Raw genomic sequence first — 288,358 nt, forward strand, 5'->3', positions numbered from 1 at the left:
TTTGGGGACACTAAAGTCTTGAGGTCCGTAGCTACCTGCATCTGAATGTAGAGACAGGCTGAATCACTCGCCCCTCTCCATCCTCTGCACAAGGGCCTGATTCTGATGGGAAAATTGCAAAATATGTTTTAAAATCCCTCTGGTTGCCTTTGCATGACAACAAAAGAATATATCAATATATTATTTGCCAAGGTCTATCTCTATCCCGGCAATGAATCTGGGTAAAGTGAAATCAACATAAAGGAACAGATGGAATTCTAATGTTTTCAGATTACCTCTCTGAACCCCAGTTTCCTCATCTGTAAAACAAAGATTAAAAAGGCTTACCATGTGAATTCTCTCACCCTCCCGCGCTTCTGACTGTACCCAGTGCATGTATAAACCAAACAAACAAACAAAATAATAAATAAATAAGACATGCCTCTAGAAAATTAAAAAGAAAAAAAAAAAAAAAAAAAAAGAAGAAAAAAGGCTTACCATGTACTTCACAGCATTATTGGAAGATAAAAATATTGAAGTTTGAAGGTGCTTTGGAACTCTAAAGCTAGTTAGTACTATTTAGTCTGTGATAACAAAATGCAAACAACTTTCACTCTGGGCTTAATTGGATATTAACACAACTGTAAGTTTGAATAGATAAAATAATTATAAATTTATTCCTCTGGTTGGTTGTTTTTAAAGATTTTCAAGGAATAGACTTTCTCTGGAGCAACCTGCTCCCAGTTCCTTGAAGGATAACCAGCTGTGGTTTCAAGTAACTCCCCAGGAAAATCCGGCTTCCATCCTATTCCTTTCCTTCCCCTCCTGGAAAAAAAAATGAGCAGGATTGTTTGCAGAAGGGTGGATGTGAGCCACTCATTGGCACGGAATGCATATGTCCTCTCCACTTGGGAGAGAGCCACGTGCCTGGCATCAGCCTGAACCATGAGTGAGAAGTAAACTTTTGTTGCATTAAAGTCCCCAAATATCTATTGGACTCCACAGCATATTTATGTGGTTCTGCCTTCTAGTTCTTGAATCTTATGGGTGGATTAGAAGTCAGAGAAAAGAATTTGAGCTTAACATCTTTCAAATGGATCCAGGAGATGATCACATCTAACGCATTGCTGATGTGGAGTAAGGACAAAGAATTTTGATGACAAGTGGGAAGTTTGTTAAGATGTTACAAGTGAGGCCATGACTGAAGCTCTATGTCAAACATTTCTATAAAAATGGCCATTATGACATCAGCGATAGACATAGATTTGGTAGGGAGGGAGAAGGCAGGCTAACAATGGGGAAGTGAATATATTTGTGACTCGTGTATAAAGTCTCTGAAATATCTGTTGATGACAACTCCCATTTTGGATATGGAAAAGCAAAGAATGAAATTCATCCTACATATTCCATTCAAGACTGAATCAGCCACTTTCAAAGAGGGATTAAACCTTAACACAAGTCCATGCCCCACCGGCACCCATGCATCTTAGTGGCAATTAGTAATAAATGCTTTTATTACTGATGGTGGCTTCATGTAGAAAATTTGGGGTGGAGGCTTCACAAGATCAGAAACTAGAGGTGGGGTTAGAAATGATTAATACCAGCTATGGAAATGAAAGATCCTTCGGGCAGACTGCAGGTGGGGATATGGAGATTGAGAGCCATTACACAGAATCTCCAGCCCTTACAGACTCACCCAATCAGACTGCAGAAGTGATTGATTTAACAACAGACAACAGAACTCCCTGGTGGCCTAGGGCTTAAGTCTCAGCACTATCACAGTTACGGCCTGAGTCCACCCCTGGCCAGGGAGCTAACCCACATATAACACAGCAGACCTCTCCTGTCTCACCCACTGCTCCCCTTACCAGTGTATTTCAATCACCTGTTCTGCTCCCCACGCTCTCTGGTAAATCCTCTCACCCTCTACACCTCTGGCCTACACCCCAGTTCTACTATGCAAAAATTTTTTTAAAAAACTTGTAAAATAGATAGCAATTCTACAAAGGAATGAATCCCCCCCCACCACCACCACCAAAAGGAACACTCTATACGGACAATTCCTGGCCTGGCAAAGTCCTGTCCAAGACTGCCCACCTGTGTCCATGCAGGCTCTTTCTTCTCTCTTTCTCTTTTTCTCTTTCTAATAAACCTGCCCTTCTGAGTACAGTCTCTGCCTGCCCGTACCTGTGTAGATGGCTTCGTCTCCTTGGTAAACTCGCCACAAGCACTTAAAGGGAAGCCCTGCCAAAACTTCTCTCAGAGGTAACCTAAATGAAAAATGAGTGGCCCAGGCTATTTTGCCTCCTGCCGCCAGCCTCTACAGCTGCCACTTGCATCTTTGCATGTCTCCCAGGTTTCATTGCCCACACATGATGACTTGTCGCTGCGGAGGGCACTTGGGAGTTTGAGCTCAGGCAGGAGGACCAATAATTACAGACCCTTGGGTCCAGACGCCAAAGAGCACAGGGCAGGAGTATACGCAAATACAGCGGGCTCCTGGGCCGAGAAAGAGGGACAAAAAGGGGCTCTTCAGCTCTGCTGTGCGAAGGGTTACTCTGAGTCTGGGGGCTCAGTTGCTGCCTCTGCCTGCTGGTTTGCCTGTGTCGGGTCCCCTGAATCAACATTAAGGCCTGTTAGCAATACTGAAGTCTCCAAAATTCTCTTTCCATCTGCCCAGATCAACAATGTACCTGCCTGGCCTGGGGTGGTGGCTCAACATAACCCCAGGATCCGGCTCACCAAACCCCAACCAAACCCCAACATCTCATCTCTACCTCATCAGTTAACAATGAGGAACAGTTGAAATATGAAGGGAAATGATGATATGACAGGATTTCCTGTAAACTGCATGAACAAAGCCGTCATAAGCAAGGTGCCTTTATAAACAGCGCTGGCAACTTTTAAATAAATGCCTGACATGACCTTTTGTGCTTTTGAGCTACTCCAGTTACAGTAACAACAGAGTCGGTGGCCAAAAGCATTTACTATAAATTCACCGTTTTCCTAGTAATGTGAATCAATGCACGAAAATCAATACGTATGTCACGTTCAGACACTCAGAGATGCCAGAAGGCCATACACTTATAATAGATGTGCTCTTCTCTCATTTTCTTTGAAAAAATGCTATATTGAGAGCACCAGCAAGTAGATCTAGTCTAAGGAAGGAAACAGGAGATTTCATTAAGCAGTTATGAAATACAAGTCACCCAATTAGCATTTCTAAGTCATGTAAGTCAAAATGACTTGACTGAGATTTGTCCTAAATAATTAACAAACACTTTTTCCTGAAGAGCCTGGAACATTGTGGTATTAAAGAATCATTTCATCACTTGACTATTAAAATTCATGGGCTCCCTAAAATAATTTAAATTATTTAAATCTTAGAAATAGGGGAAAATAGGACCTCCCTGGTGGCGCAAGGGGTTAAGCACAACACTACGAAGCTATCTGCAGCCTCTGCAGCATGAGTTTGATCCCCGGCCAGGGCATATGGCATAGCAGATCTCTCCTGTCTAGCCTGCTGCTCCCCTCAGCAGTGTATTTCGGTAAGTCTGCCTGTTCTGTTCCCCACTGTCTCTGGTGAATCCTCTCACCTCCCTCACCTCTGGCCTGCACCCCAGTTCTTGTATGCATAAAAAAGTAAATCTTTAAAAATAAAGAAATAGAGGGAAATAGTATTAACCTACCCTGTATTCTCAAACTTTTCCCCTTTATATTACTTGAGTCACCAATTGCTATCAAAGAAAGCAATTTCCTATAACATTTTATCTACTGCGAAATGTTTTGCCTGCACTTTACTCAAATATTTATCATGATGTTGCCACAACACCAATATGGGAAAGACCAGCGGGCAAGATAATGCCAAGACCAAGACAAAATTTGAAAAAGTTGAATCCTTTAGATACTTGGGTCTTAATGAGAAATGCACATCAGAAGAGCTATTTTTAAATATATGTCCGGAGCCCACCCCTGCAAGAGTCAAGTTCACTGCAAATCTTATTAGTGGCGCATGTTTCCTCTTAACAGTGCCCTTCAAACACCTGGGCCAGGTGTGGGGCCACCTTCACCATGTACATAGAAGCTGCAGATGAGTAGAAATGTCATTTGCCCACATTCCTTCCTGGCCCTCTGCCTCATTTTCCTGCCTATGTTTTCTTTTTTCCTATTTTTAGCGCTTTCTTTTTTCCTACTTTTAGTAGATCTTATTAAATTGTGTGTGTCTTTAGAAGTAGACTTACATTCTTTTCACAATGTGGAAAATTCTGGGGAAATAATGATGGGACAAGGTAAATGTTTCAATAGGGAAATTTTATAATATCCTATGACTGGTCTATGTGTTGTATGACGTTTTTCTCTCATTTCAGAAGTTCAGGGCTATGAACCCACCCTGTTCTCAGGAGAGTATCTCATTGGCATCAATTATGCTAAGAAAAAAATTAACCCATATGCAACTGCTCCCAGGGATGTTTGCCTTTTCTCTAATTGCAAAATAAAAATTATTACCTTCTAAATAATTTCAGATATCAAAGAGATGGGAGAAAGTGGAAGAAACAATCATAGACAGAAAGAAGGTGTCTTTTCAATACTGCAGTGGACCTGCCCTGCATTATTTCTGTTCAGGAAAGTTTTGCTTTGCTTGTTTGAGATAAAGTTGGTTTACATCACTGCATTTATTTTAGGAGTAAAAGCAAGGTTCAAACCTCTACAAATGTATGTTTTGTATGTTTTTCACACCATCCCCATTACCAAATCCCAATAATCCTCCACTCTCTTCCATGGGACCCCTTCCAACCCCTGCTCCTACCCCAACTCCCTCCCCTTCTGGTTGCTTCAGCTTCTCAGCCAGTTGTTGAGGATTTGTTGTTATTGCTTTGATTTTGTCTGACCCTTAGTTTTGTTTCTCAGTATAATTTATAAAAGTGACACCAGGCGTTATTTGTCTTTCTCCTTCTGACTTATTTCAATTAGCATTATCCTCCCCAGTCCCATCCATGTTGTCACAAAAGGCAAGAAATCACCTTTTTTGTGGCTGAGTAATATTCCAGTGTGTGTGTGTGTGTGTGTGTGTGTGTGTGTGTGTGTGTACGTATTCATATATATATATACCACATTTTTCTGATCCACTCCTCTGTCCTTGGACACAGGCTGTTTCCATGCCTTGGGTGTGGTAAATATGGCTGCCACGAACATAGTAATGCATGTGTCCCTTAGAATTAGTGTTTTTGCATTCTTAGGGAAAATACTTAGGAACAGAATTGCTGAGTCATATGGTAGATCCATTTTAAATATTTTGAGAAACCTCCAGACTGTTTTCCGTAGAAGCTGGACCTGTCTCCATTCCCACACAGTGTGCAAGGGGTCCTGTCTCTCCACCTCCTCACCAACACTTATTGCTTCTGACTTTTTGAAACAATTTTCTGAGCCATTCTCAGGGATGTGAGGTGGTATTGCATTATGTTTTGATTTGCACTTCCCTGATGATAAGTAGTGTGGCCCTCTGTGTCTCCACTTCTTTGGAGAAATGTCTATTTATCTCTTCTGCCCATTTTTTGATTGGGTTATTTTTTCCTTTTTGTTGAGTTGCATAATTTCTGTATATATTCAGGATATCAGCCTTTTTCAGATGTGTGACAAGCAGATACGTTCTCCCATTCAGTATGGCGTCTTTGTTTTACTCTTTCTCTAGTTGTGCAGATTCTGCTCAGGACATTTTAAAGAAAAATATTAGTAATGATTTTATTTTTTAATTTTTATTTTAATTTTGGGGATTCCATTTCTGACCTTTTGTATGTGCACAAGTTCCGCGCACCCTCCACCAAACCACCCATGCCAACACCTCCTCTGCCTCCCACCCCCACCTCCTAGTAGTGATTTGGTGAGTCATTTGAATAGCCAGAGAAATAAAGATGCTGAACAGAAAATAAAAGAGATTACTGTGTAGAAATTGAAAGACATCTGGAGAGGGTTAAATAGGGACTGAATATCCATTTATGCACATGGGAAACATAGGAGATCTGAAACATTCAAAATGAAAAGCTTAAATAAAAATAATTTGATTATTGTTGTTCTGGGTTGTCATCAGTTAAGGTTTAAGTGTTTAGTTCATGTGTTTAAGAGTGCCTGGGAGGGCCACGATCCCTGTAATGACACTTCAGAGAGAATTTTGCCCTCTGAGTTCTGACTCCCCTGTGTGAATTCAAAACATCAACATCCTTGCTATGGATTAAAAACATCCCTACTATGGATTAAACTGTGTCCTCCCTGGTGGCGCAGCGGGTTGAGCGCAGCACTGTGAAGCTGTCCACAGCCTCTGCAGTGTGGGTTTGATTCCTGGCTGGCCAGGGAGATACCCACGTGGCGCAGCAGACCTCTCCTGTCTCACCCGCTGCTCCCCTCAGCAGTGTAGTTCAGTAGAATCTCTGGTTCTGCTCCCCACTCAGTTTCTGGTGGATCCTCTCACCACCCCTACTCTACCCCTCATCGGTAGCCTGGACTCAGTTCCTCTATGCAAAAATAAGCAAATAGGGCCTCCCCGGTGGCGCAGCGGTTGAGCGCTGGGTTGCGAAACTGCGCGCGGCCTCTGCAGCGCCGGTTCGATCCCCGGCTGCTCCCCGGCCACCAGAGGAGGGTCCCACATGGCGCGCAGACCTCTCCTGCCGCCCGCTGCTCCCCTCAGCAGTGTACTTCGGTCCTTCTGCCTGCTCTGCTCCCCGCTCTGGCTCTGGTGAGTTCTCTCACCCTCCCGCGCTTCTGACTGTACCCAGTGCATGTATAAACAAAACAAACAAACAAACCAGCAAACAAATAAATAAAGCATGCCTCTATTAAAAAAAAATAAATTAAAAAAATAAATAAATAAAATAAAAAATAAACAAATAAAGCTAACAGTTGCTAAGTGTTTTTTGTCAGGCACTGTTCTAAACTCTAGGGTGCAGGTAAAATTATCCCTTTTTAACCCATGGAAACTGAGGCACAGGAAATTGAAGTGACTTAGTAAATGGAAAAGTCTATCTTTTAATTCCAGGCCTGACTCCAGAGCCAATGGTCTAAATGGTAAATATCGTAGCCTTTCAGAATAAACAACATAGGAATGCAACAGACTCTGATCCACAGAAACCACCAACAGACTATCCTCATCCGAATCTAATCCCATCACATGTGAGAGAGCTGTCCTCACAGTGAAAAGCACCAGATATCATGGAGGAGTCTGAACACACTCCACACATAAACACATACCTTCCTTCGCCTGATTATTAATGGCCTACATGGCATTCTGAGCCTCTGTACATTCAATTAAAAAGAAATTTTCCAAATGTCTTTCGCTAGAGGTCACTGTCCCCGCGGGGCCCGGCCTGCCTGGTTGCTGCAGGAGGGCAGCTAGCCCGCGCAGAGGCCTCCATCCAACTGCCCAGCAGATGTCGCTAGAACCCCACAGATCTTGAGGTTCATGCCTTCGCCCACCAGTTTGGTCCAGGGAGTTTCTGCTAAGTTCATTATTTTAATAAATTTCAAAATATAACACTATTTGGTTGTCAAAATAGTCTACTCACAATTCACCTGAAACACATTTCTCTTCTGAGAAAGCAAAACAAAATAAGGTATCTTGCTTGGAAGAACAAATAACCAAGGTGGGGGGAAGGAGGGTGAGTTCACAGGAATGACCACTCAGGTTGGGGTTGGGGTAATTTCCTCAGAGACTCTCACTACACCCTGGATGAGGGATACAGACGCGAGGTGCCCTGGCTTCCCGTGTTTTCTTTGTCCTTCGTCAGGTACTTTCAATCCATAACCAAATTTCATTAAAATAAAAACAACAACAACCAACCACCATAGATAGGGGCTGAGACACAGGTATTTACTCCTCAGTTCTGGAAGCTAGGGAGTCCCAGATCCCGGTCGGTACCAGCCCTGGTGAGGTCTCTCTTCCTGGCTTGCAGGCAGCCACCTTCTCAACACACGACCAACAGGGGATGCAATCTCTTTGGTGTCCCTTCTTAGGGCACATCCCATCCAGAGAAATGACCTGGGCACTTCAAATGCCCTATCTCTGAATCACATCAGGGGATAGGCCTTCAACATATGAATCTGGGGGAAGGGGAGAGATTCAGAATTCAATCCACAGCACCAAGTTCAGAGGTCAGTAGAGGTGGTCAATGCAGCCCCAGTTAAGGGAGGACTTGGCTATGTTGGAAGAACCCAGAATATGGCCTTGGAGGCCATGAGCCAGTAAGAATTTACCCTTCACCTTCCAGGAGGCTTAATGTCATACCAGAGCTTACCCCAGAGCTCTAGGTCCTATGCCATCAGCAAGCCCACAGCAGTCTCCCCACACCCAACCTTCGGGTTTGTGCCTGATTTATCTGGAAAGCTGTCTTGAAAGAGGCTTCACATACAAATGTGGCCTAGGCAGCATTCATGGAGGGTTTTTGTCAACAGTCCCCAGAGCCCAGTGTGGATCATGCTATTTGACTTACTGCCCATCTCCTAAGCACAGCACACCAAGAGCAAAAGGCCACCCAGTGAAGACACTACAGGAGCATTCACACCTTTTTTGTTATTAGGACATTTTTATGAGCTGAAAAAAATTAAATGTGTAGTTCTGGTTACAAGGACTATCCCTCCTCAGCTAAAACCTACCCCCCATGTGAACCCTCTAGAGCGCTGAGAATGACACTTGCTTAGATGAACCACGTCAGAACCTGCTGGAATGGCAACACACAACAGCTGACCAGGGCTTGTATTTGCACTTGTACTAACTTTATGTCTTTAGTTCGTGAACCATAAAATGAATGTGTTGAAGACACCAAGGGGAAGGTGTACCTTTTTAGGCAGGCCGGGAAACAGAACAATCAGCATAGACCCAAGGCTTAAGAGGACAAGAGAACTTCGAAGATTACAATGATTATTGTCATCAGAAAGGAGACAAGTTTTAAAGCACTTTGCTATGTTTGAATGTTCTTTTACTAACTATTCCCAGTTCAACAGAACTCAGCTTTTGTATTAGAGCATTTTTGTCAAGATTTCACTTGCTGTTAATCACAAGTATTTTTCATCTACCTTTTCTGTACTGCACACTTTACTGAACACACAGATGACACAGCCCCAACTGGTTCCAATTCCAATCAGTTAACTACAGAATGGTTCAGCTATTAACCCGAACCTGGAGCAGACTGAGAGATCTTTTTGATATTTTGTGCTTACACTGCCATTTCATTGGCTTAACACCAAGGGCATTTCAGAGTGTCTCAAATCAAATACCATTTATTGTGGTTCTGGAAACATATTTTTGTAAGGCACACCAAAGGCCATAAAGGGTTTATCCCCTCAACTTAAAGTTCTACTAATAACTCATCATCTATACCCTCCAAAGTGATCTTTTTGAGTAAATCTGATGGATACAAATGACTTAAAGGAAATTTTATTCCTAATAATATGATTATGGCATTGTCTGCAATGAAATAAAGACCCAAGATCTTCCACTCTTAATCCTCAATCTTCTACCACCTCCCTAACCCATTGCCACATGTGCATTCTTTTAAAAAAAAAAAAAAGATGTATTTATTCATACAAGTGCTGGGGTACAGGCCAGAGATATGGGGGTAAGAGGATTCACCAGAGACAGAGGGGGGAACAGAGAACAGGCGGTTCCACTGAAATACACTGCTGAGGGGTGCAGTGGGGAGACAGGAGAGGTCTGCTGCACCATGTGTGTCAGCTCCCTGGTCAGGGATCAAACTCTTCGGGGATGGAAGTCGTGCTGTAGTGGCTGCCGATAGTTTCATAGTGCTGTGCTTAACCCCTTGTGCCACTAGGGAGGCCCTACATGTGCATTGCAAACTTCTTCCTTCTCTCTCCACCATCACCAGTCAGAGGCAGAAACTAAGACTTCCCCTTTTGAAGGTGAAGAGTTTCCAGTGAAAGTCTTGATACTTTCCCTCTTAAATGAGTTTCTGCTTCCCCCAAGTGAAAGCCACTGGCCTCTTAGATCTCCAACAGGCAGGATTTCTCTTTCACTATTATGGGGAGGAATTTCAGAATAAAGAGCAGAGCATGATGACCCAGAAATGAATCATTTTATTTCCTCATTGGGCATCATCATCTTCACTTCCTTAGCAACTTACAAATCAGGGAAGCTCAAAGCTGTTATTTTCTAGCAACATGTGCATTCCTCTTTCAGACTCGGGTGTACACTGCAGTTAAATGACTGCCACACACCCCACCCCGAGATCTGGGTACATTAAAACTCGGTAGCTCCTTCCTGTGGGCACGACCTCGGCTCTCACGTAGACCTCTTGTATCAACTTTCTCCTTTTCCACTTTCTGAGAGCAAACCTACCAGGGCTGTGGACTCATCTCCTCATTTCCAGAATCCCATTTTATTTGCTTCCTCCTTCTCCCATGTTTAATCCCCTAACCCTATCTGCCTATCTTACCTTTAAAAAAAGGTATCTTTAATCCCCTAACCCTATCTGCTTCTCCTTGCTTCCCCACTTTTCTTATGAGATGTTGCTTCCACTATAATTTACAAAAAAACTTCAAATGCATTTTCATCTACTTGTGACCTCTTTTAATGATCAAGCATAGTCGTTCTCACAACAAACATTTCTATTTATAGTAGCAGTCATTGGAGGAAAAGGAAAGGGAGGGGGAAGGAAGAGAAAGAATACAACGGAGAAAACTAAAAAAAAAAAAAAACCCTTTTTTTAAAGGTAAGAATGTTTCTGCTTTGCACTATTTACAATAGGGAAGCTATAGAAACAACCCAAATGCCCCAAAATAGATGATTGGAGCAAGGAGATGTGGTACATATACACAATGGAATATTACTCAGCAATCAAAAAGATAAACGCATGCCATTTGCGCAACATGGATGGAGCTGGAAGGGATCATGCTCAGTGAAATAAGCCAGAAAGAAAAAGGAAAATGCCAGATGGTCTCACTTCTAGGAGGAAAGTAGAGGATCCAAATAAGGGATCAAGAAAAAAAAAAGAAAAGTAATTATAATAAAGTAAAAATCAAAGAAGGGAATAGGAACATGTGCATTGCAAACCTCTTCAGGGGTGGAGAGAGCATAGGGACTATGGTGATGATACATGGGTGAATTAGTGGTGGGAATTTCACGGGGACTATAACAGAGATGAGAAAGCATACATTGTACAAAAATGAAGAATAATGTAAAAATATATGTAATAAAATTACAAAAAAGAAGAATGTTTCTGCTTTAATTGAAATTTTATATATGACTTAGTATAATAAATAACTGTTAGGTCATCTGGACAGCCATATGAAAAAAGATAAAACATTTTCCATACCTCACACCATTCACAAGAATTCATTCCAATTGGATTACAGATCTGACTATAAAGCAATAAAGCTACTAGAAGATCCTATAGGAATTGATCCATGACCCATGGAGAAGGAAATCTTAAACAGAATACAGAATATTCTCAATAAAGAAAATCATAGAAAAATTATACTTCATCAACTTTCTACAAAATACCATGAAAGCTGTGAAAAGACAAATAAATGAGCAGGAGAAGATATTTGCAACTGATATTACTAAAGATTTATAGCCCCAGGATATAAAAAACTCCTTCTAATTAACAACAACTAACACAATAGAAACATAGAGAAGAGACTTGAAAAGGCATTTTGTAAAAGCATAAATCCATGCCCAATAAACATTTGAAAAGGGTCCCAAATTCATAAGATACCAGGTCAAAGCAAATTGTAATGGCAATGAGATAATACAACAGACCCAAGAAACAAGAATAAAAAGATACATTTTTGGTGAGGGCTAAGACCATTGAGAAATATCTTATACTGTATTGAGTAAAAATTGGTACAAATTGTGTTGGAAATATTGGCATAATCCACTAAAGTTGGGATTATCATCTAGTCTATGATCTAGCAGTTTGACTCCTGCATAAATACCCAACAGAAATACATGTCTCAAATACCCCAAAATATATCTACAAAAATGTTCAGAATGGCATTATTTACCAATCATTATTTATTTACCTATCATGGCAAATAATGGCATTATTTACCTGTCATCAATAGGTAAATAAATTAGTGTATTTATAAAGCGGAATTCTATACAGCAATGAAAAAGAACAAACTGCTATATGTAACAACTTGGTTGGAGCTCACAAACACAATGTGGAGTATAAGAATACCATCACGGAGAAAATAGACTATATGACCCTCTGCACATGGACTTCAGCTGTAGTCATTACGATATACACATGCTAGCATAATCTTTGGGAAGAAGGGGTACACAGCAATTGGCAGGAGAGCAAGGAAGCCTTGTGGGTGCTGAGAATGTTCTATTTCTTAATCACATGATGGTAATTAATTGTGTTCACTTTGAGGTGATTGATTGAACACTTAGGGTTTGTGCACTTTTCTCTATGTAGGTCATACTATGTGTGTTAGAGAAAAACTATTGCAGAGAAACAGTTAAATATCTAAATCTAGAGCTGGAGATAAGGTAAAAGCTGGGTCATTAGGTAAGGAAGTTTCTGCTGAATTCTAGACAGATGGCCTGATAGCTTTAATATATGCTACTTAAGAAAAGGGTTCTGAACAATTATTGATGAAATTCATATGGAATCACAAAAAACCCCAAATAGCCAAAGCTCTCCTGAAAAAAAAAGAAGGGAATGGAGGCATCACACTCCCAGACTTCAAACTATACTACAAAGCCATAATCATCAAAACTGCATGGTATTGGAACAAGAACAGACATACAGACCAATGAAATCGAATAGAAAATCCAGAAATAAACCCACAGATTTATGGTCAACTAATCTTTGACAAAGGAGCAAAGACTATGCATTGGAGCAAAGAAAGTTTGTTCAATAAATGGTGCTGGGAAAACTGGGTCGCTACATGCAAAAGAATGAAGCTTGACCACTACCTCACACCATACACAAAAATCAACTCAAAATGGATTAAAGAACTAGACATAAGACCTGAAACCATAAAATATATAGAAGGAAATATAGGCGAAACACTAAGTGATTTGCACATCAAAGACATCTTTACAGACACATCACCCAAAGCAGTGATAGTGAAGGCAAAGATAAACAGCTGGGACTACATCAAATTAAAGAGCTTCTGCACAGCAAAAGAGACAATAACAAAAACAAAGAGAAACCCCACCAACTGGGAGAACATTTTTGCACCCAACACTAATGATAAAGGACTGATCACAAAAATCTGCAAAGAGCTGATGAGACTCAACAACAACAAAGAAAATAATCCAGTCAAAAAATGGGCAGAAGAGCTAAAAAGAAACTTCTCTGAAGAGGAAATGCAAATGGCCAACAGGCATATGAAAAAATGTTCAACATCACTTGTCATCAGGGAAATGCAAATCAAAACTACCATGAGATACCATCTTACACCAGTGAGAATGGCACTTATTAAAAAAACTAGCAACAACAAATGTTGGCGAGGGTGTGGAGAAAAAGGAACTCTTCTGCACTGTTGGTGGGAGTGCAAACTGGTCCAACCACTGTGGAAAGCTGTGTGGAGATTTCTGGACCTACTAAACATAGAGCTTCCATATGATCCAGCAATTCCACTCCTAGGTATTTACCCAAAGGACACAGAAACATCAATTCCAAAGAACACCTGCACCCCTATGTTTATAGCAACACTGTTTACAATAGCTAAGCTTTGGAAACAACCCAAATGCCCAAAAATAGATGACTGGATCAAGAAGATGTGGTACATATATACCATGGAATATTACTCAGCATTCAAAAAAGATAAACACATGCAATTTGCAGCAACATGGATGGCGCTGGAAGGGATCATGCTCAGCGAAATAAGCCAAAAAGAAAAAGAAAAATACCGGATGGTCTCACTCATAGCAGGAATCTAGAAAACTTAAATAAGGGACCAGGAAAATGAATAACTATAAGAAAGTGAAAATCAAAATCAACAAAAAACTATGAACCAGAGACACTTTTAGGGGGGCGGGGGCGGGAGGGGAGGGATTGGGGTCAGAATGGGGGGCTGCAATTGTATGGGGAATATAACAATAAAATTTATTATCTAATTAAAAAAAAAAAAAGCAAACACCCAGACTCTCTCCAAAAAAAAAAAAAAAAAAGAAAGAAAAGGGTTCTGATATGAGCTTGTAGATAAGGTTCAAGTAGTTGCAATTATAGCAAAATGAGAGCTATAGAGACTGGGATCTGTGTAACAAACATAACTTGAAGAGCAAACTTCATCAAAAATCAAGCAGGGGCCTCTCCGGTGGCGCAGCGGTTGAGTGCTGGGTTTTGAAGCTGCCCATGGCCTCTGTAGCGCCGGTTCAATCCCCAGCCACTGGGTGAGGGTCCCACATGGCGCACAGACCTCTCCCTCCCGCACTTCGGACTGTACCCAGTGCTTGTATAAATAAATAAATAAATCTTTAAAAAAAAATCAATCAGCCAAAGATATTCACGGAGCACAGAGTGTTGAAAATAATTTGAATTGCTATAATTTAATGTTTTGCATAAAAATTAAAATTCTATTTTACTTGGACCTGACACAGAGCATAATAAATCATAAGAATTAACTCATATAACATTGAGCACAAATTACACTTAGTAAATGCAAATTACAGATTGTCTGCAATATACATCAATTTCTAGCTGTCTTCTGAAATAGTTTAACTTTCTTTTCAGTGCAGAAACTCAAGTTTTACTTTAAACAAAATGTTTTTATGTTTCAAGAAGGAACTCCAACTTCTTTATGTGACTTTATTTTTCTTCACTGGATTTCAAAGAAGAATTTATCTTTTTAATAATAATAATAATTAATAATCAATCACATTTTAACAACTATACATTTTTTTCCAACAGTTGACAGTGAGAAAAATGTTGCTGAAGAGCCCATTCATGAAATGTCTGATTAATCAAATTGAAAATCAAGAAGTTTTCATTTGGGGGCCATGTGTGGTCACCCACAGAACTGGTCATAAGTTAATATCAGAAGCACTTAAACCCATAAAAAGGGAAGATTCTGATAGAATGATCTAGGGAACAAGAAAAGGTGAGAGAGCAGCTATAGGTCAGTATGTCAAAAGTCAACTGGAATAGAATTATATAGAAGAGAGCACTTGTCAAGCAGTCAGAAGACCCATCTACTAGACCAGGCATACTGTGAAACATTCTAGGACACCCCACCCCACCCACACACACACAAACACACACTCGCAGGTCTAGCAGGCAAGAAAGCAAAACCATCTGCATAGATCTGAAGTGAAAACAAACAGCCCAGTATCAGGAATCTCTTACCTGTGGGTAAACCAGTTTTCAACCCACAATAATGACCACTGAGGAGCCAGATAAAGGTATTAATAATTGGTACTTAGCATTTGTACCTCCATGTGCATTCCTTAGAATTCAGGAAGGTGATTCAACTCCAGTATTTGTCCTCCTCTGCAAGTAGATAATATCAATATTTTACTTTATTTTATTAAAGATTGATTTATTTATGCATAAAAGAGCTGGGCTGTTGGCAAATGGTGGGGGCGGGGTGGGGGGGGCTGAGACGAATCACCAGAATCAGAGCGGGGAGCGGAACAGGCAGACTGACTGAAATACACTGCTGAGAGGAGCAGCGGGGAGACAGGACAGGTCTGCTGAGCCATGTGGGCAGCTCCCTGGCTGGAGATCGAACTCATGTACAGTGGTTACCAAGAGCTTGCTGGTGCTGCAACTTAACCCCCAGCACCACCAGAGAGGCTCCAGCATTAATATTTTAGACCAAGACATTATAAAATAAAAACATTTAAGCCTATAAATGAAAACCAAATTCCCCCCACTTCCCCACCAAGAATAATTCCATTTTTGACACCAGTGACTCACTGTTCCCACAAATAAAAACAAAACACAAGACTTGGGATTCTTGGAATAATCCTCACAGAGTGATATGGCCAGACTATTTCCTGGCTTTGAATCCTCACTTTGATTACCCAATAAACTCTTTAATTATCATTGAGAATCTTATTTCAGTCAACACCACTATCTAGCTTTGTGATATTGGCCAAACCAGCCATCTCCTTGTGCTTTAATAACATGGAGGCTTCATCCCTCTGTGGGGTGTAATCGACTATGATGAAATGTTTACAAAAAGTGGTAGGTAAGGGCCTGGTAACGTCATAAATTGACCAAACTCCACTAGCAGAGTTGTTTAGTTTGGCTAACAAAACTTGAGTTCCAAGGGGTCTTAAATTTGAATTCATTGATTATATTTAAAATTTGGAAAATGCTACTTAAAAAATACGGATTTCCTGCTTCCCTTGAGAAGAAGTATAGCAAAAGTGGACGGGCATGTTACAGTCATTCCCAAGAGGTGTCTGAGGTGAAAAGTGGCTTCTCCTTTCGTCAGTAAAACATTTCAGAACCATAAAATCCAGACTTTACAAACAAGCCTTTATGAACACCAATATTAATAACATTTCTCCTGTCTGATAATGCTTTCCATTAAGCTACCAAATAGATAACAAATTGGTTAAATTTGTCTCATGTAAAAGGAGAAATTCTACCCAGAAGTTCTCCTGAGGATCCCATGGCATGTCTTTTAATCATTCAAACAAAGGAAAAGACTACCAACATTTTCCTTTATTTTTTTAATATACATTTTTTTCTTTTTTAAGGAAATATCATTGTTTTTCATCCTTGTTAATTTTTTTTTTGGCAGTATAGGATTTCTCCCCTCTGGTGTGGTCACCACCAAAGCACCCATAGTCCTCCACCATAGTCCACTGTGCTCTTCCCTTCTCTTCCCCCTCCTCTCTTGAATGCCTCAAATCTCTTGGATGGTCAGCTATCAAGGGTTTGGTTTTAAAGTTTGTCTAACTCTTTGTTGGAAGACTACCAATTTTTTTTTTCTAACTCAGATTTCTGGAAAGCTTTGTCATAAATGATGGAGAAATAGTCACATATTTTTGACCCAAACTCAACTATCACAATGGTGACAGGTCTAGACCTTTCTCATTTTTTTTTTCATAATATCCTATTTTCAAAATAAAGCCCTTGTATTCCATGAAAATTTCATTGGAATTTTCCCAATTCCTATTTCACTCAGTGCTCTGAGTCTTAAGCAAAGTGGCCCTAGGCTGCCATAGCCAATGTTATAATTTTAAGACCATATACATTTCATACCAAATTAGTTCTCACAAAGCATCTGGACCAATTTCCATTACAGTCTTGACCTCTGGATATCAGTATCATCTTTGGGTGCCAAAATAATTAGGCAAAGGGAAGATGCACTGCCATACAACACATAGACACAGACACATCTCCTAGTTTTAGCTTATATAAAAATAAAAAATCAAAGTCAAAAAGACAAAAACCAAAACCAAAATAAAAATCAAGTTCCCAAAACTAAAGAGAGAGACAAGAGAGGTCTGATTGTGCACGTAAGAACCAGAGAGCTCTCCCCCAACAATTGCCATCCAAGATGCCATGTGGTTTCACATGTCATCCTGCATATCTTTGAAAAAAATTAATTGGAACAATTTTGGGATGTAGGGGTGAGGGAGGGCTGTATTCATTATCCAAGGGTTTCCAGTGTTCATCAGGAAGTCATTCTGGGATAACCCGCAATAGAAATTGGAAGAAATTAAACCTCTGCCCTTTTTCTTTGTTTCAATCATGTCTTCATGTGAATTGTCACAAGTGGCTGCAAATATGGAGGTCACCCTTCTGTTGTGTGATCTGGAGACAATGGCTGTGTTTCTGGTGCCCAGAAGGGTTTTAATCAAGCCAAAACTAACAGACAGAAAGCTCTCCAAAAAGAAATTTTTTTAATCTAGACCTGCAGAACTGAGCCATTCCTAAAGATAAAAGTTTGTAAAACAATATAAGTACCAATAGGCTATGGGCCGTTTCTGGTATCTGGAAGTTAAACCAAGTGGATTGCTCTCCAAACAAACCTTCCCTCACAGGAAGCCAGAGTTATTGGCCTTGGAATCTTACCTCCTATTGAAGATACTACAGACAAACAATTCATGCAGAATCCAAACAGTGGAGACAGGAGATTCTCAGCAGCAACTCCTTCAAATTATAAAAGCTCTTGATCCAGACCCTTTAATGCCCCGTCATTTTGGATGACCATTTAATTGCCTCCAACTCTCAAAGATCTTTGCACACACGGCTGCAATAGACAATTCTATAACAAGGGACTTACTTAACATATGCAACCTAAAACCCCAAGTGTGATGACCACTTATATACCTTAGCCGAAGACCACATGCCTTTGGGCACATGCATTCTCCAAGCCACAGACATCTGAGAACAGCCACAGAGTGTCCCCAACCCCCTCAAAAAAAAAAAAAAAAAAAAAAAAAAAGAAGAAGAAAACAAAGTTCTGGAAAGAGCAAAAACAACAGGTATGTGTTATCTTGGTTTGCCATGGGACTTCAGACACCATCCTACAAGTGAGTGGCCCTTGGGAAGACAACATCCTGTATCCAAAGAAAAGCATACAAACTCCCTGCAAGGCCTATAAAACCAAACTCTCTAAGTTAGGGAGTGAATATAAACTATGCATGTAGCCAAAAGAAGAATCTCCGCTAAGCCAAAACCAAGTTCCCCTAACTGGACACATACTCACAAAGGAAATTCCATAATGCCTAAACCAGACTCCCTAAACTATACAAAAACCCACAAAGGTAACTCTCCAAAGCCAAAGTCAGACACTGCATCCATATACTCTAAAGAAAATTAATTTAAAAAACCTCAGCCTCTAACCAAAATCACCCATTTATATTTTACTGCACCAAAACTATTGCAGGGTAATTAAGGCAACCAGCACCATGGGCAAGACACCCAAGTTTAAGCAAAAGACATTTATTTTCTCACAGTTCTGGAGGCTTAAAATCTGAAATCTATGAGTCCGCAAGGTTAGTTCCTTCTGAGGACAGAGAGGGAGAATCTGTGCCTTATTTCTTTTCTAGTCTCTGGTGGTTTGCTGGCAATCTTTGGCTCCCTCAGCTTATAGACGGAAGTATCACTCAAACTCTGCATTCATCTAAATATGGCATTCTCATTGTGGGCCATGTCTGTGTCCAAATCTCTCCTTTTTGTGATTCCCGTATTTGTGTAGTCAGGCCTGAGCCAAAGTCCATGATTTGGCCTCTGCCTTAACCTTTAACCCAGTACATTACTTTAATATTCTGTGTCCCATTTTTTAGGTCCATGGGAATAGGTTGCTTGATGCCTAACAAAATACTTGTTGCTTTTGAGGATGCTGAAAGCAGCAGTACCTGGTGAACAACTGTTGGTCATTTTAAAATGATAACACAGAAGAGAGTAACTATTCGAGGAAAGTCATTGTAATCCTGTGACTGACTGTAGACTGCCCACGCCTTCCAGGACCTGAGAACGAAGAAACCATCCCCATGCCTCTCACATCCTTTCTTCCCTATACAACCCTCTGTCACTCACCACTCGAGGAGATGGCTTCATTAGAGTATTACCTGCTGGTCTTCCACACTGGTGCTTCACATTAATAATAGGCATCCTTTATGGAGAGGGCCGTGAAGCAGTGCACCTTTCCTTCCAGATGCCTGGCCTTCTACACCTTTCCTATGGCTCCCTGCCAGAAAGTGCCTAGGATGGTGGCAGGCTTTTGGGTCTCAGTGGCCCTGCTTTGGGCCAAGCCTATTTGGATGGGCATTTACCAGCGAGGGAATGGGTAACTTTGGGTGTTTTTCTTTAAAGATTTATTTATTTATGCATACAAGAGCTGGGGTACAGGCCAGAGATGTGGGGGGTGAGAGGATTCACCAGAGACAGAGTGGGGAGCAGAACAGGCAGACCAACAGAAATACACTGCTGAGGGAAGCAGCGAGCCAGACAGGAGAGGTCTGCTGTGCCATGTGGGTTGCTCCCTGGCCAGCCAGGGATCGAACTAGTGCAGCAGAGGCTGCAGACTGCTTCATAGTGCTGTGTCTTAACCCCTTGCGCCACCAGGGAGGCCCAACTTTGGGTGTTTTATTGGAAACTATTATCCTTTCTTCTCTTCTTTCTAGTACACACAAATTCTATTAAAGTTCTATTAAAGCCATGATGGTGGCCCTGCAGTGTACAATATGTAAATGGGGAAGGACATATGGGGATTCCAAATAGCAATTGAGAAAAGCAAAGTGAAGAGAGAACAGAGTATACACAGAGACTCACGAATGGGTTGATATTTCTGAAACAAGAAGTGTAACCAGAGAACAATCATAATTTGGCACATGTGGCAAATGCAAACTAGTGTGAAATGGACTAGTGTGGTATGGTTACTGGGCACACAAGTATTTACAAAAAAAAGTTTGTAGAAAGCCACTCGTCTTGCCATCTCCTTCGAAGTCAGACTCTTGTTTCAGCTTCTTTAAATCTGCTTAGATTATCTCCTACCTTCTAACAAATTCCCTTGCTTTCTTCCACTAGAGATGGAATTTTCTCCTTCCTTTAGGAAATACATTGAAAGCAAAACTAACTTCTTACACACCCATCCTTTATCAGTCCTGGACGTGTTTCTGTAAAACTCTAAACAGCCATTTACTTTGTTATTTATCATTTTGACCAGGAGAATGGAATGTTGCTGCACCTCCCCCTGCAGTGACCTTTAGGGCTAACTGTCCCTAGGTCCGGCTGGGCAACCAGCGCGCAGGGGGAGAACAGCAAAACACCCTGAAGCAGGGGAAGTACAGCGAAGTTCCCTGAAAAGACAGATGCTTATCAAAAGATAACGACCACCAGGAACCACTACAAGAATGCTAAAAAACTTTATCCCGTCTTTCTAGAACTACAAACTTTAATCCCTTATTGTCTTTCTAAACGTCCTTCTTTCTTCTATAAAGGTTATTGCTTGTTAATTAAAAAATCATATGAAATCCTTAAAACAAGGCTGACTCAAATGAAACATTACTAAACCCTGTAATAATTAAAATATAGTTTAGGTAAAAAAGTAGTTAATAAAAAATGCGATTATATAGTTTAAAAACAAAACTAATGGTCTATCTACTTAGGAATGAGGCTGAGTCCAGATGTAGATCACCACCCTGATGGTGATAGGCTGAGCCCATGAGCAAGCTGATTTCATTGATATTCATTGTTCCTGTGCTTTTGGAAAACATATATATACTGGTCACAAACTCAAAGAAAATTACACTCAGATTTTCACTCTTGAAGTGTGTCTGTTTGTCATTTCTTTCACCTGACCACCCTGCACGCTTCTCTCAACCCTGAGGTGGCCTCATCGTCTACTGCTGTGCTGGTCTGCGGCAGAATATGGAGTAGTTGAAGAGAAAACGTCGTTTATTCTATAGCAAGTTGGAAAAAGGAGTTATCCACTCCTTTCACATTTTAAGGTAGTTTCTATTTTCTCATTATCTTGTTCAAGGAACATGGATTCTGAAGAGTAACCAATTCACCGAAAGACACCCAATACTACAGGCTTTCAAAACACATCACTGGTAGAACTCAGATTGAAGAAGACACTTTAGTATTAAATCAATGTCCCATCCACTAAATTTTTTAAAAAATCAGAATCGATAATAGAATAAAAGATATTTGGTTCCAGTTTCATAGGCCTCATTTTTCTATTCCACATTTCTGGCTTACTTAAATATTCATGGAGGATTTTCTATTCTTGAATTTGTTCCAACATCAGTGCTTAAATATAGAACCTCTGATGAGTAAGCACTTAACCAGAGTTTACTCCTTAACAGTCCCACGGGGCCCTTTTTACATTGAAATTGCATAATATATTTTTCTATTTCTTTCCTAACCAAATAAAAAGGAACACTTTAAACTAGAAAGTGTTTGTTCTTCATAAATACTTCCATTAGGGATGATGTTGCAAATCACATTTGAAAAAAAAGTTTGCCTCGGCAAAATTTTACCAGATGATCCATTTAAAAAGCAGGACTTAATGAAGCCTTTATAAAATTAGGTCCAGAGTAGCAAAGAGAATAAACAAAGTATAATCCCTATACATTTTATTGAGGAGAAATACAAAAGAGTAGAACATTGTCAGTGATTATATGACAAAAGAGGGTGACAGGTGTCCATTCCCTAGATTTTCCTACAAAAGCCTCCCTTGGAAGAGATTCCCAGATGCCTCTTCTGGAGAGTTTGTTGGACAGGTTTGGGGAGGAGCAAATTAACCTAAATTTACAAGAACCAGAGGCTGATTATTATTAAGATAAAAGCAAAAGCGAAGTAAGTTGATTGACCAAGGAGTATTTTGTTAAGGAAATGAGAAACCAGCAGAACTAAAAGGATGGAGAGTATTTAGTTATATTTGAGATGTATAAGGGTGAGGGAGAGCAAGAGTATTTTAAGAAGTGTGCTAAATGATGTATTTGCCTGGGGCAAGACAACTCATTTTAGAAGTAGCAAGAATTTAAAGTAAAACAAGATTATATTCAGGACAAGAAAAATTTTCCTTTGTAGAGGATGCAAAGGGATTTGCACTGAAGAATGATATAATGAAATCAGCGTTGGCAAGTATCAATCCAGCAGAGACATTTAGGATAAATGCATGGTGAAAGGCAGCTATCTAGTCTATTTACCTGCTCACTCACTCCTTCACTTAGCAAATATATATTGAACATACAAATCATGTGAAATGCCCTGTGCTAAGTAAGAAGAATGTACAAATGTAAACACTAATGGCCTGAAGAATTACAACACCAATTCTGAGAGTTGTCTATATTTAAGCTCTTTTGTTCACTAAAATATTTTTTGTAGCCTGACTTCATTTAAGATGATCCTAACAGCTTTCAGTTCTGTATTTATGCTAATTTGCCTAGCTATTTGGAGTCACTGCATTTGCAATTAAAATATTCCATGTAGTTGTTAGAAAACTACTCTGTAAGTGAGATGAAAAACAATTTTGTTCCATCCAAACTATACTTAAAAGACTTTAAAGCCCCAAGAGAAATGAAAAGATTAAGACCATATTAATGGGTAGCCAGATGTTAAAATATATAGAATAGTTAAGGAATGGTTTAATGTTAACACATTTCTCTGAGCAGAGTGGGATCGATCAATATACACAAGAATGAATGTTGGAAAAGTTTTCAGTTTAGAAATGTGCACCAATTGGAGGCCTGGTTACTGGGATGGAACTTGGTATATGGCGTATTTCTTTTTTTTTTTTTTTAACTTTCTTTTTTTTTTAAATTATTGCTGTGATGGTTTACAGCATTATGTATTTTTGGGGACAAGGGATGGCATCTCTTCAGATATATGTTACTATACCACCCCACCACCAAAGCACTAATAATTTTGCCTTTTTAAAAATATTTTATTTATTTATGCATACAAGAACTGGGTACAGGACAGAGGTGGGGGGGGCGGTGAGAGAACTCACCAGAGACAGAGTGGGGAGCAGAACAGGTGGATTGACTAAAATACACTGCTGAGGGGAGCAGCGGGTGAGACAGGAGAGGTCTGCAGTACCATGTGGGTAGCTCCCTGGCTGGGGATCAAACTCATGCTGCAGTAGCTGCGGTTGGCTTCAGAGTACTGATGCTTAACCCCTTGCACCACCAGGGAGGACCCTGCACTAATAATTTTTCAACCATAGTCCATTGAGCCCCTTTCATCCTTTTACTCCTCACCCCCCTCCCACTCTGGTAGCCTTAATTCTGCAGTCAGAATGCAAGAGTTTGTTGGTTTAGTTTTGTCTCTTCCTTTGTGTGTGTTTTTTATATTCCACGTATGAATAAAATCGTCCAGTATTTGTCTTTCTCTTTCTGACTCATTTCACTTAACAGTATCCATCCGTGTCACAAATGATGAGAGTTCATCTTTTATGCCATATTTCACTGTCAAAGAGCACAGACAGATTCCAAACTTTGGCTTGTGTTATAAGTGATTGTATCACACATTCCACCCTGTAAAAACTAGCAAATTTTCCATTTTCTTGAAACCAGCTGACGTCTCTGAGATCCCCATCCTGCCCAAGGATCGTAAATTTAACCTGAACTGTCTTCCCTGCTGTCCCATAATAAAGCTTTGTACTATATACAACAGAGACCCCCAACTAGTGCCATTGGCCTGGATTTAGCTTGTTGGTGTGTTCTATTGGCCCACACAGTATATATGATAAATAAATAAAATTTATAACTACTAAAAATTGTCTAAATATTACCCAAATTAATATTAAGCATACATGTAAAATTTGCATTGGGTCTTCCATTACAAAATCAGAAGATTCTGGCAATACTTGACTTACATTAATTCTTGACAAGCATTGACTAGAACCGAGTAACCCCTGTCTCTCTATGAAGGGATACTTTCTCTAGTTGCCACAGTCCACAAGCTTCTTGATAACTTACACAAAATAGTTTTAGTCATTTTCCTTTACCCCTTGGTCCTTGTAGGCATGTATTAGACATTCTAACCCACTGGGTTAGAGTGGGAAATGTAATAACCCAACTGGGCTGGGTAATCCAGTAGGTCAAATAACCAGCTGATTAAGGCCTCTGAAAACAGTGCCACCAGTACATGAGAATCAGTTTAGAAATCTTTATGTTGTTAAAACATGAGAAATGCCAGAGTTGTACCAAGTTTTCTCATCTATGTTACAGGTTAAGATTTAGTTTTAACTAAACAAGAAGGGCCACCTATGCACAAAAGTAGCTTTTTTAAAATATATATTTTTTAATTTTTTTTAGATTTATTTATTTATGCATACAAGAACTGGGGTACAGGCCAGAGATGTGGAGGGTGAGAGGATTCACCAGAAACAGAGTGAGGAACAGAACAGGCAGACCGAAAGCACTGCTGAGGGGAGCAGCAGGCAAGACAGGAGAGGTCTGCCTTGCCATGTGGGTTTCTCCCTGGCCAGCTGGGGATCAAACTTGTGTTGCAGAGGATGCAGATTGCTTCATAGTATGGTGCTTAACCCCTTGAGCCACCAGGGAGTCCCTAAAATATGTTTTTTAAAGATTTATTTATGTATACAAGAACTGGGGTACAGGCCAGAGGTGCAGGAGGTGAGAGGATTCACAGAGACAGAGTGGGGAACAGAACAGGTGGATCAACTGAAATACACTGCCGTAGGGAGCAGCGGGCGAGACAGGAAAGGTCTGCCAAGCCAGGTGGGTTCTGGCACTCGTGCTGCAGTGGCTTCCGAAAGTTTTATAGTGCTGAGACTTATGCCATCAGTAACTTTTGGACCACATGGATCCTCAGCTGGGACTCAAGAAGTTTTGCTTCCCAGGATTTCCAGTTTTGTTGAATCAGAGTTATACCATCCAGCATTGAAATTACTTGGAGTCATTTGCCAGGCGTCACAAATAAAATTAGGCTGTACCCAGAGCACTCTAATCTTCTAGATAAGGATATAAAAATATCCAGGGTTAGTTGAGGGGAAGCCCCTAGATTTGCTTTTCATTAACTGGGCCAAAAGAATGCAAATGCAATACCAAGCCCTGCCAAATCCCTGGGATCTTATCCTGTGAGCCTCACCATCCCTGGTGTTTTAGGAAGGATTGATGTTTCTTGCTTCATGCCCATGCGAGATAGACAGAAGGGCTCAATAAAGAGTGTTGAGAACTCACACAAGTTAAAATACACAAAAATGCCCACCTTAAATCTATTATAAATCATAGCCAATGTTAGATTATTCTCAAAATGAGATTTGATAATATTAAAGGTAATTTAATATTTATTTGAATTCCTTCATGATTATACTAGAAGAAGAAAAAGTAGAAAGAGGGAAGAGAAAATATTGAACAACTTACAATAAAACTACTTGCTAACAACAAATGTTGGCAAGGATGTGGAGAAAAAGGAACTCTCCTACACTTCTGGTGGGAGTGCAAACTGGTCCAACCACTATGGAAAGCTGTGTGGAGAGTCTTCAACCTGCTAAAGATGGAGCTTCCATATGATCCAGCAATTCTACTCCTAGGTATTTACCCAAAGGACACAGAAATATTAATTCAAAGGGGTACCTGCCACCCCTATGTTTATAGCAGCACTATTTACAATAGGTAAGCTTTGGAAACAACCCAAATGCCCCAAAATGGATGACTGGATCAAGAAGATGTGGTACATATGCACCATGGAATATTACTCAGCAATCAGAAAAGATAAACTCATGCCATTTGCAGCAACATGGATGGCGCTGGAAGGGATCATGCTCAGAGAAATAAGCCAGAAAAAAGAGAAAAATACTGGATGGTCTCACTCATAGCAGGAATCTAGAAAACCTAAATAAGGGACCAGGGAAAAGACTAATTATAATAAAGTAAAAATCAAAATCAACAAGCAACTATAAACCAGAGACATACTGGGGGTGGGGAGGAGGGAGTAGGATCAAAACATGGGGGTGGGAATTGTACGGGGACTGTAACCAAGATGAAAATGCATACATTGTGCAAAAATGAAAAATGATGTAAAAATATATATATTAAAGAAGGACAGGTTTCTCAAAAAAAAAAAAAACTGCTTGCTAAAATGAGAGGCATTAAAGGTTTTGCCTCACTGTTGATGCTATTACAGAAGTATAGATGCTGCTTTTTGAGAAGTTTAAAGGTCAGCCCTCGTAAACCTCAAAACATAGTACAGTAACATATTTCAATGATAACTGCTAAAAACATTGATCGCGAACTCTTTGCCAAGCATCGTACCAAGTTCTTGAAGACGTATCACTTTTTAATCTCCATTATTGCTGTACGTAGTGGGCACTATTAATATCCCATTTTTACAGATGAGGAAACAGTAGCTTAAAGAGTGTGGGATATGTATACAAGGTGACACAATAAATCATTTGTAGTACAGGAATTAAAAACCAGATTTGCCTGTTCCCAGATCATTAGAATTATAACCCACACCCTACCAAAACATTAGAGAAGATGAGAAGACATAACAGAAGGAAATACAGTTCATATGCAAAATGACAGGGAACAGAGCAGAGGAACAAAAGATACATCCAGTGTATTTCTGTAAAATTCCCAACATTAAGAAGTTATATTTGACCCTAAGAAGATTTGAGCTATGTGCCATTTATTGACAAATACATGAAATGAAATGACACAGAATGGTTAAAATTCAGAAGAGAAGGAAAAAATATTTGTCAAGTGCAAAGATAAAGTTGTTACCACTACATCAATTTTCAACAATGGACTCTTTCAGAACTCCCAAAGAAGAGAACATTGTTCCTAAATTGATACATTATTAAATTATATATTTAATACACTATATCATGAAATGTAGATTTCAAGAATGCATATATATTATATAAGAAATATTATAACAATGATTTCATAATAGATGTTATATTGATGATTTCATAATAAAATATAATTTTCATGAAACTTTACCAAGCAGCATTGAGCCAGAATGCATAGTGTCTACCTATTTGCAGTGCAAATTGGTTAGAAATCCTAGAAAAAAACGGCTCATGCAATAGTGGTGGCGAATTTAACAGACTCTCCTTTACCATAGGCAATAAACAAACAAAAACAACAACAAAGAATAGATACTAAAAGAGACCTGAAAAATATACAGAGGCATTTAGAAGAGCAAGTCCCCTACCACAGCAGATTGTAAAGATCTTTGGAAGATTTATAAAATTTTCTATATTGGGCTATGAGAAGATTCTCATGGTATAAGCCAAGCTTCCTGTTCTAGAAAAGACGGCAAACTAGCTCAGGCTACCTGCTCATTTTCCCAGAACCAATCCAGGAGATGCCTCAGAAGGAAGCAAGAATTGTGCTGGCCTAGAAAATGAAAATGAAACTGAGACCCCTTTGGGAAGCAGACAGCAGCTGAGCTCCATTTTGAGAGGAAGCAACAGTTGTTGGCAGAGACTAGCTAAGGGCTGCCTGGGGCACAGGGAATCATTTGGGGGAAGAGTTTGACTTGAACTCTGTTCTCCCCTGGTTCTCCCTACATTGCCCTCGAATATTCCCGACTACCTCCTCTACAATGCAACGAAGGAATGAAATATCTATGTAACCAATAACCAAACAAAACATTCCTTTGGTACATACATGAAATTTAAATAAAAAGTCTCTGGAAACTTTAAGGATCTTTATATTTATATATTAATTTATATTCTTATGTTGTGAAATATTGTGTGATGTGTCTCGATGTGGGTCTTCTAAATTCATCCTATTCAGCACTCAGTGAATCCTTTCAACTTACTTTTTAAATTATTTTTAATTGTGTTATTTTTACTGAGGTGATGTGAATTTACAACGTTGTTTGTGATTTAGGGGTATAGGTTTACAGTTCTTCAAACACAGGTTATCACACCACTCCTACCACCAAAGCTCCAATAATTTTACGCCCTGGGCCTCCTTTGCTCCCCACTCCCTCACCTGCCGGTAGCCTCAGTTCTAGAGTCAGACTCCCAGGGTTGGTTCTGGTTTAATTTTGTCTGCTCCTTTGCTTTATGTTCCACATATGAGTGGCATTTGTCTTTCTCACTTTGACTTAGTTCTCTTAGTATCAGCCCCTCTGATTCCACCCATATTGTGACAAATGAGCCCTTTAATTTGAAGATTTCTATCTCGTTCCCATTCTAAGACTTTTTTTTCTATTATTTCTTTGATAATGATTTCTCTGTTCTGTCATCTTGAGAATCTAATTAGCTGCATATGTTGATCTCCTGGATTGTCTTTCTCTCCTATTTTCTGTTTTATAAAACTGTATAATTAATCCTGATTTCTTTCTGTAAATATAGTCTTTCTACTCAAAGTGTGTCCATGGCCCAACAGCTCTGGTCTCACCTGGGAGCTTGTTAGAAATGTAGAACTTCAAGACTCATTTGAAAACTACTGAATTAGACTTCATTTTAACAAGGTCCCCAGGTGATTCTTTTGCCCATTAAAGTTGGTGAAGGATTGTGGGGGTTTCTTTTTTAAACTTTAATTTCCAGTTCACTTGAAATAGTTTTTTGTAGAATTCATATTTTTGGTTTCTAGTAGCCCTTTCTTGTCCTGTTTATTTTTCAGTGTTTTATTTTGCTTTCTGCTTATCTACTATTTAACAGAGACTAATTAGTTGGCTTTAAGCTCGCTTCTGTTTCTTGAATGATCTGTGTCCTCTGGGGTTATTTTTTTCCTTGTGTCTCTTGGTCCCACTCTTTCATGTTGCTTTTTCTCCTCACACATATGTTGATCTTGGAGATTTCTGTTGTAAATATGAATAAGAGATGTGGATGACTTCATGCAGTGTGGGTAGTATGGGTCTCTCCTGCCATTACGTAAGAATACCTGTCTGGTGCTAAGATGCTTTCCCTGAATGAAGAAGTCACATGCGTCAGAAGTACAGACTCTGTACTTTATCTTGGCACCCAGGAAGCCAAACCTAGTGCTTGCCATGAGAAACTTACCTCTTCACACTGTTTCATTTCCTTAGGAATTAGGCTTTTTTTTCTTTTTCATGATGCACCCTCCTCTGGTGGGTGCGGTAGGAGAGCTAGGATAGATGAGCACAATTTTCCCATATTTTCAGCCCCACTCCACTCCTCTCCTTGCTTCGTGGACTCCTGTGGTCTCCCAACTATGTATGTTGAGCTCCATCTCACCCATCAACATAGTTGTGTTCTGCCTTGTCTTCCAGAATTTTCTGCAGTTTCTTATCTGCTGATAAAGTCCCTTGTTATCATGTGTTCTATAGTGTTTATTTAACTTTTTCTGTTTCCATAGTGTCATATCTGTGACGTCTCAGAAGGAATGGAAGGCAGATACATGTTCTTGGTCCATTATCTTGAGACAGCGGCCTGGAAGCCTTTTTTGTAATGCTCTGGTTAAGTCATAAAGAGTGGTCTTTCACTGTAGACTTAAAGCTGTGCCAACCACCTTGGAGTTGTAGTTGAAAAGAATTCTATAGCGTTTATAAGGAGAGTATTAGCATTGCATGATGCTTTGGTAGACAAGATGGTATAATATGGTGGATTTGTATTCAATGAAATAATGAGGAAAAACTACAACTATGTTGTTTGATGTCCCACTGGGGAAGGACTTTAAAGCTGAAGAACTGAGTCCTTAGTAATCAGACTGTTTAAATAGCAGTTGGTATGACATTGAGATTGTGCTGATTAAATCTATGAGTGAGGTAAAACCAGAAGGCCAGTAAATTTGACAGAATCAGGATCAAGAAAGGGTGGTAGGTAGGATTGATGGGCTAGTCTGAGAGGACTAAGTTTAATATAGACAAGGGTGAAGGCAGGACCTTGGTCCAAGAAACCACCCACTAGGAGACAGCTTAAGGGCAACACACACGATATGATAGTCACACTAATAATCGTAAATGGAATACTAGGTTCTCCAGAGAGAAGTACAACAGAGATGTAGTAAGTCTGGTCCTCTCTGAGTTGGATCCTTCTTGTTTATTGGATTCAAGTCAGTTTAGCTATTTCTGTGCTCTAAAAGGGTGGCCTAGTTTTCCACATGACCCGGGATAAGTCTGGAAGCCCAACATTCTCCTGCAGGGGAAGAAAGAATATGAAACAGCAATTAATTAGATTTACTATTTTTGAGGAACAAAAATTGAAGAGGCTTGAGCTCCTGATAGAACAATTATCTTAACTTCTTGCCAAACTTTTGCCTTTTTCTGTGAATTTCAATTATTCATGCCATGGCTGGCTTCGACATCATATATTATCAAGAAATCTTGAATACTACAAAAGTCAAACACTTTTATGATTCTTGGTAAAGGTTAATTAGAGAGTCTTCAACCATGGTTATTTGATAACTTCTGGGGATAGCAAAATAGTCAGGTGTTTAAGTGTACTAAAATTAAGATCTTTAATTAAATTAAGTGTTCTCTCTTCAGATTTATACTTGGAAGGATAATCTCAAAAAAGCTAGTTTTATAGTAAAATTTACCAAGTCTGGCATTCAATTGATAGTTTAAAAAACACATTAAAAAAAAAAAAAACAAACGTTTAAACTACCATTTAACAAGAAAGATCGCTGCCCTTAACCCTCTCCACATCCAGTGGAAATTCCCTAACACATCACCGCCAGCTCCCTGACCCTTTTCTGGCTTTGTGACTCCTGCTTAGTTAAATCTCAACCTTGAGTAAGTCCCACCTGGCCTCCTTTGTGCCTCCTTTGGCCACGGGTGACTAGAGAGAGACTCACAATTCTCACTTTCAATTCACAGTTACTATCCTTGAATATGCTCTTCTGCCCTGGGGTGTTCAGACAGTAGGTCTTGTCTCCTAAAACTGCCTTCCAGATAGTCACTGTGTACAGTTGTCTACTTCACAACACAACAGGAGGCTGTCTGCCCCGTAGCTGCATTTGACCAGACATTCTCCTGTTACTGAGGCCTGTGCTGTCTGTGCTCCTAGCAAAGGTCAACATTGAGGGCCTTTGAACCTGCCACTCCCTCTGTAACATGACTCCATCCCCATGTCCTTTGGGTCTATGCTAAAATGTCAGTGCATGTCTCCTATTTAAAGTAGCAACCTCCACGCCCATCCTTCCCTGCTTTATTTTAGCACTTATTTTCAAACAATAGCTCATATTTAGCTTGTTTATTTTGATTATTTATTATCTCTCTTCAGAAAATTCAATTTCAAAAAGATGTCAGTTCTCTCTAATTTATTGGTAAATTTAGCAGGATCCCAACAAAAAATATCTGCAGATACGTATTATGGTAGTAATTAGAAAGTTTCAGATGAAAAAGGATCAAGAAATAATTGACAGGAGATCTCTGGAATAGAAGAGCAATAAGGTGGAAACAAAAATACCATCTAATGAAATATATAAAATACTAAAATAGTATTACAGGGGCATATTGATAGACAAACTGATTGAACAGAATAAAACAACATATGGAAATTTAGTACATGGAAAAGCTGTATTTTAAGCATTGAGAAAAATATAAACTTTGCAATAAATGTTTGAGGGGCAATTTATAACCATCTGGAAAAAAACTGAGTAAAATCCAAAAAAAGCAGTATGTAAATGTAGTGACATCCCAAGAGATAGTTTTCCACAAATTCCAAATAGGAAATTAGAAGAGTTATAATTGTCAGGAAATTAGAAAATTAAGAGTATTGATTAGGAGAATCATTTTAGATATTAAAATCTCATATAATTCTATGGTAGTCAAAAGCTATGAACTTGACACATGGACAAGTTTATCTATAATCACATGCACCCTTTCCAAGAAACATGACAGGTTCTCTATTCTTATTTGAGGAAGTTAGAATATAATCTTCAATTCAATAAAGTATTATCTTTAAATTATCTTCTGGGCCTCCCCTGGTGGCGCAGTGGTTGAGCGCTGGGCTGCGAAGCTGCCCGCAGCCTCTGCGGCGCTGGTTCAATCCCCGGCTGCTCCCCGGCCACCAGAGGCAGGTCCCACATGGCGTGCAGACCTCTCCTGCCGCCCGCTGCTCCCCTCAGCAGTGTGCTTCGGTCCTTCTGCCTGCTCTGCTCCCGGCTCTGGCTCTGGTGAATTCTCTCACCCTCCCGCGCTTCTGACTGTACCCAGTGCTTGTATAAACAAAAAACCAAACAAACAAATTAAATAAACAAACACACAAACAAACAAATAAATAAATAATGCCTCTATAAAAAAATAAAATATATACCTATATGATAAATCTGTAGGGAAAAAAGGAAATAATAAACGTACATTTCGTATGGCAGTTATTGGGTGGATAAAGGTGGAATGTTTGGGATGGAGGATGAAAGAATTTGGGGTGGGTATAAACAGGAAATGGGGGACAGGATGGATGAACAGCAGGCCTGAAACTGTTATGCTTAGAAAGACCTGCTTGCATGTTTAAACTGTGACTGGTGTCCGAGAGTTTGGACTCGCCTTGGGAGCCTCCTCCAGTGCCTGATCCCAGTGGTTCATGGTGCTAACCCATATGCACAAACACCTGCTCTCCTTCCAGCAATCTTACCTTTGGTCCATGCTGGGCAGGGGGAGCCTGCCATGGACTCCCTCTTTACTCCAGCCTCCAGCAAAAACAAACCCTGGGCACTGGTCTCTAATGAGATTCCCTGATAGACCACATTTCACACATGTTGTCACAACTCATTGCTGGAAGAATTAAATTCATCCTCTATGACTCCCCTGGGAGAAGACTCTTGGACGCCTGCACCTGCTTTCCTCATGCCTTTTCCCTTTGCTGATTTTGCTTTGCGTCCTTTGACTGCGACAAATTAGACTGTGAATATGACTATTCTGAGTCTGAGTTCTCCTAGTTGTCTAACCTGGGGTTGGTCCTTAGGAATCCCTTGCAGAGTGGGTTATACAACTGTTTCTTTAAAAATTTTTCTATCTTTTATATACATATTATTTTATTTACTAGCTAATCAAAAGGAAATAAAGAAAAATGAACAGGCGTTCCCCCCCCCCAAAAGATGAGATGCTATTATGTAGACAGATTTCCAATAACATGAAATAGTATGGCAATGTCTACACTCAAAGCATAGAATATCACATTCAGGAACAGAAATTATAGACAAAAGACTTGATGAAACTGGAGACATAACCAAGAAGTAGCCATGGTTGTGATCCTCAAGAAATGGTCTTCTCTGTTATTCTCATCCTCCCTCTATTTATTGTTCCTCTTAGTTTTCACTTATGGGGTGATGCAGCATGTCCCCCCCATAAGGATCACCCGCCTCTCTTGCCATTTATTAAAATGCTGGTGAGTTACCTTGCACCTTTGTTGAAAATGAATCAACTACATCCGTGTGGGCCCCTTTGACTCGAAGTTCAAGTTTGTTTGGGAAGGAAATGCCCTCAAAGCCCAAAGCAATTCATTCCTTCTCCAGGGTTCTCACTTTCTTGAGTTCCCCACATAACCCTTCCCTCTGCCCACCCCTCCCCCCGCCCTTTTACCATGTTTTCAAAACTTTAATACCTTTTTTCTTCACAGCCAGCATTGGTTGTGGATTTCAGTATGGAGTGGTCTGAAAAACCTAACCTTTCACATTCCCAAAAACCTGTAAAGATTTTGTATTCCATATCTGTCATGCCACTACCTAAGATTTTTGTTTTCCTCTTCATTTATTTGTTTGTTTAATAGTAATAGACCTTTATTTGTCCAGCTTCTTAGGAGGTTGGATGAAGTTGCTTTTCTCCTGAAAGAATTTGAAGTTCTATTGTCAAGTGCCTGGAGATATGCTGACCCCATTGGTTTAAATACCAGTTTAAGACAATGTTTCTGCTTGAGGTTTTCTACATCATTCAGGTATTAAGAACTGGACCACAGACACCTGACTTGTTACAATGTCTCAGTGGAGCTTTTTCCCTCTGTCATTCAGTTCCCATGTTGATGCAGGAAAATTTCCTTTCCTTTCCTTCCCACACCTAAGCTTTGGACAAAGAACAAGCTTTGTTCTTTTTTGTATTTTTTATTTTTCTTCTTTCTATATTTCAGCCACTTCACCAAGGATGCTACCTTTGATCTTTAGCTTTCTAGAAGGTTCTTGTAAGAATCCATAAAGTGGTCATTCCACAACTTGTCTAGTTCCCAATATTAGAGCTTGGTGGCATCAGAGGGCAGGGGATCTCAGAGAGTCATTTCAGGACTTCCTGATTCCTGCTTCTACGTTTCATGTTTTGACCTCTGAGCCTCCTTTTGCTGTGTATCTATTCAGCAGCACAGGTCAAAAGGAAATGTAAGCATGTCAGCTAGTATTGCTAGATGTCATGGCACAGTGTTTAGGGAATCTGGCCTACAATTCTCCAGAAAATCCATCATTTTAAAGTGTTAACTGTCCACAGGCTTGATGAAACTGGAGACATAACCAAGAAGTAGCCATGATTGTGATCCTCAAGAAATGGTCTTCTCTGTTATTCTCATTCTCCCTCTATTTATTGTTCCTCTTAATTTTCACTTATGGGGTGCTACAAAGGTTGCAGCACATCCCCCCCATAGAGGGGGGTTCAGGAGTCAAGGCCGTAGTTCCTAAACCACGTAGCAAGATGCCCTGACCTCCAGGAAGCCCTCCTGACAGTGCAGTGAAGGTCAGGCTCTCCTTCACCACTCTATGATACCGCATAGGCTCATTTTCCACCTGCACACACAATTCTCTTTTAGAACATATCTTCTTGATTACTAATTCATTCTTCTCTATAAATCTTTTATGTGAAACAAGTGAAAATTATATAGCAAGGTGGGCAAGATTTTTTTTTTTTACAACTTTTTGAACTTTACCTAGCTCTTTTGTCTTTCATATTAAAAGCAGAATAAAACAAAACCTTAACTCAGAGTTTCCCAAACCTTTTGGGTTTAAAGTGTCCTCAGTATCTCAATGACTTTTTACTGCTACACCAATATAGCCATTATTAAATGACTAGATGCAAATAAATGAGCATGTACTTATGTCCTAGCAACTCAGCAACCATTTGAAAAAATAATGTGCAATAAATTAAAGAAACAAAATTATTTCTGTTTTTCAATAGCACAGTTACCAACCAAGGACATGTGTTTTTGGGCATTGCACAACTTCTTGAGCCTTGAAATCAGAGTGGACAGCTGTAGCTGTATTTCCTGGGGTGGATTTTCATGTTGTAATTCCTTTTTATCCCAACAACTGTCAGAAACTCAACTTCTCAAAGTCATGACCTCTCCAAAAGGAATGTAGTCTTATCTAAAGTTGGATTCGTGAATTGCCTTGAGCTGGTAGCTTCTCTGGTGTTGCATGTCCTGCTCCACCTCCCAGGGCATTTTCTACATCCATCCTTAGACACCCTTCTTGAGTTTGTTACTCTGCTCCAGAACACTTAGGAGCATATAGTTTCGAAGCTCTAGCCATAACTCCAAGACTCCTGTAATGCCTATTTTATCTTTCTCCTCTCTTTAGAGACATCTTGAAGTAGGTTGTTTAAAAATCCTCCTTATCCCATTGCAATCTGATTTTTGCCCCAGCCACTTGATGAAAGCCGTTCTCATCAAAGTCACCCATGAAACCTGTTTAGCAACCAAATAGAAAATTCTAGACCTTAAACTACTTAACATTAGGGCAACAGTTGAGATTTTTGATTTTTGACTGCCATTTTCCTTTTTTTAAAGATTTATTTATTCATGCATACAAGAACCACGGTATAGACCAGATGCGCGGGAGGGTGAGAGGATTCACCAGAGACAGAGTGGGGAACAGAACAGGCAGAAGGACTGAAGTACATTGCTGAGGGGAGCAGCGGGCTAGACAGGAGAGGTCTGCTGCACCATGTGGATAGCTCCCTGGCCGGCCGGAATTGAACCCTCGCTGCAGAGGTTGGGGACAGCTTTACAGAACAGCGCTCAACTGCCTATGCCACCAGGGGAGGCCCTGCCATATTCTTAACATGCTTTCCTTGTTAAAACTCTTGGCTTTCTCTCATTTTTCTTGCTGCTTTTCCTTTTAAAATCTCTACTGTCATGTCTTATCCCTCTTTGGTTGGCCAGTAGAACAGTCAAGCTACAAAAGTTAACTCAGGCAGGAAGAGCTGAATATTCTGTAGGAGTCAAAGGAAAATCCTAGAAGTAAAGCCATAGAAACACAAAATATTTCAGGAGGAATGTTGTTGAGTGAGGAATAAGGGCCAATGAGAACAAAAGGATTGAATCTTCTAGGAGTACTATTTCCCCAAAGGCAGAAATAAACAGTATTCTACGCCTATACCTTGCTTGCTCACAAAACTTTGTCTTCCAATCTGCCAGATTCACCCAACGGCAACAAAATTCTAGAACTTCTCCAGCCTACTACTGTGATGCAGGGTTTGGTTTACTTCTGGACAACAGGAGAACCTTTGATTGTATTTCTTTCCTGTGTTAGGAAGTCCTTTGAGGTCCTGTGAAAGGTGAAAACCCATTTTCTCCTTATTCCCAAACTCAATCCCAACTCCAGGTGGCTTCATGGCTGTACCAATAGGTTGGAGAAATGTTTACGTGGTTGTGCTGAGCAGTGTTTCATTTTCCCAAACTTTAATTTTAGAATAAAATTGTGCTTACTACACACACACCCCCTCAGAAAAAAAAGCATTTGACTGTCAAAAAGGAATTCAAATGAAAATGAAAACTGTTGGCAATTTTCTCCACTTTTGCCACAAAAAAGGCTGCAAGTTTTAAGAAATATTGGGGTCACAGTCTTAGAGTTTTATGACTGCTTGAACTAGTTTGTTAGGGCTGTCCTAATAAAGCACTACAGACTGGGAGGCTTCTACAACAGAAATTTATTTCCTCCCAATTCTGGGGCTAGAAATCAGAAATCAAGGGGTCAGCAGGGTTGGTTTCTTCTAGGGCTGTAGAGGGCCTTCAGCTCACTTTGTCTTCACAGTGTCCTTTCTGTAAGGAACGTGTCTGTGTCCTAATCATCTCTTCTCATAAGGACACAAGTCCTATTGGATTAGGGCCACCCTATGATCTCATCTGAGCTAAATGACCTCTTTAAAGACCCTGTCTCTGAACACCCTATCTCCCTAAAAACTCGGTAGGAATGTAGATTGATATAGCCATATGGAAAACAATTAAAAATAGGACTACCATGTGATCAGTAATCCCACTCTGGGCATGTACGTGAAAGAAATACAATTGCTATCTTAAAGAGAAATCTGCACTCCCATGTCATTGCAGCATTATTCACACACACACACACACACACACACACAGGAATATGACTCAGTAATGAGAAAGAAGGAAATGTTGCTGTTTGCAAGAACGTGTGTGCGTGTGTGTGTGTATGTAACATAGCTCACTAATGTGTGTTAGAAACCAGGAAGATTCATCGAGAAGGAGAAGACGTGAATGTGATGATTGACTCACTGCAGGGCAAGTTAAGCTTAAATACACCACCTGGGCCTCCCTGGTGGCGCAGCGGTTGAGCGCTGGGTTGCGAAGCTGCCCGCAGCCTCTGCAGCGCCGGTTCGATCCCTGGCTGCTCCCTGGACACCAGAGGAGGGTCCCACATGGCGCGCAGACCTCTCCTGCTGCCCGCTGCTCCCCTCAGCAGTGTACTTCGGTCCTTCTGCCTGCTCTGCTCCCTGCTCTGGCTCCGGTGAATTCTCTCACCCTCCTGCGCTTCTGACTGTACCCAGTGCGTGTATAAACAAACAAATAAATAAATCTTTAAAAAAAAAAAGCTTAAATACACCAATGTGAAAGTCTGAAAACTCAGGAGATTGGTTTCTTGGGGGGCTTTGAGGGGTTTGGCTGTTACTACATGTGCTAATAACGTGTGCTGCTTACCTTCAGTCACTTTAAGAACCGCCTCCTTGACAACAAAACACACTCACCACAATTCACACTCAGTGTAAGTGAAGTTGGTAAAAGTAAATGTTTACAGTGTATTTTCAACATCAATTCTCTCATAAAGATACTTGTTTCAATACCAAGTTTGGTGAATTATATTGTGCCATTTTAAACACTGAGGTTAAAAATTGCCAAATTATTGAAATGGGGCAAAATATTTTTTAAAACCCCACAATTCCAGCATTACTGCAGCTGCCTCTGTTATTTCTCTCAACCTGAGGTCTTCGTATCTATGTTTTTAGAGCCAAGATACGTGAAAGTGTTTTCTTCTCCTTTGGACTTAGCAGCCTAACACACGCATTTCCCTTATCCTACTATTGTGACCATTAAATTTTTTATTGTGGTTAATTACATAGAGCACGAAATTAACCATTTCAACTATTTTGAAGGATACAGTTCTGTGGCTTTAAATACATTCACACTGTTGTCAACTATCATCACTCACCATTCAGCTCCAGACATTTTTCATCTTCCCCAAATGAACTCTTTTACTCTTTGAACACCAACCCCTCTTTCCTGCTCATCTCTCCCCCTAGAAACCACCATTTTGCTGTCTATAAATTTGACTATGTAGGTATCTCATATAAGTAGAATCGTATGGCATTTGTCTTTTTGAGTCTGGCTTAGTTCATCTGCTATAACGTCTTTAAAGCTCACTCAAGCTGTGGCATGCGTCAGAAGCCCCTTCTATTTAAAGGGGGAGTGGTATTCCATTGTCTGCACACACCAATTGTGCTTACCCATTCATTTGTTTCAACTTGGGTTGCAGTTACCTTCTGGTTATTGTAATAATGCTCTTATGAACATGGGTGTGCAAAGATATGTTCCAGTCTCTGCGTTCAGTTCTTGTGGGTTAACATAATAACATGTTTCAATTTTGAGGAGGTACTGTACCATTTCAATCTAATCATTTTGCTCGACTGTATCACATCCCCCTTTGTTTCTATACTCTAATTTGCTAAACTATTCCCAAATATTTCCCAAGGAATCTCAAGCTTTCAGATTTTTTCCATTGGTTGGCTATTAGTTCTGGTTGAGACAATGCTCCAGGTTTTTGTCCATTTAAAAATAACTCAGGGCCTCCCTGGTGGCACAAGGGGCTAAGTAAGGCACAGAACTATGAAGTTATCAGCAGCCACTGCAGCCCGAGTTTGATCCCCGGCCAGGGAGTTGACCCACGTGGTGCAGCAGATCTCTCCTGTCTCGCCCACTGCTCCCCTGAGCAGTGTATTTCAGTCAGTCTGCCTGTCCTGTTCCCCACTCTGTCTCTGGTGAATCCTCTCACGCCATCTCTGGCCTGTACCCCGGTTCTTGTATGCATAAATAAATAAATCTTTAAAAAAATTTAAAAATAAAAATAGATAATTAAAAACTTGTTTTTTGATGAGTACTACCTCACCATGGCTCCCCCATATCTAGGAAGTGCCCTGGCCAAAGGCGAAAGTCCTCTCCAGAGAGATCTCTGCATTCAAATGTGGTGGCCACCGCACATATTTAAACTTGAGTCAATTAGAGTAAAAAAAAAAAATTCCTCTGTTGCACTTGCCACACTTCAAGAGCACAATAAAACAATAAATAAGTGGCACTAGTGCTACCGGGTTGTGCAGCACAGAGAACATACCCAGAATTCTGGAAAGTTTTGTGGTGAGTGCTGCTCTAGAATGTTTTTAAGTCTGACCTCATGCCCGTATATAAAGCAGAACCTGAGTTACTCCCAGAAATGCTTATATCCTCAGGGACAAGCCAATGACAAGCATATTCAAATGAGAACGCCATAACCCCTGGCTGAGTCTCATGATTGACAGCTGGGCTGGAATATTTCTGCCTATTATTTCCTACAACATTCTTTTTCAGAAGACCTATCAGTGATCTAAAGATTCATGGTGGTTGTCACCAAAGCCAAGTTGGTCCACCAAATCCCTCCCCTTCTGCTTAGGAATTTGGAACTGGGAGAGAAATTTTCAGAGGGGTCCTCTAGATGTCTGCAACCATAAAACCAGGAGTGACAGGTAATTCTGGTTAACTGAGAGCTGGCTGACCAATAGAAAGAAAACATGAGCAGGGAAGCAGCATAGGCTGCCTGCCCTTGGGGTTTTCTATGCTTGGTTCAGGTTCCTTTCTCAGGCGCATCTATACTTTTGAGTGTGAGTTACAGGAGAAAATCCCGCAGCCCATTAGTGAATTCTTCTATGCTTAAATTAGCTTGAATCGGCCTGTCATGCTGGACTTGGAATCCCCCCTAGTATGTGTGCATATGCATGTAACATGGGTACCAGCATCTTCTCGTGGGCTGTGTATTTAGCTGTAACACTGGGCCTCCAAACTTCCATTAGTTCCCTCTAACCTTTCTCTATTTTTGCTTCTTGCTGTAACTTCCTCCTTTTAGACTGTGCTTAAGATGTCCTTTTTTTTTTTTTTTTTTTTTTAAATTTCCTCCCTTGATCAAAGTATGCCCTCTGCTATCTCCCTGGGTGTGGAAGATTTATTAAATCAAGCCACATAACATGTTAACTCATTTCATTCTGTAGCTTGTCTTGCATTTAAATCTACCAGGCCTAAGGAAGTTAGTCAACAGCCATTAATGAATAACTGAAGAAATAATCTCTGAGAGGCTGAAATAGTGAATTTTGAAAGACTCAGGCATGATTGGAACTGAGCAGAACATTTCATGCCAGTCACAGGATGAACTGATTAGGGACCTCTTGTGGGGAGCAGGAGGGGGATGAGCCCTTATCTGTGCAGTGACGGGAATGACACACCCCGCTGAGGGACGGGGCATGAAGTGTCCTAGGGAGGAAAAACTGAATGCTGTCAAGGAACAGAAAAGCAGTAGGGTAGTGAACTGAGCAAGGGAAAAAGGTCGTGTGAGCAGAGAGAGGTGGGAGGGCCTTCAGCGAAGAAGTGATGATTAGATCGGGAGTGGAATGGGAAAATTTTTAGGGCATTTAAGCAAGGGAGTGACCTGATTTGTGTCTTTAAAAAAAATCCCTCTGGCTATATATATAATCTGGAGGATGGATAACAGGAAGGCAAGCAGGGGGCGGTTTAGGAAGCTAATGTAGTTGTAGGTTAGAGATCACCACTGGCGAAGCCTGTGAGGTGTGGAAGGCGAAGGAGAAAATTAGAAACCGCATGGAAGGTGGCAAGGTAGCAATACATGCTTCTAGCGATGAAGTCACCCTGTTTATCCTCTACACAGCCGCTCTCACATTGAAGCTGTCCATGAAGTGCGCGGAAGACCCTAAAAGAACCTGGAACATCAAGAAAGGCCTTCGCCTCTGGGCTTTCACTACTTCCGAGCACCTTGATTTTGATTCCCCAGAGCAAAATCCCGCCATCTTCTTTCCTCCCTCGGTGTAAACTTGGGGCAAGCGAGAGCTGAAAAACCACTCAACAAGAGGACACTGGTGTTGGGGTTCTTGAGCCCCCCCTAACTCTCAGTGGGAATCCATGTCGGCTCTCGGCGGGCACCAACCCATCGGGCCTTGGCGCGCCTCCCCTGTCGGGGGCACCTCTCTGCACCCGTTTCCCGCAAGCGCCCTGGAGCACAGGCCCCTCCGCCGTCCTCGCCCGCGGGAACGGGCTCCCGGGCTCCCATTGTCTGCGCGGGCCTCGGGCCGTTCCCGCGGCGTTTCCTGCGCGCGAGGCCGCAGGCCCGGCGCCCGCCCCGCCCGGGCCCGCAGCTTTGTTCGCCGCGCGCCTCCCGCCGCCCGGGCGGGGACTCGACCCGCGGCGCCGACTCTCCCGCGGGCCGCGCGCCCTCAGGCCGCGGCCGGGGCCGGTCGCCCACGCCGCGGTCGGCGCGGGCCCGTGCGCAGGACGCGGCCGAGCCGCGCGCCGCGGGGACGCCCGCGGGCCGGGCGAGCCGGGCCGGGAGCCGCTCCGCCCGCCGCGCTCGCTCCCGCCGGCCCCGGGCGCGCGGAGGGCGCGGGGCGCGGGCGGCCCGGGCCCCGGCGCGGCGACGCTCTGGCCCGCCCTGCTCGATGGTCGCCGCGCGCCGGCCGGGCCCGCGCGCGCCGGCCGCCAGGGGGCGCGCTGGCCGGCGCCGCCGAGCTCCGAGCTGCGCGGCCCGACTCGCGGCCGCCATATTGGATGCCGCAGCCGCGGCCGCCCGCGCCGCCTGCTCCGTCCTCGCCGTGCGCGGCTGGTTCCTGCGGCCCGAGCGGCGGGAGGGGACGCCGGCGCCGGTCGGGGGACGCGGCAGCGAGGGCAGGACCGCGGAGGGCGCGGGCCGAGAGGGCGCAGGCCCGCGAGCGGGGCGGGGAGGCGAAGGCGCCGCGGCCCAGCCCCTCCCCCGCCGCCGCCGGCCCGCCCCGGCCGCGCCTGTGTTCCCGGCCCGGCGCCGCGCCCGCCCCGGCGGCCATGCCGCGGCCTCGCCGCCCCTGAGCGCGCCGGGCCCGCCGCCGCCGCCCGCCCCGCGCCCCCGCGGCCCCGCCGCCCGCGCGCCCGCGCCGCCGCCCCCGGCCCGCGCCCCCCGCCCCGCGCGGCGGCCGCCGCCTCTCCCGCCGCCGGGCCCGGGGCCTGCGCGCCGGCAACATGGAGGCCGTGAAGACCTTCAACAGCGAGGTGCGTACCGCGGGCCCCTCCCCGGGCGGGCGGGCGGGCGGGCGGGCGCGGGGCGCCGGCCGGGGGTGGCTGCGCGCCCGAGGCCTTCCCCGCCGCGCCCGGCCGCGCTCCGGCCTCCCGCCCCTCGCCGGCCTGCGCGCCGCCCGCCCGGGCTCCGGGCCCCGCGGGACGGGGGCGCAGGGCCGCGCCCGGGGGTCCCCGCGGCGGAGGGGGCCGGTCACCTGCCCGCGCGGGGCCCGGCCGGGGCTGGGGGGCCGGGGCGGGGGGTCCTGCCGGGCCGCCTGCGCCCCCGTCCGCCTCCGCGCCCGCGCGGGGCCGCGAGTGCCGGGGAGGCCTGCGGCCTCCGGGGACGCCCTTCCCGGGCCGCTCGCCGGGCAGGTCTGGCCGCGGGTGTTCACGGCAGGTGTGCGGCGTGCACGGTCCAGGTAGATTTGCTGGGCTGCAGCGAGGTGGTTTTTGCGAAATTAGATTTCTCTCTCAAAATTGAAGCAGCCGGGACTGCAGACCTGAGCCCCGCACACCAGGTGCAGCCCGGCCCCGCGCACCGCAGGCAGGATCGGTTCGGGCTGCTGTGGACCAGCGCGCACACCTGTCCAGAACTTTGGATGTGGAAGGGCCGATGCTCTGCTCAGCAGCATAATTCACAGAATCTTTAATGGTCCCTGCTTAAAATGCCGGAATTGATTCTCCCGATGAAATGATGCTCTTCAAAACTGTTTTTACAGTTTTTTTTTCTTTTTTTTCTGTTTTTAAATAAGAATTGGCATTTGGGAAGCTTGGCCAAGAGGCCGAGCGTTAGGTGATGTTCACGCCAGGTAGCTAGATAGCAACGGCACAATTTTAAGGAAGCAAACGCTTTTTTTGTAAAGGGTTTTCTTTTTGACTTGGATTTTTTTTTTTTTTTAAGCACCTCTTGATAATGAGAGCAGTAGATTTGTAACAGGGTGGTTCCCAGGAAAGGGGGAGGTTCCCTGCCCTACCCTCTCCCTGTCCTATAACAGATTCAGGAGTCTTCATTTTATTTATGAATTTGTGGTTCATAATTTGTGGCAAACCATAATATTTGGTTCCTTCCCATAATACTTTATAATGCTTAAAATCTAAACTCGAAAGTATTTAATGATACATGTTCCCTTTACTGTGGATAGTTTCACAGTTGTGCGGGGAAAAACTCCAGCTCGATTGTAGCCATTCCATTGGCTACATAGAGTGAGTGCTACAGTACGAATGTAGCTTTTTTTAATTATGAAAAAAACCTTTCTCTTATTTCTCTTGCAGTGACTGTATTTATCCCACCCCACCCTTTTTTGATGGACGTATCCCCGGTTTGCCTACCGGTTGCTAGTATGTTTCTCCCTCCTCTCTCCCCTCCCCTCCCCTCCCCTCCCCTCCCCGCAGGCCCTCACTTTTAATCTGAATCCCTCAGGAGGTAGACACAAATGTTAGCCCCTGTGCCTGTTCCCAGTAGAGGAACCTTGGAGCTGTTTTACTGTCAGTTTTTCATTTCGGTATTGACGTTAAGGATAAGGGGCCTGACATGTACTTGGCTAGCTAGAAGTTTCACCTCTTTTCTCATCTTCACAGGAACTTGAGGGTTGTAGTATTTTAGTGTGTGTAGCACTTTCGCCTTTCCTCTTTGGATTTCAGAGAACTTGAAAAATCTTTTAACTCCCTCATTTGCTAATCTGCTCAGACTTCAGGTCTGAAAATGGGGTTAGCTGAACTAGTAGTACAGTAGCCAAGTTGAGGAAGGAAGTATATTCAAGCTAATCAGGGAAATAATTGACTTTTTTGTTTAAAGACAAAATACATAACCTTGTTAGTTTTTTCCCTGTTTTTCAGTGATATAGTTTCAGTAAAAATGTATAATAATTGCTGCTGTAGCAAAAGTTTTGTTGTTACAAGTAGGCAGATAGTGATAAATATTCAATAATGAGTATTTCCCATTAAATCATATGTTGCAAAATACAAATATAGGGTTAGGAGGAAAGGATGTTTTGAGATGTTAACTCCCACTGATTTTGGCTTTTAAAGCTGTTTATCCTTGGCCCAAGCCCATCAGAAATTAATCTGCAAAACTTTAAGGGATCTTTGAAGCACAGGATTATCAAAAAAGTTCCCTTTCACGGGACTCCAAAATTTAGCAATAGGCATAATCATTAATATTTACCTACAAGATACTGTGATATCGTTTAAAATTTATAAGCTCTGATATGTTTGTCCTTCATGGTTGAATAATTCTTAGATTTTTCATCATTGCCCCCTACCTTTCCCCCACAAAAAACATTGACTTGAAAACAAGAATGCACCAGAGATTTTAAGGTTAGGAATATAGGTTTTTAATAACGCAAACCATGAATGAGCTCGAGTGTGAACGCCCCTGGCCATGTTCAGGGTGTGCATGAACCTTGGCGGGTTTGTCTCCCATTTCCCCTAATTTCTCAGAGGGGTCCTGTGACTTTCCCACTCATGCACTCAAAAAATCAGGTCAGAAGATCCTTGTCAGTCTCCCTTAATAGAGTTAAATGAGATGGAGGCTAAAGAATTGATACTTAGTGCAAAGTATGTTCACTTTGTGGGATACGCCCCAAAGATCATTGTGATGAAAGAGTTAACCCTGTGACTACTATTGTCAGTTCCGAAATGAGGAAAGGCTGTTAGTTTGGCCAGATTGGAATATGACTCCTTGAGTTGATACTTGACCTCAGCAGTTAACCCTAGAATTACAATGACAAGGGATTGTAGTTGCTGCTGTTCTAAGCTGGTGGCATTTGCTTGTTGTTAATGATTTTGGAGTTCTCACCTCAACAAATAGGGTCTCCTGTTGTCAGCTCCAATCTGTGGACACTGTAAGACTACAGCTAATTGCTGGAATGCTGCAGCTTTATGTGAGCTGTTCATCTCTACTTTGTCCTTAAGAGTGCTGCTCGGTGAAGGTTATTAGCGTAGGGTTTTGAAAAGAGGGAAAAGAAGAGCGTAGCAACGCATGACCCTTTCCTTTAGAAAATTATAAATTAGTGGGAGAGGACATTTTCCTAATACAGGAACTCTTAGAATAAATGGAAAATGCAGGAATCTGTTATGCATTGGTCACACTTAGAACAACTGAAGGGAGGTGAGTTTTTCTTGTGTATTGGATTTTTCTTCTGAGTTTTTAAGGATCAGTCAGTGATAACATTTTTTTAGGTTTGTTTTATAGCTAGTTACATTGCTGTAGTTATTTTGCCCCCATCCAGATGCTGCCCTGAATAGGTTAAGTGGCTACTTGTGGGACCAGATACCTGGGTATGAGTGCTACAGAGAAATAATTGCGATTTACTTTGTTACATAAATCCTGTGAGGAGTCTTATGCTACCTTTTATCATCTCCAAGATCCCTAACATTCGTAGCACTTTTTTCCTTAGGGCTTTTTGGTTAGTCAGCTTACTCTAAATTATTCCAAGATGTAGATGTCTGGCTCACTTTAATACCCAGTACACTTTCCTCTTCGTGCCTGTCTTGCATATCAAAAGTGAAATCCCATCTCCTTTTCCACTCCATTATCAGTTTTGTGTCCAGAGTGTGCATTTGCCTAACTACAGAACGTTTTCTAATATTTACACTATATCGAGTAGTCAGATATAAGTTGGTACAGTGGAGAAGGTAGAGGCAATAATCAAAAGCATATGGAATTTGTTTTTAGCTTATTTTACCTTTGTCTGTGGTTCAGGAAGGGGAATTTGTGAAGCAGCTAGAAAACATTGCATTTTTCTTTTCACTTAACAGGGAATGCCCCTTCTTTCTGTTTTAACCTTCCAGGGAGAGTTTCGGTTACTGTATCAGTCAGGCCCTCGATCTTTGAAAATCCACTTAAGGTGTAGCACACTTAGGGCTATAAAGGAAGGACTCCACAGTTCCCTCCTGTCATGGTGGTTTAAAGCAGATTTTCTCAGCTTCAGCACTCTTGATACTTTGGGCCGGATAATTCTCAGAGGGATCTGTCCTAGGCATTGTAGGATGTTTAGTAGCATCCCTCACTCTGCCCACCAGATGCCACTATTGTGACAAACAGAGATGTCTCCAGAAATTATCAGATTTCTTTGGGGGCAAAACTGACTTTGGTTGGGGCCTCCCCGGTGATGCAGCGGGTTGAGCGCCACATTGTGAAGCTGTCCACAGCCTCTGTAGAGTGGGTTTGATTCCTGGCCGGCCAGTGAGATACCCACATGGCATGGCAGACCTCTCCTGTCTCGCCCGCTGCTCCCCTCAGCAGTGTACTTCGGTCCTTCTGCCTGTTCTGCTCCCCGCTCTGTCTCTGGTGAATCCTCTCACCCCCCTACCCTACCCCCGCACCTCTGGCCTGTACCCCAGTTCTTGTATAAATAAATCTTAAAAAAAATTTTTTTTAAAAAACCTAACTTTGGTTGACAGTCACTGATTTATGTTCCCCATCAAACTGTCTTAAACCACTCTTAATTTTCTTTAAGGTAGTTGCTTTAATTTTCAGCATTTATTAAGTCTTTCTCACCAGTGAGTTCTGTAGTGATAGTTATCAAGTACCTTCATTGCTTTGCATTGTTTCAAATCTTCTGTACATAACAGAGCATTATAACATAGTACATGCTTAATAAAAGCTTTGAATAGATGACTGCATGGATGATATATTAGGTAGCCAAATAATCTGTACCAAGGGAGTTAATACTGCTGAATATTTGGTTTTCTCCTTTAAAATAAACGACTAGATTTGAGATTGTGTTTTGATTCCTTGTTAGTTGGAAGATTATTTGACTAAAGAAGTAAATTAAGATTAAGAAAAACTTGGAGGGCTCTGCATATGAGCATTATTTTGAAGGTCATTTTATGGCACTGTATGAGCAAAGGAAATTAGTTTGAAATTTCTTTTTTTTTTTTCTTTTTCTTTTTTTTTTTTTTTTTTGGTGGGACCCTCGCCAGTGGCCGGGGAATGAACCGGCGCTGCAGAGGCTGCGGGCAGCCTTGCAGCCCAGCACTCAACAGCTGTGCCACCAGGGGAGGCCCTAGTTTGAAATTTCTTAATCATACCTCTTTTCTGTTTAATTTTATTTTCCTCTTATGGGGGTCAGAGTGATGAGGGGATTGATCCAGTGAAAGTTTTAGATAGATAAAATCCATCCTGAGTTTTACGTTGTGTAAATAATAATTATGCACTCTTTACAAATCCTTGTTTGCTTATTTTTCAGTTTAAAACAACATATGGTAAAACTTTTTTTCCCCCTTTAGACCATCATTTAAAAAATGTAGAATGCAAGGAATCAAGATTGGTAATGCTGATTTTTAAGAATCTTCATGATTTGTATACTTAATCATTCAAGGTTAAATTTAAAAAAGTTTTTGGCAAGATTCAAATCCATGTGATGTACATAACAACCATTTTATTCTATACTAGCATTAAATATGTTGAAGTAATTTTGATTGGCGTTTAGGGGACGTCCGTATTCCCCAGTCTCTTAAGATAGTCATATTTTATGATCACTTGCTCTTCCTTTAGAAGGGGTATGTATAGTTAGCTTAAAATTAGTGATATTATTACTTCCGCATGGAATTTCAGATTATCTCTTCAAGGACCAGTTTTTGTTGTTAGTGGACAGCTTCTAACTCAAAATGGTTTGAGAGAATGTAATCAACCTTGACCTTGAACAGTGGCTGAGCTCCTGAACTCTTAAGAGAGCTCGTTTTATCTGATTTTGTTTTCTCAACATCTTTCTCTACTCCTTTCTCTCAGGATTGTGCCTCTCCTGCTTGTACAGACTGCTTTTCCAGCAGCATGGACACAAGAAGCATAGTAAGATGACTATAATCCACATAAGGCAGGCCCTTTGGAAAATGTTAGGTTTAAATTGATGGTGAAATGATGTCTTGATTATTTGGGCCGTACTTGGGAGGCAGAAAGAAGTTGTCACTGAAAATATATTAGTAATCTCAAAGAGAACATCTAGTGAGTAAGTTGAATTTCTTCTTTAAAAGTAGGTTGAGTGAAAAAAGTTATTGGGCTTAATAAATAGTGAGCATAAGTCATTTGTAAACTCTGGTTGTATTTACTTGTATTCTGCTTTATGTAATTCTACTGTATTTTTTGTAAAAATAATATAACATTACCTGTTTAATATGAGTGAGTGGCAAACTTCTTAATTTATGGTTGGAAATAAAATACATCTTACTTTTTGAGGAAGTTCTCCAAACTGTAAGATGACAAAGTGGCAGAGATACTGTAGGAATGGAGAAACAAAAATTTCTAATTATAGAGGAGCAGATTGTGTAAAGGCATTACTATGAGAAACGCTCTAAGAAATGTTTCTGTAGCCTGTGATTTCTTATCTAAGTTTATTCTATTAATAATCGCAGGCTTGATGATAAAAACAATACATTTTCTTTCTCTGGTTTTTATTTTATGTATTTAGTATTTCTAATGCTGCTTTACAGAGTTTCTGATATAAGCATGTATCAGGGTGTGTAAATATATTATGGTATCTATCTTGGGTGAGGAATATCTTAGGAATTTTTACATTACTGTATTTAGTCAGAATAGGGGATGTAGTCTATTTGCCTGTTTAGAAGACAGTTATGACTGTTAAGTTAATGTATGCCAGATTTGTTTTTTCAGTAATAATATAACTTATGTAGGTTGGCTTGAAAGGCCTAGGATGATTTCATTCATTCATTTGCTCACTCATTTGACCAATACTCAGTAAGTGCTTCCATGTGCCAGGTATTTATCATTCGCTAGGATATAGTGGTAAATGAGAGAAGCAGAGAGCATGCCCTCTTTGAGTTACGTTTTTGTAATCCTTTTTCTTTGACCTCTTAAGCTCTTTGTACAACAGTCTGCAGCAGAGCTAGTGTGGAGGATGGGCTGGCGGTGCTGGCTCACAGTCCACCTTGTCGGGCTGGGGGTGGTGGCTCTTCAAGCCCATTTACTCCTGGTCCGTTCTCAGTATTTGTCAGTAGTGTCCACATTGGCTGTCAGCTGTTCACACTGGAGACTGAGCAAGTAGACGTGTATAAGCACAAACAAAATGAGCTAGAGTTCTTTTTTTTTTTTTTTAATCTCCATTTGGTATTTTGGAATCATAACTTATAAAATACAGCTTTAAGGGTGTTTTTTCAATGAGGGGTGTGTGTTGTATCCACATGACAAATTACTGAAGCAGCTTAAGTGATGACCAAACCTTTTTGAATTTAGAGGAATAAGTTTTTATTTTTATAACGAACTTTTCCTTGATTTAAATATATGAAAACCTTGGTCCGTCTGTGTTATAAATACTTTATAAATTTTGAAGTGATTTCTAAGTACCTTGTTATTGAAGAATGAAACTTTGGATCATGTTCTTTTTTGAATAAACTGGGGCACAGTGTGAAAAAGGTTGACCAGTACATCTAAAACTAATGGTGTTGTAGATCAGTTATATCTTAATTTTAAAAAAAGGGCCCAATTCCTAGTTAATGGCTTTCTTTAATTTACTAATAGTTTTGATACTCCTAAGATTTTTTGGTTAAAAAAAGAGGTTAGAATTTATTGAAATATTTGAAGTATGTGGGTAGAATTCTGTAGAACAAGGGAATTTTTGTTTGTCTTTTGTTCCCTTCAGGTAAATGTTGAGTAAGTGAAAATTTTTACACACCAAAGCATCTGGTAGAGTGTCTTTGCTGTGATTGGGGGAAAAAAGCCCAGCTCATGTATTTTTAAAATACTTTGCTGGCTAAACATGTTAAACTTGAGCCACTTCATAATATATGGAGTTTTATAGTATCAGTCCAGCTGGCGACCCTCTTGTCCCCAGCCATCCTCTTGCTTTGGTGGATCTTTAGGATCACCTTGTGAGAAGAGTAGCATAGATGCTGTCTACATTTTACAAAGGGGGAAACTAGATCCATCATTGTGATTTCTCCAAGGAAATGCAGCTTTGTAAGTATTAGAACTGAGACTAGAACGACCCAGGTCCCAACTCCTGGTGCAGATGGTTTTCTTTTCCTTGTGAAGGACAACCATCACTCTTTTTTTCACACTTTCTTTTTCCCATCATAAAGTCCAAATATACATTAACATTTATTTTCCCTCCTTTAAACTTTACTTTTACAACTTTTACAGAGTTTCAAGAATGATAAAGAACTACTTCACTAAATCTTCTGACTCATTATGTTAACCATATTTGCTTTCTTAGTCTTCCCACATACACATGAACATACAACCTTTTTCCCCGAACGTCTTAAGGTTGTAAGTCATGATAGCATTTACTTCTAAACGACTGCATTCATTTTTTAAAAATGAACAACTTTCTCCTATGTAATCATAGTTATTAAAATTAGGAAATTAACAATGATATAATGGAATTGTCTGGAGAGTTTATTCAGATTTCACAAATCATACAAGTCATGATCTCAATAGATCACACCTTGCATTCATTTGTTTTGTCTATTTAGTATCCTTTAATCTGAAACAGTTGCTTACTCCTTCCTTTGTCTTTTATGGCCTTTGATGAGAATAGGTCAGTTATTTTTAGAATTCCCTCAATATGGATTTGTCTACTGTTGCTTCTTGATTAGGTTCAGGTTATGCATTTTTGGCAGGAATTCCCCAGAAGTAATACTGTGTCCTTCTCAGAAAGTACATGATGTCCATTTATCCATTGGCAGGGATGTTAATTTTTATCTGCAAGGCTTTCTCCATTGTAGAATCAGTGTTTTCACCTTTGTAGCAACTGTCTTATGGGGAGGTATTTGGAATGATGCAGATACTTTGTTACTTTATTACTTGGCATTCTATTTAAAAGCATTTACTTCTCGTGTATGTGTACATGTGTGTGTATCAGTATGAAATCATAGACTCTTATTTATCCATAGTTTTTTAAAATGCTTTAGATGGTCTCAGTTTTGACCCATCGGCTGGCTCCTCTGTGCTTTTGGCATGTGCTCAGTGTTGTTTGAGTACTCCCTTACTTTTTTCGTAAGATAGTCCCATCCCCACTCTGGAGTCAGCCATTTCACCAAGAAGCCCTGACATTCTTCTGGAGGATCTCTATTAACAGATTGAGCTGGAAATTATGTGTGTGAATATCCATATATGAATATGTACACTAAACTTTTATCCCTTTGTTCATTCTGTCTCTGCTTCTAAAAACCATGAGTTTTTCCTGGTATCTCCAATTCCAGTTGGACATCCTAGGAGGCACGCTAGCATTTCCCCCTTTCTAAATCTAATTCCTTTCTTCAACAGTGGAACACTAGTTTTTGTTTTCACAGTATACTTATTTTTTCACTAATCTTAAAATACACAGAAATAGTTTCAGACTTTCTAAAACCATATGTCTATGAAACCACATGTATTAACTAATTAACTAAATTAGTGTATACTTCATATTTAGCCTGTGGGTATATAGTCAACAGTATATACTGTGTTCAGACTTTGCCCTGCTCTCTCTCCTCCCCTTCTATTCACTTGACATGTAATTAGGTTTAGGTTTTTCTGCTTGTTTTCCATTTTGTATCCTCACTTTACTGAATTTTTGCTATTTTATTTTTTTACATACTGTAAAACATTAAGCATGAATTACCTATGGTCCACCTTTTTACTAGCTTCAGTATCATAACCACTTATGCTCGGGGGGGGGGGGAGATTAGTAACTCTTAGGTAATGAGTCTTCAAATCAAATAACACACCAACATTCAGAGATTTAGTTATGGAAAGGGTCTTAGGTGAAAGATCTGTTTCTAACAGCATGAATTTAACACAGGTAGAAGAATATATATATATATATATTCAAAGAACTTTGTCTCATGAATAGAATCTCCATTCTCAGGAGTAGACGTCTATAAAGTATCAGAATGTTAATAATTTAATTTTCTGGGCCAGTTAAGATATTTTTTTGCATATTCTTGTTTTTTTTTTTTTTTTAAAGATTTATTTATGCATACAAGGGCTGGGGTACAGGCCAGAGATGTGGGGTGTGTGTGTGAGAGGGTTCACTAGAGACAGAGTGGGGAACGGAACAGGCAGGCTGACTGAAATACACTGCTGAGGGGAGCAGCGGGTGAGGCAGGAGAGGTCTGCTGTGCCTTGTGGGTCAGCTCTCTGCCTGGCCTGTGATCCAGCTCTTGCTGCAGAGGCTGTGGATTGCTTCATAGTGCAGTGCTTAACCCCTTCCACCACCAGGGAGGCCCCTGCATATTCTTGGTCTTTCACAATTCCTTTAAAATAAAAAAACTGCAGCGCTTGAGGACTTTCAAAGATAGACCTCGGGTTATACTTTGCTGACTCCTTAAGATCTTGATTAGTAGGGCCTCCCAGGTGGCGCTGCCCGCGGCCTCTGCGGCGCCAGTTCAATCCCCGTCTGCTCCCCGGCCACCAGAGGAGGGTCCCACATGGCGCACAGACCTCTCCTGCCGCCTGCTGCTCCCCTCAGCAGTGTACTTAGGTCCTTCTGCCTGCTCTGCTCCCCGGTCTGGCTCTGGTGAATTCTCACACCCTCCCGCGCTTCTGACTACCCAGTGCATGTATAAACAAAACAAACAAACAAATAAATAAAAAACATGCTTCTATTAAAAAAAAATCAACAACAACAACAAAAGATCTTGATTAGTAATAAATGACTTAAAAATCAGAATTATAATTGAGCAGGAAGATATATCCATGCAGACCTTAAGGGCTTTTATTAACATCAAAAATAGAAAGCAGCTTTGAAAGCTACCTTAGTGGAAATATTTATTCAGCAAAATTTTTGAGCGCCTACTACTAATGTGCAGGTATGTTCTCTAGGGGTCTAACAGTGTACAGAGCAGACCAAAAACAAAACAGCTGACATAATCTCTGTCCTTGTGGAATCTGCATTCAGGTTTTGTTACGAGTGTGTACTGGAAATGTGTGTTTCTTGTTTTTCCTCATGTAGTGGCATTTTATCTATTAAAAGTTGTATTCACGTTTCAGAGAGAATATCTTTCTTGAAAACTTTATAAAAAATGTAACAGGTGCAAACTTAAATGTTTTGCTCATATTTTTTAATCCTTTTTTGTGAAGTGTGGTTTTATTTGAAAATTACTGTCAGTAGTGATGCTTTTAATGTTTTGCTACAGTAACTAAAGACAGTAAAACCTCACTAATTGGGACAGAGAATCCAGACAACATGATGTATGTAGTACAAGGAAGGAGATATGTGAAGTCAAGGAGTTCCAGTTTTGGCTTGGGGTACACAGTTGGAAGGACTGATGGAGAATTAGGCAAGAAATCTTTTCATGTAAAGGCTTGGCTATTTTGCATAGGACCTCACTTTTAATCAAAAGGCAATGGAAGTTTGAAGGGTTTTTAAAAAAGCACAAGCTTTGTGGTTTAAATTATGCTAATAAAGGTCACTGTCCTTTTGGAATAAGGTTTGGTTGTAGAGGGGGCTGGGAGGAGAAAGCTTAAATTATTGAAGAGAAGATCAGGGGCTCCGGCAGAGTAATAATAGGAAGAAGGAGGAAGGAAAGAGGTTGAGTAATGGCAAGGAATTGGAGATGAGGAATCAGTCAGGGCTTTGGTTTCTGGGACAGAGGATCAGCAGATAAAATGGTACCCTAGCCATTAAGATGGGGAAAATAAAGAGGACCAGAAAACTTGAGAAAGATAATCTGGAGAGTTGGATTGCATGGCGGATCATTTTTTTACTTCAAGAATTTTTTTTTAAAGATTTATTTATTTATTTATACAAGCACTGTGGTACAGTCAGAAGTGCGGGAGGGTGAGCGAATTCACCAGAGCCAGAGCGGAGAGCAGAACAGGCAGAACGACGAAGTACACTGTTGAGGGGAGCAGCGAGCGCGGCAGGAGAGGTCTGCGCGCCAGGTCTGCATGCCAGGTGGCTGGGGATCGAACCGTTGCTGCAGAGGCTGCGGACAGCTTCGCAACCCAGCACTCAACCGCTGCATCACCGGGGAGGCACTACATCAAGAATTTTAAAAAAGGTTCTTGCTATAAAAACAGGATTGAAATCACCCACAGTTAATCTACCCATAGGCACTGTTCTGTTGAATATTGGTGTTTGTGGATCATCCAGGTGAATACTCTGCTGGATGTCCAGGTCAGCTACCTGGAGAGACAATAGGCTAAAAATGAAAATGTAAGTGGTAAAGTTTTCTAGGTAGAGGATGTAGAGAAAGAAGAGAATCAGGTTTACACCAAGTCTTTTAGAATCTTTTAGCTTCCTTGGTTTTTTTAAAAGTTTCTTTTAGATTTCTTCAATGTTTGTGAGTTTTTCTTTATTTTTGCATAGAAAAACTGGGGTGTAGGCTAGAGGTGCGGAGGTGAGAGGTTTCAGAAGAGACAGAGTCGGGAACAGGCAGACGGACAGAAAGACACTGCTGAGGGGAGCAGCGGCGAGACAGGAGAAGTCTACTGCACCATATGTGGGTTAGCTCCCTGGCTGGGGATCAAACTCAGGGCATAGCTGTGATAGCTGAGACTTAACCCTTAGGCCACCAGGAAGGCCCTGTATTTGTGAGTTTAATAAGGATATAAAAATTGATTTGTTAAATGAGCTTTCATTAGAATTTGTGAACATTAGCCTGCTCATATCATTCAGCATTTTAACAACTCTCTTCCTATAGTTCTTTATCTTAACACTTTATTGTGACATGGAATTGTGAATTTAAAGGCTGTCTCATTAGAAATAAAAAATCTTTTGAGAAATTCCAGTTACTATCCTTTGTGGGATTTATGAAGATTTACAAAGGAATGACTCTTACTTTATTACTGTTACTACTATTTCTAAAATTAAAATGAGGTAAAATTCACATTTTTCATTTTGATTGTTCACAAAAAGAACAGAAAGGAGTTGAAATTAAACATAGATGAATTGCTTGGCTCTCAGAGAAATTTTAAGGTGAAAAATTATTTTTGTATATGTATGTATCTATGTTTTTTTTCTTCTATGGAGAATCATTTCTGTTCCTTTTGATTTTAGAGTAAGATAGCTAAATTAAAGACCATTATGTTCATGTTTTCATAGATCCAGGCATTTGTAGGTGCAGGCATAAGGGAAGTTTGTAGTTGTATAATTGGGTTTCTTGTTTACTTTCATGCTTAAACTTGATTTCCAAAAATTATAAATTTAGACCTGAAAGACTTGTGTAACTATATTATTTAACATCATTTTGCAGATGAGGAATCAAGACCTAGAGGTGATGAAAGTTGTTCAGAATCATAGCTCATCAGAGGCACATGGTTTGTGACCAGATTAGAAGAAATTACAGCTTTCTGTCAGAGTATTCTTTGCTGTTTTTTCCAATATGGATTTTTTGAGTTAGATATGATCGTGTTTATGTGTCATGGAGATGGAAGAGGGTGGGAAATGGTGATTCTTAGTAGATTATCATCATTTTCTGCTAATGCTGGGCCAAAATAAGGAATAAACTACTGTACTGCCTTTCTCCTTTGTGAGTCAAGGTGCCTTAGGAAAAGGCACAGTCCTTGGCAAGGTGTGTATACAGCTACACGCACTCACCCAGTGGGTTTCTATCAACTCGGCCTTCTGCAGAGAAGTCTGAGTATGACGTATATGAAGCTCATATATGTCTTTGTGCCTTTTTGCAGGAGAGAAGCGCAGTTACTCTCTCGGCCTGTGTCCTTAGTATGGTTCTAAGTTTCACATTTTTGTAATGGTGGCTGTCTGTAACTGCTTCCTTCAGATTTTTGCAGACTACTCTTTAAAAGATTTCCATACAGGTATTTTTTAAAGCATGAAAAGTTACAAAGTTAATAGGGTTGCTCTCACAGAAAGATACGGTAGATTATAGTTGACAAGGAGGGACATAGTTCTTTTGTCATTAATAAAATGGAATTACACAAGATAACCCTTAGTATCTCTTAAATGATAACTGATGAATAAGGTTTCTAATTCATTTTTCTTAGCTTCGGTTTACTCATTTGAAAAATAGGAATAATGATACCTTCCATGACTGCTCATAATTGGCTTAAATATTTAAAATACTGACTGGTTTTGAAATATTCAGAAAAGTTGGTTTAATAAAATTTCTGAAATAATGTCATAGAATACAAGTATTTTCCTAAGAACATGAGTCCCCCCCCCCCCCTTGGATTTATTTATTTATACAAGCACTGGGTACAGTCAGAAGCACGGGAGGGTGAGAGGATTCACCAGAGCCAGAGTGGGGAGCAGAGCAGGCAGAAGGACCGAAGTACACTGCTGAGGGGAGCAGCGGGCGGCAGGAGAGGTCTGTGCGCCATGCGGGACCCACCCTCCTCTGGTGGCCGGGGAGCAGCCAGGGATCGAACTGGCTCTGCAGAGGCTGCGGGCAGCTTCGCAACCCAGAGCTCTACCGCTGCGCCACCAGGGAGGCCCGGAACACGAGTTCTTAATGCTCTCAGTTTTAAGAGAAAATGAAGAATACTAAGAATGGTAGTTGTTGTTTTTTTTATTGAAAGCTGAAACTTGGGAATGTGTCATCGTGCTTCCTTGTGGAAAGCACCCTCATACTGACACACTTTAATAATGGACAGAGGTTTCGAGATGACGAGTTATAAAGAAAGTGCTGGATTATGTTCATTATGTTTGTAAATTGGAGAAGGAGTTGGATAGAACATTTAACTAGCAGACAGTAAACAAAATACAACATCATGATGTATTTTGGACCAACATTTTTACTGGTCATCATTTAAAAGAACTTCGGTGTTTTTCTAAATCCAGAAAGATTTTTTTTTAAAAGTCAATTTTATTTTATTATTTTTTTATTTTTAATTTTTAAAAACATTTTTAAAAAGATTTATTTATTTATATAGGCACTAAATACAGTCAGAAGCCTGGGAGGGCGAGAGAATTCACCAGAGCCAGAGTGGAGAGCAGAACAGGCAGAGTGACGAAGTACACTGCTAAGGGGAGCAGCGGGCGACAGGAGAGGTCTGCGAGCCTTGTGGGACCCTTGCCGGCGGCCGGGGATCGAACTGGTGCCGCAGAGGCTGCGGGCAGCTTCGCCAACCTAGCGCTCAACCGCTGCGCCAACAGGGAGGCCCAAAAGTCAATTTTAAAGTTATTTAAGAGTAGAAATTTCCACCAAAGTGTATATATAGAGTGTTTGATTCACATTTATACATACCCAGCTCACATATTTATACATATATAGATGCTTCTAGAAAATCCTAGAAGGCAACCTACCAGACTTTTAACAGTAGTTATTGAGAGCAATAGTAGGTGAATTGGTACAGCGAATGAGAGCTTTCAATAGTTTGAATTCATCACAGTAGTCATTTATTACTGTAATACTTGTATAATATTCCTCCAACCCCAAAATTCTTGTTTAAGCTTTTTTTTTTTCTTTAAGATTCATTTTATTTATTTATGCATACAGGAGCTGGGGCGTTGGCAAGAGGGGTGGGGAGGAGGGGAGGAGAGAGGATTCACCAGAGACAGAGTGGGGGGCAGAACAGGTCAATCTACAGAAAAACACTGCTGAGGGAAGTAGTGGGGAGACTGGAGAGGTCTGCTGTGGGCCAGCTCTCTGGCCAGGGATCAAACTCCTGTTGCACTGGCTGCCAGTAGCTTCATAGTGCTGAGACTTAACCCCTTGCACCATCAGGGAGACCCCTATTTTACCTTTTGAGAGGATGGAGTTGGTTATTTTAGTAATACTTGAATTCTTTCCTTAGGTGACCTACCCTGTTAAGCGTTTGAAGAGCCTTAATAGACTCTCTTAAAATTCATGTTTAAGTAGAAATTATTTAGCTGTTACTTGATTACTGGATATATTTAAGCTTCATCATCTGTTGTCTTTTGATTAAAGTCTCCTTGGTTTGGGGGTCTCCCGGGTGGTGCAGGGGTTAAGTCTCAGGGCTCTCAAGCTATCATCAGCCACTGCCACTGCTGCATGAGTTTGATCCAGGGCCAGGGACCTGACCCAACATGGCGCAGCAGACCTCTTCTGTCTCGCCCGCTGCTCTCCTCAGCAGTGTATTTTAGTAGATCTGCTTGCTCTGCTCCCCACTCTGTCTCTGGTGAATCCTCTCACCCCCCCCCCAACCAACCCCCCCCCCCGCACCTATGGCCTACACCCCAGTTCTTGTATGCATAAATAAATAAAAATAAATCTTTAAAAAACAATAAAGTCTTCTTGGTTATTAGATTGATGCTATTAAATGGTTATGTCTCCACAGTCATCTGCCATCTTTTAGTGAACTTAATTATTTGTTTTGTCTGTTACTGAAGTGGACTTGTTGGTTTTTGGTTTTGGAAACTGAGTGGGTATCTGAGAAGATTTTGAGACTTGCTTCTGTAACTTAATACTAGTTTGAACTTAGTAGGTGCTTATTCTTAAGTTTGCATATCTATAAAAAGAGAAAGTACTAACCTTATTGAGCCATTTTGAAGGTAAATGTGATAATAGAATTTGTGATAGTGCTTCATAATTTACAATGTAACTTGGATATAAAAAGTAATAGTTACTGCTATTCCTTTATAGTGCCATCGCCTCTGTCTCTCTCTTTCTCCTTTAGTCTTTGTGGCTCTTATTTCTTTTTCTTTTTTTTTTTTTTTTATAGAGGCATGCTTTATTTATTTGTTTGCTGGTTTGTTTGTTTGTTTTGTTTATACATGCACTGGGTACAGTCAGAAGCGCGGGAGGGTGAGAGAATTCACCAGAGCCAGAGCGGGGAGCAGAGCAGGCAGAAGGACCGAAGTACACTGCTGAGGGGAGCAGCGGGCGGCAGGAGAGGTCTGCACGCCATGTGGGAACCTCCTCTGGTGGCCGGGGAGCAGCCGGGAATCGAACCGGCGCCGCAGAGGCCGCGCGCAGTTTCGCAACCCAGCGCTCAACCGCTGCGCCAGCGGGGAGGCCCGTGGCTCTTATTTCTTTGAATAATTTTACCTTAATGCCTAATCGGCTGATGTTCTACACATTCTCTAATATTTAGTTTTCAGTTCTATTACTTATCTCTGAAACTATTAGCTTTTCAGGAATGACTTATTTTGCTTCTTTCTCCTGGGATTTAGTACCATATGTTCTAGGTGTTTTTTTTTTTTTTTTAAGATTTATTTATGCATATAAGAGCTGGGGTACAGGCCAGAGATGTGGGGGCCTGAGAGGACTCACCAGAGACAGAGTGGGAAACAGAACAGGCAGACTGACTGAAACACACTGCTGAGGGGAGCAGCGGATGAATCAGGAGAGGTCTGCTGCACCATGTGGGTCGCTCCCTGGCCGGCTGGGGATCGAACTCATGCTGCAGAGGCTGCCATTGCTTCATAGTGCGGTGCTTAACCCCTTGTGCCCCATGTTCTAGGTGTTTTGTGTACATGTGCATATAAGTAAAATAGGGTTGTCATCACCCAGTTCTAAACTTAATCTTTCTTCCACATAGTTACTTTTTGATTTCTTCGTTATGTGTTTAGTAAAATCCCAATTACTTAAATTTGAAATTTTCCTAGATGTCTCTTTTGTATCTTTTTAGTCTTGAAATCCAATCAATTATTTAAAAAGTTTTGTGTCCTTCCCCTTTTTATTCCCAGTAATAATACTTTTGTACATATCCCCATTTCTTCACCTTGATTTCTTAGTTTTTAATTGACTTTTAATTTACTGTTCTCTTTTCTCTAGTTCATATAGACCCAGCTTTTATTTTATTTTATTTTTTTTTAAAGAGGCATGAATTTTTATTTATTTATTTATTTGTTTGTTTGTTTATACAAGCACTGGGTACAGTCAGAAGTGCGGGAGGGTGAGAGAATTCACCAGAGCCAGAGCGGGGAGCAGGGCAGGCAGAAGGACCGAAGTACACTGCTGAGGGGAGCAGCGGGCGGCAGGAGAGGTCTGCGCGCCCTGTGGGACCCTCCTGTGGTGGCTGGGGAGCAGCCGGGGATCGAACCGGTGCCACAGAGGCCGCAGAGGCTTCCCAACCCAGCGCTCAACCGCTGCGCCACCGGGGAGGCCCCCCCAGCTTTTATTTTAGATCCCAGATTAACTTATGCTAGAATAATTTCTTCAAACAACTCTTTCGCTTGAATTACTTTGTACTTTTAAAAACTTGTCAGATTCCTTCAGTGGTCTGGATTTCTTAGCTATGTATTTAAGACTTATTTTTCAAGACTATATTTTATAAATAAGCTACTTATAGGTAAAAAAAAATTACAAACATGCTTAGGTACAGTGCGTATATGTGATACTATAGAAGGGGAAACTTTATTGAATTCAAAGCTACGTGCTGTTATATTCCGGCCTGTGGGTCTTGTTTTTGGTGCTCTGATTCTCTTGTAGGAAAATGCAGAGTTCGTTGAGATTCTAATGCGTTCACATTAGTAAATAGTCAGTTCTCCCATTCTTTTTGAAAATTCCTGTTTGTAGAGAGTGCTTCATAGATGGGTATATTATAAATGTAAATCGCGCAGAAATATTCCCCGTGGTGAAAGGTTTTTTCCTAGTCAACCCATTTCACTTCCATTTTCCTTATTAGATCTGTCTCTGTTGTTTCCAACTGGATGTAGGTATTTGTTCTCCCAGAAGCATTTTTTTATTTTGGCATTAAATTATGTCCTGTATTCCTGTTTTCAGGAGGCAAGGTCTTGTGGCCTCATGAATCCTCAAATGTTATATCTTTAGTTTTAAACATTCCTCTGCTAAGTGCATGTGGGGATTGAGTGGAGAATAACAAAGATACTCAGTGACTGTTAGTTGTTTCCTCATAGATGAGCATTTAGTATACACACTTCAAATTAGTGACTGCAAAATTACTGTGAAAATTACATTTTCAAGACCTTTGGTATAGTTTAATTGTCAAGGGTGACAATGACAAATTTCAGAATACTAAGAATCTGGTATGTCTATGACCCTTCACTTCTACCTCAGTGGATTTTTGAGATACTTGAGGTTGAAGGTCTTCATGTTATTTTTTTTTTTTTTCCTTGAAAGGTTTAATAGTGTGCATATATCTATGGTAGCTTCTCAGTGAACTGGGAGCTTGATTTGACTTTGGAACCTTTTAGCTTTGATTAAGCAGTTGGGCTTAGTTTTAGTATTTCCTACTTCCTTGTTTTTAGTTGATTTTACCTTGATAATAAAACTATTAATCTGTAAGAATGTTGTGAATGCTTAATTCTCAAAGTAAATTTGAAAAGATTTTGCAACTATCATTATTGTACAACATAAGTAATACACAGTGAATCAATGCTGTTGCATTGAAATAGTTTTTTTGATTTTTGAATATTGATAGGATCATAGGTACAAGGTTGCAAAAAATTTTAAAAGTGAAATTTGAGGGAGAGATTAAAAACATATTTATCATCATCCATGGCTTTGGCATTCCACTCTTTGAGCAGAATAGATCTATTGCAGTCAAGTGAATTTAGATATGAAGAATCTAGATAAATTTATCTTACTAGCTTGTATTTTGGGAGACCAGTAAACTACTTTATCAAAGTTAAGTCAGCATACATTTGCATACCTCATACAAGCCAGAAATTGTCTTAGGCATTGTGGGGAGAGGGGGAGATACTAATCTTGTCATATTTATAATTTATAAGGTCAGTGTTTTCCAAAGTGGATGGGTGGGTGGTAGGATAAATAGGGAAGTAGGCTAAACAGAAAACAAATATAAGCAGAATAATTTAAAATTGTGATTAGATTGCTGTGATGTTACTAAGTGTGTGTAATAGTTACCAGAAGAAAAGGTAGATAATAATCTACCTACACATAAACATTAGTGTGTACACACACACACACACACACACACACACACGTTGCAGGTATGATTTAGGTGTGAAAGTTAATCCCATTTCCCATTCTTCTGAATACAAGTAGGAAAAAAGTGTAGCTTTTTGTAGCACTGTCTTGCATATGGGGGTTGTACATATTTGCTAATACTAAGAAAAAAATAAAACAAAGATTACATATTACACAAAGCAGTACTGCTTTTGGCAAGCTGTATTAACCAGAGAAAATTGTGTTTTATTTTCCTTGTAATTAATTATGGTATTACCTTCTATTTAGGGCTGTGAATTGGAACAGTGTCTCTCAAAAAAAAAAAAAAAATTTTTTTTTTTTTTTTAAATCTCAGCCCACAATAAGATATAGTTTGTGCCTTGAGCCATATGGTTGCACCAATAAATATTATAGTCCAAAGATTTCACCCAAGATAGTTTACATTTTCTTTTTTGTCCAGGTTTGTTGTGATTGGCCTGCCGTTACTTTGAAAAGGGCTCATCTCGTGGGTTAGCTAGATTATGGTTTGAAGAAATAAAAGACCATTTTGGGTGTAAAAATTGACATGAAATAGAAAACATGTGGTTAAGTCTTTTTAAGTTGACGGACTTTTTCTCTACTTAATAAATTACATTCAGTTATTATAACACATTTTTTTCTGAATATTTTTCTTGGTTTTGTTTTTGCATTTCTATTTATAAAATTGTAATTACTGCAGATATGTTTGCTATTTGACACTAGACATTTCAACATTTCTATATTAATACCTGTGTTGGGTTAACTTTCTGTGAGTTGGTATTTTGCTAAATATCTCTCCTGGACCTTTTTGGTTTTTGTCATAACATTGATGAAAAATAACCACAGGGCCTCCCCTAGTGGCGCAGTAGTTGAGCGCTGGGCTGTGAAGCTGCCCGCAGCCTCTGCAGCACCGGTTCAATCCCCGGCTGCTGGCGAGGGTCCCACATGGCCTGACAGACCTCTCCTGCCGTGCCCGCTGCTCCCCTCAGCAGTGTATTTCGACAGTCTGCCTGTTCTGTTCCCTGCTCTGGCTCTGGTGAATCCTCTCACCCTCCCGCGCTTCTGATTATAACCAGTGCTTGTATGTATGTATGTATGCATAAATAAATAAATAAATCTTTTTTTTTAAAAAGAAAAATAATCACAGTGTGACTTTTTGCTGCTTAAGTCATCAGTAAAATTTTTATAGCTCCTGCAATTAGCACTGTGCTACCTTTTTCTTCCAAACATTGTAGCTTTCTGTTCTAAAACGTCCATTTGCTGCTTTTTTGTAGTTTTCTTTTCTCACCTGAAAGCTATTTTTGTATTTATTTCCAGAGTTTTCGCTTTACTTTATTGAGGATGATTATAACTTATTTAGACTTAGTCTTATAATTCCAACCTAAGTATTATCTTGGCATGGCATCTGTTGATTATATTTTCCCTTGAGTAGTGTGGACAGATTTTCCTGGTGTGTGTGTGTGTTATGTCGTGCTAAGTGTGGCTTATGTACTGTATCAGAGCTTTGTTAAAAATCCTCTGAAGAAAGTTGATTTTTGTTTGTTTAGCAGATATTCAGCTTAGGTTCAGGATAAAAGTTCTGTCTTGACTTTTGTGATGGTTCCAGTGTTAGTTCAATTTTCAGAGCATTTGTTTCGCTGTGTCCACTCAAGAGTTAGTCCATGGGCCTCCCCGGTGGCGCAGCGGTTGAGCGCTGGGTTGCGAACCTGCCCGCAGCCTCTGCGGCACTGGTTCGATCCCCGGCTGCTCCCCGTCCACCAGAGGAGGGTCCCACATGGCGCGCAGACCTCTCCTGCTGCCTGCTGCTCCCCTCAGCAGTGTACTTCGGTCCTTCTGCCTGCTCTGCTCCCCGCTCTGGCTCTGGTGAATTCTCTCACCCTCCCGCGCTTCTGACTGTACCCAGTGCATGTATAAACAAAACAAACAAACAAATAAATAAACATGCCTCCATTAAAAAAAAAAAAAAAAGAGTTAGTCCAGGCTGTGGTGGTGAGTGGTTTGCTTTGATTTTAATTCTCAAAGCCTTGGCTGGACTTACTTGGGTCTCTTTGCTACAGGCACAATTTAATCAGTGGGAGAGAAAGACTATAATTGGCTCTAGGATGAGCCCAAGATTAGTTCATAAACAAAATTAGGGAATCCCCTTCTCTAGCTGTTTCTGGGATTCCCATACTCCGGATCCAGGGCATCCTTTTCCCTTCCTCCTTGTAAAAAGTTAGATTTCTTTCTCGGGTTTAGCCTTCAGAATGAAGTGGCAAGAGAGAATAGAAACAAAAATTGGGGACTCCCATATTTTTGGATAATAGGGTTTTTTTGTTGCTGGGTTTTTAGGTATTCGTGTGGCGACAGTAACTGCCTTCCGACCCTTAGCAGGAGAGAAGGGGAAACCTTACGTTGGCTACGTTGGCAGGGAAGGAACTTGGCGCTCTATCAGTAGCATGGAGGGAGGACTAGGCAAAAGGGAGTTACCTCTGGTGTTTTTTGGTTCTGTGAATGGCTGTACCATTTGATTCTGCTTGGTCTGGGAACAAAGCCAGGAGATAAGAGAGAAATAAATACACAACACTCTGAAATTTATTTTCAACTCCCATTTGCAGCTGGCTCTCCTGCTATCATAGGTTATTAATTCATGTTGATTCCAGTTTCTCAGTCTTCACATAGTTTACTTTTGCATGGAGTCTGGAGTTACTAGTTTTAATCAGTGGGAGAGAAAGGCTGTAATTGGCCTCTCTGCCACGACTCACCATAACCCCTAAGCACCTTTTTTTAAAGAAGTGTGTTTTTTTTTTTGACCCCCTTCATTCCAGGATTTGGAAAGGATATGTATGTTGAATTAAAGGACCATGTAAGTGCTTAAATTTAGTTCTTTAAATGGTGTGTTTTGGAGGAAGAGTTAATTATAGTCTTATTGACACACTTTAAAACTATAATTTGCATTCTAAAATAGTTCCCTTTTTAACAGTGTTCAATACTGTAACATTAATCTTAGATACATGCCATACGTCAGAAATGGTATATTCTGCTTAGTAATGGAAAAGGTTATTTATGTGAAAATGTTGTAGCCCATAGGAAAGGATAATTGGTTATAAAGCATATAAATATGTGTACTTGTCATAATAATTAGCACTTTTATATTTCAAAATCTGGCTTTTTTTCCTTTTTTTTTTTTAAACTAGAGGATTTCTTTTCTACCTCTTGGTATATAGCTCTGCTCTTACTGGACAAATATTTGCATACTTTAGGTTGATAATTTTAAGAAAACAGGCATTTCCCATTATGGTATCCTACAGCTTTGAAAGGATTCTGGACTTGTGAATGCAGTAATACAGTGTTGCATATCCTTCCCCGCCTAACATTGTTTCCAGAAGCAGCCCATCAATTCCGTGAGACAGTCCAAGAGACTTTGTCTGGCTGTTCTTTTGTATCCATAGTGCCTGACACCAATGAGTGTATTTGGAATGAGTAAATTGTTGGATTTTAGATTATTTTTCTATTTTCCATTTTTTTTCATACTAAAATATTTTTATAACCCTCAAAAAAGGGGCAAGTTTTTTAAAATAAGAAGACTGGTTTGCTCATTGGTCTTTAGGTGTTATGACCTTTTAGATTTTATGTGCTTTGGTGTTTTCAAAAGAAAATGTGTTTGAAACTTTGTGCTGAGTCTACATATTGGCACATAATTTAGTATAAAATCAGGAGCTGTGCCTTTGATAAAAATCTAATCTGGGAGTGCTGACAGAGTATCTGTCCCATATCCTGACCTTTGCTCTTAAAAAAAATTGTGATTGTTCAAGAATGTTGCTACTTATGTGGAAGTTAACTGAAGTTTATATATTTAGAATTTTATTTCAAATGTTTTTAGTGAAGACATTTATTTTTAGAAATTTAGGAAAAAACACTTGGCCACACTTGCTTTAGAACTGCTTTTTTTGAATGTTGAATTTGCTATTGTTAATTCAGTATTACTGTTCTCCCAAGTCACTTTTGTTATGTGAAGTGCATCACATTTTATGTTAGTTTGTTTCATGCTTATATTATCTAATATTTTTACATTGTATCCCAAACCAAATATAATGTGGATGGTAGTACTATAGTAAAGGAGAACTTTTTTATAATAGTGAAAATTATTGGATACATAGAGAGTATGTATCAGGTTGCCAGAAAAGTCATGACGTGTTTTTTCTGTTTTTCAGGCAAAAATATGTCATGACTTTTCCGACAACCTGATACATAGTTCTTGACTTGTTGAAGTAAAATTTGTAATAGTGTTTTTTGATATTAAAATTGGTGAATGATATGCTTTTTAAAAATGGCTATCAGTGAAACAAGTCTTATTTTTATTCCTATATGCAAAATACTGAATTTTACTTTTTAAATTAGGAAAAACAGGGAAATTTTTATTTTATTTTATTTTTTTTTGTTTTTTTAAAATTTTTTTTTATAGAGGCATGTTTTATTTATTTATTTGTTTGTTTGTTTGTTTTGTTTATACATGCACTGGGTACAGTCAGAAGCGCGGGAGGGTGAGAGAATTCACCAGAGCCAGAGCGGGGAGCAGAGCAGGCAGAAGGACCGAAGTACACTGCTGAGGGGAGCAGCGGGCGGCAGGAGAGGTCTGCGCGCCATGTGGGACCCTCCTCTGGTGGCCAGGGAGCAGCCGGGGATCGAACCGGCGCCGCTGAGGCCGCGGGCAGTTTCACAACCCAGCGCTCAACCACTGCGCCACCGGGGAGGCCCGAAATTTTTATTTTTTAATAGATTTATTTATGTGTATAAGAACTGGGGTACAGACCAGAGGTGGGGAACAGAACAGGCAGATTGTCTGAAATAAACTGCTGAGGGGAGCAGCTGACAAGCTAGGAGAGGTCTGCCACGCCATGTGGGTTGCTCCCTGGCTGGCCGGGGGATTGAACTCATGCTGCAGTGGCTGCGGATTGCCTCACAAGTTGCGTCTCAACCCCTTGTGCCACCAGGGAGGCCCCCTGAAATGTTTTATTTTTCATATTTAATTTCTACTTTGAATTAATAATTCACAAAAAGTCCACAAAAATACTTATGAAAAATCACAACTCTGTAGTTAAGTTAGAGAATGAGAAATCTGTCACAACTTTCTTCTCCCCTATCAGTTTTCTTTCCTGTGTATCACATGCCACAAGCTTGCGGCTTAAAGCACTATATGTTTCTTTCATGATTTCTGTGGTCCAGGATCCAGGCTCTGGTTAGCTGAGTCCCCTGATGATGGTCTGAGCAGGTTGAAATCAAGATGTTAGCTGGACTGTTATATTTGAGATGTGGGGTCCTTTTCCAAGTACATGCAGTTTGTTGGCTGAATTCAGTTCCTAGCAGAATACGGTTTTTCTGCTGGTTGTGCCCTGGGGTTTGCTTTTAGTTTCCAGCAGTCACTTTCAGGTCCCAGTAGCCATGTGGTCCTCTTAGCATGTGTTGTCACATGGCAGTGAGAGAGAGCTTGCCTCTCTGGTGGTGTCTCTTATAAGGACACAGTCTTACCGGTTTGGGGTGGGGGGGTTGTCTTACAACCTCATTTAACCTTCATTAGCTCCATAATTGCCCTGTTTCTAAAATCTGTCACACTGGGGGTTAGGACTTCAACATATAAATTTTGGTGGGAGAGATACAATGTGCAGACCCAGAGTTGGCAAGTGCAGTTAGAACAAGATTGTGTTAAAATACAATTATTTTTCAAAGCAACAAACAAGCATGTAATCTTTTTTTTTAAAGATTTATTTATTCCTTTATACAAGAACTGGGGTACAGGTCAGAAGCAAGGGAGGGTGAGAGAATTCACCAGAGACAGAGTGGGGAGCAGAACAGGCAGACAGACTGAAGACACTGCTGGAGGGGGGCAGCGAGTGAGGCAGGAGAGGTCTGCCCTGCCATGTGGGTTTCTCCCTGGCCGTTGGGGAATTGAATCGGCACTGCAGATGCTGCGGACAGTGCAGCTTCGCAGCACTCAACCGGTGCACCACCCGGGAGGCCCTCTTTTTTTTTTTTTTTTTTTAAAGGATTTATTTATTTATGTATACAAGAGCTAGGGTAGGGGCTAGAAGGGTGGGAGTGTAAGAGGATCCACCAGAGACAGAGTGGGGAGCAGAACAGGCAGACTGACTGAAATACACTGCTGAGGGGAGCAGCGGGTGAGACGGGAGAGGTCTGCCATGCCATGTGGGTAGCTCCCTGGCTGGCTGGAAATTGAACCCGTGCTGCAGAGGCTGCAGATAGCTTCACAGCGCTGTGCTCAACCTGCTGCGCCACCGGGGAGGCCTAAGCATGTAATTTTTTTAAGTACAAGAGATTTCATTGGAAATTTTCTCTCCTGCTATGCTGAACCTCTAACGAGAACAGTTTCAACTTTTAACATTTTAGTTCTTCTGATGATTTTCATAGCACTAAGCAATGTTTCTATACCACTTTTCTTGAATAGTCAATTTTAGATATTGTTTATTGACTTTTGGCAACCACAGGTGAGGCAGTAATTCACACTTGCTGCTCTTGCCCTCTGAAACACCCTGATTTTGAGTCGGTCATTCTCTGAAATTCTGCAGGACAAAATTATTTCCCTCTCTGGTACTATCTTCTTTTGTGTGTACCGTGGCTTGTGGTTTCCTCTTTGTTTCATTAGTTACTAGTCCTCATTATTTCCATTTTCTGGAAATTTGTGGCATCTTGTCTGCTGATTCTTTTCCCCTCCCCATTGTACTTTTCATTGTGAGTTTTTATGCTTTTTAAAAATTTTATTCCCTTATTGCCTCCTCGTGGGAGGAAGATAAGAAAAAAGTTGGCGTAACTATTTTGAAGTGAAAGTGTCCATTGACTCCAGGAACTTGTGATTTCTTATTTTTTGAAACTTGAGGGATCTTATGTAGTACTCTCAAGGACAAGAAAGATGGCTTGGACTGATCCGTGATTTCAGTTATTTTGAATTCACTTGAAATGGTAATTCTGTCAGACATAGAACCAGAAACCTTATAGGCATGATTAACCTGTAAATGGGCCATGTTTTAACCAAATTTGACTGTTCTCTGGGTATGTCAGAAAGTACGGTCTTTGTTGGACTCCCCAAGGATTATAGTAGAATTCATTGACTGTTGCTCAAGTTCGGAAAAGCACTAAACTTTCTAAGGTGAGTTTGCTTGAAATACCAAGTATGAAGTACATCTTGTTAAATATTGGACAGTGAGCTTCAGGGCACAGGTGGGTATGCTCAGGGGTGAATATACTTTCCAAGAATGAGCTTGCAGTGTTAAAAAAAAAAAAAGCCCAAATTTAAGGATTGGCCTGTTTTTGTTAATCATTTCAACTGGAACACATCATTCCAATTCACGTGAATTGTCTCTAGTTCGGTTCTTGTGCAGGAGTACACCCAAGTGTGTGATAGACCCACAAAGCCTAAAATATTTACTTTGCTACGTGCTGGTCTAATAACAATGGACAACTTTTAAAATCTTTATTAGAATTTTTATTTTTTGTCTTGGTGGAGTGGCTAACAATAGTTTATATATTATGAAACATAATGAGTTCCTTAGACTGCAAACTCAGACTTGTTTGGTATCTCTCCTTGAAATGATAAATTTTGAGTAGTCAAAGAAAGGGGCAAGTCAAGACTTCCTATCAACCCACGGGGACAGGGGGATATAATATTTGTGTGAATTTGTGTAAATCAAGCATTGTCACCTGAGATTAGACAACATTCCAGCATAACAAATGAGTTTGGACTAGGAAAGCAGAGTTCAGAGTCTGAAGTACTAGGTTAACACAGCAGGTACCAGAAAAGATAAACACAGCAGGTGTCTTTAGCCTTTGGAAACTCAAACTAGTCTTAGCTTTTAAAGGCACTGATGAAAGAGCTAACAATGATTCATAGCCACTTAAACTTTGGTAAATGGTGGTAGGGAGCCAGGCTCCCAGATAGAGCAGTGGGATTAAATAAAACTATATGTGAGAACTGGGTAGCTTGGAATCCAAGTCTAGAGACCATGAAGCTGTGGTCTTCTTACCTAAGAGATGAAATCATCCATCTGCTAAAGGAAACCATCCCTCAGTTAGCTTTCATTCTTCTCCAGCATTTTCCAGTGTAAAACCATGTGTTTTCTGTCCCAGAGGAAATTTTGAGTCTATGTAGAGACTTAACATTCCCAGGTCTTAGTGACATGTTAATATATGTGATTTGAATTAGGGTTTGGATAACAATGGCAGTACTGATAGATAAATTTTGGATTATTGTATAATGACAGTTTATATATAACACAATGTGATATATGGCTATAAAGTTAAGGTTGGTTGAATGTTTGCTGTGTATCAAGGATTGTATCATATCTTGTATATCTAAAGCTATACAGTCTGTATTCATTGAGTTAGTTTTTTTTTTTTTTAAGCTAATAGGGGCATATTTCATTATTCTCTTTTAGTGGCTTTCGTGACAAAATTCTCAACAAAAATTGTTTTGTCAAGGTCTTAGAGGGTTGAATTGATGTTTAGGATGGTGCAGCCTTGATATAAACCTCTTAAATTTGGAGATAGGAATTGAAGAGAAACTGGATGGTGACAAGCTGTCTCTGACATTATGTGCTAAGTTTATTAGTTCATTAAATGTATAAATTGATACTCCAGCCACTTAAAACGGACTTTGAAAGAGCTTGCCTAGCAAAATTAAGCATTGTTAAAAATGTATTTTGTTTTTGTGTACACTAAAGCTAATTAAATGTAGCAGTGAAATAGATGTCAGTAGACATTTGAGATAAATGTTAAGGCTACTGATCTAAAGTTGATATTGGGCAAAACTGGGCAGTACCCAGGGACTCCAGACAGTTATGGGGGGACCCGGACCCCATGTTGCCCCATTTTAAAAGTTAATGCCTGCTCATTCATATATAAAGAGCAAAGTCATCAAACTCTGGTGTGTCCAAAGATTTTTAATAGGTGAGAGTTTCAAAGGGAGTAGAGAAGGGGAGAGAGGACGACTTCACAATATGGAGTCCCGATCAAACCCAGAAATAAACAGTCCCTGTGGGCAGATGTTCAAGCAGGCAAGGCCCAAGAACAGAGTCCGAGGAGAATGTATTCAAGGCATCCAACCCCCTGGCAGGAAATACAAGCAAGAGGTTGTGCAGTGCTCCTGAGGCCTGGGAGGGGAGGAGAGAACCCAAGTGCAGAGTGCACCCTTCAGTGGCCAAGATGGCTGTCCAGAGTTTCTCAAGGGGGAGAAGCTGGAAAATGTGCACAGATGGGGACCAGCTGATAGGTTGCACTAGGGGTCTGAGCAGAAGCAGGCGCTGCCTCTTCCCAAGCCAAAGGCTCCCCTACGACCACCTGCTGGCTCTGTTCTTGTAAAGTTACCCAGACACTCCTCATTGCTTCCAGCTGTCCCTATTCAAGAAGTCTGCTGCGAGTCCAAGCTTCACGACTCTGTTCCACCTTCCCCAGCTGTCTTCGTTCAGGAAGTCACAGGAGCGGAGACACTCAAAACTCTCTTACAAAATCAGTGAGATCTCCAGAAGCCAAGGCACAAGAAGGGAGAAACATATTAAAAAGTCACCCATCTTTGATAAAAAGTGATCATACAGAAACTAGCTGAATCATTGTCATTTTTAATTCAAGGAGAATATACTTTGTGAATTCTTGCATAAGGAATTTTTGGTAAAAATATTTCTTTAACAGGTTTGGAAAGGACTATTCTAGAGGGAATTTTTTTTCAACCTTCTTTCCCAGTTGAGCTTTTAATATTAAAATTTAGTGCAGGCATTCATTGAAAAATTAGATGAATGATCTATGCCTATTTTCTGATGATCAGATTTAATAAATGAGATTTTAGAGAATGTAGAGAAATGGTTAGTTAGAAACCTGTATGTATTGGCTTTTGGATGAAAAGTACTCAGTATTTATCTGAGCAATATCTTAAATTTCAGCAGTAGGTACACTTTTTTGAAAATAAGGCCTCATGAAAAAATGGTTGGCTTTTCAAGCTGTTAGAAATGTTTTATAAGTCTAAGTTAGCTTTTACTTACCTCATCCCTTCCCACCAGCTCCCAAAAATCAAGCCAAGTTGCTAGAACTCAGACTTACTAGTGCTTGCTTGGGAACTTCAGGTCCTTACCACACAAAATGAAAGTAGTAGTGTTTCCTCAGCCATAGAAGACCTGATACTTCTTCATTAACCTATTAATACAGATTACTGTAGAGTCTACCTTCAAGTATGAGTGAATGTTGGGTGCGTTCTTTTAATATTATGATTCACTTAACTGGAATACCTACTAAATAGATGGATTTTAGTTTTAATAATGGCTAACTTTGTTGAGTGACTTTGGTTTGTTAAAAGCTTTATACATAATATTTGTGAAAAAAGTATCAATTTTGTAAATGAGAAAACAGGTCCGGCTTTTAGCAACTTGTAATAAGGTAACAACGTCTTTCTGTGCAAAGCTTTGCTATGTCATACTTTGTATATATTTATTCATTTTAATTCATTAGCAAGTGTCTGCTCTGCCAGATGCTGAGGATACAGTTGGAGAAAAGGGTAATAATCTAAACATATAGATAGGGTTTCTGTTCTGACAGCATTTTCCTCTAGAAGGTGAGGGCACAAGTGGCTGGAAGCAGCCCGTGCCTCCTAGGAAATTCTGAGAAACTCACTGCACTGAAAGCACTGTAGAGTGTATAGATGTTATTTTGCACTTGGTGAATAGACTGGCATGTACATAGAGTTTCTAAAGCAGATTGGTAGGAACTGAGGCTGTGAATGTATTAAAATTCCCTGAAATTTTGAAAGGTAACTTCTTAAAGGATTTGATGGGACCCTAACCCTGGTCATGCAATATCATCAACTGGGAGTTTAAAGAGAGAGACGGGAGACATTGTATTCAGGATTGATTTCTGCCTAAACGCCTCTTGGTATAGTTAACCTCTTCCTAACTTAACTGCATAAAGGAGCTTACATCTTTTGTCTCTTAGTGTGAGTAACCAACACCTTTTGGGACAGTCCTTTTAAAAGTCAAGTATTAGCTAAATAATTGTAAAGTAAATATGAAAGTGTATAATGAATGTTTCAAAGGTGAACGGTAATATAATCAGTGTAAATGGGCGTATTGATCTGGTTGGGAAGGTTGGAAGGGTTTTCCTCATTTGGTGGTTTAAGATGGCTGAGTGTGCATTTTCTTGTGGGGGACCCTGGCGGATAATATTCCAAATAGAAGGGGCAAGTCCATTTTAAAGATTCTGTGACAGGAAACTTAAAAAAGACCCTTGTGCTGGGAGCAGAAGGCTGGAGCGCAGAGGGCTAGGCAGGGGAGCAAGTGTGAGCTGAGACTGGAAAGGTGGACAGGAGCTGGATCAGGCAGAGCCTTGGCATATACAGATTTTCTGTTGATCCAAATGGTGGGAAGTCATTGACCCTTTGAGGGGATAGAAGGGGTGGATATCCAGTCAGTGACCTGAGCAGATTAATTTTTGAAAAGCTAGACATGCCACACCATTTTAGGTGTTCTCCAGGTGAAGTCTGTGGTTGGAGGAGGAAGAATAGACAAATATGGGGCAAACTGGATAAAAATCAGTAGCTTCAATGAGGTATAAGTACACGGGTACTGGAGCAAAAGTTATAGAGGACTCCTTAATTTATAGTTGATTACCCAACAAACTCTGTTTGAATTGCTTTTAAAGTCTGTTCAGGTTGTCTTGGCAGTGTTCCAATGGCCTAAATGTTAGTTTCCAGCCTTGCAGTTAATATCTTACAGCATTTTGTTAAAATTCTTAGCATTGTTGAGTATGCCAGTTTAATCCACATTCACTTCAGCTTGTTTATTGTTGCTTAGTTTCACGACCTTTTTTTTTTTTTTTAAAACTGTTTTTGTTTTTCTCTAAGCTGAATTATTCTTTGCTTCTCTGAGGAATTTCAACACAAAATTATTTTGGAGGAGGAAGGAAATGGTTAAACAGTAGATCACCTGATGTCTAATGATAGTATATTAAGATATAATCCACATGCCACACAATTAAAAGGAAAAATGCAATAATTTTTTAATATAGTTGTGTATCCATCACCACAATTAATTTTTGAATACTTTCATCACTCCAAAAAGTGGTAGTCACTTATTTCTCCCCAACTCTCCCAGGTATAGATAGTCACCAATAGATTTGTCATTTCTGGACATTTCATATCAATGGAATCATAATATGTGATTTTTTAAATGTGACCTTTTAAACTTTCCAACAAAGATTGTGGCAGGTGTCAGTACTTCATCCTTGTATTTCATTGAGTGGAGATAACATTTTATCCATTCATCAGTTGATGGACATTTTGGGTGGTTTCCACACTCATAAATTTTTAATGAATAATGCTGCAATGACTATTTGTGTAGTTTTTATGTGAACATAATTTTTTAAAGATTTATTTATATGTACAAGAAGTGGGGTACAGGCCAGCGGTGTGGGGGGGGGTGTGAGAGGATTCACCAGAGACAGAGTGGGTAACAGAACAGGCAGATGGACTGAAAGCTCTGCTGAGGGAAGCAGCTGGCGAGGCAGGAGAGGTCTGCTGCGCCTTGTGTGTTGCTCTCTGGCTGGCCAGGGATCAAACTTGTGACGCAGAGGTTGCGGATAGCTTCACAGTGCTGTGCTTAACCCCTTGTGCCATCAGGGAGGCCCTATATTTAATTTTTTGAGCAACTGCTGAATTATTTTCCAAAGCAGCTGCACTATTTTACATACCCACTATCACTGTGTACAGTTTCCATTTTCTCTATGTTTTTACTGTCTTTTTAATTTTAAGCAAGTAAGTATAAAGTATATGGTTTTGCTTTTCATTTCCCGCATGGCTAATGATGTTTAACTCAATTTTTAAAAGAAAAGCAGCATCCTTGATTTCCTTGTGAATATCAAAAATAGAAATGTTTGGTAATTTCATGTAATTGATTGGAAACAGTTCCTTTTGCTGTATTTAAATTTTGTTTTCCTTTCTAACAGTTGTATTCCCTGAATGACTACAAACCACCCATTTCTAAAGCGAAAATGACCCAAATTACTAAGGCAGCCATCAAAGCTATTAAGGTGAGTAATAAATTTTACTCTAGTGTTTTCAGAAGAAAATAGGAAACAGTATTTTGGAGGAGGTGTAATTTTTAAGGATTATATGTTTCTTTTCTCTTTATAGTGTTAATACATGTTCTTATGTGAGAAATTTGTATAGCTGTCCCCTACAAATGTGCTCACCTATGGATACACTTAACATTTTAACAAATATTCTTCCATAAACTTTGAATCATTCATTGTCTCTTCCATTTCCTAGGCAGGTAAGATTTTAGATACATTCACATTATAAAGAACCTGATTTACACTGTTATTTGTCACACTGACTTCAAAGAAAATTGAAATAGGAATTAGTAAATAATAAATAAAAGTTAATTTTTTTCCCCTTACTGAGTCTACTATAGATTTGAAAATGGGCCATTCTGGAAAATGATTGGGGCTCCTTGTACATAGCATATTTAAACTGTATAGGAATCACCTAGTCATTGCCTTGGTGAAATGACTTTGAATCTGTATTGATTCAAAGATACTTCTGAAAGTCTGAGGGAAAACTTGGGCCTCTAGAGAAATACAGACATGCACAAAATTTTGCATAAAATTGCTTGACATTAAAGAGTTTTTTCAACTCAACTATAAATACCTTTCTTAGAGGTTTTCATCCTTAAAGCTAAGACTCTGCTCAGAACTCTTAAAATTGAGAATTAATGTTTATTTTTAATTAGATATTAACCTGTGGATATTGGTTATGTGTTTTCCTACTCTAAGAAGTGAAGCACCAATTATTTAAATAAATTGTCTTCAAATAACAGTGTTATTGCTATTAGATTTAATGAATTCCTATTTACAGAGAATTGCAACTAGGAGGAAATTCAGATACTCGATTAGTTTTCTAATGTCCAAAGCTTTGTTTTCATACTTGTAAATATTTTACAGCATTATAGTTAAAATCTTTGTATCTATACATAGGAAATTTAAAAGAAAATAAGGACAGTGACTGAGAAATACAATTAAGGCAGAGACTTCTTCAAAGAAGTGATTTTTCAAGGTGTTGCTAAGGCTTAATATAGAATGTTAAGTCTCATGCTTGCTTTATCTACCTTTCTGCATGTGATCTGATTTTTTTTTTGATCCTGAGAGTGTGCAAGCGTGTATATTTTTATTCTGTGAAAATCAGTAATTATTGCGCTTAACATAACTTGTTGAGCAGAATACTCCTGGTTAGAAGGCTTCATAACAGGTATTGACACAATTCCCATTTTTCAGATACTGTTCTAAGAGAGGTGAAGTCATTTGCAGTAGAATAAATACAGCTAGATATTAAGTCCAGCTTATTTCACTTCAGAGTCTAAACTTGATCATGTACTGTCCTATTTTGCGTGTTTTAACTTTTGGAAAAAAATGAGGTGTTGCAAAATATTATAAACATAGTCTCCCCTTAGACTGACAGATTGTTAACCATTTGCTGTATTTGCTTTTATTTCTACTATCAGGCATTGCATATGGACAGTTTTTTTTTTTTTTTTTTTTTTACTGAATCACTGGAAAGTTTGTTTCAGACTTCATAATAGCACTTAATCCCTAAATACTTGAATTTGAGTTGTCTAAGAACAAAGACCTTTTCCTGTCACAGGCAAGCAATTGTGTTTCCTAATTGTCTGGGTATTGGCTTTAGTAAGTGTACCCTGCATCCATGTTTTCTTAGACTCTAGAGCACAGTTTCATTTGTTTGTGCTGTCACTCAGCCTTTTTTGTTTTTCATGACATTGATATTCTGAAGAAATCAGACCAGCCGTTTTACAGTACTATATTTTAACCTGCATTTAGCACATATATAAGTTTAGATTGATTTTTTTTTTAAGATTTATTTATTTATGCATACAAGAGCTGGGGTGTAGGCCAGAGGTGCGGGACATGGGGGGTGAGAGGATTCACCAGAGAGTGGGGAACAGAATAGGTGGGTCAACTGAAGTGTATTGCTGAGGTGAGCAGCAGGTGAGACAGGAGAGGTCTGCTGTGCCATATGGGTCATCTCCCTTGCCAGGGATTGAACTCATGCCTCAATGGCTGGCAATAGCTTGATAGTGCTGAGACTTTACCCCTGTGCCACCAGGTGCACCCCATCTTCTTATCTTCCCGTTTATACTTGCAGTTCCATTTTCCAGGAGAAGCACAAGGAGAGAATGAAGTTGAAAATAGCCTTCTTGCATACATTTGTTTATTCTTTTTTATTGACCTGTGTTTAACTTACTTGATGAAATGATACTGAAGGAAATCTACTTTTCCTTCAATAAGAATATACATCTACCTGCATGCTTATCACAGCTGTTTTGCTGTCTGTGTAACTATTTGTGAATGTGAGCTTTCTTGAAGAGTTGATAGAATTCTTCTGTACGTGTGTAAGGTAACACAGATAACAGATAATTTAGATATACTAACATATACCTACTTCAAAAATTTCTTTGCTAGTTCAATAGCATAGCTAGTTGCTTATGAAGGTGAGTGACATGAATGCTTGTCTCCAAGTTTATAATTATTGTTTTTGTAGACCTTTGAAGCAGTGTTAAACCCCATGTTTAGCAGGAAAATTCTAATGTGATCAAATAGATTAAACAACTGCACTTTTCCCTCTTTCAGTTCTATAAACATGTGGTACAGAGTGTTGAGAAATTCATTCAGAAAGTAAGTATATCATTTTCTATATATGTGCTAAATGTACTGTAATTATAGATTCATACCTTGTGTTTTTGTCTTTTAAATCAAATACCCAAGTTTAAAAGTGTCTTGGTGAACTGTTAAAAGGTGATTCCATTACTTTTATTTTTAATTAAGAATAAAATGAAAATGCATTTCAGATCATTCTAAAAGAGTAGCTTTAAGTTAGATGCCTTTGTTAATTTGCATAACCATAGTGAGCACCTGTTTATTGATCCAGTGGTATCAATATGATTGACTTTTAATGAAATGATAAACTCACTGCTTTTCATAAACTTAAAAAAAAATTCTCACATGTCATTTCAAGCTAAATGCCTAGAGAGCAGCTCTCCTTTCAGATAGGATGTGGATAAAATTTTGCTTTACCAGCTACTTATCTTCTGCTGACTCACTTTGCCTCATCCGTTAGGACATTATACTTAATCTTCATGTTACTATATAAACATGAAGCTCTATTTTTTCAAAATGAGCAGAAGAAGATAAAATGAGATAAAATAGCTGTCTTGTGTATATTTAATAATGTTTTTGTAACCAGGATCTGAAGTGACTTTTTCCTCTTTGTGATCAGTTCCCTAATGTGTCACAGTTTTTGGTAGGTGTATTTAAGAGCTAGAAATTCAAAATGATACAGTAGCAGATCTGTACTGACAGTGAATTTAGGTTTCCTATTCTGCTTGTGTTCATGTCCCTTGACTGTAAACAGAGCTAGATTGAGGATTCAGAGGTATGTGGCATTAAGGATTTAGCAAGGTTGAACTGTGTTTCTTAACAAAAAGAGGTGACTGCTAGAAGGATGCAGCAAATCAAAGTGAGATTACTGGTGTTACATGCATGCATCTGGTCTGTGCAATTTAGTCACATGTATTTATTCATATAACTACTGCCGTCATTAGATACAGATCTGTTCCATTATCTCAAGGATCCTTTTTTTTTTTTTTTTTTTTTTGTAGCCACATTCAACTTTCCTCCTCCCCACCCTTAAGGCCTGGCAATCACTAATCTTTCTGTTCGCTATAATTTTGCAATTTCAAGAATGTTACATAAATATAATCTTAGAGTTCGAAGCCGCCTTTGGCCAGTTTTGCTCATATACTTCGCATGAGAGCCATCCAAATTGTTGCATGTGCCAAATAGGTCCCTTTTATTTCTGAGTAGTATTTGTGATATGGATGTACCAACAATTAACCATTCATTCATCCATTAAGTTCTTTTGGGCTGTTTCCTCTTTTTTTGACTACTGTGAATAAAACTGGTGGGAACATTTGTGTGTATGGATTTTTACATGAATGTAAGTTTTTATTTCTTTGGAATACTAAGTGCATGTTTTGTTTTATAAGAAACTGAAACACTTTTCCAGGATGACTCAACCATCTTACATCTCCCACCAGCAATGTATGGTTGATCCCGTTTCCACATTCTTGACATCGTTTGGTCTTACTGGTATTTTTACTTTAACTATTCTAATAGATTTTAATGATAGCTCATTGTGCCTTTATTTTTCATTTCCCTAATGGCCAATGAGATGCTTATTTGCTGTCTTTAGTGAAATGTCTTTTCTTGTCCTTTGCCCTTTTCTTAACTGAATGGCTTATTTTTTTTAACCTTGAGTTTTGTGAGTTCTTTAATTTATATTGTAGATGTAAGTCCTTTGTCAGATAAATGATTTCCAAATTCTATCCCCCTCTCAGTAGCTTGTCATTCCATTCTCTTAACGTCTTGCAAAGCAAAGATTTCTCGATTGGTGAGGTTCCACTTTGTATTTTTCTTAATATCAAGGAAAACTTTTTTCCCCCTCTATCCTGTCTTTCATTTGTAGGTAGGAGGAGCAAACAAAATACAAACTACAGCAATAGTTGTAGGGAGCTTGAAGCTCAGTCCACCTGCTTTGTTTTCTGCCTCATAACCAGTGAAGCACTTGAACTGATGTGTTGTGTCCATGGAACACTTTTTTTTTTTTAATATTTGTTTTATTCATGCATACAAGAACCTGGGTACAGGCCGGATGAGCAGGTAGCGTGAGAGGATTCACCAGAGACAGAGTGGGGAACAACAGGCAGACTGATCGAAACTCAATGCTGAGGGGAGCAGTGGGCAAGACAGGAGAGGTCTGCCACGCCATGTGGGTATCTTGCGGGTCGGCCGGGTTCGAACCTGCACTGAAGAAGCTGCAGAGAGCTCCACAGCGCTGCGTTCAACAACTTGCGCCACAAGGGAGGCCCTGTGGAACACATTTTTTAAAACTACTGGATTATTGTTTTATAGTAGGAGATAATCTTTTAACAAACTTATGAGAAAGTTCATTTGTCATTTACATTATATATAGTTAAGTGAGAGATTGAGGAAATTTTCAAGTTTTATTTCATGATGAGAGATTTGTAATCTTGGTATCACCCACCTCTGGAATGCTGCAGGTTTTTCAGGTTCTGTATACTTATTTTCACCCACCATGAACAAGTAGTGTAAGGAAGGGAGAAGTGTGGTTGCAGGTTGATAATGTTATCTGCGAAAGATTTATAGAGCAGTGGTGATGATAATGAAAATACGATAGTGATAATAATGAATGGTAGGTTAGGACTACTGCTTGAAGAATGTTCTCACCTCTGCACTGGCCTTTGGTGACCTAATCAATTTTGCCAAAAATTAATCATGTGTTGATAGTGTCATATTTTTATCAAGCAGCCACAAAGACCAAAGATGTGAGCAGGTATTAGGAAATTTCTTACATGGCAGTTTAGGCGTATTTGGACAGACTGTGTTAATACTAGCTATATTTGCATTCTAAATAACTTCATCATAATGTTATCAAATTTCATTTGGACTCAGATACCTCATGATTTGCTTATCTCCCTGTTGTTTATTTACTAGTTTAAAATGCAAAGGATAAATCCTCAGCTCTGTACCCAGATACCTAGAACATTATCAGTCAACTCCTTTTGTCCATATGAAACTTTCCACTTGGTTCTGTCACTCAGAACTATTGGGCTGTGGGAGAAGTAATGACACATTTTTGCAAGAAAACAGAAAAGATAGGACTTTTCCTAGAGCCCAATATTTACAACTATTTACAATCTGGATATTGTTTTAGTCAGATGCATTGTATGGCACTATGGCTGCGCTTAGATATATGGTCAGCAAAAAAATTACCTTTCAAGGCTCTAAAAATGGCCTACAGTTGAACTGCTTATTGCCTTGATTTTGGCTATGTTACCTTTTAATTTTTTTTTAAAGATTTATTTATTTATGCATATAAGAACTGGGGTACAGGCCAGAGGTGCGGGAGGTGATTCACCAGAGACAGAGTGGGGAACAGAACAGGCAGATAGACTGAAGTACACTGCTGGGGAAGCAGTGGGCGAGTCAGGGGAGATCTGCTGTGCCATGTGGGTAGCTCCCTGGCTGGGGATTGAACTCATGCTGCAGAGGCTCCGGACAGCTTCACAGCGCTGTGCTTAACCCCTTGCGCTATCAGGGAGACCCTGTTACCTTTTAATTTTCTACTGAATTTTTACATCTGTGACAGCATGAAATGTGACTTATAAGTCATTTTCATGTGGCAAATATTTACTCAGTTAATAATATATGAAAAAACTAGTTGGCACTGAAGGGGTTACATAATGAAAGTTTGGTTTTCCAGAATTTGATCTGGCAGTTTTATGCACATTACAGTGTTTTTGTTTTGTTTTTGTTTTTTTTCCTCAAGAAGCCAAACAGCTTTCTTTAAAGTTAGTGCATTTATGTTTTTGCCTTGATAATTCCCCAAAGGTTGGACTTCATTTGTGTCCGGGGGAAAGGCTGTCCTGAGCTAATTCCATGCAGGCTTTGGGGACTCCACCCCCACTCCAGACCAAAGCCATCAGGACATTGGGAAAGACAAATCCCGTCACCACCAAAGGGAAGGTGGCTGGGACCTGAGGGTGGAGTTAAGCAGCCAGGGTTGGTATAAAAAACCAAACACGTGGGCCTTGGGGTGGCTCGCTATCGCTCGCCTCCTGGCTTCAAGGCTCCTGGCTCGCGGCCCCCTCTCAGAGTGCCATTTGGGATTCCAGATTGGCAGATTGGGTAGGACACATTTAAAACTTTGTCTCCCATTTTTCTCCCTGAGCTGTACATTTCCTCATTTGCCCTTCCTTGTAAATAAACATTTTATTAACCTTTCACGTGTGCCTGCAGTAGAGCATTGAAAAGTCCTTTTAAGTGCGCGGGTGAGGACCCACAGTCAGGCACCCCGTTTTGTATCAGGGCTGCCCTGTAACATTTGGAAGGCTGTTTTTATAGATACTCTTCTGAGGTCTTGTTTAAACACACACACTTTCATATAGATCACAACATGTTATCAAATTTTATTTGGACTCAGATACCTCATGATTTGCTTATCTCCCTGTTGTTTATTTACTAGTTTAAAATGCAAAGGCTAAATCCTCAGCTCTGTACCCAGATACCTAGAACATTATCAGTCAACTCCTTTTGTCCATATGAAACTTTCCACTTGGTTCTGTCACTCAGAACTATTGGGCTGTCCTAATAAAATGTCTTAATAAATAAACAAACAAACAAATAAATAGAATGTCCTATAAAAGTCTGAGCCTTTATAACTGGTATCCTATACCTACTGCTTGGGTGTAGGGTACACAAAAATCTGAGTGCTTAAGAACAGATACTTTGAAAGGAGTAAGTTTTCAGATTCATGCTTTCCTTTTGTTCTTTTACTAGAATTCCTCTGCCCTAGGATATTACAAATAAATTCCCCCCCCCCCAAAGATATGTTTATTTATGCATACAAGAACTGGGGTATAGGCCAGAGGTGTGGGGGGTGAGATGATTCACCAGAGACAGAGTGGGGAACAGAACAGGTGGATCTACTGAAGTACACTGCTGAGGGGAGCAGTGGGCGAGGCAGGAGAGGTCTGCTGTGCCATGTGGGCCACTTCCCTGACTGGGGATCAAACAGGGATGCAGTGGCATGCTGCAGTAGCTGCAGATAGCTTCATGGTGCTGCATCTTGACCCCTTGCGCTACCAGGGAGGCCCCTACAGATAAATTCTTTGTCCAACATTCAAGTTTGCATTTCAGATATATCTCGAGCTTCTCTGTCATTGTTAATCCTTAAAAGAGGAACTTCTACCAGTGTTTTAAGAAGTCTTAAGTTTGTATGAATATTTTTTTTAATTGTGAAATATATGTGTGCATTATAGAAAAATGGGCGAAATGTGTATGGTAAAAGTTTTGTAAAGGAAAGACTTGTGTGTGTGTAACTACACTCCAAGTAATAGAACATTGAGCCCCAAGTGCTGCTTCTACTGTCTGACTTTTCATTTTAACCCTTTTAGCTCCTTGCTTGGAACTTCTGTACAGGTTCCCATGGAGGTCGGTGCTTAAGTTTCTTCTCCAAGAAACTGATTTTCTGTGTATGCCTGTAGGTCTCTCCAATTTTGGAAAGAGGTTGCCCTATCGCCTTAATTTATTTATCAGATGAAGTGACAACTTCCAGCTTCTTACATGCTGGAAAGGAAATCTGAAACCTTTGTTGAACCTTTAGTAAATTAGTACTAGCTGTCCATAAATTCTGGGACATAGGGTTTATTTGTTCTTTGCATAGTGAAACTGTCTCTCAGGATGTTATCCTTGACTTTATGAATGCTCAGAATACTAGTGTGTTACAGTTACTATCTTACATACAAGATGAATGTCTTAGGAAATATAAGCTATATACACACCTTCTAATGCATTTTAGAATTTATTAAACTAAATTTTATAATTGTAAAACAAACCCGACTCACCATGCTCTTAAGACAACCCAGAAAACTTTAGGTTGAAAAAACAGGCAAATGTATTTCAAGGTGCACTCCCCCTGTATGGTAATTGCCTCTCAACCCTCCTTTACCCCCATATTTCTTTGCAGCACAAGAAAATTGGAAATTACTAGTTGAAAATGGTGTAACTGCAAATTTAATTGACATAGTTTTGTGGCGTTTTTTAAAACATTATTCAAAGTGAAAAAAGACCTCATGCTATTGGAGAGTCTTTGATAGTTTTATGTTTTTAATAACCGTAGAGCTTTAAGAGGACATTGAAACATTTTAGATTCTTTTGTCTTAATTCTTCTCAAGGTTTCTACAAGTTGTTGACTTAGCTAAGTTATCATATATTAAATTATAACAGTCTCACAAGAGTATTTTTTGCTAGTTTATGTAGCAAAAATGCCTACTCTGCATTCTACCTCACATCTTAATATGTCTGAGTATGTCTGATGATATAGGAAAAGGAAAATTTTTTTTCACCTGGCCCTTATAGCTTGACAAAAAAACTGCTGATGTATTGTTGAGGCTCTGGAATCTTCACAGTGGGCAGAAAGGCCATGTATGCTATTGTGTACTCTTGATTCTTCTGTGTTGGAAGTTTGTGATCAGTTTTTGTTAATTAAAGAAGAAATATACTTTTTAAAAAAAAAACCTTTATTCATTGCATTAATTACCATTCAATACTAGTTTTTTTTTTTTAAAGACTTTTTTTTTAAAAAAGATTTATTTTTATTTATTTATACAAGCACTGGGTACAGTCAGAAGCGCTGGAGGGTGAGAGAATTCACCAGAGCCAGAGCGGGGAGCAGAGCAGGCAGAAGGACCGAAGTACACTGCTGAGGGGAGCAGCGGGCCGCCAGGAGAGGTCTGCGTGCCATGTGGGACCCTCCTCCAGTGGCCTTGGAGCAGCCAGGGATCGAACCGGCGCTGCAGAGGCTGTGGGCAGCTTCGCAACCCAGCGCTCAACCGCTGCACCACGGGGAGGCCCTCAATACTAGTTTTTAACGCTTTTACCAACAACATAGATTCTGTTCTTACTTGTAAGATGATCATTTATATAAAATAATACATTATGCATTAGGTTATTTTCTGTCTTTGGGAAAAATAAAATGCCAGCATGTCAGTTAATAATTATTATTCACTTAATTATGCTTGTAGCATTGGAGAACGTCTACTTTTTAACAAAGTGATTTCCTGCTTATAACTACATTTTAATTTTTTTCATTCATGAGATATTTATTAAAATAACACTTTCAGGGAAAAAAATCAATACAATGTATATATCTTTACCGAAAAATGTATACCATTATACAAAAAAGGATTTTATTTTGGAAAATGATTCCTAATTTATGTCGTTTTACTCTCAGAAATAAAACCGCAAAACAACACAATCTAATTCAATCTTAAAGGCTGGCATGCTGCGCAAGGAATGTTCTTATTCTTTATAGAAGTTTTTTCTTTACACTGTTAGGTACCAGGCTTTGCCTTTTGGTGTCATTTTGTTAGGGGGAAAGGATGTCCTGAGATAATCTCATACAGGCTTTGTGGACTCCACCCCCACTCCAGACTAAAGCCATCAGGACAGTGGGAAAAACAAATCCCATCACCACCAAGGGGAGGGTGGCTGGGACCTGAGGGTGGAGTTGGGCAGCCAGGTTGGATATAAAAACCAAACACGTGGGCCTTGCTCTCTCTCTGGCTTGCGATCGCTAGCCTCCTGGCTTCACCGCTCCTGGCTGGCGGCCAACTCTGAGAGCGCCATTTTGGGATTCCTGATCGGCGGATCGGGTAGGACTCATTTAAAACTTTGTCTCCCACTTTTCTCCCAGAGCTGTACATTTCCTCATTTCCCCTTCCCTTGTAAATAAACCTTTTATTAACCTTTCACGTGTGCCTGCAGTAGAGCATTGATAAGTCCTTTTAAGCGCGCGGGTGAGGACCCACAGTCAGGCACCCCGTTTTGTATCGGGGTTGCTCTACAACAATTTCAGCCACCAAGTCATCAACAGTAACATGTTCTAGTCCTTTTTCTTTACTTAACCTCTTAACAGTGTGCTTTCAATTCATCTTTCCAGCCACATTCAATTAATTTAGCTCCAGCCACATTCAATTAATTTAGCTCTCAGCAACTCTTTGAGGCGTTCTCTTTTTCCAGTTTCTATCAACTTTTGGTTAATCACTGCTCCCATCCGCACATCTTTGTTTATCCTGCTAACTAACCACTATCACTGTGGACGAGGGCCATCCCTTCCCAGTGATGAAATGACGAAATGACCCTTGAGTTACCTACCGTTACCTACTACACTCTTCGGCTGCCCAGACTCTTAACTACATTTTAAAAGCTTTCTGTTCTTCACTGATGTGTATTTGTAATGAATTATAATATTATCACACAATAAGATGTAATATTTGTAGTATTTGTATTATCCACTTGCCAGGTGGATATTTTATGAAGGGTAATACAAGGAAAACCTTGGACAGACACATGAGCTAAAGAGACAACTATGTTATATTATTTTTGGAGCATGAAAGAAAACTAATTCAGACTTACAAAAGTAGTGATTTTCATCAGAGTAGACATTTTTTGAACATTTAGGTAGGTTAAATTTTTTTAAAAATTTATTTATTTATGCATACAAGAACTGGGGTACAGTCAGAGGTGTGGGTGGTGAGTGGATTCACCAGAGACAGCATGGGGAGCAGAACAGGCAGATCCACCGAAATACACTGCTGAGGGGAGCAGCAGGTGAGGCAGGAGAGGTCTGCTGTGCCGTGTGGGTAGCTCCCTAGCTGGCCGGGTATTGAACTCATGCTGCAGAGGCTGCCGATAGCTTCATAGGTTGTGTCTTAGCCCCTTGCACCATCAGGGAGGCCCCCTAGGTAGGTTAAATTTGAAACTTTAATGTCCAGACACCCAAATTACTTCCTTTTATGAAATATTTCAGACACATAACAAACAGGATCTTACATTAGATAACTTGTGAATTGGTGCTAAAGATTTGTTTTCTAGACTTAGGATGTTAAGAAGGGTTTTTAAGAGGACTTGAAGGAACTGCGGACTCATCTTGCTTTTTTATAAAATGAAATTATCTCTGGTGAAAATCCCGTTTAGACATACATGTGTGTGATGTTGAGATGAGGTGTATTGAGGATCCTTTTCTCCCGGTTACTCAGGTTTCCAAGAAAAGCCATTCAAGAATGCAGTATTTCTTTAATCCCATGTATGAATGACAGCATATTACATGAAATATTTACCTAATATTACCCAAAAGTTGTACATTTTTTGGTGTCCATATTCCATTTTAATCAGCATGTTTGGGAAGTAGGTTTTTGTGGGTTTCTGGATATGGAGAGAGTAGTAGTAAACTTAACTTAAAAAAAAAAAAAGATTTATTTATTTATTTACACAAGCACTGGGTACAGTCAGAAGCGCGGGAGGGTGAGAGAATTCACCAGAGCCAGAGCAGGCAGAGGACCGAAGTACACTGCTGAGGGGAGCAGCGGGCGGCAGGAGAGGTCTGCGTGCCATGTGGGACCCTCCTCCGGTGGCCTGGGAGCAGCTGGGGATCAAACTGGCGCTGCAGAGGCTGCGGGCAGCTTCACAACCCAGCGCTCAACCGCTGCGCCACCGGGGAGGCCCAGTAAACTTAATTTTTATTTGTGCTCACCTAAATACACAAGACTAGAAAAACTTGTGGCAAGAAAGTAGGAGATTAAAGTTCCTCAAATTGGGTATGAGATTAAAAAGGTTGGTAAACTGACCAATTTTTTTGGAATAGGTTCCTAACACTGTTAGTGGTAGTGTTTTATCTTTTATATAAATGTGATACTTGATTTTAGTAAGTGATGAAAGTTTTGGGTTCTGTGTATTTAGACTGTTACAATCTGCTCTTTGGTGTTTGTTTCTGCGCTGCTACAGAGACTTCTTGTTGGGTGTTTCAGATAAATGCACATTGTCCCTGCTTTTTTCTGAAGCTCTTTCCTGAATGTACTCCTTTCCATGTGGCTTTTCCAAACTATAAATCATTTTTTAAATTGTAACAGTACCTCATGTGCTTCATTTGTTGCTTAAGCCAGTTATGCAGTACTTTTTGGGAACTTGGAAGACATTTGAACTTAGTGTGTGCAGTAGCCAGTGTAGATACTTCAAATGCTGTGCCGAGACACAGTGTGGAATAGTTAATACCTAATTGTTTATTACCGCAACAAGGGCAGTGTCTCGTATTTATATGTGATTTGTGATCAATTTTATCAAGAATTAACCTTCTCATTTTCTTCCTTCCCTCCTTTTCTTTTTTCATCAGTGTAAACCAGAATACAAGGTACCTGGACTTTATGTTATTGACTCCATTGTACGACAATCTCGACATCAGTTTGGTCAAGAAAAGGATGTTTTTGCACCTAGGTTTAGTAATAACATCATTAGCACTTTCCAGAATTTATATCGTTGCCCTGGGGATGACAAGGTATGTTGATATCCCCCCCCCCCCCCTTTTAAATCAATATATTACCCCTTTGGTCCTAATGTCATTCTTTAGATGATTTTACTTTGTGATTTATGTTGCTGTTTACTTTTAGTTATTTTGTACTTCAGTATGTAGTTACTATATTGTCCATGTTCCACTTTGATCCTTAAACAGAGTAGCATCTTAAACAGTGTAGATACAGTTGCTTCTTATGCTACTTTTGAATTTATTGAAGCAGTTGATCTTAGCTGCCTACAATAAGATTTTAGAATTATAGTAGAAGCTTATTTATTTACAAACACAGCCAATTCTGAATTTTAGTTATTTGTCTTGACCTTCCATTTACTTATTCAGTGTTTGTGAAAATGAATTTGTCAAGGAATTAATAGGAGACGCCTAACTGCATATCAGATTTCTTCTGTCATGGTTGAGTTATTAGTGCTAGAAGCCACACTATGAGGACTGTTAGATCTGAATTCTGTACCATGTAAAAACTTGGACACTAAGGGGGAATTAAAGAGGGATGTTTATCCTTATAAGTGCTGTGAGCCATTAAGTTACTTCTTTTGTATGCTGACTTGGCAATTTAGGTGTGGTTTTCTGGCAGGGCTATTTGCAGTAGAAGAAGAAGAAATGTAGAATGGTTGCTTTAAAAAAATACAAATCTTTCAAGACCACAAGTCTTTTACTTTAGCTCAAATACAAGATTAGGTGGCTTTATATTTAATAACTTTTAAAGACTTGAATCAGAGAAAAATCCTTGTTATAATGGATAGATATGGGGATAAATTTATTATATTCTTTGTAAATTATTTTTGGATGTATTTCTTGAGCCAAAGTATGTATGTGTGTATTTGGACATGTATGTGAATATGCATTGTACTTGCATGTGTGTGCATACATTGTATGTACGTGCATGGGCATGTGTGGGTATACATTGTATGTGCATATGTGTTGACATGTATGTGTATGTACATTGTGTTGCGTGCATGGGCGTGTGTGTGTGTGTGGATATACATTGGTTTGAGTGCAGAATATGACCCGGGGGAGCAGGTTCATACCTCATATGTGCTTCACCACACTGCACCCACCACTAGGGCACTTGTGTCCTTTTATCAAAATTGCTTTGGTACTTTTGTTGCAGAAATAAATTCTAGCCTTTTACCCAGACAGGGGAAGAACAAGCGGTACTTTAGGAATGGTGAGGTCAGGAAAGCTTATTACTCATGCATGAGGCCTCAGACCCAGGTAGTCCCATAAGGTCTGAGCACTGGTCAAGAGGCAAAGAGTTTCTTTTATACACAACCACTTTACATTGATAAAGTTGGTTAGTTAGCATACAAATTCTTGACACAGGAAAAGGGGAAGGATACAGATCTTCCAGGATGGCCTGGGAGATCAGTCAGCCTAGCAGGCTGCCAGACCTTGTTTAGATATGCTTATTAAGGAAGCAAACTTATTTACTTTACATTTCCAGGTCTATGACTCTTTAACAGGGAAAGATTTCTTTTTCTTAGCAGTTCCCTTTCACTTTGATAATTCTGTGCGGGCAAAAAGCATGCTTCTAATTTTAAGTTACCTAGCATATTGATTCCTAAAATAGATACTAAATAGTCACTCAAATAATTAATTTGAAATTTTATGAAAGCATTTTTTTGAAGTAGCTTACTCACTAGTTTGGGCTTGGATATCTATCAGTTACAATGAACAAATCAGTCTTGAATTTGTACAGTTCATACTAATACTTCACATTAGTAACAATTTAGGATGTAGGACACACCCCCACCCCCATAATAGGAAAGATTAGGTAGGTAGATAATAAAACGATACTAGTTAGATGCTGGCAGTTTTGAAGCAATTTGATGAGAGCCTTGGAAACCAGAAGGTTTTTACATAAAGAAGAAATACAGGGGCCTCCCTAATGGCTCAGGGGTTAGTCTCAGTGCTGTCACCATCACGGCCTGAGTTCAATCCTTGGCCAGGGAGCCAACCCACACACTCCCGCTGTATCCCTCAGCAGTGTGTTTCAGTAGACCCACTGCTCCCCTCAGCAGTGTGTTTCAGCAGATCACCTGTTCTGTTCTCCCAGAGAACAATGTCTCTGGTGAATCCTTTCACTCCCCGGCACCCTGGCCTACACCTCAGTTTTTATATGCATAAATCAATAAAAATCTAAAAAAAAAAAAAAGAAAGAAATGCAAGGTACTGTTATAGAGCAACTCTGATATTAACTGGGTTCCTGGCTGTGGGTCCTCACCCGTGCGCTTTAAAGGGACTTATGAATACTCTACTACAGACACACGCAAAAGGGTTAATAAAAGGTTTATTTACAAGAGAAAAGGAAATAAGGAAAATGTACAACTCAGGGAGAAAATAGGGAAATAAAGTCTTTAATGCGTCTTACCCGATCCTCCAAAGTCACTCTCAGAGCTGGCCGGACGCTTTGAGCCGGCGGAGAGCCAAAATGGGGGATCCCCAAAGCCCACGTGTCTGGCTTTATACCAACCTGGCTGCTTAACCCCACCCTCAGGTCCCAGCCACCTTCCCTTGGGTTGTGATGGGATTTGGAGTTCCCAGTGTCTTTGGCTTTGACCTGGGGTGGGGGTGGAGTCCACAAAGCCTATATGGAATTTGCTTTGGGACATCCTTTCCCCCCTAACAGTACCACCTAAGTGCCCAAATCTTAGAAAGGAGAAATAGTCAAGTCAGAAAGTATGAAGTTGTCTTTGTGTGACTTTCTGAGGCTTTATTTGGAATACACAATTTTTCAGTGTGGTTTGGACATAGTTTCAAATCAGTCTCTCTCCCTGCCTCTGTCATTTAAATTATTGTCCTAATGGATGAGTAGCATTACAATACTGCTGTTTACATAAATTTTATGTGCTGAACAGATGTATATCAAATCATTCAGTGACTATCAGGAAAATCATTTTTGAATAATTATGCTTTTGCCAGGAGAGTAGCACTTTAAGATGCTGTTAAAATAGGATGGGGGTGGGGGGGGGTGGGCAACAGTTGAGAACAGTACATGGAATGTGATGCTGCAGTTACTGAAAGGGCTTATCAGAAGGGGAATGACTAGTAGTTCAGAGATGTGAAGTTCCCTTGCCTAGGAGGCTTTTTTTGTTTTTTTCTTTACAGAATGGTAAAGGAGTTGGATTATTGTGAGAAATGAAATGATCTGGAGCATTACTGATTTAGAGCACGTTTATCATTCTGAAAGTCAGGCTAAATAATGCTCTTACCACATTGACATTCTACAGAAGGAAAAGCGAGTAGGAAAAAAATTAAAATAGACACTGGAGAGTTAAGAAAGGGATAGAATTCTGATTCTATTCATACAGAAGTCTGTTCATCTCTCATTTAAAGTATCAGTAAGGAATTAGCATAGATGGCAAGATGATTAGAACAAAAGTAAATTTGGTTAAATTTTCAGGTGGTAAATACCCTCTCCTGGTTGTCAAGAATTTAAAATCAAATTTAGAAAAACTCACATAAGGAATTTGTCTTGAAGTCACTTATTTGATTAAAATGTAAAATCAAGTGTATCTTAAGAGCTGGCCCAACTTTGCCTCAGAGTCTTTAACTCATTTCTGTTTTTTTTTTTTTTTAAAGATTTATTTATTTATGCATACAACAGCTGGGGTACAGACCAGAGATGCAGGAGGAGAGAGGATCCATCAGAGACAGAGTGGGGAACAGAACAGGCAGGCTGACTGAAATACACTGCTGAGGGGAGCAGTGGGGAGACAGGAGAGGTCTGCCTTGCCATGTGGGTTGCTCCCTGGCGGGCCGGGGATCGAACTCGTGCTGCAGAGGCTGCCATTGCTTCATAGTGCAGTGCTTAACCCCTTGTGCCACCAAGGAGGCTCCTGCACTCATTTCTGCCAGTTGTAACCATGGGTCTCAGCAGACTTCACGTAGAAACTAGAGGTCACATAAAAACTAGAGAGCCAGTTGCCATTTCTGATTGACTTCTGCTGAAAGTAGCGTTCATTTACCTTGTGTGTCTATCGAAATGGATATTTTTTACAGTGAGGGAAGGCTCGTGGATGCAGGATGATGTCGCATAGTGGGAGATGTGTACCATGAAACATTCCAGTCCATTCTCCCATCCACTGCCAAAAGAGCCTTTGTGAACTATTTTAAGGTTTTGAAAGCAAAAATGCAAAATATAAAAATGTCGTTTTTCCCTTATTTCCCTAGAGTAAAATAGTGAGAGTATTAAACTTATGGCAAAAGAACAATGTCTTTAAGAGTGAAATCATTCAGCCTCTCTTGGACATGGCCGCAGGGATTCCTCCGCCAGTTGTCACTCCTGTTTTGGCCAGTGCAACCGCTGCTATGAGCAACACCCCAGGTATGCTGCTTTGGCGGAGATTTGTTTTTAAATATTCTACTCTTAGGTGATTATTTATATATACAATAATAATGGGAGTGGTACAGGAGAATTTGTCTCACATTAGGTAATGAAAGAAAATGTCTCAGAAATTATCTAAAACTAGAAAACTGTTTTTAAATCCCTGGAAACAATTGCAGTGAACTTTAGGAAACTGGTGTGTCATTTAGTTTTTTCTTAATTGGGCAGTCTGTAATGTTTTACACTTGCATATAAATCAGCTTGATATTCACAGTGTGCTAGGGAAATTAATTACAGTGTACCCTAAAAATGAGTTAGTGGAGGAAATTTTGAATACTTTAGTAATTTCAAAATCATGGTTTTGAGGTATTTAAATGGCATTTAAATATTTTTACTATATTTCAGAAAATTACATTTGTTAATATTTTGGTAAATAGTTTTGTATGTATCTGAAGATACACATTTTTGAGCAGCAGTAGTTTTATACATGCTATTTTATAATATTTTCATTAAAAATTATATTTTCAGTGTTTTCTATGTCATTTAGTTTTTCTCCCATGGTTGAGATTTTTAGTAACTGCTAGTATTGGAGGTGCCATTAAACTAGTAGCTTAGTTAACTGAGGACAGGTATGGACAGATCTTTTCAATATTTTTTCTTTTTTTTAGCCTACCTTAGCAGTGGCTTTTCAAAATGAAGGCAGTAAAATAAAAACATTTATATACACTTACGTGATTTGTAACTGTGATAGCAGATTTCTCTTTCTAATTTATTTTTTGGGGTGGTCGTGATGTCTTTTTCAAAAGGAACTCCTGTGACACCTGTTACGCCAGCCAATGTGGTTCAAGGTTTACCCGATCCGTGGGTATCACAGATAACAAATACAGATACACTTGCAGCCGTAGCTCAGATCTTACAAAGTCCACAAGGCCAACAGGTGAGCAGCTTTATTGTTATGTTGACTGTGATTTATAATTCATTTTTTTTCTGAAGAGTTGTTTCATGTTTCACCTAAGGAGTATGTGTTTTTTATTAATATTTCATAAAAGTGGAATCACACTCTGGATGGTGTTCTGTCACTTGCTTTTTTTATTTAGTAAAGCATCATGAACATGTATATGCCATTAAAGATGTAGCGCATAGTTTGTGTTAAACATTGTTAGGTGCTATTGTTACTCTAGTAACAAGGCCGGGAGGTGTTCTGTGTTGAAGAAAGACAGTTTTTTTTCTTAGGGAAGACAGTAAAAAAGAAAAAAGAATAATAGTCCCTTAGGTGCAAACAAAACATGACTTAAGGTAAATTTAGACTGCCTAGTTTGGGGAAAGACATCAGAATTAGAGAGGGGAGCCAAGAGAAGGTGTCTCTGGCATTTGACTTGAACAGAAGGAGTCATGGCAGGATTTGAGGACAGGAGTAAGTTTTAAGTTTAGCTAGAAGTCCAGAGGTTTGGGAAATAGCATGTTTGGTGTAGACATGCAAGGACGGCTTTTGTGAGTGGGACATTCGAAGTAGAGGGGACTCACACTACATGTGTGAATTAATTCCAGGAATAGGAAAGATTGATGTGTTTAAGAATATTGAGGTATTCCACTAATACTTATATATATTTTTCATGTTCAAGTCCTTTTACTACTCTTAGTTAAGGTTTATAGCTTCACTTTTCTTTGTAGGTCCTTCCCTTCTCTTTGATTTATTTCTAAGAATAAATTTGAATGGATTTGATTTTTTGGTAACCAGTCTCAGTCTAATACTCAATTTCCAACGGATTCTCTTTCGTTTTCTAATTAAAACCAATTGTAATTAAAACATAATCATAATTCTCTGTTTTCATTAAATTTTTAACATGCATATTTTTCTTACTGCATCTCATTCAGAATGAGATTTTATTTTAACAAGAGCACTCTTTTTTAAAGACTCAATAGAATTATCTCTTTAGTGTTGATTTTGTCTTGAGATATCATATTCTTTATTAGGGACATATTCTGCTTATCCTAGATGATAATGTTTTTAAAACTTTATCAATGGAGATAGTAGTTTGGTTTTTCTTCTTTAGTTAGCAGATCTGATGAGAACTATATTACTAGAATTTCTCAATGATTCAGCATTGCAATCCTATATACCCCAACAAACACAAACTATGACATTCCTTTTTGCATTTAACAGTTTTTAACTTTTGTTTTACTTTGTAAGCTCTTTTGCAATAATTTTCAACTACCTTGAAGTGAGAGATGGGTTCCTAATTTTTATCATCTATTCTGAGTTTTAAAATCAGGGCTACTTGTTCCTTCATCAGGCCCAAATAAGCATTTACCTTTCTCTGCATTCTGTGTAAGATAACATGGCTTCTTTCTGCCCCAGAAGGTTTGTGTGTGCTTACTCAGAAAACTGCCAGGGTTTGGTGTGTTGGGGGATTGTTTTTTGATCCTTTTTCAGTTTCTTCTTTGGTTATTGTTAAAATATTTACTTACTTTGTCTTCCTAGACTTCAATAGTAGACTTTTGTTAGTATTTCATAGTTTTACATAATTTTTTTATAATAAGCTTCCTAACTTTCATACACATCGATGACTATATATTGTACTTTCTTGCTTTTTAAATTTGTGCTTACTGGAGTTTTTGGTTTTATATTCCATTACCACCTTAGTTCACCTTTAGTTTTGGAATGTCTTAAGTGGCATTTGTTCTTTTTGCATCTTCTCTTTTTGATCCATCATTTTGTTCTTCTGCAAAAGTAATCTTTAAAAATGGTCTTAGGTATCTTAAACATATACTTAGGAGCATGCATTGCATTGCATAGGATGAAACCCAACCTCGCTGTCTTGTCCTTTAAAATTATTTTCATTGTTACCTGTTAACCTTTTGCCAGAATATTCTACTTTTCCTAGATGATAGTATCTTTTTTTAAAAAAAAAAGATTTATTTATTTATGCATACAAGAGCTGGGGTTCAGACCAGAGATTGCGGGGGGGGGGTGAGAGGATTCACTAGAGACAGAGTGGGGAACAGAATAGGCAGACTGACCTAAGTACTCTGCTGAGGTAAGCAGCGGGTGACACGGGAGAGCTCTGCTACGCCATGTGGGTTGCTTCCAGCCAGGGGATCGAACTCGTGCTGCTGAGGTTGAGGACAGCTTTATAGGTTGCATCTTAACCCCTTGCACCACCAGGGAGGGCTCTGAAGACCCTCTTTGCTCATATTACTTCCCTTTTACTATTTTCTTCTCTGCTTTTCTTAGGTTTTATTCTCCTTTCACCATTCTCATCAAATCATACTATTTTTTTTAAGATTTATTTTTTTATTTATGCATACAAGAACTGGGGTGTAGGTCAGAGTGCTAGTGAGAGGATTTACCAGAGACAGAGTGGGGAGCAGAACAGGCGGATCTACTGAAATATACTGCTGAGGGGAAAAGCAGGCAAGACAGGAGAGGTCTGTGTGGGGTTAGCTCCGTGGCCAGGGATTGAATTCAGGCCACAGTAGTGCTAGCATGATAGAGACTTAGGTTCTATGCAACCAGGGAGGCCCCAAATTATACTTCTTAGGAGTTTGTTTTCTGATGTCCAGTGGGATTGTGTTACTTCCCTGATGCTTGTTTTTTATTAATTCAACCTTTATTTAGTCAAACATTTTTGGGGACCTGCATTGTTGAGGCACTGTGCTTTGTGCTTAAATATGTGAGAGAAATATTTTCTGGCCTATGGAAGCCAAGGTAAAATTAAATGTATAAAAGTAATCTAAATTGAAAATTATTTAATAATGTAGTAATGAAATGACTCAGAATTCAGAATTAGAGCTAATGCATTTGCTACCTGTTTGATTGCAGTAGCCTCATCCTTGTGTTTCTACCTTTGCACTGCTACAGTCTCCTCCTAGTGCCCCTGGCAGTGTGACCCTTTGAAAGTGTATGATCATTTGACTTGAGCTCAGCATCCCTCAGTAACTCCCTTGGGTAGTCAAAAGAGGAAAAACCAAAGTCTAAACAGTCACATCACCAGACCCTGTATGTTATGTTCTCTGCTTGATCCGTTGCTCCCTTTTGAGCATTTTCTATGACCCAGGGAGACACTGTCTCATGCTGCTCTTCTTTTATATTGTCATCTGCTTCCCTTCATCATTCCTTTCCCCGTTGACTTATTCTGACCTGATCACTGTGGCCTTTTTGGCGTTGCTTAAATACTGTCTTGAAATCTTTATACTTGTTTTTTCTTACACGGAAAACTCTTTCCCTGTATTCATGTAGTTTCTTTCAACTTGCTTATTATGTCTTTATATAATGTCCCCTCAGTAAGGGCTCAGATAACCATTTAACACTGCAAACTCTCCTTTTTATCCCGTGCCCACTTTCTATCACCTGTCTTATTTCCTTCCTCAGCACTTTTCTCCTGACTGGATTATGTGTTCAACAAAGGCAAGGATTTGGGTTTTTTTCTCTGTCTCACGGCTATATTTGCAGTAGGTTAGTGTAGATAGATGTTCAGCATATTTTTGTAGAATGAGTGAATAACATTCAGAAGCATGGAGGCATAACTATTTGGTATACCAAAGATATTTTAGAGTTGGATTGTGTGGAAGGTAGGATGGTCTGTACCTTCGTTTAATGACAAAATTGAAAGGGTATACCTAAGTGTGGGACTTGAGTTTCATAAGACATAAATGATAGGCTGGGAAATAAAGGGTTTACATACTGAGCAATGAGGGAATTGCCAGAGATTTTTATGTTGAAATCACATACCTGAGCAGAACTTCAACTGATAGAAGTCTAGAGAGAGGAGATATCTTTGCTTTGCTAACAAATGATAATGAAGGGAAGTGATGAATATGTAAAAAAAAAATAGTGGGATTATGGATTCTGTAAAAAGACCACTGCCCAGAAAAAAAGGCCATGGGAGGGACATTCTAGCATTTAAGAAATGTAAAACATATTTTAAAAGGAGCAGTTAAAATGTGTAAAGGAGAAAGAGGACATTATTCCCTCCTTCCTCACTTCCCCCTTTCTTTCCTTCAGTCCGTCCTTGTTCTGCAACTTCCTGAATGTGGTTACTTCACTGTCACCTGTAAATAAATAGATAGACAGATTTTTTTTTGACTTAATCTCCAGGTGACTAGTTTGTTAATGTACTGGTTTAGATAGGCATGAAATATTTTGCTTACTGTGATATTACAAGGTGGTGTTTGTGTCTTATATTGAACTTCAAGAACGCAAATGTCTAGTTTAGAAATAGTTTTACTATTTTTATTTTCCTATTTCAAACTGAGTTTTCAGATTTAATTCAGGTTTAGAAATATATCGATTACTTCTATGATGTATGTAGGACTTAACTGTGAACTATCTTCAAGATCTTACTATTGTCTTAGTTTTTTTAAAGGGATGGGTAAATAGGAGGGAACAGGAATTTCTTTCAACTCTCAGTGACCCTGTTATAGGACAGGGAGAGGGGCAGCCCAAACCCCGCAAACATCCCTATTCTAAATGGGTTCTGCCATCCGCCGCATCAACACAAAACATAGGAGACTTTAATGGGAAGGAACTTTAATACAACTAGGAAACAATACAGGAAAGGCAAAGAGTCTAGTTTCTAAATGAAGCACCCAAAGTTACCCATTCCCTCGTGGGTAAAAGTCCATCCATATGGGAATGGCCCAGAGCAAGGCCCCAAAGCCTGCCACAAGTCTAAAGCATCTTCCAGTGGGGACCCACAGAAAAGGGTCAGAAACAACCAGACCAGCCCGGAAGCAAAAGAGCAAAATCAACATCAAGATAAAAGCTGCCATTGTCACCTCCCCACAGGTCTCACGCACATCTGTGTCACCCAGTCCACGACCAAAAGACAAGCGCAGTTTCTTCATGCGTCTCTAGGCTCCATGCGCTTCCTCCAGGTCTCCTGGCTCCATCCTGCTTCCTTCCTCAGTCTCTTCTGCAGCTTCTTTTCCTCTCTTCCTGCTCAGCTCCACCCTCTCTTAGCAATCTCTTAAAATCTTAAAATCTTAAATCTTAAAATCTCTTAGCAAGTCACTACAAACAAATTAGACACAGACACACAGAATCTTCACAAAGCCTAAGCCAGTTTTTCAACAGCAAATCGACATATGAAACAAACACACTGGAGAAACCAAAAATCACATTTGCGCTTATGATAGCCAGTGCCATAGGGAAGCCCAATTTCCCCATGGGGCTGACTAACCACGGATGGCTCTGTCCTAAATCTTCGTGGTCGCCAAATCTGTTATAGGACAGGAGAGGGGCAGCCCAAACCCATTTAGAATAGGCAGGTTTGCGGAGTTTGGGCTGCCCCTCTCCCTTTCCTATAACAACCCTATCACTTAAGGAAACTAGTTTCCTTGGTTTCAGGTTCTGCTCTAAGAAATATATTTCACTGGTTTTCCTGCCTTCAGGAAACGTGTTAATCAGATGGCAAATTTGAAAGATGGCAGAAGCTGTTACCAGATATTGTCATTCCACAAATGATTGAAGACTTAGGACGGGATGAAAAGCTTAGTGAAAAAAATCAGTCTGCTTGTGATGAGTTCTTTATCAATTTATCATGACAGGACCATTTTATTTTGTTTAAAGTTCTCTAATTTTCCAGAAGCAAGAGAAATTTATTAAGGACTGTGTTATGTATGGAAAACACAAAAAAATCTTTACAGAACAATTAACTCTTGTTTTGTGTTAGTGTGTGTATATATATTTTTTCTTGATTTCCAAAGACTATAGAATGATTAATTTATTGACTAAGTTTTAGATGGGCATTTTTATGATAAAACCCAGGGTTGCTTGTAATAATTTTCTTTCTTCCCCCTCTAGCTTCAGCAGTTAATACAAACTCTACAGATACAACAGCAGAAGCCTCAACCTTCCATTCTGCAGGCCCTGGATGCCGGTCTTGTTGTCCAGTTGCAGGCTCTTACGGCACAGCTTACAGCTGCAGCTGCAGCAGCCAACACCCTTAATCCCTTAGAACAGGGAGTGTCTTTTAACAAGGTAGAAATTAAGATACTACATCTGTTCTATATGATGTATTAAATTTTGTATGCTGTCATCTGGATTCTAGTTCAGGAAATTACATGTATTATAGAATTGTTTTAATATCCACTGTACTGTGTAAGGCATTATAAATTTTACAAAGTTCAAACTTTTTAAAGACGAAGAAATTTTATAATTCTTCTTGAACCATTTGGAATATTTTTGACTAAAGGTAACTGGTCAGTAAAATTTTGTATTCACCATTAAGGCATATGGTTATTTTATGAATTCTCTAAGTTCCTTTATGGATATTACAAATATGTTAGTTATATGCTATAATTTTAACTCACTCTAATTATTATTGTTCAGTATGTCATAGTTCAAAGGAAAACAGTCATTTTAAATTATCAGTATACTTTAATATATGATAAATTGAGGCCTAGCAGAAAAGGATAATGTTTTTAAAGTTGGATTTTTTCATGTGTAATTTACTGTGTGATAACCTCGTTTCTGTTAATTTTGGAAACATTGACAAACCTTGAAAGTGTTAGCCATATTATTTTATTTCTCATACTACTATTTTCATAGGAAAGTAATTATTGAAAGTATCAGGTTGTTACTTAGACTGTTTTAGCCATCATCTTCCAAGTCTAATTTAGTCTAAATAGAGCATATAAACTCCTTTATGCTGAGCATGTAGAAGATTGAGCATTCCAAGAAGAGAACCTTATCAGAAATATATTTGTTGATTTTTGTCCTGTTACTTATCCAACTACGTTACCATTGTCGAGTCACTAAATATTTTAATCCTAATTTTCTCTTCTATAAAATTAGAATGTTAGTGTTTACTACCCATGTGTTATGATTTGCTATGTAAGGTAATGCATTTCAAAAGAAAAATCCACTTAAGTAAAATACTGTATTATACTCTAACATAAAAATGATATAAAATGCACAAATTAAGTAAGAAATAAATTAATAGCATGTAATATGCCTTCAGAATAGTACTTGTAATTTATGTTTGTGTGAAGTGCTTTTTAATTTGTCTCTTTTTCCTCCCTTTCTCCCTCCCCTGCTTCCCAGAAGTTGATGGATAGATTTGATTTTGGGGAAGATTCTGAGCATAGTGAAGAACCCAAAAAAGAAATTCCAACTTCTCAGCTGTAAGAATTGTTATGTTTTTCTTTTTAACCATAGGGGGTTTTGTTACTTTTATGAACACTGGGTGGGATGTTGTCATTTGGATGATTAAGTATACTTTGAATAAGCTGGGTGTTGAGTTCTAAAATTACAGAAAGATGGTAAAATGGTATCTTCTCGCCTCCTCAGATTATTTTGGTTCTTTCTCAGATCTTTGCAAACAGTTGGGATATATCAAAATTTTTTGTAGGACAATGGATAAATGTTGACAAGTTTAATTATGATATTTTGATATTATAAGTTATTTAACTCAATTGTAAAAATAATTGAAATATTAGGAAAGAAGCTTGTTTCTACTGCTAGTGTAGAAATTGTAGAATATTTCCCCCACTAGCTCATAGAAAAGGAGTTAAAGTGATAATGTTTAAATACTTTTCACTGTTTTTGTAAGTTTTATTGAAAATTTTCTTAACGTGCTAATGTGAAAAGTTCTAATTGGTTTGCACTTGATAGCATGAAGCAGTAATATCAGATCGTCACCCAGGCTTCTCTAGCTGGTATCCATCTATTCACTTTTAAAGAGTATATTTTTACTTTTGTCTATTAATGTTCTGGAACATTCCATTTTTTATGTTACTGTTTCAAAAATAAACATTGTATAATGATTTTATGAAATTGGCTTTTTCTTTAGAGTATAGGCATTTTCATGGAATATTTGCTGGGTTTTAAATTATATTTCTATTTGTTTTTGTTTTAGTTCTCATGTTTCAGAATCTGTGAACAATTCCATTTTTCATCAGATAGCAGAACAACTACAGCAGCAAAACCTTGAACATCTCAGACAGCAGCTTTTGGAACAACAGCAGCCTCAAAAGGTTTATAACCCCATCTTGTGGTCTTCAGAGTTACTGCTTTCTATAACCTATAAATTGGTGTTTCTGTTAGCTTTGACTTTACAGAGTATTTTCTCATCTATTTAGTTTTTACTACCTACTTTATTTCCTTTCTTAAGTATGACGATTTTCTTCAACAGTGTAATACTAGGAAGATCAGTCTTTTCAGGACCTTCAGAGTGTTTTCTATAATCAGTGTGTTCTGACAACTTTGAATCCAGAGAGCATTGTAGAAATTTCAGTATATAGGAATTAGAGAAAACAGATGGTATTTCAGTATTATAACTTCAAATTTCATGTGCTTTCCAATTTCCTATCAAGTAGTAATGGTGATGGTAGTGTTACTGTTGATAGTGATGACAGAGTAGTTTGCTATCTTGAATTAGGCTATTACCACGTGGCTGGACTTTATTAGGCAGAATTACATTTAATGTTTATGAGATAGGCATTATGACAGCCATTATATATACACCAAGGAAATTAAAGCTTGTAATGAAATTTAAGTATACAACTAATGTCATATAGTATCAGCCCTAAGATTCACACACTATTTATAGCTAAGAAGTTATAAACACTTCTGAAGCATAACATTCCCATTGAGAATTTATCATGGATGGTAAAATGTGGAAAAATAATCACTTTAGAATTGATAAAATATATCAAATTGCAGAGCTAGGATTAAATTAATTGCAAAGCCTGTTTTTGTGTATATGAGAAATATTTATAGATGTAAGCTGTTCAGAAACAGTTTTAGTAAACTCCCCCCACTCACATTCTTCCTAATATTAAAATTTTTAGTGCTAATGAATTTAACCACATACTACACCTTTAAAAAAAAAATTATTTATTTATTTGTACAAGCATTGGGTACAGTCAGAAGCGCCGGAGGGTGAGAGAATTCACCAGAGCCAGAACGGGGAACAGAACAGGCAGTCTGATGAGGTACACTGCTGAGGGGTGCAGCGGGTGGCAGGAGAGGTCTGCACACCATGTGGGACCCTCGCCCAGCGGCCGGGGATTGAACCGGCGCTGCAGAGGCTGCGGGCAGCTTCACAACCCAGCGCTCAACCGCTGCGCCACCAGGGAGGCCCCACATACTACATACACCTTTTAAAAGTATGAGCAAGGCATTGTTAGATAAGTGATATATACCAAGATGAACAGTATAAGATCTAGCTTCAAATAGTCTCTTCTCTAAGGAAGCAGTTAAATCTGTGTGAACCCAAAGCAGAATTCTAATTTCCGTAATACAGGCACAAGTGACAGACAGGAAATCTGTAAAGGGATGCATTTACTTTACATTGAAGAATTAGCAAACCTTAGACATTGTTGGGCTCTGGATTTGAGCTTTTAATATGAATAGTAAACAAAATACTTGCTAGATTGGAACTTACAAGAATTCTATACTTTGTTTTGAAGAAATAATTCTGATGGTTAGCGTTGTGCTAAATTTTATATAAAGTAGATATACCTGCTTGAGAATTTAAAATCTTGTAGAACAGAATGAAGAACATTTGTATGTTATTTTAAGAAAGCACAGGTTGTAATTCACGGAAAAGAAACAGGTTGTCATTGTTAAAATATAATATCAAAGAGCTGTCACCAGAGGCAAGAGGTCATAGTAATTGAAGAGTTTAAACACCAGATTTGTTCAGCTATAAATGTGACATTTTTGAATTGTCTTAGTTTGTTTCATTTCAGAAGTTTTAGCAGAAACAGTAAAATCCAGTTAGTACTCTTGCTAATTAACACCAAGTTATTGAAAGTTACTAGAAACTTGAGAGTGATTCTGTCTTAAAACTCTCACCTACCACAAAAGATAGAACTCTGGATTTAGTTAATTGCTCTATACATTATCTCCAAAATTTTAGAGCATACAGTAATAAGATCCCTTTGAAAGGAGTAGATGTTCTTAAAAGCTTCGTTGTTCAAAATTGAGTGCTGAAGAAAAGGGAATGGTGAAGAAAAAAAGCAACTTTTCTTATGAATAAGGTGGGTAGTGATTAAAACCTATCACAAATTTAGAATTGGAAAGTATATCAACAGTAATAGTTACATTTGATAAATTATGTAATTGGCTCCTCAAACCCGTTCCCTTAGTGTATTTAAGATAGTGAAATGTGCAGAAAAATGAATTAAGCTTTTTGTTTACCAGTATGCTTAAAATATGGCTGTTTAAAAGCCATTAGTGTATTTGAAAAAAGAGTAGATTTGCTACTGCCACTCTACTCATTGTAGCCTGACTACACCTGTAGGTAGTACCTGTTGAGGTCTAGTATCCTTAACAGTAAAAAGCCATTGAAAAGTGGGAGTATTTTCAGAGACTAGCTGAATTGTGAAGGGACTGGCGGTCATGTTCTAAGGGGGCTGACTTCTGTTGCCTTAGTAAATTAGAGTTCATATTTTTGTTAGTTGTTTTATAAGAATATTCAAAAGATGTCAGGAGACAAAACGAAAATGCTGATGATGAAAATGGTAAGATTAATATAATAGCTTTTTAAGAGTGTTAAGGGAATAAAGACTATAGAAGATTCAGCCATATCATAAAGAGCTATCGGTGGGATATCAGAAATATGTAACTCATTTTACTTAGGTAATTTTTATAAGAGAATATAATAGAAAGATTAGACTGGAACATGATAAAGTCTTAAGATGTTGTTTATTTAGAGTCCAGAGTTGTTTTAGAGTTGATGTCTGTAGTCTCAAATAGATTGCACTCAGAGTATGGAGTAGGGTTATTAGTCAAATCCAAGAAAAATTTCAGGCCTTTGAAAAAAATTTTCTTAAAAGCTGGAAAAAAAAAGAGGAAAATGTATTAATGACTGATAAATATGTGATAATGTGAGTTAATCCAACCTCGAAAGAACTCTGCTGTATGCTATTATCCCTGTATTCTAATTTCAAAAGAAATTTTATTACTGCTTTGTATAAAGACATTGTTGAAGACACTGCAGATATATACCAATATATATACTAAGGATGTATACTAGAAGAAAGTCATTTGCCTTCTGGGTCTAATGAATCCTTTCCTGTTTTTTATCTTTTTAAGGTATCTTATAAGTAATTTACACACGTGAAATAAAGAATAGAGGAACAAACTTTATTAGGAATCGGAATGTAATTAATTGTAGCAAACCAAACGGAATAAATTTTAGTTGAATATTTAAAGAAAAATTTTTCATGGTTCTTAGTAAGGCATTTCAAGGGAAGAATTGAATTCATAAAATGGCAATCTGTTCAATTAAGCAAAACTGCTCACAAAAGAAACTGAAAAACTAAAATTGAAAACTACCAAAACTAAATTTGATTGTAAGGGGTCCTATCTAGTGGTTATACAAAGGTTACGATTAAATGAAAAATTAAGGGTGAAGGACAAATGAGTGGGATTGATAAGAGACTTAGAGTGAGTAGAGAAGTAAGAAATAAATGATATGAATATGTATGTATGTGAATTGTAAGGCTCAAGATGAAGTTGGAAATGATCTTGCTATGTTAGGAATTCTTTTGGTGTATCGTTTCAATATGCCTGGAATATGTTCTTATTTAATACATGTGTTTAGTTTGTCTTTTAGCATAAGCTTGTTAATTTTTTTTTTTTTCTGTTTAATGCTGTGGTATAGTACAGGCATTTAGTAACAGGAGTCTTTCTAATTCTAAGCATTTGTGTACTTTTAAAAATCTTGAAAATATTTTCCCTTGCTTCTTTAATGCTCTTTTTGGCTCTTAATTTTGTGCTGTTTCCTTTTCTTTCAGTTTAAATGTCATTGGAGGAAGAACAATATACTTTTAAAAAAATTTTATTGAAATATAATTGACACATAACATTTTATATAAGTTTAACTTGTATCACCTGTTGATTGGGTACATTTATGTGTTGATATGATTAACACTGGAGGGTTAACTGATATTACTGTCAAGTCATGTAATTATTTCTTTTTTGTGTTAGGAACATTTAGCTTTATTATTTATAATCACTGTAGTTGTATTCATTTAAAAGATAGGGAACTCAGATTGAACAAATAACTTGTTCACTATCCCACAGTTTGGAGTATGACAACAGCAGTATTTTTTAGTTGCTCTTTTCTATTAATTATTTTAATAGTTCTCAGCTTACAAACTACCAAGCACCATTTTTTTAATTAACCCATGACACTTTGTAAGATCATATTTTAGGGGATTTCATGTATTAAGGCATTTTTTGCCCCCATAATAATCAGTTTTCTCCTTTTCAGTTAACACCATAGTCTATGTAGTTGTTAACCAATTTTATTCTGATTAGCATCATATAAGCAGTGTCACTCTGTCAAGTTGGTTACTAGAATTCTAGTCTTGGGAAAGAAAAGGCTTCATATTGTAAATGTTTCTATAATTAGGCTTTAGTGGCATCTATTAAACCTTTTAAAAGTGTTTACCTATCTCAGATGACAAGAGTATTATTTTGTGAAATGCTAGAGAAGACAGTGGAGAAGACCTAAGTTGAGAATTGTTTTTGCTGCATCAGTGATTTTTTTTGTAGGATTTATTTATTTATGCATACAAGATCTGGTGTATACACCAGAGATGAGGGGAGCAGAACAGGCAGATCTACTGAAATACACTGCTTAGGGGAGCAGCAGGTGAGACAGGAAGGGGTTCTGCTGTATCATTTCAGTTGCTCCCTGGCCTGCTGGAGTTCAAACTTGTGCTGCAGTGGCTGTCGATAGCTTGATAGCACTGTACCTTTAACCCCTGCACCACCAGGGAAGCCCCCAGCATCAGTGATTTTTGATGTTGATATTTGAACTTGATTTTTGCTTTGTAGTTGCAATTTGTGACCTTTTTTAAAAAAAAAAAAAAATTTGACCTCTCATAACATTTTTATAAAAATGTTAATTACCATGGACATTCTAGAGTCATTCAGTGCCATTATGTGATATCCTTTATTCTCAATAATTTATATTTTCCATAATTAAAAATTTATGTGAAAACCTAATTGATCTTACCTTTCTATTCTAATTAGTACTCTCCCTTTTAATGGAAATGTCCCATCCTGTTAACTAAACTTGGATTTATACAGAATTGCAATTTTAGTTTGATTATAAAAAGATTTAATATGAATTTCTTCATTATTGGGCTCCTTTAGACATAAAAATAATGATATTTGGTCTTCAATTTTTTTATTTGCAATAATAGTTGTTATTTCCTAACATTTATGTGTTTGTATACATTTCCAATAGGCAACCCCTCAAGATAGTCAAGAAGGGACATTTGGGTCAGAGCATTCTGCCTCACCATCACAAGGGAGCAGTCAACAGCATTTCCTGGAGCCTGAAGCAAATATGGATGATTCCATAGATATTCAGCAACAGGTAAAAAGTAAATGCTTTTCTGGGTCATGAATTTGTAAAATTATTTAGAGGGAAAAATTTAAAAGTTTTAGTAACAGTAATATGCTGAATGCTTACCACCCTCCGCAAGTTCTGTATGCTAGTCATTTTACTATTAGGCATTAATGTTGCAGTGGTGGCTATCTTGTATGGCGGAGTTGTCTCAAAATAGACTAAATCTCAACCAGACTTCTTGTTTGACTTTCAAGGATATGGATATAGATGAAGGACAAGATGGAGTGGAAGAGGAGATCTTTGAACAGGAAGCAAAGAAAGTGGCTGTTCGCTCAAGATCAAGAACACATTCACGATCTCGTTCAAGGTTTTACTATAATATTTAACGTTACGCTAAATTCTTAGAATTTCAAAATCAGAATAATCTTTATTTTCTTTTATATTTATTCCTTTATTTTTATTTTTTAAAAAGATTTATTTATACAATAACTGGGGTACAGGCCAGATGTGTGGGAGGGTAAGAGGGATCACCAGAGATAGAGCAAGGGACAGAACAGGCAGACTGCCTGAAACACACTGCTGAGGGGAGCAGCAGGTGAGACAGGAGAGTCTGCCGCGCCATGTGGGTTGCTCCACGGCTGGCGGGGATCAAACCGGCACTGCAGAGGCTGCGGACAGCTTCACAGAGCTGTGCTCAACTGCCTGCGCCACCAGGGAGGCCCTATTCCTTTATTTTTAATGGAGGTAACATCAGTTTATAACATTCTGTGTGACTTAGAGGTTTAAGATCACACCCTTCAGTTGTGTGGTACCATATCCTACTCAGCACTCTGGAAATCCTCACCATAGTCATGTGGCTCCTTCCCATTTTGCTCTTTCCCCTTTAAAAGCCCAATTTCACAGTCAGAGTTCTACGGTTTGTTTTTGACTTAATTTTATCTGACCCTTTGTTATGTTTCTTGCTATTCCACATCTAAGTGCCGCCATCTAGTATTTATCTTTCTCCTTCTGACTTATTTCATTTCGCTTCTTCTCCATTTCCGTTCATACTGTCACAAGTGACAAGAGTTCATCTTTTTTATAGCTGGGTAGTATTCCATTGTGTAAATACATAACCACATCTTCATAATCCACCTCTCTCTTGTTAGGCATTTATGTTGTTTCCATAACTTGGCTATTGTAAACAGTGCTGCAATAAACATAAAATGCATATAACCTTTTGAATTAGTGTTTTTGCCTTCATCTTGTAGATACCTGAAACAGAATTGCTAGATTGTGTGGTAGATCTTTATTTAATATTCTGAGAAAACTCTATACTGTGTTCTGTTTTTAATTGCTCTTTGGCATTTATTTTTATAATTTTCATGAGTTGGCAGCTATGTCAGTGAGACTTGCAGTTTGCAACAATATTATGACATCCCCACAGCTTAGGATATTACTGTCTCCACTCCACAGTTAAAGCAGTAAATTAAGTTATGGAGAAACAGTGTTAGAAATTGAATGTATTTCTTGCATTCCATTTCATCTCGTAATACCAAAAGTGATCATAAAAATCAAACTACAAAAATTGCTTTTACAAATATTAAGCATAATATCAGACAATAATTAAAATACCTAATGAGTGGTTTCCTTTATGGACATTTCAACATGACTAAGGCTTATTTAAATTTGGGTTAAAGGAGCCTTCTTTGGTACATGGTCTTGTAATATGCATACGTTTGTACTACAGTCTTAAAAGTCGTTAGTCTTTAAAATTTTTATACACTTTATTCTACAGATGAATACCCCTGAAAATCTGAACTGTTTATGATGGAAGAAGGGTAGTATTTATGATGATTTTTTAAATCATTATTCATTATAAGATGTATATTTGCTTCTCATATATGAGAGCCTGTTAGTTCAACTTTCTGTAAACTGAACTCATTATTTTCCCAAAACGGTTTCAGCGTTAGTGCACAAATGTCTTTGTCTTAGCATTATGTTTTCTTAGCAGCACTTCCCTATTCAGCATTTTGAAGAGAATTCAGTGGTCTATTGTTGACAGCAAAAAAATGAGTCTTTCGGAATCACCTTAAAATGAAAATTCAAACAACATGAAATTTTAAGAGTTAAAAACTTGGATGGAGCATTGAAACATTTTCTTTTTCCGAATTTTAAGAACATAGGTCTTTCATCCCTGTTATTGACTCTACTTTGAAAAATGAGTTGGAAAACACTTAAGAGAAAGTGAGGTCCTTATTAAAAGCTGAGTCTCCATCTCTTCTTTGTGGTTGTGACTAATCACCCAGAGTCAGGAAGAATCGTTGCAAATGAAAATTTATTAGTAGTGTGGACCTAAGCAGTAGGTAGATTTGAGGAAATACATGTTTGATACTTGATTGCACTTAATTTTTTTGAAGAGATATTTAAATATATGACAACCTTTTTAAACTTTTTGTTTTTTTCCTTTAACTAGGAGTGGGAAGTTTGATAGAAGAATAACATTGTTATTGGAAGTAAAATACGAAATTTTTTGTAGGTCACCAAGAAAACGAAGGTCTAGGTCACGATCTGGTTCTCGAAAGCGTAAACACAGAAAGCGATCACGTTCCCGCTCAAGAGAAAGAAAGAGGAAATCCTCACGTTCATACTCAAGTGAAAGGCGTGCCAGAGAAAGGGAGAAAGAACGACAGAAGAAGGGATTGCCTCCAATTAGATCTAAAACATTAAGTGGTGAGTCACATAGGTTTGCCTACTTTAGGATTTAGCAAATGCTCAGAAAATAGTGAACTTAATCAAACCTATTTCAACTTTGTCAGACTAAGAAGTTGAAAGTAGTTTTGGAAAAGCGTAAGTTTATCTTTGGTTTTCGTAATGAGATAGAGGAGAAAAGAAAAAGAGCAGATTTTATTAAAATGATAAGATATCTGTGAGTTGATAAACACCACATGCACCCACCCATGTAAGTTAGAAAATATAAGTCCCCACTCATGATATAAAAAGTGCACTAGGCCTAGTTCTTGGGCACAGTGACTCCTCCACCTAGTGTCTTGACCAGTTTGGACCCCAGGTCTTCAAGGGTAATATAGGAAGTATGTGAATTTTAAAGCAACTTACAAACTTACTAGATGAGTACTGAAGAAAAAAATTCCTGTTGTATAAATTTCTCCTCTTTTATATGTTACTCTACAGTGTATGATTAGAACAAATTTGGTGGTAGTATGTATGGGGAGAGTGTTCAGAGAGATTTCACAGAGTAGGAATATGAGGTACAGGGGAGCAAGTTTTAATTAGTGTCAAGATCTGCCTAAAGGATTCTCATTGGATTTTGACTTTTAAGGTGAACCAACAGACTGCAGATGGGCAAAGGTGCATAAAATGGAGCAAATTGCCTTTCTGTGCCTAGATCCAAACACTGATTTCTGTAGGTCTTCAGATTTTTTTCTGCCACAGAGACAGATAAGTAATTGGTATCACTTATACTGCGAAAGCATCCTGGAAACCCAGGCGTATAATTTAAGGTGACAACATCCCTCTTTTACTGTTCTGGCAGTTTGAGCTAACATGGTCTATTTTGCTAGAATTGTAACTGATTATGAGCCAGTATTAATTTAATAATGTTAATATTTCTAACTCTAAAATTTTTGTTATCCTTTAGAGTAAGAGAACAAATTCAAGCATTTTAGTGCTGCCTGATAAATATTGTTAAAAGTCTGATCTTGAACTCTACTGTGCTTCCTCCAGTAATTACCATCAGGATATTCAGAATCACCAGTTGTAGGATATGGCTTTTACATGGAGTCTCTTTACTTTAGTTCCTTACTTGTCATGTTGCTGCCATTGTTGCCACTATTTACATAGTTACTGACCATGGAATTTATTTTTTATTGCTTTATTTTCATGAGTATCACATTACATTAAAAAAGAAAATTCTGAGAGTACACAAGAAAAAATATTGAAAAGTATGTTTCTTTTTTTCCTTCTCAAACCCTGTTTACTCAGAAGGATATCACTTTCACGTGGTCCGCATTTCTTCCCACCATGTTTTAAGCACATAGTGTTTTCCTGCCTTTGTTCCTGATAATACTAGAGTTTTGTTTTTTGTTTTTTCCCCCCCAAAGAGTAATTTTATTTATGCATATAAGAACTGGGGTACAGGCCAAAGGTGCGGGGGGTGAGACAATTCACTAGAGTGAATTGAGTGGAGACAGAGACAGAGTGGAGAACAGAACAGGCAGACTGATTGAAATACACTGCTGAAGGGAGCAGTGGGTGAGATAGGAGAAGTCTGCTGCTCCATGTGGGACCCTCGCCGGCCGGCCAGGGATTGAACTAGTGCTGTAGAGGCTGTGGATTGCGTCATAATACTGTGTTTAACACCTTGCACTGCTAGGGAAGCCCCATAACACTGGGGTTTTTATAATAAGTTCAGGGAACTGAAACATGAGCAAACAATTTTAAAAGAATTAAGTGTAGCCTCCTTATGGGATTGGGAGTCTCATTGCTTTCTGCAAACACCATGGAGTTGTCCATGAGTAAAATTAGTAGAGACTGCATTAAAGAGTAGGGGAAACTTGGAAACAGATTTCAGGGAGGTTAAGGAAGCTGTACGATGTAGGACAAAGTAATAAAGGTGAAGGTAGAGGCAGGAGACAGTTTAGTGAAAGAGGTCCCAAAATTGGCTGAGAGATTGTGGTAGGTTGAATAATGGTTCCCCAGAGATGTCCTTATTTGAATCATTGGAGTTACCTGTTACATTGCATAGTCTCTGTTAAACAGAAGAGGTGATTTGAAGATGTAAGACAGACATTGGTACATGCCATGCTGTTGGTTTTAAAGATGAAATTGGGGTCATTGACTCAAGGAATGTAGGCAGCTTGTAAAAGCTAGCAAAGACAAGGCAACAAATTGGAAAAACTTCAGAAGAAATGCAGACCCATTCTAGTCCTCTCAAACTGTAAGAGAATGCATTCTTGTGTCTTGAGCTGCTAAGTTTATAGGGTTTTGTTAACAGCAGCAATAGAAAACTAATACATTGCCTTATGAAACTTCAGTTAAATATTATGTATGTATAGCATGAGATTACAAAAGACAAAGAGCAAGTAGCGGGGAAGGAACAATTACCAAGGATCTAGTAGCAGAATGATTCCCAAAACTCACACAAGATCTGGAAGATGCTGATTTTCTAAGTAGAGAAGAGAGTATTGGTTGAAAACTGCAGTCAGTAGAAATGTTGCAGTGGTCACATCTTACTGTGGGACTTAATTAGTTCTAGAACTAAGCTTTCTCTAGGCTGTCCTATTGTAGAAATGATAATCAAAGAGCTAGAAACGTACTATTTTAAATTACATTGCATAAATCCAAATATTTTAAACTGTCAGTATATCAACTATTTTTTAAGTGTCCTCAGAAAAACATATTCAAACAGGCATGAATAATAAAGTTGAAAGTAGGCAAGATGTCTAGTGATTAGCATGCTTATTAAAGTGGCTTCCAACAGTTAATTCTCTTTAAATCTTTAATGATAACAGGTTAAGAAGTTCTAATTCAGCCTTTTCCCCTTTCTCCATGCAAATTGTTTCCTTAAGGGTAAGGTAATGTTTTCAGATATAACTGTTGATTAGGGGAAACGATGCACTTAATCATTCACACAGAAAGAAACTTAAAAGGTACACAGAGAGGATTGCAGTGAAAAAGTGGTTTTGCTCCTAGTTCCCAGTCTGTCATACCCTGTATACCACTCATCAGCTTTGGAGTAGCACCCAGGTGTCCACAGGTGATTCAGTTTTGCAGCCAGGTATGAGAGCAGGTGATATGCAGTAGGTTAACTTGGCATAGATGTGAATAGATGTGGCATAGATGTGTGGATTTCTGTGACTTTAATCTGTTTTAAACCTAACAGATACAAATGTCAGTTGACAAGTATTTTAAATATATTATCTTAAATTTAATTGAAAGAAGCAACTGTGTGTTATGTCTTGACAGTATGTAGTACCACTCTGTGGGTTGGTCAAGTGGACAAGAAGGCAACACAGCAAGATTTAACCAACCTGTTCGAAGAGTTTGGACAGATTGAATCCATTAACGTAAGTATCCGTTCTTAAGGTTTTTAAAAAAGTAGGGGATGTTCACTCATGCAGAAAATCTTTTCAGTTATTAATTAGTCCAGTAGCATCTGCTTTTAATAATTCGTGTATATATATAAGGACTGTAATCATTTCTGTGTTTATGCTGATGCTCTCTGCTTATTTAAGTTCTTTTTTACATGTACATACAGGAACTGGGATATAAGTCAGAGGTGTGGGTGTGAGAGGATTCACCACAGACAGAGTGGGGCGCAGACTAGGTGGATCTACTGAAATACACTGCTAAGGCAAGCAGTGGGTGAGACAGGAGAGGTCTGCTGCACCATGTGGGTCAGCTCCCTGGCCAGGGATTGAACTCATGCCACAGTGGCTGGCAAGAGCTTGATAGCATTGAGAATTAACCAGGGAGACCCTTATAGTTCTTTTAAAATGAAATTTCAACAAAATATTCTTACGGGTTTTATAGCAATATGGCAGGTAGTATCTATAAGTATTGAATATTTGAGTTGATAGGAACCCTATGTAGGATCTAGTTTAATTCTTTTATTTTTATTTTTTATTTTTTATTTTTTTTTTAAATGAAGCTGAAATCCAAAGACTTGTTATGAGCACTTAGTAGTGGTGGAGACTAACTTGGAATCCCTGTGTTTTTCCAGTTTCCTCTGCCCCCTCTCCATCCCAAATTCTCTTTTCTCAAAGCAAATTTTAGACAGGAGAGTAGGTGGCCAGGGCATCTCGCTAACTTGAATGTAACTCTTGCAACTTCTTTCAATGATTTTGTCCCATCCAGTTTCCTTTAACTATTTTCTTCCACATGGGCCATTGTTTTTTCCTAGGGAAAAAGGAAACATAGTTCAGCATTTTGAGGAAATTTGCAATTCATTAAACTTCTGGGGTTTTTTTCACTGTTCCTATATTTTTATGTCTGTTGGACATTTTATAATTATTTATTGGGAAATTGGCTGGTTTTCCTTTCCGTCTGAGATCAGTTATATAACTAAAAACGCCCTGTGAATAACAGCATTCTTCATTTGAATTTTTTTTTTTTAAGATTTATTTATTTATACAAGCACTGGGTACAGTCAGAAGTGTGGGAGGGTGAGAGAATTCACCAGAGCCAGAGCGGGGAGCAGAGCAGGCAGATGGACGAAGCACACTGCTGAGGGGAGCAGCGGGTGGCAGGAGAGGTCTGCACGCCATGTGGGACCCTCCTCTGGTGGCCGGGGAGCAGCCGGGGATCGAACCGGCACTGCAGAGGCTGCGGGCAGCTTCGCAACTCAGCGCTCAACCGCTGCGCCACCGGGGAGGCCCTTCATTTGAATTTTTAACCACTTCATATTTTATTTTCAACTCTGTGTGATCTCTTTGGACCCTCACAAGAAGTTGGTTAGGTAATTTATATGCATTATTTTTGAGGAAGCTAAGCAATTGGCCTGAGTTACACAGGAAATTTAATAGGTGATTGGTTAATCCGTTAACCAATATGTAGGCATGATCAGTATCTTAGATTCTTATCAAAGTGCCACAAGAAGAAGTGTGATTTTGATACAAAGCCAAAAGGTACTGCTTCGATCCAACTCTGAATCCAAGTGTTGCTTTGAGTTTCCAGATGTTTATGCACGTGTAGTCAGTCTTTCTTACACCACAGTTATGCATTAGATTGTCTCTCTCACTCTTCTTCCGAATTGCCTTTTAAGAGCATAGCAGTTGCAAATAACAGGCACCGAGTTATTTTGTGAGCTGATTGACTAGTGGTAAAATCCTAGATTTGAAAATAAAATAGATGGAAGATTTATAAACCTTTCTTTAGATTTGTAGAGAATTGGGTACTGGAAAAAACCCATTAGATTTAGCAGTTAGTGTAGGACATTAGTGAGCTTAAAGAGTGTTTTTGTGTATTCATGAAGGGTTGAATCTGTTGCAGATAGGTGTAGAAGTATGTAAAGCATTATATAAAATTCAATTCTGAGAAGTTTAATATTGAAGTTACAGTAGCTTGAAGTGTTAGGATGAATGAGAGAAAGTTTTTTATTTTGACAAATGGAGCAGAGAATATAATTATCAGCAGAGAATATGATCAATATTAAGATAATATGTTAACCATAGTATTTATCTTTAACTGGGGGTGGTATGTGCCTGTGTTTATAAATTGTTTTGCTGTATTTAGTAGTTCCTTATTGTATATTAGAAAAACTAATTGAATTTGGATTTTTCTGAAGTAGTAATTGTACATGAAGAATAGCCATAAACAGATAGTAGAGGAAGAAACAGTGACAGTGACAGTTCACTGTGTCAGCTCCTCAGTTGTCAATGTTCTGTTTCATTAACACCATAGAAGGCTATAATGAGTTATTCTCTTAAACCTTCTCTAAAACAATTTTTTTTAATAGATGATTCCTCCCAGGGGCTGTGCTTATGTCTGTATGGTTCATCGACAAGATGCATTTCGGGCTCTCCAGAAACTTAGTTCTGGATCATATAAAATTGGATCCAAGGTTATTAAGGTGAGATTAACTGGGGGTCAGATGTGAAGAGGTGTGGCTATTGTTTATTGCATCAATAGTATGTTACTCTTTTTAATTCATCTTTTTTAAATTGTTATGGACAAACCTCAACAGTAACTTGTTATTTCTGTGTTATTTAGTTATACAGTTAGAGCTAGGTAAAATAAGTCCAGTAACCCAAATTTGAGTCAATTGTTCTTTGAAATCAACCAGGATACCAGGATACCTTTTCAGTTTTAGAGATTTGTCTTTCATTCACGTCTTTCCAAGGTTTCCTCTTCAGACCCTTAATCTCATTCTTGATTTCTTGTCTTACACCACCTAGGTCCTTGAAGAGGGTTTATTTGTAAGTGAATCTTTATTTTACTTAGTCTTTCACTAAGTAAATGCTTAGTGTTTTGTTGCTTTTTTTCCATTTTACTTAATGTGATGACTAATTCACACCTTTTCTGCTTTTTTTTTCTGCCTTTTTTTTTAAATATACCCATCAGTTTTTGCAACTGAATCAAAACTGTAAGAGAATTACTTTCAAGGGAGTTAATATACCCATGCTTTGTCATTTAATGCTAAAAATTTTCCCTATATAAATGACATTATCACTGGTCTTTCTCTAGGAGAACCAAGATTTTGTTTAAATCATAATTATTGCTGAGGTAGGTTAACTTTTATGGTGACAGTAGATTTGGATTGTTTTTAGAAATGTATTATTTTAAAGTGACTAGAAGCTCATCTGTTTCTAATCGTGACACATAAAGCAAACAAATGAACTAAATAAGAACATAAACTTTTAGACCTTAAGACCAAATTAGTAGTTACCGGGAAGGAGATGAGATAAAAGTCGTGAATTATAGGGATAAAGTTAGACTTTAGTAGCTTACTTAGTATAGTAGTAGAGATATCTGTTTATAATAATGTACAGGTGAAATCTATATTATGTTGTAAACCAGTATTACCTCAAAAAAAAAAAAGGAAATAAATCACATAAACAACATTGCTGTCAAATGCAGATTTTATTTTAAAAACTATTATTGCTCTTCCAGTAATGTTTTACCAGTTCAACTGATTTTTCATTTTTTAATTAATTGTGGTTTTTTTTTTTTTGCTAGCAATGGTTTATAATTCTGTATACAACTTAGGGGTTTCTAGATTTCAAGAGTTTGTTTTGGTTTAGTTTTGACTGTTCCTTTCTTTTTTTTCCAACTGATTTTTAAAACTAATTTTATTTGTATTTACATTGTTTACATGTAAATTTTGAACATTTTCTCTTTTTTAACAGTACTTACGAGCTTTCTTTTTTCCTTTCCTCATTCCTGATAGATTGCTTGGGCTTTAAACAAAGGCGTGAAAACAGAATACAAGCAATTCTGGGATGTGGATCTTGGAGTTACATACATACCATGGGAAAAAGTTAAAGTGGATGACTTGGAAGGCTTTGCAGAAGGAGGCATGATAGACCAGGAAACTGTAAATACTGGTAAGAACCTAAGGCTTTTTTTTGTTTGTTTGTTTGTTTGTTTTTTTAAGATTTATTTATTTATACAAGCACTGGGTACAGTCAGAAGCGCGGGAGGATGAGAGGATTCACCAGAGCCAGAGTGGGAGCAGAGCAGGCAGAAGGACCGAAGTACACTGCTGAAGGGAGCAGGGGGTGGCAGGAGAGGTCTGCGTGCCATGTGGGACCGTCCTCCAGTGGGCAGGGAGTAGCCGGGGATTGAACTGGCGCTGCAGAGGCTGCGGGGCAGCTTCACAACCCAGTGCTCAACCGCTGCACCACCGGGGAGGCCCAGGCTTCGTTTTTAAAGAAGAATGCTTGAAAGGTGGTAATTGGAATGTTTTGCATTATAGGATGCATTGTGGTGCTTTTCCCTGAATTTCCCCTTCCCCCAATAAAAGGGAGCGAGAGAGGGAGAGGAAAAAACAGTACCATGCCCAGTATCAATACTTTCTGTGTTCTGGTGCATAAAAGTCATAGATTGGTGCTTTAAAAGTCTGTATATGAAAGCATGTTTCATTATGTGTCAAAATTTTTGACTCTTTAAGAAGGTTGTATTTATGGAAAAGTTTTAAAGCTAAATATTTCAATTCCTTGAGTTTAAATGGGGAATGGAAACTTAGAGAGCTCTTGGGGGAGAAACATCTTATTTTGATTAATAACTGTGTTGAGGATAGATGGAATGGGATCTTAGTTCAGGGAGCTGTAGTACAGATTCATCAAGTCTAGAATGCTTGTAATGAGATGCTCATATGACGTGCTCTTTAAAAATTTGGCTGTTTATTTTTAAAAGTATCATTTATAAATTCACAAAAAAATTAGCAGTTACAATCTGTAAGATTTTAATATTAACTGGGAAAATAATTGAAATATGATATATATCTATTTCTCACATCTTATTACTTCTTACCAGAATCAACTAATTGTTGTTCTTAAGCCATTACAAATATTGCAAACACTTTTTCAGTTTTTTTCCTGTTGGTCTCTTTCTTTATGTATGTTTGTTCAGAACATTCATTCATTCATTCATACAGTACGTGTGAGAAGCATAATTGCAAACCAGCGCTAGAAAATTGAAATGGAAAATTCCTTCTTTGAGGAGTGTACTTTGTAGCCCAGGAATTGATAGTCTCCTGGGCCGAGTCCTGCCACAGCCTGTTTACTGTAAAGTTTTATTGAGACATAGCTGTACTCACTTGTGTTTACCTGTTTTGTGTACTTTTTTTTTTAGAAAGCAGTTGAATCGTTCCAACCATAGGTCATATGGCTCATAAAGTCTAAAATACTATAGAAAGTTTGCCAGCCCATGTTCTGTAACTAAAATAGGTAATCTGTTTAGTAATTCAGTATTCTCAGCTCAGAGGAGAAAATGGATGCGAAGAGTAGGCAGCATGGGTTTAGAGCTACCGTAGTTTGAAGGGACTGAAGGTCTAATAGAGAGGGTGAGATACTGAAGGGGTGGGACATGCTGCCCTCTCAGGAAGAGCACCCAATACATAGAAGGAGCAGCAGGTGCAAGGAACCAGGGGACCAGTATGACTTGAGCAGTCAGTGAGGAGTAGTGAGTAGTAGGAGATGAAGTCAGAGAGGACAGAGTCATGTATATTGGCTTTGGGCTTCACTCTTGAGGAAGATGGAAAACCATTAAAGCTCTAAATTCTGTTTTTGTGTAACTCTTTTTTCAGAAAGACTTTTCTGTATTGGACTAATAATTTCCTTGTTGGTCTTCCCTTAAACTTTGTGACAAAATATAGAATGAGGTTGGTTCCTTTTATATCACACAGCCATTGAGATACAGCCTTTCTAAGTGTTATGTCTCTTTGGTCTCCTTAGTTTTCGTCTTGTAATCAGATTTATATGGGCAAAACCTAGTTTGGCACCTACAGTTGTGGACACATCTAAAGATATTTGAAAGCAGATAAAGGATTTAAACATAAAATAAATGTATACCTAGAAATAAAATGAAAAGTTACACCTAACTAGAGGAAATAAATTTAAAATATTTTGCTTAGAGTGGGAAACTGTGAAAAGCTCAGAACCTGTTAAAGAGGCGGTCCAGACAACTCAGAGTCCAACTCCAGTTGAAAAGGAGACAGTGGTCACAACCCAGGCAGAGGTTTTCCCTCCACCTGTTGCTATGTTACAGGTTAGTACTGTATGATTTTGTTACTGTTTAATGGGTTGTTTTGCATTTCTGTTTTTATTCATTTATTTACTTTATAAAGTTTGGGGGAAATCATCCAAATTAGAATAAATATCAAAATTTTGTAAGGTTTTATTTGTTTTTCGAAGAAAACAACTATTTAAAGAAAGGGTCTCATCCATATTTAAATGCTTGTTGATTATTTTTGATTGTCTGTGACATTCACTGTTCTAGGCATCTGTAATAGGAATATATATCAATTAAAAAAAAAAAAACACAAATCCTTGCCCTGAAGTAACTTCTGTTGTCCATATGGGTGATAGAAAATATAAAATACGTTTTGAAGATCTCTGGAAGGAAAAAGATGGTATAAGGGTGGGAGTGCCTTCATAGATGCTTAAGATTTTCAGTACAATTAGGATATACTTCATTGAGAGTGTGCTTAGCAAAAATCTATAATCTATGGCAATTCAAGGAAGAGCATTTAGGGCAAAGGGAACAGTCAATGCAAAGGTTCTATGCCAGATGCTTGCCAGGTGTGTTCTAGGAATGGAAGTGGGCCAGAGTAAAATGGGTGAACAGCAGCTTGATGGAAGGGAAGTTTTCACTCTTTGGTAGAGTCTGTGGAGTATTTTGGTCAAAGGAGTGAGTTTATGTGACTTAAGAGTTTTAAACAATTTTCCTGGCTACTATTGTGGACCTGGATTAGTGGACACCAGTGAAAGGGAGACAGTTAAAAGACAGTTGTGCAACCCCAATGAAAAATGATGGTGGTGGGTCAGCAGACTATACTGATGGTAGAGAGAATGAGAAGTGCTCACATGAGTTTTGGTGGTACAACCATTGGTACGTTGTGGCATAATTAGATTTGTAATTCTAAGAGAAGAGCAAAGGCAAGGTTTTTTGGCCTGAAAAATTTGGAAAGCTGGAGCTGCCATGATCTGAGAATGAAAGATGTGGGAAGAGTTGTGTTTGGAAAGGCAATTGGGAGTTCATTTTTGTGCATGTGAAGTTCAAAGTATCTTTCAGACAACAAAATTGGGATGTTGACTTGACTATTGATAGAACGTTAAATTTTGAGTGGAGTTACAGCTGTAGTGCAGATAATATTTGGAAATTATTATACCTAGGATGAGTAAAAGATAATTATGCTAGGAGTACAAAGTAAACTTGTAAGAAGTTCAAACCAGCCTAAAGTTGTTTTTGGCATGCTTCTTGATGATGGGTTCGGTTGCTTAAGTTAGGCAGGTATATGATAAACTTAAGGGAGATGGCAGTTTAAAATTGAGTATGATATTCCATATGTAAGAAGATACCCATTTCTGTACATCATTTCAAATGTAAGATTTCACAGTCCCTGTGTGAGCTCTCTTGAATAATGTTGTCTTGCTTTTACCCCAAGTAGGTTTATTCACAACTATACAAAAAGAAATAAAACAAAGCAACATAATGGTATTTGTTACCTTCCTAAAACAGAAATAGAAATAATTTATCTTTAGTTGTTCCGGGATGTGATTATTGCAGATGGATAAACTGATTTATGGACTTTTTATTTTTACCCACAAAAGATTCCAGTAGCACCAGCTGTGCCTACAGTTAGTTTAGTTCCACCAGCATTTCCTGTGTCAATGCCAGTTCCTCCTCCGGGATTCAGTCCACTCCCTCCACCTCCTTTTCTACGAGCAAGTTTCAACCCTTCGCAACCACCTCCTGGTAAGGAATTTTTCTCTTATTAGTTGAATGCTAGTTTACAGTATCACTTTAATTGTTCTTTTTAAATGCAGTGGAGCAGTGATTCTCAACCCTTTGCGCTCAGTGGATGCACTGCAGAGTGCACACCTGTGCATAGTTGCTCATAGCAGCTGCCTCCTGCTTTGAGAGCACAGAGGAGCCAGGAGAATTGCATTTCTCACATGTTTCCAAGCTATGCAGGCAGAGGAGCATACTTTAAGAAGCAGTGACAGAAAAGAAACGGAATCCTTTAAAATCATTGAAATAACTCAAAATAATTTAAGATTTATCTTGTTTATCAAAGTTCTATTGTTACCACCCATTTATCAGAAAGTATGCATTAACTTTATAGATTGTCCATCTTTAAAATTACTATATTTTAATTTTCACATTAGAAATTATAAAATATCTTAAAAAGTTAATTAAATTTGTAGTAATTTTTTTTGCTGTTATTGATAAATGAAACTTCCTTGAATCACTGATTTTAGGTAAAAACTATAGATTATTTAAACAACACACATCAATTAAATGTCAGTCCTTGTATACCTTCAAAATAGAGTTTTTAGTATTAAACTGTAGAAAATTAGAAGAATGAGGGCAATATATGAGGAATCAAATGACACATATTAGTTTTAAAACCTTTGTTTTTCTTTGAACTTCACATATTATTTACATTATATAAGAAAAGAAGTACTTCAGTTTCTGTAATTTAAGTTCTTAGTCATTGTCCAGAGTTCCAAAATGCCGTCAGTAATACCAGAAAGTAAATTCATTGCCTAGGCATGGTTGTAATTTATTTATCATGTAACACTAAAGTTTTAAATGACAGTTATACATAATTTCAATGCAGATTTTAATAAGAATTTCATCTTTTTTAATTTTAAGTAATGGGGAATTACTCTTGTCACATATAACCTGTATTAATTTTTTCAGAAGACATTTTAAATGAGTATATCACAATCTATACCACGTAGATTTTGTAAAGTCATTGTCTGAAAATGACTTTTACTGAAAACGCCCATATTCTTATTTTCCCCTTATTTTTAGCCACTTTTATAATTGGGGTTAATGGTAGCCTGCATTTTAAAAATACAAGGAAGTGGATTTATAGTTTGATCATTTGATATTTAAAAGTAAAAATTATTCACTGGTTAAAACAATATAGTAATACCATGGCTAATGAAAATACTCTGATCTAGAAGCGAAACAAAAAAGATACAGTGGTCCATTTGGCAAGTGACATTGTGTATAATGTTATCAGGAGCTTGAAATAGTGTTGCGCTCCATGCAGTCACCATTCTAACATGTAAGCTTTGATTTTACAGCATTATTGAGTGTGTCCTGGAGGTTAAACAATCGAGGCAGGGGTACACCCGGACAATGACTCCTAATAGGATATGCTGTGCTGTACTTCCTAAGGGTCAAATAAGCCATTTGTCTTCTATTTTTCGGCATCCCTTGGATGGACACAAACCAGAAAAGTAATTTCTGAAATAGAAAATGTATTCACAAATATGAGGTCATAGTAATAAGACTGTTTTAAGATGTAGAATTTCATTTATAGCTGTTGAAATCTTTGACTTAAAACATGTCACTTATGCTGTTTTATTCTTTTTTTTTTCTCACATAGGTTTCATGCCACCTCCAGTTCCACCTCCTGTTGTTCCACCACCTACTATTCCTCCAGTGGTACCAACATGTAAGTTTTCTACTTATAGTTCATTTTTTTCTTTATTCATGGCATTATTAGTCTGTCAGTTCTCTTTCTTGTTTATTGTTAATTTTTTAATTTTTGTTAATAAAAAGGTAACAGTACCATGATAGCCATATTTAGATTTGTTTGATTTGCCACATGATTGGTTTATTTTAATCAAAAGTCAAAGAAGGTTCCTACATAATATCTGTGTTTTTTATTTTGTCTTTGTGTTACATGTCTTAATCTAGAGCAATCCGTCCCCCCTTTTTTCATCCTTCATATCTTTACGTTACTGAAAAAAATTTTCTATATGCAAGATCACAAATGAGTTTGACTTTTTGCTTCTTTGTGGTGATGAAATTAGCTCCATGAATTTCCAGTAAAGTGAAAGCTTTCACAACAAAGGTTTGTTTAGAATCTGCTTCAGCTTTTTTGGCAAGAACACTTACTAGGTGTTACAGATTGGATACTCTGTCGTATCAAAAGCCACACATGGCCTTCATGCCCCACTTTTCAGTCTCCGCTTTCACAGTTGAGCCATTTGGGCTCTTCTTATCCCACCTTTAGTGATACTAAGATGGATCAAAGTATTGAGGTTAAAGAAATCAGTCACTGAAACCATTTCCCTTCAGATTTCATCCATTGATCCTCATTACTTGAGTCTGCGTTTTCTTAGTTTCAGAGTGGTGATCTTAACAATTTTATCATTCCTTTCACATTTCTTAACTAGAATTTTTCTATAAAGAAAACCTTTCTTATCAACTAATAGTATTTAGTTATCTTGAAGTAGAATTGTACAGGAAAGGCAGAGTAGATGCTCAATTCCTTCCTGCAAGTGCCACTTTTCAGAGTAGTGAATCAGTTCTTTGTCTTTTCTCCTGACACATCCAGTGACTGAAGAGGTGATAGGATTGCTCTTATTTCTTCCCTTTCTTCAGTGTTCATGGGTTAACCGATGTTAATTTCCAAGCAGTTTCATTCACTTTTCAATTTGAAGTTCAAACTCTTCACTCTTTGGACAATGAGACATCTTTCATATGAAGATAACTACCTTAGCTTTTGTGAGCTTCATAACTTTTGGGGCCCAGTATTGGCCCATAGGAATGTATTTTTTTAAAACAGTATATATGGTAAAGAGGTTTCCTTTTGATAATCTAATACATTTCCTTTAATTTTTTAAACTCTCTTCACTCTGTTAGTGCTTAGAGAGCATTAGACTCCCTTTTTGTTAATGTTGGTTGTCTAGGAAGAATTGTTCTTCCTGAAATTAGAGAAGTTTCAGAAACCATTTTTGAAGTCATAACAGAGACTCATCTTAGAGCCTTCCTCCAATTATCTCTTAATAGATTATTCACTTTGGAAAATTGGCACCAATTTTATGGAGGGAGAGAAAATAGAATGTGCCAGGTGCTCTCCTAATTACTCACACTGTCTCATTTAATTTTCCTGATTCCCAATATTATCCCAGGTGGTTTTACCCACTTGTATTACAATTTTGTTATGTGCTAAAAGTTTATCCAGGTAATTGAGAATTGAATGTTAGGATAAACAGTTCCTAAAATCCCCCAGTAAGTGATTTTAAAATATTGGATGGTGGTATAAGGTGGTATAATTTGGAGTAAAAACATATTAGTCGTTTGTGATTTTGTATTACTCTGGTTCTGGGTTTTTGGTTTTTTTTGTTTTTTGGGGTTTTTTTGACGTATATAACACACTTAAGGTATTCTACCCATTCTTTAAAATGGATTGTTGATATTTATAATTTGCTTTTCATCTGATGAGTTTTGTCAAACCTCATTTGACAAGAAGCAGTGACTGTTAGGACCCTCGTATATTAATTTTAAGAGAATTGAGTAGATTTTCATTCTCCTACTATGTCATTTTTGTCATTTCAGTGTATTTAGAGATTCACACACTGGCATCCTTGTAAAATTGTGTTGTGTTTTTCTTTTTCTCCCTTTGGTATTGCAGGCATTTTCTTCTCAAGTACTGTTCCTTTACTGAAGGGCTTTTTTTTTTTTTAATGAAAATAGTTCTAAAAGGTGCTGGTTTTCCCTATTTTTAAAGAGGAAAGTTGTAAATGTAACTTAGCTTATTCATGATGACTCATTTGTCATTTGAATAGATAATGCTTTAGGTAATACAGAGATGCCATTAAATGACATTACCAGAAACTAGATTTTACTATAAATGAAATAGAAGGACCAAAAGATAAGTCATGGTTATATTAATTGAGTAGTCTTACCAAACGATCCTAGAGGACAGGAAGCATTTACTATTTTGAAAGACCAATTTTTGTCATAGTTAATGTTTTAACTTAGCACATGAATTGGTTAAGCTAGTTACTGAAATATATGTCCCTCCTCTTTAAACAGCTTTAGTGCAGCCGCCATTATCCATGACTCCAGAAACTGTGAAAGATGTTGGATTTGGTAGCCTTGTTTTACCAGGTGGTTCTGTTCCCAGCAATCTTGCTACTTCCACTCTGCCAGCTGGAAATGTTTTTAATCCTTCAGCTAAAGTAGAGCCTGAAGAAAAAGTACCTCACCTTATAGAACACCAGATTTCTTCTGGTGAAAATGCCAGATCAGGTAAGGAAAAAATTCCCCAGAAATACACTGTCAAATCATAAAATGCTACTTCTTGATGTTGATGGTGCCATGCGTGTGTATCTACTTAGTGCACAAAGATTAATGTGTTTTGATTTGTGGGGGGGGCGGGAGGGTGCTGCTCCCTGGTGGCCCAGGAGGTTGAGCACAGTGCTGTGAAGCTATCCGCAGCCTCTGCAGCATGGGTTCTATCCCGGCCGGCTGGGGAGATACCTACATGGCGTGGCAGACCTCTCCTGTCTCTCCCGCTGCATCCCTCAGCAGTGTATTTCAGTCAGTCTGCCTGTTCTGTTCCCGGCTCTGTCTCTGGTGAATCCTCTCAACCTCCCACACATCTGCCCTGTACCACCCAGTTCTTGTATGCATGAATAAATAAATAATAAAAGAAATATGTTTTGATTTTTAAAGAGAATTATATTCCAAATTTCTACTAAAAAAATAATTGGGCATTTTATTCAGGATAGTAAAGATCTTGACACCTTTCCATTAAGAACCATCTCCTTCCTTTCTGGCCTTTTGCCTGCTTCAATGTCTTGTTATCAAAATAAGATTACATAAAATATGTCTACTTACAGAAAAATTAAATGAGCAATTATTAGATATACATAACTTCCTTCTACTGGAAGGTATCATTTAGCTTTGCCTAGAAGACACAGATTGTGCCGAAAAGCAGCCAAGTCCTTTTTTTATGGTGCCACTGATAATATATCAAGAACGCTTTGTGATTTAGAAAGATTTTTGTTACAGTTGAAGAATTAGTATAAAACCTACATTTTTGCAAAGGAAACTTCTGGGTGATCGCCCCATTTACATTTTAATGTTTAAATTTCACATTACCTGGTATTACTAGTTCTCATTTTAATGTTTACTTAGTATCTAATGTGCCTTGATTCTTGGGATATAAGTAGTTGATAAAGCTAAACCATTGCAAATTGTAGCTTTAATAAAGTCATAAATGAAATTTCCTTTTTCATACCAGAATGATTGTTATCTTGTGTTTTTTCTTCTTTCGGTTTCAGTGATTCCAAGTGATATTTCAAGTAGCCCTGCAATTTTAGGAGGACAGCTGCCAAATGTGACCAGCAGTTCTGGAATTCTGGGAGTCCAAAGACCAAATGTATCAAGTAATTCTGAAATCCTTGGAGTCCGGCCGCCTAATGTTTCAAGCAGTTCTGGGATGATTGGAGCCCAGCCACCAAATGTTCTAAATAACTCTGGAATTTTGGGGATACAGCCACCTAACGTGTCGACTAGTTCTGGACTTTTAGGTGTGCTGCCCCCAAATATTCATAATAATTCTGGACTAATAGGAGTACAGCCACCAAATGTTCCAAATGCTTCTGGACTTTTGGGAACACAGCCACCAGCTGGACCTCAAAACTTGCCCCCTCTCAATATCTCTAGTCAGAGGATGCCTGCAATTCCAATGTTAGATGTTCGTCCAGGACTTATACCACAGACACCAGGACCGAGATTCCCTTTAATGCAGCCTGGAATTCCTCCCCAAAGGGGTATTCCTCCTCCATCGGTACTTGATTCAGCTCTTCATCCACCACCCCGTGGTCCTTTTCCTCCTGGAGATATTTTTAGTCAGCCAGAAAGACCTTTTCTAATTCCAGGAAGACAAAGTATAGACAATGTTACTAATCCAGAAAAACGGATACCAGTTGGGAACGAAAACATTCAACAGGAAGGAGATAGAGATTACCGGTTTCCTCCCATAGAAACCAGGGAAAGCATTGGTAGACCTCCCCCAATGGATGTTAGGGATGTAATTGGACGGCCTATAGATCCAAGAGAAGGTCCTGGAAGGCCTCCATTAGATGGTAGGGATCATTTTGGAAGACCTCCTGTTGACATAAGAGAGAATCTTGTGAGACCAGGTATAGATCATCTTGGTCGAAGAGACCATTTTGGCTTTAATCCAGAGAAGCCTTGGGGGCATAGAGATTTTGATGAGCGAGAGCATCGAGTAATACCCGTCTTTGCTGGTCCAAAAGGCTTACATGAAGAAAGAGGTAGGTTTCGGTCTGGAACCTATCGATTTGATCCTAGAAGTGGTCCTTGGAACAGAGGATTTGGACAAGAAGTTCACAGAGATTTTGATGACCGCAGAAGACCCTGGGAGAGGCAGAGGGATAGGGATGACAGAGATTTTGATTTCTGCCGAGAAATTAATGGAAATCGTCTTGGACGCGATAGAATTCAAAACACCTGGGTCCCTCCTCCTCATGCTCGGGTTTTTGATTTTTTTGAAGGGGCCACTTCTCAACGAAAAGGTGATAATGTGCCTCAGGTTAATGGTGAAAATACTGAGAGACATGCTCAACCACCACCTTTACCAGTACAGAATGATCCTGAACTTTATGAAAAACTGCCGTCTTCAACTGAAATAAACAAGGAGAAGAGTGACACAGTTGCTGATATAGAAAGTGAACCAGTGGTAGAAAGCACAGAAACTGAGGGGACATAATCATCACTCAGTAGGTAAAAGATACCTTTTGTAAAGTTGTCATCTCTCTGTAATAGATTAATGGCTGACTGGACCATAGTTGTTCACTTTTGTCTGCCAGAATTAAGTTAATCTGATGTTCATGTTCACCTTTCTCTTAAAATAATTGTAAACTGACTTGTATAGACATTGTTCTTATATGAACATGGTAGGTAAACATTTTTTATTTTTCTGATAAAATATAAATGTTGCCCCCCAGATTCTTTTAACTTCAAGGAAATGAATAACAGCTTGTCAGAGACTTCCTATGGAAGAAAGAATTTTTTAGATACTACCATTAGGTTGGATATGGTAATAGATATATTTCAGAATAACAAATGGAGGTATATCTTATCCATATCTTTAGGCTGCTGCAGAATTTTAAGGTAATAGACAAAGCTGTGATATTTTATGCAAAGACTGGCTCTAGACATTTGAGGAGCATAATACAGAGATTTTAAAAAGTGATTTTGTAAAATCTACACTATGGTCTCTGTTTCTCCAAAGTAAGTGTTTGTGATTTGTTCCTCATACTGCAGTGAGTAAAAAAAAGAAAAAAAAAAAAAGAACAACATAAATATTAAAGTACGTTTCAATGTTGGGTGAATTTTGTTTTTAGATGCCAATAAAAACTTATTTGTTTGATAACAGTGTTCTAGGAATTGTATTTTTTTAACCTACAAATGCTTAAAACCCTGGATCATTAGCTGCATGTGCTTAGTTTTTGCAGAAGTTTTCTATTCTTAATAATGACAATGAAGAACTGTGTGGTTATAAAAGCATGTACTTTGATATAAAATCATGCAGTTTCATTAGTATGTATGTAATATTTGTGTATATTTATTGTGTAAGTCATGTAGATTCTTCTCTTTCTCTGTATGCCTATCTTTATGCACATACAGAGAAAAATAGAAAATTGATGAAGTTTAGATAATAAAATATTCTTTTAAACCTGGTAGAAAATAAGAGAAATTTGGCTGATTGCAAATTGCTCATAGTTATAACTCTTAGCCTATATGAAGGTAAAATAAGAATTATTGTAAAGAAATGCAGTGGCAATTTGGCAATTAATGTAGTTAAGCACGAAGCCAGATTTAGCATGGAGCGAAATGACACATAAATGTTTGCAGTGCTTTATTTCACACTATGCTTGCTGTTCTGCACAGATAGTGCTAGTCTAAAGTACTTACTGGTCACTCGCCTGAAGTAAATTTCATAGTAGCACAGACTGTATAGCTGTGTGGTGAATTCAAAAATAGTAATGTGTATTCTAGGAACAATGTGTTGGTCATGTGTTTTATAGGCTCTGGGTAACAGTTACCTCCAAGGTAAATGAGTAGCAGAAAATTTGGGGATTGGTTTATTGTTTATTAATTTATTAGTTTTTTTGCTTTTAAATTTCATTTATTTGCTGTTTGTTTCTCCTTTTGGTTTTACATGTATATAAAATCATTGGTGGTTTTTGTTTTTGTTTTTGTTTTTTTTTTTAGTTTCTAATGAAGGCTTTTATTTTGGTTCTATGAGTAGTCATTTTGTTGCCTGTGCATTTTCAACAATTCATCATTTGCTTGATTTATCTAAAAATCTTGAGCTGTGTTTGTTAAGCCTCCAGAAAATGATGTAGCACACCAACCATTTAAAGTTGGCTTGGTTTTGCTTACCTCTGATGATCTAAAGGGCATATAAGAGCTTTATGGTTCCTGGCCAAAAATAAAGCCTTTTCTTATAGATTCTGAATAGACATAGTACATTATTAATTTTGTTATTTGGAAAAGTGAGTAGAAATTTGCTGCTTATTTCAGTTCAATCCAATAATTTGAGTTGGCATAAGAACTTTTCCTTAGAGTAACAAGAAAACTGTGACATTGGTACAGAGTTTTTTAATGTTCAGGGAAAGATTAACCTTGTCCTTTAGGGAAATTATATTGACTGACATTTCTCTCAAGCTACTTTAGTTGCATTTAACATTATGAAAATTAAGTGACATTCACTTGGGTTAAGTAGCAATAAAAATGTGAGACTTTTCAGTGACTTGATGCCAAGCTTTTTTGTCACTGTTGGGCCTTTATGTGCAAACTTGAAAACAAAATATGTACCATACTTGCATTGGTTTGAAAATCCTGGTGGTGAAAGTTATCTATTTCATTGTCAGTACTATGTCTAGCACCCATCTTGGAAATGTGTGACACTCTTAAAATAGCTGGGGGGAAAAAAATCATGTACTTGTTCTCATGCTTTGTTCTTATTTTGTTATATAATGTTTAAGTGAAAGGCTTTTACTCATACAGAATTTTCAAAATTGATATTTATGTTCACCATGTTTTTAGATGATCAAGAGAAAAATTTTGTCTTTAAGAATTATGATGTAGGATTTAATCACATTTTTAATGCTTTTGATCACAATTGCAGTCACTAGAATGCTAACAATTAGAAACATGCAAGGAGTAACCTAGCACTTTAACAGAAGGGTTTGGAAAGCTGCAGGCAGTAACTGTATTCAACATCAAGTCACACATTTTTCCTCATTCATGATATGTTGGGGGAGAGAGAGAGAGTGACTTTCTGCAGTACTAGTAGGTATTCATTTTTAAAATTTTGTATGTTTAAACATTTCATTAAACATTGGCTTCTGTTCTTGCCGTAAGGGCATATACTGTACTCTGGCAATTTAAATTGTAGATAGAAACTTTATAGCAAAGTAGCCTTTATCTGCAGCATAGAGATGGAATAATATAGAATTGTTCTAAAATTCTGTAAATGACTTCATATAATATTTAATTGATAAAATTTGCTTATATTTAAGCTATTACATCCTTACCAGAGCAATTCCTTTTATCCTGATAATTGAGTTACTTTATTAAACTTACTGGCTGTCTTCACTTGTGTAAAAGTTTAGAGTTTATGGAACTAAACATTAATCAGAGATTATTTCGGGGATGGGGCATTTTTGTTACACTTAAAAGGAAAGTTACTTCTTTTAATTTGAAGAAGTATTTTTTATAAAAACCATTATTTATCAGATTTAAGGTGCCATTCATTGTAAGAAGCTTCATTCAGGGAAAAAAAAAAAACGCTTCCAATATGAAATGCCAGTAGTTGTAAGACCCACCCCTAATTCACTGACAAAAATGTAAATAGTGTCTTACCAAAAAAAAGAAATATGGCATTCATTATTGGACTTTATATATTTCCCTTTCTCAGTAAGTGATTTAATGAACATTTTGATGATTTTCTTCATTGTATATATCTTAATAGGCACAGCCTTTAAATGAACGGAAAATTTTAATATCCAATTAAAATTTTTGCTCTGCCTTATGTGCCTTCTTCATCATTATTACTTTATTAGGTGCTATATTAGTAAAATGTTTTAAGGACTTTTAAAGAAAGAAAACCATTTTCTCTTTAAATATTTTATATAATATAGAAGGAGAACAAGTATATATCCATTTATAAGAGGCACAATAAATTGTTTTAAGTTACCACATACTGCAGTGTGACAAGGAATAATAAATGTTTCCTTAATTGATGATGCTGTGGATTTATATAAAACATCTTTTAGAGTATAACATATTTTGTAGCCCCTAAAACTTTTATTTTCCACTTCTGAAAAAAAAATAAATCAGGTTATTACACGTCTAATGTGAGATTATACATAGGATACCTTGATCTACCAAAATATTCTGGAACTAGCATTTAAAATTAATTGCCTATGTTTTATATATTTTTGAGGCTATCAGGCATGCATATTAAAAGCAATTGAAAATACTATCTCTGTGGTCCTCAGCCAGTAATATATAACAGTATCACCTGTGGAGTTCTTTGAAAGTATTGGGGCAGGGGTGTCACCACAGTCTTAACAATACAGAATCTCCAGGGGTGAAACATACTTTAACGCACACAGACACTAGTTATACCCCCACATTTCTGGCTTGTTGTTTTTTAAACCTACATACCACTTTATAGAGAGATTAAAATATGTGTGTGCACTTGAGAGTCTTAATTTTTTTTAAAGATTTATTTGTTTATGCATGCAAGAGCTGGGATGCAGGCCAGAAATGCGGTGGGTGAGACGATTCACAAGAGACAGAGTGGGGAGAGCAGAACAGGCAGATCCACTGAAATCCACTGCTGAGGGGAGCAGTGGTCGAGACAGGAGAGGTCTGCTGTGCCATGTGGGTCACCTCCCTGGGCAGGGAGGGATTGAACGTGCTGCAGTGGCTGCGGGTAGTTTCATAGTGCTGCATCTTAACCCTTTGTGCCACCAGGAAGGCCCAGATTCTTAATTTTTTTTTAATTAAAATTTTTAGTGATTGAAAATTAATTGGTGTTGCAGGATAGATAAAAAATAGAAAAGTCCATTATCGCAGATGTTTTAAACTCACTTGCTCATTTGGAAATGAATAATAGCAAGAAAGGGGTGGGAAGAGGCATAGGAGATGGCTTTTCAGGGAGTGTTTTTGATTCAAGTGAAATTTTATATAGGATACCTCGAAAAATCAGTCATGTAATTGTTTTGGCTATTTGAGAGATCCCCTTTGGGACAAAGTTGAAGCATTAAATTGACCAAGGACCATATCGTTAGTAGCAGGACGACTTAGATGTGAGTTGCACATCAAAACCAACACACATCAGTGGTTTATTTTGGCGTGGCCCTTGCTCATTATTCTTCCTCGCTACTAAATCCTCTTTCATCCATTGTGCACGCTTAGAATTGCTCTGCCTTGTTCCATTCGCAATATAAAACAAATATTTTAACTAACTAGTAACATACAGTATAGCTAGCTAATACTGCACTGAGGGGTTGCCTATCCCGCGGAAGGACAGTAGGATGACCCGCAGTGAAGGGAGCCCAGACAGCCCTGATGTGCTGAGCTCAGCGGATGGGGGAGGTGAACTTGAACACGTGGGTTTGAGCCCTGATTTAATGAAGATAAAATGAATTTGTATTACACTTGCCTCACAATGGCAGATCTGTAGCATTTGGTTGACCTGATTCATTTGTCCCTACCCCTGTCACCTTTCCCTCCTACCCCTTCCCGGGGGCAGCTGTCATCGTGTTGTTTTTCTGCCTATTTCCCAGCTCTCAAATCCTCGTGGTCATAGCACTGTAGCCTCCCCTCTTTTGACTGGTCATTCCAGACAAGTACTATTGTTAAAAGCAGTTCACAGCTGCCCTTGGCTTAGTAGCTGCAGGGTTACATTTTTTAATCGATATTATCTAATATTTCATTGGCATACTCTGTGTGACAGGAACCTGGATAACTCTATTACCTGAACAACAATAATCCTCATGATCTTGTGAGGTAGTTATTTAAATATTTTACTAAAGAGAAACCCAAGTCACAGATTTAAGTAACTTCCTGAGGTCTCACAACTTGTTAATATATTTGAGCAAAGATTGAAATCCAGGTCTGTCAGATTAAATAAATTAGTGCATAGCTACTTAATGCTGTGCAGACTCAGGTGGCAGAGGCTCACCCTTACTGAGCACCTCTTTTCTTTGGAAAAGACAAATGAATTTGAATAGAGAAAACAAACTTGAGCATCCTAACCAGACTAATCCAATATAGGGCAGGCAGCAGTTAAACGCAGCTAAATTTAAGCTGTGTTTTCATTGTTCCCAATTTACATGGGAGTGTTGTTTCCTGTAGTTAAACCATTGCTTCATTTTCTTAGATTCTGTTTTCAGGATTTGACTTTTTCTTAAGGTTATACTATGGCATAATATTGTTAACTTTCTTAATATCTTACTATTTGGAAGACAGGATTGTGTTACATTGATGTTAAATAAGGTTTCTTTTTGAAAATACCTTTTCCCATAGTAAGGCTCAAAACTTTTTATCCTTTAAAATGTGCTCGTGTATGTAAAGCAGCTCCTGGCACTGCTTTGCGCATTTGTATTTTCGGTTCTAAAACTTGACATTATACACTGTAAATACAGCCAGACTTGGTACTCAGGTGTTTTCGTGTTTGTTTTTTTTTTTTTTTTTTAATGGATAAAACTGTTTTAGACTACTCCATGACCTGAATTAAGTGAAGTATGTAAAGTTACCTTTACACACAGTAAGCATGCAGTGTTCGTGTTGAGTCACCAGTGAATTCAAACAGCTCAGTGGTCCTGGTCTAGTCGGCAGTGGCTAATTCGCGGTCGTTTTGCTTTGTTAGACTGTATGATCGGCTTCTAGGTTTTCTTTCTCTTCAAGTCTTCTGTTCAAGTCACTCAATGTAGATTCACCTGAGGGTTTAATCCACAGCAGGTCCTGGTGCCTTTGATCGGCTTTTCCAAGTTTTTGGCCAGGTGACTCTCAAACTCGTGGCCATGTTGCCGCCTCACCCACACTTCAGGGGACGTGTTTGTCGTAATTGTCATTACTCTTCTGTTTCTCCTACTCTTGCCAAAGCGAATTATTATTTTGCTTATGTTATGATTATTACATGGAATAAAAAGCTACTGCATTTGAAAAATCATTTTTTTCATAACGTGAGTCTTGTGTTTATTACGGAACTCAGATCAGTTTACACATTAGTAAGAGTATTAGTAAAATTAGAAAACTTGTATTAATCTTTGAAAGTATTAAGGTTCACTGTTAAGAGTTCATCTTTTTTTAATGTGATGATTGAAATTGCTTTGAGCCTTTCAGGTTGGAGGAGGATATAGCCATACCAACTCAAATGATTCTGAAAAACACACATCACTGTGGTCATACCCAGGACTAGGATTTAGAGATTCCTAAGTAGTAAGACTATTGGGGCTTCACTTCCGACAGTTTTTTATAAAGTTTTATGATACTTTAAATACAGCCCTCTGCTTTATCATACTACTTTCTGAATTGTTAGCCAAATGGTTAAAAATTGTTAGCCATAGGTTAAAAATGCGTTTTCATAACAGGGTTGGGGGGTGGAGAGACTTAAGGTTTTTAACCTCTACATCATGGACAGTCTACATAATGTATCTTCAGAAATACACTGGCTCATTGGCTTTGTCATCTTTTACAAATGAAGACTCAAGGAAGGTCCATGGTCATACAGCTTTGGATTTGCATAGGTGTTTGCACCCGCTTGAAACTAAGCTTCACTGTAAAAAATGCTCTTTTGGAATGGTAGATTTTAATGTATGGTCTGTGATTAGCTCCCTAGGACTGCTGTAACAACATCAAAAGCTGGATGGCTCAGAACAGCAGGAATTTTCTGTCAAGTTCCAGACGCATAGAAATCTGAAAGCAAGGTGTTGGCAGGACTGTGCCCTCTGCAGGCTCTTGATGAGAATCCTTTCTTGCCTCTTCCAAACGTCTGGCAGTTCTCAGCAAGTCTTTGATGTCCTTGGCCTGTAGACGCCTCTGTCTTCACATGGCCGCCTTCCATCATGTATCTCCACGTTATCCTCTCTCAGTGCTTGTCTGTGTCAAAGGTCACCTCTAGTAAGGACGCCGGTTGTGTTGGATTGGGCCTGCCCTACTCAGGCAGGCATGACCTCATCTAAACAAATGACTTCTGCAGTGACCTTGTTTCCAAACAAGTTACCACATTCTGAGGTACCAGGAATTAGGAATTCAACACTGCATATATTTTTGGAGGACACAATTCAATCCATAATAGCCTGTGACTAAACTGTAGAACATCTAAGTAGTCCATGAACATTCAAAACACATACAGTGGAAAAGGTCATTACATTTTAGGACGACAAAACAAACATCTTTATAGAAATTCCGTTTTTAAATTACTTTGGGTGTTAACAGCAATCTAATTTCAATCCCTAAATTAAGTATTGCAAAATGCTGCCCAACTTTTTAGGTGAATTTGTAATGTCCCTAATTTTGTGTCTTTAGTAATACTGAAAGTATAGAAATTGGCAAAGAAAATCCACTGCTGTTAGTAGTAGTTAGTGTTAGATAGCAAAGACTACTAGGAATTATTCTAACATTAAATAAATGCTGACTTTTAAGAAGTGGAGGTTTTTTAAGACTCCCTGAAATATAGCTACCCTGAAAATACACATTGTGCCTTCCCGATCACGTCTGTTGCTTGTGCCTTTATAATTGTACCGTTTTCTGTTAGTCTTCTTTTGAAAATTTCCAGAATTTTATTAGAAATAGGTATTTTATTTACCAAATAAATGGCCAACTTGTTCATTATTTTTTTAATGTTTAATTTCTGTATAGGTTTCTCTATTTTTTCATAGAATTAGTGAGCTTTTTTTTTTTTTTTTTAAAGATTCACTTATTTATGCATACAAGAGCTGGGGTATGTGTACAGGCCAGAGATGTGGGAGGTGAGAGGATCCACCAGAGACAGAGTGGGGAACAGAACAGGCAGACTGACTGAAATACACTGCTGAGGGGAGCAGCGGGTGAGTCAGGAGAGGTCTGCTGCGCCATGTGGGTTGTTCCCCGGCCGGCCAGGGATTGAACTCCTGCTGCAGAGGCTGCGTATTGCTTCATAGTGCTGTGCTTAATCCCTTGTGCCATCAGGGAGGCCCTGGCGAGCTTTTTTGGACTGACATCCAAATTATTTGACTCTACAGGCCTTTACTAAAGAAGTGTCTTAATAAGAACACCTGTAACTTTTATAGAAAGTTGAGTGGAGAACTCTTGATGTTTATTAGAAGAGCATCAGAGAGCTTAGAATGCTGCCAGGCATGTAGGGCTCTCAATCCTATTCCATTAACTGTGCATCTGTTTTTGTTTCTGTTTTTTAAGATTTATTTATTTATTTATGTATACAAGAACTGGGGAGCAGCGGGAGAGGCAGGAGAGGTCTGCGCCTTGTGGGTTGCTCCCCGGCCAGCTGGGGATCGAACTTGTGCTGCAGAGGCTATGGATTGCTCTCAGCCCAGTGCTGTGCTCAACCCTCTGCAACACTTGGGAGCCCAGTTGCCTTTACTTTTAAGTGGAAAGCAGTCAATTTACATTTTATCAGTGCTTTGAAAAATAACTGCTAAGTTCTGTAGGGAATAAAGTAATTGTTACCTCAATACAAAAAGCTGAGTTTGGATGGATGGGGGCAAGCCCTTAATCTATGTACAGCGCCAGTACTTCTTTGCCACAGTGGTTACTGTAAATCTATTTGTTGGAGCGAAGCAGTAGATATAGGACTTTAAGTGAAGAGGTCTAAGTACACAGCCTTTGTGCCTCCAGCTTCACAATTCAGAGCCATTGTTTTCATTTATGTGGTGTTTCAAGTTTCCTTCATAACATTTTTTTTTACTCCAGGCAAGTAAAGTCAGTAGCTCACATTTAATTAATGGCAAGCTAAGGATGATTTCTCAAATTGTATCAGTTTTCAAAGGGCCTAGCAAGGATCCCTCTTCTCCCAAGAACAATTCCATTTAACTCCTAGTAAAAGTAAGGAATGCGAGACTGTTGAAAAGAAAGATTCTGATGGCGTCTTCACCTGACACACACAGGAATAAGATACCTGCCTTTCTATCGATAGTGAGCCTCTGGCTGTGTGGCTTAGCTCTCCGTGTGGGTGGACAGGGGCACAGCGTTGGTCTTTCCTAAGCCAATAAGCATCAGATGGGAATGATCTTTAGAAGATTAAGATAAACTGGTCTTAAACAGTGAGACGTTTGCATTGAGAGTTGAATGAGGCTGACACAATGGTTTTCATTAAGTCCTTTCAGATATGATTTTCTCAGGCTTAGCAAAGGAGCACTTCACTGCTTTCTCTATTATTCTTAGCTGTTTATGGGCACTTCTCCATTTTTGCTTGTAGCCCCAAGTGCTTGATGGTCCAGCAGGAAAAGAATGTGACTATAGAGCCCAGAATTTTATTGGGTTGGTTGTCAAATAATTACAGGTGTCTTCAACAGACCACCTGTTATGGCCGGGCGTGATTGAGCCAAGCTGATTTTTCATGTAAATACTTTTTTTTCTCTCTCTCTCAATGAGTAGTCATCTCAATTTTTTGGTAACTCTTTTATCATTTTAGCATTGTTCAAAACATTCGAAAGTGAATATATTCATAATTGGCTATATATATATATATAGTTGGAAATGTTTACACATGAGCGTGTGTATATATGTGTGTGTGTATGTATATTAGATTAACTTAACCAAATAACCTTCTAGCAGGTCTTGTAGATTTTCCTTTGACCTTTTTATGATGGTAATTGAATGTCCTCTCAGAAATTAGTTGACTTAAAACCATTATCTTTGCTTTGAGTCTCACTTAAGCTTATCAAACCTAAGATATTTAAAGCCTGATATTTTCTCATCAGGGCTAACTTAGTCTTCCCAGAAAATTGACTCCTTTAAATACCCCAATAACCAGAAATCAATAATAAATGTGTACTCGGTACTAATGTATTCTCAGAGAAGGAGAACAAGAGCGAAAATTTCTGCTAGCTGGCCAAACACAAACTGCTAGCAAGAAATAATTTTGAGGGGCCTCCCCGGTGGCGCAGCGGTTGAGCGCTGGGTTGCGAAGCTGCCCGCGGCCTCTGCAGCACCGGTTCGATCCCCGGCTGCTCCCCGGCCACCGGAGGAGGGTCCCACATGGCGCGCAGACCTCTCCTGCCGCCCGCTGCTCCCCTCAGCAGTGTACTTCGGTCCTTCTGCCTGCTCTGCTCCCCGCTCTGGCTCTGGTGAATTCTCTCACCCTCCCGCGCTTCTGACTGTACCCAGTGCATGTATAAACCAACCAAACAAACAAATAATAAATAAATAAATAAGACATGCCTCTAGAAAATTAAAAAAAAATAATAATAATTTTGAGTCATTGGTTCATCTTATTTATTATAGCCAAGAAATACTTTTTAGTATTACTACCCAGTCCTCAGTAACATCAGTACTATGGTTCATTTCATGGATTTGCCCCAGTTTCTTTTTTTTGAACCAGCTGGGTTCAAAACTGCCCAAAAGGTAACTGAGGCTGAACCGGGCCTGAGAGAGACCAGAAATGGGGGGAGAAAAAGGGAGGGGGTCTAGGAGTGGGCAACGCCAGGCCCATAGTTGACCTTCAACTTCCATGTTTAGGGATTAAACAAGATGAAACCATCTCTTTTTCCTTTTCATGACTTTTTAAAAGGCTGTTGTATGGGCATACTCTTAGAGTGTTCTAATTTGTGAGCCTCGGTTCTAGACTCCGTTTCTCCTGATAAGTGCAGAATGAAGTTCTTGACTTCCCAGTCCGTGTGGGACTGACCCACGGTAGTAACGGTAGCAGGTCTGACTCTTCAGCTAGAAACAGTACGTACTAGAAACGCCAAGGAAGTAGACCCCTTGGCATGATGATAAGCAGCCCAGGCATTTATCTGGTTGGGATTTAGCCCAGGGTGCCCCTGCTCAGACAGCTTGCTGCACACCCTTGTCAGCGAGAGTTTGATAGCCGTTGGAATGCCTTGGTGCCGCCTCATGATTCCTGCAGTCTACTGCTCTTTGAGCACGATGGAATCTGGAATTAACCTCTGTAACCGACTGCTGTGACCTAGTATCCTTGGTTCTGGTTTTCCTGACTCTTCTGAGCTTGCAGCTTTCAGCTACAATGAAAAATTTTGCAAGTCCCAGGACAGGGACTGGTGTGACGTAGGGTTCCTTCTTTCCTGTAACTCGCATGATCGAAAGCCCCTTGAACATAGGGAAAGGCAGCCTTTAGCGTGCCCCTCAGTAGTGGTGTCTGTTACTTTCTTGTGCTAGGCACTTCGTTTGTATCTAGAGCAAGATTAAGTAATGTGGACGATACCAACATTTTCCTCCCTCCCCCAGGAGACACTCGTAGTGTCCCTCATAGCTGTGACGGATACAATAAATCAGTGCTGAGACTCTTGACAGCTAAGACCCAGATTTTCCACATTTCTCCAGGCAGCGATGAATGCTAATGATTGTAAGCATTAGATCTGAAGCCTATTCTTCACCCTGGACATGAAGCATTTTACCATTTAAAATGGATTGTCTGCCTTAAACAGTTGTTCAGTATCTCAGTGTGCAAGGCCGTTTTTTAATTCGGCAGGTGGTGTTACATCATGTTATTTTCCATTGATTAAAACCAGAGGACATCATTCTGTCTTTGCCTTCCCTGCCTTGAGATGCAGAGATATAGCCTGTATAATTTAATCGAGCATTCTGTTCTTGGGGTCTTTTTGAGCAGAAATAACAATATAGATAATGTCATAGATGTCATACTGTCAGATTATATTTTGACCTTTTTTCAAGTGTTAATAGGGTAAAGACTCCGTGGAGATGTTACATGGAATATTAGCTACATCTTTTGCTGTTAGTTTTAGGTTGGCTTTAACCTCAATAAAATTGTTTTAAATCTTTATTAGAAACACGTTAACTCATGATCTTTGAACTCAGTTTAACTCAGATGTTAAACTTCATTTCAAAAATATTAAGGGACAATTATTTTTATTGGATTACATTGGAAGAGGAGATTATCAGGAAAGATAATTAATAAAAGAACTCAGAAAAAGTGCAAATATTCCTTGTATTATTTCTCAAAGAAAATTAAACTAGTGAGAAGGCAATTCAAAGATTTAAGAAAAGACCAAGCATAGTTAGTAGCTGAGTATGCCCAGTTTTCTTTTTGAAATGAAATAGCAAAAGCTTTACATCAAGCTTTCCTAGTTACATGTAATTCAAGATGTTAAAGTCTTTTACAATTAGTAATCAAGGAGATCACTGTGTATGGTGTTGCTGACTTTTTAATGCTGAGCAAAGACTGGATCCATTTTGTTTATATTAAAAATAAAGAGTGAGAAATTGGTCCATCTTACAACTTGACTGAACACAGTACTTTGATTGAAGTGTCTTTTACCAGCTGATTTGTTCAATGTTGGCTTTGAAGTAATTTGACTTATTATCTTGCCGTGCAAATAGTTGTTTTGCTACCAGTAGCTCAAGATCGGAACGAGCTATTGAAATCCTGAACTTGCTTTTAGAGTCTTTCATGTCTAAACAATTCTTTAGCTATATTCATATTCACTTTCTCAGTTCTTACACTTCTCATGTCTCCAAATTGCATGGGTTTCCTTTGGGAGGAAGTAGATCTAGCAAACAGCTTTGGAGATGACCTGATCACCTTGTGAACATGTTGCCGTCAGTGAACCTTTTTACTTGCATGGAAATGAGTCCAGATGCCATTTGACAGTCAGGTTTTTTGTAAAGTGCATGGGCTTTTCCTGTTATGTCCATTATCAGAGACCAACCCATCAGAGCTCTGGAGGGTGCAGAGCAGGTTTCAGTTTATAAGTACCCTGGAACGGTGGGGTTCACATTGGCTTCCGGAGACGGAATTTTAGCTTAAGTTTTGGCCCTCTGATCAGTGCATGTCCAAGATGTGAAAGTGAATCCAACTTGAATTTTTTTTCTTTGCATGCAGATTGGTAACCTCTCCAAAGACCTTGTCATTCAGTTACACAGGGCAACTGCAGGTGGTTGTAGAACCTAGCAAAGTCCTGTCCAGCCAGTGAGACTAACCACAGTGAGGTCATAACCAGCATGGCTTCTCTCTGGGGGAAGAATCCAGGAGACCTCAGGCATCTGCTTATCCCAGTTTGTCCATTATGCTGGGATTATTAATTTAGATGTTCTGTGTTGTGTTGAGGTGCATTTGCTCTTTCGAAAAATATTGTTAAATGCAAATCCAGTTCTGTGAGATGCACACGAAGGTGCTTCATGAGTTTATAGATGGAGGAAAATAAAAAGAGGAACATTTCTGGGCAAAGTTCCCTATTTTTCTTTTTAAAGCTTTGTTTATTTTATGCATACAAGAGCTGGGGCACAGGCCAGAGGTGTGGGGGATGAGAGAATTCACCAGAGACAGAGCGGGGAACAGAGCAGGCAGATTGACTGAAATACACTGCTGAGAGGAGCCCCTGGCGAACAGGGGCTGCGCCATGTGGGTTGCTCCCTGGCCGGCCCGGGATCGAACTTGTGCTGCAGAGGCTGCAGATAGCCTCACAGGCTGCGTCTTAACCCCTTGCGCCACCAGGGAAGCCCCCAAAGTTCCCTATTTTCGATAGATAATTTTGGGAGAATTTTTTAAGTGAGATAAGTTTCTTTGCAGATCACTGGCTGTTGACAAACACTGGGATTGTCACACGTCTGGTCTCCTTCCAATTGGACACAGCCGTCTAAGCTGCGCTGTGAGCAAATACACTTTTGTCATTTTCAGGAAAATATAAGATTGTTCAAACATAAACCAGATTTTCATGTAATAAAGATTAGTTAGAAGAGACAGTTGGAGTGAGACAGCTAGTTACACTTCTGACCAGGCACTTTGGTGCGGTCTAGGGTCCGGCCCCTGTGGTGTACTCCTGCGGAGAGCCTGTCCAGGCCTGGCGTCTCCTGGCGTCTCCAAGGGGCTTGTTCAGTTAGTCCGTCAACCCCGCTTGGTCATGGAGCCTGACGAAGCCCTTCCCAGCCAGCGGACTAGCCGCAGTGGAGCCCAGAAAATGCGTCATGCACCTGACAGTTCGCTGTCCCTGCCTGTGTGTCTCCCCTTCTCCTCAGGACCTGTCCGGAACGTCTGCTCGCCACAGAGCATGCACCTGTTCTCCCCTCAGCAGACGCTTCCTCTTCTCTCCCGGCGCCGCTGTTTGCACCGCCCCTGTAATCTCACCGAAAATGACTCTGGACCAAAGGTTCTCAAGCAGGGAGAGTTTGCCCCCCCACACCGTTTTTCTGGGGCCCCATGTCTGCAGTGCTCGCTGGGACGAGCGTGCTCTGGTCGGGGGAGGTAGCCCTGGGGTGCTGCTCTGCACCCACAGCGCCTGTGCAAATGCTGGCCGCACCGTCTCCCCAGAAGTCAGCGGTGCTGTGACTGAGGAGCCTGGCTCGCTCCTGAGGAGCTCAGCCCAGAGCTGCCGTCTGGCTGGCCTGTCCATCCTGATGGGAAAAGGACACTCTGAAACCTCCTTTCCTGTGTTACAGACCCCCCCCTTCTTCACTGACCCCAGCTTTTCCTAGTTATGTGCTCAAGTCTCTCACGCTTTCAGAAATAAAAACTTGCCCTTCTTTGTCCTTTTTCTAGTTACAGATCTCTCGACTCCTTTGTCGTGAACTTTGGAAAGCGTGTTTCGTTTGTCCTCCATCCCTTCTCCTTTGGTTCCCCCGAGCTCTGTAGTCTGCTCTTGACCTTTCTAAGCCCCGGTGATACGGACTCTGTGGCCTGGCCCAGTGCCTCCCTGCAGCTCCTGTGAAACCGCCATGAGCACCGAGCCCAGCATCCCGGGCTCTGCAGTTCTGGAGGCTTGTCTTGCCGTCTCCTCCCCTTGCCGACTCCTGCTCACTGGTGTCGGGGCCGCCGCTGGTGCCCCCTGCGCCCCGCAGTGCTGGTCCTGGTCTCTGTGCACTTGACACTTGTGAAATCCTTGCTCTTTGAGGCCTGAGGTCAGAAGTGCTTGAGTGAGGTGAGGTGCCTGCTTGGACCACACAGTTAATAAGGAGGTGCTGAAAGAATAAATGAACATTCAGAACACACCAGAAGAGGCAAACAGTCGCTGAGATGCAGAGAAGCGGGTTCTGAGTGGCTCAGAGCCCAGCCCCGGCCCAGGCCTGGCCCAGACCTGCTGAGTCAGGACCTGAAAAGGCTCCTCAGGTGATGTGTGTATATGAGCAAGTGAATGGCGACGCCAGTCATTTCTCTTTTCCCTAACAAATAGAGCTTTTCCAACGTTCAGATGGAATAGATGCACCACGCACACGCACGCACACATGCATGCTGTCTGATTGTCTGGAGCGTTCACCTCTCACAGGAACAGGCAGAACTGTCTCACCGTGTTACAGGGCAGCCCTGATATAAGACGGGTCACCTGGCTGTGGGTCCTCACCTGCGCGCTTGAAAGGGACTTATGAATACTCCACTGCAGGCGCACACGAAAGGTTCATAAAAGGTTTATTCACAAGGGAAGGGGAGATGAGGAAATGCACAACTCAGGGAGAAAATAGGGAAATAAAATTTTAAATGCATCCTACCCGATCCACCAACCTGGAAACCCAAAGGCACTCTGAGAGCTGGCCGAGAGCCGCGAGCTGGCGGGGAGCCAAAGGCCCCCCCAAAGCTCACGTGTCTGGTTTTTATACCCAACCTGGCTGCTTAACTCCACCCTCAGGTCCCAGACACCTTCCCTTTGGTGGTGATGGGATTTGCCTTTCCCAATCTCCTGATGGCTTTGGTCTGGAGTGGGGGTGGGGTCCACAAAGCCTGTATGGGGTTAGCGCAGGACATCCTTTCCCCTAACAATTGTGACAGGGGATCGCTGTGCAGGACACGGCACCGGGGATGGGAACGAGTTGCGAGGTTGCAGTTAGAAGATGCATTTTTATTGAAGCAAATCCACCCCTAGGTTCTCGAAATCCTTGTCCATGCAATGAAGACAGTACATGTGTGTCTGGATGCTTGTTTCCAGGATAAAATGAAAATATCCGCGCACTGCTGACCAGCGCGGCCAGGCTGGTCCTGACCACCCTTGCGGGGCCTCAGAGCGTCTTCCCCGCCTTTGTGGGCTCTGCCTCCTCACCTTTGTGCGCTCCTGGCCTCGGCATGTGGGTTTGCAGGGAGCCTCTAAAGCCTGGGAGGGCAGGTTGAGCTCTCTCTAGGAGTTTATCATCCCTCATGCCCTCGACTCTCCCGTTTGTCCAAGTTCCCAGGACGCTGTCCCTGTAGTGTCCCCTTATTCAAAACCTGCCTGTCCAGTGTGGAACTCCGTACACACATGATGGTCCAAGCGTACTGGAAATTAAAGCTTCACCTACTCACACTTAGATGTTCGGCAGCCCCATGTGGCTCGTGGCTGCAGAGTAGACAGCATAGACACAGAACATTCTTGAAAGCTGTCCTGGTTCACTGTGCAGCCGTCAGGCCCTGAGAGCAGGCCACTTACCCGGAACAGTTTTATGTCTGAGAGTCTTCTCTCCCCCAGTTACATTAATTTTTTTCTAAAATTTAATTTTATTTATGCATTCAAGAACTGGGGTGCAGGCCAGAGGTACGGGGTGGGGTGTAAGGATTCACCAGAGACAGAGTGGGGAGCAGAACAGGTGGATCTACTGAAATACACTGCTGAGGGGAGCAGTGCGTGAGTCAGGAGAGGTCTGCTGCACCATGTGGGTAGCTCCCTGGCCGGGGTTGAACTCATGCTGCAGAGGCTGCAGTTTTATAGTACTGACACTTAACCCCTTGTGCCATCAGGGAGGTCCTAAATTAAAGTTTTATTTTTTAAGATTTATTTATTCATGCATACAAGAACCGGGTATAAGCCAGATGTGCAGGAGGGTGAGAGGATTCCCCAGAGACAGAACAGAGAGCAGAACAGGCAGACTGACTGAACTGCACTGCTGAGGGGAGCAGCGGGCGAGCGCTGCAGAGGCAGCGGGCAGGCTGCGCTCAACTGCTTGTGCCACCAGCGAGACCCTCTGGATTAGTAATTTAATTCTCACTCTATGGCTTATTAAGATATATTGGTAGGGTTGCTGGATTTTTTTTTTCCCAAAAAAATTAGTAAAGTCTTGAAATATTTTTGGGCATCTTTAAAAGTTATTTCTGATCAAAGATTACAGTGTTTGATGGTATTAAATATACTCAATTGACTGCTCGAACCCCTTCTTCAGTCTCTTGTGTCTTCAGTGCTTTTTATTTTTATCCCAGACAACTCAACCCATATTTTTCAACAATAGCCAAATAGGGTGTTGATAATATGACCCTCCTTTGCATCTACACTAGTGCTCATGGTCGAGTCACAGACAGACTGTCGACAGGTAATTTTGAGTTAATCAGCAAAGAAAACAAAAAGACCACCGACAACAGCAAATTCACGATGAGAGGGAGAGATTAGTGGCACAAATGTACCATCAGTCTGTCCAGAATGCACTCTCATGCACCCCAAAGTGTCCCTGTGTATCCGTCACTCGTCCCAGAGGGAACTTTTTATTACTCCATAGCATGAAAAATTATACTACTTATTTTTGTTGCAATTTAAAAAAAATCAGATTTACATACATGTAAGAAAACAATTAAATTTATCCTCATAACATTAAATATATTACTACCCTGTTGCCCTGTTCATTCACTGTTTTTTTATGACTTGAAGTCAGATTCTTTACGATGAAGAGAGACATCAGTTATAGCTAGCAACTGAGTCAGATCAGAGTGGAAGAGAGTGAATAACTCCTTAATGTTTTTTAGAACAACTTGTATTTATAGTGATTTACTTAGCTAATCCCACTCCCATTGGGTTTAAAGTTCTTTTTTTTATTTAAATAGTTTATATAATTCTTGCATCTTTTTTCATCTTTGCACAAAGTATGCATTTTCATTTTGGTTATATTCCCCATTCAATTGCACCCCCCCTTATTTTGACTCCAGTCCTTCCTCCCGTAGTGTGTCTCTGGTTTATAGTTGCTTGTTGATTTTGATTTGATTTTTACTTTGTATTGATTAGTCTTTTTCCTGGTCTCTTATTTAGGTTTTCTAAATTCCTGCTATGAGTGAGACCAGGGTTTAAAGTTCTTGAGGGAAGAGATTATACTTAATCTTTGTCACTAATATCTAATAGTACTTGCTTTTTGGTAGATACTTAATAAAGTGAATTTCCATTACAAAAAACAACTTGAATTTAGAGTTTGAAGGTGCTATAGCAATCATTGGATGTATTTTTATACAAAGCAAAACTTAGATTGTAATTTTTACTAATGGTGACAGGTAGCAGTTTTTTAAAAAAAAGTATTGCATGTAATAAGTTCATACATAATTCATATAGTCATTTTAGTATATACATTTCCACAGAAATGCAGTGAACAAATTTGAGTTCAAAGAGGGTGAGTTACTTTATCTCTTAGTTTTTTTCTTTTTAATATAAAACAGGGCCGGGCCTCCCCTGGTGGCTGCTGGGCTGCGAGGCTGCCCCCAGCCTCTGCAGCGCTGGTTTGTTCACGGGCTGCCAGCGAGGGTCCCACCAAAAAAAAAAATATATATATATATATATATATATATATAAACCAGGGCCAACTATTGTAGCTAGTTCCAGTGTTTGCTTTGAGGTTTTAAAAAGTAATACAGAGTATTTATATACATAATATGTTTAAATCTGGAAAATATTATGTAAGTAAAAAGACGCCAGCCTAAAAGACCACATAATGTATGATTTATTTATACTTAATGTCCGGAAAAGACAGTAGAGGTAGAAGGTAGATGAGTTGGCACAGCTGGGGGGAAGGAGAGGACTGCTAATGTGTGTGCGGCTTCCTTCAGGATGATGAAACTATTATGAAATAGGGTGACGGTTGCACAACTTTGTTAATATGCTTCAAACTACTTGAAGAGGGTGAATTATATCTCAATTAAACAAAAAAGCAGTCATGCATGTAAAGCACTTAGCAGGTATCTGGTTTACAGAGCTCATTATATACATCTAGATAATGTCTGTTATTTATATACATATGTAGAAATAATGGGCCCTCTAAGCTACTGCTGTTATTAGGAACCATTGTGAATTTCAGGAAAACTAGGAAGTGAAATATTTGGTGTGTTATTTCGCTACTGGAAATACTTAGAAGTGATTTAACCATTAGTAATGTATTTTATTTTGTCAGCAGTAGTTGTGTTTATAAACATATTTGCTACACCAATTTTCAAATTCAGGTAATAATTATAATAAGTTTTTGTTTTTTTAAGGAAAGCATCCCATGTTTTAGTATTACAGTATTATTTCAACATTTTCACAATATAAAAAAATAAATGTAATTAAAATATTAAATTTTATATCGTATATATTTACCATAATTTAAAAGATAATTAAATATTACGTCTAATAAGGTTTATCCATCCTGAGGCAGTTTCTACTTGTCATGTTTATTATCCTATTTTTATTAATTCAGAAAAACAGCCGAGATAGAAATCTTTAATGGTGGCCGATTATATGTATCTTCAGTTTGGAGCCTTTAAACCGAAATTGCTGACAGCCAGAATCTCGTGGTCATATATGGCAGGTACCGAATAGGGTACCCACGAGATAAATTCCGTACCTTAAATTCATCTCAAGTGGTTAGTGTGATAAAATAGAAAATTCCGTGCTTTTGGCCTTGGGGGGAAAGCAGTGCCTTCACTTCTCAGCTCAGTAATTTATCCCAGTATCCAGATTAACTTCCAAAATCCGTAATAAAGGGACACTAGAGAACTCCATATAACGCTGGTCGCAGAAAAAAGATACATGTTTTTTGTTTCAAGGACTTACATGAGAGATGGTTCAGGCAAAGACAGCTTCCAGGGTGTGGGCCAGAGCCTGGGATTATACTTGCTGTGTATGGTTACTCAGATATTTGTTTAATAAATTGATTTGCAGGTGCTCATTGGGATATGCAGTTTGATACTACACATGTCATGGTAACTGTCATCCCACTGAATGCAGGTTACTGGCACTCTGGGCGGGGTCAGGGCTGGGATGGAGATAGCAAGACATTCTCTAAATGTTCCCTTCCAGGAACTTGGAGGCGTAGAGGGGCGGGGGAGGGGCAGATGCCAGGAGCAGTGAAGCAAATCACCTGCAGTTGGAACGTGTCAGAAAGGACTGCAGTGCAGAAAGGATATTTGGGGCAGGCCTTGGAGGAGGGGCAGGCCTTGGAGGACAGCCGAGGGGCATGAGAGGAGGGAGGAGAGGTTCTCAGTGACCCGGTGAGGGCAGTAGTAGGAGCCTCCGTTCAGCCCTTCAGGGGCTGCAGAGAACCTGAGGAGTCAGGGGGCAACCTCGGTGATGCCATCGCCAGTGGCCACATTTCCTCAGTTAGGCGGGGCAAGCGGGGAGGCCACTGAGTCCAGGTTTTCGGGCTGGAAAGTACCTGGATGAACTATGTGAGGAGAGAGAATCTGATGGATTCATGCCGTGTAGGAGACCAGAATGGGGCTGGCGGGTCCACCCCATCGCCCCCCGATGGGCAGCGTGCACGGTGAAGGGAGACCCTGGGCTGCTGTGGCGGAATCATCAGGAGGCGGTTACCCTGCTGCTGCCTTTTCCCCACTTTTCCCTCTCCTGTCTGTTGCGCCAACATTCCTCATGGCTGCTGGGCGGGTGGCTGCTCGTCCAGGTAGTGGTCTCCCAGATAACCTCTTTCCAAACCTCACCTTCATGGGTGATTTCTGTGAACAGCTTTTCCTCATCAAGTTCTCACTAGAGGTGATGAGGTGGCCGCAGTTCAGGAGTCTGGGCAGGCAGTGCCGTCCAGGAGCCGTAACGGGGGAGGCAGGTAAGGGTCTCTCACTTTGTAAGGTCAGTGTTGCAAAGCCGGGCCATGACTCAGAACCTTAACAAACCTGTTTGTTTGTTTGTCTCTCTCCCCCAAGATTTAGCTTTGGGAGTAGGTTGGGGAAACCTATTTAACCAGCTGTCCGGGTCATTTATGTGCATGCGAAATTCTGAGAACCATTGATTTAAGGGATTTGCACTGGAATTTCTCTTACACGTCATCTTGGATTTCATGTCCTGCCTCTGAGGCCCTTCCTCAGCGGGGCGTGTTCAGTAGATCCAAGGTCTCTTTTTCTCTGGTCCAAGCCAAACGAACATCAAGTCATCCACTTCCCCTTACAATGCAGGCAATTTCTTTACCCAGTGAAGGGGGCTGCTCCCCCTTTGCGGGGCCTGGTACCCTCAGCGTAGCTGTGTGTAATCGTGCAAATCTCACCAGCCCAAATTCCTGCGCTGCAGGATTGTCCCAGTGACCAGTGACTGCAGCTGCGCAGCTCCTTGTCCCCTGTGCTAATCAGGTTCCGTGACCACTGAACCTGCATCTTTTAATTCTGGTAACTTACCCAGCCAGCCAACCTCCAAAAAAAAAAAGGTGGGGGAAACAGGAATTCTGAGGCACCATCTCAGAAGTTAGACGTGAAACTAAATGGTGGGGGTGACGGGCCTGCTAAATTGATTTACCTCCTGTTTGGTAAAAATTCAAACACCTGGGCCTCCCCGGTGGCTCCTCGGTTGAGCGCTGGGTTGAGCGCTGGGTTGCGAAGCTGCCCGCAGCCTCTGCAGCGCCGGTTCGATCCCCGGCTGCTCCCCGGCCACCGGAGGAGGGTCCCACATGGCGCGCAGACCTCTCCTGCCGCCCATGCCGCCCGCTGTTCCCCTCAGCAGTGTCCTTCGGTCCTCCTGCCTGCTCTGCTCCCCGCTCTGGCTCTGGTGAATTCTCTCACCCTCCCGTGCTTCTGACTGTACCCAGTGCTTGTATAAACAAATAAATAAATCTTAAAAAAAAAAAAAACTTTAAAAAAAATTCAAACACCTGATCTTACCTTCCCATGACACCCGGCTCCCTTTGCCTTTCTCGGCCTTTGATTGATACAAACGTGAGTCAATTTAAGCTATCACCATTTTGTTACTAGACTGAGAAGCAAATACTCCATGCTGGTCACTGGGACAATCCTGCAAAACATTTGGTTTGATGAGATTTGAGCGATTAAACACAGCTTATGCTGAGGGTACTGGGCCCCCCAAAGAGGGAGCAGCCCCCTTCACAGGGTAAAGCAATTGCCTGCATTTCTAAGGAAATTGCCACATTTCTAAGGCAAAGTGAATGGATTTCTCCATTTGAGGTGGAGCTAGGAATGGACCCCAGGATCGCGTATTCCCCATGACTGAACACAGCCCGCAGCCGCTCATCCCGGCTTTCCCGAAGCCATTGAAGGGAAAATGCATCTCCCTACTGAAGCTAAGGGTCTAATAGCCAAGTTTCCAAGATTTAGCTCATGACAGCCTTACTGCGGAGTAAATATCCCTAGCCTTCGCCAAAATTAGTTTTCAGGTTTTCTAGTTTCCCAAAGGCCCCTGGAATGTCAAGTCCGCCGTGTGTGGGTTGTGCTGCCGGTTGTTTAAGTAGAAGCTCCGGGTCTCAGCTGTGAACTCAGAAGGAAGCTGTCTCTGTGGCAGCTCAGTCTTAACATGAAAGCTTTCAGCCCATTTGGAGCTCCTGTAAAGGCCGCTCCCCCACCTGCAGGGTTATCAGCTCACCCTGTGACCCGCCTGCTGGATGCGTCCCATTTGGAGAATCTGTACTTTGGAAGTTAAAGGACTTGGTTTGGAAAGTGTAAGGCAGGAACGGGCACAGTGCAGGTTTTCTGATCCCATGCAGACCGGGTAAAGGAGGAGTCAGAGTCCTCAGTGGTTTTTTGCAGGTCTTTTATTGGGGTTCAGTGGGTACGTGGCAGGCAGGGGTGCTGGCTAGGGGGCTGGCAGGCCTCCCAGCCCCCAGCAAGTCTTCACTCTATCAGGGCTCTCTGGCGTTCGTTCTGCTGCTTCTCGGCTTCTCTTTCGGCTTCTGCTTCAGCTTCTACTGCTGCTGCTGGCGTCCCCGTGACGCCGCCCTTAAAAGCACAGTCTCAGCTCAGCAGAATCCCATCTACCTCTGCCCACACCCTATTCCAGGTGCCCGCCATCAGGCATGCATTCAGGACAAGGATCCATCATCTATCCTGATGGTGGAAGGGCAGAAAAGCCTGATATTTTCTTTACCCTACAGAAAGTTACTAACATTCCTTTTGTTTTGTCCTGTCTCAGCAGAATTTTGCCATAGCCAGATGATTTAACTGGCACAGGATTTTGATTCTAATAAACACCCTTCTGGGCCAGATTCTTTACTGTAGTCATTGGCCAGGTGATGGAAGATGTTACTATTTTATTCTCCCAAAATGATAGGTGAAATGGACTCCTTGAAAATGGACAGGTGAATTGACTCAGAAAAATGACAAAGACAGCCGCATTGTAGAATTATTCTCATTGCTGATAAAATTTCCTTCAGGTTAATCGGGACTCAGTAAAGCTTGGTTTATTTTTTGCTCTCTTTACACACACTCTTTTCCTATATAACTTGTATGGCGTGCTTACGTCCACACACAGACACTTTGGGAATATGATCTGTAAAATACATTGCCACCCTCAGGTGGTATCGTAAAATAAAGACTTACCTTTTCCCAGCTTTTCTGCTTTCCTCTGTTGATTTTTAAATTCATCTACCCCTGATACCTTTCAAAAAGGTTTTTAAAAAACTGTTTCTGCCCCCACTCATTCTGTCACATGCACAGCAAAGTCTGCCCTTCACTGAAACCAGTGAGTAATGCATGATCAGACGTTTGCAAGTTCAGACTGAATCCTTGACCCTCCACCAGGCTGCCCCGTTGGCTCCGCACCTCGCACCGCCAAGCCAGCTCCACCTTTGTTTGCTTTTCTTCCTCCTGCCTACTTTTCCTCCAGTTTGTCACTCCCTGTGCTAGTTACTGTTGATAAATTGAAAGGGTAGATTGTGGAGTTTCATACCAGAAAATAGGGCTGCTGCTGCTGTTTTTTCTACAATATTTTCAAAGAATCTCTTGATTATAGCAATTTAGAGCCTTAAAATTTAATGGAAATGCCAAGACCATGCTTTGTGTTTCTCGACTGTGGTTGTTGTGTTCCAAGCAGTTTCCCCGCCTTCTTAACCCCCACAGAGGGACGAAGGGCCGGTGCAAATTGTTCACCCCGTGGGGGCTCGTCCCCGGTGCTGGGGTGAAGGGGTGCAGCGCTGTGCGAAGCTGCTGCTACAATTCCGAGTCTTGCGTTGAATAGAGCAAGTGTAAAGGGAAATTTGTGAAGATAACTGTGGAAATAGAAAATATTTTATGAATCAGTAGAATGCTCTCGTCTGACTTGTACAGAGGCTGGTTAGTTCTAGGAATACTGGTGTTGGGCTCAACTCAGCCATCGTTTATTTTTTCCAAATTGATATTAATTTAGACAAGTGAACTTACTCCTTTGAATAAAAAAATTAGGCACAATCCATTTTTTATTATTGTTGTGAAAAACTTGCACACTGACCTCTGTTTTCTTTTTACTCCGCATGGGCCAAGTAGCCTATTTTTGTCATAATTATCATTTATTTCAGATTACTTTTCCATTGTTTTATTTTTTAAATAATACATGTTCTTCATGAAATATTCAGCAAGTAGCAGAGGGTACAAAGTAATAAATTCAAAATGAGCCACTTAACCAATTCTTCTGCAGAGGCAACCGGTGTTACCAGTTCTATATAAACACAGCGTCCTGTTAATGCTTGTGTAATATTCCACTGTCTAGTTAACCATAATTCAGTTAACTGACCTTCTCTTGAGGTTCAATTCTAATGTTGTGTTTTCTGTTCTCCTTATTCTCAGCAGTATTAAGTGATGTTCTGATCCTGTACTAGAAATATTTCAGTCATTGCCTCTCTTTCTTACACTGAGTCTGAGCAGAGTTTTAAATGATGTTATTGCAAGGACATGTTAGTTTAGATTACTCTCCAGCCTTCAGTATTTATAGTTTCTTGATGTAATGTTTATAATGTGAAAAGCCATTAATTCTTTTAGGGCATTTGAGTGAACTTCCACAAAGTTGCTCTTGTACTATCTTGTAAGTAAAGTAGTATCGTGTAACTAAGGTGAAAGAGCCTGGAATATACAGAACTGTCGCGGCCCCCAGTGGGTTTCACTCTTTACTTAGTCTTTCCCAACTTAAGACCTCTGTCCATTCACTGTGTGATTCCAGGCATATTTATTGATTGGTCACTGAATAGGTGGAGACTTATGTGGTGGTATTTGTATTTACAACAGTTAATAGGGCTTAAGCCAGAAGTATAATATTCTCCATCCTATCCCTCCTCCCTGCCCCCCAATAAAAAAAGAAGGCATAGAGAAGATATTTTCAGATCTGCAGAGGCAGGACCTGCAGGTGGCTGTAGCTGCTGTTACGTAGGGTGGGGTAGAGAGTTGTACAAAACCTTAGGTAACTTTTCAGTTAAACTCCATGTTTCAAGCATAAGCTATTTAAAATGTGTACCTTTTTAAAAAATTTGTTTATACAAGAACTGGGGTACAGGCCAGAAACGCAGGAGGGTGAGAGAATCCACCAGAGACAGAGTGGGGAGCAGAACAGGCAGACTGACCGAAATACACTACTGAGGGGAGCAGTGGGAGAGACAAGAGAGGTCTGCTGCACCATGTGGGTATCTCCCTGGCTGGCTGGTAATCGAACCTGCATTGCAGGGGCTGCAGACAGCTTCACAGCAGTGCGCCACCAGGGAGGCCCTAAAATGTGTCCCTTTAATTACTTGTATTGCAGCTCTGTTTTCCCTACTAGCTGCCAGTTCCTTAGGAGCCAGAGACTTGTTCACCTTTTCACCCCTGGTTGTGTCTTACATGTGGTACCACAAATAGTGATTAACTAGTAAATGGAAACTCTGCAAAGGAAATGTAGGCATAGTTAAATCCTAGTTATCAAAGAAATAGAAATATCTTCATTTTTCCTAATCTCTCATTCTTCTTTAGACGATAGGTAGCATTTCTTGCAAAGGAATTCCTCTGAATCTATACATGCTAAGACCAGCCAAGTCACCAGTGCTCAACATTTTTGTTACCTTGGTTAGAAAGAAAATAGGAACACGTGTAGAGAAGCTTTACGTCCCACAGTTGAAATGAAGTTTGCTGGAGTATTCGTCACTGAGAAGGATTTTGAATTCTTCCTTTTCTGCAAATGGAAAGTTATGGAAATGAAGCTTCAGGAAATTATTTCAGCCTACAAGAGTTAAAAATACTGCTATTGGTTTTTTAAAATGCCTCCCTTCCTTTGCACTTGTTTCCAGCATGTCAATCATCATTAACAGGGCATGACTGTTACATAACAAAGCAGAGGGCTGGCTGTTGGGGCCAGATGATTTGACAGTTTTCACATGTAGGTAAGATTTGCCCACTGGAAGTTATTTATTTTTTTTAACTTAATAAACCCATCTGCAGCCAATTTTATTTCTGATAATCTTAGGGATTTTAGGAAAAAAGCCAAAGCTTTGAGCATTTTGGAAACTAGAAAGTAAAATATTCCTGAGAAAGTGGGGTGTCTGACTTCTGGAAATTTCGAAGCATTTTGAGGATTTTAAATGTTTGATTCTTGTTCTGTAGTTGGTGCCTCTGGTAACTTTTCAGGTGCATTAGAGTTATTTTCAAAAAAAGTTTGCTTTTTCAATGTTACGGCTTTTCTACCATGGGTTCCTGTGATCACCAGCAGGATGGACTTTTTTGTCTAAAGTACTGTTTAATGCTTTTTCATTCTGTGATCGCATGTGGGTGTCTATTTTAATTGGATTGCTTAGTGCAAGGAGAGGATGGATTTTTTTAATTAAAAAATTTAAGGGTTGCCTTTAAAAATTCGCTTAGGATGATTGCGATTTGGGATTCTGTGTTTGTACCAGTAGAGGGCGCTGCGCCCCCAGGAAAGGAAGCCCGGCCTGGCTCCTGGAGAAACTCACGGGGTTTTGGGGAACCTCTAGCATTCCTCCCTCTCCTTGAAAAAGTCACTTGCCCGTCATCATATGAGGTCCCTGTGGTTTCCCACAGCAGGGGAACGTGGTCCTGACTTGTGGAGCGACAGCCGCCTCCTGCACTCCCTAACTCACCAGAAATGATAACTTCACACAAGAGTCTCAGGGTTTGAAGGAGCATTAACATTCATCAGCGGCAGCACTTAGCATTTTAACATTTAGTTTGCTGACTCAGAGTGGTCTCAGAATTCTTCTCAGTAGTCATCTGTTAATAATACAGAATGTTGGCCTCCCAGGTCGTGCAGCAGGTTGAGCGCAGCGCTGTGAGGCTGTCCACAGCTCTGCAGCGCTGGTTCGATCCCGGCCGGCCAGGGAGCAGCCCACATGGCGAGGCAGACCTCTCCTGTCTCCCCACTGCTCCCCTCAGCAGTGTGTTTCAGTCAGTCTGCCTGTTCTGCTCCCCACTCTGTCTCTGGTGAATCCTCTCACCCTCCCATGCCTGCCCCTGACTGTACCCCAGTTCTTGTATAAATAAATCTTTAAAAAAAAATACAGAATGTTACTTACTCAAATTGCTTGCTCCTTTACAGCATTATAGTGTTCATTTCACGTAATGTTCCACTCGCCAGCGTGGCATTCACTAAAACATTTCCTGGGAGAACATGGTCTTGTCAAGGTGTCTCCACGATGTGTCTGCTGATTTGGGAGTTCAGGCAGGGCGCTGTGCAGATGCTGGTGTGTTATAAGCTGCCCTGGCACCGTCACCCAAGGGTCAGAGCAAGTCTCTGCATCTCACACTAGTCTCGTACAATGAGCTGAGTTGCTTTTTAGGTGGTTGTGACTGGTGATAAGGAGCGTTGTGAGGGGAGCATATAGTTGGGAGTCGGGGAATTTGTCTAGAGACCACTGTGATTGACCTGGTGGCGGGAGAATGTGCTAGAATGTTGTATTTTGCAAGTTTCTGCAGCTCTAGGGTTCTGTCCCAGTGGCCAACTGGATACTGCCTGGATTTGAATCCTGGCTCTGCCCCCCCTAGTGGTTCTGAGGTGACCTTACAGCTCCCTTCACTGCACCTCCGTTTTCTCACGGCAGAATCGGGTTGGTAATAGCACCTGCTACGTGCAGTGACTTAGGAGACTCAGTGCTTAGCATAATCCATAGAGCCCAGTGCCATAAGGCCAATCCCTGTCTTGACTGTTCCCTGAGGATTCTATGGAGTTCATGGAATGTCCCCTGTGACCTGCAGAATCACATTTCAGTGGCTGTTTGTAATGATTCATGGACACTTTCTGTGCATCCGACTGTTCTGGTTTTAATGAAAAGCACAATACACAGGTATTTTTCTTTAATGTATTTCTCTGTGAGGTTCAATGTATCACAGCATTTCATATTAGAAATTTATTATCATTTATAAGTCATTTATATTCAATCAACCCAATTAAAAATTTTAAACCTATAATCTGACCATTTATATTAACATTCAGTCTATTAACTTTCAAATCCTATAGTATAAAAATTTATTATATTCCAATTCTGAGTGAGGGAAAACAATAGCTGGCACATAAATAGGTAGACACATTTTTATAGGTATGGATTTGATCTTGAAAGGTGAGACCAGTAAATATTGAAAGTTTTTTTCGCGATGCACATGTAAACAACCTGCCCTCATGCAGCTCCACACGTAGTCTTCACCTCTTGGTAGGTGAGATAAACCAATTAGAATGAAATAGTTTGATTCCAACTTGTCACAATCTGTTGCAGGCATATGATCTGGTGGGAATTTTTTGCCCAAATGTGTTGTCTCATAACCACCTAGCACATCTTTAAGGGAGGGTTAGGCAGATTCCCTCGAAGAGCTAGAAGGTCATAACTAGGATGTCTTCTCTGTTAACTTACTGCGTTTCTTGGGCCAAGAGTATTAAAAATAATGTTGACTGAGTAATTCCCTAACAGAATACACCTTAATGACACCCAGATATGTGCACTCAGAGCTCTAAATTAGTCATGTACGCATGCACACACATGTGTGCAAACACAGCCCCTCCTGTGTGGAGCATACTTAGTACATGACACTCGTTGCTTCATCTGTGCAGCTGTATTTTAACTGTTCTCTCTGCTCAGTGGAGACGGGAGAGCTTTCTGTCCATTTCTTCCAGTTACATCAACGTCTTAGGTGATAAATTCAGAACATTGAATTGATCCGTTTATCTAGATGACGTGATTGCTAAGAGGTGGTGTCCTGGGAAGGGTGCAGGGACCTTGACCAGACCAGGTCCTGCAGCAGGAGGCGGCTCTCAGGAGGACGGCCTCAGGGAGCCGGGGGCAGGGCAAAGCACTTCTGGTGGATTGCAGGGTTTGTCAGTATGAGCTGGTCTGGTCCAGGCCTCAGACACAGTCTCACCTCCTTAACTAGAGTTCCTGTGTGAAACAGGAGTGACCAGGAAATTTGCTGGAAAAGCCAGACATTGCCTTTAGACGTCTCTTCTGTTTCGGGTCCAGCACCCCTCCCTCCTCTCCTTCCCACCCATAGTCCCCCAGTGTCCTTCCCTGCACTGGCCCCTCACCACCCTCCGTTTCTCCAGCTCCCCAGCCTTGACCAGGAAGGACATTGGGTAGGTCAAAAGGAGGAACCACTTGACCTTCCCTTTTAGTATCTTTTTAAAAGATTTATTTATTTATTTGTTTGTTTGTTTGTTTATTTATTTATTTATACAAGCACTGGGCACAGTCAGAAGCGCGGGAGGGTGAGAGAATTCACCAGAGCCAGAGCGGGGAGCAGAGCAGGCAGACTGACGAAGCACACTGCTGAGGGGAGCAGCGGGCGGCAGGAGAGGTCTGCGCGCCATGTGGGACCCTTGCCGGCGGCCGGGGATCGAACCGGCGCTGCAGAGGCTGCGGGCAGTTTCACAGCCCAGCGCTCAACTGTTGCGCGCCACCAGGGGAGACCCTTAGTTTCTTTTTTTAAGCTTTTCTTTATTTATGCATTCAAGAGCTGGGGGTGCAGGCCAGAGGTGCGGGGAGGGGTGTGTGAGAGGGCACACAACCGGTAGATTGATTGAAGTACACTGCCGAGGGAAGCAGCAGCAAGGACACAGGCGCGGTCTGCTGCGCCATGTGGGTAGCTCCCTGGCCGGGATTGAACTCAGGCCACAGTGGCTGCCGATAGCTTCATAATGCTGAGACTTAAGCCCTTGCACCACCAGAAAACCCCCTCCCCCTTTTAATATCTTGTACTCACCCCCTTTTCTGCCCAGGGTAGTCTCCTTGTAAAACCTTAGCTAAGGAATTTCGATTTCAGGGCATGAGGAGAACTGTGGTGAAGGCATGGCCTCCGGGTCCTGTGACAGCACGTGGCTCTGGGGTTGGACTGTGAAGAGGGTTTGTCACTGCACTTTAAAGTGCCTTTATAGTCACTTTATAGCGGCACCTGGCGTGTGGTAAGCACCAGATTCATGGTAGTTAGTACCGTTTTCATTATTTTTCTTGGTTCTAGAAAAAATTTGTTTCAGTGTCGACATTAGCATTATCTGGCCCTACTTGTTGTTAATATCCATTCTTAAGGGACGATGTTCTAGAAAATGGAAGTGGGATGGGGGTGTAAAGTCTTGGATGCAAAGTCTCCCTCTTCTTCCAGAAGTATTTGACTTTCCAAAAAAGCACCCATTTTACAAGACACACATAATGTACAGGGTATGGGATAAAGCCAGGAAAAACTACAGCCTCTGTCATGTGCCTCGTTTATGCAAAACCAGAGAGCGTGACTGCGGATGGACACGTTGCCAGTGGAGGTGAAAGAGCCATTTGGGAAATAAGCCCACGTCACGGGCTGGAGGACGGTCTTTGAGCGCATCCCGCCGTGGTTGCTTAGTCCCCTCACTCTCCCTGAAAGAGCAGAGGTAGCGACTGGTCTCTAAAGAGGAAAGAGGGCGCTTTGTGGGGAGGGGAGCCCAGTGGCCTTCTGGAACTGGCTCACATGAGTGAAGCGCCTCCCTCCCTCCCCTGGGCTGCTACCGAGTCAGCTTAGTGCAGGAAGGTTCTTGTCAAGGAGCAGAGCCCCTGGACAGCTCTGCAAGCCCCGGGCATCCTGCTCCATGTGGTAGATGGAGTGTGTCTTGCATGATGAAGTGCAGGGAGCAGCAGGCCCTGCGGCTGGGTCTGGGGCAGTAGATTTCACTGGAGGCCCTTGGACAAAGGGCATCAGGACTTAGCAACCTTGTGGGTCTAGATCAGAGAACATTTGAGCAGGAAGACACTGCAGAAGTTACCGGGCAGTGAGAAAGAGCTGTGGCCGGCACACTGGGAAGGAGAGAAGGGAATTTGAAAAAGCAGGTTTAATGTGCTTTGTTTCATGAGGCAAATAAAATGTTTTCCCATCCTCTTGGTTGAGGGAAGACATGTCGAATCTTACGACGGTCTAAGGATTGGCGGGTCTTAGGTTTGCGGCACTTGGGAGCTGTGAGCGCCCGTCTCTCTGCCGCGGTTTGCTCTGTAAAGTGCAGATACCGGCCATTTACAATGAGCATCACCGTTTAGAATTCCTTGGAAGTTGGGGAAACTTTAAAAAAAAAAACTTTTACAAAAGGATGGTGCTGTTGTGTCCCTGCTAGAAACCACATTCTCAGTCTTTGGGCACTGGAGATGCAGGAATTCCCTCCTTTGGGCTTGGTGTGAGTGAATTATCAAGAGACAAAAGAAAGTAGGGAGAGAATGGTCAGGTTTTGCAAACAGAAATACAGGCGCCTGTTCAGTTTGAATTTCAGGCCAACAGTTGGTTCTTACTGCGAGGTTGCCTGATGCCAAACTTAGCTGGGCAGCCTGTTTTTTATCTTCCATCCCTGATTAGAACCCAGAGTCACGGTTGAGCTGAGACACGGGCTTATGGCTGACGCCCTGGGATGTGCAGGGCCCTCCCCTGTGGCCTTGATGTCCTTGGACTATTCTAGGTGCCTGGAAATGAGGCCTCATCCTCTCTCTCCTTCCTCCTTCCTCCCACTCCCCGAATCGTGGGGTTTTGGAACAGCGTTTGGAGAACATTATTGAGCACTGAGTGGCTGTCAGAGTTATTGTAGAATGATGGTAACGATTATTACATATCAAGTGTCTGGTGTACTAGACCTTTTGCATAGATTATCCATTTAAAAACCGGAGAGAATAGGCAAGTGCTACTGCACAGATGAGGAAACAGGCAGTTTGGTCCAATCTGTCCCACTAATTTGGGCCAAAGGTGGGTTCATTACCCAGGGAAGCTGATGACAGACCTGTGTGTGGTTTGCGGCCAACTCCATGACTATGTCAGTGAAAGTTTGTCTTTTCCTTCACTCTCTGTTGTGAATTTCTCTTTAGAACCACGTGCTGTGTGTTCGGATTCCATGCGCTCTTGTTTTTGAATTAGTTTGTTCAGTTTGCCTAAACCACTTTATCTCAGGCCCATCGGAATCGTTAGTCCTTCCTCACGTGTAGCGTTGGGCAGGAGACAAGCGAGTCACGCCAAGGTCTCACATATGACCCGGAGAAAGGCCTCTCTGGGCTAAGAAAGAAAATCAGAGGTTGGTCTCTCCGCGCATTCCTCTAACTACACTGCACACGGCGTTTAACGTGTTCCAGCAATCGCAGAAATCCATTGTTGGAAATATTTTATTAACCAAGTCAGGCTTAAAGTTATTTTTCTTTTTTTTCTGTTCCCCATGCGTAACCTCTTTCTGCATCTGATTTCACTTCTGCTGTGTTCTTAGCTGCAGAGATTTCAGTTGACAGTTGGAGGACTGAAATGGAGGACCCATTTTTATCCAAGATCCTCGGTATCAGTTTGACAGACTAACAGAATGTTCTGTTCTCCTGGGTAGGATCAGTACCCGCCCAATCAGTTCTTTTAGAAAATGTTCTGTTTTCCTAGTGATTGAAGCTTAAGCTTTGACTTGGTTGCATTTATAAGGAGTGTTTTGTTGCAGGAATTTAAAGCTCTTGTCATCCCGACCAGCCTTCCCTGTGTGGCCCACCCCTCCCCTGACCATTTTGTCTTTGTAACAGTTAAAAAAGCTCCCGAGAGCTGACATGTGCCCGTCCTGGGGCCTTGCGTCTCCTCCTCGGCTGTGTTGAGGCCGTGTTGATGGCCACAGCACGTTCAAGAAACTGCTTTCACAGTTGTACTTGGGGTTAGTAGCTCCTTTAAACATATAAGAAAACCACATACTCTGAAATTTTTCAGTGGGAGGCTTTTGTACTCTATCTTTTAAATGAGGACTAAAGTAGTTGAATTTAACTTTTTTTTAAAAGGTTTATGCGTAGAAGAACTGGGGTGTAGGCCAGATGTGCAGGGTCAGGGGGTGGGGGTGAGAGGATTCACCAGAGACAGAGTGGGGAACAGAACTGGTGGATCTACTGCAATACACTGCTGAGGGGAGCAGCGGGGAGACAGGAGAGGTCTGCTGCGCCATGTGGGTCAACTCTCTGACCCGGGATCGAACTTGTGCCGCAGTGTAGCTTCATACATAGTGCTGAGCCGTAACCTCTTGTGCCACCAGGGAAGCTCTTAACTTTTGTTAAGTACCTTTTGATGACAGTTTGGGCTAAGGGACACAGGAAAAACTCAAATGTAACTCACTACAACACACCAAGATAAACTATAACTACTCATCGTTATAAATTTAAATTCGCTAAATTTTGAAATCTAGAAATTGAAGTTAAGGTATCTTTGACATCGCTTTTGCAGAACCCATTTATATGTGGGGTCTTAAGTAGAATAAATTGTGCTAAGACCATGAATCATTCATGGCAGAAATGATCAGGAGAGAGATTTTGCAAGTTAATGGTAGTAGAGCAAGGATAGAAATTTGGTATCAATAATTTTTAGTCCTATTGTTTGTCATGGCCAGGGCTACTTACTCTTAGTTACTTTGCTATATCATTTATTTTCACTGATTATTTTAGGCTCCTTTATCAATTTGGGAAGCCATGCACCCAACTTTTTCCAGTTTGGCTATTGATATCTGTGAGCTAATGTTTGGATTTTACTGGTATGTAGCTTTTTATCTCTGGTGTTTGGCAAAATACTTGACCATGCCTAGTTCTCAGTAAATACTCGTTGAATCGAAATTCAGTGGCCTGGTTGGGGTGTTCGTATTTATCGTCTTCAACAGAGAAATTAAAAAATGTGTTTTTTTTATTTCACTTTACATGTTCCCTTTATTACTAAGGAATGTGGGAATAGGAAATTTGAGGTTCTGAAATTTTTCCATAAACAACCAAGTTGGATAACATTTCTGAAAATGTTAGTAAAAATCAGTTGTAAGTAGAAAGGTCTTGTTCTCAAAAAATATACAAATATATTCACCTCTTGATACAGAGACCCAGAAAATGATACAAGAGGCACTGATCAAATAAACCTATATGAAGACATCCTATGTATTTATTTTTTGTTTATAATTGATCCAATTTTTCCCTGATGCTCTGGTTTTCTAAACTGATAGAATTCTCTAGGTAGTTTAACATAGTTTAGTGACAAATATTCTCCCCAGAAACCAGAACTTTCTATCATTAAATAATTGCTCTTAAAGCAAGAAAAACAGAACAGCATTGACTTTACATTCAGATTTTCCTTCAGGCATTATTATTGGGTATCACAACAGTTACCATCTCCGTTCCGGGTCGCAGAAGTTGTATCCTGTGCCCAGTGACTTAACAATAAAACCTTGTCCACCTAAATAGACGTTAGATAAAAAATCCTTATGGCACAGTTGTGCACTGAACTCCCTTTGCTCTGCTGTATTTTTCTGATAGGTGAGACCCACTTTTACAATTGAAATCAGTCAGGGAAAACAGCGATTTGAGGTAGAATGGGTCTTGCTAGAAGTTCTTGCTCTTAGCAAGAGTTATGTGGACAGAGCCCAGTGCAAGAACAGCCCACTGCAGTTTGGAAAGGATGCTTCATTCAGAAGTTTCAGTTCGTGACTCACCTATATTGAGCCCAGTTCTAACTTTTTATCTTCCTGCTACTTTTAACTTTAGTGAGGATGCCGTACAGAGAAATTTTTGCCTAAAAAACTCAGGAATTTTGCCACTGAGAAAAGTATAAAATTATATGGGGTCGGTGGGGGGACCTTATACTTTAATTCTCTAGGGCTTTCTACTTCTAATGAATGCAGGTTGTTTGGTCTCTGAGCAATGTAGACGTAGGCCCTTGGGCTTTGTGCCACTGCTGTGCCCTTGACACTCTGACATTTTCCTCAACATGCCTGGTCTGACTTGTTTCTGGGCCAAGAGGTGGAGTTGGAACTAGCTGGGCTGAGCAGGGTCTGTCACCTTGGTGTCATTATTAAGTCTTTCCTCTCTCAAAACAGCCCTTCCATGGACAGTGAAGGCTGTCTTCACCATGCCCTGAACTAGTGGCCTCAGATGAGGCCAGTGCACAGCCACAGTGGTCCAGCAACACCTGACATTCAAGACAGGAGCGGGTGCCCCTGGGCCTTGTGGGCAGCTGCAGGGCCCCGGTGGGGAGGCAGATCTGCGTTCTGGGTTGTTAGACACATGTCCCACCAGACATCTGTGAGTGTGCAGCCTCCCCGCCGCCCCGCGGAGACCAGGCCCTGCTCCCGACCTATGTTAAGGAGGCTTTGTGAGACTTCCCTTTCGCTTTGGAGTCTACAGCCTGCAGATCAGTTACAGGAGAAACTCATCGCTGTTGGGGTCATGGCTTCTGTGCAGCGGGTGTTTTCGAGTGAGCGCGTGGCAGAGGGAACTTGCTAGCATTGGCCCTCCCCTCCAGAGACCTGCAGACTGTCCTTTGTGATAAATATTTGCGAAAGAAAGGAAGCATTTAGATGCAAAGCCATTACGATCTGCAGGTAGATAGAAGAAATTCTGCCTTAAAGCATTCAGGGCCTTCCTGAACACAGTGGGTACAGACCCAGGAGTGAGCCCCAGGGCCCCTGTGCCCCCAGCAGCGTGGAGAGGCAGGTGGAGGGCGAGCAGACTCTACCCGCTGTGAGCCAGCAGGTGGTCAGGCAAGGCCAGGCAAGGAGGATGATGGGGGGATTGGGGCCAACCCTGTAGGCCCAGGGCCTTGCTGTTGGGGCATCATCTTGGCTTGGGGTGGGGTGTTCATAGGAGATGGAAGGACAGGGCTGCCAGGCCGGTTGACCGCTTGTCTGCCTGGACGAGCTGGCATTAGGAGCCACGTGGCTTTGGAGAATGAAATCTGACATACTGGACGCTCGGCCACTGGCATCTCTACGCTGCTGTAAGGAGGGTGGTTGCCCAGTTTCTGGCCTACAAGGTGAGCTGGATGAGGTGTCTCGGGGGAGCCAAAACCCCAGCATCTAGTCAGGAGCTAGTCCAGCTGGGGCGTGGAGCGGGCAGAGTGGCCGTCCCCCCGTAGTGTCCCACCACGAACTTCTTCAGGAGAGTCGTAAAGAGCAGAAGCCAAGGCCTCGCGCCCCCGGAGCGGAACCTGCCGCTGCAGGTGGGGCTGGACTCCAGTCCGCAGGCAAGTGCGGCTCTGAAGACCTGTCGGCGTGGCCTCCCCATGGCCAGCACAGCCGCTCACCAAGCCCCAGCGTGTCCCGGACACGCATCGTCTGCGTCCCCGGGGTCGTTCTTCAGTCTACACACAACAGGATTCACGGTGAACTCTGCCGCCTGATTTCTTTTGCACGTGCCGGTGCATTTTCTGGCTGGTTTTCAGGAGACCGACTTCCCTTTGCCCTGAGGGCTGCGTCGAGGCTGGCTCGGCTCGCGCGTGTGCAGCGCCACGCGCTCTCCCCTCGCGCCACATGGTCTTCTGAGTGTGCGCTGCTCCGTTGTCTTTTCATTTGGAAACACTTTGAGGTTCTTCCCATGTAGTTACCAAAGTTTATTTGTGTTGAATAAGAACAGTAGCAAGTCTTTTGCCTGAAACGAAGTGCAAAGACGGGGTCATGTACAGCCAGGCGGCTAGGATCGAGTTCAAAGCCTGGGCCGGCGGCGAGGGTGAGGGGCCCCAAACCCCATGTCCTAGCTGGTGCCTGGCATGTTCTTGAACTCTCTGGCGTGTTTTACTTAGATGTGTATTTAGAGAGCTCCTGGACCCGCTGGGCTTGGAGAGTCTCAACATTTTAAGGCTCCTGCTCACGGCACCCCTGCCCAGCCTGAGGAGGGAGGACAAGTGTAGGGGCAGGAATTGGACACAGAGCAGGTTTTTATTGGGGTTTACCAGGTACATGGCAGGCAGGGGTGTTGGGGGGCCAGGAGGCTGGCAGACCTCCCAGGCCCCAGCAAGTCGTCACTCTCTCTGGGCTCTCCGGCCTTCTCTGCTTCTCTCTCAGCTTCTGTTCGTTCTCGGCTTCTGCTGGCGTCCCCGTGACGCCGCCCTTAAAAGCCCAGTCTCAGCCCAGGTGAATCCCGTCTACCTATGCCCACACCCTCCTCCAGGTGCCCGCCATCAGGCATGCATTCAGGACAAGGATCCATCATCTATCCTGATGGCGGGAGGGCAGAAAAGCCTGACATTTTTCCTTACCCTACAACAAGGAAGGCTGCAGGGGCTTGTGCAAAACGGGCTTGCGGGGAAAAGCTGTGGAATGTTCAGGAGAGATGACCGGGCAGAGCATGCCTGCCAAAGGGACGCAGCAGGTTCTCTCCTTTGAAAGGTGACTATCCCGTAAGCAAACACCAGTTTTCCAAGATCCCTTGGGCCTCGGCACCCTGTCTGAGGCGATTGCTGCCCCCGGTGTCTCAGGCTCCACAGTGGCCTGGGCAGGGAAGTCACTTTCCATGTTTTGTCGGCCTGGGAGGGCATGTGCCTGCGGCACCCGTCCCCGCCTGAAGCACAAACAGGAGGCCCATGGAGTGCGTTGGGCCCAAGGCTTTTCCAGACTCCTGCTGGGTGTTGCCTGCCCGCGCTAGCCAGCACCCTGAGAGGTGTCGTCCTGTCCTGAGAGGCGTCCTCCCGCCAGGGAAGTCCCCGGAGCCAGCAGCTCATGAAAGACACGTGTCTAGAAAGCCCTCAGCACCACCCCCCACCCCCCAGGAATTTCTAGTTCAAATGATTGCTTCTCATGTTACTCAGCTGAAGGTATTCATCACACAGCTTCAGGAGCGATTAGCTTGGATATTTATGTGCAATTAGCTTGGATATTTATGTGCACTGGGACTTAGCCGTGGTGGCTTTGTGAGGGAAGGGAGCCTGAGGGACATGTGCTTCTCCCCTGAGAAGAAAAGCCTTCCACCTGGAAGGAAACACTGCAGGACTGTGTTTGTCTTTGGGGCCGGGATCATCCTGGTAGGATGCACAGCCGGGAGCAGGGCCAGCAAGGGGAGATGCCAGGAGCCAGATCCAGCAGGCAGGAGAGGTCCCTGGGAACACCCGGCCTTTTCAGCCTCAGGAGAGGTGTGAGCTGAGTGGTGTGCATGCAGACCTGCGTGCAGTGTAGATGAAGAGCTAACCCGCAGTACCTGCAGGCAGCGCTGAGCACAGGGGAGCAGGCCTGGGGGCTTCAAGGAGGAGTGGGTGCAGCTTCTTGAGCTGCTGCGTGGGCAGGCAGAGTAGTGTGGAGTGGTCTCACTTCTTCCAGAGGGAAAGAGCCCTTCTGTGGGGAGGGAGGTGGTCCTGCCTGCTCCCTGCAGATTAGCACCGAGGCCAGGATCTTCCAGGTGCAACAAGCAGGGGTGTCATTTTTTTTTTAATATTTATTTATGCATACAAGAGCTGGGGTCTAGGCCAGAGGTGCAGAGGATGAGAGCATTCACCAGAGACAGGGTGGGGAGCAGAACAGGTGGATTGCTTAAATACATTGCTGAGGGGAGCAGCGGGCGAGACAGGAGAGGTCTGCTGCACCTTGTGGGCAGCTCCTTGGCTGGGAATCGAACTCATGCTGCAGAGACTGCGGATAGCTTCATAGTGCTGCGTCTTAACCCCTTGCGCCATCAGGGAGGCTCTTAGGGGTGTCATCTTAATTGACTGGCCCCTAAGGATCAAGGGTGGGGCTATGTAGTGGCAGGATGGGCCAGAGCAGGTTTTCTGTGATCCTATGCAGACGGGTAAAGGAGGAGAGTCCTGGAGCCCTTGGTGGCTTTTTCAGGCTTTTACTGAGTTTACCAGGTACACGGCAGGCAGGGGTGCTGGGGCAGGGGGTGGGCCGCCAGCCTCCTGGCCCCTGGTGAATCTTCACTCTTCCTGTGCTCTCCAGCATTCTCTTGTGGTCTCCTTCTCTCTCTTCTGCTGGTTCTGTTTCGCTCTGGCATCCCGCGACACCGCCCTGTGACCCCAGTCTCTTAGCCCAGGTGTGCCCACCTACGCATGCCCACACCCTACTCCAGGTGTCCTCCATCAGGCATGCACTCAGGACCGCAGGGATCCATCATCAGCGCTAATGGCTGGGGGGCAGAAAAGCCCAACAGTCATTTACCTTACAGGGTGGTATCTTCTGTAACATGCAGACTGGGGGTCAGGACTCCCAGGGGTAGAGTGAGAAGAGACTGGGGGGTTGGGGTCCCCAGCCTGCCTCTGACACCTGCCTTGCTCTGCTCTCAGGCCTGGGCCTACTATGCCTGCACAACATCATCTTAACCCCGTCCTGCCAATGCTCGAGGCTCACGGGCACCTGGTTCTGGAGGCAGCCTGGGCTCTGGCATGGCCTGTCAGTGGGGTCGCTGTGCTGAGTCTCCGCAGAAGCTGGGTGTCTTCTGCCTGCCCACATCACACCTGCGCGTGTCTAAGCCGGGTTACCAGGGCTGAGCATCTTGGCAGCAGAATGTAAGAAAACTTCCATCCTGGCCCCTTGACTTGGTCTAGAATATTCTAGATGTCAAGGACTTAGTGAGAAGCTGTTCATCCATTCAGCTCAGAGCACCCACCACCATTTCAGGCATCGCAGCAGATACTAGTGCTGCTCTAGGGACAGGAACGCACACCCCAACCTGGAGTCAAGGCAAGTGGAACTGCCCAGCCCCCAGCGCTGGAGCCCACGGTCAGAGACAGCGTCTTCAGCAGGAACAAAACTGGCAGAACTCAGGACGGCCGTGACCTGCCTGTGTGAGTTTGGCTTTACACAGTAGCAGCTGAGCATCCGAGAGCTCAGTATCTGACCGTCGACTGTCCGAGAGACCTAGTGTGTCCCCCGGCCCCCAAAGCTACCGCGGCCACACGCTGCCCGCGGGGCCCTGCCCAGAGCAGCCTGTGCGCAGGCCACGTCACTCCCGCTTTCTCTGGGGCCATGAGCGCTCACGCCACACGCCGCGCTTCCTCCCCTCGTGCGGACTCGGTCCTGTGTTGTAGACCCACTGTCTGCTTCTCTCTTTCCCACCAAGGCAGGTAAAGACGGCCTGCCCGGCATCCCCAGGTGACCACTGGGCACCACCCGTGCGGGACACTGGTCTCGCAGTTGACGTGACCGTGAACGGGGGCGTCAGCCCCGCAGCCGTTAAGCGCGTGATCTCGTCCGGGTGGTGACGTGAAGCCAACGGCTGTAGAGCGGGGTAAAGAGTAGGGCCGGAGGTGAATTTTCTCACATTTTTCAAATGAAAAAAAAAAAATGCCACTATGCATCTTCAGATGCTCTGCGTTGCTATTTGAAATAGCAGAGGAGCAGCTGAAACTATAAAGAAGGTGCTCGTATTGGCTATCGGGTTGGCTTTAGGCTCCGTTCCTTTATTTGTTCACCTGGCAGATGACGGAGCGGCTGGGCGAGGCTGGGTGCTAGAGGGGTAAGTGCGTCCTCCAGGTCGTGCGGAAGCGCCGAGCGTGGCAGGGACAGAAGCAGAGAACCTGACATGGACCCAGGTGTCGCGTGTGACTGAAGTGCAGCCATCCCAGGCCAAGCAGGTTCACTGTTAATTTGGCCAAACTGAAAGAATCTTGGTGCCCTCAATAAATTCGACAGGGCTTTTTTATTTCTTTGTGCATAGAAGAACTGGGGTACAGGCCAGAGGTGCAGGGGGTGAGAGGATTCACCAGAGACAGAGTGGGGAGCAGAACAAGCCCATCTACTGAAATCCACTGCTGAGGGGAGCAGCGGGGAGACAGGAGAGGTCAGCTGCGCCCTGCGGGTCAGCTCCCTGGCTGGGGATCGAACTCAGGCCTTGGCGGTGATAGTGCCGAGACTTAACCCCTACGCCACCAGGGAGGCTCTCCTTTAAACAGACCTTTAATGCCTAAGCAGGGACAGACACAGGCAGAGCAGCAGGCAGGGAGGCAACTGAGCGTCCCAGCCCCCACGATCTCTGCCCTCTCTCTCATTCTCGCTCTTGCTGGCTCTCTCCAGTCTCTCTTCTCTCGTAATCATCTTCACTCTCTCGGCCCGGGCATCTGTACTTACAGGCACGCACGGCCCTGCTCACGCTCCCAAGCACTTTTTGCAATAACGCATGATCACGGGTGGACAAGGAGTCCCGGGAGGGGAGCAGGGCTGCAGGTGGCCGTGGTAGAGGCTGGCGGGGGAGGGGAGAAAGAGCCTGGGCCAAGGCATTTTCCCCGCAAGGAAGGCTAGGCCCGTGGTCTCTGAAGGCAGCAGGCGGAGGTTGGCTGTACTACAGAAGGCTTTGTGGGGCCGGGATAAAGCCCATATAGCTCCGTTGGGGGTGGGTAACAGGTTTGCTAAGAGCCAGCCTGGGAATCCTGTGATTTCGAGAAAGGGCATGGTGTGAAACTGCTGTGATGATGGTGGCTGCAGCTGTTTTCGTGACTTTGTCCATTGGCTCAGGAAGGTGAAAGGCAGGTGATCTGCCGAAGAGTCTCAGTCAAGCCCTTTTACAAAATCAAGAAAACATTTTTCAAGACTTAGAATGAACCCTAAAATGAAAGATTCATTTTAAAAAAGCAAAAAATACAAAGTTTTTCTTATAACTGAATCCCAGAAAAGCTTGGCTCTCGCTCGACACGTCTTGAAGTCACATGTTTCCTGGAACGCTCATTGGAAGGCAGCTGCTCTCACCCAATTGCGGGGCGTGGTGGAAGCCGAGAGCTGGGAGCAGATGCACCTGCAGAATTTTAAAATACGGAAGCGTTTCCTCCGGCTGCCGTGCCGTCCATCTACAGGCCGCACTAACCCAGGAACTATCCGTGTCCACCTGCACAGCGGTCAGCCAACAGCAGCTCCTCCTGGTGCCCTGCGCCCTCCCACGAGCCCCACGCTGAGGCCCGCCTTGACAAGAGCCAGGCCACCGGAGTTAGCTCAGGAGTTTATGGAAAACCAGAGGTTAAATTCAGTTTTTAAAAAGTCGTTTAGGTTTGAGTCCCGGCCCAGTGTCGACCTGGACTGCTTTCTCAGCTTGCCTGGGCGTTTCCCAAGACACTGTTGCCAGTTTGTGCTGCACTTGAGATGTGCCGAGCCCGGGCAGATCAGCACACGCTGATGATGACTCTGTGGCTGCAGCAGATGGGCCCGGGGCTGGACCCACCGTACACATCGGTCACGCCCCTGTGTAGACATGGACCGAGAGGAGGGAGGCCCACCGAGGCCCTCGGGAGCGGGGCTCGCCAGCGCGCTGTCAGCAAGGGTGGGAGCATCAGCAACGGCCTCCAGGCCCCGCCCAGATGACTTAACGCCTTGTTAAAAAATGCCCTCACGTGCCTGCAATTTTTATAATTCCAGCCATGAAGCATCTCATTTTTGCAACGCTTCCCTTTTGTAATTTTTTAAGACTTTTGTAAATATTGTTGGAGAGTCTGTCCCATCATCATGATAAAATTGGGATTTTTTTTTATTCCTGCAAGTATGGAAGAGTTCTCTTGCTATGTAGAATAAAACAGTCAGGAAAAAATATCTAGAGCGTGTGGGGTGCACCTGGCCTGGAGCCTCCTGCTCAGCTCTTCCTCTGCTGCCTGCTCTGGGAGGGCGGGAGCCACGGCTTCCTGTCTCTGAAGGAGGCAGTGCTGCCCTGGGTGGGGGAACTCCAGGTGGGGTGCAGTGTAAAATGGTGTCATCACCCAGGTTCTGGACACAGTCTTGGTCGCCTTGAGTCTGGCGACTGCCCCGGGGCACAAATTACTGAGGGTTCAGAGATGAATCCAGTGACAGTTTCAAAAAGGGAGGCTCACCCAAAAGGGACAATGAGGTCGGCATTGTGATCCCACGGATCTCTGCGAGGCCAGCCTTCATTCCCATGAAATAAGACCCCCAAGCTCTGCTGACTGAGGCTCTGCAAGGACACCCAGTCCTTGCAGAAGGGACGTCAGAATAGAGCAGCCATGTGGAGGGCAAATCCGAGGCTGCGGCACTTTGAGACGCACCTGTGTGAAATACTGAAGTGTCTTTCTAGAATTGCTCAGAGCAGAAAGAACAGGGACACCGAGACCCCTGGCTCAGGCTGGTGGCGGCGTAGTAACCGATAAAGCAAAATCCCTCCTGGGGGGGGATGGTGGCCAGGTGAGAGCGCAGGCCGGCCTGTGGCTCTCCCACCTGCTCTGGTCATGAAAAATTAGATCCCCTGGAGCAGCAGGACTGAGAGGTCGACCTCAAAATGGCTGCAGACTCCAGGTGCTGTGGGGAGCAGGAGAGGACTCCGTGCCTGGAGGGAGGCAGGCCTTCTGTTTTCAAGCCAAGACAAAGGTAATTTTTCCTCTATAGGCCAGTGGACTTGTTCCCAGGGCCATGCTGGACAGAATAGTTCAAAGACTTGTTCAAAGGGATTGTCTGCCCCGGTGCCCGCTCGCTGAGAGCAAGTTCTGCCAGGGAGATGTTGGCAGCTCTGGAAGTGGGCTGTGGTGAACGAGAAACATGTCGTTGCTGTGTGTCAGGATTTCAAGAAGGCATTTGCGAAGTGGCTTGAAATTTCTTTATGGAAAGGGCAGGGAAGTTGGTCCTGACTGGCAGCTGGCTGGCTTGGCTGCACACTCCCACCCCAAGTGCTGAGTTGCAGACCAGTGTCCGCCCAGAGGAGGGGGTACAGGGTGGACTCAGGGTCCCCATCTCACTGGGGCAACGGGGAGGCTCTCCTGAGCCTTCCTGCAGAGTGGAAACCTCAACTGGTCTGGGTTGGAGGGAAAAGGCGCTACCAGGGAAATGAGCAAGTTCTTGCGGGAGAACCTGACCGTGGGGGGCGGGGGGCCCTGCAGGCCCCACTGCAGCTCTCAGTTTCCTGGTGGGCCAGGCCCAGCCCGTTCTTACAGGTTAACGTGAACAGCTTAAAAAATTGCTTTTTAAAAAAAGGTTCTTTTTTTTTTTTCCCAGCTAGGCAGGTTGTTAAAGACAGACTTTTTAATATATTTTAAATTCCTAAAAATCCTTTCGTGCATTGTAAATATACTAGGCAGTGTCCTCCTGGGAACTTCAGGTGCCCAGCAAAGGCGCCGTGTCATTAACTGTGACTAGTAAACCCTAGCGAGGCTCCTGGGTCTGTGGGTTCCAGGGTTTGTGACCCTAGCCCAGAGCAGGTGTTCGTCCTGGACCTGGTGACCTGGGGGGCCTTCAGGAGCCAGAGAGGCTTTACTTCCAGCACGTTCCCAGCTGGAAGCAGCAGTCAGGGGTGTCGGGGAGTGACCCTCACTGGTCGCCTGCTGCACCCACCCTCTGTGGCTGGGCCTTCGGAAAGCCCTGGTCCCAGGGGAGCCTTCTCAGCACCACCTGGAAGACACTGACTGTGGACTTCCCACAAATCCCGGGGCCGGCCAGTGCGGATGGGGAGTCGTCTTCCCCGCAGGCTGCTGGTGTGCGGCTGGGCGCCGGGGCTCTGTGTCCTGCCTGGAGGGCTCCCGAGGCTGCTTCAAGGGTGTCGGAGGCCACCTCACCCTGCACCGCTCCACCCTCCTCCACCCTGCACTGGGCTCTATTTAGAGAAAGCCCGTGGAGCGCCCTAGCCCCGTGGCCCCTCCCCGGCCCAGTTTCCCCGGGGAGACCTGGGCGTCTCCGCTCGCCTGTCTCTCTGCTGGCACGTGAGCCCTGACGACAGAGGCCGTGCTTTGTTCACTCTGTCCCGGCCCCGGGACAGTGCCAGGCACAGGGTGAGCGCGCAGTAAGGGCTGATGGAGAGAAGGCGGAGAGCGGGAGAAGGGAGCCCTGTCTCGGTCAGGGATGAGAGCACAGGACCAGCCTCTTCTCTTGCAGAGCTGCCCGTCTCGCTGCAGAAACGACCACCACCCAGTGTGCTTCTCAGTGACCCCGAGATCCCCCCAGGCCCACTCCCCGGTGGGGTGCTAGATAAAAGGCAGGATGTTGGAGTAAGCTGAATTTCAGACATACCAAGTAACTTTCAGTATTTCAGTCCCATGCCGTATCTGGGACATGCTCATTCTGAAAGCTATCTCCTGCCTGTTTTCATCCGCTAATCTGGCGGCTTCCACCCCAGCCCCCTGACATAGATTGACTTGCCATCTGCTGGGGTCCTCAGTGTTCTTTAGTTTTCCTGAGAGAAAACTGGGCTCTCGTGTCCGCCTCTCCCCGCTGGTCCGAGTGATTCTAAGCTTCTCAGCCGGAAGTACACAGGCCGAGTGAGACTCCCCAGTGCGGGGTCCCCCCACCCCGCCCTCCCCTTCCAGAAACATCAAGCATTCTGGGAGATGCGCCAAAGAGCGCGCTCGCGAAGTGAAAAACTCAGTAGCTTGTCATAATTTCAGAGGAAAGAAAGCCAGAGGTTTGGGCAAAATCCTTGGCAAGTAGGCCCACTGGACACGACTTCCTCACAGCCCATGGGGGGTCAGGGTCACAGAGGGAGGAGCGCCGGTGGGCCTCTGCTCACCTCGTGGCCTGGCAAGGGTCGCCTCCCTCCCGGTGAGGAATGCAGCGAGCAGGAGGGCCTGGTTGGGCTGGACTGTGTCCCTGAGAGGGAATGTCACATAGAAGAGGGTGGGCTTGGGCCCCAGCACCGGCCCCTCTCGGCAGGCCCAGGCCCAGGCCCAGGCCCAGGCCCAGCCAGGGGCCTCCCGGCTCAGGAAACCAGCCTCGCTGCCTCCCTGCTCACCCTATGACCCTGGACAGCCCCACCTTGGCCCCCTGGCCAGGATGTGCGAAGGCTCCTCTTGTCCATGCAGGCTTCAGGAAAAGGATAGTCAAGAAAAAGTCCAGAGGCAGAAGCATCATGTTCGAAATCGCCAGGAGGTTGCACGTTTGGGATGTGCCTAGTGGCAGGGGCTGGGGACGAGGTGCAGTGTCTTTCCAAGATCCGATCACCCACGTCTGTCCACTGGCCGCGTCTCCACACGCAGCCCCCTTTACTGTGTCAGCAACACCACGCTGACAAACGGAGGAGTGGAGCAGGCTATGCCATGCAGGACGCTGCTGAAAGAGCAAGATCCTGGCCTTTTTAGTCTCAGAATAATCGTGCAGCATCAGCTGTGTGGGGAAGGGCGACAAAGAGAAACTAGAAAATGTGCTGTGTCACCTGCAGCACCAGGGGTCATGAGTCTGCCCCCCGGGCACTTTCACCCCCTTGCCGACTCAGTATTGAGATTGAAATCAAGCCCTAGATCCCCAGCCATGGTTGCAGTCTTATCAACAGGGCGTTCCACTGATCTGCTTCTGGGGTCCCTTGTTATACATCAGTCAAACAGCCCCCCAGGCGTTCCCAGTTGTACCTGGGGATGCACACCCTCCCCAGGCAATCAAGATTTCTGCTCTTGATTGATTTGAAAGGCACCTTGTAGGGTTGGGCTCCTATAACCAACTGACAGGGCAGTTCTGACCTTGGATAGGAATGCAGAACCATACATAAAAAAAATGGCGGCCGAGCAGGCCTCTTAGGATTAGCAGACTCACACCCTTTCTTGTGTGTGATGCTTTTCTAGTAAGTATTTATGGCCACAACTTTGCTGTCCTCCTGGAACCTGCTGGATTTTATTTTCTTACTTTCTGTCTCCCAGCCAAGCCACTTACAACAAAAACACCAGGGCCCTTTTGCTTCCGACCAGATAGCCCCAGCTCGGCCATAGTTTAGTATCGATCCTTCACAGAAAGTCAATGTACTCCCGACCAGATAGCCCCAGCTCGGCCATAGTTTAGTATCGATCCTTCACAGAAAGTCAATGTACTCCCAGCTCAGAGATTTGGTGACATTCTCCGTGTGTGTGTGACTGGCGGGAGGAAGGACAGACATACTTAGAAAAAGGGATTATGTAGAATCAGCTTGCATTCCTCATATTTTTATTTAGAACACTTACCCCTGATTGGAAGAGGTTCTTTGCTCTTGAATGTTATTGGTAGAGAGGACCAAGCCTTCCTTCAATGTACATGAAAAAAAAACATTTCAGTTTCCCAAAATTTGGTTTGATGTTGACAGGGATCTCGCTCCTAAGAAGCCACGTGGAATCCTGAGGATGTTAGATGTCAGTGAAGAAAGCAGCTCCCGTGTTCCCACGGAGAGAGTTTAGCCCACGGAGTCTCTGGAGTTCTTGGTGGGGGGGGCTGGGCCCCTCATCCAACCTGACTCACTGATACCCCATTTTTAGAGTGTTTCCAAGCAGAAGTTGTGTGTGTTTGTGGCTCGCAAGCCTCCTTCAGAGTCCACAGGGAGTTGCATCAGGGACGGGGCGCAAACCGGCTTCTCCCCAAGTTGCCCCATGGACCCTCGCAGCTGGAAATCGGGAAATCACCCGCTGAGGCTGGCGGCCCTTGGCAGTCCTGTCGTGTGCCCCGCCAGCTGAGTGTGTAACGATTGGCGATTGTGCCAGAGCACAAAGATGAGCAGCCTCGGCCACAGGCGGTGGGCGGCCACGTGTCGCATAGCAGGGGTCCTTGACTGGTGTCACCCGCGCCTCCTCTTGGCCTTTGCTTGTCCTTGCATACCCATCTTTGGGGGGCATGGCACACTGGGGTGGTTATGTAATCTGGGGGGTGGGGTGGCTAACATCTGAGATGTGCCCCTTGTGAAAAGTGAAAAAAATTTAGTAGCTGATTGTGTTACAGGGCAGGGAGGGAGCACCCCAGAACCCCCAAACCTGCCTGCTCTAAATAGGTTTTGCCATTAGCCGCATTGAGACAAAACATAGAGCCTTAATGGAAAGGAACTTTAATGTAATCAGTGTGCAATACAGAAAAGGGGAAGAACACAGTTTCCAACACAAGCACCCACAGTTACCCCTGCCCTCGTGGGTAAAAGTCCACCCAAACGGGCTTGGCCCAGAGCAAGGCCTGAAAGCACCTTCCAGTGGGGATCCACAGAAGAGGGTCAGAAACAGACAAGGCTGGAAGGAAAAGAGCAAAATCAAGATAAAAGCTGCCATTGCCAACCTCCCCACGGGTCTCTCACCCACGTCTGTTTCAGCCAGTCCAAGGCCAAGAAGCAAGCGCAGCTTCTTCATGCGTCTCTCTGCTCCATGTGCCTCCTCCAGGCCTCCTTCTGGCTCCATCCTGCTTCCTTCCTTTTCCAGTCTCCTCTCCAGCTTTTCCTCTCTGCTCAGCTCTACCCTCCCTTGGGTGGGACAGGGAACCTGGAACCTCCCCTTTTCCTGGGGAGCCCCCCTTACAGTTGCAATTCCAGGGCAAAGGAAGCCAGAGGTTTGGGCAAAATTCTTGGCAACTAGGCCCCCTGGAGACGACGTCCTCACAGCCCGTGGAGGGTCGGGGTCACTGGGGTTCCTGGCTGAGGTGTTCTGTGCAAAGACAGGGAAACTGAGAGCTGGATGGAAGGCGGGTGGGGGTGGTCCTGGCCAGCTGGTTAAGAGGTGGCCTGGGATCTTCCTCCCCGTGTGACCGGTGAGCTCTGGAGGGAATTCCGGTGGGCTGTGAGAGCAGAGCTCGTCGCTGCTGCTGCTGAAAAGAGGCTCGTAGCCCCAGTTCTGGCCTCTATGACCGGAAGGACACCCACCTGAAAACAACCTGTCCCGGTCTAGTCTGCGCTTTCAAATCTGCCCAATACAGTCGTTACTGAGATTGCTGGAAAATAGATCTCTTAGTAGCTCATTAACTTGCACCAAGTGTGGCGTTTTCTGTGAGCTTATTAAGATAGGGACCTGTGCCTTCCTGAACACCATTGCTCCGTTGCACAGTTTACGCATGTATATATATAGAGAGAGAGCGCGCGCTGTCGTTCAAGTCGTGTTCTTCTGTCCTCAGAGCCATCACATGGGGTGCAGAGGGCTCCCCTGGAGCACAGGCCCTGTGCTGGGCGTGGGGTTGCTGGAGGGGATCTGAGAGTAGTCCCCTCTGCTCTGCGGACTTCAGCGTCAGGGCGGTGCACTCGCTGAAGCCGCGCTGTGCCCACACTGCCTGGGGAGCCCTCCTTGCTGTCGTGGTCATTCTGTGAGCGCAAGAGCAAACCGCCTCTCCAGGGGGGCGGGAAAGCGTGTCCCGCTGGTCCCTCCAGGGCACACACAGAGAGAGCCGCTCTCTTTTCTTCTCTTCATTTCACTCACCTTCCTGGAGGTTCTCCAAATCGCCAGTCCCCCACTTTAATACCTGTTCTCGGGAAAGAGGGTAAAGCCCACGCGAGCCAAGTAAAGGTCGCCAGGGCAGCGAGCAGCGAGGCCGAGCCCTGGGCTGCGGCCTGTGGTGCCCCCCGGCCTGGGCCACCTCTGCCCTGCACGGCCTGCGCCAAGGGTCTGCGCCTGCGGGGGCGTGTTCCCGTCCCCAGAACAGCAGGTCCCCTCTCCCGGGGTTGTATTTTCTGCCATCCGTGAAAAGTGAGTGACTTGTCATTTCCTTGGCCGAGTCATGTCAGTTCCCTGCCACTAGTGCGGCAAATCCATTTCTGTAGCTGTTTAAGAGAAAAAAGAAAGAAGGCATCTGCCCCCCTGGGTGGCCGTACAGTCTCTCCAGTTGAGTCATGAAAGACAGATTGAATTTGCTTTCAGCAAACTGGATATACCAACGGAAGAAGTTTCAGAAAAAACAAAACAAAACAGATGATTGTTCACTTTTTAAAAGGTTCCGTTACTTACAAAAAAGATTAACAATGGGCTTTCTGTAAACACCACCTTCTTCCGGTACTCTAAAAAGAAGATTTAATGGACATGCTGTGGCTCCTAGGCCGTGCTTTGTGCATAAGGGTCACGCCTTCTACTGCAGCCTCAGGGGGAGACCACCCCGATGTCCTTGATGTTGCATTCTGTGGGCATCAAGTCTCTTCCTTGGGAAATCTTAAAGATTGTGCGTGCGATGTTGTGCAGGCACAAAGCAGCAAAGGAAGCATGATCTCAGGGTACTAGAGGGGCCCTGGGGATCCCCCAGCAGAGAAACGCTCTTCTCTAACAGGCAGCGATTGCCTTTATTTTAATGCTTTTTACGCTTGGTCTTTGGGAAGACCTGACTTCATACTGTTCCAGTCTAACAGGGCATCGCACCGCACATTTTAAGTAGGTTTTTAACTACAGAACAACAAACGATTTCTCAAATTATGCTAGAACGTGTCTGCTCACCCTGATCCTTTCAGATCTGCGCCAGCCATCCTGCTCCCATCTGGGCTGGCCGAGTGCACCAGCGGGAAAGGCAGATTGGGGTCTGGCATCCAGAAATAACTCTGGCACCTTCCTTTCAGCATGGCAGGACCGGCTGGCTGGGGCCTGGATCTGAAATCTGCCTGAAAGGACCTACTTTTCTTGGTATTGCTCCATCACCTCCTTATTTAGCTCACTGGGGATTAATCCAGCATCATTAGCGCGGGAGCAGATCACCTCCTGGGCAGGGTTTCTGTGCCCTGGCTGCTTCACCACAGCCTCCTTTGGGGAGTAGGGAGGGGCTGTGCGAACACCTAGCAGCGAGCCTGGCGGTGGGCTGGCAGCTCTGATAGCAGCTCACGGGGGAGGCAATAAGGAGATTGACTGGAAAGGGGTCCGAGGCTTTGTGCAGCTTCTCTCCAGATGTCCTTCTGCCTGCCCTCTTGCTTACAGCTGCAGCCTAGAAGGGATTCTGTAGACGAGGCTGTTTCCAGCCTGTTAATAGATCATTTGGAAACCCCAGAAGCCTTCACGTTGGAGCTGGAGTTGGTTGGTTTTCCTGGGTCTATTAGGTCACACTCTGCTTGGTCCTCACGCCCTGTCCTTGGTGGCCCCTTAGAACTGACGAGCTGGCCTCTGTGTGCAGAGCGGGGTTCCCGCGAGCAGGAAGGACTCGGTGTCATGGGAGCAGTGGGGCCACTCAGCGGCCAGGTCTCGGCTCGCATGTGGGGTGCCCTCCCGGCCGGTAGCTTGGGCCCCTGGGGGCAGAGCCTCCACCTGGGAGGAGCAAGGCGCAGAATTGGGGCCCGGCTCTCGGCTCTCTCTGGGTCTCCTGCTTGACGTGCAGGTCCTGCCACTTTCTCGCCGTGTCATCTGGCTTTGGGCATGGAACCCCTCTGAAACTTCTCTTTCTCACTTGCCGTGAGGGGTTGATGAATCCACTCTGCAGGGCAGTTTGCGGCACAAGCATGTCGGGTGCCTGCAGCCAGCAGACCCCAGTGAGTGACAGTTGGAGGAGCAGCTCACTGAAAAGTGGGACTTTGCGCCTCCACTTTTATTTACTGTGACATGACAGTGTTCTGGGATCGCGAGACACGCTGGTGTCTGCTCACCAAGCGTGACCCCCCGATAAGTGAGAACACTCAGAACTTCATGGCTATTTAAGGAGTTTGCAATAAGCCCCCTGCCCTGGAACAGCGGGGTTCCTTTAGGGGGGTGCTGGGCTCACCGAGTTGGCACCTGAAGGCGCTGCTCCATAGCAGACGCCAAAACCACACCGCGTGGAAGGGGCAGGCAGGGCTGTGGAATTAAAGCCCCCTGACTGGAGTTCCAGCCCTACTGTGCGCCTTGGGATCTGGGGCAGGGAGCTTCTCCAAACTTGCATTTCTTTGTGGAGACAGTTATAACTATTTTGCAGGGTGTTCTTTAGAAGACACTCGGTATAGGAGAGCTCCTTCCTAGTGATAGCAGAAAAACTGTGCAGAAGAATGAATAGTAACCAGCAATAATCAGTGTTCCTGGCCAGAGCGGCTAGTAGAGAAGAAGCGAGTGCCTGGTTCTCACACCCATTGGCCACCTGGCCCCATGATGACCCACAGAATGCTGGGTCACCTGCCTACGCCCTCAAATCTCGGCTAACCTTTGAGTGAGCTGGTCCTGTTATAAAGACCAGAGAGTCCACCAATGTGAAAGGACTTGAAAGTCTTCTCCAAACAGGCCACGCGAGCCTCATCTCCCTCTTTCCGCCACGTGTGCTCACCTGGCACTGATGTTCACTTTTTAACTTCCACCCTCTTTAGTGATGGGGCATTGGACTTACCTAGACAGATCAGATCCCAGAAAGCCACCCTCCAAATGTTCGTCAGAACGCCACGATGAGTTGTATTCACTGTGTATTTCAAGTCCATTTGCCCAAACAGAAATACTTATTTTCTCTTGCTTTGGCAGCAAAGGAACATGGAAATTTTGTCTGTTGGTGTCCATGCAGGTGTGACTAGATTGTCTCTTTGCGCCCCCACCCCAGTTGGAATAAATCTGGGTCATTCTCCTTTTGGGCACCCAAGGTGGCCCCGGAGCTCCAGACCACACAAATGTGATTTGCTCTGGGCAGCAGCCCCGTCCTGTCACCACCTGGCAGAAGGCGTGGTCTAGGAGGAAGGCTCAGGAACTGCGCAGCTCTTGAGAGTCAAATGACTAGGCTTAAGTTGTCATTGTCTTTTTCTTTCTTGAGTAGCTTCGAAATCAGCCTTGAAGAGTAAGCTCAGTCCCAAAACGCTTTGAATCCTCCAAAGGAACGGATGACATCTAGGTGTCAGTTTTGTTTCACTTGGCTGCTCCCCATGTTTCACAAAGTCGTACCTCTCTCCCCTCATGCCAAAACCACAGCAACGGTTGAAACAACTCTGCAGTCCTGTTCATTGTCAGACGCAGGATGGCGTCGGGCTGCGGGAAGCCACAGATGGTGGCGAGGGTCAGGCAGTATCCGCTTCTCACCAGCCACAGAGGCATAAGGAGTAAATCAGCATTGCTCAGAGCAATCTTTCCAAAGAGTGAGGCTTGTAATTTTGTTAATAATAAGAACTAATTCTCCAAATTTCCAACATGCAATCTAATTCCTGGTGTTACCTTTGGCAGCTGTGAAAAGAACTTTCTAGCCCAGTTCGTTATCCTCTTAAGAATACCTGGGCAGGTGGTTTGCATGGTGGTTCAAGTCACCAGTTTTAGGGCCATGCTTGCTATGTTTCGACCCCACCCGCTTATTTCCAGATGTGTGTCTTGATAAGGCCACTTGACATACTGACTTAAACTAGCCCAGCGAGTTGGAGTCTAGGGCTACATATGTGCTTTTCCAGAATGCTTCTGCGTTGTAATTACTCATGTACTTTCCGGCTTTTATGTAATTATTTCTTAAATTAAGAAAAGCAGCAGGTTCTCCCAGAAGACACATCTTAGACTCTAAGACAGCCAAAAATGTGCAACATGTGGAAATGTGTGCTTTCAGAATTTTACACCCACATAGCTTAAATCATATTATTATTTAAGAAGATTTTACTACTCTAGATGCTAGTAGATATTTTGAGACTTCTGGAAGCTCTGTGGGTCTTAAGGCAAAGCTGCGCCAAGACCATAGACCCCAGCGTGGGTGTCCTGTAAGTCTCACCTTCACCACAGCCGAGTTGGTCTTACCTGGGTGTGCTCTTCAGGAGCCGTGAGTTAGCACCATGTGCACTCATTAAAAGTGAGTCGTGCAACCTTCTTTTGAGACCTTGTCCATTTAGCTCCTCAGAGTCTGCACAGGAAGTAACCGGACTGGTTAGTGGCTGGTGGAATTGCTTCTGGGCCAGGTGTCCTGAGCTGCAGAAGGGGGTTTTCCCCTAAATCATTCCAGGACAAGGGGCGCAATGATGACTGCATACGCTGGTTCTTCCTGCAATCCTGGAAGGAGAAAGACGTGGCATTTTAAAGCACAGAAATTCATCAAACATTGAAACGTGTTTGTATTGACACCATCTCTTCTTTAGGAATTATCTTGGGGGAAAAAAAAAAAAAACAACTAGGAAAAGTTATTCCATTAACCAGTGATGACCAGTTATTGTTCCTTTTGTCAACAGGCAAGATGATGAATGAAGTCCTGGCAGTTCCTGTGTCCCAGGCCTTGTAGAAATAAATGAGACGTGCTTCAAGGTTCTAATGTGCATCACATCGGATCTTGGTTAAGGAAGCGTTTAAAGGAACCCGCCGTTACCTATTGTGAAAGCTCTGTGCTCTCAGGCATTGTTTCTGATTGAATCCAGAGGTTGCAAGCATGCCTCCCTGTATTACCTGTTGGAGCAGGTTTAATTTTATAAATTTTAAACACAAACTCTATGAGTTTCTAGTTCATAATTGTTCTTTTTGAGGATCCACTCAGATGAACAGTATTGCATCTGTCAGAGATATGCACTGCCACGGGACCAGAACTGATTGGAATGTAAATGGCAACCAGCTCCATCCGTAGCATCACCCAGTACCAGTGCCAGTGATGGGAAGGACGGATGGCAAGGAAACCCTGCAGAGGAAAGAAGTCAAGTTGTGTTGGAACTGCAGATGACTAGAACCCTAGCTTTAGTAAACCAAGGGTTTTTTTCCCCCTGAACATAACATGCATAGCTCTTGACTGCTGATGTCAGCCCATTAGAATTAGTCATCTCCTGGATACTCTCAAACACTGAAAGTCTTAAGCTTTCATTTAAAAAAAAAAAAAATGCAGCTTTGAAAAAAGCCAGGGTTCAATGTAATCTTCGGGTATTTCACTCCCCCCTTTGGTCTCCTGTTATTACAAACAGCAGGTGCCCAGGGCAGGTGAGAAGCCTGTGGGAGAGGAAGGAAATGACAATGAACGGGAATATTACATTGTATCGTAAACATACTTTATAAGTACATTTCTTATTCGCTTCTTATTCAGGCAGAGATTATAAAAGTCTGTTGCAAGGATCCACACCAGGATTTGTGTTTTGGAAATAATCAGTGTTCACAATACCTGCAGGGAGAAAAAATTACGAAACTCAAAGATGAGCACTCTCTACACCGAAAAGAATATTTTTATCATTCTTTTAATTGTTTTGGCTCTGTCACAAATTAAAGTGTTGGAATGCTGTCATCTGTGGTCTCTTGAAATTTAATCATGAGAACCTCACATTTTCACAGTATGCTGTCACTTGGGACATTCATAATAAAAATTGAAACTCATTTTGGTCGCTAGTCCTTTATTTGGCTTTGTAACTTAGCACATCTTTGTACCACTGAGTTTGTATAGCGAAGCATCTAGACAGGGAGCGACATACAGAGTTCAGCCTTCCAGTCTCGTGCATTGGATCACTGTCATTTTCTATATTAGATTCCTTTCTATTTGTTGAAGGACTGAGAGAGGATTAAATGTCAAGGCCCTATTGATTGTGCATTTTACCATGTGGGTTAAAAGTAGTTCCTGGGACTCATACCTTAGCTTTCTGCAGTTACTGATTATACAACATTTTCTCTTTTTTTAAAGATTTATTTATTTTTTTATTTATGCATACAAGAACTGGGGTGTAGGACAGAGGTGCACAGGTGCAGGGGAAGCATGAGCAGATTCACCAGAGACAGAGTGGGGAGCATAACAGGTGGAGCTACTGAAATACACTGCTGAGGGGAGCAGCGGGAAGACAGGAGAGTTCTGCTGCGCCATGTGGGTCACCTCCTTGGACTCAGGGACCCACATGCCGCAGTGACTGGTGATAGCTTGGCAGCACTGAGACTTTAACCCCTGCACCCCCAGGGAGGCCCCCCTCATACAACATTTTCTGTAAAGTTAATTGTAATTATATCACTTTGATTATAATATTTTCTATTAAATAAGGAGAATATTGGAGAAGACTGGCTGAAAGAGTCACAGTTCTAAGCCATTCAATCCAATCTTTGTGTTTGACCCTGTCCAGTGAGGTGGGAATATATTTTTTGTACTTCACAATATTGCAGTAAGAAAAAACTCCAAGAAACCCAAAAGTGTGAACCTATGGGGGAAACATAACCTTCCTTGACTCTCTTACTAAATTTCGTATAGAAATAACAAAAGTCCCTTTCCCTCTACTCTTTTGAAACTCAGTGTGCAATCCAAGGATTTTGCCATCGGTACCTCATTCTCACCGCCCCACACCTTCCTCCTACCCCCTGAAAAAAAGGAGCAGCATGGTTTTGGGGATGAATGTGGACATTCTAGAGCACATAAGAGCGTATGATTGTGGCTCTTTATTAGAAAGAAATAGGAAGGGGGGAGTGCTCTTCAGCAGATAGGGTGGGAGGAGAAAGAATAGCAAGCAAACAAAAGTGAGGTTGTCCCCGCAGCACTGAACGCTCTTAGCACTTACTGCGACGTGCATTTCTGATGAAAGATGTACAACCAGCTCCCTCCCACCTGTTAGGAGCATAATCTTTTAAATCCCAAGGCACTGTGTCTAAGGGGCAGAGGCAAGTGCTTTTGTCCACTGCAAGAATTCCCTCTTCGGAAGCCTCCTTACCCTCCCCTGAAAACTGGGCAAGCCTCCTTGTGAAGCAGTGTGAAGATTTAATAGCCACAGTCCATCCCTGCCTTTCGTCTGTGGCAAAGGAAAGCTTTCAAGAGTCACGTTCTCCGAGGACAGAAATCATTTTGAGCTGGTTTTAAATAGTGTTAGGTGACTGACAAACCAAAGTTGCTTGGTATTTACACAATTACTACCCTTGATGGGGGTTTGGTTTTACCAGTATACCCTCACCTAGTGCTGGAATTCCAATACCAAGGTCTCATGCAGATGAGATGGGTGGCCTTAAAGAATTTCTTTGTGGTTAATAAATTCTTCATAGAGGGTGAAAAATGGCCCAAATAGCTGTTTTATTTTTTTTATTTTATTTATTTATTTATTTATTTATTTTAGGTCTGAGTTTTTCTTTTTTTTAATTTTACATCATTGTTCATTTTTAAATAATATTTGCTTCCCCCCACCCCCTCAGCTGTAGTCCCCATAGAGTTTCCTTCACCAATGCACCCGTGCACCATCACCTCAGTCCACTGTGTTCCTCCCTCCCTCCCTGTGATCCCTCTCCCTCCTCCTCCCCCCAAATAGCTGTTTTATAATGGCCTCTGCACAGATAATTGCACATAGGTGATCACTTTTACCCAAAGCAATTTGTGTCTTAAGCAAATTATTTTAATCAGAAAATTGTATTTTTATTTATTTATTTATTTATTTATACAAGCACTGGGTACAGTCAGAAGCACGGGAGGGTGAGAGAATTCACCAGAGCCAGGGCGGGGAGCAGAGCAGGCAGAAGGACCGAAGTACACTGCTGAGGGGAGCAGCGGGCGGCAGGAGAGGTCTGCGCGCCATGTGGGACCCTCCTCCGGTGGCCGGGGAGCAGCCGGGGATCGAACCGGCGCCGCAGAGGCCGCGGGCAGCTTCGCAACCCAGCGCTCAACCGCTGTGCCACCGGGGAGGCCCTGCAACTATTTTTTTTGCAATTAGAGAGTGATACTCAGCAGAACAACAGTTATTTCATAGAAATTGCATCAGAGAGAACTGAAGATGAAAAACTACCTTCCCCACGTACAACTAATGTGTGATGTGGACCAGTAAGAACCTGCTTAGATTTCCGGGCCAGCTTACAATTCCGTTGCCTGTCCTGGGCAAGGTTAGTGGCTGCTGGAAATACCACCAGGACAGGGCTGTCTCCCGACACATCTGTTGTGTGTTAACCATACAAAAAAGACACTACCGTTTGGAAGATAATCTTACACACCCTCACATTTCACTTTTCTTCTTATTTTTTTAAGATTCATTTATTTATGCATACAAGACCTGGGGTACAGGCCAGAGATGAGGGGGGTGAGAGGATTCACCAGAGACAGTGGGGAGCAGAACAGGCGGATTGACTGAAATCCACTGCTGAGGGGAGCAGCGGGTGAGTCAGGAGAGGTCTGCTGTGCCATGTGGGTTGCTCCCCGGCCGGCCGGGGACTGAACTCGTGCTGCAGTGGCTGCGGACAGCTTCATAGTGTGGTGCTTAACTCCTTGCGCCACCAAGGAGGCCCTCAATTTTCTTCTTTAAAAGGAATGCACAGGGGGCTTAAATGCTTTATAGGCAAGAAAAAAACCCTACAGCCGACTCATTCATCATCACGAGCCTCCTCTTCCTGCTTTTTCTTTCTTTTTCCCTGCCTTTCTCCCACCTTTTTGGGCTGTGTCAGGCTTTCCTTTGGCCTGCTAAGCAGCAAAGTTCTTTCTGCATTTTCCTTCAGCTTGGCGGCCTCCTCACAAGGCTGCTGTCACCTGCAGCGCGTGAGTCTCTGCCGGTCTCTCTGCAACGGCACCAAGGGACAGACCAGGATGGTCTCGTGTGCTGTGGGAGCGATACTCAGAACAAAACAAGGGCAAGGCTGAGGGAGGCCTCTTGGACGCCCTGGGGTCCTTGAACTCTTGTTTCCCCTTTGTGGGAATGTAAGTTTCCATTTCTCTTTCTTAGCGGCCCTTGTCCGCCTTCGCATGTCCTCACACTTTCCTTTCTCCTTAGCACAGTCTCCACCCCGTGGCGCTTCTTAGAAAACTCTGGGGAGTTGGCGGAAGCTTCTGGGTGCTGCTTCTTGTGCCTCTCCGGCAAGTCTGGCAAGAAATGCAGAGGATGACCTTGTGTCTCTCCCTCATCCTGTTCAATTATTTTTCCTCCGCGAGGCTGGAGTCGCCAGTGTGCACCGGCCCTCACTTGCCGGGCGCTGTCTGTGGGGCTTGGTGTGCTGCCGTGACTGTGGGTTTTAAGCAATTGAAGAACACAAGCAGTAAGAGGGTGGTCAGGTTTGATGCTTTAGGAGAAAACCTCTTTGCATTCATTATTAGAAACTTCCCCAAATCCACTTTTCCCATCTCCCTTTATTCAAATTTAGGAATGTTCCACAGTCCTGTGGCTGGCATCAGATGACATTTCTTTTTTTTTTCCTTAAGATTTATTTATTTATACAAGAACTGGGGTACAGGCCAGAGATGCGGGGGATGAGAGGATTCACCAGAGACAGAGTGGGGAGCAGAACAGGCAGACTGACTGAAATTCACTGCTGAGGGGAGCAGCGGGAGAGACAGGAGAGGTCTGCTGCGCCATGTGGGTAGCTCCCTGGCTGGCCGGGGATGGAACCCATGCTGCAGAGGCTGTGGACAGATTCACAGTGCTGTGCTTATCCCCCTGCGCCAGCAGGGAGACCCCAGATCACATTTCTATAGCTTTTTCTCTTGGAGGACTGTTCAAAGACAGCAGGGAGAGCAGCTCAGTGTTTAAGCCAGGACATTTATTGTTTCACAGGTACTCACTGTCCCTGTTAGAGTCTGAGAAATATTAGGGTTCCTTCTCTCATTCTCCTCAGGCACGCATCTCTTTCAGGACTTTTTTTTTTTTTTAAGTGATGGTATGTTACTTTTTTTTTTTAAGATTTATTTATTTATTTGTTTGTTTGTTTATACATGCACTGGGTACAGTCAGAAGCGCGGGAGGGTGAGAGAATTCACCAGAGCCAGAGCGGGGAGCAGAGCAGGCAGAAGGACCGAAGGACACTGCTGAGGGGAGCAGCGGGCGGCAGGAGAGGTCTGCGCACCATGTGGGACCCTCCTCCGGTGGCCGGGGAGCAGCCGGGGATCGAACCGGCGCTGCAGAGGCCGCGGTCAGTTTCGCAACCCAGCGCTCAACCGCTGCGCCACCGGGGAGGCCCTCTTTCAGGACATTTTTAAACATAGAAAAAGACTCTCCCCGTGGGCAATCAAATGAAGCTCATTTCACATATTGCAAAAATAAATCATTTCTTAACCCAAAGATATCCAAACAGATCAAATGGCTGTTATTATTTAGACAGTTTAAGAAAGGTTGTAAACTAGAAAAATGTACGTATGCATTTTATTGTCCACACTTAATATTCAAGTCCCTTTCCTATTCATGTTCCAGGGCTGTACTTAAATATGTTTTCTAGAAAGTTACCACCATTCGTAATGTTAATACAAATGTAAAAATCCACCGAAGGGTCCATCATCCTAGAAATAAATGTGCCTGTCAGGCGATGAAGGCAGTCAGCTGGCCAGGGGAAAAAGCACCTTTTATGAATCTTCCTGGGTAGTCGTAAGAAGACTATGACTTATGACTGATAGAAGCAATTGTTATTCAAAAGACTTTAAAAAAAAAAATTGTGAAAACTGGGCCAGATTCTTATTTACATCCTCTGAGAGGACCTTTCCTGAAGATCTGCACTAACATGTGACGCTCCCCCCACAAGGTCCAGCAACCGCAGCAAAGGGCACCAAATGGCCTCCTCCCTCTTCATCGTGCTGTTTAATGACAGGAGGGGGGGAAAGCGAATGAGGGAAAGGGAGTAATTTTTGCTGGCAATATCCCTGCCATGCACAGTCTTATTTTGCCCGTGTAGACTTGTTGGGCCCACGTGCCTGTCCCTTCAGAGACCAGGATGCTGCAGCAGTGTGACCGCGTCCTCTTAGGTCACAGAGGAGGACTCCCCGGGTGGGGCCTGCTGGGGACATACCATCCCCACCCCGTGATCAGGCCCCAGGAGAGCAGAGGAACCTGGGGTTCTGCCCAAGAGCCGGGGCTTGGCTCTCCCAGGAAGTGACCACGCTAGGCCCCTCCCAGGGCTCACCCCGCCCACCAGTTTGGCTTCTGGTCAGACTGTTGTCCTTTTGTCTGTCCCTTTGTTGCCCCACAGCCTGATGCAGGGCTTGCGAGAGCGGAGAGGAGGCGGGAGCAGCGGGATAAACGGTGCCCTTTGTGTCCTTAGATGCGCAGGCCTGTCTCTGCCGCGGAAGGTGTCCGTCTCAGAAGTGCAGGGACTCACTTAGCTGCAACAGGAGACGTGATGTGTAGGTTCCCTTTGGAAATCCAGCGTTTCCTTTCAGAGCTGAATGGAAACCCATGTCTCTCACCATAAAGCAAAGGATGAACTCCAGTGAGTGCGAACATGGTCAAGTCATTCATTTTCCTTCTTGGACTTCATCAAAGACACAGCAGCCATGTTCCACTCAACCAAAATTCTACTTACAGTCCAACTGCAGCAGTTACTCCTCTCTGTGCTTAACGGGACCATCAAATTTTTCAAACTGAGGTTCCACAAATAACTCACAACAAACTCCTGCTTCCTAGTGTAGTAGGGGGCGGAGGTTTTCCCAGCGAACCTTCTTGAAGATGTTTGAACATATGTCTCAAATGCACCAACACAGATGCTCGCCTGGATATAATTCCACCACTTGTTGTAAATGGCCATCAGCGCTCTCTCCGTGCTAGACACCCCCAGGCTCTAGGGGTACATAGGGCATCATGGAGCTCCTAGAAGTATAGACCTACACCCACAGCCCCGCCCTCCCAAGAGCAGGACAAAAGGGCCCCCACTTAATAGATGCAAAGTGCTCTGTGTTTCAGTTCACCCCTTCAGCAGCCTCCCATTCGACTATCCCATGCTGGCGTCAGGGAACTTTTCTCTCGTATCAAATTTCTTCCATTGCCCACAGCGAAAATTCCTTCCCTTATTCCTACGTCCCTCTGTAGCTACTCTTTGCTCAGTCTTCAATTTTCTCTTCTTTTTGTATGTGGGTTATTTGGCAAAAGCTTGTAGCTAACATGATGCTTCAAAAATACTCACACTTATGTACCCTCCCCCCAGTGACTGATTTCTAGGCTGTGTCCTGGGTGTTGGGTGTTTTAAAAGATCCCCAGGAAATTCTTAAAAGGCAGGGGAGTTTGGGGACCCCAAACTTGAGCTGGAGAGAAGACCACAAAGGTGTAGTCTGCAGCCCGAGGCCCGGCTCTGCCTCCTGCTCGCGTGTGATTCAGGGAAAGTTATTTAACTCCCAGCCCTGGTTTCCTCGTCTGTAGTGTGGAGATAGTGATGCCAGAGGTTTCCTCATCTGCACAGTGGACATACCGTCCCCACCCCGTGATCAGCAGCCGGCCATGTACTTATTGCTTTGGCGCAGGGGCTGCCAGCATTGATCCCTAGGGTGAAATAGAGATAAATCCATTCCAAAGACCAGAGATAAATCCATTCCAAAGACCAGGAAACACTGGGATGATGGCGTGATGTCAGCTTAATGAAAGTGAAACAAGTGGGGTGATGATTGGGCTCGTGGACGGCCCCCCTCCCCTGCACCCCCCTCTTCTTCCCCATTGAATCATTCATCTACTGTTAGCTTGTTGGGAAAGGTGAGACGGCCTTTCACTCAGAGATACGACTGTTGTGTTCCTCTCTTTTCCCAGGATGGAGTGAGTCTGCTCAGGGCTTTGTGAGCAGGATCCACTTGGGGATCAATCCAGGAAAACTGGAAAGTGGATGTTTTTGAAAAAGCCAGCTTGACCTCATGAGTTTGGGGGGTGGTTGCTAATCACACCTGGCGGGAGCCCCAGGCTCTCCCCTAAGGACCGATGGGAAGGGAAGTGGGGGGGGCTGTGATGGGCTCCTCACGCCAAGCCCTCCTCCCCCAGGCCCGGTCCCGCCAGAGTCCGACTTGCAGTTGTACTTTTAACCTAGTAAGTCTCTTCTCCTCCAATCTTTATTTACTAGTTTGCGTTCATCTCAAATAAGGAAAAACTTAGAAACAAAGAAGGAACCGCCATCATCAGCCTGTGATTCCTGCACACAGATGGGGGGGGCGGGGTGGGGGGGTGGGGAGCCCATTTCCTTTGGCCTCCTGTCGCCCTGGGGGAGCGGCCTTTTGTGGAGGGGGGAGGAGGGGAGTGGCGTGTGTTCCCCGTGACAGGATCACAGAGAGGTAGAATGTCAGCCCTGAAGGGACCTGAACAATCACCTGAACCCCTGGAGCTCTCACTGTGAACACTGAAATTACAGGCAACATGGGAGGCTTCTTGAAATGTTTTTTTTTTTTTAAAAGATTTATTTGTGCATACAAGAGCTGGGGTGCAGGCCAGAGATGCGGGGGTGAGGAGATCCACCAGAGACAGAGTGGGGAACAGAACAGGCAGACTGATGAAATACACTGCTGAGGGAGCAGCGGGTGAGACAGGAGAGGTCTGCTGCGCCATGTGGGTTGCTCCCTGGCCAGCCAGGGATCGAACTCATTCTGCCAAGGCTGCAGAGTGCTTCATAGTGCAGTGCTTTAACCCCTTGCGCCACCAGGGAGGCCCTTGAAATGTTGCTTTGAGGTGGCCCAAGCTTCTCAGCGGACTTGCAGACAGCTTGGTTACCCCGTGATGCCCAAGGACCCATCTTATCAATAAGGAGATGGAGACAAGGATACTCTTCAGGGGCAGTTCCCAGGCAGTTAGGAGCGAAAGGGGAAGTCAGGCCACGCTTTTCTCCAGCATCCCCCGCACCCCCTAGGTCCAAAGCAACTCATAGCATCAGTGGTGAGGACGGACTAAACCCCAGTTCCACTCATTCAGCAAAATTCAACCCAAGTCCGAGAGCGCTGACGTGACACCAGAGAGGAGTCCACTTCCCTGTAACCGGAGCCGTGGCCCCCGCTGGGAAGAGGCAGGGCTGGTGTGGCTGTCGAAAACCTCAACCGTAACCTGCCAGGAAAAGTGAGTGGCCCTGGGCCTGGGGAGGCCTGATGGAAGCCGGGCCGTAGACTGTGATGAGCAGAAGAGTCTTAGGATGGGAAAGAGCTGACCCTATAGATTTTCTTCAAATGCAGTGGGATGCTCGTGCCTAAATCCTAACAACAAGGCTGACAGTGTCTTTTGTCTCAGTTACAGCTTATGAAACAGTCATTTCTGTTTTACGCAGTTCAGAATAGGGAGGCCATGTTCTTTCAGGTCTTGCATCTTTTCCCATCTCGGCCCCAACTTTGCCCGCTCTGTGCATTCTTCTGACCTCCCTTCCTGTCATCTCTGGGCCAGCTGTCCCTGGCCCCGCCGCTCCTGGCTCTCACGTGCTCCCGGGCCGTCTGTGCAGCCAGCTCTGCTCAGATCCTCTCTAGCGTCTGACAGGCTGTAGGTGCCTGAGGGCAGAGACCGTGGTGGGCACAGGGCCCCCTGTGCCCCACCAGGCAGCACCAACCAGGGAGACTCAAGACAGTGCCAGCATTGCTCTTGTGATCACAGCCCACGCGCCTCTTTGACCTTGTGAACCTTTTCTTATATTAAAACAGAACCTGGCATCACCCACAATTGTCTGTAGTGACTTAAAATGATCTGATCAGCACCCGGCTTGAGAGCGTAAACCAGGAACGTGTGTGCCCTGGAACCTCAGCTGGCGGGACACGGACACTTCGTGAACAGCCGTGTTCCCAGTCCGGGCACATTTGTCACCGTGTCATCACCCTGTCCTCACCCTCTGCTCCGACGTGCAGTGCTCTCCCCTTTGCTGCTGGGAACAAAGCTGGGAGGCGGGGAGGAAGTGGCCATGCCCGAGGCCGTGTGCAGAGCAGCCTGCCGGCCCCGGGGCAGGAAGGGCCCTGTCCTTTGCAGCTGTTGTTCCTGTCAGGGAGTCAGGGCCGAGGTGCTGGGGACAGTGGGTCAGTCAGGGGCGGGGGCGGGGGGGGCATCCTGGCATCCGGTCCCAGGGGTGCTCATCTCACTTGGTACCCCCAGGCCTGTGTGGATCAAGCAGCACCGGTTCAGCTCCCAATTTGTAACCTGGACTCCCATCCCATAAAAAACACTGCTCGTCATTGGCCAAATGGACGGGTCATGTTGGCTGTTTCCACAAAAAAGACAAGATGTAAAAGCCATTTGCTTAAGCGACAGCCTCACTGCACTCTGGACGTTGCCTCGACCCCCTGAGCTCTGCCTGTCGCCTCCTCCCCGGCTCCTCCCCGGCCCTCCCCCTGCGGAAGCTGGCCCGCTCTCCCCGTGTCTCGCCCCTTCTAGACACGGTTAGCAAGTTCCTACTAAGCAAAGCAGTCTGTTTGCTGTGTGGGAGAATAAAATGCTGCCTGCGGCACGGGGGGCTCGTCCGGAGCTGGCGGGGTGGGGGGGGGGTCGCCGTAGACCTGCGGGAGGCAAGAGCCGCAGTGTCGCTGAGGAGCGGGAGGCGCTGGGCTGCAGAGAGGGCGCTGTGTGTGTCACGGCAACCTCCCGCAGAGTCAGACGGGAGAATCCACCCAGGCAGGCGGAGAGATTCACGGGTCACACCGGTGGGCTCAGGGGAGAGCTCCCAAAGGGCCGAGCACCCAAGAGTGCTCGACTTGTGTGAGGAAACGTGTCATCCTCTCCACCCCAGCATAAGCATTCTTTGCTGTTCGGGAAGGGGGTCAAGGTAGCCAAGGCCCTGCTTCAGGTCCATCTGTAGGAGACGGGGCAGTCTGGGCCTCGACATGCCTGGAGAGGATCAGGCATCCCGCGAGCAAAGGTAGGGAGGTGGGAAACGCACAGCAGAGAACAGGAGGTGCTCGAGGTGTGACAGCAGAGCCTGTGTCTGGCTGGAGAATAGCTGAAGGGCCTGAGAGGCGGCCCGGGCCCTGGGACTGGCACTGCCTCTTCTGTGCCCACGCCTGGAGGGCAGCGTTTTGTGCATTTTAAGGTTTCAGCATAAGGAATCCACTCACTGGATTGCATCCAGGATGCACCATCTAGTCCTAAGACCACAACAACGTGCAGGAAAAGTCCCCGATTTCATCACACATTTAATCTCATGGGAGGAGCCAACGTTAATTTACTCTCTCAGGTTGTTACAGGTGCTGCATAAAGAATGGGGCAGCGTATGGAGGACAGAGTGCAAAGGAGGCAGGGAGCTCGAGGTGGGAAGCCAGGGAAGACCTTGCTGATGAGGTGACTTGTGTCTGAGTGGACGGCAGAGGCGCTGGAAGCAATGCCTTCTGCTTGATGCGTGGGAAATTCATGGCAACATGAGCGAAGCCTGATGGTCTATATGACTGAGTCCGTGTCGGTGGCTTCCAGTGCGTTGGTTTTCCTCCCCATTGTCAAGGGCATTGGAAACCCATGGCTTAGCCTAGAACCTGGTGAGGAGACTGAGCTGGGAGGGGAGACGAGATCCTGAGCTATGTGTGCTTCTGGGGGGCTGTGGCTGAGGCATGTATTTGTGAGATTAGAAGTGGGGTGCTGGCTTAGGAGTCACCCAGGCGGGGTGTCCCTGCCACCTCTGCCACCAGCTCGCTCCATACGGGGCCCCTCGGTTGAGAGTCTTGAGCCTATTTTCATATCTGAAGTGCAGGTGTGCACGATCCACGCAGACAGGGCTCTGGCAGTGCCCGAGACAAAGGAGGATTCCCGTGAATGTGGGTCGTGAGGCGTCTCCGTGACCTGCTGGCGGCAACCTGCCGCCCTAGAGCCCGGCCTGGGCGCTCCCCACCGCGCTCTTTGCAGTGAGGGCTGACAGTGACTGATGGAGAAGCGAGTCATTGGTGGTCACTCGACTGGGAAGTGGCCCCAGCGAAGAGCATTTGTCAGTAGAGGAAAACGTTGCACCCAAATCTTGGGAAATGCAATTTTTTTCTTTGTGGGCCCCTCGCCGGCGGCCGGGGAACGAACCGGCGCTGCAGAGGCCGCGGGCAGCCTCGCAGCCCAGCGCTCAACCGCTGCGCCACTGGGGAGGCCTGGGAAATGCATTTCTTTTTATCAAATCGGTTCCCCTAAAATAGTCATCAAATTCCATTTTATCATAATTACAGTTGCATTCGAAAGAAGAATCCAGAAGAATCTTTTTCTTTTTTCATGGTAGCTCTAGCGTTCCATGGCAAGGGATACCTAGCGTGTGATTCCTACATATTTAACCAAAATACACGTGGGGACAGACCAACTGTTCTTTCTGACAACTGTCACCTCCCTCTCTGGCCACGGGCCGGTCAGGCAACTTTGGGGACAGAACCTCCACTTTGAGAGTTTTACAATATCCCCCTCCCCACAAGGAACTTGGAGCTGAGGTACCCCATGATGGCAGAGGCCCTGGGGCCCACTCAGCAGGCAGGGGTGGAAGGGGACAGACGTCGCCTGGCATTTCAAGGACCCCACTTGACGCAGGGCGGAGAGATGTCACAGGCAGGCCAGGCCCCCCAGGGCCTCTTGAGGGACGGTTTCAAGTCTGAGTATCTCAGGATCTTGCCAACAAGAGGTGGTGACGAGATTGTCCTCAGGGCCGGGCCGCGGGTGGCGGGGTTCTGGCTGAGGCGGGGGGAGCTCTGGCTGGTTTTGAACCAGCTGCCAGAATGTCGATAGGAAATGCGATAGGAAATGCGGAGCAAAGCCGGCCTGCCGCTCCTGCTGGTGCTGTTTCTCCGCGGCCCTGAGGAGAGCAGGCATCTGAGGCGCCTGCCCTCCCGCCCTTGTCTCTGGCCACGCCTGGCGGTGGGGGCTGAGCAGGAAGGGGGTGGTTTGGAGTCCCTGGAGGACGGGAACTCCTGCCTCTCTGTCACAGTTTTAAAATCTCCAAGTCCCACTTCCTCTGTTTCTGCTCCTCCCAGTGAGCAGAGCTGCGCTTGGGCTGCAGGCAGGGACAGGAGAGAGGAGGCCTGGGGGGCACGCGTGGCCTCTGCCAGCCTCCAGGATGCGCCCGCCCTGGGAGAGGAGCTGCGGGCCCTGGCCGAGGCTGTGCCTCACAGCTTTGATGTAAGCTGCTCCCTCGTCTCTGTGACTCAGCGCTGCCGGGAGGGTGGGAGTCCTTTCCAACACAGACCACACATCGCGGTGCTAACCCAGGCAACATTATTTTTATGGAGCTGAAAGCGTCACAGGAGCCAAATCTGCTCGTCCTCTCTCTCTCTCTCTCTCTCTCTCTCTCTCTCTCTCTCTCTCTCTCTCTCTCTCTCTTTCTCTCTCTCTCTCTCCCCCTCTCTTCCCCCCTCCGCCCCAGTGGTCTAGGTGCTCTAGGCTCATCAGATGCTGTGGGACCGGGACTGAGTGGCATGTCTCACCCTCCAGAAGACCTCGTCAGTCCGTAGTCTATAACACATTCCTACAAAACCAGAATTCCTTGGGTTAAGTGCTAGAGGGTTGGCCCCACCCAAGGGGGAGAACAGGGCACAAGTCTGTGAGAAGGGGGTTGGTGGGTCCTTAGGGTGACCTCAACAGAGACCAGCCATTGGTAGTAGCCTGTGTTGTAGCCTTGAAGTAGGCTCAGGGCTGCTGGTCACCAGCATCAGAGAGTCTCCTGAAAGGGGGCATCCTCACCCCTCCCACCTACCCAGCTAGTGACACACACGAGGAACAGCTCTTATTTGTGGGGTGCTTTCCACGTGCCAGCCACCACACCAAGCACTTTAGATATATTTTCTCATCAAATCCTCACAACAGAGCTACAAAATGCTTTCTCTCATTTGTGTGATAGTTTGTTCTTTTTAAGATTTATTTATTTATTCATACAAGAACTGGGGTACAGGCCTGAGGTGTGGGGGGTGGGGGTGTGTGTGAGAGAGAGAGAGAGGACTCACCAGAGACAGAGTGGGGAACAGAACAGGCAGATTGACTGAAATACACTGCTGAGGGGAGCAGCAGGTGAGTCAGGAGAGGTCTGCTGTGCCATGTGGGTCTCTACCCTGGCTGGCCGGGAATCGAACTCTTGCTTCAGTGGCTGCGGATAGCTTCATAGGCTGCATCTCAACCCCTTGCGCCACCAGGGAGGCCCTGTGTGATAGTTTAAAAGGGAGGGTAACTTGCCCACACTCAGCTAGTCAAGTGGCAGGGCTGGAGTGGAGCCCCACGTGGGTCTACCTCCCTCCCTCCCTGCCATAATCACCCAACAGAGATGGAGCAGACAGGTGACCACACAGGTGTCAGGCGCCCTGGCTCAGAGCCAAGTGTGTCAGAAGGGCTGGCTTCCCCAGCAAGTCCCCAGCCAGGAGCAGCCCCACTTCCTTCCCTGAGCGGCCACGTATTTCCCCAGCCTGGTAAATGAAGGGATAAATGAATTGCTGGGGGGGAAGTGGTCACACCCAGAAGCTCGTTGGCAGCCCCTTATGATTCCGGACTACCTTACCCAGGACTGCTGATGCCTTTTCTTCCCTCTGGATGCTGCCCTGACTAGACCCAGGGTAGTCCACAGCCCCACTCTAGCTGAGGGAGTTGGAACCCCCAGGAGGTCTGAGCTCCATCCTCTGGTGAGATGGCTTCTGGTGGGAGTCACCCCCTAAGACCAAGAGAGTTGAAGTGGGAGTTGGAGGAGGAGGTGGGGTAGGGTGAAGGAGCAGGTCCAAGCCTGAGCGTCAGAGAGTGGGTCACTCAGTAACTACTCGCCACAGGGCCTCCCTGGTGGCACAAGGGTTAAGTCTCAGCGCTGTGAAACTATCCGCAGCCTCTGCAGCACGAGTTCAATCCTTGGCCAGCCAGTGAGCAATCCACATGGCGCAGCAGACCTCTCCTGTCTCCCCACTGCTCCCCTCAGCAGGGTGTTTCAGTAGATCCGCCTGTTCTGTTCCCCACTCTGTCTCTTTGAATCTTCTCAGCCCCCACACCTCTGGCCTGCACCCCAGTTCCTGTATGCATAAACAAATAAAAATAAACCTTTACAGAAATAGCTACTTACTGGGGTAGAGAGATATAGGGGTGAACACGAGCCCCACACATGGGTCGTGGTTCTAATGTACCGGTGCTGTGTGTGGTCTGTGTGTCTGGAGACAGAGCAAGGAGGAAGTGGCTAAAATCTTTTCAGTTGTTACAAGTGCCGTGAGGCAAATAAGAGTCTGAAGGGAAAATACTGCAGCAAGGGCTGGAGGGAGGGACAGGAAAGGTTGGCAAGGAACACGTCTTCCTAGAGAGGCACGTCCCGTGAGCCCCGGAGCCTGCATCCATCTGTGGTGTGATGGCAGCCCCTGAGGAGCGTGAGCTGGAGAATTTCATCCTAACCGGGTCCCTCCTGCCGCCTCAGCCACATGGAGGGAGGAGGGCCAAGGGCCAGGGGCTGAGGGAGGCCCAGAGAGCTGCCCTGAGGCGCGTCCTCCTGGGTCAGGGGAGCAGAGAAGAGGGAAGAGGGTGTGTCTTTGGAGGGAACCCCAGGACTTCCCAGAGGGCTGGGTGTGTGGGCGCGGGGCAGGGCGGAGGCAGGACCACGCAGGGACTTCTGACTGAGTGGATGTGGCGCCATTTCCCAGGACAGAGAAGGAAGCTGCCCAAGCTGGCGGCCTTGTGTGGTGCCTGGAGGGTCTGCACGAACCAGAGGATGAGGGGCCAGGGGACAGGAACGGGTGTGCAGGCTGGGGGTGCAGGCGAGGAGCGGAGCGGGAGTCCCCGTGAGGGTGAGTCAGGGGAGGCTGAGGGATGAAGACACGGTGTCGGGAGAGCCTGACGAGGGGGTGGGAGCTGTTACTCCATCGGGAGCTGGCCGGGACGGAGCACACGGACAGGACGGGACAGGAGTGAGCGTGCTGGGCAAGGCTGGGTAGACCCCACAAACACTGTCCTTTCAGGGGCGATGGGGGCCTCCCTGGTGGCCTAGGGGTTCAGTCTCAGCGTTAACACTGCTGTGGCCTGAGTCCGAGTTCAATCCCTAGCCAGGGAGCTACCCACACGGCACAGCAGACCTCTCCTGTCTCACCAGCTGCTCCCTCAGCAGTGTATATCTGGCCTACACCCAGTTTTTCTACGCAAAAAATAAATAAATCTTTAAAAAAGAAAAAAGAAAAAAAGGAGGGGGTGGGTTTCCATCCCTGAAAATGAAATCACACAGAGACAGCTGTTGGCCCTGGAGGTTCATGCGTCTCCAAACTCAGGCATGGACTGGAAGCTTCTAGATGTCTGATTCTTGAGTGCAGCTCCAGCCGCAGTGGACCTGGGGCCCGGTGCAGCCAGGCACAGCGAGCCAAGAAGCAGTTGCCTGTACTGTGTTCCTTCTTCCCCTGGAGGAGCGGATTCCCTTCCGCTCGTGGGCACCCAGGCCGTCCTCCGGGTGGTCCAGTCCAGCCTGGCCCTTCGGGACCGAGACCCAGGGGCCGGAGAACCCACCCTGCGAGCTGACAGACAAATGAGAACCGGGGACCCACCGTTTCTCTGGGATCCCATCTTACTATACCAGGATCTGTCGACGTATTTCGTAGGATGTGTCTGCAGTTGTTGAGAATGAATGTCTTTACAAGCAGAACTTGAAGTTTCTCTGCAGCTGCTTTTGACCTGCAGACTGTTGCCCCTTTTACCAGCACACGGGCGCGGGCCTTCGCCTCTTCTCCTCGTGGGATCCCGGCGGCTTTTCCACCAGCCGTCCCCGTGGAGGCTGCTCCCGGCTGAGCCGATGCAGAAACGAAGGCCAGAGCTGCAGGCTCCCAGCCCTCTGTCCCCGATTTTCACAGCTCCTCGCATCCCCTCCCTTTTGAGTTTTGCATTTAATGGGCCTGTGGAGATCTGACGAGATGTCACAGCGAGACTGTGGGGAAACCCACTCTGTGCCCTCACTTTTCTCCTCTGGGACCTTCCCAGACTGTCTGTGTCCCGAGAGGAGGGTGGGGCGGAGGTTCCTGTCGCAGCCCCCCCACTTGTCACTGCGGCCCTGACCTGCCCCCCACCCCGCCTCCCTGTGTGTCACATCACACCCCTGCAAGCCCGGAGCCACACTGGGCAGGGAGCCGGTGTCCGATGCCGGCGTCTGATGGAGTCCCGCTCGGGGCGACCTCTGTGCCCTCGGGAAGGTTCTGCTCGTCATCCTGCAGAGAGAGGCTCGCTGAACAGCAAGGGGGCAAACCCTCACCCTGGCCGCGCGTTTCCTCGCTCACCGTTTCCTCCCGGGGGTTCCTAGCGGCCAAGAAGACATTGGAAATCCCCATCCTCTGGGCCGAGGGCACAGCAGTGGTGTGTCACGGCAAGAAATACCTTGTTTTATCACACAACGCCTGTGTGAGCTTCAGCGCATGCGAAACTCGCCACTGTTCGGCCCGAGGTATTAGAGCCGGCAAGTCTCAGTGTGAGCTGTGCCAACCTACCCGATTCTCAGGCTGCGCCTCCTCCCAGGCTTTAGAGGAAACTGAGGCTCGGGGAGGATACTGGGTTTGTCTCAAGGCGGGGTGTGCCCTGCGTGAGGTTGTGGCCTGAGCTCTCTGACAGTTGGGGGCGGCCTGAGAAAGTCCCTGGGCTCAGAGCAAAGTTGGTTTTTGTTTGTTATAAAGATTTTGTTTATTTATTTTTGCATAGAAATGGGGTGCAGGCCAGGGGTGTGTGGGGGATGAGAGGATTTGCCAGACAAAGTGGGGAGCAGAACAGGCAGATCTAGGGAAATACATTGCTAAGGGGGACAGCAGGCAAGACAGGAGAGGTCTGCTGTGCCATATGGGTCAGCTCCCTGGCCAGGGATTGAACGCAGGCCTTCATGGTGGTAGCGCTGAGACTTAACTCCTAGGCCACCAGGGAGGCCCCCCCCGATAGCAAGGTTGTTTTCCTACTGTTCCTCTGGGTCTTCCAGAAGGTTCCTCACGCCCAGACCTTGTCTCCCTGGGCAGGCAGGTAGTCCTTCTCATCTTATCACTATCGTGTTCACCGAGGCGGGTGCTTCCCCAGCACCCACTATTGAATCTGCTGGAAGCCAATCATTATTTCCCTGCCTTTGTCTTTCTTATTTCTCTAAGATTGTTCAATAGCACACTTTCCTGCTGGATTCCCAGCTCTCTGTGCTGTTTGAATATGTGGGCAGAGGTGAGGTCCTAAAATAAACAAGTAATCAAAAACCCATAGGAGACTCGGAGCTGATAAAGAAGGTCCCAACGATGTATCCCCTTGGAGGCAGCATTAACATAAGAGTGGGCACCTCTGTTCCCATGCCAGGCTGGAGCCAGAGGGATCGGGAGCAAGGCCGCAGAGCCGGATAGGAAATGTTCCTCCCACGTCTCCACTGTCAGGTCAGGAAGCTCCTGGAGCTTAAGGAGGTGACGCAGCCTAATCCGTGTGCCAAATGTTTGGCTGATCTAGGAAAATCAGCCAAGTGATTTAACTGACTTCCTCCGAGTTGTCCATGCTGGCTCAAGCAGCTCTGTCCACCACCTTAGAGAACTTCATCGGCATTCGTGTTTCAGCCCAGAAGATGTTCAAGAGGGTGGTGAAAATCGAGAGAAAAATTTGTTTTCTTACTAACCCTAAAAGTAGAAAGTGTGCAATAATGAGGAATGACAGAAGGTGATTTGGTGATATTTTCTTTTAAATATGGGCATTGTGCTCCCCACTCCATCCCCTAAATATAGGTAGTCCCAGGAACACTTAGTAGTCAAAGTAGTTTCTGTGCTAAGGGCCTTCTACTACTCAGTCCTCTTCACACCCTCAGAGGTGGGGTCTCATCACCTTCCCTCCTTTTGCAACGGGTTAAGAGAATTTTCAAATATGCCCAAGAGCACACGACTGTGGAGTGACTGTCAATGTCCTAACCCTGATTCCTCTGACTCAGAAGTCCGCTGGGTGACACACCAAAGCCACACTCACCGCCAATCTCCCTGCCTTTTTCCAAGGTCAAGAGTGATATCGCAAACCAACAAGAGCACCAGAGCTGTGGAGTCATATTTACCTTTCTGGTCATTAGTGCATTTCCAGCTTTTTATTATTTTATATTTAGGGAGTACATTTTGTGAGACACTCTGTTTATTTTTCTACTCAAATGGTCTTTTAGGAGTTAGAATCATTTTTAGTAATAAGATATTTACATCCATAATTGAGCCACTCTATCTTCCGCATGAATTTTATTAGCTTCTACGCTGGATCTGTCATAACAATTTATACCAATGCACACTTTCAGCATCTTGCAAAAATTCCCTCAAGAGGGAGCTCCTTGCAAGCTTTAGATTTCTTCAGTCTTCTCAGGTCTGAAACTCATTTTTAAGATGTATTTTCAGAGAAAGGATGACAATCCTTTATTAGTAGAGATGTCGTTTATGGAAGAAGCATGAGAAAACAAAATAGAAGTGCAGGCATTTGAATTCTTAAGAAGGAGGTTATGAAGACCTAGGGATTAGAGTCTATATAAATTACTGTATGAGAAATTAAAGAAAAATTCTGTAATTCTTTTAATATGAGGAAACGTAACGCTAGGCAGGATCTCAAGAGATAGCGAGAACTGCTTTTTCCTATTGTTGTGGACTTTGGGGAGACATGGAGGGACTGGGGGGGGACATGCGGGATTCTCAGTTCTGCTTGGATGCCAATTACATAATTCATTATATTCATGTAGTTACTGGAGGCAGAGCTTATTAAGGTGATTGTTTTTGTTATTTATCAAAAGATATTAGAAATGAAGAAAATGCAGAGAGACATGGCTAAAAAGACAAAAGGGAAGTAAAAATGGAATTCTAAAAATATTTAATTATTACAGAATATGTTAAAAGAGGAGGAGCAAAGGAGTGGAAAACAACAATAACAACAACAAACCCCGATGGGACAAACAGAAAATGAATTAGACTAGCAGACTTAAATCCAGCACATCAGTAATTAACATTAAATGTAAATGGTTGAAACACTCTAATTTAAAGGCATAGATTCTATAAAAATCACCATAAGGAGAACTTAAACATATCTATAATTCTTTTAGTATGTAGAATCACAGTACTAGATGGAATCTTAAGGAGACAGGGAAAATTTCCTTTCCCTACTGTTAAGAAGTTTGTGGGGACACAGTGGGAAGGTGGGGACTGGAGAAAAAGGAAAACCCCAGGATAAGCTGCTTTTAATGTAAATATGTATAGGTTGAAGGTAAAAAGATGGAGTAAATATGTCATATAAATGGTGTGCACTGGAAAGCTTGAGTGACCACATTAATAAAAGATAAAATAGACTTCTGGATGATCAAAATTACCAGAAATAAAAGGGGTGATCTCAAGAAACATAAAGTCAGAAATCTACACACACCTAATGAAGAGCTTAAAATGCATGGAGAAAATAATGACAATGTAAGGTCATAATAGACAAACCTGTTCTTAGAGTTGGGCATTTTAGCATCCCCCTGTCAGTTAATTGATAGAACATCTAGACAAAAATGCACAGCCATTCACTGAGGTTGGCCATCCACTGGGAGACTGAGCTGGTGTCAGCCAATGGGTGCTCCGCTCATGATAAGTTTCTATTTAATTTTCTCCCTAATGAAGAAGCAGCTGTCTCAGCAGCCTTTGTAACCCAAAGGACATCTTGAGATTGATTATAATTGCTATGAAAGTGAACTTGAGGTCTTAGCTTGGCAAGTGAGCTACAGAGGATTTCCTCTTCACTCCCACACTTGAGAGCAGCCCTGTGATCTAGACAGGATGAGTTTCTAGTGAGCAGAGCAAATTGCCTCTGTCCAATTAGAATCAGACGTCTTTCTCCAAGGAGTGTCTTACAACCTCTGGAACCCCAGGCTGTCGGAATGGGTTCCTCCAGGGCTCTCCAGCCTCAATGTTTGATTATGCTGATGAGTCTTTGAGGTTGAGATTCAAGTTTTACCTATACAACTAAGTGACACTTGAAGCAGAGACCTGTTCATTATCTTCCAGCCACCCAGCCACCCACTTCACCACCAGATGGTGTTGTGCAAGGCTTATTGCAACACTTAGAGGGCCTCCTGGTGCTGCAGGCAGATTCACCCCCACCCTCACTTAATTCTCAGCCTAACCAGCTTCTCAGAAGAGAATTTTTCAATTTCCTGCAGTGACAGGAGCTAACAATCCTCTCAGCCTGCAGAAATAACAGATTTCAAAATTGTGTACACTCTGCTAAGATTATACAACAGTAGTTGTTTGGTTCAAGCATCTTATGTTCCTTATCAGTTAAGCTGTGTGTGCTTGTGGAGACTGGACTGGTCTGAAAGTATTCTTATTTCTATGTTAATGTTTTCTTAGTTTAATTTGAGACTTCTTGCCTTCTTTTCTAATTCACAAGGAGCTAGAAAACAGAAGATCTTCTATTATCCACTCTGTGTAATAGTTGGGAATAGGAGCATACAAGCTTAAATTGAGCCAGGTAGCCAAATTAAAAAGAATTGAACACATTTGGTGGTTGGGAAGAAATCTCCAAGATGAAAATACTACACTTTTGTTAGGTAAGAGGAAGAAGTCTGAAAATGTATTAAATAGAGCAGGATGTTGATTTCCAATGGGCTTTCATCTTTTCATGAAATGTAATGTAAATTGGATTGAGAAAACTCTGCGCAGAGCAGGAGAAAGTCAGGAAAACATTAGAGACTAATCTGTGGAAAAAAGATAAGACTTCGTACTCAGACTAGTATATAGAATCATCTAACCTATCCCACCCAGAGACACTTGGGTTCCCGAGTGAATTCTTTTATTTTTAGAATCAAGATTGTGATAAACGCAATAGTGTTTCTTTCACAGAGTACATCTCGCATCTATTGTTCTCCCCGTCTGTTTTCCTCAGATAGGTTAGTAACGCTCCCTGATGCCAAAGAAAGCCTTTGTGCGTCCACTAAATCCATGCTGGTCCCAGTGGCAGGTCCCCAAATTGAATGTGGCTTTTTTCCACTTTGTTTTTAGCTGAAAAAAAATAGAACATGAGAAAAGGCCTTTGCTCTCCCGCCCCATGAAAGGCCCTGCCATTTCCCCTCAACTTCTATTACTGCGGAAGGCTGGGGGAGGGCGGCTTAAGGTATCACTTCAGAATAATCTGATGCATCATCTAAATTTGTCACTTCTCTTACTGTGATTTAATCACATCTCAAAGGGGAGAAAGACATTTGGAGTCCATTAATTTTTCTCTACTAGCTGTAAGAAAGGGGGAAACGTGGAAAAACTTCTTTCCTGCTTTTTCCTTCACATGTGAGCGAGTCAGGAATCACAGCACTTTAATGAAAAGATAAGAACAAAGAGGCCACTGGTTGTTAGTATTGTGTCCGGGAGTCTCTTCTGAGACTGGATCGCTGCAGGCATGCCTGTCCCGCCTGCACGCTGCAGTCCTGTGTGGTGGGCACACTCCGTGGCTTGCTGGTCAACCCAGCCCTTCATTCCCTGGCTCAGTTACTGTCTGGCCTTTTCTTTCCTGCTGGTTCCCCCTTCCCGTTGCCTGTTCTTCTGACCCTTACTTTTCAGCACATGATTCCTGTGATAAGATCTCCCTATGTTCCTTTTTTCTATTTGCTTGTTCACTTGACCTTCAACTCTCCTGTTTGCCATGACGCACTGGGCCCCTGAGCTGAGCACATGACCTCGGCGGTTCCAGAGCCGCAGCACCTTCCTGCACGAGCCGCTCATCCCTCCGGCTCATTTGCTGCCTTCTGCTCTGTTGAGGAGCTTTGCATTGGGAGTGAGAACCCAGGATCTAAGTTCTGGCTTGGGAACCGATGAGTGAAGCGAGGACCCTGGTACGGGGGAGCCAGGTATCCTGCCTGCATCACAGACCAACCCTGCAGGCTCCCAAAACTCTTGTTTTTAGCCCCACACGAAAGTCCCTTTTTAAGGAACCTTAATGGATTTGTTGTAAGAGATGAGACTAGAAAGCTTCATCCTGTACGCCCTGATGCTCTTGCGTTGGAGGGTAGGAGTCTTCTTTTGAGACATGTCTTGTTGATGTAATTCTACAACAATTTTAAACCCACAGATTAAGAACATGTGTTTCTTTGTGTCACATGTTTAGAGAGACCTCAACTCATTCTGAAATCTATATTGAAGAATGTCTTCAAGCAAGCAAAATTGCGACTTTGTAGCTCTTTATACTTCACAGCTACAGAGGGAATCTGAGCAGAGCCACCCCCCCCAACCCCAACCTCTCCACCCCCAGTCCCCCAACCCCCAGTCCAACCTGGGACTCCTCTGACCAGGCCCTGGGCTTTTATTGTTGCGCAGGAAGGGGGGTGTGATAAGGTGGGAAGGTTTCCCTTTTCTGGTCTCAGTCTCAGAATGCCAGGAATGTTCTCAAAGATGGCTCTGTCTGCAGGACCTCGCTAACTCCTCCTTGATTCTGTTTCCATTGTATCAGCTGCCTCTTGGGACTGAGGTTTCATAGTTTGATTATCTGCAGTCGTACAGTCCTTCCTCTTTTTGTCCTAAAATTACCTCTTTCAAGCTTCAAGGAGTGCTCCCTGCCTTTAGGACTCGAGGCAAGACCCCACCTGCCTTTCTTCCACTCGCTGCCCTCGGAGGCTTTGATGGTATCTGCTCAGGCTTGGTCAAGGCTGAGCAAGCTGATTTGGGTTCTGAAAATGGAAATTTTTCCATGAGCCAAAATAGTTTTTGAGTGAAAGCACAGTGGTCCTCACTGTTGGAATGTAGGAACACCTCGTGGTGACCGCCGACAAGGGGTTAATTAAGCATCCTGCGCTGTTAATAGAAGGGAGAAGCAGAACCGATCCAAAATATATAATGTATACTCCAAAATAAGCCAGGCTCGCCCCTCTTAATGGGTTGGCTAGGGACATGCCAAGTTCTACAGCTAGTGAATTGTACATATGGTACAACTTTTCATACCAGTCAACATTTGCTCCAATATGATTTTAATTATGGCCAGATTGGGGAGCTGGAAGAAAGCACTGGCATTAAATGGAAAAGTTAAACACAAGCCCTTTGCTCGGTGGCTGAGGTTTAAGTTAGGGTGTATGCAGATGGACAGGTCAGGACAGTAAGCAGGGTGTAGTGTGGGGGGACTCGGGGGTAGAGTGTGTCTCCCCTTTAACCTGTTCATCCGCAGGGCAGAATGGGAGTTGAGACTTGACTGATGTTTGCACCTTGATACTCACATTCCTGCTGTCCTCTCTGGGGCTGTCTGGCAAGACAGTGCCATACTCTGGGCTAAGCTGGCCTTCATTCTGAGGGGCTGGATATGGCAGATGGGTGGCTTTGAAATTTCTTCCTAGCCAGACTTCATGAGCTGTGCCCTGTTGTTTCTCTAAAGTTAATTTTACAAGAAGAAATCAAAAGTGATGTTGTTTTCTTCTTATAAGAAGAGAAACGGGCAGCAAATTTTGCTCCGGCAAGACTTGGCTGCACCGAGGGGAAAACCACCCCCTGGAATGTGCTTTTCTCCAACATGAACAGCCTGTCTTTGGTTTCCTTTAGAACTTACCAGAAAGGCTTCTCCTGACTGAATATCTTCTGGGTAAGCACTCTGAATTCCAGCTTTCTCTTCTGTGGCTTGAAGCTGTAATCCTGGAGTTGACTTACGAGGTTTACCTAGAGGCTTCAGCACACAAACGGCAGGCTGCTGTTGTCTTCTGGACAAAAGGAGCTGGAGTTAGTGTGAGGAGGGGCCCTTTGGAGAGGGGCCAAGTCCATCAACTGTGCTTTTGCCAGAAAAGTGGGAGGCGTGCCCCCTCTGTCTCCATGGAAAGGGAGGCAGAGCAACTTGGAACCCCCAGGGTCACAGGGGGATGAGCCAGGGATCCCAGATATTTGAGAAGAAACTGTATCCTCATTGTTGCTGCCTTTGGCCTGGTAAAGCAGCAGTGACCAGCTGCCCTGCAGCCCATGGGTAGTCTGGCAGGTGAATGCCCATGACCAAGTCCACCTGACCTTTTCTGTGAGTCCTGGTGACTGTTGACATACAGACACTTACCCTGCATGCACACACACACTAGCCTACGTTTACTATTGTTTGGGTTTTGGCTCAGTAAGTTTTCTTGGGATCATAACCAATTTCAACCAGAGAGAGATGCGGATTAATTTTTTTTAAAGATTTATTTGCTTATGCATACAAGAGCTGAGGTACAGGCCAGAGGTGTGGGGGAGAAGGGGGGTGAGAGGACTCACCAGAGACAGAGCGGGGAACAGAACAGGCAGACTGACTGAAATACACTGCTGAGGGGAGCAGCAGGGAGACAGGAGAGGTCTGCTGCGCATGTGGATTTCTCTTTGGCCGCCCGGGGATCGAACTTTTGCTGCAGAAGCTGTGGATTGCTTCATAGTGCGGTGCTTAACCCCTTGCACCACCAGGGAGGCCCAAGTTGTGGATTAATTAATGAAAGTTCATCTGTAATAAATATCAATGGATTGAAATGTCTCACTTTGGGAGACATTTCTTTGGGGCAACTTCCTCTTTCGTGGGATAAGCAAAAATGAAATGAATGACTAAAATTAATTTCACCTAGTTGAATTGGGTTTTTTAAAAATGGACTTTGTTTTTATAGATTTATTTATGTATGCATACAAGAGCTGGGGTATAGGCCAGAGGTTTGGTGGGTGAGAGGATCCACCAGAGACAGAGCAGGGAACAGAACAGGCAGACTGAAGAAATACACTGCTGAGGGGAGCAGCGGGCGAGACAGGAGAGGTCTGCTGCGTCATGTGGGTTGCTTCCTGGCCAGCGGGGGATTGAACTCATGCTGCAGAGATTGTGGACAGCTTCATAGTGCTGTGTCTTAACCCCTTACGCCACCAGGAAGGCCATAAAAATGGAATTTTTAATAATATTCTATGTTCGGAGATATTAAAATGAAAACTTACCAGCTATACAAATTATTTTCCCACATTTGGGAAGGAGAGAAGAAAGGAAGGGAGGGAAGTCATTCGTACTTTATATCATATATAAACCCCTCATTTCTTTTTCCATATTTATTCCCCTGGCCTTAACATATTGGCTTCAGTCAAGGTTCACCACTTCTGGAAAGTGCTTGCATGGAACCCAGGTTCTTAATCACCAGTCTCAAAAGGAGCAGGAGATACTGGCGTTAGCTATAGCGGCGTCTACTGTCAGGGAAGCCCAAAGACTCAACTGCATCCATAGGTGCCCATCCTTAGATATTCAGTCCTCCCTCCGATGCTACCCCAGCACCATGGAGACCAAAGCCATTGGGGGCCTGGCCTGGGTTCAGTCACAAAGAGATTATCTTTCCCCCAATTGGGTAGGGACAGGCTCCTGGGGGCTTAGGTAGCACAAAGGATGGCTGCTTTAGGTGGGATGTCTTTATGCCCCTTGTTCTGAGGATCTGGTGTCCCCTGCTGACCTTCACCACTCTACATCTGATTGCTGACCCACTTGTATGTTAAGTAGTAGGGAAGGAGCCGGTGAAGCCACCGTTCCTTAAAATACAGGGCCTGCCCTTAATGTAGCAGAAAGCACAGTCATTTAAACTCATGATTGCAATACAACCAGAATTTGCTGCAAGTAGGGATATTCACCGAAAGTGGGCAACCCTACAAAAGGAGCAAACTGTTATGCTTCATGGCATCAAGGAAGTCTTTACAGGGCTGGAGTGATTGGGCCGAGTCTTGAAGGAAAGGTCAGGCTTTTCTGGGCAGAGATTGAGAGAGGGCATTCATCTCCATATCTTTACTGGGGAAGAAGCAAAGATGTGCAGGTACCAAAGAACCTGGCACATTTCTGGATAGAAAAAAATTCAACATCTTGGGAATACAGGAAATGTGAATGATTGGGAATCCTCTGGCCGGGAGACTGGGACACCAGATCAGGGCCAGATTGCACTCACTGGGATCAATTACAATAACTTATGCATATGTTGATATCTGCTGCCAAAACGTTTGCACCCTAAGATGTGGGAATGAATTTTACTGACTTTCATCAGTTTTCCTGAATCCCACTGTGTTTTAAGAGCATCCGGATTTTCACTGACTAGATGCATTGGTTGGTATTTGATGTCATTTCCGTCCAGAGGAGCTGATTGAACTGTAGCTTATTATATATGCTGTAGCTTATGATATATATATAATATATCAGAACTGTACATAAAACCTGTAGCTTATGATATATATATTCACATATGTATCACACACACACACACATGCGTGCGCGCACACTCACCATGGTCATTTGCTCATTTGTTTAGACTTTGCCTCTTGGGCAATATGAGCCATTACAGGGAAGGGAGAGGAGCCTTGTTGAGGTCTGGGCAGCCCAGACAACGTCATGATGTCCCCAGCTGTGGTCCCCAACTGTGGTCGGGAGTGGGGCCTGGCACCACGCAGGCGGATCCAGAGACATGGCATGCGCACCTGATGTGGTGGGCTTCCTCACCGAGGGGAAGCCATGAGGCTGCCTCCTCCAGGCCTGGGCATTAATTTTAAGGAATGTTGCAAAGGAAATATATCACTTACCGTCTTCCTCCCTCCTTGGGCATGTTTGTTGTGATTGGAAATCATTCTGGTCCACATGCTTGTGGCTTCCCCACTCTTTGTGCTCCTCTGTCAGGCAGCCCTCTGTGAAAATAAACTGAAAGGGCCAAGTGTTTTATTCCGCTCCAGGAAAAGGAGCGGAGTCAGACTCTGGAGAGCTGGACCCATGGCCGGCAGCTGGTGTCCTTCACGGCTGCCTTCTTTTCTAGCCAGTGGCCGAGCCAGGGTGCAGTAGGGGTGCTGCCAGGGCTGGCGGGGAGCCCAAGAGCAGATATTCTCAGTAAATGGGCCTGCTGGTCCTGGTGTGCTGTTCGGTAGAATTCACCTGGGGTTAATCTTGACCCTTTCTGTCAGGAGAGGAAATTTTGAGCTGCTCTGAACTTGCTTAAAACCTAAAAGATGACCTCCCTGGTGGCGCAGGCGGTTGAGTGCCACACTGTGAAGCTGTCCGCAGCCTCTTCAGTGCGGGTTCGATCCCCGCCAGCTGGCGAGAATCCCACATGGCGAAGCAGACCTCTCCTGTTTTGCCCGCTGCTCCCCTCAGCAGTGTATTTCATTCAGTCTGCCTGTTCTGTTCCCTGCTCTGTCTCTGGTGGATCCTCTCACCCTCCTGCACATCTGGCCTGTATCCCTGTTCTTGTATAAATAAATAAATCTTGAAAAAAAAAAAAACCTAAAAGAAAAGAGGGCCTCCCTGGTGGTGCAAGGGGTTAAGACTCAGCACAATGAAGCTGTTGGCAGCTACTGCAGCATGAGTTTGATCCCCGGCCAGAGAGCTACCCACATGGTGCAGCAGACCTCTTCTGTCTCGCCCTCTGCTCTCCTCAGCAGAATATTTCAGTAAATCCACCTGTTCTGCTCCCCACTCTGTCTCTGATGAGTCCTCTCACTGTCCCCCCACACCTCTGCTCTACATACCAGCTCTTTCATGCATAAATAGATAAAAATAAATCTTTTAAAAAAACCCTAAAATAATAAAATAAGAATCTGTGCATTTTGGATTCCCAACCTTTTATAATTTAGTTCTATATCTAATAACATCTCCAGGTGCTGGCACAACAAAGGCTCATGAATATGTCCCCAGCAAGTGGGGTCACACCACCTGCTGTCCCACAGTGACTGATGACGGACATGCCCCCTACCCCAGTCCCGGGAAAGCCAGCCTCTGGGGCAGGGAACATGGGCTTTCATGATCATTATTTTTGTCTGACTGGACCTGGAATGAACAAGGAAATGATCGTTCTACTTTGGTTCCCTGTTGCAAACATATGATTTCTTAATGGAAATCCCTTTCATTTAAGAGGAAAAACTCTAGATACAGAGCCACACAAATCAAGTGTATGGTTACTGAATTACTGTAAGAGGATCCCACCCAAGTCAAGCCAAAAAAGAGAACTTAATACTCCAGGGGCCCCTTCATATATACCCACCCAATGTCAGGACCCTCACCAGCCCCACAGGTACCACTCTGCTAACTTCTATGCTTATCACTAAACTCAGAGCTGATCACTGAAGTCCTATGCTAATCACTAAGCTCTTATGCTAATCATTGACTTCTATGCTAATGCACCCAAATATGCATCCCTAGATTTAAAAGTTTAATCTTGCCCATCTGAAAATAGTGAATAGGGCCTCCTCTGGTGGCGCAGGTGGTTGAGCGCAGCTCTGTGAAGCTCTGCAGCGCGGGTTCAATTCCCGGCTGGCCTGGGAGAATACCACATGGTGCAACAGACCTCTCCTGTCTCTCCTGCTGCTCCCCTCAGCAGTGTGTTTCGGTCGGTCTGCCTGTTCTGTTCCCTGCTCTGTCTCTGGTGAATCCTCTCACCCTCCCACACATCTGGCCTGTACCCCTGTTCTTGTATGCATGAATAAATACATCTTTTAAAAAATAAATAAATAAAAATAGTGAATATATCTTTAATATTTTTAAACTGTGGCTACTTCCTCTATCCTCTTACAATTTACCCATGGAACCTTTAAGTAGAACTTAAAATGTTTAAGTTAAATTCTACCAGCAAGCATACTCATTCTAGTTACATTGTGTTGCATCTTATCTTGAGGCTTCTTTTCCCCTCAAGACATCATGGTATACCTACTTGTAACTGTGTGTGCATTAATATGCAGAACCCTATTTATATGAAATGGGGGGAGGCCAGAAAGAGACGGCCTGTATGTTTGTAAACATGACAACTGTGAGACTCTACATGCCCGGCATCGTTGATGGGGGGATGCGGCCTTGTCTCTAATGGGACCAAGGTTGAGGCCTCCAGAGGTGATGTTGGGAATCATCAGCTCTGGACTCAGGGATGTACCCTGGGTCTGCCATGACCCCACTCTCCAGCCCGCCGTCTTCTGTTGTTTTCTTTGAGTTAATCCTATTCTGTTATTGGAATAATCTATTGTTTTTGCTCGAAGTCAACAACCAAAACACGCTGAGACCTAAAAATAAATATAATTTGAAAGCTTAGAAAGCAGGGCCTCCTTGGTGGCCCAAAGGGTTAAGCACTGCAGTATGAAGCAATCCGCAGTCTCTGCAGCACAAGTTCGATTCCCGGCCAGGGAGCTACCCACATGGCGCAGCAGACCTCTCCTGACTCGCCTGCTGCTCCCCTCAGCAGTGTATTTCAGTCAGTCTGCCTGTTCTGTTCCCTGCTCTGTCTCTGGTGACTTCTCTTACCCCCCCGAATCTCTGGTCTGTACCCCAGCTCTTGTATGCATAAATAAATAAATCTTTAAAAAAATGTTTAAATAAATCTTAGTAAGCAAAATAACGTCATTGGAATGTAGATTAACAATAGAAAAGATGAGGTGGTTTTGCCACTGTATTTGTGAAAGGTGTGAGATATATGTATATATATAATCATTATTTTATAGTGTAACAGATATAATATATAATCATTGTAATAGATACAATCATTATTTTACACACACTCATGTATGTGTTAGACAAAACAGCCCATGACTCTAAGGACAAGCCAGCCAACAACCAACGGTCATGCGTGAGGCTAGGAGTTAAAATGCCAGGCCTCTGGGGTCACAGGGCTGCCGCGGACCAGCACAGCAGTGAACGATGAGGCCGTCTCGGGGTTGAGAGACTGCGCAGGGTGGTCAGGGATTCGGCTGAAGAAATGACAAACAGACACACTTCAAGAGAGAGTGTAAATCTGAGTGCGATTTTATTTGAGTTTTTAGTCGCCAGTATATATACAGGAGCAGTGAATGGATTTAGCTTATCGTTGAGTGGTTTACATCTGGACCTAGCCTTTTTCTTAAGTAGATAATCCATTAGTTTTGTTTTTAAGCTATATGATTGCATTTTTTGTTTTACTAGCTACTTTTTCACTTAAACTATATTTTAATTATTACTGGGTTTAGTAACGTTTCATTTGAGTCAGCCTTGTGTTAAGGATTTCATATGATTTTTTAATTAACAACAAATGACCTTTATAGAAGAAAGAAGGGAGTTTTAGAAAGACAATGAAGGGATAAAATTTGTAGTTCTAGAAAGACGAGATAAGGTTTTAGCTCCTGGTGGTCGTAATCCTTTGATAGGCTTCTGTCTTATCCATGTCTTCAGGGAACTTTGCTGTACTCCCCTGCCTCAGGGAGTTTTTGCTGTTCTCCCCCTGCATGCTGTTCTCCCCCTGCATGCTGGTTCCTTGCCCAGCCGGACCTAGGGACCTTGGCGATAGCCATTAGCCCTAAAGGTCACTGCAGGGGGAGGTGCAGCACAGGGCCCTGATTTTCCACTCTAGTTGTGCCACCACTTGAGCCTTTGGGAGTTATTCAGCTTCTCCACTCCTGCTTCTTCGCCCACATCACAGAGATAATAGGACCCATTTAAAAACCAACATCCATCGCTCTCCTGCTACAAAGAACAATTATTCATTAAACTCCCTCCCTAATGAACATTGATCCTTGAAAATGTGAGTTAAACCTCAGTCCTCGCCTTAAATATAAAGAAGTGTGAAAACACGTCAAGTGTTTTCTTTCACTTGTGGCCACCAACACTTTCATTTCTTACTTGATTGCTCATTAGCCTCATAATAATAATTAAAATGGTGAGTTCTTGAAGAATACCTTAGAATTCAAGTGATCTAGCTCGTTTGTTTCTTTTTTTTTTTTAAGATTTATTTATTTATGCATACAAGAACTGGGGTACAAGCCAGAGTTGTGGGGGTGGGGTGACAGGATTCACCAGAGACAGAGTGGGAAACAGAACAGACAGACTGGCTGAAATACACTGCTGAGGGGAGCAGCGGGTGGGTCAGGAGAGGTCTGCTGCATCATGTGGGTCACCTCCCTGGCCGGGGATCGAACTCTTGCTGCAGTGACTGCGGATAGCTTCATAGGTTGCGTCTTAACCCACCACCTTGTGCCACCAGGGAGGCCCTCGTTTGTTTTTTAATAGAGAAAAAACTCTTACCCTAATTACCTCTCCTGCCAGTGTCCTCACTATAACCTATAGTTAAGGGAGTCTGCTGAAGACCCTGTTATTTGTACATTTCTGTTAACATGTGGGGGGTGAGGAAACACAAAACCAAAACCTCTAGTCATTACTTTTTCATGCATTTGGGGGGATGTTTATTCTGGGATTGTTATAGGACCCAATTCTTGACTTATCATCATAAATCTATGAAAAAAAAAAAAAGAATGGATGCAGTAACAGGCAATTTTGACATTGTCTCATGTCATGGCTTGTTAAAAAGATAAATGTGCAATAACAAAGTCTCCAAAATAACATAATGAATTTGACTGCACACCGACCTGCTTCTTATAGTCACTTAAACCCACATCAGAGAGGCTTAAACTCAAACAGCAGGTGACTTCAGAGGGAGAACTTTTTTCTCTTGCCTGGAATCCACGCTCAGAAACCTGAGCCAGCATCTCCACGTGGCCGCCCAGTGTCACAAACCCTCCGCTTGTAAACATGGCAGTGAGAATATGCCTGAAGGAAGTTTAATTAAAAGGACAGAAAATTTAATAACTGTTATGTCTGGGTAAGGGCAAACGTAGCAACTCGCCACCCCAAGGGGATGCTGCCCTTTGCTGCTCTAGGATTGAGATCTGAAAGGGCTCAGGGCTGACTGGCACTTCTCCGGGCCTCTGGGGCTCCCGGGAGGCTCTGCTCTCTCTCCGCAACAGGACTCTGGGAACCCGTCCAGACCTGGCCGGTGCTGGTCGACCCTCCAGCATGTCCCATGGTTCTGGCACCCAAGGCTAGATTCGGGCTCCTCCTCTGGGGTGGCTCTATGTGCCAGTTCTGAGCCTGCGTCTGCAGGCCCCTCCCTGCTGGTCTCACTGTGTGCAGCGGTGAGTGTGGCCACTGCACCAAGGTGCCTGGCTTGCAGCGGAGGCTCGGGTGATGGTAGTTGAGAAAAAGAACTTGGCTTCTCTGAGTCTCTGTGCCCTCCGTGCCCACGCTACCTGTGGGGCCATTGTGAGAACTGAATGGGGACTCTGCGCCAACAGCTGCTCCATGAACCCATCTCAGGTTTTCTAGATCTAGCTCTCCCTTTAATTGACCACCTCATCGCACTGCAGTTTCTTTAAGTTGTAATGAAAGGTTTGAACACCATTGACCTAAGGCCTTAACCAGCTCAAATGCGCTAAGATTTTCTAAGATTCCAGCAACCAAGACTCTTTGGGGGCAGCAATTTCTTTCTGGAGTGTAGCAAGGTCAGGCGTTGGCTGAAAATATGGGAAGGTCATTGGGGAGAGCTTTTTACCATACCCTGGTGGGAATCATTTCAGACAACTTTCAGATTGGAATTTCTCTGCAAAAGTGAAATTACTTCCATATTTGAAAACACTATAAGACCAAAAAAAATTTTTAAAAGAGTGTAAGATAACTTTGAGATTGATGTGAAATTTAGACTGTTTGGTGATTTGAAAGACTTTGTAAGCGCAGTTATTTCAGAGCTGTGACGCCTAAGTTAAGTCTGCTGGAGCAGAGAGAGCCCTGGCTGGGGAGCCTCTGCAGGGGAGCTTCTGACTCAACTGGTCACCGGCTGCTGGGCCACCCATCAGAGGGACCTCATTTCTTCATCTCTGAAAAGAGAATACCATTCACTCCCCAAATTCTGTGACCCCAGAACTGTGGAGTCCTTCATTGTATGTGCCTGTAGGGTAAAGAAAATGTCAGGCTTTTCTGCCCTTCCGCCATCAGGATAGATGATGGATCCTTGTCCTGAATGCATGCCTGATGGCGGGCACCTGGAATAGGGTGTGGGCATAGGTAGATGGGAGTCAGCTGAGTTAAGACTGTGCTTTTAAGGGCGGCGTCACGGGGGGGACGCCAGCAGCCCCAGCCAGCAGCAGCAGCAGTAGCAGCAGTAGAAGCTGAAGCGGAAAAGCAGCAGAAAGAACGCCAGAGAGCCCAGATAGAGTAAAGACTTGCTGGGGGCTGGGAGGCCTGCCAGCCTCCCAGCCCCCCAGCCAGCACCCCTGCCCGCCATATGCCTGGTGAACCCCAAATAAAAGACCTGCAAAACCACTGAAGACTGACTCCTCCTTTACCCGGTCTGCATGGGATCAGAAAACCTGCACCTGTGCCCAGTCCGGCCCTTACAGTGCCCTAGAACATAGTAGCATTGACGAGACATCTTTCCTATAAAAACAGATCTCAGCTTTGGCGTCTGAATCAAGTCCACTGCCAAACACCTTTTCTCTCTGTGACCTTGCGTGTCTCCCCAAGGGACACTTTTGTTGACCTGATCGTAAAAGTGGAAAGTCAGGTCCTCCGTTACCTGGATGAATCAAGCCTCAAAAACCAAGTTGTTGCTTTTATTTTGTTTTGTTTTGTTGTTTTGCAGGACGTAAGCCAGGAGTAGTTTGTTCTGAGTTGTACTTCCTCTTGTCCGTGGAAAGTGAGATTGTTCATTTAATGTGCTGTGAATTACTAATTCCCAGATGAGTAACTTAATGAGCCTACTACTGTTTTCTTCTAGGACGGGATGACTCAGGAGGTGATGGCGCTGCTCAGTCTCGCAGAACACTGAGGCTTTCCTCTTCGGCCGTCTGGTTTGAACGTAAGTTCGTTCGTGAGTTCCGTTTGCTCCCAGCGGGTGCCTGCAGGTCTTCACAAGCTCTTAATGAGCAGCTGTCCTGGAGTTAGCAGGGTGATTAGGGTTGGCTCACCTGCCTGGGACCCGTAATTACCTTGGCTTTAGATGCTGGATTTTTTCAGATCAGATGTCTGGGAAAAGCAAAATGCTGGTGTGGCAAAGTTTTCCGCGCAGCCATCTGCGCCTGTTCCTTAAAACAGAACCAAGATAAGGAACACATCGGGGACTTCCCACCACCGCCCCCATGGACATTCTGAGGGGAAGAACCCCAGATAATAAGTGCTTCAGCTCCAACCACTTCCCCAAATCAGCTGAAAGAACCCTCTAAGTTGTGCCGTTTTCAAAATGAACACACATTCAGCATCTGGCCCACAAGGGCCCCTGTGCCTGGGCTGGCACAGACAGAGAAGAACCCCCCAGTGTGAACCGGCAACCTCATGCTCTGCTTCTCATGGCCCTCTTCTGCCTGGGGCTCACCTCTGCTCAGTCTCCAGGCCCCACTCTAGCTGCCCCACTCGACACCTGAACCCACATGCGGGTCCAGCATGTGGTGCCCCTGGGGAGGCCCAGAGTGGCTGGTGTCTCCCGCAGGATTGGACACCACTGCCCAGCTAGACTTTCAAGGGCCCTGTGGCCGGCTCCCCACCACCCGCCGCAGCCTCAGCTCTTAACGCCCCTTCCTCATGCTGCGGCTGCCACCTGCTGGGGCCTGCGGTCTTTGCTCTTGCTGCACTGTGGCCCCGTCTGTCCAGGCCCTTCTTCCCTTGTGGGACGGTCCCTCTGGCAGCCTTGCTGGCCCCTGTGGGGTGGCCTCATTCCTCCCCGTGGTGTCCAGGCCACTGCACATGCCCCCATCCCTACACCCTCCACATCAGGTCCATGTTACACTTTGCCTTTTTGCCTCTCCTGCTGGGCCGGGTCCCTGTCTGGATCGGGATGTCCGCATTCCTGACGATGTGTATATAGGACAGGGGCAAAGGGCACGTCGCTGGAGCCTCACACCAGGCTCCAATCCTTGTTCGGTCACTTAGTCACCGTATTCCTTGGACTCCAACTCTTCCTACCTCCCTCCTCTGCAAAACAGGCCTAGGATGCGAGGGACTCTGGGTTATGCACGTCAGGGGGGTAGATGTGCAAGAGGCCGGGCAGTGCCAGGGGTGGTGGTGCGTGTGAGCGCTGTCTGTGGTCAGTGCCCGCACACCAGGGACTGAACTCAGTGAAGCTGCACTTTCCGCCTTGACAATCAGTCATGCCAGCTGCAGCAATGATGTATATAGCTGGTGGATCTTTTCTCGAAACTTTAGAATGTTTTGCTAAAAACCATTGAATGCAACTGTAATGCTTCATGTACTCTTAAGCTTTCTTCAGTTATTCTTGACTAAACGGTAGGATCTCCAAGAATCCCCACTGCTTTGATTCCAGATGCTTCTAAGTAGATAGACCTTTCAGAGGCTTCTAAAGATCCAGCTACCTTATAAGGTCCTTTATGGCCTATCTTTATTCTGTTCAGACTGCTCTGACAAAAACCCCACGGCTTGGGTGGCTTATAAGAAACAGACATTTATTTCTCACTGTTTCAGAGCCTAAGAAGTCCAAGGTCAGCAGATTCAGCATTTGGCAAGGTTCCGCTTCCTCTTAGACACTGCCTTCTAGCTGTGTCCCCACATGGTGGGGAGGATGGGGCGAGGGGAAGGAGGGGGTTCCTGTGGTCTCTTTTATAAAGTACTAATCCCAATCAGGAGGGACTGGCCCTCTGGACCCGATCACCTCCTGAGAGCCCCGCCTCCTAACACATCAACTTGGGGGGCAGGATTTCAGCCAGTGAGTGAGGAGCATGGACTTCCAGACCACAGCACCACCCTCCCCGCCCCCTCTAGCATCCATGCCACATGGAGATGTGGGGGGAGCAGCAGCTTCACCCAGACTGTGCAGGATGTGCCAGGAGGGAGGTGGAGAACCTGCATCCCCTCTAAGTGAGATGTCAGAACCTGCATTCCTTGGCCGGCTGCCCAGTCTTCTCCTCAAAGTGCTCAGATTGGGTTGGGCGGTCTCCCATCTCAAGAGCCCCCTCCCTGCTTCCTGTAGGACCCTCCACAGATAAATGCGGGCTGTACCCCCTGTGAACTCCCACTTGAAGAGCTTGTGTCCAGAGAACTCCATTTCTGCGGATTCTCACAGCCTGCACCGTGAGGTCTGGCATTCCTGAGAATCTGTTGTGTTTGGATGAGAAGAAAAATGCTCTGTGACCTTGAGCCTCTTGCTCTGGATGGGTCCTCCTCCCATTATTCCCTCATTGTGCTCCTGGCTGCCTGCGGGTCCAAGATAAACCATTTTCCCATGCCTGCTGAGAGACTGCAGCTCCAACATTTGATGTTTTATTGCCATGTTATGAGGACCAGCCTCCTAGTTGGCACTGTAAAATTCTAGAGGGCAAACATTTGGGCCTATGTTTTCATGTGTGTCAGACTCATACTGTGGGCACACACACCTTCTGCTACCTCTTTGAACTCTGGATGAGATGTCAGGGGTGGACCCCTCCAGGACGAACCCCACCTCTGCCTTGGGTGCCCACCCTAGGCAGCCCACCTGTGCTTTCTCCCCTTACCTGGACATCTGCACCATGAGAGAACAAGCAAGCAAGTGCACAGCTGCTCCAGCCAGCAAGCACACACACACACACACACACACACACACACATATGCTCATTTGCAAACCGCTGCCTCCAGAGTAGTCACTCAAAGGTTTGCACAAGGCGCTCCTGAGATACATATCAACTACCCACATGGAACGTCCAAGTGTGGGTAGAGACCACCCAAAGGCCCCCCCTAGAGTAGGGTCCCCCTTTATCTTTGTACTTTGCCCACTCTCCTCCCCCGAGGCACTTTCCCAGGGGGCCGATTTCTCCTGGCTCCTATCTTCCTTTCTGTCATTGTCTTTCCTCCCCGGCAGAGTTCCAGCCTGAGGTCTCTCCTGCAGAGACCGTGACGTGATTATTCTGAGCCATCCACGCTCACTGCTTCCCTGCCTTCCCAAACCTGCCAGTGGTCCTGGCAAGTTCATAGGACCATCCTGACAGGAGGGTGCTGTGGCCTGGGTGGGGGGCCAGCCCTGACCCCCACCATTACTGTACTCTAGCCAGCCATGCTCACGGTGCTGGGAGTTCATCATCGGGCCCGGGAGCCATGGCTGGAGTGGACCCTGCGCTGGCGGGCAGCTGACCTCTCTGAGCAGGCAGAGCAGCGAGACCCACCGGGAGGCACTCCAGGTTTGAGTTTCAGCACAAATCTGGACCTCCACCACTGGGGTCAGAAGTTAAAAGGATGTGCAAAAAGATACAAAGGAAAGAGCATAAGCAAGGACGAACGCGAGAAGAGACAGAAGACAGCAAAAGCATGAAATGGGGCAAAGGGTCAACAAGGACGCCCCAAAGTGTCCTCTACACAGAAGTGGGGGGCAGCACGTTTCCTGCGAGAGAAATCGGGTACAGGGTGGCCGATGGCCTAGACACCACAGAGAGAATTGAATGACAGGGTGGGGGGTGTGTGTCTGTAGAGGTTGATGATTCTATGAGACAGATCTTGACATTCGGTACCAGGTCCACAGAGGTGTCAGGAAGGCAGTCGGTGAGATGTTCTAGAAACGGAAAGGTTGGCTGGAAGAGTGATCGGTGGGCATTGCTTTCCACCGAAGAGATTTAGTGCAGCTTCCAAAATGACCGAACCTATTTCCAGGACATGGCTTGTGCTCTGGGAGAATCCGATCTGTTCAGGGTGCTCCATCATTAGAGGAAAACACAGCCCTTCAATAGTCCTTTCATCTGTGGATATCAAAGAATTTTATAAGCATTAATTAGTTCTCACATGTGACTATAAATTTATCTTGTGAAATGGGGTAGTAAAAATTTTACACCTGGGCAAAACCCAAATACTGAGCTGCTGCTCCTGGGTGTCCGGAGGGCCGGTGGAGGAGTGGCGACCTCGGCACCCACCTGGCAGAGCCCGGCGGCCGGCGGCGGGGGGGTGAGACCCTGAAACTGGAGCCCAAAGGAATTCCAGCCTCCTCCTGCCATCTGGCCCCATTCAGATCGTCTGACATTAAATTATCGAATAAGATGTGAAATTTGGGAGAAGTTTCTAGACTTTTAATCAATCACGGAATTGAAAATTATGCATCCCTTCTGGCTTTACAAAAAAGGTCTTTGTAGTCGGTGACCCACACACGCTCGTGCGGTGTGGGAGCTTCTGAGACAGGGTCGAACACGGTACTGTGGCCTCCAAGGCCAGCCCGTGTCCCAGCGCTCCAGCCCCAGTAAAGCTCTAGTAAAACGCGCCGCGCCTGGGGGAGAGGGAAGTTCTCCAGGGCTGTCGTGGCCCACCCCACAGCTCTGACTTTGGCTCTCACATTTTAGTCGTGAAATCTGAACATCGTCCTTCTTAACCCCCTGCTGTGCAGGTTCCTGTCCTGTCCCCTCATTGACATGACATTCTTTGAGGTCTTCAGTGAACTCCTCCTAGAATCCCCAAGGTCATTTTCAAGGTCTTTGCTCAAGGTCACTCCACACTCCTTGACTCTCTGACCCACTCCCCTTCAGTCTCTCTTCCTTGGACTTCAATGACCCCTGAGCGCCCTTCTCACTTTCTCTTCTCTGGCAATTTCTTTCTTTTTTTTTAAAAAAAGATTTATTTATTTATAAAAGAACTGGAGGTACAGGCCAGAGGCGTGGGAGGGTGAAAGGGCTCACCAGAGAGAATAGGGAACAGAACAGGTGATTGACTCAGACACACTGCTGAGGGGAGCAGCAGGGAGACAGGGAGGTCTGCTGCACCATGTGGGTTGCTCCCTGGCCGGCCAGGGATTGAACTCCTGCTGAAGCTGCGGATTGCTTCATAGTGGGGTGCTTAACCCCTTGCACCACCAGGGAGGCCCCTGCTTTTTCCTTTTGATTGAGGCAATGTCAGCTGATGACACCGAGCAGGTGTTAGTGCAATGTCTTCCCCTGGTGGCCGCGTGTCTCCCCACGCCCACTACCAAGTGTCCAGTCACCGCCCGCCTGCCTGCCAGCCAGCCTCCCCCCTTCTCTGGTCACCACCGTTCTGTTGTCACAGTCTAATAGATTGCTTTTTATTTAAAATGTAATTGCATTTTGTTTCTTTGTATTTAACAAGTGAATGAAACCCTTCTGACTTATTTCACTTAGCATAATCCCTTCAAGGTCCATCCTTGAAAATGGTGAGATTTCCTTTCTATTTTCTATTTTATTTTATTTTTTTAAAGATTTATTTTATTTATTTATGCATACAAGAACTGGGGTACAGGCCAGAGGTGCAGGAGGGTGAGAGGATTCATCAGAGACAGAGCAGGGAACAGAACAGGCAGACTGATGAAATACACTGCTGAGGGGAGCAGCGGGCAAGACAGGAGAGGTCTGCTGTGCCATGTGAGTAGCTCCCTGGCCAGGGATGGAACTCAGGCTGCATTGGCTGCAGACAGCTTCATAGTGCTGAGACTTAACCCCTTGTGCCACCAGGGAAGCCCATTTAATTTAATATTTTATTGAGCAGTATTGCACTGTGGACATATACCGCAGCTTCTTAATCCACTCATTCCTCAGTGGGCCCTTGGGCACTGCCCTATCTGTTGAGCATAGAAGTGCATAGATCTTTTGGAATTAGTGTTTTCATGTTCTTCATGTAATACCCAGGAATGGGATTCCTAGATCATATAGTAGGTTCTATTTCCATTTTTAAGGACCCTCCATACTGTTTTCTGTGGTGGTGCCATCAATTATGCATTCCCAGCAACAGTGCACAAGAGCTTCTCTTTCTCCTCCCCTGGCCAGCACTTCCTGATGACGGCCTTTCTAACCGGGGTGAGGTGACATCCCCTTTATTGCTCCCACATTCTTGATCACGCACATTAATATGTTTGTACATGCACCTCAATTTTTTTAAATGGAGATATAATTCACTTCCAATTTTTGTTTACATGTTATATCCTGTATTTAGTCTGCGAAGATTGCCACAGACTGGCAAGCTTCAAGAGCGCAAACTGACTTCTCACAGTTCTGTAAGCTGGAAGTCCAAGATCAAGCTGCCTTTAGCTTGGTTTGGGGTGAGGGCTCTTGACCTCTATTCAAGCCCTGCCCCCACGCCTCTCTGGGGTCCCCCTTCCTCCCTCTCTGTGGGTCTGGGCCTCAGCCCACCCTCCTTCTCACTGCCCTCACCTGGCTGCTTCGCTTCATGTGGAGAGAGAGATGGAGAGAGGGGAGAAAGAGCAAGAGAGAGGAGCAGGAGGAGAGAGAGTTTTGGTGTCTCCGCTTTTTATAAGGATGTCAGTCCTATTAAAACAAGGCTCCACCCTGGGCCTCCCCGGTGGTGCAGCGGTTGACCGCTGGGCTGCAAGGCTGCCCACAGCCTCTGCAGTGCCGGTTCGATCCCTGGCCACTGGCGAGGGTCCCACATGGCGCGCAGACCTCTCCTGCCGCCCGCTGCTCCCCTCAGCAGTGTACTTCAGTCCTTCTGCCTGCTCTGCTCCCCGCTCTGGCTCTGGTGGATTTGCTCATCCTCCCGTGTTTCTGACTGTACCCAGTGCTTGTATAAATAAATAAATAAATATTTAAAAAAAAAATTAAGGCTCCACCCTTCTGACCCTATTTGGCATTGTCTGACTCTGTCCAGGCCAAGCCCGGTCCCATTGTGGTTAGGGTTTTGTTCTGTACATTTGAGGGAGGGACACCATTCAATCCCTGTTATTTCCATTTTTTTGTTAAAGATTTATTTATTTATGCATACAAGAACTCGGGTACAGGCCAGAGGGGCTGGGGGTGAGAGGACTCATCAGAGACAGATTGGGGAACAGAACAGGCAGACTGACTGAAATACTCTGCTGAGGGGAGCAACGGGGCATCTTCATTTCATATCCTCTTTTGTCCCGAACCTGCCATCTGAGCCTCAGACACCTGGGTCCTCCTTCAGGCCAGTTGGAGCCTACTCAGGGGTGATGGGTGAGAGCCCATCCTGGGGTTTGGGGCGCCCCAGCAGTGTGAGCTGCCGACTCCATGGGTACACAGCAGACCAAATGTGTTTGGGGAAGGCAGAACCCCTAAGTTCCTAAACCTGCTTCAACTCAGATTCTTGCAAACAATATTTCCCTGAAGTTGGCAACATATCCTCCTAAAGATTTGCTAGAAAAAAAGCTGGCTGCTTACTGAAAAGCACGCTTTGGACTGCCAGCTTGGATTCCTTCAAATGAATGTCAACAAATCCGAGATTTATTAGCAAGCCATCTGTCCCTTTACTGTGGGGTGGGGCGCAGAACAAGCACCCAAGTCATCCAGGTGACGTTTTCGGGCTCCACGTGCTTGGCATTTCCCCACCTCGGCCACTGCCCCGTTCACAGGGGCAGGTCTCAAGGTCAAGGGTGAGTTAAGATGAGGCTCCCAGAGACAGGATGACTTTGAAACACCGAGAAGGCAGCAGGCCTGGAGCTGCTTCTAAATCTCCTTAAAGTCCCTTTTAAAAACTCAGAAGCACTGACCTGGGAACTTGAAAACAGAGGGCTTGGTGGAGACAGAGACTCTATCCCTGCCCTGTCATTTAGGGGCCTGTGTCTGGGGTGCAGACAGCGGCCCCCGGATGGCGTCTGGGGACCATGGCATCAGTGGGGTAGATGGCCTTGGAGACGCTTCCCTGAAACCATTCTTCCTTGGGAAATCCAGGTGTGCAGACTGCACCTTAGTTTCTTGGTCCCCATAAGGAGGGAATTGTCCAAGATAGTGAGTTGTTTAATATTTAAACTACCTGGTTTTTTTCTTATTTGCACAATGTCAACTTGCCCGTAAAGTCATCATTGTGTCCAGAGTCCGAAAGTCCCCTCTGCTGCGTCGTGTGGCTCAGCGTCCCGGCCCAGGCTCCCTCGCCAGGCCGGCCAGGTGTTATGCCCGTTTCCAGGGAGACCGCCCAGTCCCCTGGGGACCGCCGCCTAATGGCACAGATTATGCAGGTTACACCAGGTGCGGTTTTTCCAACTCCAGTGTCACCGCAGCTACCCTGGAGGGCTCATCACAGAATTTTCTCTTTGTTTCGCCTGTTTTCATAACAACCGCTTAGGTGCATTTTATTGAAAGCGCAGGGCTGAGTCAGAGAGTGACCGACTTGGGGGGCGGCCAGTGCTGCTCACGGAGAAGTCTGCTCGCTGAATATTTCCTTGACATTTTGGATCCTTTTATTTTTACAAGACTCCCAGGGAAGGAAGGGAGGAGGCAGGGAGGGGAGTGGAGGGAAGAGAAGGAGAAATGAAGGAGGAAAGAACGAGAAAGAAGGGGAGGCAGGGAAGAGATGGGGGAAGAACTCAGGCAGGCGGGGTGTGGGGGTGGGAGGGAGGAAGCGGCCCAGTCCCTGCCCCACGGCCTCTCCCCGGGACACGCCCTGCCCTGAGCCCGCTCCCTGGTGACTGCTGTGGTGGGGGACCCTCGCAGATGGTGCCGGGAGGGAGGCGGGTGCCTCTCACTGTGCTGGGCTTCTGCTGAGGCCTGCGTGGGGTACACCCACGCTGTGCCAAGTTAAGCATTTTCATAGCCTGAGTCACATAGACAGAGCTTTTCTTTTTTCATTTTTTAAAGATTTATTCATTTATACAAGAGCTGGGGTACAGGCCAGCGAGGCAGGGGGTGAGTGGACCCACCAGAGACAGAGTGGAGAGCAGAACAGGCAGACTGACTGAAACACACTGCTGAGGGGAGCAGCGGGCATGACAGGAGAGGTCTACCACAACATGTGGGTATCTCCCTGGCTGGCCGGGAATTGAACCTGCGCTGCAGAGGCTGTGGACAGCTTCACAGCGCTGCGCTCACCCCGCTGCGCCTCCAGGGGGGCCCCAACAGAGCTTTTCTTTATGGACCAAAACAGGCAACTTAAGAACAAAGTTGGAAGGCCAGGATGTGGCCGTGGTTCAGGGCCATCGACGCGCCCAGAATAATCCTTCACGCCGCTTTTAGAGGTTCTGCTTGTGGGAGGGCAGCGCAGCCTCCCAATGGGTTGCTGAATATCACCCCCGCTTCACTGTTTCCTTCAGGCCCTGCTGTGAAGCAGAAGGGGACAAACCAGCAGGAAGTTGGGAAAGTCTGTGTTCATCATCAGAGTTTAATTAAAACCCACAGAGCCTTGCAGAAATGTGTGGTCTAGAGTAATGGAAAATGTAGGGAACCAGAAACGGAGACTGATCCTTGGGAAGACCGGTCCAATTTCCTCCAGAGCGCTGGATTTCTTGCCTTTCATTTCCTGCCAGACTTGTAGTTTCTCATTCTTAAACATACAAATGATCATTTTTCTAATAAAAGATTCATCGATTTTATAGTGACAAAAATTTGGCATTTACCTCTACAGAGGTGTTGTCCACATGTTCATACTATTTCATATTCCTCTGTAGTGGACCCATCAGTAACCATAAACTCATGTACTGACTGTGTAGGGAGCAATGCGGCCAGGGGTGCAAATGCGAGGGACGTCAGAAGTTCGTCACTGAGCCTCTTAAACCTTCGCAGCACCCCTTGGTCTGTCCATCCTGCTGAGCGGGGCATTTAGCTGATTTGACTTTTACAAAGTGTGAAATAGGAAAGAACATGATTTTGAATACAGCCTTGTCAGCAGCACACAACGACACACAATTGCATGTTCATCTCTCTTGGTGCTGATACACTGTAGTCTTCAGAGCATGATGGACACACGCCCGCAGCCAGACTCCATCTCCCCAATTCTGTAAAGGCACATGGTCCTTCCTACGCAAGTTCCTGAACTGTGGGCACTTTAGACCAGCCTGGTTTCTGCTCCAAGTCACCTGTGCTTGTAAAAGTTCTGATCCTTTAGCCTCACTCCAGAACCACAGAAGTAGAATCTCAGGAATTAGCATCAGAAACATACTTATCTCTCTCTCTTTTTTTTTACAATCCATTTTTGTTTATTCAGCTCATCCATTTGTCTGAATTCTTTATACCTGCAAGTGAATTCATACTGTATTCATCGTTTTCCACCTGACTTACTGCACTAAACATGATTCCCTCTAAATCCATCCATGTTATTGCAAGTGGCAGGCTTTCATCTTTCTTGGACTGAGTAGTAATCCACTGCACACTTACCACGTCTTCTTTGTCCACTCATCTGTTGTTGAGCACCAAAGTTGTATCCAATGCATGACTATTGTAAATAGCACTGCAGTAATTACGAGGGTGCATAGATCTTTGAATTAGTGTTTTGTATTTTGGGGTGAAATACCCAGAAGTGGGATAACTGAATGATAATAGAATTTATATTTTCAATTCTTGAGGGGTGTCCATCCTGCCCTGCAAAGGAGAGCTGTCTGCATTCCCTCCTCTCTCCACACCCTCCTCAACAATTGTTGTTCCTTGTCTTTTGGAGAATAGCCTTTCTCGCGGGAATGAGGCGTTATTGCATTATTGAAGAAATAGGCACTTCTAACGGGCACTCCCAGTCAATTTTGTGCAAAATAAAATTAAGATCATTATTTGGGGGACATTCTTGTCAAAAAATATTGCAAAATCACTCAAACAATTGGTCAAAGCAAAGAAGCCACACCCATGTCTGGGCATGGGGGTTGATAACAGGCAGGTGGGTGATAAGGTTTGTTTGCCCTCACAGGGCCTCTCCCTCCAAAAGCAATAAATAATGAATGACACCACCTACATTCAGTTGGCTGTGCCAGGGCCTTAGTCAAGGCATTTGATTTCTCACTTCCCTCATCTGCAGGGTGTGGGCTTGAATGATCTATAGGCATCTTTTTTTTTAAATCTTTGTCTCCAAGAACTGGGATATAGGCCAGAGGCGCAGGGGGTGAGAGGATTCACCAGAGACAGAGTAGGGAGCAGAACAGGCAGACTGACTGAAACACACTGCTGAGGGGAGCAGCAGGGAGACAGGAGAGGTCTGCTGCACCATGTGGGTCAGCTCCCTGGCCCCGGATCCAACTCAGGCCACAGCGGTGATAGCGCTGAGACTTAACATCTAGGCCATCAGGGAGGCCCAATATTGTGCAGTGCAATTTTTTAAAGCTAGTTCAGACCAACTTATTTTTCTATCAGAAAAGATCCCCTCCTTTAAAACCCTTGAAAATTCTCAAAATCCTATTTCTATAATAAATTACATATACTATCAATTAGAATTATGGAAATTTGATATTTAAGCATTAATGATGTGAACAATAAAAAAAAAAAAGTGCTGTCACAGGCTGGGGGAGTGCTCTAATAAACACCACACATGACTCCTCACAATAGACCCAAAGGTAGAACTGTCCCTGCTGGACTCATGAGGAAACTGAGGCCAGGAGAAGATGACGCAATTGTCCAAAGTTAAGCAGCAAGAAGTAATGGAAGTAGATGCCCCTCAGACACATTTGCCCGCAAAGCTCGTGCTCTTATTGTCAATGACACATGACTTTAGTTAATGATTGACTACACAGCGAGGACAGCTTTCACCTTGCAGAGTCCACGTGTTTATTTTTATAAGCACTTTTATGGTCCCGAACCCAGTGCCCCTGTGGGAGCCTTAGCAAGGTCGTGCACAGGGCAGCAAAGGCAAGCTGTCTGCATATCCTCTTATCATCTGGAACAGTCTCTACTTCTCACGTCTCATTTCCTTGCCACTGTCTTTCCACAAGCACTGAATCAACTGCCACACCTGTCCCTCTCATTGAAATAATGTCTCTGTATACTTGGAGTAATCAGAAAACAAAGCCAGGTGAGGACTGTCTTGCAGAATTTAGCTTTGAAAGGCAACATAATTTGCTGCCTGCCTTTGACGAAGTTGTGATGAAGGTGATGCTTTACCACAATATCCCCATAATGTCCACTCAAGCAGATGTTGGAGAGAGAGACACAACCTTGGGCTGCAGCCCCCCCAAGGGCTGCTGGAGAAGGGGCCTGCCCACACCAGGCTGGGCTTGTTCGCTCTTCTTTGGGACGATAGGATGCCAGGAGTTAGTTTCAGCTGCTCCCCAACCCAGCCCCAAAAATGGCCTGCAGTGGGGTCAGCCTCACCAGAGTCTTAGCTTCCTCTAGCTTGGAACTTGCTCAAGGGTGGGGACCCGGTCTCTGGGGCAGGCCTTGTGTTTTCCTGGCACAGAGCACACACCCATTAGCTGATGGATGAAGGAGCAAATGAATGTGACCGTTCCAGCAAATGGGAGACATTGCAGTGGAGAAACGTTTCAACTCAGAAGTTAGAGACCTAAGGGCCAGACTTTGCAAAGAGGCCTCAATGAAAGAATTGGAAACTTGGAAGTTTTGCAGAAAGATCACTCTTCACAAAGAAATTGAAAATATGCTTGAATAGAAGTATTTTTCATGTTTCCCTCACTGCCAAATTCTCGGTCCATTAAGCTATTCTTCAATTGGGTAGCACTTGCTCTGAAACTTAGAAGTCCCAAGCAAGAGCCATGTGCTAGGGTGTGTCCAAATTAAATAAAGCACAGGACAGTAGTGGGGTCTCCCTGGTGGTTAAGGGGTCAAAGTCTTAGAACTATCAAGCTTTCGCCAGCCACCACTGCAGCACGAGTTCCATTCCCGGCCAGGGAGCAACCCACATGGCGCAGCGGACCTCTCCTGTCTCCCTGCTGCTCCCCTCAGCAGTGGATTTCAGCAGATCTGCCTGTGCTGCTCCCCACTCTGTCTCTGGTGAATCCTCTCACCCCCCACACCTCTGGCCCACACCCCAATCTTATAGCATAAATAACTAAAAATAAATATTAAAAAAGTAAACAGTAGTGCCTGAATGTAAATAATGAAGTTGGAGGGGGGGCTTGTAACAACCTCAACAAACACGGCGGGACAGCAGCGATGAGATGAAGCCCTTTTTCCTGCAGATAACAGCGTACCCCAGAATTATTTGCCAAGGTGGACTTTCCTATTTTGCTTTTCTTGCGAACAGGTCAATGGAATGATTTGTACTTTGGACGTTGTCAACATCACGATAAAAGTTCATGGAAACACCATGGCCCGAATAACTGTAATAAAGAAAAAATCAAAATCAACAAGCAAATGTAAAGCAGAGACACACTATGGCAGAGGGGTGGCGGGGAGAGGAAGGATCAGGGTCAAAATAAGAGGGGTGCAATTGTATGGGAAATATAAAAAAAAAAAAGCTTAAAAAAAAAAGCTTAGGAAATCTGAAAAAAAAAAAAAAAAGATAAAAAGAAAAAAGAACCGCCATGGCCCATGAGGTATTTTATTTTATTTATTTTTTTTTTAAAGATTTATTTATTTATTTGTTTGTTTGTTTGTTTGTTTGTTTGTTTATTTATACAAGCACTGGGTACAGTCAGAAGCGCGGGAGGGCGAGAGAATTCACCAGAGCCAGAGCGGGGAGCAGAGCAGGCAGAAGGACCGAAGGACACTGCTGAGGGGAGCAGCGGGCAGCAGGAGAGGTCTGTGAGCCATGTGGGACCCTCCTCTGGTGGCCGGGGAGCAGCCGGGGATCGAACTGGAGCTGCAGAGGCTGCAGGCAGCTTTGCAACCCAGCGTTCAACTGCTGCGCCACCAGGGAGGCCCCTATTTATTTATTTTTTTAAAGAGGGAGGAACTACTTTTTTTTTTAAGATTTATTTATTTATTTATACAAGCACTGGGTACAGACAGAAGTGCGAGAGGGTGAGAGAATTCACCAGAGCCAGAGCAGGGAGCAGAGCAGGCAGAAGGACCGAAGTACACTGCTGAGGGGAGCAGCGGGCGGCAGGAGAGGTCTGCACGCCCCGTGGGACCCTCCTCCGGTGGCCGGGGAGCAGCCGGGGATTGAACCGGCGCTGCAGAGGCTGCGGGCAGCTTCGCAACCCGGCGCTCAACCGCTGCGCCACCGGGGAGGCCCCCATGAGGTATTTTAAAAGTCCCCAAGCACCATCCCTCCCAGAGACTCTGAGGGTCTTAAAGGGTTTACCAGCTGTGAATCTGGTGCCTGGAGAGGCCTGGCAGAGGTGTGGCCCACGGAGGGCCTTCCTGGAGCCGGCTCTCACTTCGACATTACATTTCATTGACTAGATCCAAGATCTTCCCTGTCCCAGGAGGAAGAATTCTGCAAGTGCCCACTCTCCGTCGGCTCTGCCTGGTCACTATGGACAAGCTCGCCAATTTGAAAATTCAAGCTGATTTTCATAATACGGTAGCACAGACAGGAGAGTCCCCCTCATCTTAGTCCACTGATGGGACACGCCGCAGCCAGAAACGAGCCTTCCACCCTCCGCACTCTCTTCCCCTGGCACCTGTCATGGTTTGGTGAGGGGGCTGTGAAACTCCACCTTATCTCAGACTGTTTCCCATTGTCTCTGTACACATTTTCTTTAGCCCTTGTTTGGGAGATCAGGAGACTTGAGTTTGAATGCTGGCTTTTGGGGACCCCAAAAGTCTGGGTTTGGTCCTCAGAGACTTTGGGCCTCTTTGAGAAGCCCCATCCAAGAGGCGAAGGAAGAAGAAGCCAGCACTGGACTGAGCCAGAGACCACACTCAAGTCCTTGCACCCATTGCCCCAGGGCTTGGGAGGGAACTTCTGAAACTACTCTGTCTCCAACGCAAGGCCCAGAGCTCAGCTGAAAAGGCCCAACAGAACAGCACAGGAGCTCAGGGAGCCCTCCCGACGGAGCCAGCCTGGGATGCGGGTGGCAGCATTTGCTCTCAGGACCGCTGGGTGCGCTCTGTTCATGGCAGGATGGACTCGGGCAACACGGGCAGCTCTGCCCATTAGGCCCCCTCACCCCAGGCCAGCCTTGCGCTGCTTCTGGAGAACTCCCCAGCCCTCCCTCCCTGGAATTACTTTGCATCCAGAGAGAAGAAAAGGATCAGGGACTGAGAGCAAGAGTCCTGATTCCACAAAGCCAGTATCAACCAGAGAACAAAATTTTAAACTGGAAGGGGCTGAGTGGCCTGTGAGGTTGGCAGGCACTTTACTGCTAGGAGTTGCGTGGTGTCTCCTACGCTGCAACTCTTGCTTCTGGTACCTGTGACTGTGACCTTATTTGGAAATAGGGCCTTTGGAGATGTAACTGGGTTAAGATGGGGTGGGGGGGGGTGCCTCAGTGCAGTGTGACGGTGGGGGGGGGGCTATAAGGAGGGAAGAGCTGTGGAGAGACCTGCAAGGAGACAGCAGGGCAGAGGTCACAGGCAACTTGCAGGGGAGTGTGAAGGGAGCCAGACCCCCTCCACCCCCAGGCCTCCAAGGAGGGCATGCCCCATGGACACCCTGTCGCAGATCCTGGCCTCCAGAACAGCTAGACAATAAAATTCTCTGGTTAAAGCCACCCACTGTGTGATTATTTGGCACGGCAGCCCCAGGACACTCATGCAAGTATGAGCTGGAAGGGAGCGGGGAGGAGCAAACTCAGCGGAGAGCAATCCTGGAAAAGGAGAGACCATCAGATGTGTGTGCCTGGTCTCCCTTCTCGTGTTCAACTCGGCCTTTGAGCTGGGACTTTCCTGAGGCCGTCAACCTCACCTCTCATGTCAGCTTGGGCACACATCTGCCTCTCTCCCCGGAGGGATCCCCTGAATAGCAATCGCCTTAGGGATGTGGTTGCAGCCACTGCCGGGGGCCCTGGCTTTCCTGGGGCTTTTCTCCTGACAAGCCTAAAGTGGTGAGGGTCAGCATTTACCCAAAACGAGGAAACAGATATGGTTTATAACCCTGTGCCCTTTGCAGTGAATAATAGCTGGGGCCAAGGTCTCCCTGTTGGGAAGAAAGGATGCCCTGAACGGCCCCCACAAACAGACCACCCCCACTCCAGACCAAAGAGATCGAAGACCCCAAGGGCTACAAATCCCATAATGTCCTCACCACCGGAGGGAGGCTGCTGGGAGCTGAGGAGGCAGCCAGGTGTGGTGTGTAACCAGATGTGCGGGCCTCGGGGGTCTCTCAGCTCGTAGTTGTCACCGGCTACAGCGGTGCTGTTGGGGTTTCAGCTCAGCGGAACTGGTAGGACGCATCCATGAATTTAGCTCCCTCTCTGTCCCCCTGAGTTATTCATGTCTTCATGTCCCCTTCTTTTGTAAATAAACCCTTTATTAACCTTTTTGCGTGTGCCTGTAGTTGAGTCTTATTATAAGGCCAATTTAAGCACACAGGTGGGGGCACACTCAGGCGGCCCATTTCACATCAGGGTTGCCCTGTAACATCCCCAGGAAGGGAAAGACCACAATTACCCAGCCAATTACAACAGCCCCTCCCATGAGTATGTCCCATGGGGTCCATCTGCCCCGCGATTGCGGGGCTCCCGGGAAGCCTCCTCCATCAAATCACCCTCGTTGCTTGTAAGCGTGTCTGAGATTCCAGCACGCAGCATCGCTCCTGCCTCCGCAAAGGCATCATCGCTTTTTCAATTAAGCACAGATATCCCCTGAGAAAGTTCACAGCTTACGCTCTTAGCAACAGCCAACAGTTGTTGAGGCTGTGAAGTCCCAGGGTGGCTCGGGCTCTGTGTTCATAGCCAGCGACCATCGTAACATGTCAACTCACGTGGAATTCTTGAGCTGTATTTTCAAACCTGAACCGCGTTTGTGAATGACACACGGGCCTTCCCTTAGGATAGGTGGTCAGGCCTGTGCACGTGGGGCCAGCTGGTCACTGGCTCTGTGATCCCCAGGGGGGACTTCTTGGACCTCTGCTGATTCATCATCTGTGAAGTGGGGTCATGCCACCTACTTATTACAAGATGCAGATGAAATAAATCATCGTAAGCACTGAGCCCCCTGTTTACAACTCCATAGTCTCCCATCAGTCTATGACTTCTCTCTCCCTGGTTTCTTTCTTTTTCTTTTTTTTTTAAGATTTATTTATTTATACATGCACTGGGTACAGTCAGAAGCGCGGGAGGGTGAGAGAATTCACCAGAGCCAGAGCGGGGAGCAGAGCAGGCAGAAGGACCGAAGGACACTGCTGAGGGGAGCAGCGGGCGGCAGGAGAGGTCTGCGCGCCATGCGGGACCCTCCTCCGCTGGCCGGGGAGCAGCCGGGGATCGAACTGGTGCTGTAGAGGCCGCGGGCAGCTTCGCAACCCAGCGCTCAACCGCTGCGCCACCGGGGAGGCCTGGTTTCTTAGTATAGATGAGTCCCTTAATATAGTGCCGACTTGCTGTTGCAGTCACGTGTTATTTCACTGAGCAGTCTGGGCTGTGTTGTGAATGCAGGTTCAGAGATCGTCCAAGAGCAGTGAAGACCCCCTCAGGGGGCAGCGGGGGTCCAAGAGCTGTTAGACCCCGCAGGGGGCTGGGGCGCTGTGCTGCCTTGCACATGTTCTTCACGTCTGCAAATACGCTGGACCCACAAAGCGCCAGGATGAAAGCAATTGCGCAGTCCTGAGTTTCTGTGCAGATAGGAACTGTGCTTCGCAGGTAGGAACTCGCTCAACCCCCACACAACTCCATCAGGTCATTTCTGTCATTATCCCCATCTGTGCGTGAGGAAACTGAGGCACAGAGGGTGAAGTCATTTCCTGAGATCACAAAGCCAGTGTAGGAAGTGGAGCCAGGATTTAAGCCAGACATTCTGACTCCAGAGTAAGGCTGCTAAGGATTATGCTGTGCCGCAAGCATCTCACACACACACCACACACACACATACCACACACACCACAGACATACCACCCCCCTCGCATACATACCCACATGCACACATAGTCACACACACACATGCTGCTCCTCACTGTGTGTATTCACTTTCCTCAGCAATTTATACTGGTTGGAGCTCTGGAGACATTTCTTAGTGTAATCACGTCTGGGATGGTGAGGAGTGATGTGGTCAAGAAGGACAGGAGGTGTGTTTTGAAAAAAGACGCACCTTTGCTAACAGGGTACCCTTTTCTGGGAGGCAGCGTGGGTCAGTGAGGTGCTGTCATCTTTAAACTGCTCTGACAACACCCCCTATCTCTCCCCTCAGGGACGATGCTGAGCAACAAGAGACGGGGAATAGGAACCATCAGAGGCCTGTCCCAGATAAAAAAGAAAAAAGATGATTTTCAGAATCCTGTTGTTGTAAACACGGTAAGAGGAGCCTAAAGTGACAGAGGAAATTTAAAAAAAAAATAGAAGATTCTTTTGAGGGGAGAGTGGCAGTTGCCCATCACACGGCAAATCTGTGTGCTCCAGTGGGCGACCTGCTGGGCAGGGCTCTGACTCACCTGGGATGCTCCCAGCATCAGCCACACGGCCTCAGGCCCACAGTAGTTGGGGAAGGCCATGGCGAGGGAGCAGCTGGTGCAGGGCCCCTGGAGGCACAGAGCTGTGGTTCTTGGACACAGGAAGTGTGAGCCGGAGCTCCTGTAGCTATTTGGGTGGAGCTGGGGGAATGGTGGAGAGCAAGTGCTCTGTAAATTCTTTTTTTTTTAATTTAAGATTTTATTTATTTATGCATACAAGAACTGGGGTACAGGCCAGAGGTGCAGGAGGTGAGAGGATTCACCAGAGACTGAAATGCACTGCTGCGGGGAGCAGCAGGGAGACAGGAGAGGTCTGCTGTGCCATGTGGGTAGCTCCTGGCCAGCCAGGGATGGAACTCGTGCTGCAGAGGCTTCAGACAGCTTCACAGTGCTGTGCTTAGCCCCTTGTGTCACCAGGGAGGCCCAGCTCTGGAAATTCTTTAGGAGAGAACCAGACAACACCAGAAAGCTGTGGGGGTGGTGGTCTGGGAGGTCACACGTGGCTCTGAGCGCTTGGGACACAGGCATACTCCGCTCTGAGGTGGGAAAGAGAAGCGAGGAGGAGAAGCCTCAAGGAGAATGTGGGTAGAGACCAGGGCTGCCCTCGGGGAGCTGGGGACAGGGCCCATATGCTCTTGGAATATTATTTTTGGTTTTCTCCCACTACTACATGTTTTTGTACTGATGAAATTGTGTTGGATTGGACATGAAATTGTAGCAAAATGTAACTTTCTGTGAAGGGTAGTGGACCTGGTGGAGGAGGATCCGCTGAGGCTGTGGGTCGCTTGGGTGACCCTGAGACTTATTGCTTGTTCATTTACTTATGTTCAGCAGGAGCTGGCAGAGTCGGGCTAACATAACAGCAGGAATCCACGAGCTGTCAATCACCCCTCTGATCCCTCTGCCCTTGGGGCAGTGTTGGGGAGACACAGAAGCACCCCTAGTTCTTTCTCATGACTTCATCCCAGTGGAAAGAAGGTGGATTTCCCAGCCACCCACTTCCTTCTCCAGCAGGTAAACTTGGAATGCCCTTAGCATTTCTGATGCGAGCAGGTAGGAACAGGAGCTCTGCTGATTCATCATCATCATCATCATCATCATCATCATCATCATCATCATCATCGTCATCATCGGGGTGGGTACATTCCTCAGTTAAATTTCAAATTGGGGTGGGACTCACTGCAAATGAAGACTATCCTCTTGTTAGAGAAAACTGTGCATTCACAAAGACATTTTCTAAACTGTGTGACACATTGGGTGAACCTATTTCAAAGGATCTTAAATTGCTTTGTAAACTGTGCTGTGGCCTTGGTGGCCAGGAGGACACATTTGCAGATGGTGGATAGAGATAGTGGGGTGGAGGGGAGGAGCAGAGCTGCTCCTTGCACTGAGGTTCTGTTTCGTCTCCTGTTCTCAGAGCTGCTTGTTTCAAACCCATGTCTGCTTTTAGCAGGAAATTCCACAAGAGAAAGTGCATTTGCTGAGATTCTCATTCCAAGGGCATAAAATAATGAAGCATGTAAACACAGTTCCCATCCCCTTCTTGGGAGAAGGGGTAGAAACTGGGGGTGGGGGGAACCCATATTCCAGAGGCATAAAGAGTGGCCAACAATTGTTTTTTTCCCCTTTTTAAACAATGATAAAATATAAATGTAAAACTATCACAATAGCAGGGGGAAATTGTGGACAGAATGATTTCATGAATCCCGTAACTCTGGGGATCCTCTGTGCATGTGAATAGCAGATTTCTAATAATCTAGAAGAGGACACGGCAATGTCAAAATGATTTTTAAATGATGTTTGTATGGAAATCTGTTTTGTACAGTGGAATGAGGTAAATGTAGCCTAATGTGGAAATGATATATATGCAGAAAGGAAATTATATTTAATGTAAAAGCCTGTCATTTGGGCTTTTAAGCTTATGGCTGATTTAACACGCTTGTAATTAGAAAGTCTGGGTAAGAAACAAACAAAACCCACCAGTTCAAGGTATTATTCCTCCAGTTGCGGACAACAAAATTGTATTAACTCACGTTTGTTAATTTAACTAATATCTATATTATGTGTTGGACACAAAAATAGCAAAGCAGATTTTCTTTCTGCATGACTTCATTTTTCCATTCTGTCACTAAAGTTTTTAAATTCCCTCAAGAAAAAAAAATGCAACAGTATGGAACGGTTCAAAGAGCCAAGGGAGCGTCTGGTTCTAACATCCGACTGCGCCCTTTCTCTAGGTGATTAATTTCCTAAGCTCCTTCCCCTTCCGCCAGTCTCACCAGCTTCAGGTGAGTCTTCAAAATGACAGACAGGAAGACACAGGAGAGGCCCCGCTGGTGTTCTTTGGGCCTCTTAGAAAACCTGGCGGTGCCCCTTTCGTTACAGGGCAAAGAGAGGGGCAGCCCAGGCCCCGCAAACCTGCCTGCTCTAAATAGCAGATGCCATCCGGCGCATCTGCACAAAACGTAGGAGACTTTCATGAAAAGTAACTTTAATACCATGAGTGAACAATGCAGGAAAGGCAAAGAAGAATGAAGTTTCTAAATCAAGCACCCAGACAAGTCTGGAAGGAAAAGAGCAAAATCAACATCAAGATAAAAGCTGTCATGGTCACCTCCCCACGGGTCTCACCCACATCTGTGTCACCCGGTCCACGACCAAAAGGCAAGTGCAGTTTCTTCACGTGTCTCTCGGCTCCATGCGCCTCCTCCAGGCCTCCTTCTGGCTCCATCCTGCTTCCTTCCTTCCTCCGTCCCTTCTGCAGCCTCTTCTCCTCCCTGCTCAGCTCCACCCTCCCTCGGGTGGGGCAGGAAACCTGGAACCTCCCTCCCCCTTTCCTGGGGACCCCCCTGTTGCACTTTGACCACACACATGTGACTCTACAAGAAAGGTGACATGGTCGACTTCCAGGGCGTGGGTGCTGATCAAGAAGGAAGGCCCCCCACATGTTACTCTGGCAACACTGGAAGCGGCTGCCCTGTCACCCAGCATGCAGTTGGCATTGCTGTAAACACACAAGCCAAGGGCAAGATTCTGGCCAAGAGAATTCAGGTTCCTCCTGAGCTAGCTTCTGGAAACACGTGAAAGGAACTGCGTCTGGAGGTGTCTTCTTGTGAGTTACCCAGGACCCAACTAGCCACTTGGGTGCTCCATGGAAAACTCATGAACTTGAGAGCGGCCAGGTCTCCTGGGATCACTGAGGCCTCCGTTTCCCTTTTGGGGATAGCTGAGTGCTTTCTAGCTTGGGATGGAGGACTGACCTTGACCAAGGATTAATCAAAGTTTTATTTAAAATCTGGAATCTTGAGGCATCTTCTAAATAACTAAAGACCTTTCATCATGGCCTGTGGGGTTGTCACCCTATCGGGAAGCCTTCTGTCTTTCAGGATTAGATAGATATAGAAAGATATAGAAAGAAGACTCTAGAAACGTAGCAGTGGGAAGAAAAAAATTGGTCAAATAAATATGAGAGAAAAAAGATTCTGTGTTCAGTTATACACCTCCCCCGAACCCCGAATCTATTGCTCAGCCACACACCACACGCGTGCAGGTGACTGAAGACACTGGAGCGGGGAACCAGAGTGTGGTGATGGACGCAGCTTCTTGGAGTTGTGGTGGAGCCCCCCTTGAGGCTTTCAAGAGTCTTAAACAAGCCCCTCAGCTGTCTGCGGAAAGGCTCCTTTGAGTTTGGTGAAGGATCTTCAGAAAGGAGGGAGTGCCTTCCTTGAAAAGCTGGCCCCTGGGGCAAGATTCTGAAAAGCTGGCTGCTGGCATAACTGCCTGCCTGTGCTGGGGGTGAGGAGGGGGGACAGAATTGGAGTCACTGTGCTCTTTGCTGCCTGGAAGATCCTGGGGTGCTGGGAGGGAGACTGTGCTAATGGGTTAGGCAGCTCTGGGGCACTAAGTCCTAGGAAAGCCCTTTGTGGAGAGAGACATTGCTGGAATCCTCATTTTCTCCTGCAAATGGCCCATAAAACTGCACTTGAGCTCCGTGGACATAGGTGTTAAAGGCTGTCCTTATTTCCTGGTGTTGCCCTGGGGTTGGGCTGTTTGTTTAACATCCTTTATAGCTGGCTGGCTGAGGTCGAGAGTTCAAGGAGCAGGAAGGCGCTTCTCTCTGGTCCCCAAAGGAAGAAAAAGAGTGCAGATGCCACAACATAAAAACAAGGAATCGTGGGCCTCCCTGGTGGCGCAAAGGGTTAAGATGAAGCAGTATGAAGCTATCCGCAGCCTCTAAGGCATGAGTTTGATCCCTGGCCAGGGAGCTACCTACACGGCGCAGCAGACCTCTCCTCTCTCCCTGCTGCTCCCCTCAGCAGTGTATTTCAGTCATTCTGCCTGTTCTGCTCCCCACTCTGTCTTTGGTGAAGCCTCTCACCCCCACACCTCTGGCCTGCACCCCAGTTCTTGTATGCATAAATAAATGAATCTTAAAAAAAATAAAAACAGGGCCTTCCCGGTGGTGCAGCGGGTAGAGCGCCGCGCTGTGAAGCTGTCTGCAGCGTTGGCAGCGGGGGTTCGATCCCTGCCAGCCGGCGAGAATCCCACATGGTGTGGCAGACCTCCCCGGTCGCTCCCGCTGCTCCCCTCAGCAGTGTATTTCTGTCGTCTGCCTGTTCTGCGCCCTGCTCTGTCTCTGGTGAATCTTCTCATCCTTCTGTGCCTCTGGCCTGTACCCCAGCTCTTGTATAAAAATAAATAAATCTTTAAAAAAAATAAAGACATAAAAACAAGCAATCTTTCAGAAAGAGGTGTCTTAAGGGGACCCTTTGGGAGTAGAACTAGGGGAGGATGACTTGTTGGTTGAAGCCATTGGTTCTGTGTCCTGCTACCAATTTTCCATTGAAATATTACACAGTGCTGGGAGGACTTGGGGAGCCATTCAGCTCTGCAAATGCTGTAAGCACCATTATGAGCCAGAAAATATACTAAGATACTGGAGATGAAGACATCAACTAAGGGGGTGGCATTTGCAAACTCTTAGTATGTTCACCCCCAATTGCTCTTCCCCACCTCAGAGCTTCAGAGTCACCATTCCCTTTACCAGGAATGATGCAGCCCAGCATCCTTCAGAACAGAAGCTAACACGTTGCTTTCTCCAGGAGGCCCCTCTTGCTGCTGACAGCTAGGTTAAGCTGTTACAGGCTCTGCATCTTCAGCTGAGACCTTGCAAAAGCATTTGTTCGCTATCATCTCCCTCAGGTTATAAATGTAAATTACATAGTTTATATCCCTTTATTTAAAAATTATATCCCTGTATACACAGATCACTATAGATACAGGTTATATCTCTAGACATACAGATTATAGCACTAGAGATACAGGTTATATTTCTGTATACATAGATTATATCACTATAGACACAGATGATGTCCCTATAAACACAGATTCGACCCCTCCTGCCCAATACAGAGAAGAGGACAATTAGCAACAATATGGCCAACAGATGGGACAAGTGCCAGGAGGGTGAGATCTGTGTAAATGACAGTGTTCATCTGGAATGTGCAGGAATGTTCTGGGAGGGAAACTCCATGTAGGGTGAGGTAAAAGTATCAGGCTTTTCTGCCCTCCCGCCATTAGGATAGATGATGGAACCCTGTGGTCCTGAATGCATGCCTGATGGCGGGCACCTGGAGTAGGCTGTGGGCCTATGTAGATGGGATTCACCTGGGCTGAGACTGCGCTTTTAAGGGTGGCGTCACACCAGCAGAAGCTGAGGAAGAAGCAGAAAAGCAAAAGAAGAACCACGAGAAGAAGCAGAGAGAACCAGAGATCACCGGAGAGCCCAGACAGAGTGAAGACTTGCCGGGGGCTGGGGGGCCTCCCAGTCCCCCAGCACCCCTGCCTGCCGTATACCTGGTAAATCCCAATAAAAGCCTGAAAAGCCACTGAGGGCTCCAGGCCTCTCTCCTCCTTTACCCCATCTGCTGGATCAGAAAACCTGCTCAGTGGCCTGTCCTGCCCCTGCACTGCACAACTCCTGGACACAGTGTGCCCATGATCTACTGATGGCTCTCCAACTGCAAATTCATCCTTGTTGCCTTCACTGTAAAAGTGGATCTGGGCCCTTTTAAGTAATTTCCTTCACTGGCTGGTTGTTCTCATTATACTTTACCAATGGCAGGCCTTAGGGAGACTTCACCATGGCCAGCCTCCTACAGTTTGGGTCCTTTTTTTTTCAGCTCCAGGGTCAGGCAGTACAGGTCACCCACAGCCCCCAGAAGCACGGGCTTCTGGGCACCCTACTCCCCATGTGGTTTTGTAGTGAAATGTTTCTGCAAGGCACTCTCTGGGGAACAGCTTTCCCCATACCCCCGAGGGCAGATTATCATCAGCTTTCAGCTGGGTTTCCAGCAAGTTCCATGTTCATAATACCAGTTACTTCACTGCCATTTAGTGAGCCAAGGAGCCACCGTCCCCAGTTGGGTGTGGCAGCAGTGGCTGCTCCTTAAATCCTTAACATCTTTAGGCCTATTTTCTTTTGGGTTCTTTTTATTTCTCATTAGTCAATCCCTCCATAGCCCGGATCCTGTTGTAGTTAAGAATTCTGTATATTAAACTCTCACTGGCTACTGCTGTGTGGTGTCCACCTCCTGATAGGATGTAGCTTGATGCCCATGGATGGGGATTCAGTCACTGAGTACTTGGCTCTCAAGGGAAGGTGTCTCTAGAAGACTAAGGGAATTGGGGCTCTTGGGCATTTTTCCAAGTTTGTGCAATGTACATATTATTTGTGTAGTTGGGGGGGGGTAATTCTAAATGTGAAAAACGCAATACAAGAAGCAAGGGGAGCCTCGCCCGCTGCTCCCCTCAGCAGTGTATTTCGTCAGTCTGCCTGCTCTGCTCCCCGCTCTGTCTCTGGTGAATCCTCTCACCCTCCTGCTCATCTGGCCTGTACCCAGGTTCTCATATAAATAAAATTAAAACAAAAAAAGAAGCAAAGGGAATAAACATACAAAAGGATCCCAGTGGTTGGTAGGTTTGTGGCAGAAATAAGTAACACACTCAGGGAAAAATACCTTGGAGGAGGTGATTTTGAGTTGAGTATAAAAGGTGAGTGGAGGGCCTCCCCTGGTGGCGCAGTGGTTGAGCGCTGGGCTGAGAAGCTTCCCGCAGGCTCTGCAGCGCCAGTTGGATCCCCGGCTGCCGGCGAGGGTCCCACATGGCCCGCAGACCTCTCCTGCCGCCCGCTGCTCCCCTCAGCAGCGTACTTCATCATTCTGCCTGTTCTGCTCTCATCCTCCCACACTTCTGACTGTACCCAGTGCTTGCATAAATAAATAAATCAATAAATTAAAAAAAAAAGTGAGTGGAATGGGAGGGTTTTTTTCCAGGCAGATCCAGGTGTGCAGTGGGAAGGGCCTGCTTGCCAGCTCAGCGTGGACAGACGCTATGGGGGTAGCAGGTCTGTCTGATCACAGCAACCCTCTGGGACTTCATTTAAAGGCCGTGGGTGCGCGTGGGAAAGTTAATTCCCTGTCTTTTGTGTTGTGGGCAGCTGCGAGAATGTGAGGTGACTCCGGCCATCATCTCCAGCTGCCTTGGAGCTAAACTGGGTCCTGACTATTGTGCCCTGAAATTCACTTCCCCTCTGGTGCCTGAGGCCACAGTTGCTGCTTCCACCAAGTATTGGTAAAGGTGAATGCTAAGACAGGGAATTCCAGGGAGCACTGGGGCACTATGGTAACTTTTTTTTAAAAAAAAGATTTATTTATTTATTTATGCACACAAGAACTGGGGTACAGGCCAGAGGTGTGTGTGTGGGGGGTGAGAGGATTCACCAGAAACAGAATGGGGAGCAGAACAGGCAGACTGAGTGAAAACACTGCTGAGGGGAGCCGCGGGCGAAACAGGAGGGGTCTGCTGGACCATGTGGGTAGCTCCCTGGCCGGGTATCGAACTCGTGCAGCAGTGGCTGCGCTAGCTTCGCAGCGCTGCGTCTTAACCCCAGGCAGGCCCCGGTGGTCACTGCGGTGTAGCCTGCACCCACGACCTTGCTGAGCCTTCCTGAGACGGTGGGGCGCTTGGGATGGTCTCTCCTGTCTCCGCCGCTCGCCGTCTGGCTTGCTCTCCCGCAGGCTCTCCTCGCCGGGTTCCCGCTTACTGCCACAGCCATCTCCCCTCAGCAAAGCCTCCCACATCCAGACGGGCTCGGCGCCGGCTTCTTCGGAGGACCCCCCCCTCCGCTCCCGGCCCGCTCCTCTCCGGGGAGCGCCCCGCAGGGGCGAGCGCTGCGGCTGGGGCGCCCCGCCCGCGCCTCCGGAGCCCCCTCCCTCCGCCCTCCCCGGCCCGGGCGCGCCCAGGTGCCTCCAATCCGCCCCGCAGCTTCCCGGCTGGCGCCGCGGCCTCGGGTCTCCCGGGCCTGCCCCAGTCGCCCCCTCGCCCCCCGCGGGGAGACGCGCCGCCGCTCCGGCCCGACCGCGGGTCCCGCTTCGGTCCGGGGAGGCCCCGGGCAGCGCCGCCGCCCGCCGGCTCCGCGGGAAGGTCTGGATCTCCCGCGCCCCTCACGGTAGGCGCCCGGGCGCGCGGGGCTCCTGCTCCCCCTCGCTCTGGGGTCCCCGGGGCGTGCGCCGGGGCTCCCGTCGGGGCGGCGGGGCCGGGGGCGCGCGGAGGCCGGGGCGGGGGGCGGGTGGGCCGGCGGGGGGGCGCGGCGCCGGGGCGCACTCGGCGCCGCGCGGGGCTAGGAGCGGGGCCCGCGGAGGCTGGAGCCCGGGCGGCGGCGCGCGTCGCGACCCCAGAAACTTCAGCTCGGCCCCGGCGGCGCGGGTGTGCCCGGGAGGCCCCGCGCGGGGCGCGGCGGGCGGGGCGCGAGCGGATCTTCCCCGACGCGGCAGCGGGCGCCCCGCGCTGCAGCCAAGGTAAGGGGCGCGGGCGGCGAGTTCGGGGCGGGGGGCCGGGCGGGGGGCCGGGCGGGCGGCGGAACCCGGCGGCGGCTCCCTGGCCCCGGGCGCGGCTTTCCGGGCCGGCGCCCCCGGCCCGACCCCTCCTCTGCGCTGCGCCCCGCGCGCGGCCCCTCCGGCGCTGGGGGGGCGCGGACCCCGCACCCGCCCGCCCAGGGTGGCGGCGCCCCGGGCGCTGCCATTTCCTCCCGCGCGGTCAGGCTGGGCCGAGGAAACAAGTTCCAGAAGCGCCCGGGCCCCCGCGGGGCGCGAGGGGCTCCCCCGCAGCCCCGCCCCGCCCCGCGCCCCCGAGCCAGCCGCGGCGGGCGCCGGCAGGAGTGCGCGGGGCCGGCGGCGCCCCCCAGCCTGGAGCCGCGCGCGAAGTCGGGGCGCAGGGGAACCCCGCCGCGCGCCCGGCTCCGCACCCGGCCCGGGTGCCCCGTTTCTGGGGAAGCCGGCGCGTCGTGTCCCAAGGGGATCAGGTTTTCCAAAAACAGTCCCGAGAGAAGGGCCCTGCGTCCACCCCCGGCCGCGCCGCCGGGGCCCGGGCAGCGGGTCTGTAAGAGACGGTGAGACGGAGTGTGGACGAGCTTCCTTGCCCTGGGTTCCCTTAAAAGGAGCAAAATCGGGTAACTTTGCGGTGGGGTTGGGAGGAAAAATAACTCGGGAAAATAATTCCGTGCCCGGGGAGGTGTCCCCGCATCTGGGGGGGCGGCGGGAGGGGCTGCTGGTGACTCTGGCAGCCTCGACTGGCGAGGGGGCTTTGGGGGTCACCTCTCACGGTTTTCCACCCATCTACCTCCTGGTCCCCAAACGCTGACACTTATTTTAACGACTGGCACCTGGCGCGCTCCGGGCCCTTTCTGATAGCTTTAAGCTGGGTTGTCTCTAAAAGTGGTTAAAACCCCCCCTCCCAGTTTTCTACAGGTGCAGGCCGTATGCTGTAGGCGCTTCGGCCTAGGCCGAGTAAAAGGTGTGTGAATGACTGTGTTTATAATTTGAGTGTAACCATAGCACGTGTGCGTGTGCGCACTTAAAGTAGTTCCCGTTAGGCAAAGTTACTTTGTTCTAAAAATGTAGGTGGAGCAGCTCTAAAAAGCAGGTGTCTTTGCTATCAGGTTTTCCCGGCTCGGCTGGTAGGATATGACTTGTTGCTTTAGTCTTGGAGAGATTTTTGTGACTGGTAAATGTAAAAAATATGGCAAGATGTCATTGAAGAAGGGTTTAGTTTATGATCTGCAGTAGCAAAACCAGCCCCCAGTGAGCTCAGAGGTGGTTTAAGCACCGAACAGCTTAAAAAAAAAAAAAAAACAGCTAAATGAAATGCTTGGTAATCTGGCCCCAGCCTGCCTTTCTGGTCTCCCCTAACTAGTCCCCAGGTCTCCCCTCTCTTCAGCTCACACTCTTGGCCATGCACACTCCGCGCCGGACGCATCCCACTACTTCCAAAGTGTCATTCTCAGACCACTGTCTGGAAGGAAAGAACATTCTGCTTACACTCTTCTTACTCCACCTGCCCATCTGTTGATTACCCACCCCTGCATCTGTCACGTGCCAAACACTTTCTCTGGAAGACTCTCCTTCCCCATTGATTACAGTCAGTTAAGCTCTCTCTGGTAGTCAGTGCTTCTAGAACTTGATTGTTTTTGCACATCTGCCCATGCTGCCTGTGTGCAGTGCAGGCAAGTGCCTTCCCTTTGCCTGGTGCTTCTCCACTGGGGATGGAGAGAGGCCCTTTTGGTAATTCACCCAAAGGCATGGTCTGGGCTGATGGTGACCCTGCTCAGCCTCTCCCCTGCAGACTCCGCGGCCATTACAGTGACGAAAGAGCAGGAGCTCAATTAGGGTCCCTCGAATGAGTGAGAACTTAGTCTTTACAGAATTCTAGAAAAAAGCAAGATTTGGGGGACATGTGTAAATTTTGTGCTTCAGTTTGCCTGTCTGGCAGTTCATGCAATTCTTAGGGACATGTCTTCTCGATTATTGGGAAGAATCTGGAGTGTGGATTCATGAGTGAGCGTCAGGGCTGTTTTTGGCATGGGTGCATCTTCAAGGCAGTAAGATTCACACCTCTCATCATGCATTGCTGACAGGTAAGGTGGCAAAATTCCTGGAAGTGAGACTTTAAAGAATTTGCCCACGTTAACATATGCCAATGAATTGAAGCGCTGTTTCAAATGCAAGAATGGAACTCATCCTAAGACCGGCCTCAGGATGAAACCCAGAAAGTGACAGAAGTAGGCCTTGAGTCTGATCCCCTTTTGCTCTCCAATGAGGTCAGCACTTAAGATCCCAATTTCCACATGGAAATGCACTTTTCATGTTCGGGTAATGTGCAAGCTCAGTTGGCTGCAAGAGTCTTAAAATGCTCTCAATTAGTATGAAATTTGTATGAACAAGTGTTGAACAACTTTGGGGGGTAATCTGGAGATATTTTTCAATCTATGGTCAATCTATAGACCACACAAAAATATATAACATTCAGACATAAAAACATGTACTTGTAAATGTCAAAAGAACTTGCTAGTTATAGAAGATCCTGGGACTCAAGAATTTCTAGCATAGAATTATTCTAGAGAATAATGACCACATTCTTCTGAGGAAATAGTGAGAGGGAGGTGTCCAGGGTCACAGAGCTTATGCAGGGCCAGAGCCAGGATGAGTCTCAGATTTCCTGGATCTCGGGACATGGCTCTTTTTACTCAAGTCCCTATACAAACAGCCGTCTATAGCTGCCAGTAACAACTTCGGTTGGGAAATCTCGACTGTATAGTCTAATCATAATATCTCAGAGAAAGGGAAGCTTCCCAGCACTAAACAGAATGTCTTGTATGACGTAGGCAGGTGACAAATACTTGCTGAAGGAATGAACAGTTGATACTTAACATAAATAATTCATGCAGCGCCAGCTAAAGTCCTTTGGGGTCCATGATGGTGGCATTTGGCTTATGTGCTTACATTTCTTAAATGAAATGAACAATATTGGATAAACCTTGTGGAAGAGATGGTAGAAATTGTGTTCCTTATAAAGAAGCCAGACCCCTTGATAGAAAGGCATCAGAGAAAAACCCGCGATTTGGAATTGGTGTGTCTGTCCAAACCTGAGCCTTGATTCTGCAAGCATAAGACGTTACCAGCCTCGGTCTCTTCATATAACCTCACACGTCTCAGCTGACAGAAGAATGGAGTAGGCTCACATGCGTGAAAGCTCTTGGCAAACATTGGAGACTAAATAGTAGCAGGATGAGAGTGTCTGTGGCAGGGAGTGCCTGCCAGGCACCAAGCTAGGCTCTCTGCATTAAGCATAGAATAATTCCACTTATTCTTCTAGAGGGAGCTTTTGGGAATGAGGAAGAAACTCAAGCCTGAACAACTGCCCCTCAACATTGAACAAGTATTTAAGGAGCCCTTCTAATGTATTAAGTACCTTTAATCTCTGACTCTTAGAGAACTTGGTAGAAAAAAAAAGGCAAGTGACTGTAAGTGACAGAGAAGCAAATCACTTTCGTTTTAGGCCGAGGCGTGATTTGCATTTCAGGCCAGTCCCCCTTTAGATTGTGATGAGTGGATTTGGGGAAGCGAGTCTGGCAGAAAGATGATAATTGTAATAGTGCAGATGATCAAAGGCAGTGGGGTGGTGGAATGGGCTTGGCGACAGAATGTGGAGGACAGGCAGGATTGTCTCCAGCGACGGATGTCCCTGATCTCGGCCACACAGAGGGAGAAGGGTGGGGACCTCGGGGCCCCAAACCTCAATTCACACAATTATGAAGTTGCACAACTGAGATTTGACCCAGGTCTGTCTGATTACATGTTCCTTCTACTTTTCCAACTGGTATCAACTGTTAGCATGCCTGTAATTGTGAGTGAGTCAGGATTTTAATAAAAGCAGTCAAGAATTTGAAAGCTTTTATTTTTATGAGTTAGTTTATGATTTTAGAAAGAACAAAGAATGCTCCATCTGAAGGCTCCTCCCACCCCCCCACCCCCCCGCCTCGACTGTACAAGCAGTAGACACAGGCTGGTGCCCCAAGAAGCTCCCCCACCAAGAGTGTGTAATGGGTTTCTTCTCTTGGACTCGGTCCTCCTGGGAGCCGCTCCTCTCCAGGCATTGCATCCAGCTGGAAATGGGCCGCTTTGTTTCCATTTAGGAGATCTGTGGATGGAGTAACAGAATCTGGACTGCAGCTTTCATTGTGTTTTCCTGGTGTTGTATTACAAAGCTGCTTTTCAATCGATGGTTGGATTTCTGCTGCGTCCCTTGGACATGGTTCTTCAGAGTTCCCATCACTACATAATTCTTTTGCACTGGGAACAGGGTGTGCACTAGGATTTTGAAGATTTTCTCCTCGTTAATAGTTCGGGAAATGGCGTAGTAAATAAACTTGCAAGTCTTCGCTTAAACTTATTAAAGTTGAGGGTTCCCATTGCCTTTAAAATGCAGTGATGTGTTTTAGTGGAATATTTTAAAGTTCACGGTGTTTTTTGTCTGCAAGAGTATTCTGTGTCTCAGGATTTTCATCTCTAAAAGGAGAATGAGAGCAGAGCTTTCCCCATAGAAGGTTGTTTTGAGAGTTGAGGAATTAATAAATTAATATACATAGAACCTTACCAGCCACGATGGAGGAGTTCAAGGAATATTAATTCTACCTCCTGCCCTGTAGATGTGATTTGATTTTCTGAAATGACGTCGAATAAGCGTGTCCAGGAGGGTGGGGCAGTGGGTGGGGCTGTGGAGCCCAGGGCACAGCTCTTCTGCATCCGCTCTGCTGGGTCCTTGCCTTTCACGCTTCCTTGCTTGGTGAATGACTCTTCTTCATCCACTGAGCCTCAGGGATGCCTTCTCTCGCAGCTGTGACGTGCTTTCTCGTGATTCTAGACGTGTTGTTCAGATGTGACTGTATCCACCGTTGTGTGCATCATTGGTGGTGCCTGTGCCATCACTCAGATGCTTCACTTGCTTTATGAGCCCCTTTCAGGCCCAGCGTGGTGCTCTAAGCGGCACTTTTATTTATTTTTAAATAAAATATATTTATTTATTAATGCTGTTTTATATAAATTAAGTTTTATTATTTGCTAGGCCAGGCTTTTACCTGTTTTCTTATTAATCAAAGCGTTTTTGCAAAGTCTCATATTTTCATTCTCCTATAAAGATAAAATTAAAATATGATTTTTCTTTTTTAATTTCTTTTACTTTAACATTTATCATTTACAATTTTTTTAAGACAATATTTGCTTCCCCCCACCCCCTTAGATTGAGTCCCCATAGAATTTTCTTCCCCAAGGCACCTGTGCACCATCACCACAGTCTAGGGGACACTTTTAAATGAACATGTCATGTCTTCATTAATGTTGTCTTAAAGGCATTGTCATGATCATGAAATTGACTGACCCTTTATCAAATATTTGACTATTTGGACTTTACCAAGCATCAGATACTAAAAAATAAAGTCAATTAGGGTTTCTCCATCATTCTGAAATGTGGAATAGCAGCAAAGTCATCATACTGGGCACTAATAGATCTAGATTCTGGTCTGGAATACAGACCATAGGTTCCTCAGGGAGAAAATAAAATTGTCCTATAATGATTTCAGTGTCTCCTGTAGCAAATCCTTCTCCTTAACCTTCCTCTTTAAGCTTTGTGCTAGGGTGGTGGTTGATGGAATAATATTCAGATTTATCCTTACCATTCTGGATGACCGTGAAGCTGGCTTAAAATGGATTTTGTTGCACTTTCAAAGGAGGGCATTTATACATATGAAAAGAAACTGAGGAAGAACACATCTGGAATACATTAAACAGAATTAAGTTATCATTTGTGCTGGTGACATTTGAAACTTCTGGCATCAAAACCTACTGTATGAAGACATGAAGCCTCAGTGAAAGTTTGCCAAATCAGAAACCAAAATGTTTTCCCATTTAACTTGTCTGTTTTGAACTTGGCCTGTGGAAAATCCTAAACATTCTGTGAAGCCTACTTATCTATAATAATTCTCCCCTGACGACTGTCTATTGAACTTCTTGCTGGGAAGTTCACTGCCTATCGTGGGCAAATGCTGCCTTCACCTAAGAGTTAAAAGAAAATCCAAAACCCACCCATCCTATACACACCCAACCCCTGCAAGCAAGCTGCCTTTTCAGCTTCTTCAATAGCAGGATTTTGTGATAACTGGAGGGCACTGCTTTTCTCAACACTCTAGGCTCATTCAAATGTTCCCTTCTGACATTTTTTTACCCCTCATTTTCTCTTGAAAAGTTATGCTTCCTTCCCCACCCCACCTTAGGGTCCATCTTCCGAGTGGCTGCACTGCCAGCTCAGTGATGTCTGCCCACGCCCTCCCCTCACTTGGCGGGATTCCTAATTGACTCTGTAGAACTGATGACTCCATAGGGTTTGCTATTTGTGACCTTCTAGGAAACAGATGATGTTTCTCAGCCCCTTCACTTTCTCTCTTCTGATGGGCAGTAAAGGATGAGCTATTTGAAAGATACTTTTAGGTGTTTAAATTATTCTTGGTGTTTGTCCAGTCAGAGATAATAATCCAGTAATCTGCATGCTATGCTGAAAAAAGATGAACTCTGGGTTTTGGATAGATGTAAAAACCCTGGGTTTTGGGTAGTTTTGCTAAAAGTATCTGTGTGATCTTGAGTAAACATGACATCTGAGCTCCATGTCTTGCAAGTTTGGTGGGCAGCGGAGCCCCACTGGACACAGTGATTTTTAAATTGGAGTTAGAGTTGACTTAGGAGGACAGGTTCATACACTTCATACCTCGCCCACCTTGAAGGGCCAGTCCATACTGGCCCTTGTTATTTTGGGATGGTTTCAGCTCTCAGCCTCAGTTATTCTATCTAGCAAGAGAGTCATAAGAAAGCAGAACAAAACTTATAAAAATCTAACAGTATTGTATTTGGCACATGCTCCTGTGCTCTGTGGTGCTTGAACCTGGCTAGATGACCGATGCCACCACCAAAGCCTGTGAGGGGCAAGCCTCGTAGGCAAGCAGGGTCTTGCTAAGACCAGATGGGTGACTAGACATTGTGAGGCAGTTACGCTCTGTGATCTTGGGGGCTGTGGAGAATATGAATTTCAAGTCCTCTGGAATTGGGTGAAGGGGAACTCAGGGTTGAATTGTAACTGTTGAGGAAGGACACTGAAAGGTTCGTGCTTTCAGGGAAGCGGTGCAGGTGGCGGTATGGAGAGCAGGCAGGTCTCAAATGCATATAAAGCTACAGCCACGGAGGGTCTTAGAACAAAGTAGCTCGTTGGACTGAAGGTAAAGCTACTTTGAGAATGTTGGCAAGTGATGGATGGTGCTGCTGAGTCTTACACTGACAGCTTGTAAAGATGTGCCAGAAGAAAATTTAAAGTTAAAGGTCAAGTCTTTTGAGTATCTCTTACTGGTGGAGAAACTGAAACTTGGGATTGTGTAAAAATCACTTTAGGAATCTGGGCCTGCCTGGTGGTGCAGGGGCTAAAGTCTCAGCACTATCAAGCTATCTCCAGCCACTGCTACATGAGTTCAATCCCCAGCCAGAGAGCTAATCTACATGGCACAGCAGACCTCTCCTGTCTTGACCACTGCTCCCCTTAGCAGTGTATTTTAGTAGATCCGCCTGTTCTGCTCCCCACTCTGTCTCTGGTGAATCCTCTCACTGCCCCCCCCCCCCGCACTTCTGGCCTGCACCCCAGTTCTTCTATTCATAAATAAATAAAATCCTAAAAAAATCACTTTAGGAATCTGTTAAAACTACATGTTCCTGGAGCCCACTCAGATTTGAGCCTGGAGGTCGGGGTGCAGTTTATCAAGCTCACAGGTGTTGCTACTGAGTGTCTGATCTCAAACACTGAGTGAGAAACTCTGGCCTAACGGAGTGGGGATTGCCTTTGGGGACACTCAGCTTGCAGAAGTAGTGTTCAGAGCCCAACCCTGGTCTCTTTTCTCAGCCTTTCTCCTTCAAGCTGCCCATGTGAAATGGCTCCTGTAGTATCATGAGGACCTAACCTGGTTGGTTAATTGGGCAGAGATGGGCAAGAGACCTGTAGGTCACCCACATTTGTGTGTGTGGCTTGACAGGCACTATTTTTAAAAAGAAGCATCTGGTCTAAATAAAAGATTTAATAGTATTTATAATTAAGTTAATTAATTAGAAGCATATTAGCTGAGAAAACGAGTAGGGAAAATGTCAACTTTGACCCATTGTGTAATATTCGTGAGATGCATTTGTACCTTCAGGAAAGATGGTTTTGTAAGGATTACCAACAGGGAGTGATTTCTTCCATGTCAGCTTTCCGTGTCGTTGGACTTTTCAAATGGTCTCTCCAACAATTTAGAGATGTCAGGACACCTGACATCCCACCTGGTATTCTAAAGGTTGGGAACTCGAGCACTTGGGGAGACTGACAGCCGGAGTGTGTTGAGAAAAAAATGTCACCGCGGTGTGGTGGTCTCTGAAAAGCTGTCACTGGGGCTGAGTTTTGATGCCTTGATAAATCTTCGAAAATTTATGAAAACTTGTGTAAACAGTGGGCAGCCAGAGCTTGGAATTTTCAGCAAATCAATGGGGAGTAGTGGCGCTTACATCTGTCATTGTCCACGTTCACTAACACCTCATGTAATTTCCTCCTGTATCAAAGAGCCTTGAGACATTTATAGTGTGCATTAAAGCTTGAATAATTTCAGTGTGTAAAAGGACATGGGTATTTCTGTGTGCGTTAGCAAATATGACCAACTTTTAAAAACAGAGCGAGGATTTCGATTCTCACGTGCATGTTCAAAATGCTGCCTTCCCCAGTCGCAGCCCACATGCAGTGCCTTTTGAAATCATCCTTTTCAACCCATTTTTTCGAGGGAAAGCTTTTACCCCTCTGTCCTAAGAGGGGAAAGAGATAGGCCTGGTTCCCAGATTCTTGACTTTTGTGAACTTTTGGAATCTGTGGAGCAATGATGACTCCTTAGCCTGTGCACATTGCAGCCTCCCCATAAGAACATGCATCTTTGCACAGAGTCTGCAAATGGGGTGCACCACATTGGTTAAAACAGATGGTGTCACCCGCACGAAACAAATAGGCCTTTCCCAGTCAGGTGTGAGTGGGGGACTAAGGCTATCATGCACATTATTTGAGCAGAAAGGAATCTTAGACACAATCTAGGCACCACTTTATTTTGTGCAAGAAGAAACAGTCTTGTCCTGCCTTTGTGTTGTAAATAACAATGACGTTTTTATTAATACCTGTTAAAAGAAACACATGACATCTTTGAAGTCCAGCCACCCACATTCATCATCAACAAAGTAATTCTAAAATAGCTGTCTGTGAAATTCAAAATATGTTTTTTGTTAAAAACTATCCAAATATGTGGATAGTTAGCAATGTGTCTATAAAGATGATCACTGGGGGCCACAGCGCTTTCTCCTGCAAGGCAGGTGGTAGCTCCATGGTCAGGACAGCATCACAGAGATGGGGAGAGTCCAGGAAAGGAATCTTACTGCCCCTCCAAAGAGAAGCCACCTTGAAATTGTGGTCTAAAGACTGGTGTTGAGCCTCATGTCTTTGTTAGTGAGTTATTATGGAGACTTTTGCAGGTAGATGCAAACAGGTAGGGGCTTGTTGGGGTGAGGTCAGGAGAACATGGCTGGGAGAGGAGGCAAACGTTACTCTCAGGTTGCCCCCTATGCTATTAGATATCAAAAACTGTGCAGAGGCTACTGCAACTTTAATGTTCTTCGTGAGCCCCCCACACTGTTCACGTGATTCCATTCTAGAAATTAGCTGAAGGTCCTTCCTGACCCTGCCCTCCCCCACCCCAGAGCCATCCTCTTCGTGTTTGTGTATTTTGACTTTTCAAGCTGAAAGTTCATCTGGGGTGTCTCTAATAGGGAACTAATTTAACAGATTTTACATAAAGGCAATGAGAGTAGCAGGTGCAGCGATGTTGAGGATCACAGTGATGCCCCATGGTTTTAGATGTTGAAGCTTCATGCTGTCATTTCTCATTGGTGTTCTTTGAAATCCGTGCAAGAAGCATGAGGTCATGTGACTTACCACTGCAGCGTGTCTCTTGTTTACTTTGCAGAAGGTCAGCAAATCTACCTGTGATGATGGCTGATACATACCTCAAACCTTGTAAAACCCAAGGGCTGATGGAATTAGTCACTGATGACTGTGAGAAATGGTTGTGTCCCTACCTATTTCCAGGTGTCTGAGCCAGGTTTTCCCCGAGGAAGCTGTTTCCTACTGGAATTGTCTTCTTGTGCTCTGTCTCTGCTCTGTTCAGGGCCCTGAGTGTTGCTCATTGACCATCGAGGGAACCATGGCCTGGAGTTTCTGGAAATAAAGTTTCTAACATTGCCCCTTTCTGATTTTGAGTCTCTGAAGTAGCAGTATATTCTGCCCTTCTGAATTGTTCTTTGAAAACTTTGCAACTTTGATTTGACCCTTTGAATGTGAGCGATCTTTTGTGAAGAAAGAAAAAAAATGTGTCAGCCACACGGCAGCAGCAGCCTCTGTGTGTCTTCCATGGCTTCTTCACTCTGCAGCCAGTGAACCCCTATAGTTAAAGTATTTTGGGGCAGTTGCTCAATGGAATACTGCTGTGCGGATGTGGGATAAGAAGGGAGCCCAAGAGAATGACAGAAAGCACAATGGGGATGCCCTGGAGCAGAGGTCCTCTGTTAGGGCATCAGAAGCGGGTGGAGGGCTTGTTAAGATACTCTAGGATAGATCATCACACCCGTGCTAGTTTCTGACTCGGTGGACCTGGAGTCAGCCTGGGTGTTTTCATTTCCAACATACTTTCCAGGGGTTGCTGTTGGTTGGGGGCCACTTTTAAAGATCTTCTGCCTTGAATGCTCAGACCTGGCCTGTGGTCCCTGGGATACAGGTCAGTGGGGTGCCATCTCCTGCTTCTCTGGATCTGTTCCCATCCCCCTGTGAAATGGGATGATCTTAGTTGTTACCAAACCTTTGAAATCAGAAGCATGCTGTTCCATGCTGCATCACGTGTGAAGCTCCAAACGGTGGAAAAGATGAACAGGAATGCAGTTAATTACAGCAGGGATGGAGGACAAGGATCCCTCAGGTGGAAATGGGGGAGGTACCTGAGGCCCCTCTAAAGGACCTACTACCCACGGGGATCCAGTAGGGGAGGTGATTTCTCAGGCCCCGAGATGTGTAGCTTTCTCTGATTCGGTGCACTCTTGAAACTCTAGTTATTACAATAGTTGAAAGAATTTGCCCAAAAGGCTTTTAGGTTGTGACTTTCAACATGTGATATTGTGTTTAGTGTCTTTGCATAAATAGGAAGTTACTATATCAAACAGTGTAATAAAAGATTTCTAGCTCATTTCAGGTAGAAATGGGGATATTCTAACAAGAAAAGCGGGGGTACAATTTGGGTAACAAAGGTGTACCTTCCTGCCTTTGTGCTCAGCAGGTATGTAGAATCAAGTTGAAATAATTTTTTTAAAGATTTATTTATTTATGCATACAAGAGCTCTGGGGTATAGGCCAGAGATGCGGGGGTGGGGAGGGGCGGTGAGAGGATTCACCGGAGACAGTGGGGAGCAGAACAGGCTGATTGATATATACTGCTGAGGGGAGCAGCGGGGAGAGAGGAGAGGTCTGCTGTGCCACGTGGGTAGCTCCCTGGCCTGGGAGAGAACTTGTGCTGCAGAGGCTGGGATTGCTTCATAGTGCGGTGCATAACCCCTTGCACCACCCCGGAGGCCCAGAGTTGAAATAATTTAACCTGTGTGCTGGCAATTCTGAGGGTCAAACCTGAAATTGAGTTTCCTAATCTTTACTGGAATCTCAGCTGGCAAACAGAGAGGAGGCAGAGCGGCAGCACCCACAGTTCAATAACAGGAGGGAAAACTCGTGGATCACACAAACCAGGGAAGGCGGCTGCCTGTGCTCCTGCGGGGAGGTGACGGGTTAGTCTGACCTGGACTCTGGTGCTTGGTGAGTGTGTTCTGGGGGCTTGGAAAGCCAGATATTCGCTCTTCTTCCTTAGCTCACTCTTCTTGTAAGAAGAGACCTGAGTAGAAATAAATATCCATCAATCTGGAACTATCTTTGTGGTCTGTCAGGTGAGGAAACCCAGGGGCACTGAAGATGGTCTGTCTGCAACCTTCTAAATGAAAGTGGTTTTCAAATGATGAGTCGTGGGTAGTGACATTAGTTTAGGGGGTGAGGAGAGTGTGTGTGTGTCCATGTGTGTATTCTAAAGGCAGAATTTTTTTTTATTCCAGCGTCTTTCTGATTGTTGTTTGCGGGAGACCCCTACCCAGGCAGACATGAGGTGGAATAACAAAGTATAACATGAACTAGAAAGTGTCTAAATATGTTGCCTGCTCTGAGGCTAGCTATGGCTTCTTGAAACTTTTGTTTTACTCCGTGTAAATAAATAGATACATATGTATCCTATAAGATACATGGCGGTTCAGTCAGGCTCCTCCAGAGAAACAGAACCAGTAAGATGTGTAAAGATGCAGCAGAGTTTTACTTCGGAGGACCGGCTCCCATGCCCACAGAGGCTGCGTGTGGCGGGCAGGCTGCAGCCCCCGAGGGCCGTGGCGCGTGGGTCCTGTCATGGGTCCTGCCGGCACTCTGCGGGAGGGATGACTTGTGCTGGACGGGCCTGATTAGTTTATTCGGCTTTCAACTGATTGCATGAGGCCCACCTGCGTTATCAGCACCCTCCGTTCTGCTGAGTGTCCATGATCGACATGTTAATGTTGCCCCTGAACATCCTTCAGGCTGGCAAAATTAACCCATGTGGCATCCTTAGTTACACATGTGTCACACACGTGGCTTGCGCAGTTCTGGCTGCGTTGCGCCTTGCAGCTGCAGACCGCACGTGCGGTGCTGTCCCTGTGTATGATCTGGATGTGCAGACGGCTGGGCCAGCAGGTCTGTGTGATGATGCTCTGTGACATTCCCGTGGTGACCAGTCACCTATGAAAATGGTCTCAGAGTGTGTCCTTGTCATTCAGTGACACGTGACTGCAGGTGTGTAGATGGGGGTATCTGGAACTGTATGTGGGGTCACGTATATGGGGATCGCTCCATAGCTGTATGTCTGCATACCTCTGGGACAGATGGACAGATACCCAGACATACCCAGGGACGGTGGATCACCAGCTAGCTACAGAGCCTGGAGCATCTCCGCAGGATGCACGGACTATGTCAGAGGCTTAGCTCGAGCCGAGGTCCTCAGTCTGCAGAGAGTGTTTAATCCCGGGCAGCCCCTCTTTCCTGCCCACCTTTAAGAATGGATTTTAAATTGGGATGAGGGAGGAGAGAGAAAGCAGCAAAATACTGTTAGAAGAAGCTTGGTGGACTGAAGCAAGGAAAAGACTGAGGCTCTGAGAGCGGGAGTTTGAGCTCTTGGGGCAGTTGGCCCTGCTGAGTCCTCGGAATTTCGGTGCTCTGCGTACCCGCCAAATGCCCCATGCTCCTCTGTGGTCACCAACACGATGTTTGCCCTGTTGTTGCTATGGAAGCCAGCGCTGGCTCAAGCACCACGCATGTCCATGCACAGCCCCGGGAGTGTGGGGGCTGATATGCTTGTGGTTTGTAGAATCCTCAGCCCCCCCCCCCCCCATGACCATCTTTCTGCTTTTACAACTGAGATATTGTAGCACATCTTTAACATAATTGTAGGCCTACCCTTTGAGTCCCTGGTCACCAGCTTTGTTTTGGGGGACGTTTCCCTGGAGATGAAGGCCTGGGAGGTCCCTGAGCTCCTGCTTTATATGAAAGTCAACAAGTTGTTCCCTTTCTTCAGCCTGGGGAGGAGGTAAACAGACTAAATTCAGGGGCTGTTCTCTCCCTGCCTTGTTAGTCAGGGAGAACTCCATGATGAGGAGTGACGTAAAAAAAGATTCCTGAGATATCGGGATATCTAAGGATGCCTCGGTTTATTGGGCATAATTGTCATTAAGGGGTGGGCGTGCTGTTCTGGGCTCGCCATTGATCAGGAAATCTCTTGCGCCGCCATCATTCAGCTGAGTGAGCAGCTCGCTCTCTGGGACCTGACCTTGACATGCAGACCGGCTGCACTGAGACTGTGTGGCTTCTCGGATGTTTCCCTTCACAAGAAGACAGTCGGGTGGGAGCTATTTATCTTGACCGACGTAGATGATCGCTTGGGTCCGTCTCCGTGCTGAGCTGGGAGCGGCTTCTGCACGCCCACTGCCTTCGGAGGTGCCGCCCGCTTCCTCCTGCGAGGCGCGGCTGAGGGTGGTTTGCCGATGACTCGGATGAAATTTAAACATGTGCTAAGCATCATTTTAGTCCTGCTGGGATCACCCTCTGTTTTCAGACCTTATCTGAGTCTCAGAAATCCATTTCATTGCAGCTATTTTGATGTTTGGCCAAGTCACTCAAACCAGGGAGCTCTCCCCGGGGAGACAGTAAACTTTTGATGGGCAACCCCGCAAAATGGAATTCGTGTGCAAACAGATGCTTTTCCACGATTATTCTTGTAAGTGCCTGGAGAAGTTGGCAGCCTTGGGGGACTTTTGGAGGGGCGCTGGCGGGTGCCACATGGTGCACAGCTACTGTCTGCTTGGAAAATGTTAACAAGGGGCTCAGCTTTCCTGCGTGTGTGCTTTGGCTTTTGGAGCTCGCTCCATCCAGGACGAGCCTGCCTTTAAAGCCAAATGGAGTCTCTGGACCTTCTCCAAGCAAAGTACTGGGAATACATCAAAGCTGATACTGTACTGAGTTTCTTTATAGAAAAGGGGAAAAGGGGTGGTTAATACATAACAGAGTGCTTGAGTAGAGCCCACAATTCGAAGAGATCGTCTTTCCTTCTGGCCAGTTTATTACAAACATTTTGTGTACAGGATTTTCTCTGCCCTACCCCAACCCCCCAATGTCCTAGTCCATTTTACACCGAGCAGCTCTTCACCTTTGGGCCATGTTCTCATCTGTTCTTTAGCCCGAGAGTTCACTAAGAAAAAGGAGGTTGACAGAGCAGGAAGAGAAAGATAGTCCTTACGCCTCTTAATCCACTCCCCCCGCCCCCCACCCCGAGCTTTTGACTGAATGTAGTTGAAAATAGATTTTCTATCTTTGCTGAGTAGGTGGTTGGAAAAAAGCAAACCCCCCAATCAAACATCTTTAAGTCATGAGCCTGCACTATACAGATTGTAGCATTGACCGTAAGACGATGATGCTGTTGTAGAAATACCCCACAAATGTCCACCCCCCACCCCCCAGCCAACCTGCCAACCTGAGCCCTCAATGGATCCAACCTGAGCCCTCAATGGATTATGAGTCCAGGAGAGGCTTTAGAGTGAGCCTTCCCAGTGAGGCCAGACTCGCTAAGACAACAGAGTGACTTGCCCAGTTTCTCCCACCTGCTCAGGGTGGACGCTGCGCCGGGGCTTCTGGTCTCACACCAGCTGCTGTCCTTGCAGACTGGAGGCCCCAGCTTTCCCTGGCGAGAGGTGTTTCTGGCTCCATGTGCCACTGAAGGGGTGTGCGCAGGTCACCCAGAAAGCCAGCAGTAAAATACCTCTCTGCTTATTTATGTACGAGATAGTCTGTAAAACCCCCATCTTCAGAATTTGGCATAGAGTTTTGTCTCTGTCGCTTTACAGTTGTTGCTTTGGAGAACTCTGCGTTTTGGAAATGCTTGCAGTGACCAGCTCCAGAGATGAGGCGGGTGTGGCCACGGACATTTACTAAATAATCTCTCTCTGCACCGGTTTCTCGGCGCTTTCGTGAATGCCCCCTTGCTACATGGGAAGGATTCTGGCACCCATATTGGAGATGAGGACTCTGCAGCCCCAGCTGGGATCGGATCCCAGCTTGTCTCACTTCCTTGCCTTCCTCCTGCCTCTTTCTGGAGCAGGGGCCCGTGCGAGCACATGTGCCTTTTACAAGCCATATGGAACGCCGAGGAGCGGCTCCTCTCTGGCAGTTGTTTAAGTTATCGGTGACACCCATCCCGCCATTAGCATGGATGATGGATTGTTGACAGTTCCCATCAGTAGGGCCGGAGCTCAGGGTGCTGGGGGAGCGAGCTAAGTGTGATTGCGACTTGGAAGCTCATTGCTGTTGCAACGTGTAAGATGCGCTATGAGCCAGGCATCTTTTCTCCTCCTTTCTCCCTCCCTCCCTTCTCTCCACCTCCCCTGCCTTCTTTTGCTTTTTGACAGCTCAGGTGGAGCAATTATTATTCTGTTTGCTTTGACACAAGAAGCTGGGCACCTTTTCCAGGTCTCAGCGGTCAGAGACCTTGCAACCGCGTTCGCATGGCATTCCACCTGGATTGACTTTGCCCTTGAAAACGTCTCTCCCTCCTGTCATCGCTAGCGGTTTCATCTCTTGAGTGAGTGTTTCTGCTCTTGGAAGTCATTGGGTTTCTCTTATTTCCTTATTATCTTTCCTCAAGTGTTCAGGACAAAGTTTAACTTATGGGCCGACTCAGCGCCTGCTGAGTTGTTTCCTTTGCAGGCGACACATATTGTTTGGGTTTTGTGCCTTCAAGTTTTGTGTCATGAGTTGTGTCCAGTCCAGCCCAGTGGACTTGCTGCCCTCCCAGGGACTCCCCCGCTGGGCTTTCATGCAGCCCGTGTGAATGTCTGGTTCATGGACCCGACTAGGGACAGGATGTGCTTGCAAATGAGTCTCCGCTGTCTGTACAATGCAGGGGTCTCCCGACTCTGGTGGATGGTCTTCCCAGTCTGTCTTTAGTTTTTGGTCACTGCGGAGCATACACGTGCACCCTGTTTTAGTCTCCTATCAGTGTATAGAACATGATTTACTTACTTCTCCAGTTTCCACTACCATGTATTTCCTCTTTAAAGCTAAGAGAAATGGACATTTCCTTGGCAAGCCCAGAGCTGCAGGGGGAAATGCCCCAAAGCATCTGTTTATCCTTTTTGATCCTTCTCTGCAAATTATCTTCTGTGAAAATAGTCTTCCCTGTCCTGCCAGAGACAACAGGGGCGCTCACATTAAATTTGGAGGAGGAGGCTGTCAGTGGAACAGGTTGGGAGCATTTTGAAGGTGTGATGAAGGTGTCTGGCTGCAGTCGGGGAGATGTCATGGTGCGGACTGCAGGGCCGGGGTGTGAACTGGGGCTAGGGGTGCAGCCAGCTCGGGTGGGGGTCCTGGTGATCTGTGGGGACGCTCACATGGGATGGGCAAGAGGACAGAGAACTGCACAGAGCTGGGCGTCTGGCTGGAAGTGGGGGAGGTGCAAGCAGGAGAATGAGACGCTGGCTTTTCAAGCCTGAGGACCTTTGATAAAATGGATGCCACTCAGAGGCCTGAGGGAGGACTTGGTTTAGAGCAGATCAAGGGGAGTTTGGGTTCCGTCCTGCTGATGAGAAATGTCCCCAGAGCACTTAGACACCGGAGCTCCAGCGAGAGGTCTCGGCTGGATGCGTAGGTTTGAATTCAGCCCCAGAGATGAGTAAACCCCATAAAGAGTGACCTTGTTAAAGAAGAACATGCCGAGAGAAGGAGAGAAGAACGGGACACAGCCTGAACCCCTTTAATTTTGGAGGTAAACTACAGCAGTAGGCAGTGAGCTGGCTCAGAAGGAACCGTCCGAGGGGAAAGTCATTTCCTGCATGTACTGGAGCAGGGTGGCAGGTCAGGGAGGGGTTTTCAGCTGTAAATCAGGTCACAGGCTGGCCAACTTGAAGTGCCCGCCCTCCTCCTGCAGGCTGCTGCGAGAAAGGCCGCCTTCCTGCTCGCTGGTGGCAATGGCCCCGCGAACAGAGTTTCTGGCGGAGTCTATTAAAATTTCAAATGCACATCACCTTTGACCCAGTGATTCCTCCCCCGGGTCTGGCCCATAGAATAAAAGCCGCTGTATGTAATTTGTTTGTACAAGAGCACGGATTGCAGCATTGTTTGTAGTGGCAGAAGCGGAGACTAAGTGGGAGCACACCACGGGACACTGGGTAAAGGTGGTGATTCTGTGCCGCTTGGAGGGATTCCCATGAGAAAAGAGGCAGAGGACCATGTGTAATGGGATCTGTTTTTGTAGACTATAAGTTGATAAAAACAGTTCTTTGTTAATGCTGCTGGGAGGGGAGAGGCTGGCACCACCGGAGATGGGCAGGAGGGAAATAAAAGCAAGACTGCTTACAGAATGTCTAGCACGCGATGCCATGGAAAACTGGCTGTGTGGGCATGTGCACGCATGCGTGGTGTGTGCATGTGTGGTGTGCGTGTGTGCAAGTGTGGTGTGTGCATGTGGTGGGTGTGTGCATATGTGTGCATGTGTCTGTGTGTGTGTATGTGCACACACAAATGGGGGAAGGCTGTCACCAGAATGTCATGGGGCCATCTCTGGTGTGCATTTGCAGCTGAGTTTTACTTTCTTCCTTGTGCTGTCTGTGTTGGTTGCCAGTGGAGAGAAGAGCCCATGGCATTTAGACCCTGAGGTCTAAATGGAATCTTGCAATCAGTGGAATCTTGCAGAGATTAACAGGGAGCAGGAGTCCCATTTCTTGCTGTCAGGAATGGGAATACAATAGATGTAGTGAGTGAAGGCAAATTTTTTAAAGATTTATTTATACATACTAGAGCTGGCGTATAGACCAGAGGTACGGGGGGTGAGAGGATTCACCAGAGACAGTGGGGAGCAGAACAGGCAGACGGACTGAAACACACTGCTGAGGGGAGCAGCGGGGAGACAGGAGAGGTCTGCTGCGCCATGTGGGTGGCTCCCTGGCCAAAAATCAAACTGGTGCTGCAGTGGCAGCCAATAGCTTCAGAGTGCTGTGCTTAACTTCTTGCGCCACCAGGGAGGCCCAAGGCATTAAAAAAAAAGATTTAGAGGGAAAATATTTGGTAACAAAAACAAAAAAAGAGCCAAATAGTGCCTGAGGAAAGGCTTTTAGATCAGAGGTGTTGCCAGGGAGCACCTTCTTCATCAGCAGCACGGGGGTGCCTGGGCAGTGAGACCTTGTCACCTGGGCAGGAAGGCCAAGTGGGGAGAGAGAAATATTTTGAGGTTTAGAGAAAGAAGGCAAAGGGCAAGGATTTATGAAATTAACATGGGAGGTAGGATTACTGGTTGAAAACCAGGAGCTCTGTTTAGGTTGACTCTGGATGCTTGAGTGGAGGCGGAAGGTTGGGAGGTCTCGGTAGGGGTGACAGAGAACTAACTGGTAAGAGTGGGAAGCTGCAGAGAGGGCACTGGGGAGGTTCTGGAACTGGAATTCATTGTCTCCCTTTTACCTGCCCCAGTGCAGTAACACCTAAAAGCAATCTCTAGGCAGACTGGACAGTCCAGGACAGGGGTGGACTTTGGGACTTAGTTCCAGCTTATTCTGAAATTAAGGGGCCAAGGGACTTACGGTGGGTCAATAGTGTCCAACTGATAGAGGGAGACGAGGTAACAAGGGGCCCTGGGAAGGGCACTGGGTGTTAGGGGGCTGGATGGACTGGGGGACATTTCGGTTCCTGAGTGTCTGAGACCTGCGGGATGGAGCAACAGCTTCAGTGCCTGACACGAGGCCTTCCTTCATGTCATCTAGTCTACAACCATCAACTTCCTTTGTCCCTGCGTGGATAAACCCCAAACTCTGCCTTTTTAAGCATTCCCTTTAGGGTTTCTCACAAAGTCTCAACTTTGGTCTAATATTGCCCCTCAAAAATATGAAAACAAAAGATAAAACCACTTCTGGCCACTTTGTCTCTAGACCCACATGGTCCCATGTGGCTGCTGAGCGCTTGAAATGTGGCCACTGCAACTAAAATCTGCAATAAATGCAAAATGCACATTGGATTTGGATGATCTAACATGAAAAAAATGTAAAATACTTCAATAGGTTGGTTGCTGTTGTTGCTAGAATATTAGAATGATATTTGGGTATATTTTTGGTTAAAATATAAAAACCTCACCTGCTCCTTTTCATGTTCTCAACATTGTTGCTGGAAAATCTATTTATCTGCGTGGCTCAAATCTTCTTTCTCTCTGCGAGGCACCTTTGCAGCTTGTCCTTTAGCTATACCTTGTCCTGTGTCCAGGGACAGCATCCTCTCGCCCTGTCTGTCACTCTTACTGTCACGCCTCATCTCTGATTCCTACTTTATGCTGAGATGTCAGAAGTTTTCTGTCTTGTATCTTTGTTTGAAATCTGTTTGCAGCGTTTATTATCTCCCTCACTCTAAGGTTGGCGTACCCTTTAGATTGTAATCCTCAGGAAAGCAAAACTGATAAAATATGTGTTTTTTTTCCCTTCAGGAAATGTCTCTAATACTGGGTTCTGTGCCCAAGAGGTATTTGCTGAATGACTAAACAGATGATTTGCTTGGATTTATACTAGTCCGAACTAAATGCACATAGTAATCCAAATTAGCAGTGTTTTACTGCCTATGTGTTTTTTGCTTCCTACGCAGCACTGATTATTAGGTTGAGCATAGATTTTGAAATTGAGCAGACCTAAGATCGGATCTAAAATGATCTGTTAAAAAACAAACTTTATAAATGTAGAGACCTGATGGCCACGTCATGATCCAGGCAACCACCTTCTCTGAGGTGAAGGTTGGGGGGTGGGGTGTTGTCACACAGATGACCTCATGGTGCAGATTAGGAAACATATTGATTTTGGGGAGAGGTTGAAACTGCTCTAGACAAAGTGTCTGATCTGGCAGGACGGACACGAAGGACTCCATCTTGGGCCTGTTTTTTCTATTTTAAACATTTTTCTGTACACCTTTGCATCTTTGTTCGTAACTGAGATCCTGATACTTACCTTACAAGGTCACTGAGAAGAAGCCCTGGTGCTGTGCTCAGTACGTGTTCAGTCCCTCTTGAGACTGGCAAGGCCGTTTGGCATATCCAGGCTGTGAGTGGAGGCCAAGTGAGTTCACGTGGCGCTCGGTCTCGTCTGGACAGCTGGGAAGCTTATCGATGGTGCCTTGCATTTTGGCCCTTGGTTGTATCTGGATGGCATTTTTTGGTGTGATTACTTAGCAGTCATTCCAGAGAGTATAGTATTGAGGATGCTGTGATGTCTCTGTTCAAACAACCCCTGAAGAAACACATGTTAGGAGCAGCTCCATTCATAGGCAATTAATCCATTCTTGCTGGCTGAATAATGAATAGGTAGCTGTAAGGGAGAATGTGTGTCCAGAGAATACTTTTTAGAGATAATTTAAGTTTTTATGAAGGATTGGCTGAATGAACGATTCAATGAAAAAATAAGAATAAAGCACATCAAATTAAATGAAGAAGTGGCTGGTAAAATGAGAGTTGTGGGGTGGGTGGGGGAGAAGGTTGAAAATGGTGGGGGTGGATTTTCTTGGGAATTTCAGCGGGACACTTCCTCCCTCAGTACGGTTCTCTGTGTATGTTGAGAAGAACACTAGCCAGTAACGGGTTATACAGTTGGGCCGGCCCAGGGGAGGAGGGGAAGCTGTGGTTTGTCAGTCCTCACCTGCGTGCTGAGGAATACAGGGCAGCACCCAGAGGTAGATTTCCACTAGGGGCGAGAGAAGGAGGAGAAGCAGATTTGGCGGCCAGCGCCGGGCAGGATGCTGTCTGTCCCGCTAGCAGATTGTGTCAGCGGAGCAGAGACCAGGGTGCGAACGGAGAAGCCAGAAAGAAAGGGAGAGCGTGCATTCTACCTGTCTTTCAGTCTTTTTAAGGCCATGGGGTGGTTCCACTCCACCCCTAGTTCCCAGTAGTCTCCAACCCTTCCAGGGAGTCTGGAAAGCTCCGCCTTCAACCATCAAGTTGTGCAGGAGCACCCCCATGCCTTGGAACCTGCTCCTCACGGTTCCCCTGCAGCTGACCCGACTTTGTGCCTTAGCCACTGGCCAGGCGTGTATTCTCAAGGGATTTAACCTTCCTTAGCCTTGGCTTCCTCATCTGCAGGGGAGCAAGGGCTCCTCAGAAGAGACAGTGAAGAGGCAGGACTCGGCTGGGAGCCAGACTGCCTTCTCCTTGCTGGCTTCCCCTTCTGGGTGGTGAGACTTGCCCACGTTCCTCTGCTTTCACACTCTTCAAAGAGTGCGAGCGGACCTGTCTTCCCTGCCGCTGCTTGAGGAGCCCCTGCAGAAGCGCCTGCAGAAGCCCGTGGAAATCAGCAGCAGTGACTGGGTGGTTGGTGAATATTTGTTAACTTGAAGAATGAAAGGTGAATGTGAGGTGAATTTTTGACAATATTTTTATTTCAAAATGGGGCATATTGGTATATAATTTATGTGCCTTAAACATTATCCTTCTCTGAAACTTTGACTTTAAAAATTAATTGCAGAGAAATACAGATGCCATCAAGTTTGCCATTTGGGCCATTTTTCAGTGTGCAGTTGAGTCCCATAAAGCGTTTCACACGCGGGGCCGCCACCCCCTGGAGCGAGCTCCTGGGCTGGTCTCACCTTACAAAACTGAAGCTGTATCCATGACACTTATCTCCCGCCCTGCTCCCACCCAGCCTCTCCAACCCCTTCTACTTCCTGTCTCTATGAATTTGATTTCTTCAGATATCTCCTGTCCGTGGACTTGTTCAGTGTTTGTCTTCTGCAACTGGCTCATATCACTGAGTGTAATGTCTTCCTGGGCCCAGTAGTGTTGGGTGCAGAGGGAATCATCCCTACCCCTCTGGCTTCTTCTGGGCTGGCAAGTAATCAAAAAACATCAGACAGATGAGGAAAAAAATCAGAATGGAGTTGAATAGTAACATGCATACCTCCTGTATACTTGGGAGAGACCCAGCAGCTTGAGAAACTCACTTGGCTTCATCCTCAATAGCTTAGCCAAGACAGGGGTGATTGGGGGAAGAAAGGCAGCATTCAGTTAGGAGCTTATCAGAAAAACAGGAATACAGATTTAAGTTCTACCTTCTCCCTTGAAAAGAGATGAAGAGGCCTCCCTGGTGGCTCAGAGGTTAAAGACAGCACAGCACTATCAAGCTATGGCCAGCCACTGCGGCATGAGTTTGATCCCCGGCCTGGGAGCTGACCCACAAGATGCAGCAGACCTCTCCTGTCTCACCTGCTGCTCCCTTAGCAGTTTATTTCAGTAGACTGCCTGTTCTGTTCCCCACTCTGTCTCACCCCCCCCACACACCTCTAGCCTACACCCCAGTTCTTGTATGCATAGATACATAAATCTTTAAAAAACAGAAGAAGAGATTAGTTCTGGAAGAGGCCCTCGCAGATGATAAATATCAAGAGCAACTTCCATCCAGCCTTCAGAACCCCTCCCACGAAATAAACCTTTTGCCAAAGACATTTTGGGGTGGCAGATTTTTACTCCCCTATAGTAGCATGTGTCAGAATTTCTTTTTCAAGTGGAATAATATTCCTTTGTGCGTCTGTGCCATATTATGTCCATCCACCATCTGTCCATGGGGAGCTGGTATCCCCCATGTTTTGGCTGCGTGACTAACGCTGCTGTGATCATGGGTGTACATATCTTTTTGAATCTCGGCTTTCAGATTCTTTGGTTTAATCCCAGAAGCAGAAGTGCTCGGTCATAGCATAATTTATTTTTAATTTTTGGGGTACCCGCCATACTGTATTCCATGCTCATTGCCCCATCTTACATCCCTAGCAACAGTGCACAAAGATTCTAAGTTCTTTACAACCTCACCAACATTTATCTTTTTTTAATAGTACCTGTGAGTCAGTTGTATTTTTAAATAATTAAAAATGTACAGGATCTAAGAACTAGAAGAACATTTTGAAATCATCCACCTAATAGCGTCATTTAAATAGATAAGGACATTTAATTCTTCATGGAGTGACAACCATGTATCTTGTCATATGACTTATCACAGTAAAGAGAGGACTAAAATCCAGCTCTCTCAATCCTGCTGTTGCATGGATGGGCAGGCTGCCCCTATTCAGCACACCATGTGTAGTCAGCCCTGTGCGAGGTGCAGGAGTTGACGAAGGGGGTTCAGAGACCCACCGCTGATCTCCTGTCCTGGTGCTGTTTCGCCCAAAGCTGCCTGCTCAGTGCTGTTCAGCTGCCAGTTTATTGCAGAATCACTCTTGATAACTCTTGATAACTTCCTTCCATTATTGTATCATTTTTTAAAAAGATTTATTTATACATACAAGAACAGGCCAGAGGTGCAGGGGGTGAGAGGATTTGTCAGAGATGAGTGGGGAACAGAACAGGCAGATCTACTGAAATACACTGCTGCAGGGAGCAGGAGAGGTCTGCTGCATCTTGTGGGTCAGCTCCCTGGAGGGGATCGAACTCAAGCCGCAGTGGCTGTCAATAGCTTGATGGCTCTGAGACTTTTAACCCCTGCGCGACCAGGGAGACCCTCTTACTGTATCATTGATCCAATAGAGCTTATGAAAATGAACTCACTGGTCATGATGTAGCTCTCAAAACCTGATCATTTCACACAAAATCATTTGAGAAGATTTTAGCACTTGACTGAAGGGGACCCCTATATCCCCAAACTTGCACATTTTAAAGGGGCCTGGCCATCTGTGGGCACAGAGATAAAGTATACTTTTCTTGTTATAAAAGAACCTTAAGGGGGCCTCCCCTGGTAGCGCAGCGGTTGAGCACTGGGTTGCAAGGCTGCCCACAGCCTCTGCAGCGCCGGTTCGATCCCTGGCTGCTCCCCGGCCACCAGAGGAGGGTCCCACATGGTGCGCAGACCTCTCCTGCCGCCTGCTGCTCCCCTCAGCAGTGTACTTCGGTCCTTCTGCCTGCTCTGCTCTCCGCTCTGGCTCTGGTAAATTCTCTCACCCTCCTGCGCTTCTGACTGTACCCAGTGCATGTGTAAATAAATAAATAAATAAATGAATAAATCTTAAAAAAAAAAAAAAAGAAAAAAATGTGATTAAGCAGCATGGGGCCTGCTGGGTGCACCTCGTGCACACACCCTGCTCTGCAGTGGTCCTTCACCACCTCTGATGTGCTTGGTGTTGAGGGCTCCTCAGTGCCAGGACCCCCCGAGCTGTGTGAGGGGAGCTCGCCTTGTAGGGAAGTTGCCCTGGGCAAGCTGCAGATGCAGTGCGGTGTTTGTTGTCACCCCCCTTTGAGTTACGAGCAGTTAGTGTGCGGTCACCACTTAAACGTGGCTCCCTTTGGCGCATGCAAGGCTGGTGATGGCTTTTAGCACCCAGCTGGGCTTCCTGTGCCTCCAGCTGGCCGCCGTGGCTGCGTGGAAAGTAAATTCCTTTTCATGTCCATCGTAGGTTTCCTCCTTTCTGGCTTCTGTTTTGAAGAAGTGGTTTTTCAAACTAGATTTTGAGAGCGAAGGAGTAAACCCCCCCCCCTTTTTTTTGGTCTATGCACATATTCTCATTTTTATTTGGGACTTCTTTTTTTTTTAAAGATTTATTTACTTATGCATACAAGAGCTGGGGTACAGGCCAGAGGTGCGGGAGGGTGAGAGGATTCACTAGAGACAGAGCAGGGAACAGACAGGCAGACTGACTGAAACACACTGCTGAGGGAGCAGTGGGTGAGGCAGGAAAGGTCTGCTGCGCCATGTGGGTTGCTTCCTGGCTGGCTGGGGATCGAACTCGTGCTGCAGAGGCTGTGGACAGCTTCATAGTGAGTGCTTAACTCCTTGCACCACCAGGGAGGCCCTTATTTGGGACTTCTTTAATGTCCTCCATTTACATTTTATAACTGTCCTTTTAGATGTATGCCCATCTTTAGTTGGATTGATTCCTGAATGCTTCATATTTTTGATACTTTTTTTTAAAGTCTTTTTTTTTTTTTAAAGATTTATTTATTTATTTATACAAGCACTGGGTACAGTCAGAAGCGTGGGAGGGTGAGAGGATTCACCAGAGCCAGAGCGGGGAACAGCACAGGCAGACTGTCGAAACACACTGCTGAGGGGAGCAGCGAGCGTGGCAGGAGAGGTCTGCGCGCCATATGGGACCCTCACTGGTGGCCGGGGATTGAACCAGCGCTGCAGAGGCTGCAAACAGCTTGAAAATTTCACTTCTGCTCTTCATGTCAGTCATAACTATTATTACTTTTATGTGTTTATAAGAACCCCATAAAACTCTACTGTGAATCTTAACAGTTTGAGTAGATTCATTGCTAACCCAGCTTTTGTTCTAGTTTTTCCTGGCAAGTGAATTGATTTGATTTTGAAATCTTCTCTTTATTCAAGTTCCCTAACGTTGGCTTGGACTGCCTTACAACCTCTTCAGGAAATGGACTTTGGAGGGAACTCGGAGGCTGTGGTACCCCTGGTTCTCAGAGCCAGTTACACCTGCTGCTGACTCTCAGCCAGGCCCCAGCCGCAGTGAAACTGGAGATGCCAGATGGCTGAGACGCAGTGTTGAGGGGTCCACGGGAGGGGTCTTCATGATAGGGTACAACCGAGCGGTCCCCTGCCATACCCAAACTTGATTGCTCTTAAAGGGGTCCAGACTTAGTGTGAAAGAGCTGTAGTAGAGAAGAACAGATATTCCTAATAAAACCAAAGTCACCATTCCCCTTGTGGGTAAATGCCTGGGGTTGGCCCCAAGTGGGGCAGCTGAGGCCCAAACGCTTGCCACGAGTCTCAGGCACCTTCTGGCGGGAACCGTAGCAAGTGGGTAAAAGGGATCAGGCGCATCTGGGACAAAAGGAGCAGAATCAAAGCACACCCAGCCAATGGCTGCCATGATCAGCCTCCCACTGTCTCTCCCGTGTGTCTCTTCCCAGTGTCTCTACGTGTCTCCTCCACATGTCTCTTGCAGTCCGCCGAGCAAGCCCAAAGCCGAGAAGCAGGGGGCCTTCTCTGGTGTCTCCAGAGCCCACCTGCCTGCCATGTTTTGTGCCTTTACCTGACCCCTAGTCCTGCCCCTTCCTAAGTGGGTGGGGAACGTGGTCCCTCCTCTGTCTATGCAGACGGCTTTGTAACAGGCGACAAAAGGGCTCTTAGCAAAACCTGCACTTTCGCAGATGAGAATTTGTCTTACCACGTCTGTCCTTTTCAGCGACTTCGGCCCAGGCCCCCATGCTCTGGGCTGTGGACGGCCTGGGTTTTGGACTGCGTCTGTGCCGTGCATCGGGTGGCACCAGGCCTGAAACCAGCTGCCAATGAGTGGCTTCATTGGCCAAGCAAAGGAGAGGTGTTGTTTGAAATTGGATAGAGGCAGATGTCGCCCCTCATCCTCTGGGGGGCTGCGCATGTGGGGCAAGTTCTTATTTCCGTCAACAGCGACGTGAGGCCCAGCCAGCCTTCCTAGGAGGCGACCTGTGGCCACGAATATTCTGATGCTCTTGTGCCGCATACTCAGAGGCCTAGAGGAAACCCCAGGTTGCCCTGCTGGGCACCCGCTTCCTGGACCACCCATTGTTGCTGTGTGTGTGAATTTCTCTGGGCCTCCCTTTTCTGGGAAATGAAGAGATGGAGAAAGTATTTCCAGGTGCTGCTTTGTCTTCAGCAGCGTGATCGCCTTGGTGACTTTGTGGAAGCCTGTCCATGCGGGGGCCTCTGTGGCACTAGATCACCCTCATTTCACTCTCAAATCCTCTCCCCATCCACAGAGAAGGACCTGGGCTCAGAGAGGATTGGAATGAAGCAGTAGGACTGGGTTTCCACCCGGGCTGATTCCCAAGTACTTGTTTATTGACTGCGTGCTGGACCCTCCAGCTTCGCTCTTTGGGAAAGTGCCGCCTGCATTGTTCCCTGGCGACAGATAAGCCATTGAGTAGCAGTGAATTCTCTGTCTGTTTTGTGAGAATTGAAAGCAGCCTGGAATAACTTTTTCTAACTGTAAGACAAATACTAGTATCTGAACCAGAGAATCTCTGTGCTAACAGAAGTCAAACATCATGGTATAATTTTTTTAAAATCTCATAGAATTTTTCAGGCCACACATTTCCTGGAAGAAATTGTCCGTGGATATCTGAGAGTGTCCTGAAAGCAGGGTTTAGGAATTGTCTTTTGGGGGCAAAAGTTTTCTTTATTCTTTTTGCTTTAGAGGAAAAGATCGTGTTTCTAAATTGCTGTTATATTTAGGTTTTCGGTGGTGGGAGCTGGTGAATTTGCTATGCTAGTAGAGTCCTATATATAGGACACTCAAATGAAATGTGGTGTAAATCCATGCCTTTAAAAAAAGACAGCAATTACTACGTTTGAAAGCCAAGCTATAAAAAGAGAGTGAAATCATAGGAGCCAGGACAGGGTCTTATTTACTAAGCAAAGGCCTTGACTTTCTTTTCCCTTTCGTGTCCTGCGGGGTGGGGGTGGGGCGGGAGGGGGGCAGCTGTGACACCGTTAGGTCCTCATGCCCAAGCACAGGCGGCCGAACCTCCCAGATCTTCTCTTGGCTGGTCCTGTAGATGGAGACACTGGCCTGGGGGGCCACGTGCTCACCCTCAGCTTGTCTTCTCTCGGCCCTCCTTGCAGATATCAAGCATCGCATTCAACTTGTTGGGTTTGATAAAGGGCGAGGTTATTTTTACCCAATGTAGGCGTAATCTTCCCCCATCCATTCATTTCCTTGAATGTAACCCACATGTCTGGGACCACTGAAGCTAGACTGGTCCCTGCCAAATTTGCTAATCACATTTTAAAATCGAATTTTTGTGTCCCCCCTCCTCCCGCCTCAACCCCTGGAGCAAAGAAGGAAGAAAACCATATGTAGCCTCTGTAAGGGCTTGGCCTGGTGCTGTTGAGCGGCTGGAACCAAGTCTGCTGAGAACGGGGAGCCTCCATGGGCCCATACGTGCTCGGTGACCCCTTCTCAGAACTAGAACCAGCTGATGCGCAGTGCTGGTGTGCGAGGGGCCTGGCTGTCCCGCTGGGCCTCTGACAGAGACGGCTTGGGTCCTGGTGTGGGGACAAGGAGCAGCTCACACCCAGCGTTTTGCAGTTTTTTGGGCAAGTGCCACGTAGCTTTGACTCGGTCCTTGTTACAAAGGAACCTTGTAACGAGAGGAATCTTTAAGAGCAGGGCGGCTGTCACATCATGAGATGCTAAGCAGCATCCCCCTAGGACAGGAATTTCAAATGATAGAATGTCAAGTGCTAGAAATCTTTCTTCCTCAGCAAGTGTAAAGGGTCTGGCACGAGTCTGACATGCTTTTCCCCAGTTTGCCCCGGGTTTCCGGGTAGCATCATCCCTTGGCAATGAGATTCAGGAGTTTGTCACTTTTTAAAAAATCTCACCACGGAACTTGAATGTTTTAATACTAAGTGGTTACTTTTCTTTGCGGCAGTCACCGTGGTTAACCTTTCTGTTCCGAAGGGGAGGCCAGGCCAGGCCAGGCCAGGAGGGAGGGGTGGAAACGGCCTCTGTAGTGGGGGGGAGGTCGTGGTGGGGGGGCGCCACGGAGCAGGGGCTGGCCAGGGCTGACTCAGCTGTGACTCAGCGGAGCCTGTGGCCTGGGCCCTGGTGCCGGCCTCGGGCAGCCCCCACAAGATCTGGGAAGTCAAAATATGTGACTGCGATGCTGGTGTGTTTCCAGCGGACCTCGCCGGGGCTAGGGGCGACCCTGTCCTACGTGCACACACACCTTTTGTGGTGCCGAGTGTGACCTCGAGAGGCAGCGTGCTGCTGGCCTTCCCCGCCAGGGAGCTGCACCCGGGGTGAGGGGTAGAGAAGAAGAAAGCGCGGTTGTTCCAGTGTCAGTTGTTACAGCCCTGTCTGCTCTTCACTCGAATGCCGCCTTTCCCATTTGGTACATCTCCATGTAACCTGCCCCTGTTTCTGCACTTGGAGTACGTCTGTTGTGTAGCGCACAAAACAGAAGAAATAAAAAACTCAACCCGAGCAACACCTAGAAGGAGGGCTGCAGAGCTGAGGCCCTAGAAGGGAAGTGTGAGGTGGGAACAGGGATGGGAGGCCCTGGTCTGTGGTGGGTGTTGCGTGGTCACACATGTCTGAGGAGGTAGGGACTTGTACCCCTAAATCATATATAGGGTGTAAAGCAGTGTTTCCTCAATTGGGAAAAAGGAATGCTGAGGCCACCAGAGTGTGGGAGGTGGAGTAGAAGACAGTGGGAGCAGGGATCCAGCAGTAGGGGGAGTCTGCAGGTTCCTTGGTGCGGGGTGTGGTGCGGTCACACCCTTGAGGAGGTAGGATGCTATATTTCTGAGTCACATACAATGTTGTGAAACAATGAAATGATGTTACCTGAATAAAAATTAGAAAATTAAAATATCTTTATTCTAATAAATTCTTATTTATGAAACAAAATTTTTCTAGTAAAATGATGATTGTAGTTTTCTAGATTATTTTGCTAATCTTGATAGGGCAAGCACTCCTGTGCTGTGTTCTGTTTTTTTCTCAATATTTTTCATGGCTGTTCTCTACCAAGTTAGTCTAAGAATCAGCCTGTCGTATCGTTTCAAAAATCCCTTTGGAAGTACGCTGCATGGTAGAGATTTTACAGCAAGTACATCTATTAATTTGAATCTTCCTACCAAGGAATGTAGAATGTGTCAGAGTACTTTAGGTCTTCTTTATGTCCTTTAGTCAAATTTTTATACTTTCAACATAGAGCTATTATACATTATTGTTAATTTCTGATTGTTTAGAAACATTTGCTAATGATGGAATAAAGAGATTTACCCCCTCAATGTTTAATTGTTTATTACTATATAAAGACATCATTCTTTCTAGGGTCCTCTTGCTGAACGTGCTTCATAGTCTTAACACATTTTCAGTTGACTTGGGTTTTCTGGGTTGATCCTTCAAAAAAGGAGAAAGGTTTGCTTTTCATTTTTTTTTTTATTTCTTTAGTGTTCATGGAATGCATCGCTCAGCTTTTTTTTCTCTACTCAGAAACTCTAGATAGCAAGGATTTGCTGTTCTTAGAAAGTTTTATTGTCATTACCCATGGGATTGAAATTATTTTTTTTTTAAATTTTAATATCTTACTTCTATGGAATTAACTTTACAGAAGAGACCCCTAGGACTGGGGTCCTCGGAGCCATAACACGGGAGAGAAGTCAATGATAAGAAAAAGCCCGTGACACTGTCACTGGTTAATCTGTGTTGGGACATCGGCCAAGGCTGACTAATCAAGAAACTGCATGATCACGTGGCTCATCCCCTAGACCCCAAACATAGTTATAAACCTCCCCCTGAGTTGTCTTCACCAGAGCAAACCATTCAGTACCCCTCCTGTATTTTGCATTTTATCTGTCCTTGTATCAATCTCCTCAAGCCGCTTGCTGCTGGCAGGGGCTAGCCTGTTTCTTTTATTTTTTTTTTCATTTTATACATTTTTATATCATTTTTGCACAATGTATGCATTTTCATCCTGGTTATAGTCCCCATACAATTCCCACCCCTCTTGTTTTGATCCTACTCCCTCCTCCCTCCCTGTAGTGTCAGAGATTATTTTTGTATTACTTGAGAACTGTACAATTGCAGAGGATGGGACAGGAGGGAGAGGGAGGGGTGGCAGCCAGAGACAGAGGATGGTCAGGGTGGGGAGTAAGGTCAGTTTCACCAGGAGGGAGGCAGTGAATGTGGGAAAAGATTAACTAAGATACTCTCTCTGAAGAGACTTTGGGAGGTTTTTTCTTTTTAAGATTTATTTATTTATGCATTCCAGAGCTGGGGTACAGACCAGAGATGCAGGGTGTGAGAGGGTTCACCAGAGACAGAGTGGGGAACAGAACAGGCAGAAAGACTGAAACACACTGCTGAGGGGAGCAGCGGGCGAATCAGGAGACGTCTGCCACACCATGTGGGTTGCTCCCTGGCCGGCTGGGGATCGAACTCGTGCTGCAGAGGCTGCAGATTGCTTCATAGTGCGGTGCTTAATCCCTTGCGCCACCAGGGAGGCCCAGGTTTGGTTTCAATTCATGGACAAAGAGATGACCCAGGACAAAAGGGGAGTGACATCCCCTCTGGAGGCTCTCCCTCCCCTGGTGCCGGGACTGCCCTTTGTGAGGCCAGATGCTGCCCTGCAGCTACTTCACAGCCAAGTCACTGTGAATCTTGGTGCCACTTTGTCTTTTTTATAAAACAAGTGGCTTAGGATGTTAAAGTAGAAACTGAGTTCCTTCTGTTGGTAAGAACTTGGTTAAAAAGTCTTGCGGTAGCAGGTCCCATTTTTGTTGTGATCCCATGGAGAGATTCAGGCTGCAGAGGGCTAAGGGTTTGGTCGTGGCTGTGGTCACGTAAGAAGGAAGTCCCTGGCGATCTCTGCGTGTATCCTACTTCAAATCACAGGTCCCCTGATCTGTTCACCCCACTGCTAAGGGGCACCTGTGCAGACATCCTCTGTTGCCGAGAGTGCTTGCTGAGCCATGATTTTACTGGATTCCTCATGTGAGGGTGGAAGAACATATTAGCTAATTTCCCTTCACTCCTGTGGAATAATGCGATCTTACAAATCTCACAAGACGGTATTTTTTTCTGTAGGAGTGGATGTTAGATTTTTAGATTCTGCTGTTCAGTGTGAATGTTTTTGGTCAGTGTGATCCAGAGCTTATGGCTCAGTGAGGGAGACTCCGTGGTTCCAGATCATGAAATCAAGTCTCTCATGTCAGGGAGTTTACTGCGTTTAGATTGAGATCTTTGCTGTCTCTTGTTTGAAGACAGAGAGATATCAGTCAAAGCCTCTGCATAGTAGTGATGTCTCATAGGCCGCCAGGAGATATAATAAGTTGAGAATGGATTTGGTTTTGGTAAAATGAGTTCTTCTGAGGGTCTTTGTCCTCCCTGACCTATAATTTCTCTTTGTCATATTTGGATACAAATTTCTATGACATTCCGAACAATTAGTATTCATGGGACACCTTCTAACATGTTTAGCCCTTTGACAGTAAGTTGAAAATTCCTACGTGAAAATGCACATGTATAAATACTTCTCATTGTTGAGTTAACTAATTAAAGGTGTTAATTATTCTGCCAATTTCTGTTTCTACAAGACTAAATACATATGTGTGCACCTGTGTGTGTTAGGGCTGCATTAGAATTAGTCAGGTTCAAGCCAAGTGAGTCTTTGCAAATTATTCAATCACTATGGCTGATAGTTTAAATAATTTTTTTCTGTCTTATATGTTATCGCCAGTTTTTTAAAAATTGTCTCAAGTTACAAAAGGTTTTTCTGTTTGAAAATGTGTATATCTTGTTCTTTAAAACTAAACAAATTGCAGAACCCATATTTTAATAAAAGGAACTGAATCTATCAGGACAGCTTTTGGTGTCATGGGTATAAGGAGTAATATGTAACGTGATGAATTTGAATCTTGTCATTCATTTTTCTTATGTTTGGATGGAATCAAGAGTGAGGAAAATTCCTGGGAACAAATATCACATTCTGTATTCAATTTTAGGGATGGATACAAGTAATTTTGATTTGTTTATAAAGGTATATAAATTTTGATTTGTTTTAAAGGTATTTGTTTTAAAGGTCCTATAAAGTAGGACCATTAATTGAGGTAGAAAATCTGCTGCTCTTTGAAAGACTGAAGATTGGAAAGTCCCTCTTCCCCAAGTATAGAAAATGCCATATATTAATGTAACAGGAGAGCCCCCCCAAAATGTAGAATATACTGTGTAACATACAGAAGAGAAGATTCTCACGATTCAGGCGGGAGAGGTTGTGCTAATGTGAGAAAGGAAATTATGTTTAGGTTGAACGATCTAGACATTTTGCCCAGATGTTTCCCTGGAGATTTCTGTGTTTCCTCCTTGTACATATGCTTACTTAAGCCCGTGTGGACTGTGTGTGAGCAGAGATGAAAGGCTGGAAAGATTTCCTTGCAACTCCTTCCCCTACGCTCATGATGCACGTGGAATGGACCACTCACTGGGTTGACATTTAAAAAATATGAAAAAGTATTTAGATGCTGATCACCATCTATGTGAGGTGTGGCATTAATCATTAAATTTCTGTCTCCATGAGCAAAATTAAATGCAGAATGGAGGCATCTGCCAAAATAATTCAAAGAAAAAACATTTCTGTTGTCTGTAGACTAATGGAGATTTTGGCACATAAAAGACTCATTCCTCTAATATTTTCTGACTTGTACGTCGAGAACAGCTATGTGTGACATAGTGTGGTTTGAAATTCCAGTTACACAACTCATAAGATTTCCTCTCTGTGTTGCCCAAGTTGGTGCTCTTACCTACGTGACTCTTATGTTGAATGTGAAACACATATGTTCAAGCTGGTTTTGATTTTCCTAGTTCCCAGGTCTGCTCTCCTTTCTGGGAGTGAGAATAGACTGGGTTCTGTTTTGAATACAAAGTAGTCATGGTTGATGGAGGGGCCTCTGCCATGCTGCCCAAGCCCTGTTTTTGTTTTTTTTTTAATTTATTTTATTTATGCATGCAAGAGCTGGGGTGCAGGCCAGAGGTGCAGGGGGTGAGAGGATTCACCAGAGCCAGAGTGGGGAGAAGAACAGGTGGATCTACTGAAATACACTGCTGAGGGGAGCAGCGGGGAGACAGGAGAGGTCTGCTGCTCCATGTGGGTTGCATCACCAGGGAGGCCCACCACCAAGCCCTGTTTGAATGCAGCCCAAAGAGACCAAATTTGTGTTGTTGCCACTGCCCTCCCCACCCCCCACTTTACTTCTCTAAGGGAGTCTGGTTTATCACCCCAAGGCAACACTTAAAATGATAAAATGTAATCTTACACTTTTGAGCAACACTGTGGCCTGTAATCTCAGTGGTTTAGGATACCCGCTTTATTCTATGGTATTCTCTAATCCTGTAATTGGCTGCCCCTTGGTTCTGAAATCCCGAGTAGAAGCACAAGAGAACAGAGAGGCTTAATTATAAAAAGACTTCACTTCACAGTTTCAAAGGCCCCGGGCCGGCGTGAGCTCCCCTGAGCAGCGATTGCCGGCGGGATCGTGCGCATGTGTGTTTTTCTCAGGGCATTTCTGTCGCGTCCTTCCTCACGCCTCTCTCCTCCTTGACGTGTCTTCTTCCTCTGGACTCGGGGCAGCCCCTTGTCTTGGCTTTCTTCTGCTTGGGCCAACCTTCCCTTTTCTGCTTCCTTTGGGATTCTCTGTCCTTTTCCTGCTGCCTGGGGCGCCATCCTGCTCCCCGTGGAGAATCAAACTCCTGCCCCTGCCTTTGGCTGCCGCTTCCACATTTCTGAATGTGTGTTTCCATGCCGCTGGCTGCGCAGACAATTCACCTTTAGTTGAAATCTCTCTTTGGGGTCCACGTTGTCAACTTTCATTTGGATGACTTTGTTCGGGTGATGACGATACTCCTGCAACTCTGCATCAACAATCAAAGAAGTCTTTCATCTCATTCCTGCCTCAGAGCCTGTCAGAGTCTGAGGCTATGCTTGAATCCTGGCTGGGTGAGCCCTTTCTTGCATTTTCGCCTTGGCCAGCACCTCCAGACAGTGGCTTGTCCTGCCGGGGGTAGGAGGAACCCAGTTTTTACCATCCGGTAGATTTTATTTTTAAAAAGATTTATTTATTGATGCACACAAAAACTGGGGTACAGGCCAAAGGTACAGGGGGTGGGGTGAGAGGATCCACCAGAGACAGTGGGGAACAGAGAACAGGCAGACTGCCTGAAATACACTGCTGAGGGGAGCAGCGGGCAAGTCAGGAGGGGTCTGCTGCGCCATGTGGGTCACTCCCTGGCCAGGGATCAAACTCGTGCTGCAGTGGCTGCGGATAGCATGATGGTGCTGAGACTTAACCCCTTGTGTCCCCAGGTAAACTTTAACTGTAAATGTTCTTGCAGGTGTTCTTTATCATGATGCTTTTAGAAGTAACACTTGAACAATATTTGTATTAGTTATGGATTAATATTTTTAATGTTTACACGATACCTACTGAAAACAACAGATTAGGGAAATTTAAAACTGTATTTCAGTGAAGCTGACAAGGATTAAAGAAGCTTTCACAGCTGAAGAGGAAAAGGTAGAAATACAATTTGGAGGAAGTGAGCCTAGCATATCCTGTTTAATCATGTCAGGTGCTAATTTGTTTTTTGGATGAATTCACAAGTGAACTAAATCTAATTTTGCTAACTTTTTATTCTTGGCACCAAATCTATCTTCCTGTTATTTAAATAGAGACATTCTGGAGTTTTGCAATTACCATGTTACTCCCATGTCTCTGTGTGCTGGCCATCATCACAAGAACTCTAAGGCCTAAGTAATTTGAAATTTAATTTAGCCGCTTTTTTCTATAATTGGGAAAATTAAACCTAGTTCAGTCCCAGACAGGACCTCTGGAAAGCCTGAAAGTTGTCGTCCTCAGGATCATTTTAATCAAAACATTATGAATCCTGGGCCTCCCCGGTGGCGCAGTGGTTGAGCACTGGGTTGCCAAGCTGCCCGCAGCCTCTGCAGCGCCGGTTCGATCCCTGGCCACAGAGCACGGGTCCCTCATGGCGTGCAGACCTCTCCTGCTGCCCGCTGCTCCCCTCAGCAGTGTATTTCATCAGTCTGTCTGTTCTGCTCCCCGCTCTGGCTCTGGTGAATTCTCTCACCCTCCCACACTTCTGACTGTATCCAATGCTTGTATAAATAAAATAAATAAATCTTTAAAAAAAATTATGAATGCTGTTAATGTAAATGACCAGTCATTTATGTTACTGGGTTAATTCTGGGACAGGGCTGTGTGTACAACTCTTCCTTGATGTAAATGGCTCTTGCAATGCAATTACGAGTGACCTCTAGCCTGTCTTTTAAAATATGAACATCTCTAGAATTAGAATTTTGAACTTTCCTAGGACTTGGGCTTTCCTGCTTCATTAACAATTGTTGATTCTTTTTCTTTCTTTCTTGGCAATCTGTGCAGTTTAAAGATAGATGGAATAACTGGGCATTATATTTATGTCTTTTAGGCGGAAAGAGATTATTAAAATTTTAAAGATGCCCTAGCATGTTGGAGGTATTTAGCACACACTTGTTGACAGAATGTTGAATGAAGAAAAGGAAGAGGAACATGTCTTGTGTTGAATCAGGTTGTTCACTTCTCGTTGTCTTACAAAGTGAGTTGTTCTTAAAGGTCCGTGTTAGCTTAATGTTTTTTAGAGTTTAGAAACTTATTGCTAAGTTCAGGCCTTTATTCTGAGAGATTTGCCTTCATCCTTAACTAAAACACTCTATAACCTTTCTATTTCTCTGCACCTAATTGCTACTTCATATTCTCCCATCCTTTCATTCAAGAACATTCTCTTAAGCTGCCCTAGCAATTCAGTATAGCAGGAGGACCATGATTTTGGAACTAGACCTAAATCCAAATCTTCTCTCCATTAACTGTTTATTGTATGGATGCTCTGTAGCAAATTTTCTGACCCTCAATGTTCTCATCTGTAAAATGGGGGCATTAAAATATCTAAAGTTGAGTTGTGAGCCTTGCATGCTATGAGGAGCCTGGCTCCATGCCTAGGAAATATTACCACCTTTACATTTCCTGAGGTCACCTAACTCTGCAGTTCTCTCTGTCAACTGATGAAGACTTTAAAATTTCTCTGTCTCTGTGGTCCTGAGTACAACAGCCCTGCTGTCCTTGACTGGATGCTCTCGTCCCGGAGCTGGGGCTCAGCATGGTCCCTTCACTGGCTCTTCAGGGTTGAGTCCTGCCCTTTTCTGTATCCACTGGTGTTGTGCATGTTTACCTGAGATGGTGGTTGACTGGAACTTTCTCCAGTTATAGGCGAAAGGATTGGGAGTTTGATTTAGAGAACTTTCTCTCTTGCTGAATTGCTCAGTAAGAAGTATTATAAAAAGCCTTTTAATAGAGGTATAAAGGGCACAAATCCCAGTTTGGAACTTGTGAATTTTCTCAAAGTGAACACACTCATGTATTGTGTAACAAGGGTCCTGGGAAGTTTAAGGAAAACAGCTGCCCGAGCTTTATTCAACCTGTCACCCACGTCAGCCTTCAGGTTACTCCCCCTTCATGGGAAGGGGCTCAGCCCCCCTGGTGGCTCTGATCCACCCTCTGCCAACTGTTCTGTGGACAGAGTTTTCCTGAGGCGGGGACCTGGGGCTAGAGGGACTGCTGCTTTGCTCTCAGAGCTACCTGTATTTGAGTTGGCGGGAAGAGGAGCACAGAGGCTGGGGTACCTCTTTCTCTTATGCAGGCTTTGGGGCTGCTCGCCAGAGGGAGAGGTGCAGAACAAGGAGAAAGTCTGAGGGAACATGGTTCCTTCTTTTTTTCTCACTCTGCTCAACAAAGTTTTGAAGATACTAAGTGAGACAGTACAAAGAAACCTGTGTGGAAAACCACAGCGTTGGGCCTCCCTGATGGCACAGGGTCTCAGCACTATCAAGCTATTGCCAGCCACTGTGGCATGAGTTCAATCCCTGGCCAGGGAGCTGACCCACATGGCGCAATAGACCTTTCCTGTCTCGCCCACTGCTCCCCTCAGCAGTGTGTTTCAGTCAATCTGTCTCTTCTGCTCCCCACTCTGTCTCTGGTGAATCCTCTCACCCACCCCCCCTTCACCTCTGGCCTATACTCCAGTTCTTCCATGCAAAAATAAATAAAATAAATCTTTTTAAAAAACCACCGTGTTTATGGTGAAGTTGGAAAGTATGAAATGTAGACTTTATAATGAAGAGTGAGTAAGGGGTTGTGAGAGGTGGTGGGAACACGGAGTAGGTCAGAGGAAGTAGACCTGTGGAGCCTGGGGATTGAGGTCACATTGTGCAGAATTTGCTGTGGGAGTGGCTCTCACGTGCAGGAAGGGGTCCCTGGGAGGCTTTCAAGGCCACCGTCAGAGGCTGGCTTTGACCTTCCTTTCAGTCCAATTCTAAACTGCATTATTATGAGCTTTGCTAAATACTGTGAAAATGCTGGTACTTCTTACTACCCTTCATTTAGTGAGAAGCAAGGGAGGACGCAGGCATTCTCGTGTGAACTAGATTTTTCAGAAGTGAAGTGCCAGATGTTTTCAGACCAAAAGTTTGTGTTCTCACCCAACTTCACCAGAAAGTAGTTGTGGAACCAAGAATAAAGGGTTGCTGGGCAGACTTAGGAGTTGATAAATGAGGGGCTTTCTACATGACATTGAAATGTGGCATCCCAACTAGCCCTGGTACCAACCTTCCACCTCCTGCTGACTGACACCCCTCATCCTACCCCTCTTCTGTTTCAGAGTATAAAGTGGAAATTTGCAAACAATGGTTACAAGCTTTGTAACTTTATCCTTATTAAGATATATGCTGAAAAGGCAGCTCTGTGTTAGTATATGCTGCTGTGTAACAAATTCCCCAACACTCAGAGGTTTAAAACAACACACATTTGTTGTTTCCCAGTTATGTATGTCAGGAGCCTGGGCTGGGGTAGCAGGTGTCTCCTGAGGCTGCTGGGGGAGAAGACACTTGCAAACTTGCCCTCCTGAATGCTGGCAGGTAGAGTCATGTTTGAAATGATGAAGGGCAGCCATCTCTATTTAGAAATCCTGATGTAAAGTGGGTAATAATTTGTAATGTAATATAAATCTGGCAGTTGATATTAGGATTTGCACAAACATGGGAATGCAGAACAACTTTGTGGAGGCAGATAGTACACTTTTTTTTTTTTTTTTTAAAAAAGGTGATTTGAATTCTGGTCTCATTGAAGCTAATGAGAAGGAAAAATGATATTCTTACCTACTCAGTCTGACATGACCATAGTAACTGAAGATCTGTCTTAACTGGCTGCTAAACAATTTATGTTTGTCCTGTTAAATATTTTAAAAAATGAACTGACTTTGTGGGACCCAGAGTAGGGGCTGGAGCTGTGCTCACTGGAAAGCAGGTGCTGAGCACGGGCACTCATGTCACGAGGCAGCTTCACCTCCGCCACTGCACACACTTATTGGTTTAATTTGCAAAGATACATAAAGTCTACTGTATATGTAAGGTCTATGTATGTGTAATCATGTACCATCTTTTTTTTTTTAATAAGATTTATTTTATTTATACGTACAAAAACTGTGGTGCAGGCCAGAGGTATGAGGGGTGAGAGGATTCACCAGAGACAGAGTGGGGAGCAGAACAGGCAGATTGACTGAAATACACTGCTGAGGGGAGCAGCGGGTGAGACAGGAGAGGTCTGCTGCGCCATGTGGGTTAGCACATGGAGATCGAACTCATGCCACAGTGACTGGCAATAGCTTGATAGCATTGAGACCTTAACCCCTGCTCCTCCAGGGAGGCCCCTCTTGTGTCATCTTAATATAACATGCAGTCATCTCCTGATCGCACCTCTCTGGATCTGAAATTGTGACTCTATCTCTATTCAGCATCCTCCCTTGGGGCTCAGGTGGAGAAGGCCTTTCTCTGCTCCCTGGACCCAGTGCTGGGGGTGGAGCCCTGATAATCCCTTCATGGCTTTTGGTTTACTCTGCTACTGCTTGAAGCATTGCCTCTGGCTGGGTGTAGTGGCTGATGCTTACTAATCTCATCAAAGAGTTCCTGGACCACACCCTGAGTGTTCTTATTTTTTTTTGTAACATGGATAGGCTCAGAATTTCCCATCTTTTAAGTTAATTTGACTGACGTGTTACTGTGTGCTCAGCATGTCACATTCGTTGATCCATGTTCATATATTTTTTATCCTAGGGCAGCAGACCCTAGCAGCTTAGAACTTGGGCTCCCTAGATCCTGCAGTGCTGGTTTGGATTCCAGCCCATCAGTTTCCCATCTCTGTGATTTGTGGCAAACTAGTGTAGCTCCTTCAAATGTCAGTTTTTATCACCCCAGAAAAGGGACTAATAATTGTGCCCATAACATTACTATGAGAAGTAAGTGAGACAGCGTGTGTGAAACTTTGAGTCTAATGCCTGGAACACCATGAAATCCCAGTACATGTTGGCTGTGGTTGCAGTTAGATACCTGAAGACCTCTTATTTGGAATGAAATCAACCCAATTGTTGTTTACAAACAAGGTCAGTTTTTCCTCTACTCATGAGTGTTCCTGCTTTGTGGCCTGTTTACCATGAGAGGATTCAGCGAACTGGAATGGGCAAGCAATCAAGGTCATCCAAAATATTGAGCCAGAAACTGTGTCCCTGTGACAAAGGATTTGAGTCATTTCTTCAAAGAAGATGTGCAAATGGGCAGTCAGCACATTAAAATATGTTCAGCATCATGACTTACTAGGGAAATGCAAATCACAGCCACAGTGAGATGCCACATCCCATCTATCAGGATGATGATTAACAAAAAAGAAAAAAGCCCTCAAACTCCAGAGCCAGAAAAATAATGTGTTGTCAAAGATGTAGAGAAATTGGGATCCTTGTCACTGTCGGTGGCAATGTAAAATGCTGCAACCACTGTGGGAAACAGTATGGTGGTTCTTCAAGAAAAATTAGAACTACCCTGTGACCCAGCAATCTCACTTCTGGGTATATGCCCCAAAGCATTGAAAGCAGGAATTCAAGTAAGTATTCGTATACACATATTCACAGCAGTATTAGTCGCAGTAGCCAGAATGTGGATGCAACCCATGGTCTAATAGATAAACAAAATGTGCCATGCTACTCAATCATAGAATATTATTCAGCCTTGGAAAGGTGGGGCATTACATATGCTGTAATATAGATGTGTTTTGTGCAAACTGAGGGGTACCCTGGTACCTCCAAATTGGTATGCTCTAAGGGGGCCCTGCCATCCACTGCCTAAAAACAAAGCATACTTAGTGTGAAAGAACTTTAGTAGCATAGTGTGCATAGAGAGGGAAGAGAAGAAAGGATAATAATTTTCCCAATGAAACACCCAAGTTACCATCCCATCAAGGGTGAATGCCCAGCCAAACAGGGTTGGCCCAAAGCCAGGCCACTGAGCCCCAAAATCTTGCTACAAGTTTAAAGCACCTCCTGGCAGGGAACCATAGGAAAGGAGCAGTAAGGGTCAGGCAAGTCTCCAGAACTCATTATCCATCTCCAGAACTCATTTCAGCTTTCAAAAAAAAAAAAAAAATCTGGATCCATTAAACAGTCATTCCTCACTCCTGCCTCCCCAGCCCAGCAGCCGCCCTTGTAATGATCTGTCCCCAGGAATCTGATAACTCTAAACACTTCACATATGTGGGATCTGACGGTACAAATCCAAGCACAAGTCAGGTTAAAGCAAGGTGAAGGCTGCCATGATCAGCCTCCACATGGGCCTCTCAAACCCATCTTTTCAAAGTGTCTCTACTCCGGGGGTCTCTTTCCATGTCCCTCAAGTCCCTGGTGCAGGGACAAGACTGAGGAGCAAGTTAGCCCATGTTCACATGTCTCTCCTCCATATCCTCTTCCATGTTTGGTTTCAGCTGCTCCCCTCTGCTCAGCTCCGCCCTTCATTTGTTGGGACAGAGAACTTGAGCCTCCCCTTTTTATGGAGATTCCTCTCAGCAACAGCTCCTTTCTACAAGAGATGAAACTTGATGCCATTTTACGCGTGAAATAAGCCAGTCACAAAAGGCCAAATACTGTATGATTCCACTCATGTGAAGTACCTAGCGTTGTCAGATTCCTAGGCACAGATCATCCCAGGGCGACTGCTGGCTTGGGGAGGCTGGAGTGAGGAATGACTGTTTAATGGATCCAGATTTTTTTTTTTTTTTGAAAGCTGAAATGAGTTCTGGAGATGGATAATGTTGATAGTTACATAATAGTGTGACTGTGCTTAGTGCAACTGAATTGAACACTTAAAAACTGAAAAATGGCAAATTTTGTTATGCATATCTCACCACCATTAAAAAAAAGTAAAAAAAGTAATAAAAATCATTCAAAAAAGAAGCCATGTCCCCCTGCATGCTGGGTAACCACGGGGAGTGAAGTTGTCATTCCTGAATTTTCAGTTTCAGGATAATATTTTGGTCAATCCCATGAGAAAGTTGCCAAATTTGTGTTCTCATCCTCTTTGGCAATAAACAATTCCACCACCCGCTGCTTTGCTCTGTCCTGTCCTCAACCTGAGACGGAAAAGATTCCTTCCAGTCTTGTGTAGACCATAGCTGGAAGGAAAATCCTGATTGCCTTGGTGGCACACTGAGGAATATGTCACTTTCCTTGTCTCCCCTGACATTTCAGAAGCTGTTGAACAGTGAGCCAGAGCTGGGAGAAGTAGGGCATGGGTGGCAGGGGATCCGGGCTTTGTTGGACCTCAAGTTTAAACAATCTGGGAAAGGGATACAAAAAGATCTTTCTTCTATAAAAACTGGGAACACGTTTCAGGACCCTTTTGGGGGACAGGGGAGCCTCCGAATTGCCCTGAAGCTTAGGCTTCATTAGTTTCACGTAACTTGTTTCTACTCCAAAGAGAGAGGCAGGATAAAGTAGACAGACTGTCGTGAGCTGCTGCTTCTCTGAGCTTGCTTCTCCAGCAGAAAGATTTGGAAAAATGTGTTACTTTCAGAAGACTGACAAGTTGCTTGGAAGCCCCTGGGGTTGGAAAAGAGTTTATGCAATTTAAACTCAATCTAGTTAGTCCATGTTTAATGTAACCATTTTTCCAAAGTTCGTTTTGGCAAGAATTTGTAGCATAATTTCAGATTATAGGGTGGCCTTTTACCTAAACCAATTAACTTTGAAGTTCTCACCTAGACTGTTGCATTATAAAATTTTAGAGGCATTTTCAGAGAAATTGTATAAGATTTCCATGATAATCATGACCTTGAGGGTATTCCTGTGTCAAAAGAAGATGTATAATCTCTGCTTTATCTGGTAAATTACTTTCTCAACCCCCCCCCATTAGATTTTGTATCTAGTTCCTTACTTAGATACTTCATCAATCAGAGATTAGAATAATCTCATTACCTATGGGAATTCCTCAGTGCCACTCAGGGCAGTAATGGAGCTGTTAGGGACCCTTTGTCATTGAAAGCACCGCTTAGGGACCAGATGGACTCATTTGAAGCTCCTGGCAGAACGTCAGGAAGACATTTAATGAGGCAGAACATAACGCGAGGAAGCAATCGTGGAATTCTGGTGAAATCTTCTTGTTAAACTTGTCATAGCATAAATTCTTTTTTTTCTGATAGGAAAAAAAATGGGAACTTCAGAAGTAAAATGATATGTATTTCAGAGTATGAAAAAGTGGAGGCGAAAATCAAAGAATGCAGTCTGGTTTTTTTGTGGCACAATTCATTGTGCGGAGGGAGCCGGTGCTTGACATGCTGACAACCAGGCAGCTTCCATTTAGACTTCCCCACTCAGCCAAATCCCTTATTTTTAGCTGTAGATTTCAGTGACCAGATTGCCCATTGTTCAGATGCCATTGGGCACTGTGATCTACTTGCCAAATTCATTTGCACCTCTTGGACAAAGCCAGAATTTATTTGAATCTTAAAGGTGAAAAACAAGGTCTCTAAACCAATTAAACCCCATTATCATTCAAGTAGGACTTTTTTTTTCTGGCCAGTGGAATAATAGAAGATGATCCAGAAAATAAGGTTTACACTTTTTTAAATCCAAGAATGGGGAAAATCTTTATAAAACTTGTTGATATTTGTGGTGAATTGTAGACCCCTCTGCTTATTTTAGGTTCTGAAAGATGAGAATAAAGGGAATTAAAAGCTCTGTCTTTGAAAACATTACATTCATTTCCATGGGGTTGAATTTAGCCAGATTATTTTT

General features: G+C 44.1%; 1 protein-coding gene and 1 pseudogene across 2 annotated transcripts; one reads left to right on the forward strand and one right to left on the reverse strand.

The window, feature by feature from the left end:
- Nucleotides 1-42,315: 42,315 nt before the first annotated feature.
- Nucleotides 42,316-216,815, forward strand: SCAF8 (SR-related CTD associated factor 8; the record flags this gene model as incomplete). The annotated part of the gene is given in 25 exon segments (XM_084228090.1): nucleotides 42,316-42,559; nucleotides 42,562-42,695; nucleotides 42,698-42,737; nucleotides 42,740-42,789; nucleotides 48,530-48,589; nucleotides 75,466-75,549; nucleotides 78,163-78,207; nucleotides 88,343-88,504; nucleotides 92,711-92,864; nucleotides 93,671-93,801; nucleotides 99,670-99,846; nucleotides 100,912-100,991; nucleotides 101,726-101,843; nucleotides 107,078-107,209; nucleotides 107,437-107,549; nucleotides 109,701-109,894; nucleotides 113,147-113,247; nucleotides 115,638-115,751; nucleotides 117,069-117,225; nucleotides 119,256-119,389; nucleotides 120,955-121,099; nucleotides 122,748-122,816; nucleotides 125,189-125,404; nucleotides 126,442-127,909; nucleotides 216,771-216,815. Coding segments are annotated over 24 exon segments (4,308 nt in total). The 3' UTR covers nucleotides 127,896-127,909; nucleotides 216,771-216,815.
- On the reverse strand, nucleotides 85,442-87,230 carry LOC311167586 (transcription and mRNA export factor ENY2-like; annotated as a pseudogene). The gene is made up of 3 exons: nucleotides 87,157-87,230; nucleotides 86,019-86,246; nucleotides 85,442-85,531 (listed from the first exon to the last, which is right to left on the reverse strand). The product of its transcript is annotated as a transcription and mRNA export factor ENY2-like (transcript).
- Nucleotides 216,816-288,358: the final 71,543 nt, after the last annotated feature.

The sequence above is a fragment of the Talpa europaea genome, assembly GCF_964194135.1.
Source record: "Talpa europaea genome assembly, chromosome: 2".
Lineage (NCBI taxonomy): Eukaryota > Metazoa > Chordata > Mammalia > Eulipotyphla > Talpidae > Talpa > Talpa europaea.